The sequence below is a fragment of the Strongylocentrotus purpuratus genome, unplaced genomic scaffold (assembly GCF_000002235.5).
Source record: "Strongylocentrotus purpuratus isolate Spur 01 unplaced genomic scaffold, Spur_5.0 spur5_scaffold_4, whole genome shotgun sequence".
NCBI lineage: Eukaryota > Metazoa > Echinodermata > Echinoidea > Camarodonta > Strongylocentrotidae > Strongylocentrotus > Strongylocentrotus purpuratus.
The window spans coordinates 1,002,283-1,241,814 of NW_022145610.1; the positions used below are offsets into that span (position 1 = coordinate 1,002,283).

Genomic DNA, 239,532 nt, shown 5'->3' on the forward strand with positions numbered 1-239,532 from the left:
TTTTCATGACCTAAGATAATGAACATTTTAGGACAGAGCACCAATTCTTTTTCTTCAATATGGTTTTCAGACAAAACAAAATAATAATCTATTCATTAAAGAGCAATCCAACCCTTATAAAAAGTTCATTTGTATGAAGCAGGAAAATAAGAGAAACAGAATGACGTCAGTTTGAAATAAATCAGACCAATATAAGAGATTTATGGATGTTTACAATGTGAGATCACTGTAGCTATGCAAATCTCAATGGTGATGATGAAAGGTATTACAAAAATTATTCCAATTTTTTGGGCAACTGTGTATTTGTGTTCATCTGAAGTACCCTACTTTCTGTTCTGCACCTACTATCTTTCCTCTTACACTATACCTAATTATACCAAGTCATGAGCCATTATCTTTCTAAGGTATAGATAATGATACATATTTATTCTCAAGGTAAGGAGAATGCTTTGCCGTCGATTCATAGCTTACAAAGTATGTTATTGTGGAGTCCATCATAATGCATTAAACATGATCAGTGGGAGTAGAGAGCTTTATGCTACGGAGTAGATTCTGAGCTACTCATGAAACTTGCTTTCATCAAAACATATGAATTAATTATGTGTCTGGGTTTCATAATTCTAAGGTGGCATAAGCCAAAACAGTTTTGTAACAACATTTTGCTTGTACTTCAGAGCTTTCTGGTAATGGGAATGTCATGTACGATGGATTGAGGCCAGCATATTGTAAGGCATTCATCATATCATGAGCACTATTCATGTTCTAAAACAAATAAACAGCATTCAAAAGAAAGAGCTTCATAAATATTTTAAAAGCAAGACAAAAGAATAAAAATGGGGAAATAAAATGAATGTAAGAATAAAAGAAATAAAAGAAATGGAAGAAAGAAAGAGAGGGAATATGTAATAGAAAGAAAGAAAAGCAAGAAATGAAGGATGAAAAGAAAACAGGACCCCTCAGGAATGGGTTCAGCCCCCCCCCCCCCCCCCCCCTTCATAAAAAATGTCATGATCGGTTTTCAATTGTCCAATGATCATTATTATGTCCTTTATTTCTGACAGTAGACATCCAAATTATGATAAATTACTGATTATTTTACCTGACTTCCATAAGTTTCCTGCATAACAGCCTAAATGCATTCATCATCTGTTTCAGCTAATCATGCATTAGAACTGAGATCACCAATATTATAATTCAATATGTATAGAGTGTTGTTGGATATTGAATTTAGAATAATCTAATAAAGTGAAAAACTGATTTGGAAATCTATTTTGACTTGGCTGCATATTGCAAACATATTACATAGTAGATAGTGTGAGATGAGCTATCACATTACAGTTTTTATTATCTAATTTGTAAAGTGGCAAAGGACCATTTATATACTATATATTCATCTTATACATTTATCAGCTTTTCATGACACAACATTAGAAAACGAATTTCAAAAATATTTCAAGGCATTTATATTAATCTGGTGTTCAGTGTACATGAAATATGGTCTGAAATCTGATCTCTAATGCAAGGCAATCTAATATCCCTGAAAACTATTGATTATCTGTTGTATTGATGTATTGTTTGATATTAAAAACATGACTTAAAATGTTCCATATTTCTATGGCACACAGTTGACTGCTAGAATGGCATGACGTTAATGAATATAGTTTCGATGTGTTCATTTCTGAAATTATTTCGACATCATTTTTATAATTGTATTCACTTTGTTACCTAGACCACAAAACCAACAATTATCCTGAAGTCATCCTGTGAAATAGGAAATAACAACCAACCAAACTGATGAACATACATGTATCAACATGAATTAACAAGTATACATTAATGTGGAAAAAACCCATTGCTTGTTAGAGTTAGTCATGACTCTGAATTTTCCCTTTCTCTAATAAATCAAATTTCATTGGGAGTGTAGATCTATATTTGGAGAAGAAATGTACATAACATTTACTCTTTTTGTGGAAGGCATAAAGATTAAATATGAGAAAGATAGAGTAAAAATGAAAAGTGAGAAGAACAGAAATGATTTCTGAGGGGGGAAAGATTGAGAGTGTGCTTTAAGGTACATTGTATGAAAGAGATAAAGAGAGAAGCAGAGAGAGAGAGGGAGAGAGAGAAAGAGAGAAGCAGAGAGAAAGAGACAAGTAGAGAGAAAGAGATAAGCAGAGAGAGAGAGAGAGAGAGAGAGAAAGGGAGCAGCAAAGAGAGGGAGAGAGACAGAGAGAGAAGCAGAGAGAGAGAAAGAGAGAAGCAGAGAGAGAGAAAGAGAGAAGCAGAGAGAGAGAGAGAGAGAAAGAGAGAAGCAGAGAGAGAGAGAGAAAGAGAGAAGCAGAGAGAGAGAAAGAGAGAAGCAGAGAGAAGGAGAGAAAGAACGAGAGAAGCAGAGAAAGAGACAAGCAGAGAGAAAGAGAGAAGCAGAGAGAGAGAGAGGGAGAGAGGGGAGAGGGAGAGAGAGAGAGAGAGAGAGAGAGTGTTGACCATTTGTCATTGGGTAATGAAATCAAGGGTGTGTTAATAGGTCCAGCTGTTCCTTAAGTATAGGCATTGATTAGCACTAGTCTGATTAGCACCAATCATATAAATGATCAATGGAAAGGAGAAACTTCCTTGAAACATATCTCTATCATCTTGGTACCATCTAGTGCGAGCAGTTTTCCATTTTGTTTGAGAAGCCTCAAATAAAATTACCCTGGAGTTTTGTGGGATATCAATAAAGAACATGGCAAATGACTTCTTTCCTAGTTATTACAGATTTTCTTCAATTGTCACCAAAGTAGGAACTTGAGGTCCAAGAATGACTTTGGAGATGCTTTTCTGACAATAAATATGAAAAGTAACTGTTTACTTGATTACATATTCATTAATCATACCATTGGTGGATTCCCCTATCCCTGGCATAACTTTAATACACAAGTAATATGCCCCAGGCACCTGACCCCCCCCCCCCCCCCCCCCCCCCAAAAAATGATCTTGGCTCATACCTCCAAGCACAAATTTAGAGAAAATAAATAGAACAAAAATAATGTTTTCTTTTATTTCTTTGACTCATAAGAGGACTGTCTGTCTTGACAAGATCGCCTTGGTCTTTGTGGTACCCTTGATTTCATGTATCATTATTTGCATCTGTTCTGTATTTCTGTTCATCATAAATATTTGTAAAGGAATGACTTCTTTCTTTCTTTCTTGATCGCCATAGATTTGTTTAAGCCTAGAACCCCCCCCCCCCCCCCCCTGTAAATGAATCCAAAGCCAGTAACTCATACACTACTTTCCATCTGCTCTCTTACAACCTCACTATATTCCAAAGCAGAGAAAATAAAATAGTAGTTGAAATGGGATGACTATGTCTATATGAAATCAAATTAAAGAAGTGTAAAGTGATGAAAGCCTTTCCCATCCTATGACCACCGTATGTGTATCTAGCAATTAGCACTGATTGTCAGAATGATTAGGTGTAAGGAAACACTTCCCCTTCACTTTGACAGTTACACAATATGAGGTCACAGTCATAGAGTGCCAGCAATGTTCATACAATAAATGAGGTCTTTTCTTTGACCTGTCCCTCTTCTGGCCAAATCCTTGGAACCACAGTACCGGTAGTTCCTGGTCCAACTGTTAGACCAGGGCCCTGTAGCGCAGAGAATTGCAAAAGACTCTCCCAAAGTTAATTGAAATAGCCCAAAAAGGGCATTATATGGTTATAACTTTAACAGACCGTCGTGAGCATCATTCTGGCTCTGAACAGATGATATTTGCCTCAATTGTTATATATAATTGTAAATTGATTTACCGTATTCAATTTTACTGGGCTCAGGGGACTTTGGCAATGGCTCAGTACTCTAGGTTTTGACTATATTTCCTTTTTCAATACAACCTCTGAGGCTTGTGGAGTTGATAATTAAACAGATTGAGAAACAAGGCTTGGATATCAAATCATTATCGGGGAAATTGGTAGTGCTAGATAGTTAAGTCTATGGTGAGTACTCATGGTCTTCAGTATCTCAATGTAACTTAAGAAGGGCATTTCAGATGCGGCTTATGTCTTTCTCAACTAATATTTCCTCTACTCTGATTGGACAGCATCTTAAAAAGACATGTCCATCAGTCATCATACAAGAAGGCAAAATTGTGCTTTGATCGCTTTCTTACACTAATCAAATTCCTAACTTCAATATGGGACCCAGCACTAAACTTTACTCTATAATATCTTTGTTGAAATAACAACTGTCAGAGCAATTATTGCCAGAGAAAATATTATATCAGTTGACCTGGTATCAGGCTTGACTATTTCAGGTATCCAGGTATCATATAGGTATGACTGGGTCCATATGGTTCACACACATATCATTGGTTCTATCTGTGACTCAGATGAACATTGTCATTCAGGAACCTTCTCCTGGTTCCTCACAGAGTAAAAATAGATCTAACAACTCAACTAGGCACTCCTGAAACTCTAAGATATGAAAGTAAAATGTTTTTAATCATATAGGATTGAGAGTGAGAATGGTCAACTGGGAAATGATGTAATATGACTAATCATATTTAATGCAATCAAGAACATGCGGTAATCATAACAAAAATTAAGCGAAGTCATTGTTTGTATTTGTAATATGAATAAAATGAGGTCCATTTTGTGCCCATATAGAGGTATATCCTTTTTTCAGATCCAGAATGGCATTAACTCTGTGTTAAAATATATGAGTTAATGCCCTTCTGGCACCGAACAGACAAGAATATTGGCCTTTGTTAGTCTTTCCAAAACACTTGTGCTAAAATAAAACCTGTCATGAAATGGCACTTTGTCACATGTGTTTCTTGGGTACACCAGGGAGTTACGCACTTGAACAGGTATAATCATTGTGTTATGTTTGTATACAAAGTCACAAACAACCTACAGTTGCACCTGAGTATAAAGTAACGACAAGTCGCGTGTATCAAACTAGACTACAAAGGTATTCTTGTACTGTGCATTGAAATAATATATGCCAAAGAAGGATATGATGACCAAACAACTTATACTGTTTTCACACTGGCAATATTTTGCTTAACCCCGTACTATAGGTGGGGTTAAGGGGGGTCTTAGCCCCACCTATAGTACGGGGTTAAGCCTATTCCACTTTCTGTTCAGACTGGTTTTTACCAAAGTGGGCTAAAGTTGGCTAACCCCACCTATAGTACGGGGTTAACTAACCCTGCAAAATAGCAGGGCTAACTCCGCAATTGTGGTGCTAACTCCTGCTAACCCCGCAATTGCGGTGCTAAGCAAATGAATGAGAACAGAAACGAAAAATAGTCCGGTACTACGCAATGGAGCGTATCACAGCTGGCCAGATGCGAAGTATGTCCAATCATAACATTAACGATATCCGGGTTAACGAAATGCAGTGAGAACAGCGGGGATTTTCTTATTCCGGAATAGGCGCTAGTACGGGACTAAAAACAGCGGGTGTGAAAAGCCAAAAAAATAGTCCGGGGTTAAGGATAGTACGGGGCTAAGCAAAGTACGGTGTTAAGCAAAACCAGTGTGAAAAGAGTATTACAGAGTAAAAAGGAAAGAAACAGGGAAGGAAATCCCAAGGTTTTTAGAGAGTTCAAGAGAACACAAGACGCCTAACCATGTCTGTCTTGAACTTTTATCAAGACCCCAGGAATGACAATAGCAACTCCTTCACCATACCAAAGAAGAAAGATAGTAAAGTTTTCCTATTTCACAGGATGACTTCAGGATAATTGTTGGTTTTGTGGTCTAGGTAACAAAGTGAATACAAAGTCAAGTAACTTTAACTCTCATATATTCTGTTACTCACCCTGACAATAAATGCATAAAAATGGTAATTAGATCTCATTAAGAATTCAATAATACTTGAGAATAAGAACACAAAACTATTCATCTGGTGGATATTATCGGATTGGTGACACGTTTTTGCCAGACTTTAGTTGGGGTTTAGTTTTGTCATTACATAAACCTGTTTTGCTAACAAATAATTCAGCATTTTGAATAATAATGATAATAGAGGGTTCTTGTTTAGCGCTCATGTCTGTCAGACTTTACATTCCTGGCACTCCACAATTATTAACCGGCTTTGGCATAATGGCTCAAATGTCATCTCTATCATTATACTTCTAGACCTCATGTACAGTATTTCTGTCCATTCTTGTTAATGTCATTAAACCCTTAGGGTAAGTGTTGAACAGTCAAAGGATAACAAATCTCAATAACTACATACCGGTATCTTTTATTCCTGAAGGTGATGTTTATCATCCCCAGACAAAGGAATAGACTTATGAATCACAATGATTCAAATTCAAAACAGATGTAATGCATCCCTTGGTGGATACTTTATTTTTCTTCAAGTTATGATAGATGATTTTAATGCTGTTTTCTTTGACTCTGACTAGGTTTCTATAAGAAGTCATGAAAGTTATTTGAGAGTCATGTCTGCTATGAGTCGGACGTAGAATGTTTGTCAGCGGAACTAATGTGACTAAATTTACTTGAGATGACTCAAAGTGAAAGCCCTATGGGAAGGATAAACGGTTGATTGAGTAAAAGAGGTTTAATGATCAGATTAGATCTGTTAACAGTCTCAAGATAGTCTCAGGACAGTCCAATCAAAGCTTTCACATTTAACATGAAAGAAGAAAGGGTCATTCCATGTCAAATCACCCAATGGTTTTAACCCGACCATTTTTGATTTTGATGAAACTTAGTATACTTGTTGAGTGTGATCTCACAGCACCAAATCCAAAATTTTAGGTCAATCGGGTGAGGGGTTTGGGAGATACGGCCCACCAAATTTTGAGATTTTTTCAAAAATGGGGGTGGCGGGCCTACCTTTGAACCCTTGTATCTCGGGACCTAATGGGTCAATCTTCACAAAATTTGTATTGTTGGAAAGGGTATTCAATAAGGATTCCAATTCTGCCGCCATTTTGAAGATTCGTACATGTTGGGGTACTTTGACCTCTTGACCTCAGATTTGACCTTGAAATTGACCTTGTGGATCACGTAATTTTGACAACATTTTTCATGAAATGTAATCTCTGACATGTTCACTAAAACATATTAAAGTTTCAGAGATATAATATTTTTTGTTTAGGAGCAATAAGGATTGAAAGTATTCATGCTCACAGATATTCACAATAAACCCTATTATAATGTATACAATACATGCAATATGCACAGTACAACATACATCTTCCACATGCTTTTTTGTTTTAGGCATATCCATCCTAAATGTCAGTAGTACTTGAATAGAAATAAAATGACAAGTTCATATAGGCCTAAAGGGTTAACAGGATGTATGGCTTTAGGCCTCTGAGTCGGTTCTAGGATAATTACCCCCCTGGAAAATTAACCCTCAGGAAATTCCCCCCCCCCCCCTGAGGACAATTACCCCCCAAGGACTATCACACCCAGAGGATTATTACCCCTCAGAAATTACCTCCTAGGACAATCTGTCCCCCCCCCCCCCCCCCCCCCCCGAGGACAATCAACACCCGGACAATTTCCCCTAGGACAATTACCCCCCCCCCCCCCCCGGGAAAATTACCCATCTAGAATAATATACCCCAAAAAATAAATCTGCTTTGATTATAACCACCTTATTATCAGTTTGGACTTCCACTTTAACGAATAGGGGGGGGGGGGTAATTGACCTCTGGGGTAAATTTTCCAGGGGGTAATTATCCTAGAACCGACTCAGAGGTCTAAAGCCATACATCCTGTTAACCCTTTAGGCCTATATGAACTTGTCATTTTATTTCTATTCAAGTACTGCTGACATTTAGGATGGATGTGACTAAAACAAAAAAACATGTGGAAGATGTATGTTGTACTGTGCATATTGCATGTATTGTATACAGTATAATAGGGTTTATTGTGAATATCTGTGAGCATGAATACTTTCAATCCTTATTACTCCAAAACAAAAAATATTATATCTCTGAAACTTTAATATGTTTTAGTGAACATGTCAGAGATTACATTTCATGAAAAATGTTGTCAAAGTTACGTGATCCACAAGGTCAATTTCAAGGTCAAATCTGAGGTCAAGAGGTCAAAGTACCCCAACATGTACGAATCTTCAAAATGGCGGCAGATTTGGAATCCTTATTGAATACCCTTTAAAACAATACAAATTTTGTGAAGAATGACCCATTAGGTCCCGAGATACAAGGGTTCAAAGGTAGGCCCGCCACCCCCATTTTTGAAAAAATCTCAAATTTGTTTGGCCGTATCTCCCAAACCCCTCACCCGATTGACCTAAAATTTTGGATTTGGTGCTGTGAGATCACACTCAACAAGTATACTAAGTTTCATCAAAATCAAAAATGGTCGGGTTAAGATTTTCAGATTTTTTGGGTGATTTGACATGGAATGACCCGAAAGAAGAACAGTCACAAAAATTCAGAACATCCATCATTATAGATTTGTTCTCTAAACAAACGGTGCATGCTTTGATAATAAGGCTTTGCAATTTGACAAGCTATTAACTGCACATCCACATGTTTATTTATAGGACTGCCTTTTCTACACCCTCGATAATGAATAATATAAATAGGATTAGAGGTATAATAAAAATAAGATACAGAATAATCTTTGTGAAGAATAGTGTATCTACATAATTGTAGTTATAGTACCCCCCCCCCATGTTAAGCTAAAAATATTCACTTATTTACATCAGATGTGTCATTTTCTACTGATAAATCTCAACTGCTTTCACAAAAACTAAATAACTTTTGAGCCGAGCTATCAAATAATGAAAATAGTAAAATACAAATACTTTGTATGCAGCTTTAATTCAAAGGGCACTTAGTTCAGTTCAGTTCAGTTCAGTTCAGTTCAGTTCAGTTTATTGAATTCCATCTTTAAAAACATTTTTACAAAGTAAAAACATACAATTTCATGTACAATATAATACATAAATTGGGATAGTATATACATGTGAAATGAATTAATACAAAACAGAATAAGGCACAGCTGTAAAAAAAAACAAGAAAAGGTTTTGTCTGGACAGCTTCCTATCAAATTAGATATAATAAACTTAGAAAATGCACAAATCAATATTAATTTCAAATATTCTTCTCAAGCTTGTCAACGATCAACATAATTCTATTAAAAGCCAGATCGATAATTGGTCTGTATTTTCTGTTACCATAGCAACCATTTCACTTTTCTATTGAATACCATTGATAAAGAATTCCTTGCTTGGTTTGTGGAAGTTCAAGAGAGTTTATATGAAGCTTGTTCAAGGTTTTCCACATAGCTTTTCAGGTCAGCTTCAGGGTGAGCTTGTGAGTTGACCAAGGTTCTAATTACAGCTGATGAGTGATTCAAATGCCTCTACAGAGCTTACAAGTTTATCATGGTCAACTTTTCACTCTATATGAAGGATTAGTCATGCTCTACAATATGTAGATACACAAATTCATAGAGTATAGTCATTTCATATACATTTTTAATATAAGAAGCTTTGTAATTATGCTAATTTGCATGTGTTTTTATCTGAGCTTTATAAATACAATTCATTTGATCAATAACTTTCACTGCCATTTCTACCATCATATATTTCTAAATAGTGGATATTAACACTGTCTGTAATTCTGTATTAAATCACAATTGCTGCATTCTTTATTTCTTGGTTTTGCTATGTCTCACTTGTATCCATCTTTTTTATTTTGTAGGGTTCACTTCTAATCTGGCTTAATTTCTTAACGACCAAATCATTAAAACCATGTACTGGCTATATAAAGTATTTTTAATGAAGGGGGGGGGTATCTGATTTCTTTCCTTTATAAAGAAGGGCCCTCAATCTTAGACTGGGAGAGACTTCAGATGAAGTCTATAATGAGTCACAGAAATTCTATGAAAATAAATCAACTTCCCACCCTGATTTTCGAGTGTCTCCCCGATCATCATTGTCCCTCCAGTTAGGGAGGGGTCACAGATTAAAAAAAGGGGTGAAAAAATGCCCGCCAATGCAAGCTGTCATTCAAACAACTAATTACTGTCATCTAATGACTTGGCAGATATTAAGCATTGTCTAAGCTGTTGGATAAGCTGGATTAAAACTGTTATGCAAAGTAAATGTCCGTATTGTCTAAGAGATATATGTTTGTACAAAATTTCAGAAATATTTTGAGTTGAGGTTATAGATCAAAGACACTAGTACACTGTACAAACCAAACACATTCTTTTTAAGAATTATTCACTTAAATGTAAAAGTGACTCCTGATCTCGATTTGCAAGTGGTCAATGAACTAAGGAAATTATTAAAAGGATACAATATCCCTAAAGATAATGAAGCCCTAAAATTGCAAATCTTATAATCCTTCCAGTAAAAGATCCCCATGATCACCTTCTTCCTTTTTCTCTCCATTGCAATTCATCCACTCAGCAAGTCACCCGCTTCTCCCCCTCCCTCCATTCCTCCCTCCCTTCCTCCCTCCCTCCCTCCCTCCCTCCCTCCCTCCCTCCCTCCCTCCCTCTCTCCCTTCCTCTGTATGCTTATCCATATACCTTTCTCTTTTCACCCCCCCCCCCCTGTAAAAGTACTAAGTGATATTGCTCTTTGTCTCTTTGTGTGTATCCTAATCCATGGAATAATCTTCTTCTTCTGCATGACTTGAGTAAGAATTAAGAAGAAAAGACATTCAGGAATGTGAATCGATGTGAAAAGAAAGATAAAGAGAGAATTTAAGGTGAGCAAAATCGTTTCTCAATGATCAGAGACCGTTTCGTCCCAATGTCCAGGGACACTTGTCTGGCTTCAGATTATTAAATGACTTACTGTAGTCAGGTAAAACAATGTAGGAACACATCTGAAATACATGTAGGGTTTGCATCACTTTGACAATTCACTTTAAAACTCTCAACGAATATTTGATATTACATCTGACTGCTCACTGGATACTCATCTCATCTGTTTGGAGCCAGAAAGTGGTTAAATCACAGAGTGAACAACCTTCTGGCTCTGAACAGACAATCTTTTTGAAGAAGGAAACTTTGAGAGACAAACTCAAGTCCGTTTCTGGTCAGGTAAATCAAGCAAGACACTGCTTTAATGCTAATGTCATCTGTTTGGAACCAGAAGGGCATTAAATAATATACTCAAAGAGGTACACCCTTCTGGCTCTCAACAGATCAAATAAAGGTTCACAGATTCAAATCTAATTTGAACAACTGCCTTCTTTTTAAGTACTTCAGTTGTTTAAAATATGTGCTACATGTATCTATGTATCTATATAATGAGCAAACTGTCGAGGAAGCACTGAATATTAACATGTACTTGTTTAAAAATAAAATAAAGGCATTAAACTCTGCATGAAATAAATGAATTAGCATTTAGTGCCCTTTTTGCTCTCAGGAGATAATGCTCAAATGATTTATTAACTACCGGTACTGAAGATTATTGAAAAACAAAATATCGTTATAGTGCAATTATCATTCTTAAAGTCTCTGATATGCCATACGACCTTAAGTATCAGACTCTTGCCAAGATTGCCTAATTCAGAGATTTCTCAAATATCTAAGAAAAGTTTGACCAGCCCTGTAAAATGATTCCAACCGGTGATCTCACCAAATTCACAAGAAACTTTTCCTCCTTCAATTTCCTTTTTGTGTTAACTTCATTAGCTGTCCTTACTTTCATCATGTAACAAATATGTACACTTTTTTCACAATCTTGTTTCTTATTGACATTGAACGGCCTCTAACTTTTTATTTAATCTGCAGTTCTGCACTGATTTACATGACCCTAAAGTCATCATTTCATGTGAAAAATGAAAAGAATCCAAGAGCATCTCTTAATTTACATAAAATTGTATCTATGTAAAGTATACATGTGGTGTCCAATCAATGAGGCATACACTACTGGACAAAATTTGTACTTCAATTCATGATTCATTTACAAACAGGCATTTTAATATCAAAACAATTACAGGGGATGGGGTAGACATGTAGTAACATCTAAAATGCAAACAAATCTCACCATCATATCCATGTTAAATGACATTGGACAAATAAATCAATACAAGTACATTGAAATGAAGTCCCACTAGCAATATCATTATCAATATTCGCAGCTGTTTCTCAACTTCAAATAAATGTATTTCATGAATTATTCAGGAATCTTCATATCTCTTCTTTATCATTTCTTCTTTCTCTACATTGTCCATTTTTTCTGTTCCATATTCTTATAAGTGTGTCTGACATTGCCTGGAGGCTTGAGTAAGGCGTACTCAGAACATATTACAATATAAATATAATACAATGTGTGTTTTGTTTCTGTGATTGTTTGATCCATCCTGTAACCATTTCAAGGATTAAGAGAAATCCATGCAGGAAATTACAGATTATGGATAAAATGATTGTATCCATGAGATTCAGAACATTCTTTATGAAACAAAACTGCCAGACATAATCATAATGTTCATCTAAATCTCTCCTGTCATTAATTAGTCTCGAAACTAGACTGAACACCATCATATTATTCATATTGTGTTTATCAACAATTTTGTTTGTCTAAGATTGACTTAAAGGAATTTGGTAACTTTGTCTCAGATTCGAAACAAAATCCTGGATTTAGCTCATGCTGCAATGGTAGTTATAAACCTTTAGGCCAGTCAGGAACCCCATGACTTTGACAAGCCGATCGTCTGTCTGATGTTCAAGGTATTTATGATTGGAAATCGAAAAAAGTTTTCATAACCCTACAGTCTATTGGGGAAAACGAGTATGGTAAAACCGGTCACTCAAAAGTTTTTACTTTTTTGAGGCACTTCTTGATTTTGTTAGGGCTTCAATGCTTCATCATTACACCATATCACAGACATTGATAATACATAGGGCCGTGCATCTCAAAACGATGCCACAACAAATTTTCTTTATCTATTTGGTGAAGCTTTTTATTTTCTATGTAAACAAAAATTTCTATCTATCTTTTATGTTGGAGTGGTTTATTCTCTTGTTGACAGATAAGGAAGTCAATTTGGTATGAAATATATTCATACGATAAGATGTAAACAGTTTTCAAACAATACACATAAAGTTCTTTCAATCCGCCCCCCCTTCTCTCTCTCCCTCTCTCTCTCTCTCTCTCCCTCTCCCTCCCTCTCTCTCCCTCCTTCTCCCTCTCTCACTCTCTCTCCCTCTTTCTCTCTCTCGCCCTCTCTCTCTCTCCCTCTCTCCCTCCCTCTCTCTCTTTCTTTCCCTCTCTCTCTCTCTCTCTCTCTCTCTCTCTCCTTCTCCCTCTCTCACTCTCTCCCCTTCTCCCTCTGCATGTAAGTGAGGGTTACTAATAGTATGCTTACTCTCTGCGTGAAATCAAGCTAAAGTTTAGGCGTTGCTTTCAAATTAATAAAAAAATGGGTAATGATAATTGATTAATCTTCAACTATCATCATATTTCATCTTTTTGGAGTCTCATATCATTAGAGTGACTACCCTTCCGCACTGCTTCCTCTGCCCCCCCCCCCCCCCCCCTGTCAGTCCATGGTCAATTTCTGGGCGTCCAGAGCTGCTTAAAGTACAGAGCCTATGCACAATGATGACATTGTTACACACTGCAAATGACAAGGATTTGTGCCTTCAGAGCCTTGTAAACTTGAGCGATGGATCCCTCACACCTAAAAAAGGATTTAGCCTGTGACATATTCCATATCCAGTTCCATTTATTATGACAGCATATACCTATGAAAATAAAGTCAGTTATCAAAGTATCTCATAAGAGCAGTCAGGGCATGGAGGTCAGTGTAGAATAAGGGATGCATTGTCCAGCTTAGATGTGTTCATACTCCTACAACACACATGGTCAGCTGTCTAAACACAGCACTGAAGTGTCCACACACACACAACACTTTCCGTGATTAGCGGTGATTAGTTATACCGTTTCGGGATAGTTATACAATGAACTTCTGTGTGTGGACGCTTACTAACAATACGTCGTGTAACGAAACGTTGTATAACGAAACGTTGTATAACGAAACACGGGTTTGGGCATCGTTTCTAACTAGAACTCAATAAAGAATCCTGCATAATCACGCCTAATCACGGAATGTGTTGTGTGTGGACGTAACTAGTATAACTAGTCGAACTAGAACGGTATAACTGGGCGGGGCTTAACGTGACCTCGCGCGAAAGGAGACCTGACCTCTCATTTCCGCTTCCATCTCAAGACCGCAGTAGCAAACTGCGCACCAATAAGACGTTTCGCTGTAGAGTGTCAGGATTACTTTCTTGTGTGTGTGGACACCCTAGAATTTATACGATGATTCTTTGTACGACGTTTGTTGTGTGTGGACACTCTGAAATTTATGCGATGATTCTTTATACGTTTCGTTATAGAGTTTCGGGATAAATTGTTTTGTGTGTGGACACGCTGACAGTCACATTTAGCAATACAATCATGGTTAAACTCAAATCTAGCCATTCAAAATCATGGCTGAGAATATTGTACAACTTTACCAAATACAAACAGAAATATATTCATCCATATCTCCCTAGTTTATCTGTGAGAAATAACCCCCCTTTCATTTTTTTTATAGCTCTCTCTCTTTTCCTCTATTGAATAGTCATATATTTCATTGCCCATTTTGCCGCAAAAACTATTACCTGTAATTACAAATTTCAAATCCTTTTTCTGTAGTTCTTTTGTCTATCTCCCCACTGTTTCTTTTCTTCTATTCCTCCCTATCAGTCTGTCTCTCAAAAGGACGACAGTTGATGATTAAAATTGTTTACAATATGACATGCTTAGGTAGACCTACACATATTGCCATTTTTGTATTCATACTGTGACGAGATCTGGTTCCATGAACTTGGTAGCAATTCCGAACGACACGAACCAGGTCTCGTCTTATAAATCAGTCAACTCTCCCAGACAGTCGACTCTCACAACTCACAACTATTCAACGAGGATCTCAATCATGCATTCATCAATCACTTCAATCAAAGTAATATCCGAGACAAATAACGACAACTTACAATGATGTTTGATCTTTCAGCTTACTTTACTGCATTCCTTACTGCATCAATACAAAACACGGACTGCCCGTTCGCAGCGTTATCAAATCACTTATATCAATCTGACCAAAATGTCGCCCTCTTCAGGTTAAACACTGTAACATTCCGTCACACAACCCCCCACTTAGACTAGAACGTCCTCGTTCTAAACCTACCGAAACGACATTTTAAACATAGCTCAACAATATAGGCATTAGAAACATGTAAAACGGTTTTTACTATTAATTCTTGTTTTCCTAACCAATCTATAAGAAAGTCCAAGCAAATCAACGTAATAAGCTACACATTTGCCTTTTTCTCTTCTTCCTGTTATTTTTATAGATATATAATTATATAACACAAGTAATCACAAATACAAAGACATTGATCAACAATGTCCAAAATACGTTTGGAAATGTAAAGAATATCAAAACACTTTTCTCGTAAGATCACTAGTAATACTTAAGTTACAACAACAACAAAAAACCTGACCTCTAGTAGGCCTACCTGATTTAAGCAAATTGTAAACTGAGGCCTATAGTTGTAATCAAAACAGATCAAGTAAACCAGTAAGACTTAGTGTTAACTTAAACAAGTATGAAGCGGTCGAAGAACTCCTTCGTCTTTCTCGTACGAACTACGCGTCCTTCAATAGTAAAGGTCGTCGTAATCCTCTTCTCAACTCTCGCTTTCTTGAAAACCGGTCTGTCTGTACGCGCATTTCCAGTGGCACCCTCTCCTCCACTCTCAGCTTCTTCCGACGAAGATGATGCTGATGACGATGACGAAACCACCTCATCCTGGGATGCGGCTCTCTTAAGCATGGCAAGAGGCTTGCCTCTGGCATCTCTGGAAGAATCAATACTAGGCACTGGAGTTGGATGTACACTTATAATGGCTGTGTTGTTTTCCTGTGGCTGGTCTCTGTCGTCTCTCTTCGTCTCCGGACAACGTCGATCTGGGGATTTTGCCCTTTCACCGCCCCGGCCCACCGGTTCTCTTTCTTTGCTCGACTCTCTTCTGGAAACCGTGCGCTGTTCGTCCTTTCGGTGTCCGTCCACGTGCCTTTCATAATTCCCCCGCCTGGTAGAGGAATAATCGCAGGTCTTGCAGTTCCACTTCCGGGATCCATCCCGATGGTTCTCCCCGATATGGCGCATCAGGCTGCGGTGGTACAAGAACGTGGAAAGACATTCTCGGCACTTGTAAAGCCGGTCCCCATCCAAGTCCTCTGGTTTCTTCCACTCCTCAGACATTATCCTGCAATTATGAAGAACAAAACACAAATAATTATTTATGTCGATAATTCTTATTTAATAAAAGAAATCTGGTGGTTTTCGTTTTCTTCTGGGATAGCGACTCTCAATCACGGGAGTCTGAGGTAGATCAGTGGGAAGATCGAACCCGGGTTGATGATCATCAGGCAAGTTCTCATCAAGCTGGGGTTGGTCATCAGCAGGGGTCTCATCAAGCTGGGGTTGATGATCATCTGACAAAGTTTCATCACTGGCAGGGCTGATCTCTTCTGGTATGACCTCAGGGGAAAGATTAGGAGAATCAGCAAAGGGAAATTCCTCCTCAGGAACTCTAAGGCGATACTCCCATGCAAGAAGATCTTCACCAGTGTACAGCTTGAGCCTATCTACATGTACTACCTTTGCTTTCGATCGGCGACTCAGCTGAATCCGAAACGTAACATCTGAGATCTTCGTAACCACTAGGTAAGGACCCATCCATCGCAGCTGTAATTTCGGGGAAACCCCCTTCTTCTTGCTGTGATCATATAACCAAACAAACTGTCCTTCCTTGAGATTAGTGGTGGTAGCTTTCCTGTCATAATTGCGTTTCTGACGCCTGGCACTCTTCCTAAGACACTCGCTAGCCCGTTCGTGAGCTTGTTGTAGATTCTGGCGTAGCTTTTCAGCGTAGTCTGTTTTTGGTTCATCACAGCTAGGATACTTTGGATTCTCCATAGTCAGGTCTATTGGAAGCGTCACTTCTCTCCCGAGCATGAGCATGTTGGGTGACTCTCCCGTGGATTCTTGTGCAGTACAGCGATATGCGCTAGTTGCATATGGCAAGCACTCATCCCATTCCCTAGACTTCTTTGACTGCTCGATGAGCATGGCGGTGATATTGATGAGGGTTTTGTTGAACCTCTCAATGAGCCCATCTGATTTCGGGTTGTAAGCTGTTGTTCTTGTCTTTCGAATGCCCAACAGGGAACACATCTCTGCAAACACCTGCGATTCAAAATTAGTTCCTTGATCGGTATGTAGTTCACGAGGGACACCAAAACGGCACACAAATTCTTCGACAAACTTTTGGGCCACTGTTGTAGCTCGAGCATCCGGAAGCGCATACGCTTCCATCCATTTGCTCTTATAATCCCCTACTACAAGGATCCACTGATTCCCATGGATGGTCTTGGGTAAAGGCCCGACAAGGTCCATTGCTACTCTTTCCATTGGCTCTCCCACCTCGTACTGTTGAAGTCGAGCACGTGCCCTCTTTGAGGGGGATTTTCTTCTGGCGCACAGGTCACACGACCGGATGAATGACCTCACGTCTCCTGACATGCCTGACCAATGAACCCTCTGTTTTACGTTTGACAATGTCTTGGTAACGCCTAGATGACCTCCTATTGTACCCCCATGGATTGCTTCTAGGTATTCTTTTCGGTACTTCCGTGGCAGGATAACCTTCCATTTCACGCATGCCCCATCCGACGTCTCCCATTTTCTGCATAGTACTCCTTGCTTGCAATCCAATTGGTCCCACTGAGCCCAGTACGTTTTCTTTGCAGCTGTCGAGTTGGCTATTGTTTCCCAATCTGGTCTACAGCTTCTTCCTTCCTTAGCCTTCAATACCCAGCTCATACTATCATCTTCCAACTGGCCTTCTCTTAAGGCCTCTCGAGTGACCCCAGGTAAGGCAATAATTGCCCTACAATGGAACTGGACTTGCTCGGAGGGAGTATCTGTCTCTGTAGATGTGTCTTCGCCGTCACTTGTGTCATCAACAAGGCCACACTGAGAACATGGTTTTCTGGACAGACTGTCGGCATTCACATGTTTCTTTCCTGGACGATGGTGTATTGTCAGTTTGTATGCTGCGATAACCTCGATCCAACGTGCCAATTGGCCCTCTGGATTTTTGAAGTTGAGGAGCCACTGCAAAGAAGCGTGGTCTGTTCTAACGGTCAGCTTCCTACCGTAGAGATACTGCTTGAAGTATTTCAAATAGAACACAACTGCTAGCAGCTCGCGACGGGTCACACAGTAGTTCCTCTCAGCCCTCGATAGCTTCTTGCTTGCGTAAGCGACTACTTTTTCCTCGCCTTCCTGAATTTGGGACAACACAGCCCCTATACCATTCTGACTGGCATCAGTGTCAAGCAGGAAATCCCCCTCTGGTAAGGGACATACTAGGATCGGAGCCTGGATAAGGCACTCCTTCAACTCTTCGAAAGCTCTTTGACATTCGTCATTCCACTCGAAACGCCTAGCCTTCTCAGTCAGTTCATGAAGTGGTGATGCGATGGATGCGAACCCGCGAATGAACTTGCGGTAATAGGATGCAAGCCCCAAGAAGCTTCGAACATCCTTGCTGCATGTGGGATTGGGCCAATTCCGAATGGTCTCGACCTTGGCAGGGTCGGTTGTGATTCCTTCTGAAGACACGATGTGACCTAGGTATTTCACCGACTGTTGAAACAAATTGCACTTGGATGGTTTCAATTTCAAATTGGCTTCCCGGAGCCGCGCCAATGTTGTGCGAAGTCGTACGATTTGCTCATCAACTGTCCGACCGAACACTATTACATCATCCAAATAGATGAGCAATATGTCCCATTGTAGACCAGCCATCACTTTCTCCATCAACCTCTCGAAAGTTGCGGGGGCATTACACAGCCCAAATGGCATTACCTTCCACTTGTATAGGCCACCGCGAACCACAAAAGATGATTTGTCTTGAGCTTCATTATCAAGGGCAACTTGCCAATAGCCTGCAGCTAGATCTAAGGTTGAAAACCACTTGGCCCCGCCTAGTGCATCCAAGGTCTCATCTATTCGGGGGACAGGGTAGGCGTCTTTTACAGTTGCTACATTCAGGCCGCGGTAATCTACACACAACCGTTTTGTACCGTCCTTCTTAGTCACAAGCACTACGTTGGCTGCCCAGGGGCTATCGGAAGGTTCGATGAGACCTTCTTGCACTAATGATTTGACTTGGCGATCAATCTCTTGCTGATTGACGATAGGGTGACGTCGAAGGCGTTGTCTTATAGGTCTTGAATTGCCGGTTTCGATGTGGTGTCTGACAGCATTGGTCCGGCCCAAATCGTGACTTCCAGAAGAAAATACATCTTGAAAATCCACGAGGCACTGTTTGATAGCTTGGTGATATTTCGGATCGATGTTGCTCAGGCTTCGTTGCAACAAGTCTTGTAGGTATGAAGGAACTTCATCGTTTCCACTATTCTCTGTCCTTTCCCCACTTTCATGCACTTCCGCTGGTGAGATCATCCCGACCATTGTTCCCCGGCGAAGTGTTATCTTGTTGTTCCCCGGGTTAAACAACCTCAGTGGCAAAACATCTGCCTCTGCAGTGACAAGGGACCTTGCCAACACCAGCCCATGGCGAGCCAATTCGCCTCCGCCTGCAACTGGTTCGATTATGGCAGTACCCGTCATCTCGTCCACACAGTTGGCGATCTCACCTTGCGCGAGCGTTTCTTGACCTGGTTGCACCTCAATAGTTTCTTTCACTAAAATCCTTCTTAGGAATGATCTCCCTATCTGGTTAAGGCATCGAATGTGTTCCCCGTTCAAGATGAGTTCCAGCCGGAAGAAGTCTAGAACCCCAGCGGTTGGAATCAAAAAGTCCATTCCAAGTATTACCTGGTTCCTAATATTAGCAAAGATGACCTTTAATGGAAAGATTGTCTTTCCAACTTTGACTTCTGTCCAGGCAACTCCTAGCACATCAAGTGGCGTTCCATCTACCTGCTGAACCCTGACGTTGTCTTGTTCAAGAACCGGTCTCTGCTCTTTCGCAATACTGTAGTACATGTCAGTTCTAACAATTGTGTCAGTTGAACCTGTATCGATGAGGAATCTACATTTTATAGACCTGATGGTACCCTCTACAAATAAGCCTTGCTTGGGTTCTTCGTTAGGTGTAAGTGTTACAATCCTTCCATCATCAAGTCGACTAGGTCCGTTACTTCTTACAGCCTTCCCGTGGACCTTCCGGTCAGCTGTTCGTCGTTTCCCGACCTCTCCTTTTCAGGAAGAGGACATTCCCTTGCGAAATGTCCATTTTCGTTGCAGTTGAAGCATATCGAATCTTCTTTTCTCCGCCATTTCTTGCCGGAATTTCCAGGAGTTGGTGGTTTGGGAACTCTCTCAGAAGAAAGAAATCTTTCATTCATGAGCCTTGTCATTGTCTCGAATTGTGTTGCCTGCCTTTCACACAAATGCTCCAATTTCTGGATGAGTTGCTCAGATTCCTTTTCTGAACCCCTCACCAATTTGTGCGGACGTCTCTCCGATCTTCGTTCTTCTTCGATTCTTTCATAGTTCTCTGTCTCTATGGCCGCACGAATAGCTTCGTCAATGTCCTTTGGCCTAGCTCTGTGCACTCCTTCTCGGATAGTCCGGTCTTCTATTGCCTCAATAAAATGGTTCTTCTCGAGCCTTTTTCTCCCAACCTCTGGAATGTCTGGGTAGGCTTTGATTGCCAATTCACATATGACTTGGCCAAGTTCCTTCAGTGTTTCTGTTTGGCCTTGACGGCGATGACGCAATTCAAACAGAAAATTTTCTGCCTGTTGACTTGGGCCAAATCGCTGCTCTAGGAGCTTGGTCAGTCCCCTATACGTAAGTTTGCGATCGTGCTGATGGTCCAACAGACGGAGTGCTTCACCTTGAAGGCTTACAGTCAGAAAAGCACTTGCCTGCTCCTCTGTCCAACCATTTATATCTTTGCATGCTTCAAAGTGTTTCAAGTACTGATGCCACGATGTTTGTCCATTGAACCGATCAGGTGTTATGCAAGGCCTTTGGCTCTGTTTTGTTCCTATTGAACAATCTCTAGAAACTTCTTCTTTTATTTCCACATCACCCTGCTTGTTGTCAGGCTTCTTCGTAAGAGCCGATTTCGTTCTTCCACTGGCCTTTTCCCATGGAAAATTGGGATCGAATCCTTCAAGGAAAGGGGACCCAATGTCCCCAGCCAACTCTTGAGAAAACATGGTATCCGGCTCAGGAGTCGAACAATCGGTTCCAACCTTCCGGTCTGGGGTCAATAGCTCAGGGTACAAGCCCTTCTTCTCTCCACATTCGGGCGTGTTTTCACCCTTGTTTCTCTCAGTGTACGGTCCATTGAAAACTATGTCCGTATCTACTCTCCTTCTCACAGATGGTTCTTCGAACTGTCCAAGCTTGACGGTACTTTGTGAAGACAATCCCTGTTGTCTTGCTTCTATCAGATTAATTTTTGACCGTGCATTGTCACGTTCCAACTGTAAAATTTGATTCTCCATTCGTAGACGTTCCAGCTCTGTGTTCAATTGAGTTAGGTCACATTCATTAACTGAGGACCTTTGATGCTCCTTTTTATCCATGGTGAATTTATTAAGAGCTGTAGCACAAAGAACTTCCACCTCAAGTAGAACCTCAATTGGCACCTCAACTGACACCTCAACTTGGCACCTCAACTTGGCACCTCACCTGGCACCTCAACTTGGCACCTCACCTGGCACCTCAACTTGGCACCTCAACTTGGCACCTCAACTTGGCACCTCAACTTGGCACCTCACCTTGCACCTCAACTTGGCACCTCAACTCGGCACCTCACCTGACACCTCAACTTGGCACCTCAACTTGGCACCTCACCTGGCACCTCAACTTGGCACCTCACCTGGCACCTCAACTTGGCACCTCAACTTGGCACCTCAACTTGGCACCTCAACTTGGCACCTCACCTTGCACCTCAACTTGGCACCTCAACTCGGCACCTCACCTGGCACCTCAACTTGGCACCTCAACTTGCACCTCAACTTGGCACCTCAACTTGGCACCTCACCTGGCTGCACTTCTCGATAGTTCGCAGCTCACGTTAGCACCTAAAAAGGTGGCGTGTTTTGAGTCCGTGTCTTAGTATGTAGTTTCACGCTGGAAGCATGACCCACGCTGTTTTAGTTGTCCCGCCGCTGCCACCAGTGTGACGAGATCTGGTTCCATGAACTTGGTAGCAATTCCGAACGACACGAACCAGGTCTCGTCTTATAAATCAGTCAACTCTCCCAGACAGTCGACTCTCACAACTCACAACTATTCAACGAGGATCTCAATCATGCATTCATCAATCACTTCAATCAAAGTAATATCCGAGACAAATAACGACAACTTACAATGATGTTTGATCTTTCAGCTTACTTTACTGCATTCCTTACTGCATCAATACAAAACACGGACTGCCCGTTCGCAGCGTTATCAAATCACTTATATCAATCTGACCAAAATGTCGCCCTCTTCAGGTTAAACACTGTAACATTCCGTCACAATACATCAACCAATCATGCATCTTGTATGTAGACCGAATACTATGCATACTATGCAGTAGCTATACAAGCCCACTTAAAACTGTATGAATTTATATGAACTAGCTGTTGGTAAAATGAGATACTGGTACTCTGAGCTAATATCATGCTGTGTAGGGGTGGTTCAATTACACAAGACATATATCGAAATGTTTTAATTGGCCTGTTATAGAATAAATGTAAGCCCCGAGAAAAGATTTGGCATTTAAATTTATAGCCGAACCAGCATCATGATTACAGAGAGAGAGAGAGAGGTAGAGAGATATGGAGAAAGGGGGGGGGGGTTATATATTTGTACATCTTAAGAGGGGGCAACAGATAGTGGAAAGATACAATAAGGCAGAAGGGTTTTTAAGAAAAGGTTTTTCTTAAAGAAACAAATAAAATTTTGTTTTCTTCCAAATACAAATTTCTTCCCCATCTTACTGCCTAGATGCCTTAAAGAGGCATGTTCCCCGTATTCCAGAGGGCGTTCAAAATACGTACCCGCTGGCGGACGGTGCTAGCTGCCTATTGACACCAACAGAATACGGCTCTTACGCAGATGGCATGTTCCGAATGCCCGGACAATACCGATTATCGCATACATGTGCCGAAGTAATGCCAATCGCAGTTCGGCTCTAAGATTCGGCTGCTGTTTCCGCCCACTTTCGTGACGTCGCGATCGTCAGCGATCAGCTGGCTTGGCGAAGGAAGACCAGGCTGCGCGTACTTTGATTGACAGCTGTATGCAAATTAGAAGTCGATCTTCGGAACCAAGATGGCGATGACTAGAGCAGCGATAACTACACTGGGGGGAACGTGCCACTTTAAGATGGCATTTTAGATTCTTTTTACATTAGGACAAATTCAACCAGTTTTTGAAAAGTGGAATGTCATACATGTATACATCTCAAGTTCTGGATTAAACCACTGCTACAACACGCATTGTAGTACATTGCCAACATTTTTAATACGAAAGTACACGCAGAATGTGCATCACAGCCTTTAACATGATTTGTATAGACTGTGAAATAGTGAGGCAGATGTGAGACCTGGTTGTTCTTTGTTCAGCCCCAAGCATGCATTTAATTTTAGTAATAATCAGGAGATATTCATCTACGTTTTCCTGATATTATACAGCCCTTAGCAAGACCCACATTCTTTGCACTGGGCTTTAATTGAATTTAGACTGTGGTAAAAGGTGAAGAACCTTTCAAGAATATTATGATATTATCAGCAAAATGTGTTTAACGATTGAATGAAAATTGAAAAATCCAGAAATGGGGGGGGGGGGGGTGGTGGGCCGAGGGGGCAGAGAGGTGTAAAAGGGACAGAACTTTGAATTGCATCCGTTCATTTATTTATATTATTTAACTAGAATCCAAACTGAGGTTAGCAATTGTAGTCATTAACAAGTTTCACAATTAGGGTTTCTCCTAAATACTGAGGAAACCTAGCAATTTCACTGACATATATATATACAAATGAAATGTGAGATTTTAGTAAACCCTATGAATGGTTGTGATACTGATAGGCAGTCTTAATACATTGTTCACAAAGATATTTTAAAGAAACCAAAATCCACTGAATGTTTTGTAAATTTCTGATTGTCTGTGAATGTTTGCAATAGCATTGCAAGCATTTATACAACCACATATTTCTTACGGAATAGAGGTGTGGGGAAGCACTTATAAGACTAGCCTAAGAAGTATATTATATTCACAGAAAATGGCAGTTCGTGCCATAACATTTAGTGATTGGAGAACTCCTTCAGATCCATTATTTAAAAGATTGCGAATCCTAAATGTGTATAATTTACATGAGTTATCAATTTCTACTTTCATGTTTGATCTAGTCAATGGCAATTTGCCTCATATTTTGATAGAGTATTGTGACATTATAGAACATAGCTATTCCACAAGACAAAAAGAAGATGGACAATTACGTCTTCCAAAATTAAGAACGACACAAGGTCAATTTTCATTGTCTTTTGTGGACAGTGAATTTTGGAATAGATTACCTGTTGATGTCAGACTGACAAGGTCTAGAAATAGGTTTCGGAATTCTGTTACAAGTCATTTGTTGAATAAGTCATGAATGAAATATCAAGTGTACACAATTCATAATTCATATTTTACATTATTAGTTTTTATATTGTAAGACATTGTTGAGTACTGATTCTTGTTTTGTCTAAGTATCGATTGTAACAGTAAATTCATTATTTTTTGTTTTGTTACGTTCTCTAAACTGATTTGTAACAAAATACTTTGTTTAGCTGTTTAAGGGGTTAGGCTCAACTAGCACATGTGCTATTATCTGGCCCATTTTACCAACCAATAGTTTCTCTTTCTGTATATGTAATAATTGTATAAAATGTATGGAATGTATTGCTGTTGGTAAAATAAATCAAATCAAATCAAATCAAATCAAATCAAATTAGCTCACACATACATGTACAAAACAATAGCTAAAACATAACCTTGCAGTTCATTAGGAGCTGAATGCCACACATGTATGTCTAAAATAATATTGTGAACAAAATTTCTTTCAATTTGATAATTATGTGATTTATTTAACAATATGACATTCTTTTATTATGTTAAATTCCAAATTTGAAACTAGAACCAACCTAATCTAAACTACAGTTCAATACCCATGCATGGCGCCTTGCTCAAGACTTCATGTGTCATATGTACATAATCAGACCTATGAATAATCAGCTATCTTTTAATTAGCCAGCCTGTGATTACAAACACCCTTGTAGATGAAAGTCAATTTACTGATTAATCAGTGAACACATTATTACAAGCTACTGCATCAACAATGGAAGTGGACAAGGGGGCTACATGGCCGGGCAATGCAAGGACTGCACACAGAGTGTACTGTGAACATTATGCAATATGAAGTCTTGACTCTTGGTATATGAAATGCGTCTATTTAAGACTGGCAATGATGTATTCAAGAGCCCTCTCAGATCGTCTTTTTCAATTTAAAAATCCTTTTGGTTATCTGATATTACTTTCATCTGTTCAGAGGCAGAAGGTTGTTGTTCACACTTTACAGGTGTACATGAACTGATGCCTTCCTGTCTCTAAAGAGAGAAATTATTTTCATGAGATGTTATATCAGATGGAAATACAAAGCCTTTTGTTTTTTTCTTTTCTGAGTCTATCTCTCTCTCTCTCTCTCTCTCTTTCTCTCTTTCTCTCTTTTTCTCTCTCTCTTTCTAATATTTATCACTTTCTCTCCCTCTCTCTCTTTCTAATATTTCTCACGTTCTCTCTCTCTCTCTCTCTTTCTTTCTGTCTCTATCTCTAATTCCCTGTCTGTCTCTTGTACTCGCTCCTCCATCTGAGTCTCTTTCTTGCTCATTCAAAATATTTTACATAAATTCAGATATAACATGCAATAAAAAGTACACAGAAATAATAATTCAATATCTATCATGTCTATTTTCAGTTTAACAACAAATATATCTTATCACTTCTGTTTGTTCTTTTGTTTGTTTTTTAGTTTGTTTTAAGAATCTACAACCATTTCTCTGCACCTGGAAATTATGGGAAATCGTCATTGGCCTTACTGATGGCATGCAGAGTTGAATTACAAATTCACAATCAAAAATATTTTTTAAAATTAATCTCTTGCGTTGAATCGCAGCATGCGGAAGGCAATCTAACTATGCTATATAAAAAATACATAAATCAAATGTTTTGCTAAGAATCTAAAGCAAATATCAATTCACACAAGAGTGTCAAAGCCCCAGTTGACTATCAACATGGGCTCAAGCAGACGCCGAAGTATCGGGGAGAATGCATTCCACTTCGAGTTGAACTGCTCGCAAGAGAAGAATAGTATGAGTATCAACAACAAAAATGCTTACCGTTATTACTGAAATTCTGCGCAGTTACTGAAATTTGTAATGAAGAAAATAGGATGTAAATAACTGATAAAACAAAACATCCTCTCCACGTTTTACAGAGTATTCCCATGTTTGAATAATCCATACCGTCTTCTCAAAAAGGCTCAAACTTGGTACACGTTGATAGTTAACCAGCCGTCTATGAACCCTTCTCTGCTTGTCGCTCAGTGAGTGAATGAGTGGAAAGGAGAGTTCTTTCACACACATGCTGTATGTTGTTATGGTGACGTCATCCCCGTATTAGTATAAATATTCATGAGGTGGGCGTGCTTAATCTTTCGTGGAATGTCCTGGATTCCATCTCTTGCGCATGATCTAGGCCTAATTAGCCTATATATTACTGTATAATTCTGTATAATACTGTATATATTGAACCTTAAGATACTCTCTTTCTTTGCTTGAGTCAAAGTAGAGTGTTCTAATCATGGGTGTCGATACTTACGTAATACCTATTCATCAGGGGGGGATGAATGAATAGATCATCCCCCCCTGATGAATAGGTATCAGTTACGGATCGACACCCATGGTTCTAATAATAGGCCATTTTCGTAATGTAACCAAATTTAATGCATTAGTCTTTGTGAAGTGCCTCAATACAAGTTATACAAAGATTTCTTTTAAATTGCATTCACCTGATAAGAATACAAAAGTATTTCAATAGACAGGATCCTAACTGCATACATAAGTTGTTGCCAGGTAGGAAAAACATTAAGGCTTGACCTACCTAGCAACACTTAGTGCAGTTTTTTGTTTCTGAAAATTGAAATACTATTATTCTTATCAGGTCAATGAAATAATTTTTATTGAGGCACTTGACAAATTTGGTGAAATTACGAAAATTGCCTATTATAGTATGATGTATAAGTAAAATGTTAATTCATCTAGGCTAGGGCCTATATTGTGCAACCTCATTTGTAGCAAGGTAGCTAAAAGTATGCATACTGACAATGGCGGATAAAAGATTCCCTTGAAGGAAGAGTCGACACAAGGAAGTCCCGAAAATATCTGACAAGCAAAAATGAATTATATATTAATATTACAAGGTTACTCACATGTGCGTTTTTAGTGAGGAAAACAGGCCATGAGGCACACGAACACATTTTTATTTAGTTGCGTAGGCCCTAGTATAGTATAGAGGACAGGTCCGATATGTCAGAGTTGGCTAGGGTGCCCCTCCCCCTCCTCCCTCCATCCCCTGGATCCCCCCCCCCCCCCCCCCCCCCCCCCCCCACTCCAAGAACGGACGAACCCCATGCGTGTTACCAAAATGTCCGGTAAAGGGGTACTTTTCGTGCGACAAAGTCCGGCCCGAGAATTGTAAAAAAAAAAAAAGGTGTATTAACTTTTCACCCGGAGATTTCTTTAAAAAGGGGGTGTCTTTCTTCTTTTTTTCTCTCATCTCTTTGGACTCCTGAGAAATTATTCCGAATTTAGGGGGGGGTACATTGAGCATTTTTGATGTTTTAGGGGGGTCTCCAAGGCAGGAAAAGTCCCCGAAAAGCCCGCGAAAGGGGGGTTCGGAAATGTTGGCAGTCCTCAGATAGGGGGTGCTTTCAAAAAGAGGGAACAAGCATATGCGTACCCTAAATAACACTGAGTGGGGGGGCGGGCCCTGGATACATCACAGACCGTATGTACAATGAGGTTGGGGGAAGACAGCAAATGTGTAGGTTATCAAATTAAGTCGTTGAACAATCTAAGAGCGGATGTAAATTTGGTCTCCATCATTCATCATTTTACGCTATACAAAGAGATACCAGCAATAATATATCTTTGCTCTTTATATAATTATATAGGGACAGACTATACAGCTTATCCCTGAGTATGCTTAGTCTACGGTAGGCTACTGCCCTCCCAGTCCGGCATGCGCTGCCTAAGACAGCCGAAAATATTACCAAAGTAGACCACTGCAAGACTGTAGGAACTGGGAAGGTAGGAAGACTCATGTTATTGGCGGGAAAACCAGACCTGTCAGATAGGACCTTAGGGGATGCGTATAAGGAAACTCATAACCTATCACTTTTCGATGGGGGGGGGGGTCTTTTTTAAACAGCATATCACTTTATCAGCTTCTAAATTTATGACACTCAATTATGATGTAAATATTATGTTCATGTTTATGCAGGGCCCCATGGAAGACCACTACTTGATGGTGAATGAGCTACCCTGTCAAAAGATTAGAAATAAATAAATGAATAAAAAATAAATTATGTAACGATGTGATGCCTTTATCAAAATATGATAGATAACATATACAAATCATGAATATATCACTTCGCTGCCCGAATACGAACTCTCATATCATTAATATCATACGGTTGGGTTGTTGATTCTATCTTTCTTTTTCTATCTTTAAAACAAAAAAAATCTGTATCTGTTTTGGGGAGAGAGTTGATATATTGATTTCAAGATTATGCGATAGATATTTTCTCGAGTTACCATATCATCTCATGAAACTCAAATTGACTAATGACACGACATTTATGTGTTTGTGATTGTGAAGGCGACTGGATCTTCAGGCAACCCTCTTCGCTGTATCATATCAGCTAGTGTCCCTTTCCCTTTATAACTAGGAACACTAATATCAGCAGTGAACTAGCGCCACCTGTGTCCTAGTTATGTCAGTTTTCCTATGCTTTTCATAATGTGGCCCTAGATTTTGCATGATAGTTGCTGTAGCTTTTCTTTGAGCTCTCCAAACGAAATAAAACCTGTTCAACTCAATTTGATGGCAATTCTTTCAAAGATATTCGTCAGGGACATTGATGAAAATGAAAATCACATAAATTATCCTGTACAGCCCAAACAAGTACAAAACGAAAACAAAAATATTTCTTTGTTTACTTATTTGTTTGTGTTCAAGCTGAACACATGTACATTTTTTCTCTGGTTCTGAATTTTTAAACTAGCTTAGCAAGAGGACTAAAATGATACAACTCATAATTGTTTTGTCATACATTGCATCAGTAAACTCAAGTAGCTCAATACGTGTGAATAAATGTACCTTGGCCAGCTAGATTTAGAACTTCGGCCATCTCGGAAAAAAATAGGTAAAATTTGGAATATAGATAACAGTATTGCCCTGCCTCCTCCTTTTTTTAAATTTCGAACGAGAGACATATTATTTTCGTTATTTGGGCTCAGCTAATAAAATGACATAGCTACAGGGAGGAACCGGAGGAGGCGTGCATCTGCCCCCCCCCCCCAAAAAAAAAATAATAATTTGCAAAAGGGCTGTGTATAGGGGGACAGAATGAGGAGAAAGAGGAAAAGACAGGACTCTTCCTACAGGTAAATTGATACATCGGTGCCCCCATGATGCACCCCCCCCCCGTAGCTGAATCCACGCTACGCCATAGCAGCCGTATGTATCATATTACCACCAGGAAGTTCAATTCAAACAATGGTACCAATCAGGCGAGTACGCAGGATTTTTTCAAGGGGGGGGGGGTTAACATTTATAAATCAGGCCGAAAATTTCGCAGCTGAATAAGCGGGGGGGGTAAGAGAACACTTTTTTAGGTCAGCCATGGGATTTTTTTTTTTTTTTTAATAAATAAAAATAAAAAAATCCAAAGGGGGGGTTTAAGGGGGTTATGGGGGGGGAGGGGGGGTTACACACAGAAAAATATCAAAGGGAGTTTTAACCCCCCCCCCCCCCCCCCCCCCCCCTGTGTACGCGCCTGGTACCAGTTGCCAAATTGATTTTCTTCATTGAGCGTGCACAATGACGTGGTTCTTTCATGTCAGGTTAGGAATTGCTTTTATTTGGTATCAAACTGTACGTCGTAACATTAGTGGATAACCTTATAAACGACCACAGCCGTTCATCTTCTCATTTCTTCCTACCACACGCATATAATCATAACCATCATCATGGTCGATACTATGATCAATGATCACGACATGACGTCCGATATAGTTGCCTCCCCTACTCCATATGATCGGTTTCGTGGTCTGTTGCTCGTCCACCAGCCGACATCGGGTGTAGCCGTCATCGAGGGTTTCACAAACGTCGTCATCTTCCTCGGTTCTTTGATCTTTAATCTTTTCGCGTTGGTGACAATCCTTCGAGACAAGAAGTTGAGAAGGAATGTTCATAACTGGCTGATCATCAACCTGATCGTAAACGATCTCGGTATTACGATCACTAGTATGTCATTCTCTATCGTATCTGTGTTCGACCAAGGTTACTTTCTCTTTCACAACGATGCTATGTGTTTGGTGAGCATAAATCTTTTAAGAAACACTATCTTTTAACGTTATTATTTTGATAATGTAAAGAAAGGATGTAACTCCATAACATCTTCAGAAAGGGGGGGGGGTAGTGAGTCCTTTTTTTTTGCCCCCGAAAAAATGAAAATCGCCCCCCCCCCCCATGAGGTCTAGGGGAGGGGCCCGTCTTCTTTTTTAAAACAAATAAAGGTAAAATTAACAAATTAACGTGTTTTTACCTGTTTTCCCCCCAGTGAAGGGGGCCGCCCCCTTCCCCCCCCCCCCCGGATCCGCCACTGATTACAGAGAGGAATGAGAACATGATTGTATAACCAAGGTGGACGATTTTGTTATGTGGTGTAGACAAATGTCACTGATCCTTAATATTAAGAAAACGAAAGAAATGATTGTGCATTTCAGGAAAAAGGAAAATGTATTTTGCCGTTGGCTGTTGATCAAGATGATATCAAGATGGTTTCGAACTATACACATCTAGGAACCCACATTGACAAAGATATTAGTTGGAATACAAATGCTCAAACCATTGTGTCAAGAATTAACCAAAGGTTATATCTCCTAAGGAAATCGAAAACATTCAATATCAGAAAGGAGACTCTTCTCTTCTTCTATGATAGCATCATCAAACCAATTATCTTCTGCTCCTGTCTTGTCTGGTTCTTTGGTCTCACCTCTCAAAACAAAATGAAACTGATGAGGGTAATGACAATTTCAAGTAACACCTCGAAGAGATAGCTGAATCAGATGTAATTGATAAGTTTAATCACATCACTGAGGATCAACACATCAGAACGTGTCTGGCTACCGAAAGTGAGAACCTATCGATTTAGGGGGTCATTTCTCATATGTGCCATTATATTGTATAATGACAGGTTCAGGAGGTAATTGTTAGTTACGGAATCATAAATTAAGGATACATACATGTAGATGTACACTTTTTTTTTGGTCTCGAAGTTTGAAAATTTGACATTTTGCTCCGTTGGGTGGGGAGGAGGTCACCTTTCTAGGTCACCCATTGGCATATTTTATTTATTTATTTTTTTAATAAAAAATAAAAAATAAAAAATAAATAAAATAAATCGCAAAGGGGGGATAGGGGTTTCGCTCCAAAATACACACATAAAAAAAGTGAAGGGGCGTTAAACCCCCCCCCCCCTGCGTACGCGCCTGACCAACAGTGTACTTAATTTATGGCATTTCCATTTTAGTTTGCATCGGTGATCGTTCCGTTGTGATAGGTGTCATTAATAGAAAACCAAACACTGATATTGTCCAGTCTCAGGGGAGTTTATTGTCTGTGTTAGAAAGGATTAAAGTTGATAAAAAGTTGTGTATTTTAATGGGTGATTTCAATATTGATTTGTTTAACCTTAGTGTGTTTGGGGATGCATCAATAATTGATTAAGACCCTTACGAGTGTAACATCCATATCAGGTTCCTTAATTGATCATATTCAGGCCCGTAGCCAGAGTCTGATGTTTGGGGGGCACATACATGTAATCGATCGAGGTCAAAAAAGGGGTCTACACATTTTTAACCGGTCTTGGAAATTTTTTGGGGGGCACGTACCCCCCCCCCCCCCCCGTGGCAACGTGCCTGATCATATTTACACAATGGGTGCAGATCGCATATGTGCTGGTACAATTGAAACTGACGTTTCAGATCATTTTCCTATATTTGGTATTTTTGAAGATAGCTCAGTAAAATTACAACCACAAGGAGAAGTACGATATAGAAGTTATAAAAACTATGAGAAAGAACAGTTGTGTGATAGTCTACTCTTGGAATCCTTGGAAAATATATATGAATGTACTGATGTTAATAAAGCATATGATATATTTGTTCAATTATTCATAGGTGTATGTGATCAATATACTCTGATTGTTCATCGTCACTCTTCCAGGAGGAAAAATGATAAACCATGGCTGACTAGAGCTATTAAGAAGTCAATTAAAAAGAAACATAAATTGTATTGCAGTAAAGTATTAACATCAAAAGATAATTTGAAAAAATATAGAACGTATAGAAATGTTTTAACTACAGTTTTGAGAAATGCGAAGAGGAAATATTATAGTGACATATTTGAAATGTATAAAGGCGATACAGCGCAAACATGGAAGTCAATATTGAAGAGTGGAAACAGTTAAGTAAAAACGTCTCATGTAGTTAAGCTCTGTGTTGATGATAATGGTAGTAAGAAAGTTGTAACCTGAGGGAAAGAAATATCCGAAGGCTTTAATGATTTTTTTTGTTAACGTTGGGCCTTACCTTGCTAAATCTATTAATGGTAATGTTGACGATGTTATTACATTCAAAGATTATCTTAGTGATGGAATAATTAACTCTATGTTTTGGGAACCAGTTACTCATTATGAGGTACAGAACTATTTATTAACTTTAAATGTAAAGAAAGCTTGCGGCTTTGATGATATAAGCCCGATTACTGAAGGATGCTGCTGAAGTAATTGCAAAACCACTATCTTATATTTGTAATCAGTCAGTATTGAACGGTGTGTTCCCAGAGGCAGTGAAAGTAGCCAAAGTTACATTATATATAAATATTATTATATAAATATTTGAGAAATTAGTAAACAAGAGGCTACTTGATTATTTTGAAAGGAATGATGTCTTGTATAGGCACCAGTATGGTTCTCGTAAACATTATAGTAATAAGTTGTCTATAATTAATTTGGTTAATGATGTGCTTAAATCACTGGATAAGGGCAGTGTAACACTAGGTGTATTTCTAGATTTCCAGAAAGCTTTTGATACAATTGATCACACAATATTGGCTGGAAAATTAGAACATTATGGAATAAGGGGCCTGCCTCTTCAGTGGTTCAAAGGTTATCTTTGTAGTAGATTTCAGTTTGTGAATTATGATGGACATAGCTCATTAAAGCAGATAATAACATGTGGTGTTCCTCAGGATTCCGTGTTGGGACCTACACTGTTTTTGTTGTACATAAACGATTTACCAAACTCAACAAATTATTTTAATTTTAGACTTTTTGCCGATGATTCTAATTTGTTTCATACGTTTCCACCGAGACGGAATTTGATTGATATGGATATAGTTAATATACATCTTGATAAGGTGACCATATGGTGTAAAGTGAATAAATTTACAGTCAATCTCTTAAAGACTAATTATTTGTTAATAAGAGGGAGTAGGCAATCACTAGTAACCCAAGGGGTGCTAAAAATAGCAGAGACTGAAATAGCCCAGGTTGATGTTGCATCATTTGTAGGAATTTGTATAGATCAACACTTGACGTGGAAACCTCATATCCAAATGGTTAATGAGTGTATTAGGAAAAAGGTTGATGTTTTATATAGATTAAGACAGTTTATGCCAAGGCGTGTTTTGTTGTTACTGTATAAAACGTTAATTCAACCGCATATGACGTAAGGAATTGAGATTTGGGGAAGTAATTATGAAAAGAACATGTAGTGTTTATTATTAAGCCAAAAGATGGCACTAAGAGTTATAACGTTTAGTCCAATTAGGACTCATTCACAACCGATATTCCGGGAGCTAAAATTATTGAATGTGTATCAACTCCATAAACTATCCATTTGTGTTTTTATGTATCAATTATTGAATGATAAATTGCCGCAAGCTCTAATTCAATATTGCTGTTTCATAGAGCACAACTATGAGATTAGACAAAGAGAAAGTAAGAAGTTAAGTGTGCCTAAAGTAAGGACAACGCAGGGTAAATTTTCAACGTCATTCAGAGGCACACACTATTGGAATGATCTACCCCTATCTGTATGGGAGAAAGCATCAGTGTTTTGCTTTCGTAGAACTCTAATATCACAAATGTTAATAGAATAATTGTTTTTAATTTTGAACCAAGGTTCTTGCCTTTTTGTAAATATTATGTTATATAATTCTTTATCTTTTATTAAGTGTAAAATACCAAAGCGTTATATTTAATCACAGAACATATTTACCCTAAAGATGTAGAATAGCTTGTAGCTTAAGTATGTATTCAATAGTTATTCATATTTATTCATTACATTTTCATTCATTACTGTGATACTTTTGTGTGTTAGTGTACCAGACACGATTAACATTAAATGCTATTTTCTGGTCCCATTTATCCTTTCAATGTTAACCATTCACATTTGATTGTTATATTGATGTACTTTTGTTTGGATAATAAACTTCAAACTCAAACTCAAACTCATCTGTTAAGAACAACAACCAATATATTTATATCCAACATTTTGTTAATTCAATAATGTGGTTAATGAGGTTGTGTCAACATTATATTATTACAAATCTTTAAAGTAAATATTTCTAAATCTTATATTCCCATTTAGCTTACAATTTATATGAGTAACAATAGTAGCTGAATGTGACATTTATTAATAATCCTAAAATATACTTGCTCTATTTTCACAAGAAACACGCTATTTTTGGAGCTGCTGCTGTAAGTACTTGAGAACTTGCTGGCCGCGGCAAGTAACAGGTGTTATCATATTTAAAGTGAAAGGTTATGAACGGGATTTTTAGCAATTACTTAAGCTACACATTTTACTTATCTAGCTTATGCTTTTACTTAAAGCTTTTACTAGTTAGTAATTACTTATTTTTATGAATACGGCTCATTGTTTGTGAGTTCATTTTTCATAGACCTTTATTTACCCTTGGCTGTCAACAAAACAGTAATTCACTGACATTTTGAGTGTATATTTTATTTTTAAATTTAAAACGATAACACAGAAAACAATTCGAAATGCATAATCAGTACTTGCAATTGTATTTCATTAGTAGATTAGGATAAACTGGATCTGAATTACAATTCAGCATTTATCTCGAGTTGTCACTGCCAGGTGCGGACGGACGGGGGGCAACGAGCCACTCTGCATGGTCAAACATTGTCTACATTGGTTTTCCCACGGGATACCAATTTTCTGTGCCTGGGTCAAGAGTGGCAATATGTAGTACACTGTTTTATTATAAGACATTATTGCCATTCGGGGGATCGAACCAACGACCTTCGCATCCACCTTAAAACCACTTGACTACAACAACCCAGTCACAATACAAATATAATCAACGACAATATTTTACATACTATTGGATTTAGGCTTATACAATTATGAAATGCAATTGCCCCATTGTCATTAAGGTTCATGCTTGACCGTATCAAGCGAGACGACACCTTCACAATCATTAATTCATAGATGTATGGTGGTGTAGTGGTTCATTTACTTGGCTTTCAATCAGGAGGTTGAAAGTTTGAATCTCAGCTCGACACTAACGTCTCTTGGCAAGACATTATTCCACATTATTTTGCAAGATCGGTACCAAATCGCTCAAAAAAAAAAATTGAAATTATTTTTACTACAATCATATACACCTCATTGAATTATATGCCGTTGTTGCTTTTGCTTGATACAAGATCATTCTCCGCTCGCTGACTCAAGATGTAATTTGATATATTATATTGTTCCTTCTCATGCTTATTTCCTTTCTAACGCGCATTTCTCTTTCCTTATCTTCTTCTCAACCCCACATGCAGCTCATCATTTAGTATTATTTTCTGTACCCTCGATCTCTCACTTCTTTTTGTCATTGTCTACTCTTTGTATTATGACCGTGTTCTTCTATCTTAGTCGTGTAAAGTATTGTCTTGTCCCTTTCTCGTCTCTGTTGGCATCCCCCTTTTTCTTTCCCCTATTTTGTAGTTCCTTTTGTAGTTACAGATTAGTTAATTTAATTACTCATTACTCATGTTTCATTTGAGGTTCACAATTGTACAAGCATTGCTTTTTCGTGGACCCCTCTGTTTCCAAAATGTATTTCTTAAATTTGTTTTAAATGCTTATAATTGATTTGTAATGTTTTGTTGGAAACATGAATAAATTTGAATTTGAAATTGAAATTGAAATAATTATTTGGCTGCTCAGCTACGACCGGCTGAATTGTTGGAATGTCAGGAGTGTCACTATTATTATCATTAGTATTAATATATTATTCTCATCTACAGATCAACGGGATTGGTGGAACAGGTTTCGCCTTTGGTAACTTTGCCACAATCATGGCTATCTCTATGGACCGTTACCTGACTGTTGTCTGGTCCAACCGCTTCCCTCCTTCAAAGCGTCGCATCATCATCTTTATCATTCTATCCTGGACGTTTCCCATTGCCAACACCATTCCTCCTTCCTTCGAGTTAATCTCTGATTTCAAGTATCATCCTCTTACTCATCACTGTACACCGGTCTGGGAGGTTTGTCTCTATTATAGCATCTGTAACATCATTGTCTTTGGTATCACCGTTCCAGTAATGGTCTTCTGTTATATCGGTGTCTTCTGGACACTGAGGCGACAACAGCAGGTGCTTCGATCTTACACCGACGAGAATGTCGACGATAGTGAACAATCCAAGTATGTCAACAATCCAAGTATATCATTGGATAACCTTTCAGGCCAGGGAGGTAATGTTTCTGAGACCATGGAAGAGTTCTCATCGTCAAACTTGGATGACCATGTAGTACATGGGTCGGAGAAAGGCAAAAACAATCAGCAAGAGACGGTGAAGAAGAAGAAGCAGACCGCGAAGCGCAGATCCCTGCAAAACAAACTCACCACTGACAAAAGAATCGCGTTGACAGGTAATTGGTTCTGATGTCTCTCACTTCATCCTTTCCCTTCTTTTGTTCTCACTCCCGGGGATGTTGCTATATAGCGGGGAGGGGATGGGTGGGTTGTAATACCCCGATTAAATCGAAATTTGTATTGCCTATTAGCAAATTGCAAAAAATTATCGTAGAAAAAAGAATTTGGAATGTAATGGTCATATAACTGGTACGAAACCTCCATTACAGATAATCTAGAATTTTAAAATATATTTCAATAATGAGTATAACATGTAATCCCCCCCCCTCCCCCAATCGCTATCACACTCCCATCAGTCAAACAAAATCTGCAACATAACATTGTGTACGCAAATTAATACAAACCTATAAAAACCTCGCTACTGCTTTTAATCAATCAAATCAATTATTTTAATTCTCTTTTCCCCTCCAGGAACCCTGTTGGTGATGACTACCGTGATATGTTGGGCACCTTATTCCATCGTACATGCCTGCTTCATACCTATCCACGCGACTCATTCACTGGGTGTGTTTTCTATGTGGCTTGGTTATACCAACGCTCTGCTTGATCCCATCATCTATTCTTTCATGAATAGACGAGTTAGAGCTCGATACCGTGCGATGATGACGAGCTTGAGAATGTATATATATGTAAGACTTAACGAGCTAATAGCTGTGTTCACACAAGATTGTCGCTACTAACGATGACGAGCGTTCACACGGAACAGAAACGACGATTATTCAAAGTTTTAAACTACAAACTGGGGAAGCATCTTTTTTAACTAAGCGTCCGCGCGGCCGTTTAAGTGAGGACCCACCCCCCCCCCCTGCTTCTGGCTGTTGCACTAATAAGAAGATCGCTTTTGGTTGATAACTGCGAGTAAACTTCATGTTTCATAATCACGAGTAAACACTGTCTCTAAGTACAAGATAACTTCGAGGTTTTTAACCACTACCCAAAGTTAAAGTTTACTGAATGCCATGTGAACCTCACAATCTGAGGATTTCATGTCATTTTGTCCTATGTGAATCTAGTCCATTCTCTCTTAAATCTGTCCCCAATACTTAATAAAACAACATTCTAAATATATTTGCCACCATAACCATGGACCTAGGTCCATGCCATAACCATCTTTCAGTCGACCCAAACCACTTCTCTCTATCTTTAATAACTTACTGGCCTCTTCCATTACTGTTTTCTGCTCTTATCACTGTTACAGTGGGAAATTAAACAGGAATAATTATGTATTCTGGCTTGTCAGACAGAAATTCGCAAGGCCATTAGGCAATTGCCTGAGTAATATGCCAATTAGGTTAATTATGCTAGTAAGGCTAATTATTTTTCGTTTAACGTGATTAACCTCTGAGATAAATATGGGTTGTCATAAAAAAAAAAAATTAAAAATCACATTAAAATTGTGATTCCAATTTTTTCTGGATAAAACTAGACCTAAGTATATCAATAAATGCAAATATGCAAATTTACTAATTATGTTAACTAGGCTAATTGTACTACGTCTACATGGAATATCTTCTCATGAATTAATGTGTTGTCTTTAAAAAGTGATTTACAATGTTGCATTGCACCATTTTCAGGCTATTTAGATCATAAGAAAGAATTCCATATATTGTACACATTCTAATTAGCTTATTATGCTAATTATGTTATTTAAGACAATTGCGTTACTTAAAAATAAGAACCGGTGTCATAAATGAATTCCTCGTCATAAAAAGCCCTTGAATCCCCGGATTAAGATTAGCAACACATTACATATTGCATATTGTCTTATAAAGAAAATTGCCCAAGGTTGCCAAGATGGCAACCAAGGCTCGATTAGCACAATCCCGGCCCCCCCACTCAGAGGTCGGAATGACCGCATGCGTGTTGCCAAAATGTCCGGTAAAGGGGTACTTTTCGTGCGACAAAGTCCGGCCCGAGATTTGTAAAAAAAGGGGTGTATTTGACTTTTCACCCGGAGATTTCTTTAAAAAGGGGGTGTTTTTCTTTTTTTCTCTCATCTCTTTGGAATCCTGAGAAATTATTCCGAATTTAGGGGGGTACATTGAGCATTTTTTCTGATTTAGGGGGGTCTCCAAGGCAGGAAAAGCCCGCAAAAAGCCCGCGAAAGGGGGGTTCGGAAATGTTGGCAGTCCTCAGATAGGGGGTGCTTTCAAAAAGAGGGTACGAGCATATGCGTACCCTAAATAACACTGAGTGGGGGGGCCGGGAGCACAATGTGCTATTTAGGACTCTATTTTACCATCAATCACAAACTCATTGTAAATAGGAATACAAAACCCTTCTTGTGTCAAGAAATTTACTTACTTTGTATAATAGAACTTTTAATTTGTGAATAATAGTAACAAATTTACAATCCTAAAACCTGCAATTTGACACTTTTCCGATTACTTCCGGCTCACGAAAATAAAAAAAGTAAATTTGTTCAAGTACAGTTCTTTCTCATGTTATATGTCAGATTAGTGCCCACACATGCCCAGTCGAGTAATTTTGATTAATATTTCAGGAAATTTTGCTCCATTTCCTTTCGCTAGCCTCCTGTAAAGGTAAGCACTGTGTACGGCTCGTATTATCAGACGAGTGGTAGCGAAAAATAATTATCATTACAAAAGCATATTTCCCCTTAAAAGTGGCCCGTTAGTTTGCAGCTAGGCGGGAATCATTTTGTCAACGTATCTGGCGGCATCGAAGATATTACAAAGGAAATGAGCAAGATATGACTCCATCTCTTAAAACTCCTTGGTATAACTATTTGGTTTTTATTGTATATCGCTGTAGAACATGTATTTTAATTCATGTCATGTTTATATTTATGTTATATTGACATTGTCATCGTACATTTATATATCTTATGTTTCAATGGTTTCAATGATAGTAAATAAATAAATTCAATTCAATTCAATCTGTGCCTTTTTTCTAGTTTAATTTTTTTCTCGAGTTTTTAAAGATATGGTTATTAGATAACGTTTTGTACAACTGTGTTGTAAAATATTGTAGATTTTCAAAAAGGATGTTTACATTTGATCTTGGTAAATAAATTTAGTTTAAATGTAAAAATTGGTATTTGACCACGGAGCAATTTAATATTGTAGGAAAAATAATATCGAGACGATCACTACTAGTATACAGCTGCTGCTATAGACACAACATTTTTATTGGGGGTTGGAAGACACACCTAAACGCAGAAAGGAATATTGTGATAGCACTATCAGTATCAGTATCAGTATCTGTTACATAAAGGAAATGAAAAGGGTAATATTATAGAAGCATTATTGTGACCACCTTAGTGTATTGCATCCAGCATTAATATATATTAATCTCGGTCAATGAGATCCGACCAAAGGGGTCTGGCTCTGCTTTAATGCTCTGCATTGACGGATAAACAAGCGCCAACTGCGTCCATTTTCTGTCATTACTATTTACTTTGTAAATCTACATGTATGCTAACTTTGTTTAAGAGTATCAATAGTTAGCATGATTACTACTTGTCTACATAAGTAAGATCAAAGCCGGTCATCTTCTCATTTCTTCCTACCACACGTTTATTTTCATAACCATCATCATGGTCGATACTATGATCAATGATCACGACATGACGTCCGATATACTTACCTCCCCTACTCCATACGATCGGTTTATTGGTCTGAGGATCGACCACCAGCCGACATCGGGTGTAGCCATCATCGAGGGTTTCACGTTGGTCGTCATCTTCCTCGGAGCGTTGACCGTTAATCTTATCGCGTTGGTGACGACCCTTCGAGATGAAATGTTGAGAAGGAATGTTCATAACTGGCTGATCATCAACCTGATCGTAAACGATCTCGGTATTACGATCACCAGTATGTCATTCTCTATCGTATCTGTGTTCGACCAAGGTTACTTTCTCGTTCACAACGATGCTATGTGTTTGGTGAGTATTAATCTTTTAAGAAATACTTTCTTTTTACGTTATTAATAATATAATTGTTTTTTAAAGTTTGCTTTTGAATATATTTTATTTTAAGGCTACAAATGGCTCTCCATCATGTTTAAGTCCAACTAAGAGTTAAGTTTGACTTGGGATCTTTGTGAAACACCCCCAGGTCAGACTTTGTCACTTTACCTGCTTACGTGTATATATGAGTAGGGGACTAACTTGCACCAGTCACAACTGAGTGGGCCCCGAATTCTAACCCCCCCCCCCCTTTACTGTGTGATTGATTGTATACGTGGATGTGTGTGGTCATTTATCATTATTTACTAATTCGCAGGCTCAAACGGAAATAAATACTTTCCTATTTAACCTGCCGTGTGTTAGAACTATGTAAAGTGCGGGTTCATAGAAAATCACAAATATGGCAAATAGCGTATTACTAGAAACTGGTAAGCTAACAGATGGTCATCGTGCAAGTTTTAGGTCAACTACATATCGGGTGATTTGTAAAAATACGAATAAAACAACCTCCATAGCATCTGGGATATGCGAGAGATTCGCGGGAAAAATAACGATGTTTTAATGCCGTCACAATATGAACCAACCCTGCCCAAACAGACGACATCCCATAAAGAATGAACAAAATTGCAATGCAATATCGGGGGGGGGGGGGGGGGACGTCTCTAATTATTCAGTACATTTGGGCGCATTTAGGGCTGATTTTGCCATATTTTGGGGCGGCCGGGGGGGGGGGCACGTACTCCCTGTGCCCCACCCCCCCCCCCCCACCTGGATCCGTCCCCGCTCATAATTTAAAAAAACAAATCGAACTTATGAATCATGTCTGTGATGTCCAATTTATTACAAAAGTAAATACGTGTCGAACATTGACACCGTAAAGTAACGCAAGACAACATCAATACATTAACAACGTATTGAAAAACGTAAAATTCACGTCTATCAACCTCCACTACATTGACAGAACTAAACCATAACCTCCTCTAAACTCACCCATCCCTGTGTTACAAAAGTATTTATTTGTTTATTTTTTAAACGGCGTCTAGCTCGCTCATCGTCGAATAAGGTCAATGGCGTCTCCCGCCACGTACTCAACGTATAAAATTCCTGTGAGCGCTCAGGCATGAGCGCCTCCTCATTTACATAAATTCCAACCCACTTTAGGTACCAATCGGAAATAGTATTGGTGACGTATCAGTTTTGTACAATGTAAGTGTAACCTTAGAATATTTGTCTTACTTGTCATTTATGTACACAGTTCAGGCGCGTACGCAGGGAGGGGGTCGGGTACGTTGGGGGCTAAACCAAAAAAAAAATGTCCTCCTACCCCAACCCCCCCCCCCCCCGCGCTTATTCAGTGGCTGGCTGAGTCGTTGCAAATTTTCGGCCGGTTTTAAAAAATTTAACCCCCCCCCCCCCTTGAAAAAATCCTACGTACGCCACTGACAAAGTTTGATTATGATAATGTACTGAGGAAACTTTTCAACCCGCAAGCTTCTCCTTTTTGATACTTTCCCCTTTTCCCCCCATCATATGGAAACGTTGTATCATCCGCTCAATCTGACTTGCGTGCATAGAACAAATAAGCATTTTTCCATGAAAAAGTGAAGTTTTCTAAAATGTGCGTTTCTTTCCAGCATTGGGGCGCCCGGAAGTCACTCGGGTAACATTTCATAAAGTATAATATAAAAAGACCATATGCAAATGTTCTGTACTTTCGTCGGAAAAAATACATTTATCCAGCACAATGTCGTCTCTTTTTGCGTTGAAGAATAACAAATAGCGAGTTTCAATCACACTTTGGCCGCTCTCGCAAGCTCTCACTCGTTTCACTGTGGTCAAGCGACTTTGGGGCAAGCGGTTAATGAAAATACTAATCGTTAGCTTTCTTCTGGTATTAAACTTGTTTTGATTGATTATATAATTATGTCGGAATAAAGGAAACAAAAAGGCTCGACCAATAACTTATCAGCGTCTGAATTGACCTTTTGACCTTGAATTCCCTGATGCAAGCGCACTAATTAGGTCATCTCGGGGGTCATCTTCGCTAAATCGGTGTCTTTTATCGTAAAATGCGACACTTTCACAATGTTTATACATCTTTTTTAATTATTAGTAAGATATAACATATTTTTTCTGATATCACTGAAGTTTTGGGTTTTATTTAATGAGTAATTTTAAAATAAGAGCCATTTTACTGTTTTAATTTACTGGATCGTACCATTAAAGTCGCAGGGTAGAAAGATGCATTTCCAACCGCGCCAAATTTAATTTACGTTCCGATATTCTGTTAAATGGGTTCGTGTTGTTAAGAATCGACTGCTTTCTGCTCTAACAAATGTTCAAATGCGGAGTCGTTTATCAACTAAATTATTCAAATTGATGGATGCTTCCTAGCTTCCCAGGTGTTTGTGTTGCTGTTGAAGCATTTTATTCACCTGCTATCATTCTTTGTACTCCAATTGCCAGAACGCAAATTTCATTTTGGTTTTATAGTTTCACCGGAGTCGTTTATCAACTATATGTATTCAAATTTATGAATGCTTCCTCCCCAGGTGTTTGTGATGTTTAATGCATTTCATTCACCTGTTATTATTCTTTGTACTCCAATTGTTAGAATACAAAATGCATTTTGGTTTTATAGTTTCATGCAATAAGTAAGTCAATAAAAGAGTATGTTCTGCACAATAAATTTGTATAAAATTGTACAATGTGATGTGTCCCCTCATTTTGTAATAGTTAATTTACCCATTCACATAATGGAACTACCTGCCCGATGAAGCCAGTGGCCTGTGACCCCTGAGCACTCAACACCGCGTGGGAGTCAGTTTGTGGTCAAATTCTTTTATGAGACAAATACAAGCAAACGTTTCCATATGATCTATTATGTTACTGTACATGAATTGTATTTGTAATCATATTAGATGTAAACAATTTAAGGATTCGGATAAATAAAACAATTTAATTTAATATAAATCCCCAACTAATTAACGAATTTTTATTCTTTATAAAATCACACATTTAGGTTTGATTTCGATTTCGATTCCGGTGTTTTTTTTTCTTTTGTTGTGATTTCGATGTTATTTCTATTAGTTTCTTCTTCTTCTTTGCAATGACTAATTTTGATTGATTTATTTGCATAAGTCTTTACATCAAATGCAGATCACTAATGTTTATCTCTGTTTATATTTTCCGCCCGGTTCAACTTTTTCGACAAGCGGAAGCACATATCGCTTTCACACGTGTTTCTTTTAGCCACCATTAACAGTCATTCTAGAAAGAAAAAGAATTCTCAGAGAAAATGAACAAATTTAGCCACATCAGTTTGACAAAGAGAGAACTGCGTTTATGAAACCACATGACTCAGTTTAATGTATTCTTTGTGTACATGGTAAATGACAAAGATTTGGACATAAAATAATACACACTTATTTACTGCTCCCCAATTTCCTTTTCGATAAGTTTATGCTTTTTCATGTCAAATTCTATATACCACCAATGACCAATATTCCCACAAGTAAAGTTCATTTTTCGTCTTTTTCCCCCGTTAATTTCATATGAGCTGGATTTTTGAACTCGTTTGTATTGACTTTTCAAATAATATTAACGTTATGAATGTTATAATTATGAGATCACTAAGTTTATGCGAATTTCAAATTGGCAGTTTGGTCAGTAGATCATGACGCGGTCGCGTCGTGTACAAAATATCATTAATTTCTGTTTTTTTCCTAAAGTGTGTTAAAGATGCTTTAAAGAGAAAAAAACAACTATACAGAGTCGTGCATTTTTTTTTAAATATGCTTTTCAGGGAACATTTTTTATTTGATGTTCTTCCACACTTGCATAATATGAATGAAAACGCTCACAAAATATTTTCACCTCTCCCCAGAACTCAACCTTCTCTTTAATGTCAAGTCCTGATATTATTCTCATCTATACAGATCAACGGGATTGGTGGAACAGGTTTCGCCTTTGGTAACTTTGCCACAATCATGGTTATCTCTTTGGACCGTTACCTGACCGTTGTTTGGTCCAACCGCTTCCCTCCTTCAAAGACTCGCACCATCATCTTTATCATTCTTTCCTGGGTGTTACCCATTGCCAACATCATTCCTCCTTCCTTCGAGTTAATTTCTGATTTCAAGTATCACCCTCTTACTCATCATTGTACACCGGTCTGGGAGGTTTGTCTCTACTACATCATCTGTAACATCATCCTCTTTGGTATCACCGTTCCTGTAATGGTCTTCTGTTATATCGGTGTCTTCTGGACACTGAGGCGCCAACAGCAGGTGCTTCGATCTTACGCCGACGAGAATGTCGACGACAGCGAGAAATGCAATGACAGCCATCAGGTGAACAATCCAAGTATGTCATTGGATAACCTTTCAGGCCAGGGAGGTAATGTTTCTGAGACCATGGAAGAGTTCTCATCGTCAAACCTAGATGACCCTGTAGTACATGGGTCGGAGAAAGGCAACACCAATCGGCAAGAGAGGGTGAAGAAGAAGAAGCAGAAGAAGCAGACCACCGAGCGCAGATCCCTGCAAAACAAACTCACCACTGACAAAAGAATCGCGTTGACAGGTAATTCTTGGTGCTGATGTCTCTCACTTATTCCTTTCCCTTTTTTTGTTCTCACTCCCGGTGATGTCGCTATAGAGCGGGGAGGGGTGGGGTGGGTTGTAATACCCCCGATTAAAACGGAATTTGTATTGCCTATTAGCAAATCGCAAAAAAATTATCGTAGAAAAATAAATTGGAATGTAATGGTCATATAAGTGGTACGAAACCTCCATTAAAGATAATCTGGATTTTAAAATATATTTCAATCATGAGTATAACATGTAGCCCCCCCCCCCCCCCAATCGCTCTCACACTCCCATTAGTCAAACAAAATCTGCAACATAACATTGTAAGGCAAAGGCAAATTAATACAAACCTATATTCATATGAACTTCACTTTTGCTTTTAATCAATCAAATCAATTAATTTCGTTCTCTTTTTTCTTCCAGGTATCCTGTTGGTGATGACTACCGTCATCTGTTGGGCACCTTACTGCATCGTACATTCCTGCTTCATAAATATTCATGTAACGCATTCGTTAGGTGTATTTACTATGTGGCTTGCTTATACCAACGCTCTGCTTGATCCCATCATCTATTCTTTCATGAATAGACGAGTTAGAGCTCGATACCGTGCGATGATGACGAGCTTGAGAATGACTGTATGTAAGACTTAACGAGCTAATAGCTGTGTTCACACAAGATCTTCGCTACTCACGATGACGAGCGTTCACACGGAACCGAAATGACGATTATTCAAAGCCGGGCGTAAGCGTCCACGCAGTGCACAAAATTTCAAGTGAGGACTGAGGACATTTATAATCAGATAATCTGAGACACTGTCTGTTAGTCTTCGCTGGAAAATTGCCTGAATTTTACGATCATTCGGGAATCATTCGCACATGCACCGTATAGTATCCGCGCTCGCACAAAGAAACCTTTTACAAGTAAACCAATGGGGATCTCAGCAAAATTTAACCATGCCCGTTACTCGAGGCAACGGGCATCTTTGTCATTAACTATTGCCCATTACCCGGGGCAACGGGCATAGTTCATTTTTTTGCGGGATGGCTAAAATCACGACTCCAATTTCGACCAATCAGATGACTAGATTTATATAACATACTAAAGAGGTATATATTGCATTATAAGATGATGAAGCGGATCCTAATCAAATGATTGATTGAGAGCGCGTACACATTGACCAGGCATTTATTTTGCCTAACGCGTAATTATACTCATGACCGGTCATTAGTAAAATCATATTATAAACATCATTTTATAAAACAAATAAAACATCATCTTATAAAACAAATAATACACATCAGTTTGTTCGGGCATTAGTAGAATTACCCACACTCGGTACCCTCGAAACAGTCCAAAGGTACCTTGTGTGGGTAATTCTTACTAATGCCCTCACTGCTGTGTATTATTTGTATACTATACCATGTATGACGTCACGGTATATCACATTTTTCTTATCGATAATACGTTTGGTCACATGATGCTATGTTGACCAATCACTGAACTGGATTTTATTAATAGAAATATAATACTTAATAGGCGCCTTGAGCATCCCTAGGATGGATATGTTATATGGATATGTTATAAATATTAATGTAACTATACCATTGTCATCAATGTTATTTAGTCCAATGTCATTATCCAATTCATGCATCAGACATTTTATATATGCCATTTTATCATACTTTAAGTATATACACATAATAATTCGTTTTATCATCTGCGATGGGGACATCCTGATAGACCGGCAATTTATGACATCAATAATGTCCGTTTAGTATTGAAACCTTCAATAAATTAATGTGAGGGAAGGCCGTGAGATTGACTTTGTCTGTAGCCATACTCTACTGTGCCTTTTTTTTCTACAGTTCAATTTCACCATTGTTTTTCTCGATTTTGTCAAGATATGGTTATTTGGTAACGTTTTGTACAATTATGTTGTAAACTATTGTAAAAAACACAGAGCTACGTGCACATCCACTATTCGTTACACACACATACAAACACGCACGCTCGCGCGCACGCACACACATACACAATATATATATATATATATATATATATATATATATATATATATATATATATATATATAGGCGTGAAGAAAATGGTCTAGGAACGTATATATATATATATATATATAAGTGCGAGAATTCTCAACTCTGACATGACAACGGGTGTTCCAGAATATGTAAGCGTGAAGAAAAACTTGTAAAGTACAGCTACGTCTCACGTTCCTAGACCTTTTTCTTCACGCCTATATATATATCTATATATATATATATATATACATATATAATTTATATATATCAACTCACACGACACACTCACAAACTCATACACAAAGATCATTTAAACACTTTTTCATTATATAACCGCCATCCTTGTCGAGGGTCGCTTATGATTGAGGTTTCTTGCAGTTTTTCTACAGATAGTTTGGATAATACTTTAAATTTATAATAATATTTTATAGAAATATTAATTTTCGTTATTACATGCACATATTATGTTTTTGAAAAAACATTTCGACCAGAAGCTATTATTATTGTTTGCATTTCTTTTGTATACATTACGTTTATATGTTCTTTGTTGTTCAGTTATTATATTTGGAAAAATGCAGAAATAAGATCAAATCAAATCAAATATTTCAAAGAGGATGTATTCATCTTGATAAATAAATTGAATGTAAATGGACAAATTGGCGTTTGTCTTTTAGGGGAAATGATTTATTGAGACGAGCACTACTAGTATGCTATTGCAGCTGCTGCTATAAACACAACATTTGTATTGGGGACAGGAAGATATACCATGAACACACAAAAGAATATTGTGATAACAGTATCAGTATCAGTTACCTAAAGGAAATGAAAAGGGTAATATTATAGAAACATTATTGTGACCACCTTAGTTTATTGTATCCAGCATTAATATACATATTAATCTCGCTCAATGTGACCTGACCAGAGGGGCCATCGATCTTCGCTTGGGCCAGTGAGGGGGTTTCCCTAGGGCTGATAAACTGTACAGTATATCGATGGCTCTGCTTTGATGCTCTGTATTGACGCAGAGACATCTATACACAGAGTTTGGCCAACTTGATTTCACTGGGTCACTACATGGCGTATATCCTTTTGTTGTGTGCTTGCCCAACAAAGCAGTAGTCGCCATATTAGGGACTTTTAGATTTGCACGTCGACAGCTTTGACTGCAACGTGTGACGTCATTTTAAGACACTGCGCATGCGTTACGTCGTCTCAGTCGGCGATCGAGAATGCGTCAACCCTGATTTTCCTAAATCTAGTACATACATATTGATATTTATATAGCGCCTTTACATGCTCAAAAAATATACAGTTCCTCAGGTAGACAAAGGAACATCCCTTCCCTGCTATTATGTAAAAATGTGTAGAACAGGTGTCACATGCATATTCACCTGTTCTACACGTTTTTACATAATAGCAGTGAAGAGGTGTTCTTTTGTTGAGGGTAGAATGAGCAACTGTATATTTTGTCCTCTTTCTGTGTCCGTGATGTTCGTAGTGTTACTTCCTGCATGCATGTTTACCGTCGAGTGCAATCTAAAAGATTTCTTATTGTAGTCAACATGGGCAGTTAAGTACGTTGACACGCATGATCAGTCGGCGTTCATCGTGTTCTCGTCCACTCAATCTAAAAGTCCCTATTGTGTCCAACTCGAACCGGGTTGGCCAAACTCTCATAATCAATGGCACTGCATTGACGGATAAAAGAGCGCCAACTGTGTCCATTTTCTGTCATCGTTGCTAACTTTTTTTCTTTGTAAATCTATACATGCATACTAACTTTGTTATAAGGGTATCAATTTACATCATGATTACTGCTCGTCCCATATTTATAAAAAAAAAAAAAACGTTAATTTAAAACATCCAACATTTTACGTTTATTTTCCTATGATTGCGTTTCTTACCGACTACGGTGAATATAGATAGAGTGGTGGTTTTTATACCGATATGTAAAGATTATCGGGTGTACATTTTATTCAAAGAAATCTGCTGTTTAAGGAAACATATTAGGCCTACTTTGTTCGTAGATCATAATATTTTCACAACGATCTTGGAGTAAAGATGTGATTGATTGAATCATTTTATATTACGGCAACTGGAATATCTTTTTTAAACGTAAAGTAGGCCAATTCTGTAAGTTTCATTTTTTGTTCATTGGTAATTTGTTTGTGTACTTTCGCTTTCTCCCCTTCTCCCCGATTTCCTGTATGATATTTTATAACATACAAATAGTTTACATACATAATCGTATCCCTTATAATCCTTTATTAATATTTGAATAATAATAAGAATAATGATGCCCTAGCTATTATGACCCTGTCATTTTGACACATGTTTAGTTTACTCTGATGCCCTGTTCAGTTCGTAAATAATTTGGGTCCTATTTCTAAAATCTATATCATTTCAAGGCTTCTGGTAATTTTGCTATAAATTTATTTTGGTTCCCTAAAAATGAATTTTGTATCAAATTCAAGAGATTTAGACGTATGCATACATTATAATTCACAAACGGTATTCTTCCATCGTGTATAAGTGCCCCATATTTTTCGTCCTTTGATGTTTCACAGATAATCCAAGAAAAGCAGTTTATAAACAAATGAGAAATATTATCATCCGTCTTTTAATTTTCAAAAAGATTGAATTCATCGTCAATTATATATTGTTGGCCCGTATTAAACTTTAAATTGTAAATAAATTGGAATGTCAAGTTCTATGAGCACTAGGCTACTTTGTAAGTTCCTGCGACCTAAAATATATATTCTGTATCAACTTGTATGTAATATGCGACATATATTTGGAAATGAATTATGAAATCTAAATATTTGATATGCACGTCAATCCACTGTATTAATAACATTGTTGCACTCTCTTCTACGTCCGGTCTTGCTGAATGGCTAATACTAAGCTTTCATCAGGCAACAGGATTAGTCTGACTTATTTTTTCGTCTGCCAATCACGATTATCAAAAAAGGAAATACTTTGAATTTTCATGAGTAAAAAAAGAAAGAAAGTATAATATTAAATTTCCGCAATACAGAATGACAAAAATATAATCAAAATTTAATATTGAGTTAATTTTACTGTGACACTGATGTGCAGATAATGGAACTTGAATATAAATGTTTTGTAAATTCGAAGAAAATTTTATGTTTGCATTATTTTTAGGGAACAAAATCAGGGGAATGTAAAAACCTGCTTTGGTGTATATGGAAAGTGGATACGTAATAAAATCATTTCATACACAGAATTTGAATTACAGTTGTATTTCGGGTTAGATTTATTGAACGAAACATTGATACCAAAACCCAGTGACTCCAAACCCTCCCCCTCACAAATAATGTTTTAAAGACTACACTAATTCATCTTCCCTAAATGGTATCAGATAGACCATCAAGATAAAAAGAACATAAGAGAGATTTTGGCACTATTGTAAGTCAGGCATTGGTCAGTCCTCACTCTCATGTCGGGCCCCTGTAGGATTTACACATGAATTTTAACTTGGTATTATGACTTTTGTTCTACTTTTGCACAATGAGGTAGGATGACCCAAAGAAGAAAAAAAGGTCAAGAGAGAAAAGGAGAAAAAGGGGATGAGAACAAGTGTAAGTGAGAAAGTAAAATGAACATGAATAGAGATGATAGGGCTACACAACCTCCCCTATTAAAATGGCTTGGATAAGTTTCACATTTTCCCCTGTCCCCAGCCCCCCCCCCACCCCCCCCCCCCCCCCCCCCACCCCTTCTCCTCCATGCTTGAGACCAGAGCCCCCTCAGATCTTGGGCCCACGCTACGCTAACGCCCTTTATGGCATGGATTACTGTTTGGCCAATGCTTCAAGATTATTGATTTAAACATAGTAGGTCCATGGAATTAAATAAAATACGGTCTTAGATATCTAAAGAATCTCACAGAGTATTGAGTATATTTTGTGTGATCAACTTGTATAATCATTCTAAAATTTATAAATTTCAGCCAATGAAGTTCTTCTTTTTCTTCTTCTTCTTCTTCTTCTCCCTTTTCTTTTTACTTGTTCTTCCTTTTTCCTTCTTCTTCTCCTTCTTCTTGTCCCTTTTTTGTTCTTCCCTTTCTCCTTTTTCTTTTTCTTCTTTTTCTTCTTCTTCTTCTTCTTCTTCTTCTTCTTCTTCTTCTTCTTCTTCTTCTTCTTCTTCTTCGGTGTAATCTGCTTTCTGCAACCTTGAAGATTCCTGCAGAAGTGTCCATGTGAGATATTATGTGTGTTTGTGTCGTAATGTAAGGATCACGTGCCAATAATACGTTTATAAAAAAGATGTGAGCAAATTATTTGTTAGGAAGAAATGTCTTGCATAGCAGATTAAGATCTGCCACGATACTCCCTTGCAGAATCGCCCAATTCAAGGATAAGATTTTAAGTCTCATCCATGAGGTTTCCGCTATGACAATGTTTACGAGGAGTTTAATTGTGATACTATTTATCAATCAATTTAGAGCCTGGGGTCACTCTTTCTCAACCACTCCAAAAAGGGTAGACTAACTCCCGGCATACAGTACATGCAATAGGCGCCCAATATAGCCGAAAATAAGGGACAACAATCGAACACCCCTTTCAGCTTCTGAGGCTCTCTGATTGGGGAATCATTGACCTGTGGCGGACAGGTTGGGTTAGGACCATCAGCTTTTGTGAGACCTACTATCAGGTCTATTCATTGATGTATACAATCGCCTTAACAACGAGTATCAAGCGAATCGTTACACGACAAGCCTAATGCCCCATGTGTACAGGAGCCTATATGGGACTATTATTACAGGGCCGCTTCGATCTATCTGTAAGGAACTGTTTCAGAAGAATATTAGGAGAGTGGAGAATTTAGTACAGTCTTGAGACAGTAGGAGAAACATCACCACGTATCGGATATAAACTTCGGCAAGATTCGGTCAATAACATTGGCTAGTTGAAGACGTCACTTACATGATCATGTGGTTTTTCGTCGTAAAGTGACGTCACATGTACCTGACATTCATGTTCTATTGTAAATGCCTTTGAATTGATCGTGAATCATAGGATATGATCGTCACTCACCATTTGTTTACAGCCAAAATATCCGCAACCTTTACGGAGGAAACATTGGGATAACCATTTGGGCTTCGGCAAGATGAAAACTTAGCGACCTATCAAGATTGGTTTCTAGCTATATAATTTACAGTTGTTTCCATCTAGACTATAAATTTAATTCAGTTCTATTGATTGACAGTGATATTCATCGAACTTTGTGATTATGGGGTCCGGTGCTTCTAAGAAAAAACCGGAGAGCACAGTGCAGAAGAAGTTGAGGTAAGTTTTATTATATATATCGTGGACTCAAATTTCCTTTCATTTGAGTTTCATATTTCAGATGATTGTTTGGATTCATAATACTTTTTTTAATGCGTCACTCATTGTTTAGTTAGAAAATGATAGTAAAACTATATAATCGTCCTCCCCCTCCTCATCCTTGTTCTTCTTCTACTGCTGCTACTACAACTATTACATGTCCTACTACTAGTTCTTCTTTTCTTCTTCTTCTTCTTCTTAATACCATCATTATTCGTAGTAGTATTTTCATTATTATAATTATTATTATCATTATTAGTATCATCATTAATTTTATTATTATCAATAAAATATTAGTAGTAGTAGTCAAAGTTGTAGTCGTAGTAGTAGTAGTAGAAGTAACAGTAGTATTACATATATTGTTATTGATATCATCACCATCATGAGTACTATTGTTTATTTTTGCTTTTCTTAATCTTTCATTTAATCTCCTTTCCCCGATGGATATCACAAATACACTTCGTTCCGATGTGCAATCTTGTAAATGGAAGGCAATATTGTATGAACGTGTATACAACGTTATAATGATGTCAATATCAACATGGATTATGGCTCAAAATCAGGGAGTATGATGACGCGAAAAATAGCCATGTTTGCCAAACTTGTAACTATATGCGTTTTTATTTTCATATCGTGGGTTCATTCTAATTAATCAATGTCTCAGAAAGTATGCAGGGGTCATTTTGATGTACTTAAAAAAAAAGTTACAGTGAATGATCAAATTAGTGATGCTATTATCTTCATATAATTTTCTCTGCTTTCTATTTTTAGGGCTGCAGCAGCTTTTAGCAGCGCGGGTAAACAAGCTCAAGAAAGGAGAGAGTTACAAGAGACAGAGACAGGTATGAATGAACTTGATATATTTGATATCCAATGTTCTACATAAGTGACAAACGGATCTATGAGGAATTCATACTTTAGTAATTTCTTATTTTCGTAAAAATTCGTAAAACTTGTCATTAACTTCACATATAAAACAATATTTTTCAACAATTAAAAATAATAAGAAAAAGTTTTTAAAAATGAATGAAATTATCAGTAATGATGACAATTTTTTGATGATGATGATGGTGGTGGTGGTGGTGATAATGATGGTGGTGGTGGTGGTGGGGATGGTGGTAGTGGTGATGATGATGATGGTGGCGGTGGTGGTGATGATGATGGTGATGATGATGGAGGTGATGGTGATGATTGTGGTGGTGGTGGTGGTGGTGATGATGGTGGCGGCGGTGGTGGTGATGATGATGGTGATGGTGGTGATGGTGATGATGATGGTGTTGGAGGTGTTGGTGGTGATGATGATGATGGTGGTGGTGGTGATGATGATGGTGATGGTGGTGATGGTGATGATGATGGTGGTGGTGGTGGTGGTGGTGATGATGGTGATGGTGGTGATGATGATGGTGATGGTGGTGGTGGTGGTGGTGGTGATGATGGTGGTGGTCGTGATGGTGGTGGTGATGATGATGGTGATGGTGGTCGTGATGGTGGTGTTGGTGTGGTGGAGATGATAACAAAAAATAATAACTCTTGCCTACATTACTAAATTCTATTTTTATTTATCATATTTTCATTTATTATCAATTCAAGATAAAACTATTGTAAAACTAGTAGTGTAATCAACTTCGTTTTGAAGACGTGTGTTTGCCATTGTATAACATGGGGTACAGTGAGCAACATGATTGTAGAGTTGGACGTAATCATTTGGGTGTTTAATTTGTTAAGAATGGTGAAAATAATAATGATCATCATCCTCATCATCGTCATCATCATCATCACCATCATCATCATCATCGTCATCGTCATCATCATCATCATCGTCATAAATGGGTCTTATTTACCCAGGGTAATTAAACACTTAATTAAAACCCTGCAATGTGGGCAAAACACACTGTCCAATAGTGTAAGTACCAAGCACGGCTCGAACCTGGAACCTCTCGTATGAGAGACAAGAGCCTTCCCCAATATACCAATGTGCTCCACATTCATAACTGGCAGTCCTGTTACTCTCCCAAGAAAGTTAATTATGTATTGATATAAGATGAATCAGTGGAGGTAAATCATGACCACGCCCTAATATTCAGCGAATTAATGACTCATCCCAAAATCCCTTCCAGCAGTTCAATCAAAATGGATGCCTACTGTTTGTAAACACATGAAATGAAATCAAATATAGGAGGAGCTAGTGGGAGGTCTTCGACACTTAAAAGTAATAAGATTAACTTCTTTACATTAGCCGCGGTTCTCGAAGAATATATATATACATATATTTTCTGCATTCTCGCTTACATTAACTTATAATCAAGGAAAGAATGGGGAGGGGGGTTGAAGATTTTGGTGGAAACTTGATTTTCCGCCGACCGAAGTGCCCCTCTAGACCGCTACCGCTTTACATGGAAGAAGCTCGTTATTCATAATGGTTGCAAAATATCTTCGCGCATCGTAGTACTAATATATCCCGTCTTTAAGCAATACTATGGCTTCTGTTGAAGGATGAGCAACAATCGAAGCTTTCCAGCAGTCTGCAGATCGTGATCTTATTGTTCCATGAATCGATTTAAGTTCCCTAATCTCTCTCTCTCTCTCTCTCTCTCTCTCTCTCTGATCTTTTCACAAAAGGGAATTCAAATTCCTTCTCTTGACGAGATTAATGTCAAATCATGCATTGACTAAACAAACGAATCCTCGGCAACACAGTATGAGTAAGCTCGCTGCAGGAGATACCAAGGACATAATGTTTAACGGAATTATATAGTCAGCTTTAATAAACAAATATATATATTTAAACAAACCACAAACACAAACAAACAACGAAACGGGTATTTTCGATAAATTTCAGGTTTCTCCCAACCCGTTTAGGATTCTTATAACTTGTAGTCTTTTACTATTTGTATTTTAAAAAGATTATTCCAAACAAACAAAGGACCTTTCTTTAACATCTTTATCAATAGGGCTTCAATTTATCAGTCATATTATTGATTGTCGTTTTGAAGAAGAAAAACAAGAATAAAATCCACAAAGTAGTAGTTGAAAAATACAGAGGCCTCGTAAATCAAGATTATTAACGTTTTTCCATTTCCTGGATATGTAAATATTTAGATTAGTTGCATAGTAGCAATGTTTGCACCCCTTTGAAATTACTCTTACCTTTCTAAGCACAACCTTGCCATTATATTTTATGTTGTATTCTTAATTGATTTTGTGTGAGTGTCTTTGGATCGACATTTAAACTACGTCAATTCAAACCACTGCCGCCACACAATGTGATTTCTACTCCATCTCTTTGTGTTTCTCGCTGAACATCAATGCTCGAGCTGTAAATAGAAAACCGTAATTGTTACATAAAACTGTTTGATTTGGAGAGATCGATATGCCCCTGACAGGGTATTGTTCTGTCATGGCCACGGTGACAAATCTTCTCTTCAGTCATTGTTCTATCGTATATTACAGTAGATTAACACGTTCCCCGTAGTCAAGTTAGCTCTAGGTACAGAACGGAGCCATTATATCGTATAAGAGAAGGGGAAACCCCGGTGTACACCCCAATCAGTTATACCTGGAGGAGAGACACGAGGGTTACAGTGATTCAGTTCGCTTTTTGTCTCCCAGGTACAAGTGACGACAAATTAATAATAATAATAGTTTTAAAAATATTAATAATATTAATGGCTCTGAATAGAGCGACCAAACAGGGTTTTTTTTTTGGTAATGATTATTTGTTTATGTTCATGTGCATTTAGTATTTGTTTTATACGGAAAATTAAAAATCAAATCAAACCAAACTTCTAAAACATTTGAAGAAACGAATTAATGAGTTTGGAAACAGGTTGATTTATTTATATTGATTAATTATCGTCATAATATTTTATGCTACCACCCGTTGAGAATAAATTATGTGCCATTCATGTTATAATGATATTTCCTAATCACCATGAATATCACTTTGTTACATAGACTTACAAAAGATGGTGAGGAAAAATAATTGAATAAATTCAAAGAAAGACCTCACTGTTGATTTCGGGGAAACATTACATCTAATCAGACACGCTCATCACAAGCTATAACACAAAACAAAGCATAACCAAGACTAATTACAAAATCAATAAAGAAGCGAGATAGCCTACACAATAAACTTGATAATCAATTATAGCTAATTGAGAACATTTTTGACGGCATATTAGCGTGACAATAAAGCGATTCATGATTGTCAGATAATGTGTGGTGTTCTGAAACTGATTTAATACAAAATATGAATGGAGCTGATCTGTGCATTAAACTATCTTAAGATGCTAGCAAACATTTACCAGCAAATTGATAAGCGTTCATGTGTGCTGACAGAGAGATATGCAAATTTTTTGATATATAGTCGTTTTCTTCATTTATTCTCCGTATGGCTCACAAAAAAAAGAGGCCTACACAAAATAACAATAATTAGGCCGGTACTACATGATTCCACTTTCAAGTCCACTTTCCATCGTTAACTCCGTTTCTCGTTGATTTATTTTGAGCTGTTTGTGTATACATATAACAAGCGTGGTTTGAGAACGTTCACTACTTTTCTTTCAATCAATGAACAACTTTGAGAATACCCGTAAATCTATGCTGGGTAGAACAAGCTATGACACAGAAAATCACGACGAGCGTGCTTCATTATAATAATATTAATTGTAAAAATCTAAATATAGACTCGATCTAGTTCGATATCAATATACACTGCACTTAATAATGACAGATTAATCTGAATACATCATATAGCCAGGAAATATCGATCGAAGAACAGTATACTGATAAGAACTTGTAATTACTGAGTTCATTGATAGGAAATTGACCTAATAACCCATCACTACCGTTATGAGAGTTAATCCTTCCATACCGTTAGCTAAACTTTTACTTTAAGAATATAACAATGCAACACTCGGCAGCCTGGTATGCATCATAATGCATGTATAGTGTCATCAAAGTGTAAATCACAGTTTGCGGGTTACAAGTTATAGTAACATGTTAATATTCATGTTTCATCAGCTATCTTTATTAGTCGTTTTATATATACTTGTATCATGTTTATTAGTTTTTAAAGTCCCACCCTTGTTCATCTTTACCTATCTTGACAATACATTATGTATAATAATTATTATCTTTTTCTTTTCCCCCATTTTTATTGACACAACTTACTGTTGATGCTATTTGCAGTTTTCTTTTAGTAATTCATCTTATTGTAAAAAGACCATTCAACATTTTTTAGATGAACAATAACAAGAAGTCCCAATTCCGGAACTGTAGATGAATATACAGGGAATTCCCGTGGTCATTCTCAAATCAAAATATTCCTACAACTGACAGGGCTGACGTAATCATGACGTAGTAATCTAGTCCTTTTCATGACGCATTGTTATATTGGGATGAACGAAGACACGACTCTCGAGTTCTTACATACAAAAGACTAACCAAATTAAATTTGTCGATCATCTCATTCACATCTATTCGCCTCCTACACACACAACACCATGCTATTTACCCAACTTCTTAACGAGGAACAGGTATCTCTAAATGAGCCTTGTGTATACAGCTCTTGAAAGTCATAGAAATACTTTTCATTCATACCTTGGTTCATTCATGGACCTACTGTAGTGTTGGCACCCGTTTAACAGACTTATTTGCTTATCCGTCTTGTGCACTTGTCACCAAGAGTGTTTACCCCTGCTTCTGAAAACGTGATACAAGATAATGACCTGATATTGAGATGAGTTTACAGTGATAGAATCAGAGTTTAGTCAATTTGGTCGCAAAATGGCGTATATTCTTTTGTTCTGATGTGCTCGCCCAATAAAGCAATATTCGTCAAATTATGCCAAACTCTCCTAATCAATGGCTCCGCATAGAATGGAATGGCGCCATCAACGAACTAAAATCACTCTGAGTTCAGTTTCCGCTTCGCTCCTGTTGCTAGGCAACTTACACCGGTTTTAAAGATCCATACTTTATTTTCTTCGAAACCTTTTTTCGCTTTCTTTCAGTCCAAAGAAATAATTTCAAAGCAATCAAATAATTTGAAACATTCATTGTGTTATGAAGTTGTTTCTCAAACACATGAATGATTGTAGTAACAGTGACTTTGTAATTATTCACGACTAAGGAAAGATACTTTGTGATTATCAACCTTTGCTATTATAAGCTTGTCTTCATTATCTACAGAAACGAATGGAAATGAAACAAAGACAGACACGTTCATCACACAACCAGACCGTGAGAAAGAAAATGGAGGACCCGTTGCCAATGACAACGAGAAAGTTGACTCAACACTTCAAAATGGCGTCACCACGAAGGACCCGGAGCCAGAAGATGACGAAGTCTTTGACAAGGTCACCAAAATTCAAAGGTAATTAATTTGTTGATTATTCGTTGGCATTTGATATAATAAGATTTTTGATTATTTATTTTGATTAAAAAGTAGAGTTTTGAAATACAAAAAGACTATATCAACGACATGACTAAAAGCTAACATTTCATATGCAATCCAGGCATCGCTCTTTTGTATAATGAGATACACAAATTAAACAAATTTAAACAAAATAATAACATGAGTTGTATTCAGATGAAAAACAAAAAAATAAACATTGCCAGCTATACTGTCTGCACAATAAATATATCTTGCAAGACAGATATTCTACTGTCTTGTGATGTTGCGTGATATCTACTACTACATAGCTCTATTATATCATCTTTCAAAGCACAACTCCGTGCCTGAATGATTAAGAATAAACAAACTATACATATTGAATTCATGTTACTCTTAAAAACCGTTTAGATACCACAACACAAAGTAGAAAGAAATGAATTCAAAGAACAGACCCCAAAATGGAAGCTAAACATAGCGACCATAAATGATTATGAATTATTCTGCAAACTACCGCGCATAACAATCAAGCCCCGCTGGCAATTAAATCATCTTTGTTAACATCATCAACTGTCATCCTTTTAATTCTTATAAAAAGGTCTCTAATTAAAAAAAATCTATAATCTTTTCCACGCAAAATCACAATAATGATTCTGAAAAGCAACAATGAATTTCCTTATCTATAGTAAGGGGCTTAAGATGACAAGAGCAACATTATTAATCACCCATTGTTTGATCGTTCGATAATTGTATTTATTCAAGCAGCATTATGAATATGATAATCAATGCGATTCACCAATGCAGTCAATGTAAACCTTCCAATTATTTGATGCTCTGAAGAAGCCATTGTTTGCAGTGGATTCAAGGATCAACTGCACTCAAATATGATGCACATTTCATCAGTTTAAATTGAAATTTATGATACCGTCATAGTAGTTTGTCAGCCAATTTTGAGAAATGGATAAATTGAACGACGTGCTATTAATATTATACCAGACTGTATTTTGATAGTATTGTCAATTTTAAAGTATTATCTGCCTGAATCTGTTTGTCATAAAGGATTCGCTTCATGTGCTTCAAAAAGTGAAATTCATTCAGACAGGCTGACGTATTATATCTATTATTGTGTGTAGTATATAACACTAAAAGCATCAAATATTCTGACTTGATAGCTGAAGAGCAATACGTTGTCACATTGACAAAAAAGTGATTTAGTAAAATTGGTTCCAGTTGATGGAGTAGATGGAATTACCATATACTGCCAATTTGATTAATTAGAAGCGAGTATCCATCGTGATATAGGTGCCTTGACGACGATCAACATTAATGATATTCATTGTATTGTCACATTAGAATCCACCTCTTTGCATGACTACACAAGTCTACAACTAGAGAGAAATAATGAGAGAGATGTGCATCCAACTGTTTACCTCCAGCCTCTATCAAATACACCAGAAGGAAATACTATAGTCAAGCAATAATTAATCAATGGCAACACTGAAATTTATTCTTGTTTCAATGAAAAGCGCTCTTTTATAATCAACTCCATTGAAATTGAACACCGATGGGATCGGCAATTGGATAATAACCCTTCGAATATCATCATCCTTGCGCACACGGTTCGGGACACGGTTGCGTCATTTCATCACTACCAATGTTGCTATTGCAGAAGAGTCGCTATTACTGATTCAGATTCAAGATACAAGACTTCAGGATAATACTCCATATCTGTGTATAAGCTTTATTGTTCCGTCGTGCCACATCTTCCTATTTTGAGGAAATTATTCAGACTAACTTTAATTAATTTAAAGATGTCTCGTCAATCAAAGTGGAGCAATTTTGAAATATATCTTTACAGTGTCTTTCGAGGATATCAGGATAGGAGAGCATTACAGAAACAAAATGAGATGGCCATCAAAATACAGAGGTAAGTTAATCAACAGTAAATATTACTGAAAATATTGAAAATTAAATCAAATGATGAAAACAATAAAGATGCCTAATTAGTTTCTGGTGATCTTTGTTGATTACTAGTAACAGAAAAATACATTTTGATAAATCAAGGAAAACTGTCTCGGAGCTAGCTACGAGGTATTCTTCGAGGCTGTTTACGTACAGTTAACAAATAAATTATTCATACCCTTACCAAGTTTTGTAATTTTTGAAATATGTGAAAAGTGATTTGTATTGGTTTATGTTTCTTTAAAAATGTGACATATCAAAGCTTACATCTAAAAGTACCGGTATTCAACAAAGGCCCAACTCAACCAGTCCACATTTCGTTCTTGAGTTAGGAAAAACACCCCCCGCCCCCCAAAAAAGAAATATATATATATATATATCAACTTTACAAGGGGTATAAATAATTTAGTTGTTAACTGTAGTAATAAAATGTTTCATGAAGTTTTTTTAAAAACCATCAAAGTTATAGTAATATCGAGAATACTTGGATTTTCTAACCATCACAATTATCATTAAGAGGCAAAATAGAGTAAAATTATGTAACTACACAAACATGACATGCAGCCAAAATTGCTTGTTCCATGGATTACTTTAGTCTTATTTGCTAAGAAGATCCTACTCCACATGGAATTTGAAGAAAACAAAACACGACATATGACCTGTTTTACCTTTACCACTACTCCAAATTATTTTTAAGGGATAGGTGAACACTGTTTTCAACCATAATATTCTTTTCAAATTCTACTTAATTTCAAGACTTTGAAATGTCTGACATCAAGCTGTAGAGTCAAGATCATAAAGTATTTTTCCGTTTAACAAAGTGACTAGCAAAAATGATGACAGAGTAAGTGAGTGTTGTTGCATTATCATCCGGAGACTACTTCCAGATGTATTTTTGGAACGCATTGTTTCGTGGAGTCAATGTAGGTTCGATGTCAAATTTGATTTTTTTTTTTTTCTTCAAACTTTTAATATATGAATATTCCTATTTCTCAGCAAACGAGATGTGAATATGAAAAGAATATCATCATGATTAATATGATTATAACACTTAAACGTTAACATCAAATCGTCTATTTCTCGCTCACCAGGCAATTTCGTCGCCATCGTTCTTCGATATTGAGCGAAAGCGACGTTCAAGAGGCGTTGAGATCATCTCCACAACCTGTGATCCCTTCCGTTCCAGACTACGAGAAAACAACTGTGAAGAAGCTCACCATAGAAGAACAAATGAAGAGTGAGCTTTCTTATCTTTCATTTCCTTTATTCATCTATATTTCTTTCTTTCTTTTTAGTCCTTCTACTGATCTAGAAAGGGGGCAAAAGGCTCACGATTTATAGTTCTCTTTATTGATCTCATTACTTATTTTTTTTCTCTCTCCCTCTCTCCCCCTCTCTCTTTCTTTCTCTCTGACACAGTCGTTTCTGTCTCTGTAGTTACATATTTCTCAATTTCTCTTCCTCTCCCTTCCTTTTCCCTCTTTCCCTTTCCCTCTCACCCCTCTCTCTCCGTGTCCCTTCATCTCTCTCTCTCTCTCTCTCTCTCTTTCTTTCTCTCTCTCTCTCTTTCTTTCTCTCTCTCCCCCTTTCTCTCTCTCTCTCTCTCCCTCTCTCCCAGATCGTCCTTCTTTCAGCTGTATTTGTGAAATATTTATATCTTTTGACTTACCAGTAATTCCTTTTACCTTCCCATACGTGGTTTTTATCTACCATAATTATAGTTCGACAAGATGAAATGAAGCAATTTCACAGAGGTAAAGGGCATTATGTACTCATGTCATATAAGTCCATATTAATCATTAATCCAGCGCAACAACCATCATCATTTCCATTATAAATTTATAGATATTATATACATTCCTATTTTAGTATTGTGAACTCGTGAATATTAAAGTTTTCTACCGTAATTTTGTTAAGCAATATGTGCATACATAAGCATGGGTCGTTGTTTGTTTTGTCTTCATTCCACCCTTTAAAACATTCATCCCATAAATCATTACGCATTTGTTCGAAATAGTTACACAATCATATTAATATTGTAATACATTAATTATCACTATAGTCGTATGTTATATATTTCATTATATCAAAAGCGTATATGGACTGAAAAGTGATAAGCGCTATATGCAAGTATCGTTTATTATACAAAAATATATTTTAAAAAAGATGGAAAAAGTATCGTTTATCATGCATTTAACTAAAGATAATTGTGGCTGGACGACCCGGGGCAAACTGTATCTAAAAAATGAAATATTCTGGTTGTAGATCTGGGGAAAATAGAGATATATTCAATCCTTCAGGAAATATCTGAAACCCTTTTTTTTTAAATGCAGTAAGATGTGAGTCTGTAATGTGAAACATTTCAATGGACGGAAACGCGAAATATCTATGAAGTAAATCATCTAACGCATTATATTGACATCATTGATTCATTTCATATTCATATTCAAGGAATGGGTTTAATGCATTTGGTGAAGGAAGATAACAATAAATAGGAAAATAAATTAAAAATGGGCAAATAAAGTAGTTGCAATGTTACAAATAAAGTAGTGCACAAAAATCAGGCTATTTCAAATGCAATAAAACTGCAATTGGAAGGAGGAAAAGAGACAGAGGATTAAATAGTTCCTTTCTCATAATCAACTTGCGCTGCTTGCTTTTGTTCGGGCCTAAAATACAATGATCATATTTGATTTGGTATGGGGCTTACGTGAGGCTGGAGTGTATAAGTAGTATATGTGGCGACTGTTTTGGTATGTATTTAAAACCAAATTGCGAACATTAATACCCATCATCATTGTGAGGGGCATGAACGCAGGGATGATGTTGCTGGATATCTTTGAAATGAAAGTTGTTTGGGGGATATAGAGGTGTCGTGGTCGAGTGTCGATCACAAGGTCCGCGGTTCGAGTCCCGCCGCGGCCTTAATGTCCTTTGGCAAGACATTGATCTACATTTGCCACACTTAACACAGGTGATGTAAATGGGTACCTGGCAGAAATTACTACCTTGAAATACGGGGTAATAATCTCGAAGTTTGGAAGCGCTTAGCGACTTAATTGTAATTCGCGCTAAAAGCTGAGTATTATTATTATTATTTTATAGTAGGTCCGTCCCCATAGACTCGCGAATGAGGTAGGATAAAAGAACTCCCGTAACATTTTTTTCTTCAATTGTCTACCTCAGAATGTATTTCGTGGCTAAAGGCATTTTGTTATAATCTTGTTATTCGCTCATCTGTATTCATACACAGTTCTATCTGAACGGAAGGAGCATCGAAGACAGAGAGCACGTGCATGGCGTGATACGCAAGGGACTGATACTAAAGACAAGGAATTCAAATTTGAGATCGGTAAGTGCCTCACATTATTAATATTGGAAAGTGTGATTATTGTAATCATTTATTCATTAATGTATTGAATGTTTGTTTGCTAACCGTCAATTGATTTATTTGCAAAATGAGTATCATGATTGGCTATAGGGAGATGGGACAAACTTGTACCCTTTGCTTCACGGAGGTCCCTTCCCCCACATAACACCAATATAGGACCCAGAACTGAACCTTGTGGTATATTATGATAGCAGACTGTGATTTGATACCATTGACCACAACTAGTGCATTCGACAGGAGATATGACTTTTGAACCAAAACGAAATTGTTTATTAAAACATGTCTTGCCGTCAAACATGGAATATACATGTTTTACAATGCAAGTAAAATATATTATTAATACAAATTAAAGCAGACAATGAAATAAAACCTGCGATTCCTCTGTCATCATAATGTTCAAGTTTAATTACAAGGATATCGAGGTCAATGGTGTCAAATCGAAGAATATTCCAATAAAGGCAGTATTTACCTTTGTCAATAATTTATATCGCTTGTAGATTTTTGTTAGGAAAGCCAATTTTCTGTGAGATCAAAATGTTTCTTTGCAAAAGAAAATTATCTAAATAGTTATGTAATAGTTTCGTATTATTTTCTTCAATTCTTTTGAAAATATTAGGCCAAGTTTCGGTTTCCATTTCCCCCTCATGATGAATTATTTTTAAAGATGCTCTATGTTATGAAACTGAACTCTTCCTTTCTTATACATAATTGATGTAATTGTGTTGTTCGTACATCAAATCTATTGGCATGCTAATAAGCTTGATAATTTAGGTCACTTTTGATACATGCATTGGAGCATTATACATCGGGACGTGTGATGGAATAATGCCATTTTATATTTGCGCGCGAATATGAATAGAAAAGTGAAAAGGAACGCTCTCTAAGAAGGGCAGATTTTGGCAGACTATACTGTTTTAATTATTAGTTTTATTCATATTTCTTCCATTTAAAATTTTTTAGATAGTGAAATCGAATCATTTTAGAATATGGGTCTGTTTTAATACCGCTTACAATATAATTATAAATGGGTCATATCAATGCGTGCTTCTATGGTCTTTGTACGTGAAGGTATCGTGTAATTGATTTTAACAGCAGACTGTTTTCAATCAATATGCGTGACGTCATAAGTCACAAAGGTAACCTTTGGAATGCATTCTGCTGTTCGATGGCGTTCTCGTAGGTTCATGAATATGTATGAGGTATTCCGTGTGTCGTACATTTCGGATGGGACAATATGATGTCTTATATTCCTCTTTGTCTGTCTCGTTTTTATGCAACTTTTTTCTTGTTCAGCCTTTCTTGTTGGAGCAACAACAAATGAGTAGACTCTGTCAAAAACAGAACCATATAGGAAGTCTGTACGAGTGGGAGCTGAGGCTATGAACAAATATTTCAATATTTTTAATATATTTTTTTGGTAATCAAATTGTTTCCAGGTAAAAAGACGAAACAAGAATTTGGTAATTTCCAGGACGAGATTACAGAGCTGAAATGGTATGCAGAACAACAGTTAGAGATAACGTTATGTGGAGGCAAAGAATATGTCCCTCCCAGAATACTGGTAGGTGCTTTTATTTCTTTCTTCTTTTTCTTCTTATCTTCTTCTTCTTCTTCTTTTTGTTCTTATCTTCTTCTTCTTCTTCTTCTTCTTCTTCTTCTTCCTTTTCTTCTTCTTCCTTTTCCCCATCGACTCAACCTCATTGTGATCATGGTGATAATTCTATTCAAGTAAGAATTTTCAAAAAATTCCGAGGATAAATCTGTTTATAAAACAACAATTGCAAAAACGAACGAGAGAAGGATTGATATAAAATAATGGTTTGGTACGTGGAGTAATTTAGGCCTACTCGGAAATAATAAAGTCATCATGCCACAATGGAAGAAATTGTTCTCTTTATCACCTTTAATTGATTTTGATGTATCTCATTGATATAACATTTAGTAGCATTTCTAGCATAGGGTCAAGACGTTGTATGTCTCTGTTTGAAGTCACTTACAAATTATTTGATAACATTTTCAGAATGGGTTAAAGCCATGACACCTTAAAAAGGGTATATATTCCACTATGCCCCCCCCCTCGTCTGTAGGAACATAAAGCCATGATTGTATTCAACCCTAAAATATCAATATCTATAATGTTTTTAAATTTTGATAATTTGTTTTGTTAAAAAAATATATTGCAGCTCATATCATCCAAGGTGCCCAAGGCGGAAGTACTAGAAGAAACGAAAAAGGAAGAGGGTATCATTGTTATCCGTTACGTAAGTATAAATCAGTTATCTGTTCATTGTATCATTTTATTCGAAATGCAACATTCATTATGATCTTAATGAGAAGAAAATAACAATAATGATATGATTATAGTTTTACGAAAACGCTACAATGCTGTATCCTGATTCATAAGTTGATGAGGACATGGCATTTATATATGCTTGATGTTCTGTTATATTTTGCTTATTTCATCAATCATTTAGCTCAAACTCTTTTTATCCTATCCGATTTGTATCAACGTTTTCTTTTTGTTCAATAAAGGAATACAGCATTGTTTGTAATTTTCTCTGAAGAGAGTGAATGTTGTGCAGTTGTTAAAAAGTATTTTAAAAATTGTGTAGTAAGATCCGTGACCAAAAGCTTGACCCTCCTTTGGCAATGCATTGAAATCATTTCAGTCAACTCAATGACTAACTCCATGTTTTTAAAAAAGACAAAAGAAAACAAATTGAGAAGATACAAATAATTAAAATCCTAAAGTAAAACAAACAATATTTTCTGTTCAACATAATGAAATATTTTTTTGTTTGAATCCACCCACTTCAGGACTTCAACAACGATACGTTTGATACGTTAATAGGTGAGTAATCGTACAGATTCAAAGTAAATTATTATCTAAATCATATGAAAATTTAATCGAAATGAAGAATAATGAACAATGTTAATAATGTAATCTTTCCTATAACATAGCTGCTACTAAACAAATAAATGCGCTTTACAAAGTATAGTACATTCTTATCCCAGCTGTAGCCGAGCGACCGTGATAATAACAAAGCATCTCTTCATACCGAATATGTTTACTGTACCTGGGTTAAGGGTGACAAATGTAGATTAATGCCTTGAAAAGGACATTAGTGTCGTGTCCAGTGCAAGGCGTAACTGTTTGAGAGAAAAATTACTCTTTCTGGTTTGTTGTACATTGATAAATTTTGCTTCGTGGGACCTATTTAATCATACAAATATAATTATAAGAGTAGCATTCTTTATGCCATGTTGAAACCGTCGAGGCTCATTTTTAACCATCGAGGCTCATTTTTAATGTACTTCGATGTACAGAGTGCACGAAATGAAACCTATTTTGATATTGCTGTGTTAATCTATGTAAATAATTGATGACTTATTGTCGTTCATTTATAATTGATTGATAGGTAATCATTGTTAATTGATTTGTTAATGGATCAAATGATTAGAATGCTTTCGATGTAACAGGTAAATGCCGCGATGAGTATAATTAGTCGTGCATCATCTGTATCGCTTCCATTAATATTTTAGATGCGATACGGGTCAACTTGGAAGCCTATAAACCTGGATGTATGGCCCAGTCTCTGTGTCTCTATGCTCAAGTAAGTAGATGTGAATTGTCTTTAGATGTATTTTAAGTTAATACATTCTAGTAGGCCTATGTGGCTCTATATTTATTCTCAACCTATGTCAAAAGCTATTTTAAATTTACAACGGCGTTGCTAGAGGTATCGTATGATGACCTCCCTATTCAAATATTCGTATAGTCGGCAAACACCAGATATTGGCAGATTCACAAATTAAGGCACGTTATAATCATCTTCGACGGTTTAAAAAAAATGAGAATCTTTGCTGGTATTTGGTTCCCCAAACTGGCTTTCAGTTCGACGTGTCTGCAAGTTATTTTCGATCCTCTCAAAATAGGCTATTCTGGCAATTTAGAATGGCCTTGGGTAGTAGTATTTAGATTCATGTTGTTCTGGAGATTATTTAGAGTTAAGAATTGATGCAATATTAATATTTGTATGTGATACCTTGAGTGGTATTCCAGTCACACAAACGAGACCGACGAAATACCAACAAATTGATCGAAGAGAAAAATCCCATTACTCTGAGTGGCAATGACTTTTCAGTAATCTGTTGGTTTCTGGTCAACTGGGCTCAGAGGTCGGAAGGTGTGGCTGGGTCACTGGGATGTTATCAGAATTGCATATAATATATAGCATTATATTATATATAACTATATGAAATATTTGAGGATTGGTTGATTTCATCTTTTTTTCTTCTCTCGTTGTTTTTGCCAGGGTGGGCCAGGTTATTTGTACATGTTGAAGAAGAAGGTTCTAACGACAGCTAAGCTGAAGAAAGAAAACGAGGCAGACCAAGTCAGGTATATATACAAGGGAGAAAGATTGGGTTGGGATGTGGAAGGGGTAGGGTAGGGGGTAGGGGAGGAGGATGAGATGGGAGGGGGAGAAAGGTTACGTATGGGTATTGGGGAGGGGGAGAGGATGAGCTGGGATGAAGGACCCGAGGGATATCTTAGTGGGAGGGGGAGGAGGCATTACTCGTGTCATCTTGTTTATTCATTTCGTATCCTAGGATATATCAGATGCAAAGTATTATGTTTACAATCAACAGCTCAAAATATCTTTGTGATTTCCAACGATTAATATCAGCAAATACTGTTATTTTTATGGAGCTATTAAAATTATTACAATGGATAAGTGATAAAATATTTGTTAAGAGTAATCGGTTTGTCGAAAGATTGCACTTACTTAGATTCCTGTTAGATTTTAGACACTTTATCTTTGGGCCCAGTCATTTAGGAATATATATTTCCCTGCAGAACTAGTGACGCATAGCTCCTAGATTAGTCTTGTTTTCTTGATCGATTGTCGATGTGCTGTAGTCTTCTCATATTTTCTCTTTTCTCCCGTCTTGTCTAGTCTCGTCTCTCGATTTTGTTGTTGTTGTTGTTGTGTGTGTGTACACTTTTTGTTTCTTATACCACCTTTTTCCAAATGTATTCTTAGCTAGTCACAAATATGTACTTCCATCATGTTTATCTTGTTGCTTATTTATGTACCAACCAGAGGGGACCCTAAACTTACAAGCTCTGCTTTTACCAGGGTCTCCTCGTCTTCCTTTTTGTTCATTCTGTTCATTGCCATAATTTGTTTTTGTTTTGCATTGTAAATGTGTAATGATCTAATGTAATGCTCTATGTGACATTTGAAAGAAAGGCGAATAAATATCTTATCTTATCTTATCTTATTTGGTTAGGTTTTGGAAGGAGCTTGGTAAGATGATGAGTCGGATTCATCCCGAGGACACTGTCATTCATATCATGGGCTGTAATATACTCGGAAGTGAAAGCGGTTTACAGGTAAGAAACAACCGCTAAATTTTGAACAAATATACTTTTAGATAATCAATTATATCTTTGTAAATGTTAACTCTTTTGTAATTGCGCAGAATATCGATATTCATTTCTTTCAGGTCATGATTCATTAACGTGACATTTACGTTGAATGTATTATTCGTCATAGATAACTAATGTGGGTAAATTTCTAATCTACTTTTAATGTTTTACTGTATATGGGCCTAATGAAATAACGGTCTACTAATTTTATAATACAAATAAATAATAAATTATTTTGTAAATTATGTTTTATGTCATGAGTTATAAAGGAGAGGACTCTTTGAGGAAATGTCTAATAAAACAAACATGATAGAGGTAAAACAGAAAGGAGAGAGAGAGAGAGAGAGAGAGAGAGAGAGAGAGAGAGAGAGAGAGAGGGAGAGAGAAGCATGGATCGCCTTTTGACGAACATCAGCCTACACAAAATAGGATTTCCTAGATTTCATCCAGTCTTCCGGATTTATAGAGCAAGTACATATATATTATTCAGTTCTACAGATTGTAATTTTTTTATTGAATGGTTATTTATTCTTGCAGTTGTTTGATGATCTTGAAGATCTAATGCGACCCAACTTCGTACGATTTGAATCACCTCTAGAACTTAGCCAAGAAGGTAAGAAGCCCATAAATGTCATGTATATTTATTTCTGATTTCATCCATTACAAAATGCCATTAGGCATATACATACTATCTAAGAAACATCAGAGTGGTGAAGTGTGACGTCATCAAAAATCTAATTTTAGAATTTCTCAATTTTTTCTTCATTTTCCGAAAGAGCATAAAAAATTATGTCCAAATGTCGAAAATCAATTGAATATGTTAAGTATTGACAGAGATATGACCATCTGATTAAATATACTCCCCATATGAGCTCAGTGTTATATGCTCTGGCTCCTAACCACTAGGAGCCAGAGCATATAACACTGAGTTCCCATAGGACATATATTTATTCAGATGGTCATATCTCAGCCAATATTTACATATTGAATTGGTTTTCGAAATTTGGACATTATTATTTATGCTCTTTCGGAAAATGAAGAAAAAATTGAGAAATTCTAAAAATAGATATTTATGACGTCACAGCTTCTGTACTCTATACAGGGGGGTATTTCATAAAGCTGTGCGTAAAGTTACGCATGACTTTACGAACGCCTTGGATATGAAGTGTCTAGATAGGATGCCCAAAGCTTTTCCTGATATTTCCAATAACCTCAATTAAATTATGACAAAAATTATACTTTGCATTGAAAATGTTTGTTATAATAAGAATGTTAATCTACATCTGCACAGTTCAACTTTAGTTGTTGCAGTTAAAAATGATTGAGCATCCCATTTGGCTTTTCATATATAAGTCGTTCGTTAATTCATGCGTAACTTTACGAACAGCTTTATGAAACACTCCCCATGATTTAAAAAAAATATATCATACATGATGAAAATTGATAATTATAGAGCACAGATAACAATAACAGGCCCTCACCAAAATAACATACTTTGAAATATTACTTGAGGGATATTTGCTGTTTATTGTATCTTGTGATTAGTTTTAAGAGTATTCTATCGAGCTAAGTGCTTGGTGCCATGTGGTATAGAAAACTATGATAAAAGATATAATAATAATAACATCGACTAGAATATTTAGGAGCGCTAAAAAAATAAGTAGGCCTACCATAGTGCTTACAAATACAAATATATGAAAAGAGGATAAAAAATGTACAGTCTCACAGGAGGAAGTAGATCACTGTGGGAAAAGATAAGTTTTGAGGGATCTGTTGAAGGTGGCGAAACAGGTAATTTATGATGTAATCATGGTGATTTATGTTGATTAATGTACTCTTATCAGTCTCTTTTTTAATGTAAAACATTATATCATGTCTTGTGTGGTTTTGAATAAATGAACTTGATATATAGAGTATTTAATTCACCTCCTTTCAATAAAATTTTAATTTTGTCTCTTTCTCTAGGTGCTCAGATGGTCAGCACTTATTTCAGTCCCGCCAAGTACCATCTCTGGAAGTCATCTAAGTACTCTAAATCTGAACTCATACTTCCTCCGAGCATGAAATGATGAGGGCATCATCTAACATCACTACTATGACAACGGATTCACGTCCGCGTTGTATTTGCAATAACTTATCGCAAGAGGTTGGGAGCATTCATATCCAACTATAGCCCTGAAGTATATTAATACAGTCAAACCTGTCTACAACGACCATCCAAGGGAAACGCAACAAGTGGTCTATGTAGACAGGTTCCTTTAGTGCATGTGTCAATGAGAAACCATTTTTAAGGGAGACACAAAATATGGTCCTTGTAAGTTGTAGACAGGTGGTCTTTGTAGACAGGTGGTCACTAAAGCAGGTTTAACTGTATCATAAGATAAAGTATGAACGGAATATCCTTTGAGATGCAGGCCTTCCTCACTTTCTCCTTTGCTACTTATGATGTAAAGGCCACGTGTGTGATCCTGGGCTTATCCTTCGAAGATCCTGTCGAGGCAGAGCCGGATGGTGTTCGATGACATCTCTCTACGAGGGATCCATCTGATGATAACCAGAAAAACCCAGTAGTTGCTCGACTGTCTCCTGACACTTCTCACCCGGGCCCTTTGGAACTCCATGGAACACTAAGTTGTTTCGTCTGCTCCTGTTTACCAGGTCGTCTATATTTTCTATCTCTTCTTTCTCCCTCTTCAGCCTTTTCAGCTCCACCACCATGCACACATCATCAATGCAATTAGAGCAAGCAGTGATCTTTTCTGCATTTTCATCAAGCTTCACCTTGAATTTATCGAGCTCTTAACAAGTAGCAGTTCCATTCGCTGCTTTAGATGAGAGATGCTAGGTGTTTCACATTTGAAACTTCTGCTTGAAGACTGCACTGGCGGTAGACATAACTGTTTCCTCCTTGAGTAGGTTCCATTTTTTCGAAGCCATCTCAGTATTTTTGTTCTAATTTTCAGGCGCACCAAGAGGTCTTTTGGGTCTCATCATATATCAATCAAATATTGAAAACAAGAGTCAACAAATCATCACAATTGCTTACCACCGTGACCTCTGGTTGAGTTGGGATTGGTGAAAATTCAGTGATAAAAATGAAGGCATGTTTTCATTCAATTCAGATATGGCGCTCTCCAGCCCTGAAGTATTAATATCATAAGATAAAATATGAACAAACAAGATGAAACTAAAAGGATTCATGCAATTTGTCCATCGCAAGTTAGACAATTAGACCTATTTGTTTTACAGGGTCACATTATTTTGATATCAAACTTAACTCGAGTTGTTTTGGACCAATCTTAACTAGGGGCCACAGTAAATAACAAGTGGAACACAAGCATGAAATGAATTTGCCTTCAACTCCAAGAATAAGAACGCAAAGTTATTTGAATGATATTAGATTATTTCAATAACAGTCAAGATCGCATCTACTTTGAAAATCAACTCAAGGGCGATTTAAATACCCTATTGTATATCACATAGAAATCCTATTGAGATTACCTTCGGTTTATTTTTCGAAAGGAGTTGCAATCCTGTTTAATGTAAATCATATAAGAATAGATAGGAAATGAGTGACATATACTCATCCATGCAGGCGCTTGTTTTAGATGATTTTACAGCCTTTTGAATAACCTTCTAGCAAGTGTAAATGTTTGATATCATTAGTAAGAAAGGGTCTCGTAACAAATCAAGGGTTTCTTATATAGTGGTTGTTTGGGCAAGGTGTTGCGTTGTGGTGTGTTATTAGGAACTTTTAGATTTGCACGTCGACATAGTGGACTGCTACGTGTGACATCTTTTACGGCCTTAAAAGGACGTCACACGTAGCAGTCCACTATGTCGACGTGCAAATCTAAAAGTCCCTAATGTCTGCTTAAAATGGCGAAAACAAGTTAAAAGAGTAAGTTTTCCACTCATGAAATTAAATTTAATTCGTCTACAATCGTCCGGGGAGTAGTAATTATCTAGAGTGGGTCAGTGGTGGTTTGGGGGCAATTTTATTGTTCAATACGCGGTTTCCTAGCTGGTTCAGGGGGTCTTAAAATGTTCATCTGGGGTGATGCCATATAACGTGAAAAAGAAATCTTCTTTTAAATTGATTCAATCGTTTATCTGGAGAAAATTTGATCTGTTACTCGACATATGTTTTGTTTTCATATTTATATCAACAACAGCTGTAGTTTGCAGCAGAAATGCCTGACTGAGTACATACCGAACTATTTTTGCCATTTGCAACTGTGTGCTTAGTTTTATTTGCTTTGTGCGTTTATGTAAATACAATGTATGTGTATTTATCCGCTGAAAAATGATGTCGGCTGAATGATAAATATTTTGTATAATAAATTATTGGATATGTGATATAAATTCTCCCGATGCTAGTTTTTGAGTTGTTTTGTTATCTTGTCATCATACACTTCAAATAACGAGAATACAGACAAGATAAACAGATGAGAGATGAAAAGAGAAAAGAAATAGGAGAGAAAAAGAAGAAGAAAAAAACATGCAAAAAAAAGAACAACAGAAGTGACAAGATAGGGTGAACAAAATAAAGATCATTATCATCATCATCACGAGTCACAGACATTACTTTAATGTGAGTTCCCCAAAAATCAACTTATGCCATAGGCAATTCATTTGGAAATGATAAAAAGCAGGCTATGTAAGTGATCAAGAGCGGAGTTTCATTTCGTAATCAATAAAAACGGGATTTTGCTGCTCATTTCTGGAAGAAATTAAAAGCCACTATTCTCAAAAAACACTCAACTACCATACTTCTTTTATCCTCTACTCGCAATCATACTGCAATACACTGAATGAATAAAATCATGAGTCCAATATTCGCTATACTCAAAGCAGGGCTTTTTATTGACAGAATATTCCACCTTTTCAACACTGGCAACTACACAGACAAGAAAGTGAGAAAGTTTTATATGTACTTCAGAAAGCAAACTAGTTAGTATGACAGTAGTTTCAATACACACATTGGCTATATTTCATTTGTTATTTCAATTTTTGACCTTAATATTACATTAATAATTCACTTTCTTAATACATAGCATATTTAAAGGTAAAGATGATTTAATTTATATCAGAACATTTAAGATTTGATGAATTTTTAAATGCAGGTGCTGTTATATATAGATTAAGATTAGTATTACTCACTAGCTAGTCTACTGGAATACATGAATAAACATGTACATATACCATCCAATGGTATTATTGAATACATTGACATATGAATACATTTACATATGAATAATATTACCAATTATATCATAAGATGAATACCATACTGAATACATAATAGGGAGTCGTAGATCACTGAGTGAAATAAATGGAGAAGTACTTAGAAGCCGTTCATAAATTAATGTAATGAAAAGTACATTGGTCTGTTTCAAGGTTGATTAAATCTTGTGGAAAAATTATGACTATTTACAAATGTAGAATGTGACCTTTATCATTGAGCAACAACAGGTGGTCTGTCTTTAAGAATTACTTTCATGTTACTTTAATTTACAAAGAACACTGTGAATACCACACTATCAAGACTATCAAGACTAGTAGTAGTCATGAACACCACATTCTAAATGAGTCTTTTTCTATATTTTATGCTACACACATAGAATTGCATATTTACAATGCAATGACAAGCAGTTTAAACACTCATTTCAGAATAAAGATTCATCAATTTTGCTTTTATTTTAGGGCACGCTCAAGAGTTCACTATGCATGGTGCATTAGATTACATTAATAAAAGATTATAAACATATATGATAGAATATATATTATGTCATCATAGCTTTCATAAGATGAGAATATAAAATTAAAGAGATAGAGATTACAAAGTACTATTTGGAATACATCATTTCCAATTAAATCACTCTTTGAGGAATGAAATTGAAAAAAAATGATTAGAAGAAAATATTCCTTTCTGCATAGTGAGTGGATAATGCTGAATGCAATAAGAATTATCTTAAAGTGCAATATTAAAGTCATCTAAGCAATATACATGCAGATCAACAAACCTTACATATCCTTTTTTTTTAAAGTGAACTAGTCACAGCAAGTACCTACTATTGGTCTTAAAATGTGAGAAATGACATGAGCACATCAAATAGTTTGACACAAAGAGAGTAGAAACCTAACAAACGTCAAATGTTACGATTGCATACTTGTAGAATTCCTTAATCAGTGATGTCAGAGTAGACATGATACTTATTACAAAGTCATCAACGTTATACATCATCATCATCAGACTCTTACACTAGAACATCATTAAGTATATCTAGATTTAACTTTAAATAGAGTATACTGTTGTCTTTTCCTACGATAAAGTCAACTTCACGATAAGTTCTGAATAACTTGCGTATCAGTAACAGCATCAAGTACATTACCCCTATACCTAAATACACACTGCAATTAAAACTAGTAAACATTTTATTCCCTGTATATTAATTCACTGACTAGTAAACATTTTATTTGTTTTTTGTAGTAATTCACTGACACACGATATACTTAACTACAGTACACTGCATATCCAGCAAATGACACTATCACATCACGTTATGATACTGAATAGTTGAAGTAATGGTAACTACCTAGTGACATGCCAGTGTTCTATGGTGAAAAGGTGGAATATCTAAAGAAAAAGCTAATACACTCAATCACGATATCAAGCAAGAAGACGATAGAAAGATAGAAGGAGTTTAGAAGTGCTGCCAATCTTAAACTTCATCATAGGTGTTGATGAACTTTAGCAATCTTCACCTTTCAATGTGCTTGTTCTTGCAGTAGAGCTTATTCTACTTCGCAATAGAACAGAACAGTTGAAGTATGGTGAGGTAAATGGGTACCTGGCAGGATTTAATTCCTTAAAGTGCGAGAGCGCTGTAATGGCAGCCGTGTTAAAGCCAGGGTAATAGTAATTGAGCGCCAAGAGTGGAAATGTGCCAGACAAGAGTACTCTTTAAGAGACTCTATTATTGTGTTTTTTAAATGTTATTTCCTATGATTTCATATGATGAAAGCTTGTATACAGCCACCATTCAATATTGGTTTTCCAAGATATTAAAAACATGAGAATATTGAAACTAGTATTGCAGACTTCTAAAACTCCTTTAATAACTTGGTTTGTTTTATAGCTTAGCGCTCGATAGTTGCATGCTTTGTAAAGAGTTTATTATCATTAAACATTCATGGATTTAAAACTAAAAGAAGAAATGAAGTCATATTGCCAGATTATATCTCCCCCCACACCACGATCCTAGCCTATCTTCCATGAAGCAGTAGGCTAAGCTCTGGAAGGTGGATCTTTCTAATTCTGGAACATGTTGTTGGTGAATTTGCCGTAATCGAGGGCATGGGGTACCTCTCGTCCCTTGGCGTCGCGGTACGGTTCCATACGCAGGATACAATACTCTGCCAAGTCGGTTTGGAGATTCTGCAGGATGAAGAAAAGAAGCAAGAAAACAATTAATGGCTGAATTCATCAATCTACTTCATTCATTCATCGTAAGAATAACTGCTGATAATAGTAGCAGAAGTGATCTCAAAGTTAACTGACCCTGCATCCAAGTTACGTCCATCAGGATGAGAACAAAAACTTTAAATAAGAGTTGTAACTACTTCGACTAATTGTCCATTCTATCTGAATGATAAAACAAAGTAGTATAGAATAACTCCAATGTAACATGACTTTAGGATTAACAAAGTCTCTTGTCCATAATCCCTCAGAGAGGACCTAAAGCTGTTGGTCCTCTGGCCGCTTACTAACAGGCATTTATGCTTTCTTAGCAGTCAGGTAAATAACCAATACTACTACTACTACTAATCTTAAATATTACTTGGGGCAGTGCTTGCTACTTACGGCATAGAGTTCTTGCTTGGTAACGTAGGGCTTGCCCTCGGCACTGAGCGCCCGGAAAGCATTCTCAATCTCGTCCTTAGATTGAACATTCTCCGTCTCTCGACTGATCATGAACGACATGTACTCCTGGAGACTTACAAAGCCATCACTGTCAAGGAGAAAGAAGAAAAAAACAGGAATTCTTGAGTATTTGTGGTTGTTACAGGATTGATAATGATACCATAAATATCAAACATTCATCCATATATCATATAGTCTCTTTGCTGTTAAAGATCACATCCAGATTTTCGTGCCAGTAACAGCTGAAGAATATTGCTCTAGTATTTGTTTCCTGTACCAAAGTCATCATGTTACTTCATGCAATTAGAATCTGTTTCCCAACAAAAAGCTCTGCATTTAACACTGAACTTAACAAATTTGAGTAAACAAGTTAAGCAAATATTTATTCAGGGAAGGCCATTTGTTTTGAAATGCACCTCATCCCAAATCAACTCAATGTATGATGCTACAGCTGTCAAAAGGACAACCATAGCTTCTATTCTATTCTATCCTACAGAAAACAAAAGCGAACACTGGGCTGATGACTTCCACAAACTCCCCTCTAGGGTTAATTTAAAGCATATCCTGGGGGTGTTTCATAAAGCTGTGCGTAAAGTTAGGCATGACTTTACGAATGACTTGAATATAATGAGCTAAATGGGATTTTCAAATCCTTTTATTGCATAAGCTAAAGTTTAAATATGCATACGTAGATTAACCTCATCATTATTAACAAAATATATCAATGCGAAGTGTATTTTTGGCTACAATTTAATTGAGATAATAGGAAATACAGTCACATTTTGTTAAAATGTCAGGAAAAACTTTGGGCATTCCATTTGGCTCTTCATATTCAAATCACTTGTAAAGTCATTCGTAACTTTACGCACAGCTTCATGAAACACCACATCCTCGGTGCATCATGTTAGGAGACTCACCGGTTAGGATCAACGACGTCGAGTATAGAGAGGAAGACTGGTTCATCCTGGCCTTCTTCCACCATGGGTAGATCATAACCCAAGGATCTCAGACAAGACTTGAACTCGGTATGGTCCAGCTTGCCAGACTTGTCCTTGTCGAAATGCCTACAAGGTAATAAACAGATAACAAGCATGAGTTCATTGCTTACGATTCACACATTGAGCAATGCTATTCCTTACTACTTCACATAGCATACTATCCCTCACAGTGTAAACTCCCTTTTTTCAATTAACAGGAGCCATTTTGTGGATTACTGTAAGAAATGTGCATCTTATTGCAACAACATTCATGTATTTTATGTTTATACAGGCACATTTTCCTCCAGGACTCTTACCAAAGCTAAATAGCTCACTAATTTCACGTATTTTGTTCACTGTTCCAACATTGTCAGAAATGAACAAAATGGAACAGTATATCTCGTATTCACAATAATGATGTCAAAAAAAGTACATTCAATCTCTCACCCTGAAGTATATTTTAAAGTAAGAACATGCACAAACTAAATGCGTTAATGATATAGTCCTATTTTCTTGAATGTTAAGCCTCATGATTTCTTTCAAATGCTACTTCTTAAGCCAGTAAAGCAATGAGAGGACAGACTTACTTGAACATCATGCTGAATTCTTTGAGTGATTCTTCACTGACTCCTGTAGTGTTCCTAGCCTGGATCTGTTGTTCTAGGTTGTGTGTCATACGCATACCAAGCTGGTCCAGCTGGTCCCATTGCTGGGCTAGTCCAACGGTTGAATGCTCGGTGTAACTAAACAGCAAGAAAACACAAGAGATAACACTTATTATAACATGGATTCATATCCCACTGCTGCCACCATGTCAGTAATGAAAGAGTCACCAATCATTTCTATGGCACCATTCACTCACATGGATTCATATCCTACTGCTGCCACCATGCCAGTAATGAAAGAGTCACCAATCATTTTTATGGCATCATTCACTAACACTTATTATAACAAGGGTTCTAAAATGTAGGTAATCTAACTGGTAACGGCACAATGAGCTGGATAATGAACAAAGAAAAAACCCTTTTTTATTATCTGTTGTGACTTGAGCACTTGCATTAATGCACTTGGAAACATTGATCATATGTATATTAGTATCAATAGAAAAAATATTCTATCACGATGATAATATCTACGTGTATGTGGACCACTTCTCTTACCACGTATGGTGCAGACTTTTGAACATCCCAAAATATCGCTTAAACATCTAGCCCACTATGGTTTTAGACCACTCACTTTGATAAGTACAATGGTAAAGATGTTATCGAAACAGGACTTGCAGTGATATTGAAAGAAAATCAGTCATAACGCTAAATAGTGACATAAATTCTTAGGAATTGCAAAGAAGTATTACGTAATGATGGAAGACACAATGAGGTAACATCATACCACTAACTATCCTACTTCTTCTTATTCTTCAAACCAAAGCACTTTGATCTTACCGATTGTCCAGGATGAGACGTTCCTCCATCTTAGCTCCTAGATCCTCTATCTTCTTGAGCGTACTCTTCTGAGCGCGTACTTCATTGATCTTAGCCTACACAGAGATAAAACGGTAGATTAGTTTCGTTCAACATCCGATTCAAATTCAACCCGCAGTATTTCCTTTCTCAGTCGTTGAGTCACCAGAACTTTTGTTCTAGCAGAACTGGGGTAATATTAGAGCACCTTGCTATAAAACAACCATTATTATCATTTATTATTAACTCATCGTGAACATTGCAAGCATATAAACATGTCATCTCCTATAGAGATTGAGATAGAGATTAATAACTTGAAACTTATACCAAATTCGTTAAAAAAGTATCTTTAAATAACTTGTAGAAAACAGCTAAGCAGTAAAAACATGTAAAACTGTAAACATTACTGTGTATAAAGTCAAATGATGTACGTTGATAGATATAAAATGCCCTCATACTTCCAACCCAGATTCTCAAAGTCATACTGATATCGATTTACCACACCAGTCAACATGGTTGGTTGTGAAGCTATGAAAATTCAATTTCTGGGATTACTACCAATCAGATGAACCTCTTCAAGGAGCCAGTCAATATTGTTTTATAATATACAATGCATCAGTGTAATAAGTCCCCCCCCCCCCCCCCCCCCTGTTGCTCATGTCACCATACCTTGAGGCATTCCAGCTGGGTCTCCAAGTTTCCAGATTCCTCCACCATAGCAGCCCTGTAAAACAAAGGATGAGATAGTCATAAGATGGGTTCATACACCAGTCTGTTCAGTATGTCATTCACATGCCATTGCAGACCTGTGCATATTATCACATGCAGTCAAATTCATTCACCATCTGTATGCCTCGATTTCAGTACAAATAATATACATGTAGTATAAATAATGCATGTAATTCTACATTTGTGTTTATTAGTTCCTAAAATAAAATTTATCAAATGCAATGAATGCTATTGCTAGCTCTCATCACAAAAAAAGTGATTATGTTTATATCTACTTTAAGCATGTTCAATATATCACTAAGCACAGTAATTTGCTTAATATTGTCAATTCTTGATCATATATCACAATCCTTTGCTATTTTTGTTTCTATTTACGATGCACTTGTAAAGAAAAGTAGGCATACAGAAACAGAAATCAAATAAAACAGCTGTTAGCAAATCCAAGTTGAATCAACCTTTGGTTAAAACCAAACCAAAACAAAGACAACATTTGAAGAGATAATGATGTGAATGAGTTAGTTAGATTCATCTGTAACTGTAACAAGAAACAAAATAACAAAAAAAATGCATTCTGAACCAAACCAAATATCTGTGGCATTGATGATTAAGAGTACTCGCAGGAGGGAATTAATGTATAATCAACACCGAATGACAATGTTAATGTGGACCTACTAGCTAAGCTCTGGTACCAGCTATAAATGAATATTATACACATTAGTCATGTTAGATGTGGGTGATCCATACGATTGATTGATCAGTTGCCATGGTTATTCTCAGCATCACAGGCGATTGATCCCTAAAGTACAAAGTGACAGAGTTAGTTGTGTATTAATGGTTGTTATCTCAGGCAGGCAGACAGGCAAGGTTCTGTAGTGTTTTAGAGTAGGACGTCTGTAGAGTTAGAGACACGAGGAGGAAATGAAACATTTGGTGGGGAACAAATTGTGCACTATCATTCATCTATGCACATGCAGGCAGGATATTTGCAAACAAAATACTAAAAGCAGTTAAAATCCAAAGCAAAAATATAATAACAAGAAGAAGGGGACACAGGAGGCTTTAATGTAGCTGAAACCTAGGAAAGAGGAAGCTGAAATGCAATTGGAATGCAACTGAAATACAACTTAAAAATAATTTCACAAAAGCAATAAACAAACAGCATGGGGAACTACGATTTAAGAATAAAGGTCTGATACTATATGGCTCTTATTAAGCAGGTAGAATTGGATAAAAAAACAAATATTCTTATGTCAAAAAGGATCTGCATGCAGGTCGTGCTTTAGTACAGAATCTCTAAACATAATTGTGAAAACAAAGATCTAGGATTTCAGGGCAGGTATTCAACAAGCATGTCATCCAGTGTCACACTGTACCAGCAAAATCTAAACTGAAATGGGATCAAAACTAACCAAATTTGAATCTAAGAACAGAGATATCCAAGCTGTCTATGTTATTTCATTTTAATGGCTGGAAAATCTAAGGTGTTAACTACATTTTACTCAGTGAACTCATTTAGCGATCAGAATACGTTCAGTTTTCAATCGAACAAAACATGTCAAAGGAGTGAACTTTTTAACTTTCAAACATGCAAGAGATGAGATTGAACTAACTTAATGCTCAAATCCTAAGGTGGGAATGCCATAAAACAAATGTAAATTGGACATCAAACTCCTAACGACTAGGTTAAGAAAGCTGGACATTAAAGCATGTTGTTAAAGCCCCACTGTATGCCGTTCACATTAGGTTCCAAGAAATGAATGATTATCATCTACCATAAGGAGGGGAACAAATCAAGTAACCTAGAGTCTTATCTAAGAAACAAAGGACAGGCTTGGTGCAAAACAAGATGCAAGAACGGTGCAAAAGATTTGGAGGGAAAGATATTAACCGCCCAAAGATGATTTCCTTGCTGCAGTTTGTATTGTTTTGAGAGAATCCCGGAAGAGAAGAGAAGAGAGACGATGATCGTAGATATTAAGAGCAAAACCCACCACCACCATGAGATGAGAGAGAACAAAGTGAAATGTTATCATTGAATGAAAAGAAGACTTGAAATCAAAAGACATTTACTTGATGATAACAAAAGATCATTTGAAATTATTCATAGAAAAATAAAATCAAAATCACAATTCTTTCACATTGAACAAAAGGCTACAAGTAAAACATAATGCTGATAAATAAAACAATATACTTACATCCATTTTTCATAAAAAGAAACATTTGAAGAGATTGCACATGAATCAGTTTGTGCAAAGAAAATAACTGCATGTATTTTAATATGATACTGCTAATAAACACTTTGGAGGGAAATTCATACATGTCAAAATATAAAAAGAATATGGGGATGACTAAATCTGTATTGCCCTGGTAGACAGGTGATAAGAATGAGATATGTTACATGCATACCTTGTCTCTGTGATCCATTGATAGAAGGAGTTAGCTTGTTGAGCAAAGCGTTTCCTGAGCTTATCGTTCTCCTCTTGTCTCTCCATCTCACGGTTGAGCTCCACCTCTCGTTCCTTGATGATCTTCTGAAGGTTCCTCCATGTCTCCTCGAGAGCCTCCATCGTAAACCAAGTATACCTACAAAAAACATCGAAATGGAAAGAGAAAAACTGAAATTGTCCTGTAAACACAAAACAATAGTCTCATAGAGATTTGCTGTTATGGGTTAAAATAGGACATGAAATTCATACTGCAAATATATCAATGGTTAAAGCTATATGTGCAGTATGAGCATTCACTAAAAATTTAAGTGTAACTTTGAAATAAAATATCAATGTTTCTATTAAAGTGAGTCTGTCTAAATAGTACAAAAGCAATGTAATACTGATTAAAAAGTGGTAGGATGGCTGGTTGTATTTTTGGGCACTTAAGCTGTTATATTTGCTGTTATATTTGACCGAAAGTTTACATCAAGGAAGACTAGTAATTACAGTGTATCTTCACCATCCATACACATACTTTTTATATAAAAAAGACTATTGAACTCTTGCATGCAAATTAGATTTATTTACTATTGACATGATCTGTCCAAATAACCAACCTGTGCGGATAAATAAATATCAGTGTATGTGTCTTTCATATGATCAAATCCTGAGAGTACTTACGGGTTGGATGAGACATTGTAGCTTTTGATCTGCTTGTCGAGTGCTGCTAGTTGTTTCAGGTCATTCTGTGCACTGCTGAGGGACGCAGTGAAGGCTTCGTGAGCTTCCTTCAAAGCCTGAATCTCCTCGACCGAGTTACATCGGACCGGGTCAGTCAGGTCCTCCTCTGCATTCTCAAACCACGAGTTGAAAGCAGAAGCCTTCTTAGCGAAGAGCAGGAAGAGATCCTCCACTTCACGGTACTGCTCCTGGGCGCGCAAGAGACGTTGACGTCGGTTGTTGGAGTCCGAGAGGAGCTTCTCCCATCGGGCGATCAGGTTGGCATGACGTTGTTGGATGGCTGGTGTTTGGGCGTGGTTAGCTGTGACCAGTTTGATCTTGAGAGTGGTGATGGCATGGATACCTTCCTTCTCAAAGGCATTAAGACCAGCATCAAAGGTCTCTTGTTTGGTAAGAAGAGTCTGGACGGTTGAAAGGTCACGACCGTAATCATCAGAGCGAGCAAAGCTCTCCTTCTCACCAATCCAGGACTCGACAACATCAGCCTTCCAGATGAACTGCAGGAAAGCAGAATTGTCATCTAGATTGGCTTTGCGGCGGGCAGCAGCCTCTTGCAGCTCCTGGAGCTTGCGCTGGAGTGACTCATTACGTTGGGAGATGGCCTCAGAGTTGTGGTTGCCAGCTTCAATGAGCGTTTCTCCTTGGGCCTTGATGTCAGTGACCCTATCACGATGGACAGTGAAGTCCGTCTCAAAGGCCTTGTGCTTCTTGAGAAGACCTTGAACAGCTGCAAGGGTATCGCCATAGTCCTCACTGCACAGGAGGCTCATCCTCTCATTGAACCAGGCTTCTTCCTCCTCAATGCCTGCAAGGAACTCTTGGTAGGTTAAAGATTCATCCAGCTTACTGCCACGGTTGTTAGCCAGCTGCTTTAGCTCTTCCCAGTTACTGGCAAGTTGATCCAAGCGTTGCTGGACTCCTTCTTGGTTGAGAGCAACATCCTGCATCAAGGATTGGCCTGCATCTTGGACAGCCTGGATGGCAGGCTCATGGCTGACAATCTCTGTCTCCAGTCGCTTGTGCTTCTTGCGTAGATTCTGCACGCCTGTCAGTTCACGGCCGTAGTCATCGGAGCTAGTCAAAAGGCTCTTCTCCTTGATCCACGACTCTTCATCATCAATATCGCGGAAGAACTGATAGACGCGGTGTGATTCGTTCAGCTTTCCGCGACGGTCGACAGTCAGGTCCTTGATGCGCTCATACCTCTGGTTGATGTTCTCCTTGGTCTGACGCATGTTTTCAGGATCAAAGTGGCCAGCCTCGATGAAGGAATCTGCCTGTTTGTTGAGGACCTGGATCCGGTCTTCATGGGCAGCGATGTCATCCTCCAGGAGCTGGTGCTTCTTAATCAGGTTGGTAACGGATGCCAAATCACGACCAACATCCTCAGAAGCCAAGGCATTCTCCATCTCACCAAGCCAGAAGTTGATGTCTTTGACACTGATGTGGAAGGTCTGTTGCTTGTTGGCTTCCTTCAGCTTCAGAGATTTCTCGGCTGATCGTTGGACGAGGTACTCCCACTGATCACCGATGCCTACGATGCGTGCCTGTACAGCATCCTCAGTACCTCCACACTGGTTGGCATCAATCAATCCTGAAAAATAATATTTAACAAGTTAAAAAAATTACCATATTCACAATACCTAGTCAGCGCTGTCTTCAGCTACACATGAATACACATGACAGCAAAGAATCACAGAGCAGTGTTTTCTGCTTAACAAACAATTATGAAAACTATAGGAAGTACAAACAGAAAGAATTATGAATTATATAAATACTTACTTAACTCTATTTGATTCACACTGACATCAACAAACAATCACAAATCACAAGCAGAGCATTCTTGTAGCAAACACACACATGAACGATCCCTTAAAACGCTAGGGAGTTTTAGTCTGTCTGGCTAGCAGGGCAGGGCATGGCAGGGTAGAAGGGAGAGGATATGACTGATTATAGCGCTAGAAGCTCCTAGTTGAACACTTCCTCATGACAAGCCATGATTCATACTCAACAACACTTTCTTTTGCATTTTCACCAAGTTTATATAGATACTTCAGCATGGTTTTTGGCATATTTGTCCAAATTATGACTTGAATAGACAGCAGCATGAGAGGAACTATGTTATCTTGAGTTACCCTTGCGATTCACTCACAGAGGATGTTACCATGTCAATTAACTTGATGTGATGCCTTCCCCTAAAAAAAAGTTGACTATAATTAATCATTTGTTCTATCATTGATTAATTTATATTTGATTGTTTTTGTTGTTTCACTCTTGGTATTTGTAATTTGTGTGGGTTTGTATTAAGGGTCATCCTTACAAGCAACTTGGATTTTTCTACTGGTCCATACTATGCTCCAAATGTTTCTTGTGTTATTACTTCATGTTTTCATGATTATGGTTAAATAAAATATCTTGAATCTTCAATCTTGTTGAATGTTAAATTACATAAATGAGTGGATAACAGGGACGTGGGCATAAAAAGAGGGCAGTGTAGTTGTATGTAGAACAGAGCCATCTATATACAGAGTTCGGCCAACTTGGTTTCACTGGGTCACAACATGGCGTATATTCTTTTGTTTTGTGCTTGCCCAACAAAGCAGTAGTCACCATATTGTGTCCAACTCGAACCGGGTTGGCCAAACTCTGTGTATAGATGGCTCTGATGTAGAAGAATGTGACTTACTCTGTCCGACGGCCATGATTGCTTGTATCCTCTCAGCATTAGCAGCGACCTCGGCCTCAAAGGCTTGATGTTTCTGATGCTTGCTCTGGATGTTGCTTGGGTCAAGGTAAGATTCATCGGTAGCGACCTGGATCTTCTCAGAGATCCATGCTTCTACTTCATCAGCATCTCGGCTGAACTGCTGAAGGGTGTGGGATTCACCAAGCTTGGAACGCTTCTCAATCAGAGCGTCCTTCAGCGAATGCCAGCTGCAATACACCATCACAAAAGAAAGGGGGTAACATTTATTTATTTGTCTCTACTTCAAACTTTACACAAACATATGATATTCTGGAGTGATTACTTGGAATGCAATACCTACTGATATAAAAATGTGCCCATCTCTTGCCTCATTCGAACGAAAATACAAACATCATTTAATGAAGGAATGAAGGAATCTTATGTTTAATTAGCGTGTACACCCTTGTTTATGTACTACCCACTCTTTCTTTTCTCTTTACTTTGTATAATTATCTGCGGCCATTGGAGCCCAGCCTTTGAAAGGCCAATGGCCTCTGCTGGCTCCTCCATATTCCTTGTATTGTTTATATATTTGCTTATATGTATAATGCACATCAGTAGAAGTACATACAATAAAAATTTAAAAATGGGTTCTGGATAGAGAAAATTACCAGGAAGCCAAGGATCTAAACATGACCTACCGTTCCAAGACCTGGTCTCGTTTGGTACCGATGGCAGGTCCATCGTAGTGGTCATTGCTGACCAGCTGTTCAGCAAAGGAATTGATGGCATTGATCTTCTGTTCCTGAATGGACAGAGCCTTATCAAAGTCTTCATGTTTCTTGATGAGTGATTCTACGCTGTCCAGTGAGTCGGTCAACCCTTCACTGGCCAGGAACGCTTCCCTTGCACCCATCCATGCCTCGGCTTGCTCACAATCACGCAGGAATAACTAGACACCAAAACAGAAAGAATAGGATGTTAGTTGGATCCACACTAAAAAGCTACTTGTATTTCATGTATTGTATATTAACTGAAATTGGTAATTTAGCATTTCTTTTAGAAAATTTACAATCTGGACTTTCAAATTTTACTTCATTTGAAACTGAACTCAATCACTTACATTCCTCTTGCACTTACCCCCCCCCCCCACCCCCTCTCTTCCTCTCTCTCTCTCTCTCTCTCTCTCTCCCTCTCTTTCTGTTTTCTTCTTCCTGTTTTCCTTTATTTAGTGTGTAATGTTTATGTTATTTTTTTGGAAAGCATAGTTTGTTTTTTGTAGGTTCCCAAGAATAAGTATAATATGAAACTTATCTACATGAATCATTTTAAAGTGTCTTAATAATCACAGTAAAATAGATGTAATATAAAAGCATATTTTCATAAACCATAAACCAATACTAACCTGTAGCTCCAAGCATTGGTCAAGCTTGTGTCTGCGGTCATTCCATGACCTTTATGAGAAATACAAAATAAAAGTAGGGAAAAATAAATAATCCACATGGCTGAAATATATATGAAGTACAGACTCTTGGTTAAAAAAGAGTTAACTGATACATGTGCAATGCAAATTCTGAACCTTGTAAGGTGTCTGAAACATTTGTAATACAAACAAAGCTGATGAAATGACTGGATGTATTACAAATCAATATAGAGTACATATAATTTGGGGGAGATTTATCTTGACAAACAGGTTTTTATAACTTCCCTTTTTCCATTATTGTTTAATATTTTAATGTACTTATGTATATTCTGGTGAAAGATTTTTATGTTATTTACAGTACTATTTGCAAATGTATGTGTTCTTGTAAAATGATTTTTTATGGAAATGAATAAACTAAACTGAACTGATATTAAATATTCATGATAGTATGGTAGTACTAGTAGTATGATAAATTCAAGCTATCTGTGAGACTTACACTTCAAGGTCTTCTCGTTCCTTGACGAGGATGTCTAGTTTCTCTTGGACCTCTGGAGCAGCGTAGTGGTCATTCTTGATCAACTCTTGACCGAAGGCTTCAAAAGCTTGGAATGTTCCAGCCTTGGCCTCCATCTCAGTGTGAAGTTCCTAAAATCAAAATATTAAAATTCTCAACATTGAAAGACCTTAACATACAGTGAAAATAGCATTTGTCTTCCCACTGAAAGTTTGACAAATGACATGGACCAGTATTTAGTAGAAAAAGCTAAAGCACTATCTTATTCAACAATGAAGAACAAATAAAACAAGTGGTTTATAATTAGCTCGCAAGAGTTAATCTCTATTCCTTCATATATTGTTTGATATCAAGAATTCATTCCAGCTTTAAAACTGGAGACATCATCTTCACTTCTGGGCTCTGTCTTATAACGAGTTGCTATTGATCTGAATCAATCGTAAGTCCTCCAATCAATCGCAAATTTGCAGTCCCCTTTCATAGTACATAGTTGCCATTGATATCAATAGCAAATAAGTTGCGATTAATCGCAATTGTTTATAAGACATGGCCCAGAGATGAATACTGATGCATGACTTGATCTTCTTTTGCTTGCTAAGTTGATCATTATTATAATTTCTTTGTTTGCTAACCTGATGGCGCTCTAGCAGAGCCTCTGCTCCAGTCACATCCTTAGCGAGCTCGTCACTGGCAACCAATGTCTTCATACCATTGGTCCACGACATGAGATCACGGAAGTCACTCAAGAAACGTTGCAGGTCGTATGAGTCCATCAGCTTGTCCTTGCGGGCATTGGCCTGTCAGCAAAACATTCAAACCAGAGTCATTATCTTTCTAATGAGAGCTTGGACTTAAATTGTGAATTGTTACTGATGCCATTGGTCTGAGATTGCATAATTTTTCTTTCCCATAAACAAAACTACCAAAATGTTAGTTATCATAGTTAACCTTTTAAACGCTGTAAAATATAAATACATTTACGTCTGCTTGTGTTCAAAGTCAATAGGTTTGGCCTCTTGTTTTCATGTTTCATTTTCTAACTAGGACTTATTACTTCAATCTCCTCTAGTTGCCATTGCAGATTTCAGTATAATTTTTCAAATAATGCACCGTTCCTAATCCCTTCATAAGACAGGAGATACACTCAAACCCATTCTGGAAAAAGGAATAGTCCTAATCATATGGGATGCCATGTGCATGGGTCCTTCCATTATAACCAAACTAGGGGTTTCAGCTTACCCTATCTTGGAGGGTGTTCCATGCTTCATCAATCTCTGCTCTCTTAGCAACGATTGGTTCCTCTTGATCGGGATGGGTCTGTACCAGTCGGTCAGCAGTCTCATCAAGAGTTTGAACCTGAGGGATACAGACATTAGAGTAAAATATGTACCTCATCATACTTTAAAATGAAACTGATCACAAGATAATTGAATAAGAAGCTATATTTCTTTAATTTGCACTTGCCAAGATACAAGCTTAAGTTTGATTTGTTTTCAAGTTGTTTTAATAACATCATTAGGGCGCCTTAGTTTTGGCAGTAGAGGCAGTTGTTTCCTGCAAATGTAATCCATTTTGAGAAGTAGAGTACAATGTTACTTCTCAAAGTGGCTTCACAGGGGTGTCACTGATTTACTGAACAAAATAATACTTTTTTTTTACAGATGAATCTGAAAAAGGATTATAATTACACAATTCCAAAGCTCAATGAATAGTCTGACTAAAGCATAGCTACATGTGATTATTTGAAGATTCGCATTATGTGTAATGGTCCCTCTTATATAATTCATCAGTGGTTATCAAGAATAATTACAGCTTGAAAAAGTGGAAGATGTTACCTGCTTGCCCAAAGCATTGAGATCCCTCTCCAGGCCTTGATGCTTACGCTGTAGAGCCTGAACGCTGTGCAGGTCATGACCAAAGTTCTCTGTGTTTAGAGCCTTGTTCTTATCATCAATCCAATCCTTGGTTTCATCAGCATCCCTGAAATAGAAGGAGGATAAGACGATGTCAAGATCATCCCAAAAATATATAAGGAGGACTTTACTGATTAGCTTAATTCTTTCCAGGGCCCTGTTGCACAAAACTTACCATTGATGGTAACTTTGCAATCAATGGTAACTTTGCAATCAATGTTAACTTTGCAATCAATGGTAACTTTGCAATCAATGGTAACTTTGCAATCAATGGTAACTTTGCAATCAATGTTAACTTTGCAATCAATGGTAACTTTGCAATCAATGGTAACTTTGCAATCAATGGTAACTTTGCAATCAATGTTAACTTTGCAATCAATGGTAACTTTGCAATCAATGGTAACTTTGCAATCAATGGTAACTACCATGGAAACCTTCATTTTGATTGGCTGTTGAGCCTAGTTGCCATGCTCGGTGCCATTGATGGCAAAGTTACCATCAATGGTAAGTTAAGTTTTATGCAACGGGCCCATATCATGACATAAATGCAATTCATAAAACTGAGACCCTAGAGGAGAATGTATATACTGTATGCATTAGGGGACCCAAGCTCTTGTAAATACCGATAAACATCAATCCTAAATCACACTGTCCCTTCACCAACAGTTCGAGACCATCTTTTAAAACTTTCAAGACTTATTTTGGATTCACCAATTCTCCTTTATTGATGTGTAATCAAATAGCTGTCATATCAAACAACAACTCTACACGAATGAAAACTGGAATTCATAATTTCTGGCAACCATCTAAGTCCTCAGTTTGGTGATGCCTGTAAAGGACCGTTGAGTATGCATACCTGAAGAACCTCTGTACTTCATGGGCAGTGCCAAGACTTGCACTACGCTCATCGGTCATCTTCTGCAGTCCTTGCCATTCGGTGTTCAAATCCTTTACAATAATAATGTGAAGAAAAGGTTATAAATTACAATACTTTCATATAGTTAAAAGAGCATTCTCACTGTCCCTGGTACTGCTAATCCCTCAGCTACCTTTGATTAGATATCAATAAATATACAATTTGCATGATTTATAATCTGGATTGTAAAAATTTAAGTACAGGGTTTTTATTCCCTCAAATGATCTGTAATTACAAGATAAGCAAGAGAAGATGTAATTTTTCTATGATTTAAAGAATAAGTAAATGAAATTTATTTCTTTATGAAACACATGATATTTTCCACAGGAAAAGCTAGTCTAGGTAAGGATAGGGAGAGTAACTCTTATTGAATTTTTGAACAATGTCAGCTTAAGTTATAAATTTATGTCTACATCTACGGAGGGAAAGAGAGGAAATGAGAGGAATGAACAAGATGGACTGTGATGGTTACTTACATTGACTTTCTGGACAACGATGTCTGCCTCAGGTACCTTCTCAAGATCCAGGGTTTCCAGGATCATGTTGATCTCAAGGAGACGAGACTCATTGGCTTTCAGATCCTGAGGGGAGTAATTAGATGATGTGGAGATAGAGAGGGAGGGAGAGGGGGAGGGGGAGAGGGAGAGAGAGGGAGAGAGGGAGAGAGAGAGGGAGAGAGAGAGGGAGAGAGAGGGAGAGAGTGATAGAGAGAGAGAGAGAGGGAGGGAGGGAGGGAGAGGGAGAGGGAGAGGGAGAGATGATAGAAACAAAAGGATGGGCAAAGACAAACAGAGAGAGATGAGAAGATAGAGAAAGACAAAGGAAAACAGACCAAAAAATAAATAAAAAGAGAAGGAAAAAAAAGAGAATGAGAGAGGGACAAACACAGGATATGAAAATGTGTCAGTATTGTAATGATTTATGTTCAGTATTCCATTGAAAAAGATTTTCTTTAAAATCAAATCAAATCCTCACACACTGCTGATTTTCTTTAAAATCAAATCAAATCCTCACACACTGCTGATTTTCACAAATCAACCTAACGTGAATTCAACTTACTTTCTATATTTCTTACTCTATTTTAAACAACTCCATTCGATTACCTCAAATGCTGATAATTTTTAAGTCGTAATGGTAAAGAAATAATTGAAATATTGCCCATAATCACATAACTGTTAATATGCATGTGTATATCCTTATTCACAAAGGAATCAATGTTTAATGATGACGGTCAAAACAAAAGCTACATTTTATCTCTTCATGTATCTACTTCTCCCATGTTAAGATGCAGATGTGCAATGATATCGAGTGGACAACAAACCAAATTGATCTACTTACATTGTATCTACTTTGTGTGTTACAAATAATTAGATGTTTGTTGGTCATTTCAATGATTCTAAAAAAATTAATGGGAGCCTATCTCACCAAATAAAACCTGCTACAGACAGATGATATTAATCTTTATTAATCTAGAGGGGTTACCAATTTACAAAAAAATGTACTAATTATACTTTATTATAACAAGAGTTTTTATATTGTGGTAAATTCTATGATGAATGAAATTTGTATAAGTGCTGTATCATGAATTAATTAGCACTAAGAACTAATATCAAACAATATACACTGCATACAATGATTTATGAATATAGACTGCAATGTTGCAGCCCACTCATATTACACAGTTAAGTACTACAGGGTCCCGTCTTTACAAAGAGTTGATATTAATCACAACTATGAACACAAGAGATAGGATACTGCAAACTTGCGATTGATTTGGATCAATCGCAACTCTTTGTAAGACAGGGCCTCAATGTCTATTCCTATTGGTTTCCCTATCTGTTTCTATTTGTTGACAATGCTACAATCACATGAACACTTATATGCTGCCATTTTTTAAAGATATATATATATATATATATATTTATTTAATAATTTTTTTTCTTCACACAACCAACAATGTAAATGTTCATCTATAGGTTATCTACAAATGTTAACATTGCCATTTTGGTCTTGATGACTACACAGAAATCTATGCGTGGGGCTACATGATTGATATACAACCAAAGACCTACCTGTATAAACCTATTATGCTTGCCAGTCATGATCTGAAACTATACATATGCACAGTGCAGCAGAAACATCATTTTAAATGCACTCTATTCAAAGTTAACAATTAGTAAATAAAATCATGTCAGCTCTTGCTGAGTGCTCCTATGTATATAAATAGTTTCAAAAAACCACTTTGGAGAATGTCCTTTAAAATTCCATCAGTGAACAGCTTGCTTAATCGGACATGGCATGAAATGTCCTCAGTCAAAGTATGTCTAGTTGTTTAATTTGAAGCATTTTACATTATCATTAAATCAGTTTACAGTTATAACTTGCTTACTGCAACTAGTGCACCGAGTCTTATGTTTTGATTGCCAAGTAGAGAGTTGGTATAACTTCATCAGGTGTAGGTTCGCTTTAATTCAGTTTGTAAGCTAGTAACTTATAACGAATTGTATACATTTCCTTTCAAATTACTATCAATTAAAATCTGCAGTCTACCATCAGTATGGAAAATTAAAAACCTAATTTACACATTTATACAGTCAAAACCTGCTCTGATGACGTGTCTACAAAGACCGCATTTTTTGTTTCCCTTAAAAATGATTTCTCATTAAAACATGTACTAAAGGAGCCTGTCTACAAAGACCACCTTTTGTGTATCCCTTGGGCGGTCGCTACAGACAGGTTCGACTGTATTTGAATTGAGAAGATTTGGTAGCAATGACAGGGGGGCGTTTCACAAAACTTGTCATCAGTGACAAATGACAGTTTTTGTTATAAGCTACTGAAATCCTTGCTTCTGATTGGTTATCAGCAGATTTGTCACTGATTTTTGTCATTTGTCATTGAAAAAAGGCTTTGTGAAACGGGTCCCAGGATAGGGCAAAGTGGATTTAAGTTACCTTTTGGAAGTCATCAAACTTCTTCTGGTAGACTTCGACCTGTTCCAAGTCATCTCCTACCTCAGCACTCTCCACTACATTAGCCTGCAAACCAAGAGAAGAAACATCCAAGATGAGAAACATAAAAAATAACAAACATCCAAGAATTTCAAACTCATCAACTTGATGGGTAAACTTTCAGTAATGCACATATAATAATAATAGGTCCATTTATAGCGCAGCTGCTTTATGAAAATACTATACTGCACTTAAAGATAAAGTTGAGTTCTGGTTATGTGATTGCATTGTGAAAGAAACGGCGTGGAATCCATCAGAAAAGGTTGATCATCTAGTATATAAGTATTTGTGTGTATTGCAAGGTTCTGGAATCATCAAAATGATAAGAAATTTGGCCAAATCTTGGCAAAGTTACAAGCACTGTACACAGAATGATGTATATGGGACTACACGAGCACATGGCAAAAAAAAACCTACCCCCCGATTTTTACGATGTTTCATGTCATATTTAGAATATGGAGGCATTTAAAGATCCGTGCTTTTCAGGGAACATGTTTAATCTGATGTTCTTCCACCCTTGCATAATATCAATGATAACGCTCACAAATTATTTTTTACCTCTTCCCAGAACTCAACCTTCTTTTTAATACAAGGCATCATATTATTACCCCGGCTGTAGCTGAGCTGCCATAATAAGACCCTAAAGCATATAGTACAGATACAGCACATTGCTCTTTTATTCATAATGAATACATTCAACATGACTATTTACGTGATTATTCATGTTTTAATGTTTTATTGACTCAATCACTCACATGGGGTATTGTGAGTATATAACATGAATAATGACATAATTTAGAATTCAAGGTGACAATGGCAAGCATCGGTCATTAACAATAATCTCATAATCTCATAATAAAATCATGACAAATGAATGCTAATAGGCACAGTGCCTGCTTGACGACTTGGTCAAAGGTCAATCAAACATTGAGAAAGGGTCAATAATGAAACAAATATGCCAATGATAACCACATAAACTGCAATTTAAAAAAAGTGAGGGAAAATGGACTAACTTCTATGATCTTTGAATATCCATTATATGTTCTAGTGTAAGAAAATGACCAGTCTGACCGTTGTAAACACTGAGGGAACATCGGTAGAGGATCTTACCTTGTCATTCACCCATTGGATGAGATCATTGGCCTCTCGGACCAAGGAATGGCGCTTCACAGACTCCTCCAACGCTTCCTTGCGGGTACCAGCCTTGTCAAGAAGGCTTTGGTATCTGGACAGAACACAACAGAAATGGTAGTTATATGACATCTTATACTATTCTTTATTGCCAGCCTACATATACTTGACTGATCTCTGAGAAGTGACAAACTTTTGTTTTTAAGTGGCCCAAACATTGTGGAGCAATGTGTGCAGCGCTTTGTAACCGCAGGGAAAAGGCGCTATATCAAATATCTTTTGGATTGGATAGGATTGGATGACATATTCAACACCGGCCTTGTTAACAAGGGCTTAGTATCTGGAGAGAAAACAACATGCTAGTCATATGACATCTTCACCTAGTGGTCATCATTCATCTGAACTACACATATCTCTAGGGTGAGGTGTATAGTTCTTTAAGGTAAGATCAGCAAATGATTCACATCTTGGTGGATAGGATTCTTTCTGGGATGACACATCTTCCTCATACATCCCAGCCAAAGTTATTTAAACAGGTTAAATAAGTCAGTGATTTACTTCATTTTTCATTAATTGCTGACTCCCTGGGCCTTGTTGATTGACATCGCTAATCTCTCTCAATTAACATCCAATGTCTATTTCAGCTTTTCCTTCTCATTCCACGTGCATCCCATCTTAACCCACTCAATGCCTCAATAATTCAACTGATACTTGTATCAAACTCAAATACAGAGCCATCCCTCTTTCTATTTTTGAGACTTGCAAACAACACTCCATTAATTAACCAACATCTACATGTTTTACTCACTCTTGTTCAATGTTCTCTTGTCTTCTCATGATGTTAGCATCTTCAATGAGATTAGCTTGAGAAGCAGATTGAGCTGCATCCATCTTCTTGACGTAAGCAGCTGGGACGAATCCTTGACGATCGTTGACCTCTACCTTCCACCAGTCCTACAAACAAATAATAATAATAATAATAAAACAGCAATAATAATGATGATGATGATGATAATAATAATATCAGTAGGAGTAACAACAACAACAACAATAATAATAATAACAACATCAAAAATAATAATAAATACATAATTTATAATGCACTATCCACCTAGTACACTCTTGTGAGGTGCAAAGGGATATTGAGAAGAATGATTTGCATGTTTCTAAGGAATCTGTGAATTGGATTATATTATAATTGTTGGACTCAAATATAGTCTGAACATTACTGATGCCAGTCCTCAACAGTAAATAAATTATGGCTGGACTCAAACAGAAGCTGAAATTGTAAGTATCTTGTTCTTTATCAACTAAAATCAAATGAACATTACAGATAACTTATTACCTGATGAAAAATTACTAATTCTTCTTTCTGCTTCAGATATATACTTCACAGAAAAAAAAATTAATTGGGCCTAAAAAGGTGCATAAAAAGTTTGCAGATGTCCTGAAATCTGACTCATCATAAGAAAGCAAATTCTTAGTTTGAAATGAAAATCAACGGGAAGTTTGAACCCACAATCCCCTGATTAAAAGCCAAGTCCTACAGTATATCCACTGAACCACGAACCTTGTTTGAGCTGTTGAGTAGAACCAAGACATCACCCTTCTTCATCGACACCTCACGAGGGCTCTTCTCCGTGTAGTCATAAAGCGCCACCACATATTCCTTGCTAACATCATCAGAGATGGGAATATCTTGTTGCTATGGAAATAAAACGGCGATTTGAGAAGAATGAAAAACTGCCACATGTATACATAATCTGTAAGGATCACAATTATTTTCGGAAGTAGATATCATGATATGATTCAAAAGTGGCATTAGAGGAAAATGGTTAAAAGAAATGCAGATACATGAAGTTGAATCATCTTCTTCTAGATGTATACTACATGTATAAATGTCTGATGTTAATGATTTTCAGTAAACAAATATTCATTCATTTCTCTATTACAATGGTGTTCGACTCATTAAAAAAAAAAAATGTATATATATATTTTAGAATAGAATTCTTTCACTGCTCACAAGTACAAGAATTCTCATATGATATCCTTAATTTGAAAGATAATTATATATTCACAGTTTCGTCATAATACTTCAGTACGATTCTAAAATATTGCAGATAAAATATACCAGTATTTATGCAAAATGCTGCAGCAGTCCCAGCTATTGAAACATGTGCAATTAGAGTTCAACACATATATGTAGTCTCATAGCATGAAAGGAATAATATTTTCTAGTCTGGTGCAGACTAATTATCAGGAAGAATAAACATTGCATGCAGGTTCAGGGGACCAACAAATAATGAGCAAAATAGTTCTTTCATCTTATCCGGTACCCCCCTCATCTTCAATAACAATGTAAATCATTGTCCTATCAAGACAATCAAGTGCATCGATATGAAGCAATATGAAAATTGTGTAGTGTGTATAACTTTATTAGGCCTTTTCAATTTCTTTCTTTCACCTTTGTATTACAAATCCTCTATCTTAGGATTTGAGAATAATTTCATGAACCTGGCTAGCTTCCTTTTTATATATATACATTATGAAAAATTCCTTTTATTTTCAATATAAATATCAATATCATTTGTATAACCATGTTATGGTTTATGTTGTACAAACAAGACAGAACTTTTCGTTGATATAAAGAATTAATATGTTGGTCCCCTTAAATGAGTCTATATGTTGGGTACATTATTTCTCTTCTGCATGCAGTTAGAAACACATTTTATAGAAAACTGCAATAAATATTATTAGGTCAACCTCGTCATTGCGCTTGCTGATTAAAAGATTAAATTTACAGCAAAACACATAGATATTGTCCAAACACAATAATTTTGTTTTCTTTATTATATGACAGATATTAAACAATTAGAAGGTTTAAGAACCCATGACTAAGTATTTTTGTTTTCAAATGAACATTTGTTTTTGAACTTCTTATCCTATGCCAACATTACCCCATGTTTCATGAAACATTATCAACTTTCCTACTTCTCAATATGAAAACATAACTACAAGGATATGAAATGGTGTGGGTATGATCTATCAGTGCATAGGGCTAGACTCATATTCATAACATGTTCAGACATTATTATGGATTGCATGATATTCTCCCGATTTGTCCCCAAATAAATTCCTGCTAACGTTAGATGAGCTCAGTGTACATGTAAGTTAATGCAATTGGCCCACTCCATGGAGAGAGAGAGAGAGAAAAAAATTGTTATCAAATCATACATGATATTTCACACTTACATGTACATGTACATGTATGTTGCTGAAATACAGTGTACTTAGGAGTTATCTCTACAAATAAATACTCAATTAATGTTTTTAAAAAACAGAAAAAGAAATGTTTGATGGATAACCTAAGGATGATTTCAAGATAAAATCTAAATGTATTGATACTACAATGAAAATGTTTTTAATTACTAACAATACCATCCCTTTGTACCCTACATGAAAGCCTGTCTTCCCTGCAATGGCTAATTGCTTGACGTAATCTGAGCAGTGGGTGGGCTGCAGTGAAGGGCAGTTATTAATTTATGACATCACCCAGCATGGAATAACTTATATAACTAAGCAGTTATTAGGGTCTTGCATAAATAAAATACTTGCAGTTGAATCCAATTTTCCATGACCAAACACCAATCAACCAATCTGAATCAACCTTTAATCCGCAATCTCCAAAATGGGTTAAATTTAAAGGACCTTATTGAATGACTATATGGCATTTAAATTTACAATGTTTAAAATAAAACAAACTATTTAGAAATTAAATATTAAATTTCACAATGATTGAAAACAAATCCTCCCTTCTCAAATTTGAAATAATATGCTCTAGATAAAATATGACATCATACTTCCTTTGAAGTATAGGCATCAGAAATCATTATGGAATCAAAATATCCCCTTATTATTTGCACTCGCCCTGCACCCCGCATCCTTGTTAGTAGCAACGATTAATTAAGTGATTAAACCAGTTCTCATTCCAGCGTGAGTTACTGCATTTCAAATATGATGCACAAGTTATCCAACTCACACAGCATGTAACCCACTGTCTACCAGAACCAGGTACGTTCTGTTATTAACCTTTAGGGGATCAGAACATTCTGTACTCAATGGGTTAAAGAGATATACTCTTCTTGGCCAAGAACATTTCCAAAATACACTTCTCTAAAATAAACTCAGCCTCCATGAATCAGCCATTGTTTTTGTAACATGTTAGTTCATTGCTGTTCATGTGTGAGATTCACATGTAAATGATAAAAACATTTGATGAAAGCCTGCAGTGTATGTCAAAGTTAAGACATGGCAGGTTACAACACACTAGTCTCTAGTACAAGGTGATACTAGAGTGATATAATAAGATGGGTAAGTGTGACTCTATAGTGGCCTTTGAGGTGGTTGTTGTCTGGTGCGACAGGTGTCGGGTGTTAACTCAATATCAACTCCAGCTTTAACACTCAATTTGACATCTACAGGTGCTTAACTCTGCATACAAGCCACTTCAGATATAGTACTTGTACAAATGACCCCAAAATATCCACAGATCTTTTACATATGGAGACATCCCGTTTTACACATTTTAGAATAATCACTGCAAAGTGATGGAGGTACTTCATGAATATCTTTTGTTTGCCCCTTTAAAAGAATACTTCCAGCTGTGTATCATAGAATGCACCGCCAATAATGATTACATAACTTTCATGAAGATGTATTCTGCCGTCGTTTCAATGGGTTTTGACTTTATCTGCCTATGCAAAGGTAATATCTGGTGTTTAACAATGTGTGGTGTTTAACAATGTGTGATTTTCAATAGGAATATTTGCTTCCTTGAATTCTTCACAGGATAGCACCATGAGTGTATCATCCTGTTATACCTGCAATCCATGCGCTACAGTTAAGCACCAATATGGAGCGAGCCACTGGTGTTTAATAAGGAGATAACACCAAACACCACATCCCGACACCAGACTCTACCACCCACAGTGTAAGATGATGCTATCTGATGCAAGCTACAACTACCAGAGCTCAAGCACGCATGAAATATCGCTAGAACACCATCTTGCTAAATGTCAGGTTATCACAACCACTTTCTCGTCTCTGACTTACGTTTCCATCACGCTTTGGGAGATGCGGATCATACTGAAAAGACGATAGAGAAGCGGGGCTCGGAAAAATGAAGGTTAGAAGGTCAGAGGTCAACAGATTTTAAAGAGAAAGTAAGAACTTGAACAGAATAGAAGCAAAAATAATAAATCTAATTGCAAGACTACAAAGAATTATTGATACTACTACAATTCTTCTTTTTTTTTTTTGAAATTTGAAAATTGATAAAAAGTATAGTAGACTGAGAAAGAGAAATAGAATATATTTGAGGAGACACAACTTATAAGCTCTATTGGAGGACTACTACAGCAAAAGAAATTAAATTATGGTTATAAGGGAAAGAAATGAAAAGACAACATACCTACATTGATTTCTGAAATTCAATTAAACTGTATTTCATCATCAACTACTCTCTTTTTAATGAAACCATATCATATAGGGTTTCTGGGTTGAAAGAAGGGTTGGAAAAGAAGAGAAAATGTGAAGATTTCAGATATTACTAGAGTTAAATCGAATTGGTACAGGCAGTGTGAAAGAAAAGGGACTCCTTTCTCTAACTGAAAGCAAGAAATTGTTACCAATAACAACTTTTTAATGCTATTTTTCTAATTAAAAAGAAAGAAAGAAGAACAGTATGACCTTGGAATGACCTCTGTGATGATTGTAAAGTGAATGCCTTACCCTGCATCCTTCAGCCTGTTGCTTGAGGATCTCAACGGTCGTTCTATAGGCGACAAGATCAGCCATCAGGGTCTTGTGCTTCTTCAGTTGAGACTAGACAGAGGAAAGCAAAATATGAACAAAGAAGAAATGGTGAACATAACAGTTGAGACAACTCACAAAATTACAAAGAAATTCATTGAAAAGCTGAGGTATCATGGGGATTAAAAAGCATTATTTTTACAATTAAGGTGCTATTCTCTACTAAAAGTAATGTGGAGTAACCGGGCTCTATCAGAGTAGCGTTTTGCCTTGCAGTCTTTCTCGGAACCTGATCAACGCTCTGGACATTCATTCATCAACGACCTCTCAATGGGTCTCACAAAATATATTGTGTAAGAAAAACATGGACTCTAATTTCACTCACTCCCACAACAAATAAATATACAACATGAACTAAAGAAACAACACTTACACAGTATAATGTGCAGTTTAGGTAACTTTATCTCATTCCAAGTAACTGATCTCTACACTAGTACCTGTCGCAACGACAGCTCAACATTGGCTGACTGACATGCTCACGATGTACATGTATTTGTTTCATAATTAACTATAACGCCCTCTACGTCTTACTAAATACTGGACTGATTATGCTACAGTATTATTGCAATGTGTCAAAATCTTAGTTGACCTCAATAGACAGGTTTGACTGTATAATTACTGCACAAAGATGCAAAGTGTTTAAGCGCACGGAAACCATGATATAAAATCCAAAAATAATAGACAATCCCACATAGACTCCTTGGAATCCTGATGACTCACCTCAGCACTGTCTTCGTCTTTACCATAGTCCTCGCTGGCGACAATGGGCTCTTTTTCTTGCATCCAAGATTCAGCCTCATTTGCGTCAGCGAAGTACTGCTGGGCTTCCAATGAATCCTCCAGATCATCCTTGCGCTGGGCGATCTTGTCCTGTAAGGCAAATAGACAATGAAATTGTTAAGCCCTGTCCGTAGGTATGTCGCAGCAAGCAGCCGCATGATTTCAATGATGACTTAACTGTAACATGCATCACATTTTTGTATCTTATGACACAGAGTTTAAGCGTAGGAACTTTGTTTGCACTCAGTTGCCATTCATTTTCAATTATAATTTTATTTTTCCTCCTTATTTAAAAAAAAAAAAATACCAGGGAATATCTAAACAAGCCTTTAATGGGAAAATAGACATTAGAAGGGTTATTTGAATTGGGATCAGAAATTGATTACTGGTTTTGGAATTACAACGATCAGATTTGAAATTTGAATTCAAACTGAAATAGGTAGTCAAATTACACTGATTGAAATCGAAATTGTTAATGAATAGGATTTGAATTGTTCTTGGAAGATGAATGGTTATTATATTATTGCTATTTGCATTGAGATTTTGCATCAAATTTATTTTGTATTTTTAATTATTCATTATGACATTCCATAGTCAATCAATCAAAAGAGTTAATTAAATGGTTAAAAAATAATCCATCTAAATAAGTCCTTAGACTCTTGTTTTTTATTGTTCACACGCATTGAAAAGAAGAGGTACGGTTGCCATGGAAACTGCTTACCTTGAGATTCTTCCACTTCTCTTCCAATCCCTTGACCTTGGTAGCGATCTCATCATTAGCAAAGTGACCTCAAATCAGGAATAAAATGAGATAATAACGATCATTGATCAAACTAGTTGATGGCTGTAACATTGTCTTCAAAGTAGTCATACACACATATGTTCTGATATTTCTATCAGAGGACATTCTTAAATTAAGAATCAGATTTTCTGGCTCCTTAATAGAATAAGATCCAAAGAATTATGAAAATATTAGATTTTCAGATATTCAAAATGTTCAGCAATTGCTATCTTAAATTCTTACGAGGCATTGATGTCCATATTAACCAGACGCTGAATTTGTTCACTTATGATTGTGGTAAGCGTTATCAAGCAAATTCTCCATATCATTTAAAGTAACGCGTGGCTGGAATGCTCCCCAAGGTGGAGAATGTGCATACATTGTGTGCGGGCAAGTAATGAATCCAAAGAACGGAGTAATAGTATATGTGTAAAGTGCTTAGAGACATCGTAGATGTATTAAGCGCTGTATATAAGCTGAATATCATTATTATCATTTGACGATACATCGTAAGACCTGAATAATAATCTCACCTTCCTCTAGCATCTGTTCTCCAGTCTTACAAACCATCGTGATCCTAGGTTCATGGCCAGCGACCTCTGTATTCAAAGCCTGGTGTTTCTTGATCAGGTTCTGCACTCCGATGAGATCCCGACCACGGTTGGTGGACGATGCCAGTGGTTCCTTCTCCCTGATCCAAGCCTCCTCGTCGTCGACGTCGCGCAGGAGCTCATGGAGGCGATGGGCAGCCTCAAGCTTCTGCTTACGAGCTTGGAGTGGGGCCTGTAAGCAAGGTGAGAGTGAGGTCAAGAGTGTTACTAGCATTATTTACATATGGAGTCCTTCAACATTGATGGGATATGGCCAAATCTATCTATCTAAATATCTTCTTCCAGTTCGGAGGTTGATTGCAACATCTTCCCATTTCACTCGATATTGCTGGAAAATGGCTATTCTGTTAAATGTACTGATTGATAAGAAGTGTCACTGACAAGTCAATTTTGCCATTACTTAGGTTACTAGTGTTAATATGCATTGTTTACATAAAGAGTCCTTAGAAATGAATGGAATATGGCTCAAAGTATGCTAGAAAATGGCTATCCTGTCAAATCTGCTGATAATAAGTTTCAATGACAAGTCAATTTTGCCATGATTTCAGAACTTACATGGTCACCTAGTGTCGACCAAGCAGAGACACTACTTTCGTCATTCCTATGACATGTCAACCATATGGTGTAACTATCATTGTCACATACTTTCTTAATATAATTTTGCATCATGTAGCATTCACAAAGATAAATATCAATGTTCTGTAGCAACCTTCTCATCATAAATATGTTGCGTCTGCATCAAAACCACATTATTTTAATTGAATGACTAGGCTTTAGAGAACATAGTCTGCATGGAAGTTCTTTCATCTGCGGGATACATAAACATTAGGGTAGCATTCCACAAAACCGTTCCAAGTACAAGTTCACCAACGTCCTGTCTAGTTTAATACAAGTTTCAATGGCATGTCCGGGAACATGTTCTTAGGATGGTGTTGTGAACCAGTGCCCTGGTGAGCATCACATGGACCTACCCTGAGTGCTTCCACTTTGTTGGCCACCAGCTTCTCTTTCTCTGAGATCTCATCCGCCTTGAAGTGGGATGCCATAGCCATGTTAGTGGTCTGCATACGAGTGGCCTGGATAGCGGTCTCCTTGACCCCGATGTCTGATTCCAACATGTCTAGCTTAGCACGAAGCTTCTGAACAGATACAAGATCCTGGGTTGGTGAAGAGAGGAGTAAATCAGTCAATGTTATTGTTATCTATATCCTTCTTTCTTCAAACTTACCCTGCTATCTGCCCACGTCTTCTTGCCCATCACTCACTCTTTCATGTATTATTATATCTCCCCTCTCTCTCTCTCTCTATAAGTCTTGATCCTTCTTTCTTCTAATCATCCACTCTCACTCTACTGGGAGCATGCCTTTTCTACCTCTCTGTCTTTCCCTTCATCATACTTATCCTTTTTTCTATCTTTACCCATCTCAACATCCTTTTCTCGGGGGGGGGGGGGGGGGGGGGGGGGGGGGGGGGGGGGGGGGGGGGGGGGGGGGGGGGTAAGAGGACACTTTTTTTTTTTTTTTTTTGGTCACAACAATATTGAATTAGACATTTTCCTCCGTTGGGGGTGGGTATGGTCACCTTTTCAGGTCAGCTATTGGCATTTAAAAAAAAAATTTAATAAAAAAAAATATAATTTTTTTTTGGGCCGGGGGGGGGGGGGGGGGGGGCCTGTTTTTCAGTACATTTTGGGCGAATTTAGGTCTGATTTAAAAATTGCCCCCTATGCCCCCCCCCCCGGCCAAAAAAAAATATGTTAAAATCAGACCTAAATTCGCCCAAAATGTACCCCTATGCCAAAATGCCCCCTATGCCCCCCCCCCCTGGATCCGCCACTGGACTGATTTATTAACTTACCTTTCCAATGTCATCTGAGCCGAGGATAGCATCAAAGTCAGTCAGAGATGTCGCTATCTCTTCAATGTTACGCGTGACAACAGCAGCCTCAGTGGCTTGAGTCAGTTTCTGACCTGTGATTTAAAAAAACAGAATTTTAAATCAGTTGAATTTGACAATTGCACTTTTAAAGAGTGTAAGTACCATTGTATTTTTGTCCTTTTGGGGGGGTGTGTGTGCTATGCATTTTTTGTATGTTTTTATGAAAGTGGTTAATAAATTCCATTCAATACAAATAAGATTGTACAGAGTATATGTGATCCAGTAAAAAAATTTGGAATTCTTAGGACATCAACTAAATTTTTATCTATTTCAAAACATGTAACAAAGCTTGAATTACGTGCTGCAGTACAATTGACATAGGAACTCATCCTGAATCACAGATTCCTTTAGAAACAGTACTTTATGTAGTCATTAAGAAAAGATTAAACTATAGCTAACCTTGCTGTAATCTTAAAGCATAAGTATGCCCTTTTCATCCTAAGGCCTGGTCTTCGAGGAATATTTTTAAATCAACTTTCAATTCCTCAATAATTTGATAACACATAAAACTTCTTTAGGGAACAGGTTAAAAATGTTTTGAAGGTTTGTTTTGGCCAACTGCTAAGAATACAATACAATACAATACAATGAACATTTAGGGCGCCATTCCCATAAGGCTCAGAGCGCTAACATCAAATAATATTATTGGTCTTTACTACATGTAGTAATTAAAGGCTACAATTAGATATTCCATATAAAATATTAAATTCAATTGATTAAATTAAATAATTAAACATAGAGGAGAATTCATGTAAAGAGATGAGTTTTCAGAGCCTTCTTAAAAATATCGATAGAGGCAGATTGTCTGATGGACATGGGGAGATTATTCCACCCTTTGGATGCTGCTACCGTGAAAGTCCTATCCCCGGCTTGGACACGTGTAATTGGATAATTTAGACGGAGGTTATCATTTGAAGATCTGAGATTTCTGCTTGGTGTATATAAAGTTAAACAATTAGACAGGTAATTAGGAGCTAGGTGGTGCAATGATTTATAGACATATAAGAGTAACTTAAAAATGATTCGCTGTTGAATTGGAAGCCAGTGAAGGGAATTAATTAATGGTTGAGCTGAATGACTTCTACCGACCTCAAACACAATACGTGCTGCCCAGTTTTGTAGGCGCTGGAGACGGTTTACATGTAACTTTGGAAGAGAGGAAAGAAGTCCATTACAATAATCAAGTCTAGAGAGAATTAAAGACCTTACAGCATGATGACAAGTTGATTGATCAATATATCTACGAATTCGTGATATGTTCCTTAAGTGAAAAGTGACCGTTCTACTAACATTGTTAATATGTGAATTCATACTCATATGAACATCAAAGAATGCGCCCAAGTTTTTAATTGTGTCTGTAGGTTTTACGGAAATATTTCCTATGGTGAGAGTTATGTCTGTAAGAAAGCATGTGTATGCTTGTAAGTGAGCAACCAGGGGACCAAAGGCTTACCAAGTCTTCTCCGAGGGACTTGGTAATGAGGATTAATGCCTTACCAAAAGGCTCTAGAGCATCAAGTTGGTTTAAGAACCCGGTTAAAAGACCACTGCTCTACGACCGAGCCATCACGACTCCTATAAAAAAAACAATCCTCTAGGAATCAACAGTGACTTACTCTTCTGCTCTGAGGTGTTGAGCAGCTCCATCCAGAGTCCATTAAGGTTCTCCAGACGTTCACGGATCTCCGGGGAGTTGTAATGGTCTTCAGAGATCATGCTGTTGCCTTCATCACGGACCTTGCCGATACGCTGCTGGTTGGCTTGAAGCTCAGACTCAAAGACAGAGTGCTTCAACTGCTTGCGTTGTAAGTTGGTAGGGTCCTTTGTATAGAATGGTAAGAAGAAGGATTTATCAAGAATTGTTTTACGTATAAATAAACCTATATTTGTATGTCCTTTACATCTCGGATGGTTTCTGCCTCTCTCTCTCTCTCTCTCTCGGTGCCATAAATGTAGAACTTTGGTGATCATGCTTTTCCATAAGACTCTATTTGTAGCCTTCACCAGGAGCTCCTATCCCTGGGGGGTGTTTCACAAAGATTTTAAGTTGAATTTATCTTTAAGCTGTTGGACTTAATAATTATGGAAAGCTGTAGGCATCTTTGAAAATATTTTGTAAAAGTTATTTTAAAAGGCATAAAATGTTGATTCAAATCATTCATATTTTCTATTATCAAGGAGATTTCATGTTCTTGATGTGGAACTTATGACAAGTCTAAAATACTTGCATTTTTGCATTTTGAATGTATTTTATTTTAAGGCTACAATTGGTTCTCCATAATGTTTAAGTCCAACTCAGAGTTAAGTTCGACTAAGGATACTCTGTTGAAATGAGTATGAAATGAGTACCTTGTAAGATTCATCAGATGTTCCCTTGAGTTTCTCCCTGATCCAAGCCTCTACCTCATCAGCATCCTGATCAAACTGCTGGTATCGGTAGGAGTCCTCAAGAAGCTTGCGACGTCTATCAGCCTTATTAATCAGGGCACCACGACGGTCCAGAAGCTGATCAAAGTAGAAGAGAACACAAACATGAATATTGAATGATATCAGCTTCTCATATCAATTTGAAAATGAACTTGTAAAGAAGATCTTTATTCAGACACACAATATCAAATCATTTTTAAACTGAGTCTCTCAAGTTACTCAAGAATTGATTATAATTGTATATAGCATGAAATTTCTTGCAACTATATTCTGTTTGGCTTCCCGTTCAATGGATTCCTTTGAAGATATTACAGAAGAGCCTCTGAGAGAATGCATATTCTTAGGCATAGTAATGCATTACTTAATTTTACAATGGACACCACATGGCGCTAATTGGAAGTAAAAGACTGTTATAATAGTCTTATTTATGTGATTATATTGGTTATACAACTGTAGGATGATATTTCTTGCAACTACACTGTTTGGCTTTCAGTTCAATGAATTCCTTTGAAGACATTACATAAGATCTGTAAGTAAAAGACTGTTATAATAGTCTTACTTCTGTGATCATCAGCATACACTTGTATCTTTACAGAGTTATAGCACTAAAGTTTGCATGAAAAAGGAAGATGAAGAATTGATTGATATAATAGCTCACCTCTTTCCTGCATTGGTCGACATCTGGTGAAGCATAGTGCTCACTCTGAATCAGCTTGGTAGCAAAGTCATCCAGAGCCTAGGAACGAAGAGAGATGTTATCCAGAATTAAGACATAATCTAAAATACATCATCTTTAGCAGAAGCAGAAGAAGCTTCATCATGATCATCACTATCATCATCACCATCATCATCATCATCATCATCCCTATCACCATAATCAGAGCTGCCAACCATTTTGTTTTTGCCGGAATTACTCCGTTTTTTCCTCCCAATTACGGTATTACGTTTTTTCTTCATAAAATACGTTTTTTAATAATTTTTTTTTTTTAATTTAATTTTTTTTTTTTACATACCGCACGTCAAACAACTGCCCTAAAATGGTGATTTGATCACAAATTCAATAGAAAACTAATTTTAAAACATACTTGAAGAGAAAAATATTCACAAAAAAATGAAATCTCGATAATACCAAAATAACCACCACAAAAATTTATGAATTCCTTTTTTTTGCTTTGAAATTCCTTTTTTTTGCCATCATGATTCCTTTTTTTGGTCGCACAAGGTTGGCAGCTCTGCATAATGGTCATTAATAAATATTCATCAATACATCTACATCACAAGAATCTTACTCCACCTGACTTCAGTTTCAAATAACTAAAACATACTACCTTTACCACAAACATCTAATATCCCCTAACCCACCATCATTACATACATCCCATTGTCATAGCAACCACATTCTCACCTTGATCTTCTCCTCCTGAGCATTGAGAGACTTCTCAAAGTTGTCATGTTTCTTGATCAGTACCTCCACCTCATCAATGGAATCTCCCAAGTCCTCGTTGACCAGGAATGTCTGCAAGATAAATGAGGTATTTATATAATATTGGATGGCTTTGAGTGTGATACAAGAATATATTGCTCGAGCTATGACAATATTGAACGAGTCGGAAACGAGTCCGATATTGTGTTAGAGCAAGCAATATATTCTTGTATCACACAAAAACAAAGCCATATCACATTGTTATTATTATCTATATCTGGCTGACTAGCGAAATATCAAAATTTGTTTTCAATTGATATCGATATCGATAGTTGAAGTTCCTGGATGACTGAGCAATACGAAAACAATATTGGTCAGTCCTCCAGGTACTGCGCTAAATATATTGAATACACTGATTTATTGTACCACTTGGAAGCCTTATATAGATAATAATGCAGAATATATTCCTAAACTAGTAGTTTAAGTACAGTGTATATCAGGTCATCAACAAATCTTGAAATCAATGATGTTCATATATGTATGTTTAGATGATAAACATTTGAACCAAATGCAAAACACCTGACGAAATTATATGCACTGATAATCAAAAACACTGTTTAAAGATACAGATTTAACTTTAATTTTTGTTTTTTTAGTAAATATGCACTACCAATAAAGGCAATATCAATAAGGAAAAAAAAAACATTCAGACAATGTATTCTATAAATACAAAGTATCAAACAGTGATACAATTATGAAATAAGAAATAGCAGTAACATTGGAAGAATCCTGGATCAATGAACAGGCTTAGACGTACAACATCGTGTATTAAAGTAAGTAAAGTAAAGCAAGAATCTTTTGCATGAATGCTGTTGAAGCCCTCTTCTTTCAATGCTTATTTGTTTGTACTTATCGGCTTCCATGTCACCATCATCTTAGAGGGATGTTCTTACCTCTTGTTTAGTCATCCAGCTCTGGGCTTGCTTGGTATCTCTGTAGAAGAGCTGTAGATCCATGCATTGTTCGTAGGTCACACGTCTCTCTTCCCACAGCTCTTCAAGGGCCTTCTTCTCATCAGCGAGAGTCACAAGCTGAAACAAAACAAATAACAAAACTTTAGAAATATCACACGAAACATAAAATCATTTTAATTGTGCATCCAGGTATTATATGCATGTAGCGTGATTTGCCTTTTGATATCTATAACTTTTGGTATCCAAATCTGCTTGGGTACAATTAACTTTCTTGTGATTTCTCTTATAAAGCTCTAAAAGGGGGGGCCAAAAAAAGATATGAAAAAGATGATGTGGGCATTCTACTGGAAAAAATACTAGATCAAAAGTTACGTCATTGCTTTCTCATGTCCTATTTCAAATACTGTCCACATACACAAAACACAAAACCCAACAATAATAATATCAAATGCAAGCAAGTAGATTTATAGAATTCTGTCAAATTCATGTTGTAATACTGACTTATATGCACTTTAGCAACTGGGACCCGTCTCATCAATGGTAATTAAGAGAAATCAACTAAAATTGATAATTAATCACTGCTCTCTTCATACGGAATAGGTGATTGTAGCTCTGGGGGTGATTAATGGATCTGCAATATACTAGGATCAAGCACAACTGTGTATAAGAGCAAACTTTGGTCCATATGTTGGTATAACTACTGTAGGTTAGTACAGTGAAACCCATCTATAAAGACTGCCGAAGGGAGACAAGAAAAGTGGCCTCTATATACAGGTGTTTATTATGAACAGATTCCTTTAGTACAGTGTCAATGAGAAATCCTTTTCAAGGGAAACCAAAAATGTGGCCTTTGAAGACAGGTGGTGTTTGTTGACAGGTGGTCACTAAAGCAGGTTTGACTGTAGTTTCACATTCTGATGATCATTTACCTTTTCTTTGACTTCATCTGACTGAGGATGGTTCTCATCAAGGAGCTGTTGGCCTTCCTCAGCGCACTGCTTGAAGCTATCCTGATGGGCATCGATCTCACCCTAATAACATAGACAAAAGAAAGAGAGAACTGAACCTACAGTATCATCCTAACTACAGCAAAATCCATTCTGTCATCAGGAATATAAACCAATCACATCTTCATCATGAAACTTCAAGATGACAAAAAGAAAACTGTTAAGATGAAGAAAACTGTTTTAGTTTTTATTTGTGGTTTGAAAAGAAAACGAGAGAGATCAAGGATTTAATAAATTTCACACACACAAAATAAATACACACCAATGTTTACATTTCAAGCTTTCAATCACATATATGAAATTCTGGAGTGGTGTCTCACAATATTCAGCACTGCACATGAATAACTACTGAGATTTGTAATTTTGATTTCCAGTTTTAATAGACAATTTTTTTAGCATCAGAAACAAATATGCTCTAATCCAGGGATGCCAGTTAGAATTGATCAGAGGGCCTGAAAATTACGTAGAATGAGCTATTTTGTACACAAAAAAAGGATAAACTATGGTCTGAAAATAACTTGCCAGGACCTGAATTCAGGCTCTTGCTTGAAAACTGGCATCCCTGTCTAATCATCCAACCCTCCAAAGCCCTACTGATGCTCTCCCTATGACCCTTGACCTTTGATACCTTGTGTTCTTGGTGTCGTTCCATGAGAGCCTCTGCTCCTGGTACATCCTTAGCCAGCTCATCAGCATTGATAATGTTCTTCATCCAACCCTGCATACATCTACATCCCAAGCCCTACTAATGCCCTCCCTATGACCCTTGACCTTTGATACCTTGTGTTCTTGGTGTCATTCAATGAGAGCCTCTGCTCCTGGTACATCCTTAGCCAGCTCATCAGCATTGATAATGTTCTTCATCCGACCCTGCATACATCTACATCCCAAGCCCTACTAATGCCCTCCCTATGACCCTTGACCTTTGATACCTTGTGTTCTTGGTGTCGTTCCATGAGAGCCTCTGCGCTTGGTACATCCTTAGCCAGCTCATCAGCATTGATAATGTTCTTCATATCATTGGTCCATGCGATAGTATCACGGTAGTCAGCAAGGAATCGATGCATGTTAGCAGACTCTACAAGACGGATCTTACGCTCATCAGCCTGCAGGAGAAAAATAAAAAATAAATGGTAATATTCTAGATTTATGTAGCACTTAATAAGAAATAGCGTCTCCAAGTGCTTTACAGATATTATTCACTTATTCATTGAATTCATTCACGCATAATGTGCACCATCTCCAATACCTGGGGAGTATCCATACCATTTGACCCCCATTTTCGGATATATAAAGATCCTGAGTAAAATTACCCAACGATAGTCATTCAGAATGACAATTGGATTGAACAGTAATTGGTTTCCTGATGAAATATCACCCTATGAGAAACTGCATGGCAGTAAAATGTGTTCAATACAAATATAAGAGAGTAATGGATGATGAAAGTAACATTTCAAAGAATTCTCTGCTTAAGATTTCCTTCCATATACTACCCCTTAAGAAAGGCATAACTGCTTACTGTGAAGTCTGTGGTATGATTTTAGCAACCATTTTCAGGATATTACAACATGTAGATGTATGACTGACCTTTGAACGAAGGTTCTCCCAGTTGTTAGCAATCTCATCTTTCTTGGATTGTATCTCTGGCGCATGGTCTGTGTGGATCTGTTCCAGACGGTCTGCTTCCTGGCACAACGCTGTCACCTGTTAGATGAAATATCTACCATCAATATCATCTTCCATGTAATGAAGAACTACTCATAGATCTGGGCCCCGTCTTACAAAGAGTTGATAATAATCGCAACTTATTTCTAATTAATATCAATCGCAAATATGTATGCAAAGTTGCAATTGGAGGATTTGCGATTGATTTGGATCAATTAAATTTTATGAATTTAGAATCTATAATATAATTCTTAGTGTGTATTTAAAAAACAAATGTAAGTTATATTATCAAGTTGCAGACTTGTATTCAAATCCCCACAAGTTTTAGTCATCTTTTTAAAAACAAAAGTTTTGAGCTCAAAAGGAATATCTTAAATTCATATGAGACTGATCCTGCAACTTATATGTAGATTTAGTAATAACATCAAGATAACATTTTTCGCATGAACCAATCCTGAGTACATGTAAAGGTATAGTATTAATGACTGCTTTGAGAGAAATAGTTGTTTTATTACGCTCAAGAGAAGGTTAGAATTGTGCTATTCCCCGAGGCTTGCCGAGGGGAATAGCCCAATTGTAACCTTCCCGAGAGCGTATGAAAACAACTATTTCTCGAATATTAAAGCAGTCATTAATACTTTTATATGCCGAAAAAAAATAGACTAAAAATGAAAAATTAAAAATATTTATCATTTTTGTCGAAGACGGGATTCGAACTCTTGCGTACAACAAGAGGTGTACTGAAAACCAACGCTTAGACCACTCGGCTATGGCCCGCCGTTAACATGCTTGGCAGTTTTCTCCAATATATACATTAAAATGGATTGAAACCGGCTTCGCGTGTGATGAATGCTTCGCAAAAGCTCCATATACGGACTCTTCTTTTACTTTTGCAATGCATATTGGCACGAACTTAGATCAAGATCTATCGGCAGATGTTGTTTTTTTCTTTTTGGAAGTTTATTTTCGTCTTCATGTCAACAATGCAAGATAAAATTGTCGGTAAGATCGATCGAGATTCAATTGTATTGAAATTACCGACCAATCCTTCGCACACATACGGCATCCTCCATCGCTCAAACCATTTTTTAACATGTAAACCTATGGGGTAACCATGGAGGCTGACCAACTTTTTTTAATAACCATGGTTATTAAAAATATTGAAATGTTTTATGCATGGTTACCGAGAATTTTACAGGAACAGTTGAAGTTTATGAATGCAATTCGACCAATCAGATGGCTGGATTTCTTAAGTGAGGTATATAATATCCAATATATGATACATGATTTCTTAAATACATGTTATTACCTAGTTTGAAAAAAGAAAAGAAAACTAGATGGAATTTTGACTGCGCGCAGTCGAAAATGATGCCTCCGCCATAGAGCAATTTAAACAAGTTTGGAGTTTAAATCTCCAGTGGTTCTTGAGATATCATGATAACAATCTCAATGTATGGAATTTCATAAGTTGACCTCTGTGACCCTTGACCTTTGACCTACGTGCTCCAAAATCTAATCAGATTGTCTTCCTATGGTGATACACACTATCATTAAGTTTGAAGTTTAAATCTCCATTGGTTCTTGAGATATTATGATATGGTGATACATACTATCATTAAGTTTGAAGTGAAAATTCTCCAGTGGTTCTTGAGATATCGCGATAACGATCTCAATGTATGGAATTTCATAAGTTGACCTCTGTGACCCTTGACCTTTGACCTACGTGCTCCAAAATCTAATCAGATTGTCTTCCTATGGTGATACACACTATCATTAAGTTTGAAGTTTAAATCTCCAGTGGTTCTTGAGATATTATGATAACAATCTCAATGTATGGAATTTCATAAGTTGACCTCTGTGACCCTTGACCTTTGACCTACGTGCTCCAAAATCTAATCAGATCGTCTTCCTATGGTGATACATACTATCCTTAAGTTTGAAGTTTAAATCTCAAATGGTTCTTGAGATATCGCGCTAACAAACTCAATACAAGGAATTTCATAAGTTGACCTCTGTGACCTGTGACCTTTGACCTACGTACTCCAAAATCTAATCAGATCGTCTTCCTATGGTGATACATACTATCCTTAAGTTTGAAGTTTAAATCTCAAATGGTTCTTGAGATATCGCGCTAACAAACTCAATACAAGGAATTTCATAAGTTGACCTCTATGACCCTTGACCTTTGACCTACGTGCTCCAAAATATAATCAGATTGTTTTCCTATAGTGATACACACTATCACTAAGTTTGAAGTTTAAATCTCCAGTGGTTCTTGAGATATCATGATAACAATCTCAATGTATGGAATTTCATAAGTTGACCTCTGTGACCCTTGACCTTTGACCTACGTGCTCCAAAATCTAATCAGATCGTCTTCCTATGGTGATACATACTATCCTTAAGTTTGAAGTTTAAATCTCAAATGGTTCTTGAGATATCGCGCTAACAAACTCAATACAAGGAATTTCATAAGTTGACCTCTGTGACCTGTGACCTTTGACCTACGTACTCCAAAATCTAATCAGATCGTCTTCCTATGGTGATAAATACTATTCTCGAGTCTTAAGTTTAAATCTTAAATGGTTCTTGAGATATTGTGATAACGGTCAAACGGGACGGACGGACGGACGTACGGACGGACGGACGTACGGACGGACGTACGGACGGACGTACGGACGGACGTACGGACGGACAACCCGAAAACATGATGCCTCCGGCACCACCTTCGGTGGCGGAGGCATAAAAAGAAGGTGCTTTGTATTATTACTCAGGACTACCGTACTAACTGAGGATATCATAAATTAGGTATTGACCTTATCTTCGAGTGCATGTAGATCACGCTCTGTTCCCTCATGCTTCCTCTGCAGTGCCTGGACGCTAGCTAGGTCACGGCCGTAATCATCAACAGACAAAATGGAATCCTTCTCATTGATCCATCCAATGGTCTCATCAGCATCCCTGATGAAAAGAAGATCAAAATTAGACGTGACAGAGAGTCAAGTGGAGTGTAAAATGTTTATTCAATTTTCAATTTATCAATTTCATAAAATACAAAGATATAATATATTATAATTATGGGAAATTACATTAAAAAGCCAGTGACAGCGATTCCCCTTGAGTGTGAGTTTGAGTTTATTTGTTTCACATTTCACATGCAGATATAATACAGATACAAAATATACATAAAATACATTGTTTCATAATTCTAAAATATGATTATAGTAATTGACAAGGTAATCAGACTACAAACAAAGCCCCAACAAAAACAAAATCATTATAATATTTCAAACATTAAACAACTAAATAAAGAAACGTAGAAAAAAAATGTATTTATATATTTTTCTTTTTCTTCCAAGGACCCACCATCCCTTCCATTTGTGATTATTTCCGTCAAGATTTCAGCTCATGGTCAGCTGGTCATACGTATGAATTCAGTGGTCATTATTTTGTGATTTTGTGCTATCAATTGTAGAGTTGTTCATTGAAACAGCGTAGATGGATCATTTCCAATTTCAAAGACATATCACTAAAACTCAGTAATCTATGTGATACTTTGCTAGCTCTAAACCATCAAATTGTGACATTAATACAGGAACATTTTGGTAATAAGGAAAATCACTTTTACAAGACAATAAGATTTCATTAATTTCCCGGTCCTATTATTCCTCCAATAAAGTAGATGTAAAGTAGTTCAAGAAACTACTCAAGGCACATCTATTCTGCTATAAATTACTTTATCACCAGCCTACATATACTTTACTGATGTCCAAGAAGTGTCTGACTTTTGTTTTTAAGTGGCCCAAACATTGTGGAGTGTGCGTGCAGCGCTGCAAGGAAAAGGCACTATATCAAATATTTTTTGGATTGGATTGGATTGGTAGATGTTGTATTAAAGTGTTTATTTTACCGGTTGAATCTCTGTATCTCCATGGCACCGAAGAGCTTCTCCTGTCGGATGATAGCCAGCTGCTTGAGACGTTCCCATGCATCGTTCAGATCCTGCATCACAATAACAAATGGTCAAATAGTTCACCTTGTCACCACTGTAACTTACTTTGAAAAGCCATAAAGTATGGGACATGGTAAAGATTGAGAAGATAGCAATTAAAAATGATCTTTTTGTCATGAAGATACGTCATTTCATTTCATTTACTTATTTTTTCAGCTCTGAATACAAACTAAAAGTCAATTTATACATTAAAACATACAAAGATAAGTGCCCCCTTCTTGGTAAAGATCACAGACTCCAAACTCTGCAATTGTTATCTTTGAACTATTGATAGTCATTCAGATTTCGTCTTGTATTCCTTCAGCTAGCAAAAGCAACATTTTTCAAGCCTTACACTATGAAAATAATTTGGGAATAGAATGAAATACTGAATTTTCTGCAGTGCCATACAGAGCAGATCAAGGCTTTGAATTAGCTATTGCTCAAGTGAAACTGACCATCTAAAATCCTGCAACGCAATCTACAAGGTCTTGCCTTTGTTGTCCAACTGGCAACTGTAAACTGTTGCTCAGTCCACTGTAAATAGCACATTCTAAGATGGCTTTGGCTACCTCAGCAATCAGGGATCTAAAATGAATTTTAAAGGGAGATTCCTAGAATATACATTTAAATGATCTCAATTTCTGATTGGATATGAATGACCTACCTGTTGTTTATTTCTGATGGTGTCAGTCTCGGGATGTCCTTCTTCAATCAGAGTGTTAGCCTCAGAGTTAACCTCAGCTACACGGTCTTCATGCGCATGCAAATCCTAGTAAAGATAATACAAGATGAAGGATTATATATAAAAATAAAATAAATCATTGTGTACCAATACCTCCCTTGCTTTTTATTTTTGAAACTAGTAAAAACTGCTTCAAAAATATGAATTTAATCATCCCCTGCTTAACCTACGTCAATCAATAAACAGAAGAGGCTTCAGTTGAATAGGAATAATGACCCTCCAAAATAATCCTTTTGGTGATTAATATCTTGCGAAATCATTTGTTTTTCTTTAAGAATATCTTACATCTTAAAATGTGAACACACTATGACTTGCAAAATACACAAGAAATCACCTGTCTAATGCATTAAAAATAGGCTCACAATATTCAGCTCTTAATTGTAATTGTCATCTTTTTTAAAAATCTCATTGTCAGGGTTTGTGTTCTTACCTTCTGGAATTCATCAAACTTCTTTTGAAGGACCTCTACATGTTCCAGATCCACTCCAGTCTCTATAGATGCAGCGAAAGGTTCCTGGAGTAAGATGTGAAGAAAAGAAATTAAAATATTTCAACACTGCTATTTTCAAATAAATTATGTTTGAAAATAAAGTTCACAAGCTAAAATGTGAAAACATGATGATATCACCTAGACGGACATATCAGATAAACCATTTGAGCAGTAGTATTTTGTACAATGTCTAAACTCTAAAGATAGTAATCCCCCTTCATGTACATGTAACTCTCCGGATATCAAAAGTCATGCCAACTAGTACCTCAATGCCTCTTTTTTCATTTGTGTTTGTACTGTTCACAGCTACAGTACAAACAGGGAAATCATCTTCATGTGTCATTATTTTAGGTTAAATGTAGTTCTCTCTCGAATCGTGACAATGAATACAATATTTTGAGGCATCTACATGTATTACCCTTATCCCATTCAAAATCAATTGTTTTCCTCACACAGCTTGTAATCTTCAGTTCATCTTCATGTTAGGATATGCTTTATAGCCATTTGAAGATTACCAGAGGAAAAAGTTGCAATAATTCAGAACAATAATCTCCATATACAGTACAAAATTCAGCTTTTAATTTAAAACTCTCTAGGCCTGTCATCATCAGCTCCAGGTTGACAAATAACCTGCTATTTTAAGACTTAGGATATTATCCCGAAGTTCGAAATTGCATCTTCACCAGACCGATACGCTCATCACAAACTAGCTCGGACGGGCGCAAATTTTAGCCCGCTATTTCTTAAATAGCAGGATATTTTGGAAACAAGACCAAGAGCTCTAGGCAAACTAAAGGAAGACAAATTAACTGGTTAATTTGCGATCAGATAGTTAAAATAGCGGGTCATTTGGCAAACTTGAGCTGATGAGGACGGGCCTTATGTCAATCATAAATCTGCATAACTCAAATAATCATCTTCTAATGGTAACCTTAATATTACAACATGAAAAGAGATCTTGTAGCATACCTTATCCTGGATCCAGTACATGACCTCCTCGACCTCTCTGAGATAATGAACGAGCTTCTGAGCTTGGAGAAGCTTGATGCCCTTCTCTCTCAACTTGGAGAGCAGCAGCTCCCATAGTCTGTGAAGCTCAATCAGGCGTGCATCAATCACATCAGATGCAAAGTGTTTAGCATCGATCATCACCTTACCCTGGTCGTCTAGCTGCTCGATCACGTAGCTGTGAGCGATGACCTCCGCCTCGAAGGCTTGATGTTTCTGGAGCTTTGCCTGTATGGAGGTGATAGGATGAATGACTGATGATGAAGAAGCTGTTTTCATGGATACATTATCATATGACATGGTGTTATACAGAGATAAATTGATAAATGGCAGTGCAGTAGTCCCATGTATGTATTTTGGAGTTTGTGAAGTAACTGATGGCACAATGTTCTTGGAAAATATATGGCACGGAAGAATCTTTTCATTGAAACATACAATGTAGACTGTGGACAAACTGTATAAAGAGTAACAATACTGCAGCAGACATGTGTACAAAACAGGCCCAGTGCATGATAGTAATATACAAAGAAAGTTCATCCAAATTGATACATAGATTGTAATGATAGAAACATGTTAAATAAATGATGCAATTGATTATTCTGTTTCTTAAAAATTTAATCAAAAAGGTAGTAGAAACGATTTATGATCATCCCCTGAACTGTGATATAAAAATTATGAAAACAGTGGGGCCATTCAACATAAGTCTGGGCACACCACCCATGCAACCCCCCCCCCCCCCCCCCCTCTACTTTCCAAACAAAAATAAACCCATTTCGAAACTACTTGACCCAACATAGGACTGTTTTTATTTTTTTTAAACTCACATCATTTTCAAAACTTCTATCACCAATGTTCTTTTTAAGTTTATATGTTGGTTCATTTCAATCTTATATTTAAAAAATAATCAAAATGTAAATAGCTTATACCAATCATTCTTGTGCAAATTACATTAAAATAGTTGATCACGATAGTCCGGGATTTAAATGGAGTTACCAGGATTTAAATGGAGTTTGGTATATGTACCAAACATTATCTTGCACTTAAAATAAAGAGGCTGGAGCTATCCTGACGCACAAACAATGTCAAACATATTATATGATGATATTACATAAATGAGTCCAGAATGAAGCCGTGTGTGCCCAACTAGTTGAGTGAGTGAAAGAGGAAATACAGTGGATTTCTGAATAATTCATCAGTCAGCATTCAGCAAGCAAATTACATAAACATTATTATGTAAATGAGATGAAGGGAATAACAAGAAAATAAAAACATCAAATCAATTTGCAGTTTGGAGTAGAAATTAAGGATATATATAAGAGGTTGAGTGTGATTTTGTGCAATTATATAATCAACACATGATGTACGATGCTTTAAGTGTATTTTTGGGGTAATCATACATTTTGCTGCTTTACTGCTAGTAAAATATCATACACATGTACTGTATGCCAAAAAATAGATCACATCAAGGAAAAAAAATACATGTACACATTACAGTAAAATGCACTGCAATGTCAAAAGTATATTCATTGAAATATAAATGCATCTTCAGACTTCAATGAGAGCATACTGAATCTGAATCGGATGAATCAAATGGACTTCATACTTGAACTTCAAATAAAGAAAACTAATAGTTGTGCATGACAAACTGGCACACATATGAATTCATAAAGGCAGCTTGAATCACAATCCAAATGCATATTACCCATTACAAGGTAGCTTAAAAAACTTCGAAAGTTATGTTAAGAATTATGAAATTGCCTTTTCCCTTCACGGTTCCATTTACAGTTTCTACAGTAATATTTGGTAAAAAAGCTCAAGTGAAAATACTTTAAATTCTTATATCACTTGCTATGTGTAGGTCTTCAAAATGAGCCGTGGGTATACATGTACATGTACATGTATGTGGCAAGCTGGGTCTTGTACATGTACACGTAGATATGCAATGGGTAGCAAACCAAAAAGTCCATTAGAAATTATTTTTTCAGAGGGAAATAAAACATGAGAAAAATATTTTGAAGGTGCCTTCACAGATCTTATGAAATCATTGGGGGAGTTCTTTAAACCTGAACAATATTTTTATTTTTAGTAAAATCAGGAATTTCTTGACACTGCTGTACAATACATTCTCTATGGAAGCCAGAGAAAAAAACCTTGTCCGGTATCGTCTCTCTCCACTGTCTAACATCGTAATGGCGGTAGGGTGAATTAAACAGTACCATACAACAGAGTTTTCATATATGAACAATCAATGGAACAAATGGTACCAATCAACATCACATGATCTCTTTCAAACATTAAGTCATCTAATCTTACAAATAACATGAGAACTACAAACACACTACCGGTATTGTACCATGTAGCCCTAAAGCTTCCATAAATTGCAGACACTTCTACTATATTTATATCATTGTAATCCATAATGCTACATGTACATGTATCTTAAACAGACCACACATACTGTATGACACGCTCTAGTTGGTCTACCGTACATGCATACGACTTGGATCCATTGTCTTAAATCTTAAAACAAGAAGGCATCAAGAAACTAAACCCACTGAACATTATTTGATTATGCACATTTCAGTAGACTATTACTGTACATTCAATGTGTATTTTTCATAACTATGGAAACAATTTCCATGTCAAATTTGAGAGATTAGGAAAAAAGCACACATACGTAAATGTATGTAGTCTGAAACTTGAGCTTCAACAGTAGAGCCTCATGTTGCTTGTCACAATTACGATGTGTGCTGTTTTTGAATTATTTTTAAAATATCTGATGAACAGCCAACATTTACAGTTAAAAATGTAATTGCTCTTTATACCCCCCCCCCCCTTCTCTGATCATGAGTACTGAAAGTGACATCATGATCACAGTTGCAAGCTTTACATAATGGACCAAGATCATGCAACTTCTGTTTCCAAGGAAACTGAATAATAATGAAGATGCATTCCCATTCATCACATGACAAACTCACGCACTCACCGCTAGATTGAAATCTAAAATTCAAGACAGATTAAACTCTAATACATGGACATACATACAGGGGATCGATCATTCCTCACATCATTCAGGTACTGCAAAACCAGAAAATTTTGTGACATGAAACTTTCCCGTTTTGGAATTGACAGCAATTTTTCTGACTATTCTGCAGCATGAAACTCTTGAAAATCTCAACTAAACTTCGCGACCATTTCATGTGATGAAAAGGCTCTGGTTTTGCAGTACTCTATACTGTAACTACCTAGTAACTACTGTACTTCAACCTACAAGGAATAACATTTTTTTTTTTATTGCATGCCTACATCTACAAATGTATACAGTCCATTTGACATAGAAATCTCATCTCTCTTCTGTTCAATATGTCAATGGATTTTATAAGATTAAGATTCCTCACATTTAAGATGCCAAACAGGTATAATATGTACATTGTATATAAAGTGCTTGTATTTTCCTATCTTTTAGTCATTTCTTCCTAGAATATACAATTCTTATCTTTATTTCATGTTTAGCCATGATCTTCTGCTTTTCTTTCTTCTTGTTCTTCTCTCTTCTGCTCCTTTTTCCCTCTTCTGCAATATCTTCTTCAGTCTCAATGTCCAGATTGTGTTTTATATTTAACAGCAGCAAAATTTATATTGCATTATTTTCTTAGCTCCACACTACCAAGATCTATCATGAAAATTGGCAACACACAGTCCATATTTCAGAGTAATAAATGGATAAATTGCTTTCTGTGTCTGGTACACATGCCTTAGATTTCTTACCTGTGAAAACTTGCCATTTGAAATCAAAAATACAAAATCAAATGAAATAAGAAATATATAATCCTTTGAATGAGATTTAAAAAATTCATTTATGCATTTTGGCAAGCAAATTTCAATCTTTTTTTAAGGCAAGTTATTGTCTATAGTGTATTTGAATGGAAAAGAAAAAGGGAAATTCTCAGAAGACTTTTATAATCAAGCATCATGCTTTCCAGACATGCAATAATTACAACCTCACACAATGGGATATTATAGGACTGTTCTTAAATTTCATTCACTGGACAGTTTTACTCAAAGAACAAACAAACAAGTAAGACAAAATGTCAGCGTGAATCTATTAAGTATTCAAGACATCCATGGACATAATCTCTGGACTCGACATGGAAAAATGTCTGCTAAAAACCTTCTGTCAAGGACAAACATGTACGAATAAAACAGAAACATTCTGAAACAGATGAAACAAAACAATCGGACACATTGATTTCAATCTTGACAGCAAATGATTTGAATCAAAGGTTTGATCACATACAAGTAAATTGCAAAAAAATGTTGCAAGACCAAACGCAATGAAGAGGACAAATTGCGTCCTCCTGTCAAGCAAGCATGCCTGGAAAATTGGCAACAAATTGGGTTAGAGCGAGGGATAGGAATGGGAGATTTTTCTGAGGGCCATCTTTTCTCTTTCCTACCTTCAGATTTCGTATTTGGGTATAATCCTGTTAATATGAGGGCGTTACCATGGGAATGAATAAATATAAGGAAGATATAATAGAATTAGGAGGAAATTCAGAAAATGTCATGATCGACACACAGTGCATATTAATAAAACAAAAGTGGAAAAATAGTGTTAGAAACATCTAGAAGAAGACTACTCATGCAGTCAGAAACAAATCTATAATTTATAACATTGACATCGTCATAATATCTTATACATCAACTCTAAATATTATAATAATTGGCTATAATAGATGTACATGTACATGCATAAACGTAATACATGTAATTCTTTTTTTCTTCTCCTGAATTGGTTCAATTTAAAAATGTTCACCAAAATGATGATTTCAGTAAGAAAAATTGTAATGAATATTCAATGTACATATATTGTTCTCATCATTATGAACCGACAAATCCGTACATGTATAATATGACAGATTCATCGTTTCATAAAAACGCTGACGATATATTTAGATTTCCTAACAAATGAACAATTTTTCAAGGAAATGAATCTACACATCAGGGAGCTATGAATGCTTTATAAAAAAATCTCTAAGAGAGTGGAGGGAGGGGGGGGGGGGGGCAGTACAGTTCCATACCTGTAGATTGACCGGATCCTTGTAGCTCTCGTCTGAGGCTGTCTGGAGTTTCTCTAAGATCCATGTTTCGAGCTCATCAGCGTCTCGTTTGAAGAACTGAAACTGTCTTGCCTCCTCAAGCTTCTGCCTCCTCTCCTTGGCGAGTTCTTTGAATGTTTCATATCGGTTCAAGACTTGGTCTCGTCGTTCCTGGATGTCTTCAGCTGTTTCCAGGACTTTGATGTCCCCCCGCTCCGTCATGGTGATCTCTTAGTCTAGCCTTTCCTACAATCAAAAATAGACAATTGGGAAAGGATGAGTACATGTACTTTCACAATAGGGAAGAAATAAGAACAATAAAATAAAAGTAGATCATAAACCGTCTCAACAATTCTATAATCTAGGGGTATACATGTACCCTAACACAAACCCTTTCTATCCCTTCAAGGCAAAATATTGTACATGTTAGCCCTTGCTTTTACATGTATATCCGTCTTTTTAAAATGTTTGTTCTTCAAACAGGTAAACAAAGTTTTAAGCTTTAGCAAATGAAGCCTAAAAAAAAAAAATTAATGAATCTGAGAAAAAATCTTCTTCTTTTATATATATGGATTGCTAATTTCTTTCAGCATTGAATATCTAAACTGACTGCAGGAGTCAAAGACTTAACAAGTATGTATATTTTTGCACAGCCCCCCAGGTGCAATGAAGGGCTATTTGGATGAATCAGATTCAATTAGAAATAAATTATCCAACATAAAATCTTGGCAAACAACATGATTCATTGATTGATTTATGTACATAAATTTTAATTCATCCATGTCAAAATCCCTGCATGCACACACACCATAAACCTGTAAGCTTCTCATCTAATCCCACACACATTCTACACACAGCCAGCAGACTATGGGCGCAAACACACCTTGGCCTGGCCTTAGATAAATTTGCTCTCACGCAGAGAGAGAGAGATGAGCGGCCTTTTGAACATGATTTCCATCGCGCCTGATTAGATATTCCTAGGGTGTGACTCAGAGCAACGTTATTCTAAATGTCACATGACATATACCCGCCAGGCCGCCACACACACACACAGAGTACACAGTCATCACAATGTGATATCCTAACCAGACATTAGCTGTATCACACTCATGGGAATAGAATGGGGATTACTTATATCTGTTGATAGCATTTTATTTACTTAAATTTATTATTGCTCTTTTAGCTACAAGTACAGGGCTTGTTTTATTGTTTAATTTTCACAAAAGAAGAAGACTTTTACATTTTAATATTGTATATGATCCCTGATAAACCTCTGTGTGTTTTTAATCAATTACCCTCTCTGCAGGTTCATCTTTTGTTTTAATGCTTTTATATTTTATTGTTAATTATATTGTCTTTTTATAAATCTGTGGAAATAAATGAAATTAATATTGAAAGGCTCTACAATGAATGAACTTCCCTTTTCTTGATGAAAATGAGCTTTTACAGGTTTGAGCGCTATTTTTTTTCTTCTTCCAACGTTCCCATTACATATTCTTCCTCTGTGCTTGTCGTGTCTGCAAGCCCCACTATAATGCTGTCACCATCGTAGTAGGTCCTTGGTGTGACATTCTTTGGAGTTAATCATTGACTTGCATGTAAAATGCACTCTATGCCCTATGCATCACAAGGCAAACAATGCATATATGATAAACTAACACATAAACTTACCGTTACTTTACAAGTAGTTCAGTATTAAATACAAAAATTGAATAAATAAAGACTTTGGCCTTTTAAGATATCATTCAACTCTTTTTCGCGGGCTTTGTTTCTTAGCTTCCGCTCAGATTGTCTGATTTTGGATTTCTGTTCATTCTTGTGATTGACTCCAATGAGTGCAAGATGAAAAGCTTTATTCAATTCAATTCAATTTTATTTCGCAATATAAAAATCAAAATATACAAAGTAACAGTAAATTTTAACTATGTTTACAAAGGTTATATGCGGGGCTTTCCATGAAGGTTGCGAAAACCTGTGAAGTTGGATCGCCCATTAAAGAATGAAAAACAAATACAAAAAGAAATATAACATATTATAAGCACACAACAATAAATTAAGTAAAATAAGCAAAGTACAAACACTTCAACTATCTATAAGACAAGAGAAATTAAAATAGAGAGAAGAAAAACAATATATAAAGGGGGAAAAGAAAGGAAAGGAAAACAAGATAACAATGAAAGAGGGTTCAGATATACAATTTAGAAGAAGAAAAAAAATCAACAACTGAGCTGATTAGTAATTATTTAGTAGTAAGATTTTATATTGTTTTCTAAAGGAAGATATGAATTGTGATTTCGTTATTACTTGGGGAATCATATTCCACTGTTTAGGACCTAGATAACTCATTGATTTAGCTTCATAACTAGACTTAACAGACCATAAATGAAATTTGTTGGAAAGCCGTGTATTATAATTATGAATTTGACTATTATATTGAAAGAGGTCTGAAAAGGGGGCAGGTAACAACTTGTTTTTATATTTGTACATGAACGTTGCGATTTCTTGCTTATTTATATCATATATATTTAATAACGAAAGCTTCTTAAACAAAGGTGCTGATGGTGCTAGATAATGAGAATTGGTAGCTATTCTTAAACATTTCTTTTGAACTTTAAATAGTGAGTCTAATTCAGTTTGTGTTGCATTAGTGGCCCATACAATATTACAATATTTCAAGTAAGGGAAAATAATGGAATGATATAAAGTTATCAAATTTTCGGGTAACAAACTATATTTTAGCTTATTTATCAAGCCAGCATTTCTGCTGATCTTATGTAAAACATTTGTGATATGGTCCTTAAATCCCAAGCAATTATCTAATACGACACCCAAGAAGTTAACGGAATTACTTAATTGAATAAGTTTATTATTAATGTAAATGGGAATATTATCGTTATTAATTAAAGGACCGTTATTGCTAGCTATATCGGAAATTTTGGAAATTTTAGATCCTATATTATATTTAGTTTTTCGAAAATAAACACATTTAGTTTTGTCAACATTCAGGGACAATTTATTTGCTTTTAACCAGTCAGATATATTCTTAAGCTCATTATTTAGAACGCGGACAGTATTATTCAAATCTTTAGATGAAAAAAATATACTAGTGTCATCAGCAAATTGATAGAAGGTTAATAAGTTAGATGATTTACAAAGATCATTTATGTATAAAAGAAATAGCAGGGGACCCAGTATTGATCCCTGAGGTACCCCAATAAAGACATTTAACGAAGAAGACAAAACACCGTGGACAAAAGTATGTTGAACTCTGTTTAAAAGATAGTCCCTAAACCAGTCTAATGCAATCCCTCGTATTCCACATTGTTGTAGTTTAAATAAAAGTATCGAGTGATCCATAGAATCGAATGCCTTAGATAAGTCTAAGAAAATCCCTATTATATGTTCGTTAGCTTGAAATGAATCTAATATTTTTTGTTGCACTTTTAAAAGAACATGTTCACAGGAATAGCTGGGTCTAAATCCATATTGAGTGTCACTTAATATATCGTTGATATTTAAAAATTTATATAACCGATTATAGATTAGTCGTTCAAGTAATTTAGAAAAACATGGTAAGAGGGATATGGGTCTATAGTTTACAAATTTGCCGGGATCGTCTTTCTTAAAAACAGGGATTACTTTAGATTCTTTAAGTTTTAAGGGTACTTTACCAGATACAATGGAAAGATTAAATACATGAACTAACGGCAATACAATGGCGTGGATAACCCGCTTAACAACTTTACAGCTTACATTATCGATTCCACAACTTGCATTACTTCTAAGGTATTTACTGACATCAATTAATTCACTCGTATGTACAGGTGATAAAAAGATTGAATCAACAACACTTGTTCGACAATAAAAATGAGAAGAATGAATAGATTGTGGTACCGCGTCACTAACAGTTTTTCCAATGTTAATAAAATAATTATTGAATTGATTTGTTATTTCAATAGGCTCAGTAAATAATTTTCCGTTACATTGAAATGTTTTTGGAATTTGACTTTTCTTTTTGCCCAATAATTCATTAATTGTTTTCCAGGTCTTTTTAATACTATTTCGATTCAATTGTAACAAGTCCTTATAATATTCTTGACGAGCTCTACGAAGGGCATTAATAACTTTATTTCTAATTTTTTTAAATTTTCTCTCATCACTTGTACGTCTTGTTTGACAAAATGTTTTAAAACTTTTATTTTTTTTCTTAATCAATTTCAATATTTTATTGGTAACCCACGGTTTCCTATTTTTTCTTCTCTTTTTTGTTGATGTAAGAGGAAAATGTTTATCATACAATTTGAGGAATATATTCATAAATAAAGTATAAGCTTTATCAGCATCCATACACCTTAGTACGTCACCCCAATCAATGTTACTTAATTCAACAAAAAAACTATTAATCGTTAAATCATTGATTTTCCTGTAAGTATAGGACTGTTCTGTAACATTTTTATGAACACCTCTCTTATAGCAGAAAATTGGCATATGATCAGTAATTGAGGAATAAAAAATACCTGGAGTAACATCATTGTCATTCGTTAATATGTTATCAATAATAGAAAGGGATGAGTTGGTTACACGGGTTGGAAGGTTAATTTGAATGTAAAAGCCGTGTGACGCAATTATGTTCATTAGAGTAATAATACTATTTGAAGTAATTTTCAATAAATCAATATTATAGTCTCCAAGGAGATAGATTTGTTTATTTTCCTTGGAGAGTTCTTGCAATAGTTTATCAAAATATGTCATATATTTATATAAATTGGACTTTGGGGGTCTGTAGATTACACCAATTACTATACTTTTTAATCGAGGTATATTAATTTCAACAAATACAGTTTCACATGAAGAACACGTGGGATTCAAGTCATCCCGTAATCGATAACACAACTTTTCATCTAAAAATATTCCCACGCCTCCTCCTCTACCAACTTTTCTGTTATTATTAATAAAGTTATATCCATCCAACATGTAACAATTTTCGTTTTCTGAATTCAGCCACGTCTCTGTAATACCAATAGCCGTAAAATTTAAAGAAAGGTTGCTAAGGTAGGCAGAAATTTGATCAAAGTTTTTGGCCATACTCCTCGAGTTAAAGTGTATAGCACTAAATTGTACTAAATTTGGATCTATAGACTCTTTGAATTCATCTTCCAAATAATATTTGCAATCATTTACATATTGTTGATCAAAGTCAGAATCAAGAATTGGAATAGAATCGTTTAATCTTACATCTTCACTCATGTCATTTAAATCATCGTAAGTTATACGTATTTTGTTTACTTGTGCAACACAGTTAAGGTATTCATCATTGTTGACAGAAAAGAATGGAAAGACAGAACACAAATTCATAGACATGCAAAATACGGGAACAAAATATTCATACAAAAACTACGTAAACTACAAAATTAAACAGGTCTATTGAGTAGTCCAAATTAATATATGTATATCTATATATATGTATATAATATATCGGGCAAAAACAAAACAGAAAATATAAAATTGAATGCATATGGAAATGCATCAGTGAAAATGATTGTATACTAGTATTTGTTCATTAATTTGTCTCTTCCCCAGTGTCAAAATTGTTCATTAACTATTTTCATTGTCCATAACATTCACTGTCCATTTTATTTTCATCAGTTTCTCTCATTCGGTCATTCATTGTCTTTCTTTATAACCACTTTAATTCTTCTTTGCTACGAATCACTCGCTTGATGGTGTTTCCTCTGGTTGCCGGCAGTAACACGATTACGCGCCCATCTGAGGTCCATGCCTCTTTCACCTTCTCATGCTGCTTAGCGGCATAGAGAAGGTCCTGATTGGTCTTCGTCAATGCCTCGTCGATTCCGATACCACTTCCCTTTAGCTTCCTGCGCACTTTCAGGATTTCAGTTCTCATGCGATAAGTAGTGAGCTTCACGATGATTGCTCGCGGTCTTGGTTTCTTCGATGCTCGCGCTGTGCCTGGTGCCAGTGACGTAGTTCCGTGTGCTTCGTCACGCTTGGGAGCAGCGATCCGATGGGACCGGTCTATGTCATTCGGGGTAAGGGATACCCCGAGACGCTCCGTCACCAACTTACATATGACGTCATCAGTGTTCTCACTCATACTGCCATTCCCTTCACGGTTCATCTCCTCAACACCGTAGAACTTGATGCAATTTCGCCGAGAGTATTGTTCAGTATCGTTTAGGGACATTTTGAAGTTGTCTATAGATGATTGATGGTTACGTAACTGATGATTCAATCTCGTAATTTCTACTTCTTTTGATTGCAGGATGGACTCAAATTCCAACAGTTTGACGTCATTATGGTCAAGTCGCTCTATTATGTTTTCGTTAACCTTTTCAATCTTTGACAGTCGCTTGATAAGTTTACCTAATTGTTTGCTTACGGCTTTATCGACTGCCTTTTCAATGCCGTCGTAGTAATCGTCGCTTTGGAGATATTCACGAATAGTTTTCATGGCTGCTTCTTCAGCCTTAGATTTAACTGGCATATTGCTGAAGCCAGTGATTCACTCAGGGGGAATGTGATATGTCAGTACAAATATATGAATATAACCAAAAGTTGAAGAAAAATTGTTCAGGCAACCAGAATATTACAGTTGAAGTTGACGAACTAGACCTTCGTTCATACTAAACATATTCACCAATACATTTCCGCAAATAGAGGAGACAATCTTTCAAAACATGTCTGATAATTCCTCGCTAAAAATGATATCAAACATCAGTTAACTCATGTATGTTCTTGTGTAACAACACAAACAGATAATAGGTCTGAGTATACTGCACCGATTATGATGTAGGTTGAAGAACTAACACAAATGTGTATAACTGTATATATAGTCACCCGCACTCAACGATAGCATATGGGACTGTATAGTCATTCACTGAACAGTAACAAGCATCAGATCATTCACTTTCACCTCCATAAAACTTCGAAGAATCCACTATCAAACTTCCAAATCACATTTCAAAGTGCCACAATTGGCATAAAAATACACAGCAGCAAAACAAGAGACCATCGCGTTATGAAATAGGAGTTTTATCGATGATTTTACTCCTATTCGGTAGTACATGTCAAAACAACGCGTATGTATACGTATGTATACGTACGTTTTTGTTGCTACTCCTCGCTTTTGCAGTAGGCCTACCAATCATCTCTTTATATGCACTGTGTAGGCCTACATACATGTACAAAATTGAAACAATAATTTCAGATGAAAAGTAGATCAATATAAAAGTTCTTGAAAAAAGAATCCATTTCTTCAGACTGATGTCAAAGTATTTACATCAAAACACAGCAAAACAATTATGATGTGTAAAAATAGCCCTCTCTCACGTCTCCAAATCTAGACTTCTCGCAAGGCAATATCCTTCCAATTGGCATGCTTGATCTATCATCAATCCGAGTACATGGAGGCCAGAGCGATAGATTGAAAACTGAGAATGACAGCTCGCAGATATTGCTGTTTTCTAATAAAGACACAGTTGCTACTCCCACGCAAGGAGAAAGGCTAAGAACAGTCTTACTTTTTCCAATATCAAGTGTCCCATGCCTCCTTGAAGCAAGCCTTCACTGATCTCTGGATTTCTCTAAATATCACTTATGATTGAACTGGTTGAAATAACCCTCACAACAGATTTATAACAAAGTATGAATGTTATTATTGTATGTTGTATTAATTACAGAACAGGTCCAAAATCTGTTCCAAAAGCTTGCAAATAACTTCACAACAAAGAAAGCAGACAGAAGTTGGAGGGGGAGGCAGAGGTTAAGAAAAGAGCATACATGGAGTTAATATCAATGACATTTAGAAGCATGATCATGCAGAAAAAACTATTGGTGTTCCATAGTTAGGAATTTCTTCTGGAAATATCACATTTCTCATAGTGCTTGCAGTTGCCATGGAAGCAATGTTTGTTTATCACATTGGTGGAGGGGCATGCACTTTTAAATATATCCTTCCTGTGAGAAGTACTCAAAGTTAACTCTTCACACCCACTAACCAGAACTTCCTGAATAAGCTATTTCCTCTCACAAAAAAAGGATACAGACATCCAACATGGGTTAAGGACAGAGAGATCTCTTTTGTAAAATGCATGCTGAATACTCTATCATACACATGTTAAAAGCTTAGGAACAATGAACATTTCTGAACTAAAGATAGTACAGATTTATAGGAGTATTCTTTTTTAATGTACACAGAGTTTATCTCCTCTTTTTCTTCTATTTTCTCCTCTTATAACTATCACCAAGATTTGAAGCTTCATGATATCACACACTGGTACCGGTACACATACAGTATATCTACAAATTCAGGTTGCTCATAGGCCTTCTTTGTATAAAGTAGGATTAATCAATCATGTAAAAAGGACAAAACACAACATGCATCATCATGTGTTTCTGATAAATTAACCCTGTACGTCATACATCATTCACTCTGAAAAGTATGGAAAGATGGAAACAAAAAAGTGGTAAAACCCTAGATTATGACAATCCTTGTATTTCGAAATGCCACATACATGTACATACACACATGCAGGCATGTATTCTGAACAAAAGACTCCGCACGATGACATCACATATTTGATGTCTTTCATCACTGCTGCTGATATCGTTCCTAAAATACTTGATAACCTGATTCACAGGATCAGAGTCATTCTTCAAGACGTGAGCCAACCCTTCCTACATACATGACAAATTATACGATGAGTGGGAGGTGTGCTACAAGACTTGTGACATGACATTACATGTACTGTATGGTAGTCAATTTGTTAGATTTTAATTCATTAAAATGCAGGTAATTTTAATGCACACTAATGACACTATTACAATGTAAATTCAAAGTAACATTTATTTTTTTCCAACATGTACACTTGGTATTTGATTGACTTATAATGAAAAAATAATTAAAATAACAAGTACATGTAACCCGACCGATGCAAGAATAGACGTTTATTTTGCTCTTTTCTCACTAATTATACAATTTCTTTCAAATTCCTTTAGCAAAAGTAATTTATTTGTACTGCCTAACAATCGGTGTGAATTTGAATTTGAATAGAAACTGTTTCAATGCAGGTGTTTTTTTTCACCATCACCAGAACTCAATCTTACGTTTAATATTTGAATGTACATTTACAGTTGGATATGATGTTTCTTCTAGATTCAGAGTTTGTCTGAGAAATTCAGTGTCATGGAAGAGGTTATTTATTTGACTATAACTTAATATTAATTAATGAAATTTAAAATCAAATCATGTTATGAACAATATAAAGTAATTCAATTCACAAAATCTGAATAACAGATGTGTCTCGGAGAGCAGGTGTTTATATTTTAAAGGCAATGTAATTATCAGATTCATAATTTTCATACCATCTTTATTTTAAATTCATCAAAAGTACAGTAATATGCTCATTTAAAAAAAAAAGTAAAACTGTGACAACAAAAAATTGAATTGATCTAAATGAACTAAAATAAAAGAATACATGTAAGCCACCGATACTCTGATGCAAATGGAATCCTGATTTGAATGCACTGGATGTTGTCTATTAAATCCATATCTAAATTAAACAATTTTCTTTTTACTTCGACATATAATTAATAGTTCTGCTATTTTTGTATGTTCTACTGTATATCTTACTTCTGTTCCTTTGTTTATAATACAGATGCTTTGAAGTGGACTCAGTGCCTTACAAATCTTTATCATTGTTTCTATTATTATTACTACTATTATTATTATAATTTGTATTATTATCATTGTCATTGTTAGTATTATTATTATCATATTCCCTCACACAATTATTTTACCAACTTAATACTTTATATCCTTCTCACATGAAGGCCCCACTTTTGTATGCAGAGTACAAAAACCTACATTATATTATGTCTGCACAGCTAAAAAAACACCTTATGGTAGCAAGGCTGTGGTTCTTTTATTTGAAACCACAAAGAAACCGAGAGTGTCATCAAATACAATAGAAATGATCATCCTGGGCAATAAAAGAATAAGCTACCGATACTCAGATAAAAATGATATTTAATTTCTACAATTTCCTTAGTTTATATCCCCCATAGCTTACACAATTATTTTACAAACCTATAATTACTTTATATCCTTCGTACATGAAGGCCCTACTTTGGTATAAATCAGTAACAAGATTACCAGAATAAAATATATGCAGAGTACAAAACCTGTATTCAATGGTGTCTGCACAGCTACATGTAAAAAACACCTTATGGTGGCAAGGTTGTGGTTCTTTTATTTGTAACCACAAGGAAAGGTAGACTGTCATCAAATACAATAGAAATGATCCAGGGATATTATTGATCCTAGCTAACAGACAGAGCTCTATATAGATCCATTCCTGCAGAACGACTATGACTAGTTTTCAATTTGAATAACTCACTACCTCAGACCTCTAAATAAAAGAGGCATTCACTGCAGCATTGAGAAAAATCATTCATGCAAGTATAAATGCACATTAACTGACAGCGACTCGCCCTATAGATATTATCATGAAGAACATCATGAAAATTAATCCTCAATCTTCAACCAATATTCATCAATCTTAACACAGATGCATACCAACCAATCAATCAACATCTCAGATCTTCACATAATTCTTGGCAATTTGTATTGCTCCTACCTGATAAAACTATGATGTATGCGTCTGCTCCACCACAAGAAGGGGAAAAATGAGAGACAGGATCACAGAGAGGCCCGTTTTCAGAGAGCGCTATACGTGTGAGAGATGCTACGCAGGGGCCAATACCGTTATCATTACCAATGCAGCGCCACTCCCTTCCAGAGATGAGTTACCCTACAGCCTGTAGAATCTTCAGCGCACAGTGGGAGACTGTGCGTGTTATATTACCAAAGTGTATATAATGCTAACATGTAGCTCCCATCCAACCAACGCTCAATAAATACCTCTGCGCTATCCCACCGCACTGTGAATGCAGTATGTATGCATTGAGGCCTGTGTGTCTGCGTTGTGTGTGTGTGAGCAGTAAGTGTGTATGGACTGTTCAATATGTGCGGCTCTGTAAACATAGCAGATTGATAGTCTTTTTACTATGCAGTCTTTTAGTTTCTTTTCTTTTCCCTTCCCCTCTCTGCTAATCCTTTTATGAATATCTTTTCCCCAAGTATTCCTTTAAACTTTGAACAGATTTTCCCCAAAAAATATGTACATCCAAGGTCATCTAGTTGGTAATATATATGCAGACCTACAAAAGGAAAGAAAATGATATACTTGTCCCCAAAACTGGCATCTTTATATTTTTTTCCAGGCTTTGTTGTTTTCCAAGAATGCAGCCAAATAACAGCTCAATATGAGAAGCATATGACTTCATGATTTAGAAATACAGGCTCTCCATACGTAATTATATACCTCATACATAGATTGTCATTCACTGATTGGTCAAAACTACATGTATATCACATCACAAGGAGCATTTCGATCTATCAAGTATCATTGCGTCAGAGGGCTCGATAGCTACTATCAAACCCTGGGATAGGACCCCTAACCCCTCCCGCGACTTAGTTGCGCACACAATTTTTGAGTTGCTAGGCTACCGCAATCGCGCGATTACGCGCAGCGCGAAGGAATTCAATACTCTTGCCTTGGACTTGAAGTTGGATTTTTCTTATTCTGGTGAGTAAATTCCTCTTGATCTCGTTTCCTGTTCTTTAGAGCTAGATCTAGACCTACAGCTAGACCTAATTATGAATCAATAAAAAGGATGAGGTATATAAAACAAATATGGACTGCTCTGTAATCAGATGATGGTGGAAACTACCACTCCCTCGGTGGTGTTCACACTGGCCCTTCTATCACCCCGAAGGGCCAGTGTGAACACCACCTTGGGAGTGATAGTTCCCACCATCATCCTCATGAGCAGTCAATATTTGTATACTGTAAAATAATTAGTTATACATGTACATGTACTATCAGTCCATCACATATCAGCATGATCGAACAGCCTACATGTACATGTACCTTTAGAAATGATGGCAATATCCAGTCAGTAAATATACCGGTTATAATTATCTGGATTTAAAGAGCGCTTAACACGAAATACCGTCTCTAAGCGCTTCACAGATATAATTACCCCGGTCATCGGATTAATTCACGCACAATGTGCACCATCTCCACTCCCTGGGGAGTATTCCTACCACATGGTAACCGTGAGGGCCATAGGCATTTACTATCAAAAATGCTTTTGTCATCCTATCAGGTCCCCATTTTTCTCCTGGGTATGGAGTGGTAAATGTAGATTAATGCCTTGCCAAAGGACATTAGTGCTGTGTCGGGGATCGAACCCACGACCTTTGCATTTCAAGTCAAGTACTTAAGCCACTCGACTACGTCACCTCTTTATACATATACATAGTATCTCACAGTCTGTGCGTCGAGACTAAACGAGCGTGGCACAAGAATTTATTATGCTGATATCTGGTTAAAGGTCTACAAGGTGAAGTTTATTAACTCACTTCGGGACAACAGGCCATCTAGGCTCTACATTTAACTCTGATATTTGCATTTCATTTCAAAAGCAAGTACCGGTTTACAAATACACGTGTAGATTTATGCTGAAAATGATTGATACCCGTATATAAAACTATTTGTAAAATGGAAAGCTGAAACTATTACCAGTATTTAAAACTGAAAAGGCATTGCAGGGATTTGCACATTGTAATATTTTAAAATTGTAAAAATGGCTAAAACTTTGTAAAAAATCATGAATGCAAATTTTCCTAAATGTACAGTGGCAAAAATGTATTACCAAATTACAGCCATTTTTTCTCTCAAATTTAAATTTTGCAACTGGCAGTATTTTGTTCACTCTACAGCACTCTTAGCGCTACAATTTTCACTATGTAGAGGAAAACCAGTGTCTTTTAATCTGAAAGTTGGTACATACTGTCATAAACTCATTTTTGCCAAAAATTCATTTTGAGATAAGTTTTTGAGGGTTTGACGATCCCTGATAGGGGCTTCAATATATGTAAAAAATATAATTTGCATCAATAAATGTGATAATACCAATAATGCTATAAAGTGTAACTAATTAGCATATCATAGGCTCTAGTACTTTTGGATCATAAACCATTTGTTAATTTAGAACTATCTGTTCTTGGAGTCCTATTTATAAAAGTCCATTTTCCTTCAACAATATCAAAACATGGTCACAAGTCACATGATCTTGTTTCACTATTTTGTAGGCCTACAGTAATTACACATTGCATGCATGTTTTGTTACCTGTACATGTACCAATCATTTGTCTACTTCCTCTTTTTACCCCATTTTTTTTCCCACTCTTCAAGTCTCATTTTTTTTAAAGTTCAATTTGTTTTATTAAAAAAATATCAATATAAAAAAAACGATGAGGCGATGTTCACCTTAGACCAGGGCAAAACACTTGGCGAGATAACAAACAGTCTAGCAGGAATCAATGCAGATGTACATGTATACCGGTTTGGTTGACAAAATGTATCCTTCAAACATATAGGTATGAACATGTACAGAATATGTCATCCATCGTATGTAGCATCCATCCACGAGTACATCATAAATGTGATGGGCAAATTTATCTCACATACATGCACATGTACTTAGGCATACACATCACAAGAACATGTACATCATCAGCACGTTATCCACGTATACTGAACATGTACCTTCCAGCACAAGGATACAATATAATTATAGGCATGGAGCCTAATTAAGTAATTACTAGGCAATCTACATGTACGATCATTCAGCTGACTTACTGTTACGCTCTATGAGGAAGAGGGCAAGATAGGAGAGCAGGTAGCAGAGAACGTACAACGTTCCGAGGCATAAGATGAGCAAGAGAAAGAGATCCGGGTGGTCATCAAGAAACGGACACACTGGCATAGCACCCCTACTATCTAGCCACTTACACACATTCAATGACAATGACAGTCTCAATGACGTCAGCGTCCCCACTAAGATGTCCCCAGTAAGATCTCATCAGCCGAGACCTCTTGTCGAGTCAGGGGTGGATGATTAAGCATTCGAGCTCGAGCCAAAAGGCACAAGTGTTGTGTGATTGCACAAGTGTTTCATGACTACACCAACATTCGTGTGCATGTACTAGCCTCTGAATGCACCTAGATTATGTACGACTACAAAATCGATAAGCACTGCCTTCCAGGAATATTGAATATTCAATATCTTTGTCACGGTATTATTGATATGGCACTATTCTGTCATCCCGTTTTGTATTCTAGAGAGACAAATGCACATATGAATAAATTTTCTGAAGGAGATAAAATTACATCCTCCTAACGAGAAAAGAGATGAGTGCATTTCCACACTGCCTCAAATACACATACAGGTGTACAAAATGTTGATCAGGATACAAAAGTATTACGATCCGTCTCCCAAGTCATCAAATCAAAATCTCCACGATTTATTCATTGAAGCAGTCTCTGCAACATCACAAGATGCTTTTAATGCAACGTTTCTGCAAGATGAACATCACACCACTTCCAAGAAATATGTCGTCTAATAATCCTGCGTGATCAATGATGCTGAAACAGGAACGTAACAAAGATGCTTTCCCTTCCTGCATCACTCCAGCTGCTCCGGTCTGATGTGAATCATCATCATCATCTCAACCAAGAAATATTTACCACACATACATTATACACGTAATATGCATCTGAAAGTATAAGGTTATGCAAGCAAAGCAATCCGAGAGTTAACCAACTGCCTGGCGGTCGGTCTCACTTGCTAATGACGTATACAGTGCATATTTCAGCTTACTTGGTTCAACCCAGACCAATTAGAATTCAACTACATGTAATTCACAACCTGCATTTTAACTGGCTTGCAGACGAGGAACACATGAAATGCTTTCTTTATTCCTCAGCTTCTTAGAATAGTATGAAGCACTCGGCACAGTCTGGCGATAGGGGATGGAGAACTAGGACAAGGCAGAGAAAGAAAGAGGGAGGGAGGTGTAAAGAGAAAGAGAGAGAGCGAAAGAGAGAGAGAGAGAGAGGGGGGGAGAGAGAGGGGGAGAAAGGGAGAGAGTCAGCAGGATGAAAATAACAAAAGCACTAGGGATAAAGCCATGCAAAAAGCGAGGGAATATTAAATACATTTATCATGCTATGAGGGTAATACTGAAGATGACAACATGTAAGACTTTAGGGTGAAAGTAGGCACCTCCTTGATAAACAACCTCTTCCAATAACATGCAAAAATTAAAAAATGCGCAAATCAATCATGATGTAAAATCATAACGTATATACGAGAATGTTACTACACCAGGATTCTCCGAGCAATAATGGATGAAAAGAAAAACAAGAAGGTAAAGGGGGAGATAGGGAGAGGGTACACATCATTTTAGTTAGTGTAAAAACCCATATCAATCCCACCACATGACATCACAATCAGAATATAGGAAAGAGCAATTTCATTTCATATCTCTGACTTCCCTTACCCCTAAAAAAGTTCACTTTGCATGTAAATTGCAAGTGCCTAGCCTAATCTTACTAATTACAATTTTCAAGAAATTACATGTATTTGAAATTTGGCCCTACATGAAAAGAACAGAGTAAAGAGGAGAAAGGAAGGGAGTAAATACGCAGACAGGCCCTCAAATAATAACACAGCAGGCGAGGGCCAGTCTGGGACTGAATATTAATGTTGTTGCTATGGGCAACAGTGATGTCAGACTTGTTAGTTGCAGATGGTTGGCTGCTATATTTTGCACACATTAGTGCTAAGCTACCCTGCACCTGTAGGCTACTACATACATGTACAGGCCTGCACTTCACACAATTCAACAGCTACATAGCAACAAGTACTAGTAATGATGTAGCCTAAATGTAAAGATGTCTAGAGGCTTAATAGCAGTAGTTTTTGTACTTTTAATAAATAATATGAGACTTTTTATAAATGTAATGGTTCCTGGGAGAAATTTCAATTTCAATTATTTAAACATATTTGTGGCTTACACCCAGTAAATAAGATCGATTGATCGATCTGTAATTGAAAAACAAGTCAGAAAAAATCTTTGAACCGGTGGGATTTGAACCTGCCGATCGATCTGTAATTGAAAAACAAGTCAGAAAAAATCTTTGAACCGGCGGGATTTGAACCTGCCATCTACTGCTTGCCGGGCAGCGACTCTACCACCAGGCCATCAATGGTCCATGGCACAGTCACGATGAACTAGAAACAAATACCCAAGCTCTCCTGATTCATTCTGACTTATTAATATTTATTTATGAGACTCAACACATAGAGGAAGATGAACGTGAGGTGAGAATTAAAGGGAATAAGTTTTTATAATGGTGCCTTCTGAAAATGTAGTTAAAGATAAACTTTAGTACTGGTAATGCGATTGCATTATGAAAGAAAAGGTGTGGAAAGGATCAGAAACAGTTGATCATGTAGCATGTAAGTATTGGTGTGCACTGCAAGGTTCTGGAGTCATCAAAATCATAATAAATTTGACCGAGTCTTGGTAAAGTAACAAGCACTCACATAGAAAGCTATATATGGGACAACACACATGGTGTCGGGGCTAGTACTACCTTGATTTCCTTGTCTTTCTATGCTCATTACTCAGCCAGTATACATTTTCTTCCAAAATTGTTTGGCACATGTCATTTATTTGTAATCTTGAACATTCAGTGTAAGTTTCGTTTGATTCTGTGAGAATTTTTTTTTTTTTTTTTACCAGTACTGGAGTTTATCTTTAATGGCGTTTCTGTCTGGAAGTTGAAATTACATTATATTTTTCCTCAAGTTAAACTTAACTACATTGAAATGTAAATATTCACTTGATTTCTTGACATTTACTTAAAGAGTCATCCAAACCTTGTAATAAGTTCATTTGTTTGAAAGCAGAAAAAGCAGAAAAATAAGAAAAACAGAATGGCGAAAGTTTGAAAGAAATCGGAACAATAATAAGCAAGTAATGAATGTTAAAAAATATGAGATGACTAAATCTATACGGATCTCAAACTGACAGTTTGTTCACTGGATTGTGACATAGTCGCGGATAGCTCTCCCAATTGTTGTGTACAAAATTATCATTAATTTATGTTTTTCTCGTAAGTACTTTCTTCCTTTGGGCACTATTCAATATCATACATTCTTTAAAAACTGACATTTTAGTCATTTTGTATTTTGGAACAAATGAGAAAGTTGACTACTACTATCGCATAATAATGAAAGATAGTAATGATTCAGTCAATTTGAAGAGCTGATACATATAGCGCTTACGGTACAACATTCAGAAATTCCTAACGTTCTTATTTTCTGTCCGATTTCATCAAAACTTTTACCAATCTACTTCTCTGATTGTTCTCCTTAGTAGTTTGCGATCAAGGTAAGATTTCCCTTTAACATAGATAGCCAAGCCAGATACCTTACCAGACTCGTATGAATGTAAAAAGGTGAGCTTTTTTAGGATATAGTGTATGCAATGCATAACACAATGTTGTACTTATTTTTCTTGTACCATAATAAAATCATACTACACCAAGGTTTGACCATTAAATCAATAATGTAGCCTTTACTTCTTGGGACAGTAACCACATGCCTTGCTTTAAGCTGTGTGACCTGACACTGAACTCCTACATGTACTTATGTATCATTCGCTGCTGACCTCAAATTTCTGCCAAGTGAGTCTTTGACTCAGCATAATTAAAATCCAATCACAGTTGGTAAGCGGTTAAAAGTATGTCAGTTGTTTGAATCCATCGGATCCATCCAGACCTACAGTACATGGACACCTACCCTCACGTTACACAATTTACATGTACCCTCTCTGCAACTCCCTTTCTTCTTTTTTTTTTACAAACAAAAATTACAAATGGTCTCTCAAAGAAAAGGCCTACCTACACAGAATTGTTGTACTGTATAAGGAGTTGGTCTTTCTCAACAAATTGGACAACATTTAGAGTTTCTGCAGCAAACTAACTGGCTTTTATTTGATTTAGTCCAACAGCATGTACATGTACATGTATCTCCATCAATGGTCTGACTGTATCCTGACTGAATCTAATATGGTGATCCTCAGGTAACATGTAAATGTACTTAATGTTCAGGGAAGGATGGGAGACTCAGAGTCAGACAGGAAAATCCAGTTAGTGAGAACTTTACAAAGCTCTGTTATGAAGCGGGAAAATAGATCGGTTCAAAGGATACCAAATGTTCACAGCCACCAGAGTCTTCTAGAATGAGGGGTTTAGAATCATTTAATCTCCTTTGTCCTCTGATTCCACCTTCACCTCTAATTCTTTGTCTTGCCACACTTTGGTTCTAAAGCTCAGAAGGAAGTGGCTCATTTCCAATTAACAGTTTCTTCTCCCTGGTACAATGCTTTCATCTTCATCAGACAATGTACATGTGCATGTACACAACACTTAAAGGGGAAGTACCCCCTGATATTCAGTCAAAAGTAACAAAAGTAACAAAAGTAACTCTTGGAGATTATGCTTTCAGTTGTGCCTCTCCTTGGAATAACCTACCACTAGACATAATGCCTCATCTGTTGCTGTCTTCAAAGTTTTGTTGAAGATGCACTTGTTTTCAGGAGATTTGGAATAGTTTTTGTTTTGCTATTGTGTGTCTGTAAAGTAGCACTGTTAGTAGTCTTGTTTTTCATCACAGCGCAGTAAAGTAATAGAGTAGCTGTGCTATAATTGATCTTAACAAAATTTAAAGGGAAAAAAAATATTATTTTGGGGAAGTCTTTAGTACAGGGCAAATGGGAGGGAAGTAAGTGTGACACTTTTCTTACTAACAAACTGAAATTTAGGTTAAGTTTTCAATATTCTTCACACACTTAGTATCTAATCTATAGGCTTTTAGACACATACTCATTGCCCATATTACATACATGTACAACATATACTATACAATAGAAATAATAATTTTACTATAATGAATCCATATTGGCATATTCATTTGAAATTTCTAACATTAAAATAAAGTGTTCTGTTTAGTACATGATGTGCTAACAGATACAATGAAAGCAAGAAAATAATTCCACATATTGTACTGGCAGGAATAACGTTCAATCACATTATATAATCACCAAAAACCAGTTGAATTCTAATACTTTGTTTTGCATGACTTCACGCTTTTTTACTCATACATTATATTAACATGTACAGTATGTAGCTAGTGATATACCGGTATTTCAATCTTTCCAAAAGCAATCTCAAAATAAAAAAATATTTTTCACAAACATCAACTTTGAAGACCTACATTGTGTTGTACTTCACAGATTGTGGCTCATGTCAGCTGGTCCTTTTGAAGTTGATTATATAAAATTGTAAAAAATGGCTCACGTGAAGTGTTCTTTTACTGCAAGGAAAAGGGCTGTAGAAACGATTTTAATAGAAATGACATTTGTCAACCTTCCCCATATGCAGACATTAACCCTTACCTTACTCACTTTTGGTCTACAAACACTGTTGATTGCCCGTCTCTTCTGTCTCTTCGGTCTACTACTACTAGCGACGGTGGAGCTCCACTCAACGAGCAACACTTCAAGCGCTTCTTGAGACAGACTTCAAGCAGTATAGTATACAGCCTATGGTAGGATAAATCCTTATTATAGTTGTTCATGTAATTATAGTTAAGATTTAGGCCCAGTAAGTTATATTCCGCTCCGTCACTACAATGGCGTAATCGCTAATTTTTTTTTTCCGGACCTGTTCGGGCTAGTTTTTTTTTATCGCGCACGTTTTTGAGCCGCCATCTTGTCGGCGTTCACTCGTGTGTTGAAGGGATTTTCTATTTTCGTAATTTCATTCGTAGGGCCTTGTACGCTTGTTTATTCCCTATTGGTAGTTGATTAGTGCTGTAGATTAGTATTTTAGGGACTCGTAGAGTATTTTCAGTGCTGTATTCCGATTTTTGGGTACTCATTTCGGTGTTTTGGGGATAATTTTTTGTGGTCGCACACATGTCCGAGCCGCCATCTTGGATACGTTGACTCGTGTGTTGAAGGGATTTTTTATTTTTGGCACTTTTTTCGTAGGGCCTTATAAGCTCATATTTTTTCATTTCTTGTCTACTTAGGGTTGTAGGATAGTTTTTTAGGGACTCGTTGGTATTTTTACGGTCGTATTTCGATTTTGACATCGGTTTCGGTCAGTTTTTGTACTTAAATTTGCTCGTTTTTTTTTTCTACTCACTAGACTAGTTGTACAGCCGTTTTTTGTCGTGCTCGTAGTTTTGATCCTCTCGCCAGAGTTTTATACTGTGGAGATAGTTCCACGGTGTTCTTTTTCGGTGAGGTATAGGGTCGGTTAAGTAGAACTTAGTAAGTAGGGGTAGGCTCTATTTAGACTAGTTTCAACCCTCTTGCCGAAGTATTATTACCGTGGAGATAATTCCACGGTGTTTTTTCGGTGAGGTATACTATGGGTATAGGGTTGTTTAAGAAGAAGTAGAATTAGTGAGTAGGAGTATAATTAAATTAGTTTCAACCCTCTCGCCGAAGTATTATTACCGTGGAGATAATTCCGCGGTGTTTTTTCGGTGAGGTATACTATGGGTATAGGGTTGTTTAAGTAGGAATTTTTTAGTACGAAACTAAGTAAGATTATGAAAGAAACTAAGTAAGATTTTGGAAAGAAACTAAGTAAGTTCTTACTTTTTAAGTAGGCAATAGGTCTTTCCTGTAAGAAACTAAGTAAGAAACTAAGTAAGTAAGCAAGTATTTTCCTTTAAGAAACTAAGTAGTCTAAGCAAGAAGTATTTTCCTTGAAGGAACTACGTACGTTAGTAAGTAAGCAAGAAGGAAGGATTGGGTAGGTACCTAAGTGGGATTTTTGACTGTCAGTCTTGTTTTGGATATCTGTGGATTTTGGGTTAAATCGTGGGTGGTATTTAATTTCATCTTCATTTCATCATTACTAATATTGTACGGCCATCTCGCCGAGCGTTATACCGTGGAGATAGTTCCGCGGTGTTTTTCGGTGAGGTATATTGCCGGTTTAAGAGTAGTCCTTTAGTGTTACTTAGTAGGGTTTAGTTTTGGCCCGCTCGCTGAAGCTGTTCACCGTGGAGATAATTCCGCGGTGTTTTTCGGTGAGGTTTAGGGTTTCAGTATTTACCTGTCAGGCACTTAGTAAGCTATTAGGAAACTAAGTAGGGTATTAGTAAGTAAGCAAGAAGGAAAGATTGTATGTGTATTTAATTTTATCATTTGGTTATATAATCGTTGCTGATTTGAAGCCGGTTATGACCTCGGAGAGGGTTAAAGTGAATTATGGGACTGAGGAGGCTTTACTGGCCGTTGTGGATAGAACTAAGTCCAGGCCTTAAATTAATCGACGGCCATCGACGGCCAGGCCGTCGATGCCCCTGTGACTGGCCGCGGTGCCCTCCCAAAAAAAGATAAATTCACGGCCAAAAAGGCCGTGCCCTTTTTTTCAAACTGGCCGACGTGCCTTTTTTTCCAACTGGACGTGCCCTTTTTTTTAAAATTTGCGCACATAAAACCACCAATTGCGCCCATAATCATCTAAAACTAGACGGCAAGGCGCAAGTGTTTTCCGTGAAAATGCGCCCATAAATTATTAGAACAGTAAAAATACACGAATCACGAATAGTCTGCCGCCCACGAGCTCTCTTCTAGCTTCGTATTTAGTGCTTTAATAAGGCGCAAGTGCCGTGAAAATGCGCCCTTTGTTATTATATAGGCAATGCGCTAGCGCACGTACAATCACGCGATCGCATGATATGCATATGGTGCATGCTGTTGACGCACGCACGTACGTACGTACGTACAAATCGAAGGCCAGGATCAAGAAAACAAATCGTCAAATGGAGAAATAAACAAGCATTCAAATAGTCATTAGAGATCTGTCGAGGTTTGTTTGTAGGTCTAGTTTATTATTTTATCTCAAATAGAATTTAGAATTATCTTATTAATAAGTTAAGAACACCTACGATGTTCTCGATCGTAGTTACTCTCATTTTGCCACCAGCCGACCTCGCTTCAAAAAGCTACCCCGCCAGCTTCCCAAGACGAACGTTTCGAGTCCCGGTAAAATTACGCGCTGCGAATCTCCGAGGGTGCATCGGTTTCGCTGGCAAACTTCCAGCCCGACAGCTTCCCACCAAAAGTGGCGAGAGTGTGTGTGCGAGGAACGATTTTGGTTTCGTGAATGCACGTTACGCAACTGAGCTGAGCGTGTCACTTTCAGCTGTCGAATGTCTATAAGGACATTTTTACATCTTATTTCATTAGTTAGGCCTATCTAGACCTTTCTATACAACAGTTAAAAAGATAATTTCTTCAAATTTGCTCCTACTACCGAGAGAGTGGCGGAAGGTTTGTGTGTGAGGTGCGATTTTGATTTGGGATACCCGGCCCGGTAAACTTGCCAAGTCCTTCTGACTTTCGTGTTTGTGAAATTGACAATTTATTTATTCATTTGTTCATCAATATTTTTAGTTACTTTAAAATACTGTTCAATGTGCAAGTTTGATGTTCTTAATCAATCTTTCCTGTTCATATTGTTAAGATTAAAAAGTTATTAAATTGATCGTTCGATCTATTCACATTATGAAATTAACATTTGTAGACTCTCTTTGAACTTATGATTAGATAAGGGGGCCTATCTCTTTTTGGAAAATTGCCCCTTGCTCTGGTAAATTCCCGTGGCAAAGGGCAACTTAAAAAAAAAAATTGCCCCTTGCTCCTGGCTGCTAAATCTAAGGCTTGCGGGCCGTCGCCTTGTTTGTATGTACTGTAGACCTCTATACATTCTGTGAAGAAGCTGGTGCTAAAAGTCATGGGGAATTGATCCCGCACAAGTTTCATAAAATACACATGACATCTAACAAAAATAGAATCAATTTTTTTGGCCTCATACTCGATGCCCTTTTTGTAAAATATTTTGGCCTCGATGCCCTTTTTGTAAAAATATTTTGGCCTTGGTGCCCTTAAAAATATGAGGTACTCAAGGCCAAACTGGCCTTGCCCTAAAAATGACGAAATTTAAGGCCTGTAAGTCCCACAAGATTTTTAGTTGGAGGGAGCAATGTGGGAGTTTAACTGAGGAGTTATTTTTGCAGTGTCCCCGTCTCCATGAAGCCAAGGAGCTGGTACATTTATTTGATTTTGAGCCTTATCGGGTGGATCAGGCTGAGCAGGCACAGGGGGTGGGGGAGGGGACTGGGCAAACCTTGACTGCACAAACCCAGTCTGTCCAGAGTCCGGGTCCCGTTCCTTATGGGCATACAGTGTACCCCCCATTTTCGGGTGAAGGCCCAGCTGGGCCTATATCCGGGTCTGCGCCCTCCCCAGCCGGGCCCTCCGCCGACTATCGGCTTAGGGACGATAGCAGTGTACCCTCCAGGGAACCCCCACGTAGGGATTATCCCTCGTCTAGGGATTATCCCTCGTCTAGGGATTTCCCTCCTACTAATCATGGTCCATCTTCCAGGGAACCCCCACGTAGGGATTATTATTATCCCCCATCTAGAGAATCCCCTTCTAGTAATTGTGGTCCGCTTTCCAGGGAACCCCCACGTAGGGATTATGTTTATCCCCCTTCTGGGGAATCCCAACCTGACATTCAGTATCCTCCCAGGGAATCCTCACCAGGGGGTCAGGGAGAGTATCGGTCGCAGGGGCGCCGGGATTGGCCCCCCCGTCTGCCGAGGTCACTTAATTACGATGGGCGAACAAGTTGGCATTCCTTTCTCAGGAAGTTCACCAGTTATGCTGTATCGTGTCAGTGGAGCCCAAGCGAGTGTTTGGACGCACTGGGCTGGTGTTTGGAGGGGTCGGCCTCAGATTGTTTTTCGAACCTTAGGGATATGGGCACTAATTCTTATTACCATATGTTAACAGCGATGGGGCGTCGGTTTGGGGCTACCCGATTTCCGGAGGAGGCCATAGCCGAATTTCGAACGGCTCGCCAACTCCCGGAGGAGTCTCTTCTTGGGTGGTCCGATCGGCTCCAAGCTTTGTCCTTTGAAGCTTTTGGGTGGGACCAACGGGGTGACAGCACTCAAATGGTATTGCAGTTATGCCAGGGTTGTACGGATAAGGCGGCGGGTTTAACAGCTCTCAATACGCGCCCGAAGTCCGTCGAGGAGGCCCTGGAAGCCATCAGGTGGGCGCAACATACCCAACGTGTTGTTTATGGGGGCGAGGCTCGCCGTACGTATTCGGCTTCTCGGCAGCAGGTGCAGCAGACTTGCATGTACGATCAGGAGGTGGACAGGTATGATACGGTAATTTATCATCATAGGCAACCCCATCCCCTAAATCGTTCCCCAACAGTTTCCGAAGGTCAAGATGTTCCCCGTCCGGCTCCTGTGGAGGACCGGGGGAAGGTCACAACGCCTTTTGAAGTTCAGGCCAGGAATGACATTGGCTATTTAAAAGAGGAAGTCGCCAGTCTTAAGACGCATGCGTACAATACCGATTGTATGCTAGAAGAAATACTGAAGACTGTTAAGTCTTTGGAGTTTTCTATGCTTTCCAATGCCCGCCCTCTATCTCCCGTAGCTACTGGTGTTCCGGAAAACCTGGAGGGGTCGGAGAGCGAGGCCGATCTCCGATCTGGAAATCGAGAGGCCTACAATCGGTAAATACTGGGGTAGTTAATGTAGTTAGTGACCCACCTGACTCTTCGGTCGGTCCCTTGGACAAGGTGGTTAATGTTAGTGACCCGCCTGACTCTTCGGTCGGTCCCTTTGTCAAGGTAAATAATGTTAGTGACCCGCCTGACTCTTCGGTCGGTCCCTTTGTCCAGGTAGTCGCTAGGACGGCCGTGGTGCCTCCTTCTAGTGGGAAGCGGGTAGGATGTAAGGTTGTTGGGAGTCCAGGGCTCCAGAGTAAGGACCTTTCCCTTGTCCAGCCCACCCGCAGGCTCCCATTTTGGATTCCTCGGATCGTGTTTGATCGGGGGAAATAACATGTTAAGTATATATATTATGGTTCATTATCAAAGCCATTCACAACGGCTCGTCCGCGAGGACATGGTGCCGGTTCCTGTTCCTGGGAAATAACATGTTTGTCTTAAATATATATATTTTAGTTCACTTTTGTTTACACTGTTTAATTTCATTGTAAATCGTCCATTCTGAGTTCCTGAACTTTAAGTGTTGATGTTTTTAAACTGAATGGATAACAATTTAATAAAACTGAAAAGTTTCTGCTTCGGTTAGCAGAGTTATCTATGCTGAATTAGCTGCTCCGCTTTAAGAGCTGACTAGGAAGCATTCTTTCCACAGGGAGACAGAGCACCCATGTGTGTTCGAGGCCATAAAACGGCCGGCTTTTGTTTTGGGGGAGTAATTCCTCTGGAGTAATTCCTCTGGATCAACAAGAGCCTTTTGGATTTGCTTGATGGTGTTGTGGGCCTGGGTGCCCTGAATGATATCAGGAACTTGCCGGTAGTGGCTATTGTGCCCCCGGGTGCCGAGTGGCCCAGAAAATGTAATCTTATTTTGTTGAAGTGTTTTCACCTTCTATATCATTTTCCATCTGATTTCAGTGATCTGCTCTTATCATTCTAATACTTCTTATATGCACCGTTTGGACTGCCTGTAGGGAGCCGTTTGGCTCTCATGTGGGATTGCCCAGTTTCTGGACATTGTACCATCCAAACTGCACTTGGGGAATGGGGAGCCATTGGGCTCTTCCCCTTTTCTGCACACTTATTGCCATTCATCGTTTATGTTGATCACTCACACTTTCATGCTCGGTCACCTTGGGAATTTAATGTAATGCCCCGGTTAATCCCTTATGCCTGTGCCGGGACGTTTTGCAATTTGTCATTATGTAATATGTATAACCGGCACGGTAAGGGTTAACTGGTATATTTCTGTTTCTCTATGCCTGTAATGCCCCCGTTAATCCCTTACGCCCGTGCCAGGACTGCTATTCTTTGTCATTTACACGTGACACCGGCACGGTAAGGGTTAACTGGTATATTTCTGTTTCTTTCTGTTCTTGATCCCTGGGACATTTCCGGGACTTGAATCCTATTTAGTACTTAAATATACCAAATTGTGGAATACAGTGCATTTTACATTATACAGTGCATTTTACTATGCTCTATTTTTACATCTGAGATTGTTCGGTCTCTATACACATGTTTTTTTACATAACATTCCCCGTACCAAATTTCGGAATACAGTATATATTAAGGTATGACAAAGGCGCCCGCCCTCTGGAAAGGCCAAGACTTCACCGGTGCTGGCAAGGAGGGTCCTTGACCCATCCACCAGCGGGAACGGCGTGACCCCGCACTGCGGTACGGGAGTAGTTTTAAGTTAGTTTTAGTTTAGTTTAAGTTAGAAGTAGGCTTTAAACTCATTAAGTGGGGAATAATGTAGTTATTCAGCCTGAGCCACTACGGCTCTGGCGGCTTATGCGCGTAAGTCCCGCATTAGGCGACACCCGCGGTAGTTTCCGCGGGCGTGCTTATCACTGGGAACGTTAGATTGAACCTGAGACTGCACGCGACAAACACTGTTGATTGCCCGTCTCTTCTGTCTCTTCGGTCTACTAGCGACGGTGGAGCTCCACTCAACGAGCAACACTTCAAGCGCTTCTTGAGACAGACTTCAAGCAGTATAGTATACAGCCTATGGTAGGATAAATCCTTATTATAGGTCTAGTCGTTCATGTAATTATAGTTAAGATTTAGGCCCAGTAAGTTATATTCCGCTCCGTCACTACAATATTGCCCAGAATTGAATCACAACAAAAAGTGCTTTTTTAATCCCTGTAAAAAGTGCAAGACAGGTTTTTTGAAAAGGTTTCTAAAGAGGTGCATTCGACATTGATCGATAAAAAAGACTACAAAATGAAAATAATATTGAAATTAAAACGACAATGTACCACAGTTTAATTTAATTAGTAGCATTTATTCGGCTTTAGTTTAAAACCCGAAATGAGTTCATTCAGAATCCTTTGTAGCTCTCTGACATGACATTACTATTAGCGAGTTTTCGCACGGCGACGCAAGTGCTGACTACGGGGTATTTAAATGAGCTGCATGTGACTGCATGTCTCCGTACTCTGGCCCCCGTGTGTTCTATTTGCAGTTTCGCAACTCGGAATACGCGGGAGTTTCTGCGCTTGCGTGACGTCAGAAAAGTTGTAGATCTACCGCCCATTTGCACATGTAAAAGTAAACAAGCGCTCTGATTGGCTGATCACGCCACCCGTACTACCTCAACTCCCTAGGCTAATTCGGCTGAATACAGTCATTATAGACATACAGTTTTGACGCTACGCAGAAATTTTCGCTCTGAGTGCGATCCCCCCCCCCCCCCCCCCCCCCCCCCCCCAAGCTAAGATTAGCGTTGTCGCCGGCTGCGAAAACTTGCTTCTAGTTCTACCTTTTTGGAACAGAATACACATTTTTTACAAAGTCAAAAGGCAAGAATGCTAGATGACCAATCTTACATTCAAAATTCTAACACTAACAGTCTAATATTGCAAAACATCATCATTGATCATTCATCACCGCATTTGGATCTAATTTAAAATCGCACACTGACACACTATCACATCCTCAGCTCACTCACTCATTAATTCACCGTTGTAGTCTAGCCTATGCAAATAAAAAAATGTCTCGAACGGTACTTAGAATCCATTATCTACAATTGACAAATGTAGTTTGCATTCGATGCGATGTCGAAGGACAGACTCACTCAAATTAAAACCCCAGTTAACATTTCAAAATTCATACCTGTCCCAAATGCAAAATCAGCCAACTTTATGTCTCTCCTCGACTTCAAGCACTTCTGTTCACGGGTCGGGAACCCAATCTGATATGATAAGAAAAGACTCGTCTTGTCTGCGAATTTCTTTGCCGCGACGCTATCTTGTACTCTCGATCGATCGAACGCACGGTTCGCTAGCTTTGGGGAGGTCTCGAGCTACTCTAATTGGAAGCTACATAATATGGCATTACTCCCTCTGGCTTACGCATCACTAAACAGCAATAGATCTGTTAAAAATCATAAGAGCCTTATGCCTAATTAACAAAATTAAAATTAAAAAAAGTTAAATAAACAATATTTTAATTGACCTTGCGAACTGTTTGTTGTTGAATAAATTGTTATTTCATGCAGACAAACGTACGTTTAAAAGGAGTGGGTTTATCATTGAAACCATCAAGTGTAATAGCCAGCTGTGTGACCCGGAACTGGCCCCGTTCTCAGGGCAAAACAAACCGCTGTGAAGTAAAACAAAATCAACCCGTGCAAAATTCATCCAACAATAAATTCGCCTATAAGCAATCATTGTTATCCAATGTATACAAAAAATGAGAATGATCCTATCTAGCTGTCTGGATTTAAATCAATAAAGTTTGAATTTGAATTTGAATTTTGCAGATCAGGAGTTGTATATTGTATTGACCTTGGCGTCGGGGGGGGGGCGCGTCGGGGGGACCAATGGTGATCCATGAATTTTTGCAGGAAAATCAATTTATTGTGGCAAAGTTAAGGGAGAGTAGGACATTTTGTTCATCTAGCTGACTGATGAATGACTGGCATGATGATGTCACAAAAGTCATTTGCTTTTGGAGGGTTTATTTTAGGGGTGGAGCTTAGCAGGTAGAACAAAGTTAATAGAAAAAATAATACAAAATATATGACATAAATGTACATCAAAAAGTTAAAAGATATGATTATTACAGATCAACAAAAGTCAACATGAATTTGTAATTTAGTGACCCTTTAAAAATCCCTCCCATCTCCTTGCTTATAACTCAACCTTCAGAAATGAATATGATTAACTGGAATATATTTTTTAGATAAACCTAACTATGGACTAGGATTTTTGTTACCTCCCCCGGGACCCACCCCATCAACTTTTCGCGGCCCATACTCTTCATCACATGCAGCTACAAATTCAAATTCAAACTTTGTTGATTTCAGTCCAAACAAATAGGATCATTCTCAATTTTGTGTACATTGGATAACAAATTTCAATGTTATAGTGTACAGAGGCGGCCCTCCGGGGGGGGGGGGCAAGGGGGCACAGTGCCCCCATTTTTTCAAGCACCCGAGAAGTGCCCCTTTTTACATAGAAATAGTGCCCCTATTAATTTGTAAAAATACCCCTTCCCCTTTTCAACACTGATAAGTGCCCCTTTTATTTGTACACGTACCCCTTTTCCTTCGACAAGTTCCCATTTTCTTTGCAATAAGTGTCCATGTTCCATTCTCATAAGTGCCCTTTTTAATCTCCAGTAAGTGCACCAAGTCAGGTACGCTGAGTGCCTCTTTTCACTTTTGATAAGTGTCCCCTTCACCTCTGATAATTGTCCTATTTAAAGCTGAGAGGTACGTGTCTCTTTTTACTTTGACAAGTGCCCCTTCCCCTTTTAATAACTTCCCCCATTTTAACTCGGAAAAGCGCACCTTATATTTTCACATGTGCCCTTTTTCCTTTCTGAAAAGTGCCCCTTTTCCTAATGATAAGTGCCCCATTAAAAAGAGAGCTCCTTCCCCTTCCCATAAGTGCCCCTTCTCATAAGTGCCCCCTTCACCTCCGATAAATGCCCCTTTAAAATCTGATCGGTGCCCATTTTCTTTTAACTAATGCACATTTTCCTTTATTACAAGTGCCCCTTTTCCATTCACATAGGTGCCCCTTTTCATATCAGGGCATTGCTCCTTTTCAGATGCGATAAGTGCCTCTTTTCACCTCTGTTATTTCCCTTTTAACAAATACATAATAATACTATGCCCCTACCAAAATCTGATGGGGCCCCTACCGTCGACAAATGCCCATTTCCTATTCTCATGACTGACTTTTTTCATCCCTGTCGAGTACCTCTTTTTCGTGGGTGTAAGAAGTGCTCCATTTTCACCTCTGATAAATTCTCTTTGTACTTTGGCACATGCTCCTTTTCTTTCCTGATAAGTGTCCCCTTTACCTTTCATCATCAATCGCGCCCTAGCTAATTTCAAGCGACTAAGAGCAATTTCCCCCAAAGCTCGCTCGCTATGCTCGCACGCATCTATAGATGATATACTTATACTTATCAAAGGTCTTCCGTTATGAGAATGTGCTTATAACCCAATTAGGATTGTGATTTTTTTCTCTTTATAAGATGTAATTTTTCGCACTGCGACCTCACACATCTTACAAAATTTCCTTGCTCACTTCGCTCACTCGCAAACAAATTTTTAGACAATCAAACCCAACTGCAAAGCATGACTATCTTGTATAGTGTATAAAGTGAAACAAATATTGAAATCATCCCTGATAATTGTAATCACAATGTAGGGGTATATACCAATGTCTAAAAAATTGTATATTTTCGCTTTGAGATTTTATATTAAATCATTCATTTATTGCAACCATGAGTTGGATTTCATACAGTAAAAAAGGCAGGCATATAAATGGTTCACAATATATTTATATGTATATATACTTTGTACAATAAAACTGTATAAATTGACACTTTAATTACATATGAAAAGAAGGAAAAAAAAACACTCAAGAGCAATCGCATTTAAACATAATTATAAGGTACATAGGACTTCAAAGGACCAATAATCATATATCAACTGACATCAACGTATTGTTCAACAATTAAAATTGAGAAAGATAATGAGAGAAGAGAGAGACAGTAAACCCAAATTGAGTGGTGGTATAATGCATTATCCGTAAAATAATATCCAGTCAAATTCAATTGGTATTAATTTTTTTACATTCTAAATTATTTTAAAATACATAATAAACAAGTGTGCAATTTTAAGTAAAACATCTACACGGCACCTTAATTCAATATAAAATTGGCAATAATGATTATTAATTAAATGTAATACCCTGTACAAAGCTTGAATACAAGTATCCCCAAGTTTGATTTCCCTATGAAGTGCCCTTTTTTCTTGTTGCCCCCCCCCCACTTTGGAAGTGGCCCGGCCGCCCCTGATAGTGTAACATAGATAATTGAGTGTATAAGAGTAAAGATAACAATAACCAGGAGTGACACAAATTAATATATACTACTGCATGTCTCACCTGAAATATAATACAGGGATGATAATAAATTATATTACTCGTAATGCATCCCCCCTTGAAGTTAGACCTGGAAGCTTGGCAGCTGGAGACAGCTTTCTTCCAGAAGCTTTGGTATTCAAAGTATTCAAATATAAATATATATACAACATGATAGTAAAACAATATATATATATATATATATATATATATATATATATATATATATGTTTTATGATCGATTACCAAATTTAGATGATCCCGACAGGTCGACCCTATTCCAAACTTGTGGGAGACATTGAGCATGGCCATCATATTCAGCACGTTATTATTATAGACAGTGGCAAGTCCAAGGTTCTCTGGTCAGGATTGGGGCGGGGATGAACAAGTAAAAATCAATTAGTGCCAGGAAAAAGGAGAAGAAAGAAGAATGCTTATTTTTAGTGAGCACTAAATATATATATATATATTTTGTTGCTCAACGGGGAAGGGGGGAGTACTAAAAATATATATTTCTTCTTTTACTCAACACCCCCCCCCCCCCTTCCCCCATTGAGGGGGAAAACAAGAATTAAAATTGTGGTTACCATATTCATCTAATATATTTTTCAAAAAAATTATAAATCACATTGTTTATGTAATTTCACTTATTTGCTTTCATTTTTATTTCTACTATTTCGGGGGGGGGGGGGGGGGTCATCGATCTCCTTCGCAACTTGACTGCGATGCATCTTAGCTTAGGCAACGAACATCAGATATTCATGGTATCGGTGTAGATGATGGGTACTTGGCGAAATATGAAAGGTTCACGTAGTATTATGTAGGTGGAGATGGTTTCGGGTCGATTCAAATTTACACTAAATATTAGATATTTATAGTCGCTCGGCTCGAGTGGACAGGACTGCTGCACATACACACAAGGCTATATGGGGCATGTAATTGGCAGAGCGAAAACGAAGACTATAAAAAGAGTTGATTACTTTCGTCTTCTTTCTCTCGAGCTCTTTCTGTAATTGTCTCCGATTCTGTGTATGGCTCCCTTGCCTGGAACCTAGTTTGAGAAACAGTAGATCTACTGCCGTTTTAGGCCTAAGTACTGGACTTTGCTTTTCTGGAGTTCAGGTTTGTTTCTCATTTTCTGTTTTTTTTTTCTTTACTTTTTCATTTTTGTTGTTGTTTACGTTTTTTATATTTCATCTCGTCTATTATTAATCCTGCCTCATTCACCTGTTCACTCCAGAATATTCTTGCAGGTATTTTGTCATGTTTATAATTTGTGTTTTTGTTTAAGAAATCCAACCAAGGTAAACTAACCTGAATTCCAACACGAACACATCGCTTTTTATAGTTGTAATTGTGAAGACCCATGGCCCTGGCCTAGGCTCTCAAGAGTAGGTCTAGAGCACAGAGCTACCAAGTATCACGCATTAGGCGTGACATCACGCATTTCGAGGGTCTGAAAATGCTCTTACGCACGACGTGCGCGCTAGATTTTGAAAAAACGCTAGAATCTATACCTTATACGTGTGTTAAACTGTTATACCCTCGCACGCGCGCTCGCGCGCCGAATCATGAAAATGTCTCGCATTGCCGATCTTTGAACTTGGCATCTCTGAGAGCAGGGCTGTCAATCCTCCGGCATTTGGACGGAGTCTCACACCACCACCTTGTTCAGAAACCTATCCAAAATTTGACCCGTAACTCCGGCGTGGAGATACCTAGATCTACTAAAACATTCCCAAAATTAAGTAAATATTCATTAAATGTCCAAATAAAATAAAGATCATGAGTTAAAAGTTGTTATGTTTATTACCTGTTTCGTGTCAATTTTCTTGTTATTTTTGGAGTATTTTTCGGAAAAACGTTGATATTAGTATACACTTTTTCACAGGTTTTACGGCAAACCGCTACACAATAAAAGTACATACTGATGGTGGGTTGCGGGCGGGCGTGAAGTTATCTACCGTAATGTCTCAGATCCTCATTACGGTAGATAACTTCACACAGGCGCGCGCCCGCCCGCAACCCACCATCGGTATTCACTTGTATTGTGCAGCGGTTTGCCGTGAAATCGGTGAAAAAGTGTATACTAATATCGACGTTTATCTGAAAAATACTCCAAAAATAACAAGAAAATTAACACGAAACAAGTGATAAACGTAACAACTTTTAACTCATGATCTTTATTTGGACATTTAATGAATATTTACTTCATTTTGGGTATGTTTTAGTAGGGTATGTTTTAGTAGGGTTGTGATGGTGATGATAATTAGTGGTGACATTGTGGTGATGGTGATTGTGATGGTGATGATGATAATGGGATGATGAGGATGGTGATGATAATTAGTGGTGACATTGTGGTGATGGTGGTGGTGGTGATGATGATAATGGCAGCCACGATGATAGTGATGATAGTGATGATGGTGGTGATGATAGGTAACATTGTGATGATGGTTGTGATGGTGATGATAATTAGTGGTGACATTGTGGTGATGGTGATTGTGATGGTGATGGTGATAATCAATGATAACATTGTAGTGATGGTGATGATGGTGATGGAGATGATGATGGTGATGATAATTATACTCTTTTCACACTGGTTTTGCTTAACCCGTACTTTGCTTAGCCCCGTACTATCCTTAACCCCGGACTATTTTTTTTTTGGCTTTTCACACTCGCTGTTTTTAGTCCCGTACTAGCGCCTATTCCGGAATAAGAAAATTCACGCTGTTCTCACTGCAATTCGTTAACCCCGGATATCGTGAATGTTATGATTGGACATACTTTGCATCTGGCCAGCTGCGATACGCTCCATTGCGTAGTATCGGACTATTTTTTGTTTCTGTTCTCATTCATTTGCTTGGCACCGCAATTGCGGGGTTAGCAGGAGTTAGCACCACAATTGCGGAGTTAGCCCTGCTATTTTGCAGGGTTAGTTAACCCCGTACTAAAGGTGGGGTTAGCCAACTTTAGCCCACTTTGGTAAAAGCCAGCCTGAACAGAAAGTGGAATAGGCTTAACCCCGTACGTACTATAGGTGGGGCTAAGACCCCCCTTAACCCCACCTACTGTATAGTACGGGGTTAAGCAAAATATTGCCAGTGTGAAAACAGTATATGTGGTGACATTGTGGTGATGGTGGTGGTGGTGGTGATGATGATAATGGCGGCCATATGATGGTGATGGTGGTGGTGACTGTGATGATTATGGAGATGATGACGGTGATGGAGGTGGTGGTGGTGCTTTTAAAGCTTTTGCAATTGGGCCTTTGGCTGCATTCAAATTTTCATTGATTAACCAAATTCAATTACAATTATAATTCAAGGTTAGACCAACTTAAACATGCCTTAATGAATACAGTTTCTTATATTTAAGGTTGTTTAAATGTTAACAATATACATGTATACTGTACGTAGCATAAGTGAGAAAATAATAATTTGCATCAAGGAATGTTTATATTTTATTTAGTGTTCTGTTTGGACTACCAGTACTATACACATAGTGTATGTACTTTCATTACCTCACTATAAAGAGAAGGTTGAGTTCTGGGAAGAGGTGATAAATTATTTGTGAGCGTTATCATTGTATTATGCAAGTATAGAAGAACATGAGAGAAAAAGTGTTCCCTGAAAAGCATGGCTCTCAAAAATGCTTTAATATTCTAAATATGGCATGTAACATCATAAAAATCGGGACATATTTTTATGCCACATGTTTATGTAGTCCCATATCTTTCTGTGTACAGTGCTTGTAACTTTACCAAGACTGGGCCAAATTTCTTATAATTTTGATGATTCCAGAACCTTGTAGTACACACCAATACTTATATGCTAGATGATCAACCTTTCTGATCGATTCCACGTTTCTTTCACAATACAATCACATGACCGTGGTGTGTGTATTGGGTTTTTACAGAAGTGTATCTATCAGATATGATTATTTACGTCTGGGGAACGATCTTTAAACGTCACCATCCGAAAGACGTGACTCAGTTTCGAACCTGCGTCCTCAGTTGAATCAGTTTGTAACTTCCACTTTTAGCTGGATTACAAGCGCACGCCACAACGCCTAGTTACCATACTCAACAGAACTCAACTATATCTTTAAGTAGGAAAAATAATGTTACATATACATTGTCCATAGATCGAGGTAAACATGAAGCCTTACATTCATCCTATTCAGCACTGAAAATAATGAAGACGCTAGTTGCTAGCATGGCTGTGCCTGTGATAACCCATTGAAAACAAACAAGCACACAAAGAAAAACAAATAAATGATTCAATAAACAAACACAATCTGAAATAGTTATGATTGTCTGGTTTACACTCTTGAGTAACCATTTTATATGATACATAAATGTTTACTACATTTGTATTGAAAGGGAGAGATGAACAAACAATGAGGAATTCAAGGTTTGATTAATATCCTCAACTTTATCCTGGATAAAAAGATCAATGTTCCCTGCCTCTGTAAGAAGAAATACCACCAAATTATATTGCTTGCCTTTCAGTACAACACATATTTATTATACCATTCATTGGATTTGGGGTTGTGATTATAACAGGGTAAATATCAGTTTAAAGTCAATGGTATGGAATTTTGTGATAGCAGAAAGAATTGTGAGTTCCGCAGATTCAAAACTACATACATTTATCATTATCAGGAATTAGATTTCCAAAACAACTTAATACCGATGCCAAATTGCCAACAAAGATAGCAAATTATGTTAATTTCTCAAGGGTATTATTTATTACTAGAGGAAGCATGATCTACATTTGAGAGGCCCATTTATTAGTTCATGAAACATATAACTACAAACATTTTGATAAATCTTTAAAAAAAACTGTTTGGCAAGCCAGCACCAATTTAGATAAAAATTGAGTACTGATTTACAAATGACCTCATAGTTATCTAACCTTGTATCAAAGCACAACACCTACACAAAATAAGAGGCCATATATATGCCATAAGTGATAGCATAAAAATGTACATTTCTTGTATTTAAAAAATTAAAAATTAAAAAAAAATTATATATTTTTAAAATGATTTGTCATTCCATCAGATTACTCCTTGAATGGGAATGATGTTTGTAAATGGTTCATTACTTTTATAGAAATAATCTTTGGTGCGTGTGCGTTATCCACTGTGTAAATATTTGATTGTAGAATTTGTTGTTTGCTTTCGGTTGTGTCTTGAAGAAATATTGCTCTTTATTAAATATGGTTCGTGCAAATTTTTTGAAGCTGTAATCCCTAGTACTGACTATACACTGTAAATGTAGAATTGCCTTGAGTAGTCAATGTAGGTCTCTCATGGTGAACATGTATTTTTGCTTTACTTGTCAATATTCCTTTACTAGGAATATGATCTATACCTAGGCTCCAAAGTAAATACAGAAACTGCTTTTCACAGTTATCTTAACATTGCACCGATCACAAAGCGTTATGGAGGAAGTGCTGTTGCACTTGGTTTTGAAATAAATCTACAAAAGGTTTTTCAATTCAGTTTCAGTTCAGTTTATTAATATCATCTTTTCGCAGCCTCGGCTGAATTGCATGACAATTAACAATTAAAAACATATCATCTCATATTATATTTATTTCACAATTTTGGAAATTTTGGTGAGCATAATCTAATAGCCTGCTTTATTTCTCTTTTGCTTACAATAGGTTTGTAATCATCGCTGCATTCCCAGGACAGCTTCAGAATTGTTTCTCTCAGAGGGAATAGAATAACAAGGGACCAACTACTGAAAATTGTGAAAATGTGTTGGATATTAACTGATATCAGCATAAACTCTCTCATCATTAATTGATGTTATAAAATTGGCAACAAATACCAATGTAGATAACAAGTTCTGGAAGTGATGACATTGTTTGTGGATGATCATTGTGAGGAGTCAGTTCAACAAAGCTTTTTCTACTGATTCAGTTCATGTGACCATTCATTTAGTATTTAGTGATGTCATTTTGGACCATCTACAAAGGAAAATAATACAAAGCTTCTCATGAAACAGAATGGACTTGTAGTGGGGAAGCTGGCTGTATTTCATTCCGATTGATTTATTGATCGGTTGTGTGAGATAAGAAGAGCTAGGCTGCTACTGCACTGAACCATCCCATGGAGGACAAGGTCAGTCGTAGTTCTATGGACTCGCTTTCTGTCGCTGACGAATACGTTGTAGTCACCCCTAGCGAGGAGAAAGCGGGCAGCACGAACGGGGCCTTGGCGGCCCAGCAGCAAGAAGTGACCTCAGTCAGCTCGTCTGGATCAGGAACAGACACCGGGCTGCGCATCGCAGGCAACGGGAACATGGACCAACTGAAGCACAACCTGGAAGAAGTGCTTGAGGAACACCTCGGAGGGATTGCTAAGACAACCAGGATGGTGCCACCCAGCATCAAGCTCAACCTGGTATCCTCGGGAGTCGGGCACCAGGTAGATGGTCCAGGTAATGATGACCTTGGGTCACCGCAGTCGCCTCAAGAGAAGATAGATGATATAGGAGACATGGTGATGAGTGGACACGTAGACAGCGCCAGTCCGAAAGACGAGGACAGTCAAGAAGACCCTTGGGTACCAAGATCTAGTAAGTCAAGTAAAGGGCATGTTTGCTGCATTGCCATTACATTGTAACATCATAACATGGGTTATTTTACAATCAGGGTACACACTTTCTCACTTGGGGTGAAAAAAAAAAGTTCCTTTGATTCTTCTGAATTTTGTTTGTGTGTTGTATACAAGTTACTGGTAAAGTCAAGTAAAGGGCATATTTGCTGCTTTGCCACTACATTTTAACATGTACATGTATAATGTGAATTAATAGAATATCATAATAATCTGTAGGACCATGCAAAATTCTTGTTGAAATATTTGGATTGTAAATCTTGAGGAATATTCAAGAGTACACAGTAAGTGGTATGCCACTGTTTAAGTTATTTCTTTTATGATATATAAATATTTTGCTGGTATACTAACTCATCGAAATTAGGATTATAACAAAGTTTTATTAGTAGAAACAATGTTACTTTTGATAATTAGGAATATTGTAAATCTTTTTTTTATAAATATGAAAAACATCTGATGTAATTGTAACTTTGATACTCTATTAATTGAATATTAGGATGTTATACATCTTTAGCAAAACTACAAAAAATATGACCACAATTTAAGAAGTAAACAGCTCATGAAAGTCGTCATATGTGTTTTCATTCTTTCCCCGCCAATTCTGACATAAAAATGAATATGTGGAACTTCTCTTTCAGATTCTGGATCGAACCCGTCCACTCCAACCGCAATAACTCCTATTGATAAGGTGTGTACACTGTTCAGTCGTATCTTCTACCTGGGTGCATCGACCGTCAATGCCCCTAAGAGCGAAGTAGAAGTAACAAGGAATATGCACATACTCAAGGAGCAAGAGTCAGATAATGCCATGGAGATTGTCCTCTCTGTACCTAGGACTGCTGAAGGTTCTGTCAGGTGAGATTCAGAAGGTCATAACTTTGTCTGAGCCCTGAGAAGAAGAAGGGCTCACATACATGTGACTCTTTTCCAAATGTACTCTCGTTTTGTATTCGCTGATTTTCTTTGTTTTTGCTGAATATTAATAATAATAATACAGTCAAGCCCTGTCTATAGCGACCGCCCAAGGGAAACACAAAAAGTGGTCTTTGAAGACAGGTTCCTTTAGTACATGTTTCAAGGGGGAATTATTTTTGAGGGAAACAAAAAAAAGTGATCTTTGTATACAGGTGGTCTCTAAAGCAGGTTTGACTGGACTTTAAACAGAGTCCACGCCCTTCTGCCTCCTACCACATGAAATTCAACTTTCAAAATTTTTGATTTTATGAAATGGAATGATAATGCTAAAAGCAATTTACAGATATGATTAAATATCATGCCTGTGATAAGTCAAGATGAACCCCATCAGATATACATGTTGAATGAAAAATGTTGAGTATGATATTCATATTGTTCTAATTTGGGGCATCACATTATGATTACCGGTACATCCCTATGTGTTTCCAAAGTGTTTCAGAAATCATTACCCTGGCTTTAACTCTGGAAGCCACTACCAGTACAAGAAACAAATCTACCAGTTATCCATTTTACACCAGATGAGACAATGGTAGATAAAATGCCTTGTTTCAGATATACTGGTATACACTTGGCAGAGGTTAGGCCCTGTTTATAGTCGAGATCAGTGAAGAGATAGATCATTGGATAGGTGGCTTGATATTAATTACTGATATTTTCCTGATTTTTTGGTGAAATGTAGCAAATATAACAACACATGAAAATGAAACCATGCAATTACATGGTATTGGAAAGAGGCTCTATTGATTATAACTCGTAAAGATGTCTGTATCCCTGTCATCTACAAAATAATGATCATAAACCATTCTTATATAGCGCATATGATATAACGTCTCTATATGCTTCCAAAGGACTTTGGTGATAATTACTTTGGCTTAACCCTAGCAAGATAGCACTCGGTCCATTCAAGAATTGAAACCTACCAGGTACAAACTTACTACACATGGGTTGAGTGTGGCAAATGCAGATACAGTGTAAATGTCTTGAAAAAGGATGTTCGTGCTGCAGCAGAGATTCAAACCCCATAGTGGCCCATGCCCTGTGGCTCACAGTCCAAAGACTTTTCTACTGGACTACAACACCTCAAAAACATCTGTACGTGAAGATACAGGCTTATACAGTGAAACCTGTCTATAAAGACCACCCAAGGGAGACACAAAAAGTGGTCTCTGTAGACAGGTTCCTTTAGTACATGTTTCAATGAGAAACCATTTTGAAGGGAAACAAAAAATGTGGTCTTTGTAGACAGGTGGTCTTGGTAGATAGGTGGTCTCTGTTGACAGGTGATCACTAAATCAGGTTTGACTGTGCAATATTTATTTTGTATCATTTTCAGATTGATGGAGGTTGATGGAAAGTCTGAGATTGCTCACTATCGAATCACTCGTATTCTCTTCTGTTGTCGTGGACATGCTAATACGTCAGAAAGTGATTGCTTTGCCTTCACATGTAGTCATGGTAGCAAGGACAGTCAGCTGTTCCATAGTCATGTCTTCAGATGTGAGGTTGTAGAAGCAGTAAGTATACCAAGTGAATTAGTCAAGGAGAGAGAGAGACAGAGAGTCAGAAAGTGATTGCTTTGCCTTCACATGTAGTCACGGCTCCAAGGATAGTCAGCTGTTCCATAGTCACGTCTTCAGATGTGAGGTTATAGAAGCAGTAAGTATACCAAGTGAATTAGTCAAGGAGAGAGAGAGAGACAGAGAGTCAGAAAGTGATTGCTTTGCCTTCACATGTAGTCACGGCTCCAAGGATAGTCAGCTGTTCCATAGTCACGTCTTCAGATGTGAGGTTGTAGAAGCAGTAAATATACCAAGTGAATTAGTCAAGAAGAGAGAGAGACAGAGAGTCAGAAAGTGATTGCTTTGCCTTCACATGTAGTCACGGCTCCAAGGATAGTCAGCTGTTCCATAGTCACGTCTTCAGATGTGAGGTTGTAGAAGCAGTAAGTATACCAAGTGAATTAGTCAAGGAGAGAGAGAGACAGAGAGTCAGAAAGTGATTGCTTTGCCTTCACATGTAGTCACGGCTCCAAGGATAGTCAGCTGTTCCATAGTCACGTCTTTAGATGTGAGGTGGTAGAAGCAGTGAGTATACCAAGAGAATAAGTCTTATGATATCAAGGATGCAAGGCTATCAGGAAGAACAAAACAATTCAATTAATTTCTCTGAATAAAGCAGTCCATCCTTGTCTTTTTTAAGTAATTATCGTTCATTTGTATGTTCATATAAATGTTTTTATACAGAAAATAAAAAAACGAATCAAGCCAAAGTCAACTTTTAATTAGGATCGCCAGTTGGGTTCACAAGACACTTATACTTAGGTTGCTAAATTCAACTTTAAGTGGCTCATTACAATGTATTTGTGAGATTTCTTTTGGTTGCTGCTTGAGCAAAAATAGTTATTTTCTCTTTCCCAAAAGGATTCAGTGTAGTCAGTAGCGACCATGTATCCACCAATTTTGAGCCCGTTATGTGCCATGCAAGTGTGTGTTCTCTGTATATCATTGTAATGTGAAACTGAAAGTACTGCTTTTATTGCCTAAGCATCACCACGAAATAGAATCGGAAAGACAAGTTAGTTTCAATCATCCCTTTTTGTTTTTAGAAAAATTATTGCAGATCATATGATTTTGTTTTGATACATTAAATTCTAACTCTGCCCGAGCACTTGATTAAATCAGTAGATTGTCAACCTGGAAGTGGTATCATTTACATCATTGCATGATGTTTCTATAATTATACAAGTACATGAATAGTGATAACATTACATTCCTGTGGTCACCATGCAGGTCCAGCGTATCCTGACCTGCTTTGGTCAAGCCTTCCACCGTGTTCCTAAGAGTCCTGGTATGGTGGACAGTGTCCCAGGGCTTCCTATGTCACCACGGGAACGCATCCTCCATCTTGACATTCCAGTCTTAGTAGACATCAGGGAGGATGACAGCGGGAAGGGCAACTACTCACCGGTACCACGGGATAAGAAGTGCTTCAAGCTGAGACAGGGAGTCAAGAAGGAGATCGGTATCATTGTGCAGCAAGGCCACCATAAGATGCTCATCATTGAGAGGTGGGTTGAATATTACATCAATCATAGAAAAGCCTGTTAATGGTATAGACCAGTTATGGTCATGCGATTGCATTGTGAAAGAAATGCTGTGGAATCGATCAGAAAAGGTTAACCATCTAGCATATAAGTATTGGTGTTTACTGAAAGGTTCTGGAATAATCAAAATGATAAGAAATTTGGCCCAGTCTTGATAAAGTTACAAGCACTGTACACACAAGGATGTATATGGGATTACCCCCACATGTGCGCGACACGTGCGTTTTATCTATCAGGTCCAAATAAATATAATAATTTACCAAATATATCAATTAGTAGGCAGTTTCTCAGCAAAATTTGTATGATCACGTTTTAGTCAAAACATATTCTTTCACATGATTGGTAATAAAAGCTTCCATTTCATTTTTTGAGAGGGGGGCGTTTCCATGTGCAGAAGGTCATAATGCGCTGACACCAGACTAGGTGGAAATACTGTCAAATGGGTGTAGAAGTCTACACACCGCAAACTTGTAGTCCACTCAACGAATACCCCTTGTCCCGTCTCTCTGAGAGTCTTTGGGTGGTGCAAATGTCAGATAAGGATTTTACCATATGGGGAAAAGACAGAGCGTTACATAAAGCTTGTCGGTCATAAAACTGAAGGCTTATTTCGGTGATTGACAATATCTGTTATTGTGTGAACACCCAAATAAATAGTGTCAAATTCCCCATTTTTATGTGTCTTTAAGATTCTGCTGTTACAATCATTTGAATATAACTTATTCAGTCATCAGCTACCAGTGATGTTCTTATGTTAGTGACATTGCCACTGGCCAATTTAATATTTAAAAAATGGGTGTCATGCTGGTTCATCAAACTTTTGATGATTGTCATACAGTGTACATGTACCTATAAAACATGATTCTTTGAATGGTTCATACATCTTCTACTTCAATATTTTTTATACGGACATAGACCTCCTTTAGACATTTGTTAGTACTAGGCCCCATCTTATAAAGAGTTGCAATTGATCTAAATCAATGGCAAGTCTCCAATTAATCATGTGTTTGCAGTCTCGTATCTCTTATGTACATAGTTGCGATTGCTATCAATCGCAAATAAGTTGCGATTAATATCACATCGGTATAAGATTGGGCCCTGATCTATCTAATAAGCTTGTTTGTATTTGTTTTGTTCTCCCTTCTTTGCAGATGCTTTGGTGTGTTGATATGTCCAGGGAGAGAGGTCCCAGACAGAGAGATGTACTTACTCGATGCTGTAAGTTCTATTATCTGAGATTAATTATAGAAACTGTTGTCCGTTCATTCTCTGAACCTGTTCTTCTCTGATATCAATAAACTCTCATCTGCAAATTTAGCTAGGATTAGTCTATCCATCTATAACAGATCCTTGTTTTTCCTGTCTATGTTTTTAGTACCATTTTTAGCACCCTTGCCATGTGAGATTGTCAGTTGATAAATTAAGCTCTGATTCAGTATTTTGATAAATCCATAGATTAAATTTCATGGGATACTGATTATAAGATTGCATTACAGACATTGCAGTGTAAAAATGGTTCTGTATTTCAAGTTGATGATTCTGTGTTTTGATATCTTGCCAGTTTTGTAGACATCACCCAACTATTTTTAAATGGACTTGTGTGTGTGTTGTAAGTCATTTAGTGAAACTACTCATATTGAAATTTTCTGGGTGAAGCTAATGATAAATTGTTTCTATTGTTTTTATAGGTGAATATGGAGAAGAATTACGATGCAAGGAACTACTCTGTGGTGTGTCAATGGGATCCCAACCTACCTGAACTAGAAGTACTTAATGCTGAATCTCCACCTGGTCTGGGTAAGCTTGCATGTATGCCGTGGATGATATCTGTGTGTAATTGGGTTTTGACAGACGTGTATCAATCAGATATGATTATTTAAGTCTGGGGACCAACCTGTAAAGCCTGTCTGTATTAGTTTGGCCAGGGGGGATTAGACCACCCTGCAAGGTCACTGACAGGTGTATATCTCATCAAATCAGCTTTCAATTAACATAAGAAAAAGGGGATCATTGGGGACTAACAGGCACCGATTAGGCATTGTTTGCTATATAGAAGGCGCAAGTAGCTATAAGTAGTGCAGTGGGGATTTAAATTCACTATCTGAAAGACGTGACTCGGTTTCGAACCGGGATCCGTCTGAACCAGTTTGTAGGGGAAGACAGAGAGCTGACCAAGTGAACGTACTGCTAGACATCGTTTAACCATGTTAAATCCGAGATGCATGGCCCTACGTGCTATTAGTGTCTGTGATATGGTGTAATATTGAAGCCCTAAAAAATTTGCGCTTCAAAATGATCATGAAGTGCCTCAAAAAAGTAAAAATCTTTAAGTGACCGGTTTTACCTTACTCATTTTTCCCAATAGACCGTAGTGTTATAAAACTGTTTGGAAAACGAAAAATGAAATTTTTATTACCAATCATAAATCTCTTGATAATCAGACAGGCGATCGGCTTGTAAAAGTCATGGGACTCATGACTGACCTAAAGGTTTATAATCATGATTGCAGCATGAGCTAAATCCAGGATTTTGTTTCAGAATCTGAGGCAATGTTACCGAGTCACTTTAACATGCATCCATAATTTCATTCAGGCATTCACACCAGACACTTTCTGATGGTGCAGTTTAGATAATAGGGCTTTCATGCACAGAGCAATTAGTGAGATTCAATAATCAATGTTTGAACCACAATCATAATCTCACTCTTATATTTGTTTGTGAAGCCCTGATTTTTATTTCTTTAAGGAGTGAGATTTGTATCATGTTTCAAATCTCAACTGGAGTACAAATTATAAATATAGTTGTTTTTATCACTATTCCTTATTCTTGGTACTTGGTACTTTGTAGGATTCCTCCACAAGACGCTGTAAAGGTGTTTAAACTGTGGATGTGTGGTCATGTGAGGCCACCAACTTAAGGTGCTGGTTTTAAGTTGGTTTTAAGCACAGATTTGAAAGTATTTAAAGAAGATTGTGCTACAATTAAGGGAGAAAGACTGTTCCAATCCTTTACTGTCCTTGTTCGTTCTACCTTCGGTGAGATGTAATCCTTGTAGTTGATGTCCATCAAGTCGTGAATCATTTTGTACAAACGGGATAATCGGACTTCCGTCTTTCCTCCTGGAGGGGGATCCAACCTATTGAGTCCTTCAAAGCGTTGACACTTGAATATCTTGTATAAGTGTTTTTGACGAATCTAGCTGCTGCATTCTGGACTCTCTCAATGTTGCTGATGTTGGTGATCGTATTCAAGAAAACACAAATTACTGGCATCATCACCAGTATTTCTCCAGAGGGAAAAATCCTACATGTAGTCAAAGGTTGAAGATGTGTTCATATTGAATACAGTGAAATCTGTACATGATGACCATTCAAGGGAAAGAGGAATAGATGTATTTAAGGGCAGGTGGTTTTCTTAATTCAGGTTTTAAAGAGAAATGTTTTTCCTCGTAAACAGAAGTGTCTTTGTATACAGGTGGTGCAGCTGGTTCCAATTCAGTAATTCAATGTTTTTTTTAATGATATTAAAGAAAGACATGTTGAATACATGATACTGATTTGATGGTGTTGTTTATTTACAGAGAAAGGTATGTTCATGACCATAGCTGTAGACCTGGTGATCCTAGGCATCCAAGAGCCTGTCCGCTTTGTCATAGAGACCAAGGTACGCATCTTTGCAGCATCAGAGAAGTTCTGGTATAACAAGATCACAACCAAGAAACCACTCCAAGAAAACTTCAGTCTTCTCTTGGAAGAGGTGAGTAAGAGATGATCTGAATCTTGCAGCATTTGCGTCAGCCTTTCTTTCGTTAGATATGATAATAAATCAGGATTTATACAGTGTTGATACGGAATACCATCTCTAAGGGCCTTACAGATATAATAATAATAATCATAGTTCAGTTTTTGTATAGTGCATAATACGTTATGAAATAACATCTCTATGCGCTTCCAAAGAGCTTTGAAATTTATTACCCTAGCTTAAGCTCTGGCAGCCTTAACAGTGCACAGTGCATTTCAAAGAATAATCCTACCAGGTACCCATTTACCTCACCTGGGTTGAGTGTGGCAAATGTAGATCAATGTCTTGCCAAAGGATATTAGTGCCGCGGCGGGACTTGAACCGCGGAACTTGTGATCGACAGCCCGGTGACGTATTCACTCGACCACAACACCTCTATCATTATTACCTCAGTCATTTGAGGCATTCAGTATGGTCTTTTTGCTCCTTGACCCTAACTATCAATCTATACCAGTGCTGTTGCCCAGCAAATGCAATTCTTGGTCCGTGCTGCCACCCCTGGAATGCAAGTGTACATACATTGAAATAGAGTTTGTTGTTAATGTTCATCTACTGTACCTTCTGAAAACCTCATTTAGCCCCCAGGCACTTGACATGCAGATATCAGTCTAGAGAGTTGTAGCCCTGTATGAAGAAATTGTTTGTTTGCCCCTTTCACTTTCAGCAGCAACAACAACAACAATATGATACAGATATATAAAGCACATAATACTGCCCATCATTTGTGTAATTGTATACCCAATATTCAATATGGGCTGTATCAGTTTCCACACTCCACACACTTTACACACTCTACACAAGTGTAACATGATACATGTAGAAGGGTATTTAAACATTCTACATGCAAGATTGCTATTCCAATCCATTGTACTCGCTACAACACTTGTCTACAGTTCTCTTGTTCAGTTCTCTCACAAAGGTCCATGTTGAGTAGAATGTTACAATGGCATCCTCTTTTTTTTCTACCCAGAGTCGTCTTCATAGACACAACGCTGTGCGCGTTTATTTGGAGCGGAGGAAGAAAGTAATTGATTCTGATCTATGATAATTTGGGGAGATTGTGATCTGAAATTTTTTGTATTTGGATGAATGAGTTGTGGTTAGAGAGCTGGAATAAAATGACTGTTTTGGGTTATCTTTTTTAGATGCTTATCTACATACGGTACTACAGCTTCAAGATGACACAGTCACAATGATTATTTGTATTTCTGTTGTTTATCTCTGATATGTTGATGTGTAAAATGTATTGCTTGGTCTACAAATGGGCACTTATATTTATGCTTAGGCCACACCAATGCATTAAGCCCATGCGTTTCCATTTCGATGTGAAAACTGGAGAAACGAGCTGACATCGATCTGGGAATGCATGATTTAAATTTGATCCGAAGTGATATCGCTATAGCTATGCTGCATTTCCTATGCATTTTAGGGGAAACGAATCGGCACCACAAAGGCCTGAGAAAATTTGTGCATGTTCAAAATTTCTAATTTTCCCACTGCATTTCCATTTTGTTTCTCCACATCAAACCGGCATCGAGATGGTATCGAAGTGACATTGAATTAAAGTGCTAACTTCGAACCAATAATGCATGCGTTTCAATTACATTTCTACCCTACAATGCATTCTTGTATGCACTGCACTGGACAAGGAATGTAGGGTAGAAACGCAATTGAAACCTATGCATTTCAAAAATCAAGAAATGAACTGACATCAAAATTTAAAAGTTTTGATGTGACCTAGGAATTAGCAACTGACAAATGTTTGATTCCAAATTTATTCCAAGAAATAGGTAGATTGTAAAGTGGTGTTATTAATCAACATCTGGCTGTGGCACTGGACAAGGTGGCATTGGACAAGGAAGAAATGAAAACAGTTTAAACTGGTGGAAATTGATAATTTTGTTTTCTTATATTGTCAATGCAGATTGAGACAAGCCTTGAGAATGATGTAGCATATCGAGTGTTGAGTCTTGAGAGTGATACACAGAGAGAGCGACGTCATGTTCCTGTTCGTCAGTCCAGTCTCAATCAAGCCAGAACCCCTGATAGTATGAGCTCTATGCTAGAGGAAGAGAGCGGTAAGTCAATGTTTTATAGTGTTTTGTAGCGTATCGAGTGTTGAGTCTTGAGAGTGATACACAGAGAGAGCGACGCCATGTTCCTGTTCGTCAGTCCAGTCTCAATCAAGCCAGAACCCCTGATAGTATGAGCTCTATGCTCGAGGAAGAGAGCGGTAAGTCAATGTTTTATAGTGTTTTGTAGCGTATCGAGTGTTGAGTCTTGAGAGTGATACACAGAGAGAGCAATGCCATGTTCCTGTTCGTCAGTCTAGTCTCAATCAAGCCAGAACCCCTGATAGTATGAGCTCTATGCTCGAGGAAGAGAGCGGTAAGTCAATGTTTTATAGTGTTTTGTAGCGTATCGAGTGTTGAGTCTTGAGAGTGATACACAGAGAGAGCAATGCCATGTTCCTGTTCGTCAGTCTAGTCTCAATCAAGCCAGAACCCCTGATAGTATGAGCTCTATGCTCGAGGAAGAGAGCGGTAAGTCAATGTTTTATAGTGTTTTGTAGCCTATCGTGTGTTGAGTCTTGAGAGAGCGACGCCATGTTCCTGTTCGTCAGTCTAGTCTCAATCAAGCCAGAACCCCTGATAGTATGAGCGCCATGCTAGAGGAAGAGAGCGGTAAGTCGACGTTTTATAGTAGCAGCATGGATTCATGCAAAACAGACTCTACCAAGGAGTAGCCTAAAGCAGGAATTGCAATACTTGTAGCTACTTGCGCCCTCTATATAGCAAACAATGCCTAATCGGTAATCATTGGTCCCCCATGGTCCCCTTTTTCGTATGTTAATCGAGAGCTGATTTGATTAGATAACAACCTGTCAGTTACCCTGCAGGGAGGTCTAATCCCTCCTGGCCAAACTAGTGCAGAAAGGCTTTAAAGGCTCATATTTTATGAATCGTACTTAAACTCATATTTCCTTGAAATTAAACCTACTACTTGCGCACTTGAAGTATACCATCTGTCTTTATGAGTGCAGTTGGCATTACCATTATGCTCAGATATATATCTTAAACTTGTTTCATTGAATCATAGATTTTTACTTTCAAGTCTTCGTTTCTATCTCCCCACCCCAACATCAGCTGATATGAAGTCCATCTTCTATTTGAACTATTGCTTTCTAAATTTTAACATGTCCATTCCTTCTTTGAATCTGTTCTTCTCTGATGTCGATAAAATCTGATCTGCTATATGGCCTGGGAAGCATCTGCAAATTCAGCTAGGATTATTTGTCCTGTCTATATTTTTTGATCAGCACTGGACCCCTTTCTCCCAACTTTGCTCAGGATTCTATCTTTAGTTAGAGATACATCTCTGGACATCTATCTTCCTTTCACGCGTCATTCCTCTGATGGTGATGAATTCTACCTCGAGGCAGCTCTAATAACCTTGAATAGCATTGCTAGTCTATCCGAGAATAATCGATAATCCTCCTTTCATTATTTCCTGACAATGTCGATCCTTTCTCCCAACCCTAATCAGATGATGATGAGCCCCTTCAGAGTTGGTCTGGTAGCATTGGTAAAGACTGAAGAATCCATCCTTCTCAGCTAGGATTAGTCCATCCATAAATAAAAGATCCTTATTTGTCCTTTCTATACTTTTGATCAGTATTTGAATCCTTTCTCCCTACAGAGTGGGTCTGGAAATATTGGTAAAGGCTGTGAAGTATCCATCCTTCTCAGCTAGGATAAGTCTATCCATATATAAAAGATAAAAGTCATTGAATCCTTTCTCCCAACCTTTCTTCAGATGATGATGAGCCCCTTCAGAGCGGGTCTGGTAGCGTCGGCAAAGACTGTGAAGAATCCATCCTGCTCGGCTGGGGTGAGCTCCTGGCCAAGTGGAGGGTCAACCTAAGTGTGCACCCCAAGCAGCTCAAAGGCTACGTCAGGAAGAGTGTTCCTGAGGCTCTGAGGGGGGAGATATGGCAGCTACTAGCTGGTGTCCATGAGAGTGAGAATCTCCTAGAGGATTACAGGATACTCATTACAAAGGTAAGCAATGACTGACCCTACTGAAATGAGTCAATGGCTGACATCGATATAGCAACCATTAGAATGATTTGTACCACTTTTTATCTTTAATTTCTTCATACGCCTTGCTATAAATTTACAGATAAACTGGAATTGTCTCTCATATCACTTTGTACAGAGTTAATGCCCTTCTGGCTTTAAACAGGGCCTGTTGCACAAAACGTACCATTGATGGTAAGTGTACCATCAATGGTAACAACCATGGAAACTTTGATTTTGATTGGCTGTTGAGCCTTGTTACCATGGTAGTTGCCATTAATGGCAAAATTACCATCAATGGTAAGTTTTATGCAACGAAGCCTTGATGAAATACTTATTCTCTTTATTACATCTTCATTGCGGATTTACTCTAGGCACTTTTGCACACTTTCTCTTAATCACTGAGTATGTCAAAGACTATCAAATAGTGAAGGCATACAACAACTGTCTTTCCACCTATGTGTAAGTGAGGAAAGGCCCAGAGATGCAGATGTTGACATCATCACTATGCTAGATGATGTGTGAAATGTGTATGTGCAACAGCGCCATCTTGTGACCACCTGTGCTTAGTGTTGAAGATTGAGAATTGACATCAGTCCAATGTGTTCTTTCCCATGACAGATAACAGGGACATGGATTAAAGAGAGAGAGAGAATGAGAGAAGGGGGAGGGGGAGGGGGAAGGTTGGTGAGAAGGAGATAGAGAGAGAGAGTGTGTGTGTTTATACACTGGGACATTGAGACAATGAGAGCTTTTGAAATAGATGAAGCTTAGAAAGACATTTAGAGGTGTTTGATGACATGAGCAATCATTGCAATAACACAAAATGGAGCTAGACAAATAAATAGGTATCAAACTAGAAATAGATAAGGTAACAGCAAATTATTTAGAAGGAACAAATAGATCATAACAACTGCAGAAATACAGGGAGGTGATGGTTAGAGAAAAGAGAAAAAAATGGGAGAAATGGGGAAGAGTAGAAGAAAAGCCTGTGGATGAGGCATTAACAAAAGTTTCAGGGTACACAAAAGAAAAAAGGGTATGTAAATGAGACTAAGATTTCTTAAAGATAATGTGAAATTAATGAGCAGTGGAGAAGGCAAACATGTGAAGAGAGAGAAAGAGAGGGAGGGAGGCAGAGAGAGAGAGAGAGAGAGAGAAGAAGAAGATAGAGGGAGAGAGAGAGTGTGTGTGAGGGAGAGAGAATGGAAGGAGAGGAGGAGGGAAGATGGAGAAAAAGGAAAGCAGAAAAACGTTGAGAAGGGGGAAAAAAAGGCAGGAGGTATATATGAAAAACAAATACACAATAGAGGGAAAATCTAAGGCAAGGAGAAAGAAAGTTCAAACAGTTCAAAAGTGGCATATGTCTCTGAAGGCAACCAAGTAGGAAGCGGGATAGATGTAAGAGGACATTTATCAACATCACCGGAGTGATGAAATACAAAGAGATCGGATGACATTAAGAGTGAGAATGGTTGAGCATCAGGGACCCTCTTCTCAGCTCATGTTTGTCTCTATTCCTAGTAGACGAGAGTGATGAGAGGAACGGAGGATTAGGACATTCTCTTGAGGTACTGGGTCAAAGGTTCATCATATCCTATTGTTGTATTGTAACTACGATGAATTAGGGGGTATTTCTTGTTTAGCGGTAGACCTTGAGGGCAAACTAGGTTAGGTCATGGATAAAAGAAGGGGTAATGAAAACCCTTGAGAATGTTAGCCTTCATGCATTATGTTACCTGTTCCTTGAATCCGTTCCCTTTCTGACCTTAATTCTCTTTCTTGCTGATTGAAATGTACATGTACATCCTTGTTTAGAACTACATGGTACTCTTCAGGTACTGAATGCCAAACTTTGACTGCTGAAAGGCAGTAAGTGCATGATTTTTCGATTGGCATAGTTTTCAGACAAATGTGTTGTCTTGACTCTTGAGGATGGAAGATCTTTAAGTGAAAACTTGACCTCTGTCTGATTGTATGTCTCTTTCTCTACAGTGTATGTGCCTTTATTTCATAGCAATTTTAGTTTTTTCAAAGTAAGGGCCTTCTGCATTCATATTACCCCATCCCCTTTGAAAATTGCACTGCAACTTCCCTTGTGTATACCCATTATCTTTGGGTACCCATGTCTTATGCGGTACCGGTAAACCTGCTGCATCACTGAGATGCACCCATCGCTCCCGTGAAATGCCTGCATCCAGGCCTCACAAGCCTCGCCATGGAGACATACGATGGGAGACCAAGGGACATCGGAGGACAGAATAGAAAGATCTGACTCATCTAACTAAGGAATATTCCTGGCGCTTTCTTGGCACAAGATACTTTCTGTCTGCACGCTAGTATCCATCACCGAGACATTGTGAGCGGGAAAGTGTTTACCTTGAGAACTGATGTCAAGTTCTTGTCCTTCATGTTTTGTTAAAAAAGAATTCTATTTAAGAGGAAGGGGGGGGGGGGTGTTCAAGTCTCAAGATATAGGTTGGGTTCAAGCCGTGTTGAATGAGGTCGAGTTCATGACTTTTAATGCATATCCATCTATAAGCTCCAACTGTTGCTCAATGTGACTTTGTAACATTCTGAAAAGCTTCTTTGCATGATCCTATCATGTTCTGTTGTATCATTTAATCCAGAAAAGCTTTTATATATATCCAGTATATAAACAGTATTATGGAAATAATGGATGGTATATATAGGAATATGTTTGATGTTAGGCTTAGATGTTAGGCACATTTGTTGATATCCTTAAAGGGATCCGGTAACTTTTTCTCAGATTCTGAAATAAAATCCTGGATTTAGCTCGAATGCTACAATGATAATTATAAACCTTTAGGTCAGTCAGGAACCCCATGACTTTTACAAGCCGATCACTAGTCTGATTATCAAGATATTTATGATTGGAATAACGAATTTTGAAAACCGTTTGCTAAACAGTTTTCATAACACTACAGTCTATTGAGGAAAACGAGTATGGTAGAACTGGCTACTCAAAGATTTTTTACTTTTTTGAGGCACTTCTTGATCATTTTGAAGCACAACTTTTTTAGGGCTTCATTATTACACCATATCAAAGACACTGATAACACGTAGGGCCGTGCATCTCAGATTTTACATTGTTAAACGATGCCTTTAATAGAGGGGTGGATATTTGGTGGGATATGGTAGGACTTTGAATAACTAATTGTACTGTACATGTCTGTATAAAGTGAAAGTGATTAATGACAAGTAGCTGGCATGAGCCTTTCGATAGTATGTAGTGAGTATTATTCCAACCTTACATGTTCATACCTTATTGTATAATTGAAGTGTTATTTATTGGCATTTCAAGTCGATGCCAGATGCTATGTTATATAGCAAAGTTGGTTTATTGCAGTTTTGTCTACAACCAGTTTGCCTACTACCCAGTTGGTCTATTCCCATATGGTCTACACTAAGCCCGTCTACTTTCGACATGTCTAATCATCATTTTGTCTACTTATCATTTGGTCTAATGACCATTTAGGCTAATAGTCATTTGGTCTAATTTCCATTTAGTCTAATCTCCAATAAGTCTACTACCCATATGGTTTAATAATCATTTGACCATGAATAAGAATAATCATCAAATAATTATTAGACCTCATGGATGGTAGAAATAGGCATTATACAAACTGGGAATTATAAGGGCTATTCACTGCAATGTTTATGACTGATCTAGACGGTCATTCAGAGGAAGTTCTGTATATGATGTAGGTGTTGAAGGTGATATCAAGATGTTGTTGACGAAGCTGTTCATGATGACCATGGCCCAACTGGAGATGCCGGTATCTGGATGAACCTGCTTGAGGTGGATTTATAGTATTCCATTCTTGTATAGTGCATATTGCATTATGATATAATACCCCTATGCGCTTTCCAAAGGACTTAGGAAATAATTACCCCGACTTCAGCTCCGGCAACCATTCTCAGCACGCAGTGCATTTCAAGGAATAATCTTACCAGGTAGCCATTTACCTCATCTGAGTGGAGTGTGGAAAATGTAGATCAAAGTTTTACCTATGGCTGTTTGAACCCTGTACCTGTGGTTCACAGCTCAGGGACTTATCCACTAGACCACAACACCTCCATAATTTGAGGTAAACGTAAGACATGTATTCAATGTCTACCATGAATGTGATTTTTCACACAATGTTGGACATATTAAGACTCCCAAGCTGTTTGGTTAATATTCCTTTTCATACAACATGTTTAAAATACAGCATTTTGTGTCATCCTTAATCGTCCAAGGCTTATTGTTTTTTTCTAATAAATTTCATCTCTTTCTCTTCTTTCTCTTTGTGCATCTGTTTTTACTACCTCTATGTATATCTATCTACTGCCCTCTATCTGTCACTCACAACTCCACTCACTCATTCCTCCTTTTTGGTGACTCTTAGTCTTCTTTCTCTTGCTCTCAATATTGCTTCCACTATTTCTCTCTATCCCTCTATTTCCATGTCTCTTTCTATCTCTTTCTCTTCCATTCTTGGCCTCTCTATTGCTTTACTTTCTCTCTATGGTGCACCTTTTCTCCATCTCTTTGTCTGGTTCTGTCTGTTTATCTGTCTGGCTCTTTGTTTTCTTTATTACACATGTTCCACTTTGTTTTCTTTTCTCTCTCCCCTGCATTCATGTCTATCATCACATATTCTATGCAATCTTTTTGTTTGTTGATCAATTCACAATGCGTTCATATTGCCATTCAATCTGCATCAATAAAAAATAGCCCCCTGCAGAGTCTAGGTAAATGTAATGAACTTGTCCATCACCCCCCTCCAAATCCTTTCAATTTCAGACCATTTAAGCCCCTAATGGGTCTTGTAACCCCTTTGAACTTAACATGTAACACAAATCTTTCTTTGATATTAGGCAAGATAATATATCAAGGACAAAAGAATGTTTCGGGGAAAAAAGAAACTTCCAGGGCTCATCTAATAACAATTAATCTTTCAGGCTTTTTGTTTTGTCCTTGTTATATTCCTCTTCCAAGTTAAGGATTTTTTTTTCTATTCTCCTATATTCTGTATGAAGTCTGTTAAAATAACTGTAATCAAAGATATACTGAAGCTCCTTATCTTTCCTTAATAAAGTAAAATACAAGAAGTGACGAAAAGGTGAAATCATTAAACAATTACATACAGGAAAGGGGAACAAGGCTTATTCTTTAATTTGTAGCTCTGATCATCGCTTTTCTTTTAAGGGGTCAGTTTCACAAGAATTTTCTCCACGTTGCAACACAAGTTTGAAGATAGAGTGCTCAAAGTTTCAATGCTAGTGGACCAAGAGGGCAGTGTTTTTTTTGCATTATTACACTTACTGTAATCTTTAATTAAATGATTGACTGACAACCTTGTACCTGGCTACCCTTCTCTTCCCAGGTCAGTTTGACCTTTAACCTTCGATCTACATTATGGGGGTCAAAGTTCAAGGTTGTATATTGACCTTGAGTTTTAGTGTCCTGTTATTTACGATGTTGATCATATACCTGAGATTTCTCAGTATTTCTCAGAGAATCATCTGAAAGTGACCTAGGAATCTCAGCTGATATCTTGCTTGGTGAATTCCCAATCCTTTCTCTTTTCAAAATTAGAGTAATAAGACCACAGGTAAAAAACATATTTCTGTTTCTGTTTCGGTTGCGTCGGTATACTCAGGATTAACTGTACTGCACCAACATCCATATACATGGCTTTATTTGTGCAATATATATTTATTTCTTTTTTACCCTTCGAAATGTTTCACATGAATGTGCCTGTGAAGAATACTAGTGATATCAGAAAAGAAGAGTTGAGCCCTTGAAAGCTTTTGTAAAGGTCTGAATAAAATAAAGAACTATGAAATAAACAAAGAAATCTCTCCTATTCCATGGAAAACCCCGACGGGCTCCAGTGAATGGCATATCATTTTGTAGGTAAAGACAGAGAGCTTACATCCCGCTAGACCAACTTAGACCTCTCTATGCTCTAGGCATGTTAGATGTTTGTTATAGTTAAAATAGAAATAGAGTCTGTGTCTGTATTCTACCTGGTGAATACCATGATTGTCTGGTTTGGTAATTACTCTGTGGATGAGGAACATAGACTCGAGCTATGTCACTGAGGAGAGACAAAAATGTGACTGCAGGATAACTTTCTTGATAGTACTGATCTTTGGTCTAAATGATGCACTGGAAATATTCTTTCTTCTTGTTTATGTATGCTCATTTTTTAGATTTCATTGAGAACAGTGATTTAAAGAGAAGAAACAAAGAGCTCTTTTTCAGACTTCCATGACCTAATCACTCTTTACTCTTACATTTAGGCCTACATGTTTGTCTTTGTTATATCTAGGATCTAGGAGTTTTATTGTATAAAACAAATGATGCATGTTTTCATTCATTCATTATACGATCTATCCGCCCTCGTTGATGCTGTGTGTATCTATCGATCGCACTCAGCCTAACGTCTTTGTGCAATAGACACACAGCCTCAACTCGAGTGCGGATAGATCGTATAATGAACTCATGCGCATGAATCATTTGTATAATAACAACTCCAGAATTGTGTTTGGCAGGTCAGAGAAGTGGGGGGTAAAAATGGGATTTAGCAATAAAGAAAGGAAAGGAATGAAAGCATGTATTTAATGGTAATTTTTTCTAAGGAGGAAGGACATCAGATTGATTGTGTTTTCAAGATTCATAAACATGAGACTGCAGTCCTACCCAATCACATACACGTACTGTTTAATATTTAGTTTCCATGGCTACGTAACCTTCAGAAGTGCAGTTAACCAGAAAATAGGGTATCCTGGATATGGATAAAGAAAGACACCAGGGCGGTTTGTAAAGTCAAGTTTTGGCCAAGGCTGACGTATAATAAGGTGCTGAAAGTTTGTTATAGATGCTCCTATTATCACATTATCAAGCCTACATCATGTTGTACGTGTACAGATGTAGGACTACGTGTATCAGGTGCAGGGTTCTGGCGAAGCAGAGATTTACTCAAGGAAGAATGTGTCTGGTATTGCTTGATACTACCAACAAATAAGGGATAAAAGGGATTTAAGAGGATTTATTAAAAATGGGTTGTTTAAAGAAAAGATAAACCACATGGGTTCAAGAACAGTTCTATGTCAAAGGTCAAGGCTGTCATGGCGCATTAAGTATGTCATTAGAGACCAAGAAAGATTAGGAGGAACATGAATTCCTTTCATCACCAGGTGTGTTCAACCCTTGGTGCACTCTTTAGGTATGTCTTCATCAGCTTGAGATTGCCAAATAGCCCGCTATTTCTGATTTGGGAAATAAGCCAGAAGTTACAAATTGCTTCTTCATCAGCTCGAGACTTGACCTCGACACTCAAGCTCGAAAAATTAGCTTGAGATATTTTGCTCAGAGTTCGCTCGGAGTGCAAGTCTTCGGGCTGGTGAAGACGCACCGGACAAATGGTGGGATATTTTGCCAATATTTTGCCATGTAGCAGGATATTTTGCAAATTAGCCCAAGATATCTTTTGATGATTATCTTGACCAAATATCCCGCTAATTGCAACTTCAGGCTGATGAAGACGCAAATTAACTGGATAGTTTGCGATCAGGATAGTTAAAATAGCGGGTTATTTAGCGATCTCGAGCTGATGAAGATAGGCCTTTTGAGAATCCTTGTTTACAAGACCAATCTCAGCTGCCTTTCTTTACTTCAGTATGAAAGAATAAGTGGAAGCAGCATGACAATGCAAACATATTCAGCCATATCAATAGCAAGTTTATCAGTTTAATATCAAAAGTTTTTTGTTTTTTTGTTGATCACCTTATATTAGACCCATTTACATATCCCCAAAACATTCTAAACCACATTACTGGAAAAACCCATTAAAAAAAACGTAAAGTTTGCTCATACTGATTCTTTGGTGAGTAGTGCATAATGTTTATAAGAGTACACTTTGTGAATGAAAAATACAAAAACAAACATCAACAAGAAATTGCCAACTTATGCATGAAAACAGTAATTGTAAATTCACTCTGCAACTGCATTGTCAATTTAGAGACTTCAATGATTATTTTTGGTTTAATTGCTCATATTAATGAAATACTCAATGAGTATTATGGATCAAAAGATGAAAATAAAATTTCACTAAAAGGTAACACTGAACTCTTACGGGGTAGACTATCCATTGTAGAGAACTGTGCACTTGAAGTGTCATTGATATATTTGATAATATATTATGTATGATGGAATAATGTTTGGTAATATATAAGTAATATTGACTGCCTTCAGGGCAATGTGACATATATCGCCCGAACCGAAGGTGAGGTCGATATATGACAAGTCGTATTGCCCTGAATTAGGCAGTCAATATTACTATTATTAACCACATCAGACATCCAGAGCAAACAAGAAACTCAAACCATCTTATACTCTTAAATTATGTAAAATACAGTAGCCTACACTGCACAGGGTTTCCTAGCATGAAAAGTTGCAAAAGCATTGTCAAACCAGCACTGTGCATCTAGTACTTGACAAAATTCTCGATACACTGCAAACAGTGTGCCTTTGGTGTGATTATTACATCACAATAAGGTTTGCGCAAAGTGCGTAGGTTCTCATACTCACAATGAACGCGATGTTGAATAATTAATATACACAATAACAGATTGAGACCTGAGCTTTATGATTCAATTTCTCCATCCTTTCTACAAAAGGATCTTGACTTTATTCTCAATTGTATACTCTCTTTTCTTTTTTCGACAATCATCTAATTCTGCCACAATGGAGACAATATAAATTGTTTATTAATACTGTAAATCAGCTGTATCATCAAATATAAGTAATCTGTTTAGGAGCAACAAGTTTGTACATTTTGTGATATGAATGTAGAGCTTCAAAAGAATACTTTTTTTGTTGTTGCCAGTTTAAAACAGCTTTCTAGATATTCACATACAAATGATGCAAAGAATGAAATACATGTATCTAGTTTAGCAATATGCATGTGATCCAGTGTGTGAAACTTTGGAAGATATATGTATGTCTATCATAATATTAAAAACAATATGTTCATCAGCTGACAAAGATGTTAACATGTTAGAAAAATAAATTGATCAAATTTAGTCAGCTTGAAACATTTTTAACATTATGTGGCTATATTCAACTGATATTTATAAGAAAACAGTTAACAGAGACTTTTCAAAGAAACTTTTATGGTTACACTGTATATGATTGTTACAACCAGAATGGGATCTCGGGTTTTATTTTTGGACTGAATGTCCCACATTATATGAACATGTTTAACATTTAAACAAAGGTACCTGTATCAAACCAAACGTTTCAGTGACATGTTACGAAAACCATCACTACCTCAAGTTACTACTTACTAATATAATGAATGGTCCCCTTTAGCTTTTAAATGTGTGGTAAGTTAACCTGTAGTCAATCACTCCGATGTTATTCAAACAAATAAAAAAGCAAATCTGTTTAAAAAAACTTTTAAAACAAAAAATAAAAGCCACAATTTTGTTCTCCTGTTACATACAAAGTGGGTGTAAAAATGTAATAACCTTATGGCAAGATTGCCTCATTTGATAATTGAAAATCTCCCTTGGAATAACTGTCTACCATCTATGTATAGATCCTGATAAAGGTGAGAGTACTCTTGACAAGTATGAATCATAACACCAAAGTGAATATGTGGGGAGGTCATCTCACAAGACTTCCTATTGCTATATTGCTGGTACAACAACAGCCTCACAATGTCATATCTCGACTGATTCATAGTTCCAACGTGCAGCATTTGACTGTGATGCCCTACACACTTTATAAATTACACAGCTTAGGCCAATTAAGTCATGCCCTCTTGCTGCATGTATCATATCCATTGTTTCAAAGGGCTTGCAACCTTGTGTAATAGATAATACCTATTCCTTCACAGCAGCTCCTTTTGTATTTGGCATTGTAAAAAAGATGCATGTATTTCCTCCTAGATGATACAAGAAAAAGTCATTCATATACCCATATTGTGTTTTATATTTAATCATAGGTTTATCATACGTAGCCTGCAGAAGTCTCTCCTCTCTTTCATTTTTTCCCCTTCAATGGTGGCCTGTCCCTACTACTGACGGCCTATGAGGCATGCACTTTGTGCTAACTTTCCTGTATATGAAAAGTGAGGTATATTTTGAACTTTTACACATAGTCTGAAAATAGTTGTACACATTCTTTCTTCTTTTGGTCATCTATTTCTTTTGGTAAGGATCCTTAAAGTTTTACTTGTACATCAAAATATAAAGTTTAATCACTTTTGTTATTCTTCATTATACATGTATATCACCTTAAGTTTCAGATACTCAATAATATTACAGATGTGTAGTACAGAAAGTGTACAACAAATAGCAGTATATGTAGCATTGGACTATATTGGATGAATGTCAATATGTTTGCAGACAATGAGTACCATTCAAAATGAGTACGAGTATAAGTGTGAAGTATATTTCACATCACAAACAAAGCGATCCTCTTGAGTCTCAGTGAGGTCTATAAGGAGGTCTCTATGATAGGAATCGGTATCGGACGTACATCAATAAACCGGTCCTTTCCGTTGGTATACAGATGCCCATTTTTCTTCTTCCACTTTTTATGATTCTTTTTCCGACTGTTTGAGGTAAACGTACAAAAGAACAGAGCGGTGGCTTTCCTACGGGTCTTTCGTAACACAACAAAGAATCCGTCACGGAAAGACCTGTGTCCGATGCTGTAAACTATGCAGTTCAGGAAACTATTCACTATTCCCAGCCATGAAAAGAAGAACATAGCAGCTGGGGGGATGTGGATATCTACCAGTCCCCTCAAGGTCTTGGTCACCACGAAGGGTAACCAAGTCACATAAAATGCGCTGATGATCACCAAGAATATCTTTGCAAGAAGACGCTCATAGGTGGATCTGGTACCCTCGCGTTGGCTTGCTGATTTGAACATCATTTCCGAGCGTTCAATCTTATGAGTTTGTACGAAGCTGACCTTGAGGATCTGAACGTAGCAGAACGTTGAGATGACCAGAGCGGGCACGACTAGAACAGCGATGATGAAGAATGAGAACGCAACATTCTCCTCCCAGTGGAGTGAACATTCGTAGCTATGGTCATTGTAATGAAAGGTGCCCCATCCAAACATGGAAGGTAGGAAAATCCCAGCACTGATCAACCAGACTACTATGACTATAATCCTTGCTCTTGTCTTAGTCAGGATGGTGAAGTATTTCAAAGGCTTCATGATTGCTATGTAACGGTCGATGCTCAGGCAGGCCAGTCCTATGATAGAAACCCCTACAGCCACTGCCAGAGTGTACCCTGTGATGGCACAGCTTGCATCTCCGTAAGGCCATTCCTGCAAGAACCAAGAGTGTATTGAGAAAGAGCAGCATATGCCCACACCCAAGTCTGCACAAGCCAACGACTTGATGAAGATTCCTGATGCATTGTTCAGAGCTGGGGTGTAGTGAAATACAATCAGCACTATCAAGTTCCCTACGATGATCAATAGACACGTCACTATCATCATGAGAAGAGCTAGTAACGTTGCCCAGTTTGGCATGGCAGTGTCCGTACCTGTCGGGGTTGAAGTGTTCAGTAGCGTGTCATTTGTCCCAAAGTCTGTTGAAAGCCCTGTAGTGATGGGGTTGAATGCATTTGAAATCCAGTAAGTATTGGCTTCTTCAACTTGATTGCCAGTTGGGAATGTCTGAGTAGCGTTTTCCTTCAGAGCCTCGGCAAAGTTCACCACCCAATCACTAAAGACTCCATCTGTTGATGTATCAGCTGCAGTATCCATTTTCATGACAGAAGTTGTGGCATTTGTTATTATTTTCATAGGCAGCCCAGTGGTTGAAGAGTCTGTTGCACTATCCATTTTGTTTTAAAGTATTTTACTTGACCACTAAGCAGAATGTCATATGCATTTTTATCTGTCTCTGTGAATTCTGACACTTCTATCAGGTAACAATATCTTTATATTCTAGACAGTTGTTTTCAAGATGTGCACACAAACTGGGTTTGGAAAAAATCTGAGGTTTCAAAAACTTGAGGCATGTAGAAAAGTTGGATTATCTTTAAACAAAAGTTGCGGGAAAGAAGAGCAATGACTTCAACTTTTTTCTTTCAGCTGCACAAGATTGATGTCATCATCCTTGAAGGTTGTTCACATTTCCAGGAAGGTCCAAAAGTGTTTCCTAACACCTTTATGTGTGAATTCTGCTTCATGTCCTGTCCAAGCTAACAGTCTAGATTATAGTGCTCTTCAGGTGCCTAGGAAGTTGAAGTGTCACCTTTGCTGTACAATCCTCAGAATTATTCACTTTCGTAACGGTTCCTTCTTGTGTTACTATTGCTCAATCTTGTTTCCTGATTCAGTGAATGATGATAAAACATATCCAGGTTATGATCAGGCACTGCATACTAACAAACTCGTTGAAGGTCTGAGCAGACTACGGCAGTAGATGTGTTAACAATTCTTCAATCAATCCCTGATATGTAGACCAAGAAGTGCAACAGAGTAGAACATTTTGTTCAGTTTGCCTGTTCCCAAAGTTGTATGCCCAGCGTCCAGTCCAATCTGAAATGATAGAATAGGAGAGAAGAAATTCAGTTGAGTAATACTGAACGATTGGACCGAAAAACAAGAAGCATGACACATATTTTTCGAGGAAACAAGAAAAAATGTCTGGAAACAATTGGGACGGACGTCACAAAGTCGTTTGAGTTTGTTGCAGTCATAGCCACAGGCAGTGACGTTTGTTGCTGCATGCAGTGGGGATTTGATCATCAAAATAAGAAGTTTGTCTTTATTTTTTCCTAATTGGAGGCAAGAAGGGGGAAATCCTCCCTTCTATTAGAAGCAGCTGACGTCAGTCTCTCTAGGCCTGTCTTCATCAGCTTGAGTTTGCCAAATAACCCGCTATTTTAACTTTCCTGATCACAGATTAGCCACTTAAATTGCAGCTTCACCTGCCCGCAGTTGCAATTAGCGGGATATTTGGTCGAGAAAATATCCAGGGAAATCTTGGGTCTTGTTTCCAAGATACCCCGCTATTTGGGAAATAGTGGGCTAATTTGCACCCGTCCAGGCTAGTTTGTGATGAGCGTATCGGTCTGGTGAAGACGCTATTTTGAGCTTCGGGATAATATCCAGAGTCTGAAAATAGCAGGTTATTTGGCAAACTTGAGCTGATGAGGACAGGCCTTCTGTTTCTGTGCACTGGCAAGACAACTGTTTCCACGCTCATTAGTTTTCAACACTCCATGCTCTAGCATGATTAATGATTGTCTAATTACAGGTCTTACAGCAACTTCCTTTCAAGTTTTTGTTTCAATAAAGGGTTTTGTAAACGGCTGTAAAGACCTGTCTTCCAGACATGCTCAGGTATATTCATATTGCCTGCTGAGAGCCATAAAGGTGTTTTCTCTAGGCGCGTCTTCATCATCTCGAGATTGCCAAATAGCTCGCTATTTCTGATTTGGGAAATAATCCTGAAGTTACAAATCGCGTCTTCATCAGCTCGAGATTCGACCTCGAAACTTCAAACCTGACCTCGAGAAATTAGCTCAAGATATTTTGGTCAGCGTTCACGCATAGTGTGAGTCTTCAGTCTGGTGAAGACGCACGGGACAAAAAGCTGGATATTTTGCAAACTATACCAAGATATCTATATCAAGATATCTTGGGATGACGATCCCGACCAAATATCCCGCTAATTGCAACTTTGGATTGATGGAGACGAACATTAGCAGGATAGTTTGCGATCGGGATAGTTAAAATAGCGGGATATTGGGCAATCTCGAGCTAGTGGAAACAGGCCTTTTTTGTAGTTGATTAAAGTTCCTATCCTTCTGGCTCACGGCAGACAGTGTGTTCATTGGAAGGACTTTGTATCTAATACCCTTGTAATGGACGCCTAAAGTTAACACAATCCTGATGTCCAAGGAAACCTTAACATTGATTTTAATTATTTTCCACAAAAAAACAGTCTTGCACAAATTGAGGAAATGGTACAAAGTAAATATGAAACATTAAAAATGCAAAAAAATCGAGAGAAGAATCAGTTTACATGTAGATTGTGTTAGTTTCAGAGGATGTAAGTTTGTTGATTTATGTTTTTTATGATAAAGTTTGCAAAACAACAGTAAACTGAATGTCATGCACCGGTTGACATTGAAAATCTGTATCTGTATTTTTTAATGCCTTTATCATTGCAAGGGTGCACTTTCTCCATTCATCTTTGGAAAAATTACGAAAGTTTAATCTACAGAATGCTTTGAAGATATCTTCCCACACATTCTGTGCATTACCTCATCAGCAAAGCCTCTTTATGTTCTAAATTAGATTCCATGCAATTCCTCTTTTAAGTAGAGGTTGGGGAGGGGTGAACACTTTTCTTGCTTGCGTGCATCATGTCAGTGAGGCTGTGACTCACGAGGGATAGTGACATTATGCAAGAGATCAAAAGAGAAACATGACAATGTTTCCTCTAACAGTTCATTGCCTTCATTGTCCCATGCCATTCACACCTGTTCTAATTAAACTTGATTATACAATGAGTCAACTACATGAAATACATGAAATAACATTGTCTTACTGCCAGTGGGGTAGTCTGCTATCTTACAGACTCTGGTTTGATAGTACTGAGTTGTGACATGACATTCTAAAGGTAAGCACCACTCTCAAATGAAGTTGGCTTAAATAAGAGCATAAATATGAGTGGAAAGGCAGATCTAAGAAAGTTATAAGAAATTAAGAACAAGAAAGTATTGTAGTTTTCAAGTTGCAATTGACCAAAAGCAAACTGGCAACTCTGACTTATTAACCTTGCAAGCACCTGTTCCATTTAATATGAATTTTGATTTTTGCCTAGATATAGCATTACATGTGATTTTACTCGCCCTTCTAAATATAGATCTTGATCTACGCTGCCATCCCCAAAAAATGAAAATACAAGTTATATGATATGAGATATATTTAAGTTATGCATTTTTGAAGTTTTCTTCGGTGAAACACAGGTTGGCAACAGTGATTTATTTTGCAAGGTCCTCTCCAGTTTGCTCTGGAGAATATTTTCATAACTTTGTTAGTTTTAATCAAACTTTGCTTTAAATTCATAGAGCTATTCCTCTCAATTTTCTACTTTAATTAAAACCACTTTGATATCAGGGTGGCCTTCCCCCTCTGGCTCCAAACAGGATTTGCAAGGAAGCAATCAGGTGACACAAAAGGTGGGAGAGGGGGTGGTTGGCTCAGAAATGAATAATTTCTAAATAGAGTCTGGTAGCAGACTAATGAAAGCTTAAGTAATATTAATCCTGAAAGAGGACTTGTTTTCATACCTCAATCATCATCATCATCTTCAAGAAGTAAACCTTTACTAATTCCTTCATTAGGGTTGATTTGCCTATGTTCACAATCTAATTATAGCATCCACCCATGCTGTAGCATCCATGTGAGAAGTCGAGAGCATCCTACATTTTCCTCTTTTATTTCAGAACAGAAATATGGGGAATGTATTTCTAGTTTCTACTAATTAAACTTGTCATTTCTATAAGCTTCATCTTTAAATAGCACTGTTTTATTTCCTTATTTAGAAAGCTCTGTTAGAAAGTGTATCTGTTACATTTCTGACTGAGCATTATTTCTTTTCGTCTTGCAGTGAATTCATAAATTGTTCATTCATTTTTTTTCTAGCTTAATTATTTTAGAGGAGGGAGACATTGTTCTCTTACGAAAGAAAGCTATTTTCTCAAAACATTAATCAGATAACTTTTTATTTGATTTTAATGTTTTATTTAATATATTTTTTCTTGGTATGCCTTTTCTTTCTGTCCTCCCCATCCAATTCAGCCTATATCCCCTTTCCGAAGTCTCCCGACTTTGTCTTTCTCACTATCTCTCTTTTCTTTCTTTTTCTCCTGTTTTTCTTGTGTTTTCTACTCCTTTCACTCTCTCTTGCTCAATCATGTTTTAATATTGACGTACAATGCTTGGATGCGTACCGTTAGTCGTATCGTCTCAGTATTCAGGATACATCTCACTCTTGTTTGCCATTCTACTTCAAGCATGCTTTTAACGACAAGATAAGACACTCGTTCATGCCCTATACCAACAATCTGGCACTCTCGTCTGTCGATGTTTGTCATTTTTATGATGCACTTTTCAGAGGAAAGTGATAAGAAACTTGCACTGCTATCCATTTTTGGTTTTTGATTTGTTTCCTTAGATTGAATATAAACATTAGGCTCTTTTGATCACGTTATAATTCTGGTATTTTGTAATTGAGACGATCATTCATTACCATTTCCAGTACCGTATGGTATTTCCCTTCTCTCTACCCATTTCTGTGGTTAGCTCACTGCATTAGTTCACTCTAGGCCTGTCTTCATCAGCTAGAGTTTGGCAAATAACCCGCTATTTTCAGACTCTGGATATTATTCCGAAGCTCGGAGTCGCCTCCTCACCAGACTGATACGCTTATCACAAACTAGCTCGGACGGTCGCAAATAAGCCCACTATTTCCCAAATAGCAGGATATTTTGGAAACAAGACCAACATTTCTCATGATATTTTCTCTACCAAATATCCTGCTAATTGCAACTGCTGGCTGATGAAGACGCAAATTGACTGGTTAATTTGCGATCTGGATTAGGCTTGAGTCGGTACGGTCGATCACACCGGGACCCGACCGTTGCCGTCGGGTCCCGGTTTCGTTTTTTGAGAACCGACGCTCCGAAAAAAATAACGAAATATGTAAGAAATTGCAGTTTTGCACACCACTAAAATCAATCCACCTTAAAACTTAAGTATTTAATTGTTACCAATCATATTCTAGCTCATCCTGAATCAATCCGAACTGCTGATATAAATATGGGTTGCAAGGCAGTTCGCCCCATGGGGTTGTTGTTGCCAGCTGCTAGCTAGCTACTGTACTGGCCGGGTCTCTCGGCAGGATTAATAATCAGGTTGAAAGAAACATTAATGTTTTAATAATAAAACGGCTTTCTAAAAAGTACTTCTTTACAACATACCGATCGAATAATTTTTAAAAGACAAAATAGATATTTTTTTCTTTGATTTTGAACACCGCATGCTTCTTTTAAAAGCTAAAAATTACTTGGTAATCACAAGAAGTTTCGATGCGGATAGCTGTTGCAAGGCAAGTTCAGACTAGTCTCGGAAAAATGCGCAGTGCTCCTCGTAATTAGCTATAATGCGTGCCAGAACGAACCCAAACAAAGACGTGATCGTAACGAGAAAAAAATCATTAAAAACTACGAGAGCACAATTGGAAAGACAACTACTCAAAATTATCGTAAGCAGATACATAACTTGGAGGAAGAAAATAGTTGTCCAAGAAAAGCCACATAAATAGTGATATTTAAGGAGTTACTATAGGTACAATCATTATCGGAAGGGCCAGCTGCAAATTCCGAATTACACGTGTTTAAATTGAACACGAGGCAAATACCGCCCTCTACGGTAAAAAGCAGTATAACAAAGGATTCAAGTATTTGCAGCAGGCCCCTTGCGATAAAAATGTACCCAGTTACTCCTCGATTATCACAATTTCTGTGGCATTTCTTGGGCGATTATTGAATTCTTTGTCCAAGTTATCTATCTGATTATGGTAATTTTTGAGCAGTAGTTGTCTTTCCAATTGTGCTCTCGTAGTTTTTAATGATTTTTGTCTCGTTACGATCACGTCTTTGTTTGGGTTCGTTCTGGCACGCATTACAGCTAATTACGAGGAGCACTGCGCATTTTCCCGAGACTAGTCTGAACTTGCCTTGCAACAGCTATCCGTATCGAAACTCTTGATTACCAAGTAATTTTCAGCTTTTAAAAAAAAGCATGCGATGTTTAAAATAAGAGATAAATATTTATTTTGTCTTTAAAATATTATATGATCGGTATATTGTACAGAAGAAATTTTTAGAAAGCCGTTTTATTATTCTAACATTCATATTTTTTGACCAGATTTATTCAACCTGCATAAATCAAAATGGCGGCTCGAATGTTGTCTTTTTATTTCTGCCCCAGTTTTTTAACTTTTAGAGGCACGAAAATGGCACTAAACATCGCCAATCATGGATGAAAATAATGTCAAATGGAAGAATATACCGATCTGAGCCGAGGTATGCATGTGTGATTTATTTGATTGATAAAAAAGGTCACTTTTAAGGGACATACTGATGATATGCGCTTTTTATAGAGGCAAGTGACAAATCCTGCGAGCTGATTTCGGGACACCGGGTCCCGATCGGTACATGGCCGTCGGGACCCGGTTTATGAAAATCCCGACATGACTCAGGCCTAATCTGGATAGTTAAGTAGCGGGTTTTTTGGCAAACTTGAGCTGATGACGACATGCCCTCTGTTGTAATTGATAGCAATGCGCATTCTGCTGGTCCGTATTTTCCATCTAAGAGGACAGTCTGTCTAGTCCTCCTCAACCTGTCATGATGATTATCCTGTAACATACACGTATACTCGTAAATGTACTTTTGGCGCATGACGTGTTTTATCCTCCGTTGATCCACATAAAATTTTGCTCCCGAGAAAGATGTAAGGATGCTCCCCGAGGAAGTTGTAATGATGCTTTGAAAGTTTGAGCTGTGACATTAAACAATGAGCTCAAATGCATGACATATCTGAGTCTACTCTTCACTTATTATATCTGTCTCTCAAGCCAATATGTGAACACAAACTATGATTGGTTGATCCAGGATATTGTGAAGGAGGGGGCGGGGGTGTTGCTGAAGAGCTGCACAATGAAGGGGCAAATTTGTTTATGTTATGTATTGAGTTGGGTTACAAACACATATATATTACCACTGACTTGTCACTTGTGTATTATGTGAGTACAAAAGGTATGTTTAAAAAAAAAGATTTATAAATGTTATTTCCATCAGAACTTCTATCAGAGAGAGAATCCATCTTATCAAAATCCATTCTTTTTGTAATGATTTCAAAGCTTGCGGTGGCGTATTATAATGTTTGTTTTGGACTATCTAGAAAATTATGAGTATAAAATGCTATGAAAACAAATTTAGTTTAAATGTGAGAACAAAATTGAGCCCTAATTTACACTTAGCTTTCTGATGCATACATCCATGAAGGTTAATGTGTTTTACTTGTGTGGCGACAATGTACCTTGAAGTAATGTGACATTGAAGGAAATAAATTGAGGCTGTTAGGAGAAAATACACACCATCTTTGGATTCAAGCCTAGCCTGTTTGATGCTGGCCTCTAAAATAAAATTCCTGAGCGGTAATAAATAATTCTCATCATATTTCTTCGGTTCCTTTATGAGATCAATGTTAATAGCTTTCCAAGGTGAAATACTGTAAACAGCAGTCAGCCAATGCTAATCCTCTCAGAAAAGTACAAATATGCTGTTAAGGTTTTTTATTATTATTTTAAAGAAGAAATCTTGTTTTTGTCGTGAAAGTGTAAGTCTGACTTTATAAGCTCCCATTTTTCGAAATATTTGAAAAAGCAATTCAATTTTCATTTTTGTTGTGAAAGTGTAAGTCTGATTTTATAAGCTCCCATTTTTTGAAATATTTGAAAAAGCAATTCAATTTTCATTTTTGTCATGAAAGTGTAAGTCTGATTTTATAAGCTCCCATTTTTTGAAATATTTGAAAAAGCAATTCAATTTTCATTTTTGTCGTGAAAGTGTAAGTCTCATTTTATAAGCTCCCATTTTTTGAAATATTTGAAAAAGCAATTCAATTTTCATGAAAAAAAACATGTCAGTTATTTTCTGCGAATTGTCAACGTCATTATAGTTAGTTTTCTGCTGAAAACATTAAGAGATAGAGGGAGAGAGAGAGAGAGAGAGAGAGAGAGGGGGGGTGGAGGGGAGCATACATATGGCTTTAATGATTTACTACAGGAATTGATCTATTTTGGTATCGCCCAGCAGTAGTTGCTGAAGATGGGGATCAGTCTGGTAATATATATTTGAACCATTTCCGAGAGCGAGAGCGGATGGGTTACTAACTCTTAAGAATGAAACAGGAAGAGTAGCGTTTAATCTGAAACTCCTGATAAAGCACACCGTCTATCACGGAAGATAGAGGTTTGAGCCTTGTGTGGGATGTTTGAAATCGGTGATTGGTCATGCTGTTGCTATGGTGATCTCCCTTATCTAGGTTTCCTCTTCTAATCTCCTGTATGTGTATGAGTATATATATATATATACATATATATGTATTATTCTTCAGATTTTAAATTCGTTCTTGCTGTTGGTAAAGATTTAGTGATAAGAGCTGTTGGGTAACATTTTCCCATGTAATCTTTCCTTCAATTAACAGGAATCATGTGTACAGCGCATCCCTACATGTATGTAAAGAAAAGGAATACAACACTTCAATATATACTTTAGTCATAATTAGCTTAAATGCCCTTTTATATAGAATTACACATTTGATAAGGCTTTTTCTGTGTTATTAAAATAACAAAGATTTATTTTCTATTACAGTTATTTAGAATATTTTAAAAAAAAATGATGTTCTTCATATTTTGGATGACTACCAGTATGTCTTTAAAAACAAAGCAGTAGTTGCAATTTAAGTAGTGTAGTACCCTTTTCACCGGATACAGAGAGTTTTGAAATGCGATCCACGCATCAGTGTTAGAGTTGAAATATATACAAGTTACCAAGCAGTGACAGTCTTTGAATGTATCCACACATCAATCCGCCTTAGCCACCCTTTCTCATACCTCAATACTAATGATAAATGATCAGCACAAGTAAGGTGCCTTGGCACTAATGGCCAAGATCAGCTTTACTTGCTTTCCATACACCCCTTCATCTTTCTCACTTCAATATAATCATGCCATTAAACAGAACCGCACGTTTATTAGTCTTCGAGGTGCAATAACCAGGCCATGGAGGGCTGCTGCTCCAATTAGCAGCACCATGTCCGCCTGTCTGGCCATTTTTTTCCTTCTCATACTGTTTTCACACTGGTAAAAAATTGCTTAACCCCGTACTATAGGTGGGGTTAAAGGGGGGGGGGGGGGTTTTAGCCCTACCTATAGTCTGGGGTTAAGCTTATTCCACTTTCTTTTCACACTGGCAAAATGTTGCTTAACCCGTAGTATAGGTGGGGTTAAAGGGGGGGTTTTAGCCCCACCTATAGTACAGGGTTAAGCCTATTCCACTTTCTGTTCAGACTCGTATTTACCAAAGTGGGCTAGCCCCACCTATAGTACGGGGTTAACTAACCCTCCAAAATAGCAGGGCTAACCCCGCAATTGTGGTGCCAAGCAAAAGAATGAGAACAGAAACGAAAAATAGTCCGGGACTACGCAGTGGAGCGAATTAATGAATATTCACGCTATGGCTAGTACGGAGCTAAGGAATTGCAGTGAGAAAAGCCCAAAAAGATAGTCCGGGGTTAAGGAAAGTACAGGGGTAAGTAAAGTATGGGGTTAAGCGAAACAAGTGTGAAAAGAGTATCAGTTACAGTGTGTTCATGCATGCTTGGATACGATGCATTCACACAGTAGTTACATCAAAGAGATTAATAATGTGAAGAGAGAAATCAACCAGGTAAAGGGGATGTTAATATCCTTATCAGAGGTGAGATTTGTAGCTTTAATTTCTGGAATATTTGCTTGAATCCTGTTTCAATAATACTGCGGCTTGTCCTGCTTCCCGTTAGCTTCGACTTCTGTCATGTACAATGTTTGAATTAATCATTAAGTATAAAGTTTGTCTCATTAAGTTGACTTACGTAACTCTGTAGTTCTCGGAGTTGCATTTCTTTTTTTCATATGATTAGAATATGGAACAATGGCATTTAGATAGAACAAGGCATCATTTATTTAACAGGTAGCTTATACATGTGAGATGAGCTCATAGCAACCGACTCATATTATGTACATAAAAGACACTTCACCTGTTTTCAGTTTAATTCGTGGTACTGCAGTTTAAAATGAACGAAACAATATATTTATTAGTAATCTCAGAACCATGTAAGAAGACGCCACAACTACAATGAGAATTCAGCTAGGAATCGATGAGGGGTAGAGGTAACGTTTGAAATCAGGGGGGCGTTTCACAAAACTTGTCATCAGTGACAAATGACAGTTTTTGTTATAAGCTAGTAAAATCCTTGCTTTTGATTGGTTATCAGCAGATTTGTCACTGAATTTTGTAATTTGTCATTAAAAAAAGGCTTTGTGAAACAGGTCTCAGTTTTCCAATTTGTGTGAGAATGAAAACAGATCAATCATGTAGAAAGTGCTTATTCTGAAACGGATACACTCGGAAGTGATTGATAACATGATACAAAGAAGGCTAATTTTTTTGAGGGATGCTGGCAGGACAACTAGCTGATGGGCATTCTCTCAGGGAACCAATAGTCCTGTAGTACATCGCAGAAAAACCAATCTGAAAACCCATCAGTATTTCAAAGTACCACTTACACTACTGGAATTACCAATAAAAAAGCGTTGGTGTTTGATAATTCTGGTTCTTATCTCATTTCCCAAAGGGTTTAATACAGGGATCACCTGGTTTCAATTGATTATATTGCTACTCAAAATCATAGGATGGCCAAACAAGCATGATTAGGATTGAATAGCCAATCGTTCAATTCATTTTTATGGAAAAAGTTATCCTATAAGTGCCATCTGCAGTAATGGAATAACTTTAAAAAGTCATTATGTTTCCACATGTAATAATGTTGATTACTTATAAATTATTCAGTAGTGGAGACATTTGGACATATTTCATGGACACCTGTTCAACTAATATCTATTCATTCCTTATCAATTTTTAAATTTAGATTTCTGATAAGCAAATTTCAATGTTGTGAAACTGTTCTTGTTTCTATCCATGATTCCATTGCTCTGGAATAGCTTGGATTGCTTTCTAACATTATTTATGGATGTATGATAAAATGATATATAGACAGACTATTTCCATCTTTTAAAAGAGATTGCCATCTTTTCAAATAGATTGCCATTCTTATTGAGCCTTTCAGGAGAGATCATAAAACCCCTCCTCTCAGACATCATTTAGTTGAGTGCTCTATTACAATGCTTGACGTTTATATGATATCAAAACAATGTCCTCGTAGAATATATCGTCCTTGTTTTCACGAAGTGACGGTAGCGAGGAAAATCGTAACGCAAAGTGAATGCAATTTTTTTTCACTACCGTCACTTCGTGAAAACAGCGACGATATCACCATTACTGTAAGGGCGTTTCATCCCTTCAGAGCCAGAAGGATGTTAACTCTATGTTTAAGTATATGAGTTAATGCCCTTCTGGCTCCAAGTCCAAACAGACGATTTATGAAAATAATAGCATCATTCTATACTTAGCTCATAATGGCATTGTCAAGGCTGAGTATACCATTTAGTCATTCCTCAACTACATGTACATGTACATGCATCATCATCATAACACTTAGTTTTATCCGATGTATCGTGCAGTAAAGCAATAGGATCCTACTTAGATTCATTGCCACAATATTTTCACAAAACTCTCAATGTCATGGTCTAATATATCATTGATTTTTTGTTACCAAAGTCATTACTGATATTACATCATTATGTTTTGTTAAACAAAGGATATCGACTAATCTAACAAAACTGAGAAGTGTTTTTTAAGTTGTTATAAATAGTATTTATCATTCAGACAGTCATACCTGTTTTGTTATGATAACTTGGTGTTTGATTAGATATTAGTGCAGGAGCTTTAAAGCTGGTTTATTCTTCCTCTGTGAATACTATATTTAGCCTGAGTGAGAACCACAATAATGGTGTTTAACTGTTTATCAATATCATCTTTCCTGCTGTATTTGTATATCACAAGGTTAAAACATTTCACACTTCCTCCACCTGATCTCACATAGTTGGCAGTTTAAAAGTCCTCAAACTTTTTTGTCAGATTTTGTTGGATTTTACTTGATAAGGAGCAAAATGCTACCAGTTTTAAACTAATTTGAAGTTTTTATCCTATTTAACTCTTTATATGGCACAGAAGTAATTCTCTGTGCCACAGTGTATTCATCATGGGATAGATACATGTATGTACTTTCCGGTTATGAGAACCCTGCTACGCCACTGAGCCATCGTGCCTCCTCCTATCTTACATATGTGGAGCAATATGAGGAGACATTCTACCAGTTTCATTCCAATCATCTTTAATATTTGGATTTGAGCTATTAAGGATTTATTTGTTCCTGTAATGACTTCATTGTTTATCATAACACCAGAAATAGGTGTCTGCACGTGGGAAGTACAGGGATGTCACGAAATAGCATTTTCTGTATTTTAGACTTTCGTCGATACAGATAATTAAAAAATTTAAATATCCAGTTTAACCCTATTTTATCTCTTGTTTTAATGTTAGAACTAAGAAATGTCTTTCATCAGAATTTTAGATGACCTGAATTACATTAGGTTAATTCCTGGATGTTTTATTCAAGATATCATTTACAGGATCTTGGAATGATCTTTCACAGCCCTTTTTAAAATCATAAATGCCCCATATTTTTATCACTTTTACCTTGAGATGAATAGGTTAGATACCATCATTTGAGAGGGTACAAGGACCGTTGTACATGTACCTGTCTACCTGTATTTCTACACATCTCTGTTTTTAACGACTTTCTGACATGTAGGTTAGCGTTACTAGCAGCCTTTTCACACACAGCTAAAATTCTATAAACATGATTAGTTTAAAGGGCTTTAAACTAATCACCTGTACATACGACATCATTCACACACAGAAATTTTGGTGCGATCATTAATCGTTTCGTGATTAACTACATTGCTCTTAAAATGCGCAGTAGAGCCATTGCGCATTGAAGGTCAGGTCATATCAAACAGAGCACTCGCTACATCCAGTTTAAACACATCTAAACTGTTCACACACAAAATGTCAAGCTCTCTAGATACGGACTTCGTATCTGCAGCCTGCTTTGAGGGGCGTATGAATCGCGACTTCGTATCTATCCGAACATCGTATAAACGATGTTCACACATGGAAAATTTTCTTTAAAGGTGTTTAAAACTGTTAGTTAAACATGTTTATACTAATCATCTCTAGATGCGATGAATTTTAGCTGTGTGTGAAAAGGCTGCTAGTCTACCAGTATTTCTACACATCTCTGTTTTTAACAACTTTCTGATATGTAGTTTAGTGTTACATATTTTACTAAAGGTTAGTCTTGTTCTGAGATGCACTTTCTCTACTTCATGTCCTAGTTCATCATCCCACATTCCCATGGCATTTCTAACAACTTAGCCTTTTAGCATTAAGGTCTGATTTGACGTAAGCGTGCAGACAATTGGACCTGTCCCTGGTTATATATGAAAACCCTCTTTTAAAGTGACTCGGTAACATTGATGAAAAAACTGCGTAATTTTTGTATGAAATGTTACTTATTTTATTCCTTCTACTGTACCCCCTAACATGCAAAAAAATCTGAAAATTCTCTAACCACAAAGATATTTATTGTTTCCTTGGAAGGCCTCACTGTGCGACACATTCTATTTTTGAATTTTCCCAACCGTTTTCCATGAATGTAAGACATAAGACAGGCTTTTAAAAATGGGTACCGGTATATGAAGAAAAAATAATAATTTAACCCATAGCAGTAGTGTCTTCTTTTAGTTACATTTTTTTCTCATTTTCTTATAATCCAGAATGCTAGGAATTACACATTATACATGAGCAGAAAGAGCAAAAATCATAACTAATCATTAAAACCTCTAAATTGGCAACATGGTATAAAATGTAAAATTGCAATTCTTGAGTACAAACTACAAAGTGATAATTAGTTGGTTAAATTTTGCATTTTTTTTTGCATTGGTTACCTTACTAAACATTTTGTAAATTCCAAAAGAAGAAGGAGTGGAAAACAAAATCAATTGTTGCCAATTCGAAGAGGGAACACTGATTATTTTTAGAAAATAAGAAAACAATATGGGTTAAACACGATCCTGTCTTCAAGAGCAAACGTGATGAAGGGGAAATTAATTTGACCCCTGGCAGTTGATATTGTGTAAAGGAAATTAATCTGTATCCAGATAGACACTCTTGTGTATCATATAGGGAGGAGGAACCTTTGGAGAAAAAAAATAAAAATAGATGATTGCCTAAAACCTTTTATCAAAATTTTATTCTGGTTGTGGTAGGGTATTTTTATTCAGGATATCCTCTGCTCTGAGCTAATTTCGGCATGGATTACTGAAGGGAGGTAGAGAGGTATGAACAGCCACGGCACGGACCTTAAAACAGGGCGAATGCAAACAGTTGGGATGAACGTGAACAAAAAAGTGGAAAATTGACTTTGTCATGATTCTTTTTATCCAGAAATGTTGCAGACCATTTCATTTCTTTTTCCATCATGAATTTACAAGCTACAATATTCCTGGTGGGGAAAAAAAATCGTGTCAAAAACACTTTTCCTACTTTTGTTTCTGTTCTCATGATTGTTTGTATTCACTCTGTGCAACATAACAAGATATTGTTTGTATAGTTTCCATTTTCTAATAGAATCAATGCCTGAGTAGTGTAGATGTTGATTCAAGATATGTTGATAATGGACTTGGATAAGAGTGACATTAATTTGTTTACCTACATGATTGATTTATCTTGCTAAGTGCTAGAAAGTAATTTCTATCATTGTTACTCAATTTAATAACAACATCGGAAATTGGTGACCTTTCCATGTATGAAAACAAAATAGAAAGAAAGCAGTATATGAGAGTAAACAAGTAAAAGTAGGAGCTAAAGAAAGAAGAGTAGAATAATAATATTACAATAATACTACACAATCATTGAGGGACAGAAAATATCGAACAAAACAGGAAATAGGCGAATTTACGCTTACTCTTTGTAAATGACAACAAATAAGAGAGATTAACAGACAGACGTACAGACATGAACATATTAAACAAAATAGATAATGGATGATAATGATTAAATTGATGTAATGAACAAATTGGTCCCTATTTTCACGAAGTGACGGTAGTGAATAAAATAAAAATCGCATCCAATTTGCGTGTGGATTTTCCTCACTACCGTCACTTCGTTAAAAAAACAGGAACCAATTGAGTAATGATCTGGTAATGACCTAATCAAGCAGGTTTATTAACCCATGGAGTTGATAATTCAATAGAGGTCAATGACCTTATCTATGATTTATCATAAGTGACCAGTGTCTGGATTGGAAGTGCCAAATTTACTTCCAGTCTGGCCTCTGTAATGTAAAGCAATTTTAAATGGATATCCATACAAACCTTTGGTGTAAAGGTATCAACAATCCAAATTTTATAGTATATTGTAAAACTGGAAACTTATGCATACACACAATTTTGTAAATTACCCAAGTGGCCCAGATTCATTGACAAGTTTTTAAAAACTACCATTGCAATTAAATAATTAGGTTGAATCATGACATAGACTGTTGATACTGCATCTTGCAATTTTGCTGCAGAAATGAAATAACAGTACCTCATATTCAGAGAAGCATGATTATATGTACTTCCATCACATTGTAGTATTTATGTCTAATCATTTAGAAATTAGAATTATATGCATTAAAAAAAACTTAAATAATTTATTTTATTATTATTCTAAGAAACCGGAAGTCACTAAAAAGAAACAGGACTTGATAAATCCTGTTAGTTTTCTTGGGACTCTTTAACTGAAGTCATTGTTGCATTTGTTGGAGTTACAGGATATCCTCTGCTCTAAGCTTTCTTTTTGAAGGGCGTCAAAATATAATTTCTTTCAAAAGGATAATTTGTGTGCCTTGATTAATCAATCCACTAATTGTTTGTACAGTGCATGTGATCTGATATGATAATATAACAATTTGATTGCGAGGCACTCTATAAATTAAGTTGTTTGAGACAAATTTCAGAAACATGAACAGAATTAGTCTAGGATGGTGAAGACACTATGTTTGAGGCACAATGAAAGTTTGCTGAAGCATATTATACATGAGCATTTTGTCAGTTTTGAAGAGCTAGAGTGCTGATAGCTGAGGAGTTCATTATTACACGCATAATTCAATATATGCTGTCTCTTGTTCAGGGAAGTACGCCAGTCATGTAAGACTTGACACCAGACCAACAACTGACCAAACAATATATAACATTATCCCAAAATTGTAAAGAATTGGTCAATTTGAACTCGGTATCAAGTCAGTTGGCGGCGTGGCTGTAGGAAAGTGTCAAAGATGATTTGAGTTTAAGGAATAAGGGAATGATGTCAAGAGATAGAACAATGATTGAAGTGTGAATGCAATTCAATGTAGAGGTGATATTTAGGAAACAGAATATCCTTTAAGAGTTCATTGAACAGACGACTTCAAAAGAAGGACTAAGGCCGATGCTTAAGATGAATCTTGAAAACCCTTGATAAGTAAGTGTTGCTGAGTTAAGGATCTGTAATGATTAACGAGAGTGCTAGCTTCTGCACCTTCCCATTAAGCAAGTAAAGTGTTATAGAGAAGAACCTGCAGTTCTTAGGTGAGTGATGGGAATAGAACCGTTAGAGGTCTAATGGGTTTGGTCTGAACAAACAAAGAAAAACTGGAACAAAATTAGCAGAATGGACAGAAAGAAAGATTATTTACGGTATAGTTAATGGGAAACTGGGAGATGACAAATGACTTGCCAGTCCAGAGGTTTTAGGGACAGTTTGGACATGAGAAAACAGATGTCTTTAAAGTTATAACATGTACATGGATGAGAGGGAAGATCAATGTGAGATTGTCTTTTTACAGGATGAAATAAAATTTTAAAAAATTTAAAAGTAATAAATTAAAATATGCAGTGAAAAAAATAATTATACTTGATAAAGAAGTAATTAGTAATGGTGAAGGATAATATTTTATTGTGCATTATTCATTTGCTTTTTGAATTGTAAGTTCAGAAGAGGGAAAATTAATTTGAGATTATCTTAACATGACATCCAAAATATAAATGAATAGATAAATAGATAATAATGCTGAGTAGTAGAACAATTTAAGTCTTGATGGATAGGTTTTTTTTCTAGGTTTTTAAAGCAGGCATTTTCATGAAATAAAGTAAAAAGTAGAATGATTTTTTGATGACTTTGACGGCTTTGATTAGCCACAAATGGAGTGTACTATAAACTGTAATAATTGTATGCAATTTATTGACACTATGAATGGAATTTTCTTTTTGTAAATCAGAATTTAGGGTGAATTTTTTCCTTGAGCCCCTACGATACCCTAATGAATGACACATTTTAGATTCTATTTTTATAATCTTCCATGACAGACGTTTTATTCAGGGTCAGTATAATTAGCAGGTGCTAGGGGCTGCACTTTCTAAGGGCAATCAGGAGCCCAAAATGGTTTGTCATACCAATACTAACTTTATTCTTTTTATTCACCTTTCCCTGAATCTCACATTTAATTTGCTGTACTAATTATGAATATGAATAAATTCTGCATACAACAAACATTTGTTCAATGCAATAGGCAGTATTGTTTAAGGTACCTTAATTGATATTTAGGGATGACATTTCTTTTTTGTAAGAAATGAAATGTGTATCCCCCATTCTAGTCTCATTATGGTCCCTTGATATCTAATTCATGTAAAACTCTATTAAAAAATATATTGTTCGGCAAAGCACAGATTTTTTTTAAAAATAAGAATGTTGTTCAGAATTTCAACTGAAATATTGTAAATTCATTTTAAACAGGTTTTTAGAACTTTTAAATTCTTAAACGTTCTTTTAGATAAAATGCTGCGAAGCATTTACATTTATTCAGATGATACACAAATGTATAATTTATTTATTGATATATCTATCCTCTAGTCAAAATGATAACTTGTTGAACTTGTTGAAAAGTTTGAAAGAAAAGGAAAAAACCTTTTCTACCACAGAGAGCGATCAGGAAGGTGTTTTCCAGCTATCTGTGATCCCCTTAAAAAAAGTGAAATCATTAATATTCAAATAAAAGCAGATTAATGTAGGCATTCACAAACTTCTTTCATGATAGGCTAATTATTCAAAATTAGGAATAACATATAGCTACTGTTTATTTGTAATTAATCAGTTAACACAAACATATACTCACAATGTTGTTATTGAATAATACTTTCAGCAGGTAAATTTCCTCCTTGTTTTTGATGCCTTGTTAATATCCAGGCAATATCCATAGAATGGTTGGCTGAAAATGATTGACCTTACTCTCGAAAGGCTTGCTAGTTTCTATCCCTAGCTAGAGCTTCTAGCACTGAATTAAACCAAGACTAGAGTGCACTTGTGCGTGGATAGTTCCCTGCTTTATGCTCTCCGCTAGCTGCTTACTAATGACTGTATGTGAAGAGGACTGAACCATTCTCCTGCAGGGAGGAGGCAGTGAGTGTTGGGAGGGACTAGATGTCGTGCTTAATTGTCATCCCAGGGTGGGTATATGACGCATTGCATGATTGGCAGAGAGCAGAATGGAGCAGTTTGCTTTGATCAGGTACTGATCTGACTAATATAACATTCAACACAGGTAGCTCTTAGAAAAAGTTAGAAAAAGTTATCCAACTTTAACACCTGATAGGGACATCTTATTTTAAAATTCATTATCCATCATAAAGATATATAACACTAATAATATTCAGTTCTTGTATAGCGCATAATACGTTATGAAATCACATCTCTATGCTTTTCCAAAGAGCTTTGGAAATTATTACCCTAGCTTTTTGTTTATTTGTATGTTTTATTAAATCAAAACTAATATCACAATATTTACAGGTCATCAATAATGATTGGTACATAACAAAAAAAAAGATACATATAAAAAATAAAACTTTAGATCATGTCAATAAACTTGTGTACTTGTAAATATGCTTCAGGAAAGTTTGGACAGTGTCAATGAGAAAATGGGCTTGAATTTCTATGTGATTTCCTGTGATCTCCTGTGATTTTTATGATCTTGAAAAAAGAGAAAATACCAACAATATGAGAAGTTTATACATGAACTTATTTACAATAGAGAGAACAAAAAAATAATCAGATACTGTAAGTTGCGAGATAAAGTATGTCTTATTGTGGGCGGGGGACGGTAAGCAACTGAGCATTCGCATTTTAAAGAAAATGTGTAATTGGCATTTGAATACCAATAAATTGAAACTGAGAACATTCATGTCCCAGATATAAACATATTTGAAGAATGGACAAATAGAAGGAGATCGAAAGGATTACCCTAGTTTTAATTCTAAGGGTATCCTCCTTGTTATTGACATGGTCTTGAGAAAGGGGTGGTCCTTGGCTTTATTTCTTTCATTTGGCCTAGCCAACATCATTCAATGACAGTTTATTGAGCTGTTATCTGTTTGATTTAAGGCCAGCTTTATTTAGAGAAAGTAGTATTGCGACAGTGATAGGAGTGGAATGATTGACGAGTATTGTGCTTAAAAGTCAGATTCCCATCTGAAGAATCATGCTCTTAGTATTTGCCATGGTCATAGAATTCCTGTAATTCACCCGCCCTTCCCTGAATTTCAAAGTCATAAAGTCAGATTGATGACCAATATTGTTATAAACAGAACCATCCAATTGAAATAGAATTTATCACTAAAGGTAAACCTTTCATTCTTTTTAAATATATCTTTGCAAAAGGAGTAACCCATAATATTTAATGGATTGTTCCGTCTTTTAAAATTAACAAAGGGCCTCTTAAACTTTTATTCTCATACCAGCAATCTTCATCACAATCATTAGGAACAAATGAGACATATCAAGTTGTGTAGGAAGAAAATTAAAAGGTAATAACATTGATTTATAATGATATAAAATATCCTGCACATCAATACTTCATAAAATTACTGGCAGGGTAGATGAGGACTTTATATCCAAAACAAAATGTAACCCACTTTTGAATGATGTGTGCAGGTCAAAAGTGCCAGAAAGAAAGTGTAGCAGAAACACATGAAGCTCAAGAGTTTGAGCATGCATTACTTCTGTACCTTGATTCTAGGATGTAGCCAGCTGAAAAAGTTGCTATTTTGAGGTTGTTCACATCCTTTTTTAGATTTCTTTTAGAAATGTTTGTTGCCTTTTTTAGAACATGACACATTTAATGTTCATATCATATGAGGCTAGAAGGCTTTATAACCCATGATAGTTCCAGTTTAGAGCCACTGTAATCCTGACTTAAAGCGCTGTCTTAGAGAAGCTATGGCTGCATGTGGATTTCTCTCATTAGGCCTGTCCTCATCAGCTCGAGATTGCCAAATAATACGCTATTTGAACTATCCCGATCGCAATTTATCCAGTTAATTTGTAACTTCATTAGCCCGAAGTTGCAATTAGCAGGATATTTGGTCGGGATAATCATCCCAAAATATTTTGGGCTAGTTTGCAAAATATCCCGCTATTTGTCCAGTGCGTCTTCACCAGCCTGAAGACTTGCACTATATGCAAACGCTGTGCAAAAAATCTCGAGCTAATTTCTTTAGCTCAAGTTTCAAGTATCGGAGTCGAGTCTCGTTCTGATGAAGACACGATTTGTAACTTTGGGATTATTTCCCAAATCAGAAATAGAGGGCTATTTGGCAATCTCGAGCTGATGACGACAGGCCTTAAGGAGAAGCATGTGAATCTGACCTTTACATGTATGGAAGTGCTCCACCCTTCACAAATAAGCGTGACGGAACTAGGCCTAACCGCCAGGACCCGACTCAGCAAAGTTAGAAGGGGGCAAGAAATCCCTTGATTTGGCTCCTAAAATGGCAGCATGAATCATGTGCTGTATTTTTAGGATTCGGCAGCGAGGCGTAGGGGGTAAGAGACAACCCCCCAGGGGGTGAAGAGGATGTACCCTGTCAAGCATGTTAGACTTGAGCGGACCTACGTCATGATCATAACCCTGGTCTTCCTGGTCTTCCTGGATCATAGAAACCATACAGCCTGCCTGCTGCCGATGGCTTGAGGGCGTGTCTACCTTCACTGACGAACAGTTACCATGGTAATCTGGCAGCATTATTCTAAACATGACCAGTCTTGAAGGATGGACGACATTTGAAATCCTCAGAGCAGATATCCCGATCAACACTCATTTTGAGAACATTTGTGAGCGCTCCTGTCCTGATCAAATATGATGCAAATAGTATGGAATCTGAGATACATGCCTAAGCGAAAGTCGCTCCAGAGCCCCTGTCGTAAATAGAGTTACGATTGACCTGAATATGAATATCAACTCTTTTTAAGACGAGGCCCAGAATTAGTATCCTACTCTAAACCAAATACTTTACAGCAACTCAGAACCAAATACTATACCAAAAGCTTACCTTACACCTAAACCTAAACTCAATTGCAACCCTAACCTTCTAATACCTTTGGCAAAATGAAAGGCGAGGCAAATGTCAGGTCATCAAATTACAAATTTTATGATGTAGGAAGATAGCTGGACAGAAGCCTTGAATACTCAGCTTATTCTTGTTAATTATGGAAGTAATTTGGTAAGTTTGGAACATGTTTATAACAAAATAAAAGGCTCATTTCCATTATCATTTCACTGAATGTCTGAGTAAAAATGGGATATCAAATCAAAAATGAGAAATGGGAGCACCTTCGCAAAGTAAAACAAGCAATTCAACATGACACTTTGTCCCCCCCCCCCCCCCAAAAAAAAAGAAGTTCATTGATACTGAGATTTATTATTTGCTTCCACAAAAATAATAATAATAATATTGGATTCTTATATAGCGCACGTATCGACCTTGCAAGGTCCTCAAGGCGCTCCAACATTACCCGGCTATGCTAGGCTGCCGATTTCGACGCTCACAGCATTTCAAGAAATTCCTTCCTACCGGTACCCATTTAACACCTGAGTGGAGAGTGGCAAGTGTAGATCAATGTCTTGCCACAGGACATTAGTGCACATTAATGAGATTGCACCAAATATTTTACGAAAATATCACAATTGTCCACCATGGCTGAAGATTACTTGCCATTCTTTATCCTACTACCAGTAACATATTACCTGTTGAAAACTCCCATGCATTTATATCCTCTATCCTTTATAATATATAAATAGCTCACCTCGCTTCAAAAGAGAATAAAAATCCTGTCCACATCAACATTTTGTGAGCAGTTCCATAAATCCCCCCAAGTCCATCATGTCAAAACATCTGATAAATGAAGAGCTGATCTAGTTTAAATCTGATACATGTCATTCTGAATGATTTATGCATGCATTAATAGTTCTTATGCCTTTGAGCTGTGCGAGGCATTGCTACTACGTATGTCTATCATGAGTTCTGATTGGACAATATACCTGAACTCTTCAGCCAATCACAGCCAAGAGAATATGACTGGGGGATGTTCCTGTAACGTGTCATATGAGAGACAAGTCTTATCATAATTAATTGATGTTTATCATCTTCCCAATCCTTCTATTTGTAATGGAAATTAATAGGAAGCACAGGATATCCTTGGTAATGTTATGGTGATGGGTATCAAACAGAATACTTCATGAACCTGTAAACTGAAATGCTGGCATTACATAGCACATTAAACAGCATCCAAGAGTTGAAGTCTTGGGAGTTGAAATAAAATAATTGTACAATGTCAGAAGAATAAAGTGAAAATATGAAACTGTCTTTTTTAGCTGATGATAAAACAAAACAAGTCTATACTTCTCAGAAGGGTGTCTATTCATAATATTTTACTCAGAGTCAACACTTGTCTGGCTCTCAACGAGTGATAATAATAATAAAAATGAATTTATATAGCACTTATTCAATCAATATTAGACATCTCTATTAAAGTGCTTTAAAAAGTACACAAGAAATAGATTTAACTCGAATAATAGTAGAACTAATACAATGTGATAGAGTGCAATACTTAATTGAGACAAAATAATTAGGTTTTTAGACAATTTTTTAACCGATTAGTGGACATAGCATTACGAATTTGAGAGGAAGAGAGTTCCACAATGTTGGGGCGATGGAGTTGATATATATAAGTATACAGTTGTTTATCCCAAGTTAGTGACTTTTGGTAACAGTTTCCACGGGTCATTTGTTCATTCTAAATCAAATATCAGTATGCAGTATTTGTTGAGAGAATGAGCATACATGCATCTTTTGGTAGCTTTGAGAGTATTAGGCGACTCTTTTCCAAAAATCAACACAAATTCTTAAAAACATTGAGGTTTGCTGAACTATCCAAATAGATTTATGAACCAAGTAACAAATGGGAGGATTAGGTATTTCACCACCAATATGATAACAGCGGTAGATAAAACAGGAGAGCTTTTAGCATCTTTCTAGTAAACAGTGGTCACTTGGTTTTTTTTTTTTAAAGACAGATTTCAAACAACAGGTTTATTTTGGTCTTCTATATTCTGAATCATCACCAAATTAATTATTGAAGAGTACCAGTAAATTGAAGGTTTGTAAATGATATTTCTTTTGAAATTCATAATAATTAGAATATATTATAATGAAGCTATAGCTGGGAAAAGGCTTGTCTGGGATAAGGCTTGTCATTGTAAATGTAAAGAGGGAGGGGGAGCTAGTCAGGTTCACACAAAATTCTGTAAAGTTAAAGTTCAGCTTATTGTTTTAAACTTTGAGGTCAGCTTTCTAGTTGCACACTGTGCAAACACACTAGTCGTTATGAAACTTCAAGTTTACTTGAAGTTACAATTAATGCAATAACTATGAGTTGCGGGGGATCCTCATTCAGACGCAGTGAACTTTGGTGGTATGCCAGTTTTTAGTTGAAATGACTGCTTGCCCATGCAGCTGGTAGTTTAAAACCTTGAGTACATGAATATAGCCTTTGATGATAGCTAATAAAGACATGTGATTGGTGTGTACCCCATACTCTACTTCCTACAAATACCTGATCTATCATTACCTAAGCACTAGCAAAACATTCCTTGTCTATCGGTCAACCGTGTTCGTAATTAAGAAGACATATAACGCCTACTTCTTGAGATCCTGTTGTCTTTTCTGTCAAATCAAAGGTTAATTGTTTGCAGAAGAGAAGGGAAATGTCTTGAGAAATAGGGGTAATCATTCATTCTATTGTCCAGGAACAAATAACCATGCAGGAAATCTGTCTGCAGTGAGTTTCATTTCTTTCCTGCTGCACAAGTACGATGGAGTTATTTCAAGGAATCAGATATCTTATGAGATTGGTATCTGTGATATATCAGAATGATAAAATCTAGCCTGTCAAGATATTACAGTAGCTACATGTATGTTCTCACGGTGCCATCGTTGGATCTAGCAAATGTGATGTCTGTTAACTTGTGAAGGGGGGGGGGGGGAAGCCAACAGTTGTGTTTAATACGTAAAAAGACCAGTAGACAAATAAAGGTAGCAAACTGTTGGACATATTATTGCACAAATTTATAATATGGGTTTCGATGGGATGTCATTATGTCGGTGACCTCCTACCGGTACTTATGATGCGTTTTCTGAAATACTGCCCTTGGTATAATGATGAAACTCTGGTTAGTAGAAGTGAACGCAAGACCTTTTTTGTTATAGAACTGAGGACATTGGTGATGTTTTGTTTTTGCAGGGGGGGGGGGGTTAATTATGTCTAGTCACAATTTTTTTGGATTTCCCTCAATTGATCCTCATTCTCAGATAGCCATTTAATCAATATATCCCCCATCTTCTCCATTAAAAAGTCTGCAGAACTAATGAGGCTGATCTATCAAAGAGAGAGAGAAAGAGGAAGAGGGGAGGGGGGCAGAGGGAAGGACAGATGGGGAGAGTGGGAGTAGGAGAGAGGGAGAGAGAGAGTGAGAGAGGAAGGTGAGGAGTAAGAGATGGGGAATCAGGAGGGATGGAGGTGAATGTGTGAGAGATAGAGAGACAGAGACAGGAAAAGGGGGTGGGGTTGAGAAAGAAGGGAAGTGAGGGAGGGATAGAGGTAGGTGTGTGTGTGTGTGTGTGTGTGTGTGTGTGTGTGTTTGGAGAGAGAGATAGAGAGAGAGAGAGAGGGAGAGAGAGAGACTTTGTGTGTGTGTGAGAGAGAGAAGAGGGTGGGGGAGAGGGATGGAGAGCGAAGGGAAAAAAGGAAGATAGAGAAGGGAGAGAGAGAGTATTGCTATAGAACAAGGATGAAGTCTCTGATAATAATTTCTGACAAGATAGATTATAATCATACACTTATTGCTTACACCTTTACCATTTGTATTCTTTCTTCTAGTTACTTTTCTCGCACACTGTCTTTCTGTAACAAATCATATCTCTTTGTATTTCCCGCATCATGCCAATGAATAAACTCATGCATAGTATATCAAAAACCAATCTCAGATGTCATAATATATTTCTGTCTTTCTGTAACATATCATATCTCTTGTATTTCCCGCATCACGCCAATGAATAAACTCATGCATAGTATATCAAAAACCAATCTCAGATGTCATAATATATTTCATTGTATTCCCAATGAATTTGTGGAACCTTCCATCATGATTAAATTCAGTTTAAGAAATTCCCTAGGAAATTCAGTATCTCTAGGGTCCAGAGATGATTTATTTATACTGCATCATGCTATTTTCACAGATTGCTCTTAAAGGTACAGTAATACAAAGTTTTGGGAAACTTTGAAATTGGCTGAATAGCGATTCTATTAAATGTTGATATATTTGGATGCCCCTGAGTGTGTATTATAAGCATTAGAAAAATTAGTCGCTAAAACGCTTCTGCTTTCGAGAAAAATTTAATATAAAAATTTACCGGTGCTCCCGGTAAATCTCGATAAATTTCAAATAGCTTATACGGCCATCCACTGGTAGCTGCGATCATGAAACTCTCAGAATATGCAGTTTTGATATATAATTTCCAAACGGGAATAGCTAATAGGTCGATTTTAATCCAGAAACATTGTTTTAAAGCTAAATTAATATCTTGAACTTGAGAGGGAGCTATACAACATAAAGACTTTATTATTTACATTTTCATCACTTTAGACTCGATGTCAACCTTGACAATGATCGCTGAATATTGTAGGGTCGCATATGCTTTCAATATGTTCATTTGAATGAACCAAATTCATGACCCCATACTAAAACTTTGTATTACCTTTAAGGTGTACATTACCTAATTTTAAAATTGCTCCTTGCTTCTTGTATTTCATTTACAATTTAAATTATTATACAATGAGAAAGAAACCCAATTACTACTCCATAGGTGTATTGTGTAGCGTGACTTCTCCTAATATAAATGATATCCCTGGACAAACACTTGTCTCTATCTATGGATAAATAATAAATGATGCAAACCTCTAGCCCTTTCAGGCCACCTCGACCTGTTTGTCCCATTGAACCGGGTGATTCATAATTGAGCAAGAATCTGCTCTCAAACACTGATAGATCCTGATAAATTTCTCCAACTACCATTCAGACCAAAAGGCAATGAGAGCTTACCAATTGTGAATCCTAGATTGGTCCTTGTTTAAGCATGTTGTCATGGAAATAGGAATTGTACTACAAAAGTAGACGATTTGCATGGATAATCTTCATCCTCAGACACATACATCCATCAATGTTCATCAGTGTTCCATAATGATTTTTTTTTCTTGAATATAGTTGATTGGGGGAATCACAGGTAGATTGAAAAGGGGGTTAGGAGGTAACTTTCGCCAAATTGTCATCCTTGTTCTTCAGTTGCAGTGCAGGTCATCATCAGGTGTTTTGTTGTACTATTGCGGTGCAGTGCAGGTCATCATCAGGTGTTTTGTTGTACTATTGCGGTGCAGTGCAGATATATGATCAACGCCTGATATTAACTTTACTCACATGAATTAATTCATTGTCAATGTATTCTTGATCTTAACAGGAGTCTCCAGCAGAGCAAGTGATCCTGAGGGACATCAGCAGAACCTTCACCGCTCATGAGAAGTTCTACAATGAGAACGAAGGTGGCCAGGATGCTATGTACAAGATCAGTAAGGTAAGTGCAGTGAAACCTGTCTATAAAGACCACCCAAGAGAGACAAGATAATTGGTCTTTATAGGCAGGTGGTCTTTATGTACAGGTTCGTTTAGTGCATGTTTCAATGAGAAACTATTTTCAAGGGAAACAAAAAATGTGGTCTTTGTAGACAGTTGGTCTTTCTATACAGGTGGTCACTAAAGCAGGTTTGACTGTACCAGAGAGTACCAAAGTGTGACTTCATACTGGCCAAGTTGTCAAGGTCGCAGTTTCCAAGCTATTTTGTGGTGAACAATGGCGTAGTGATCACATCAGCCCCAACACTGAATTTGCCCTGCTCCAGCCCGTTGCTAAAGCAATTTTTGTGGTGAACCTCATGAACAGGCTCTATTATTTTAAGAACAGTAACTTGGACAATGAGTGAATATGACGTTAGCACTTCGGTTATGTATGTACTCCAGCTAGGTCAACTTGCTCTTCATACCTTGATTGAGAGGCCACCTACTCCTCTTTTATAGGAAGTTTACTTTTAGAATAATCTAAGACTTTTCGAAAACTTTGACCAACATTATTTCAGGATGGAAGCTGCAAATTTGTTTTTATTTAAGGAAGTTTGTTGTTGACAGGCTTCAAAAGTCTGTACCCCAATCGATGTCAGTAAGTGATGGTATTCTATTTTGTGTTGTTATGCCCAAGGTAAAAATCAATTCTTGAACATGTGTGAGTTTTTCCTGCTTTAAGCCATTCACACGGTTCGTTTGTACTGTGTGACCATCCATTTTTTAAAGGTTGACCTATTTCTCTTTCTCAATGCATTTACTACATTATTTCTTGTTTGTTTGCAGAATTATATCTCACTTCAATGATTTCCTTACCATTTTCATTGAGAAAAAAAATCACCATTCCTTAACTTTGATTTCTTCTCATATATTTGTCTTTATTTTATCATGCTCTCTCTCTTTCTAACTTGTTCTCAATCTTCCCTATAGCTCTTCTATGTCCCCTGTCACTCCAAATTGGTATCTCTATCTCTCTTTCTCTCTCAGTTTATCCTATCTTTCTCTCCCTGTTTATCCCATCTTTTTTTCCCATTCTCTTTCTCTTCCCTTGATCTTTTCTCTCTTTCTCTTCCCTCTATCTCCTCTCTTTCTCTTTCTTTGATCTCATCTCTCTTTCTCCATCTTTTTATTCTTCTGGATATATTCATGCATTCTTCTGAAAAGTGTGACTACATATATATCTCTCTCTTTCCCACTATGTTCATGATAACATTGTCCAACTATCTCTCTCTCTCTCTCCTCAATAATACAGGCTTACTCGGTGTATGACAATGATGTTGGCTATACCCAAGGCCTCTCATTCCTGGCTGCTGTCCTCTGGCTTCATGTAAGTATCAAGTCCTACATGTAATCTTAAGAGATGTCAAATCAGGTGAGAGTTGTGACTCTGGTGTCTGCAAGCATTTATTGTTTGGGTTTGAACTGGTTTATTGATCAAAAAATATATATTCAAAATATCAGTCAGAGGCTGAAACAAAGTGAATTTACAAAATATAAAAAATTACATTAAAATACAATACATAGAAAAATTGTAAGATAAAATACCTTAATATGCACAATAATATAAAACCTAGTAATAACATTACACAAAAGAGTCATCAAGGAAATGGAAAAATACAGGGAATTGAAAAGGACAGATGAAATAAAGCATGAAGTAGAAGAAGAGGAAGGAAAGACATATTTGGATAAACATTGAAATTTATAATAACAACATAATTTCAACCAATGATGAGAGATCTTAATTGGAATATAAAAAATGGTGCAAGATAGTTACTACAATCATTAAAGTATAGATATTATTTTCTCATTCCCCTTGGTATGATTGTCAAGGCTGTTCACATTCATGTAGTTTAACTTATCAGTGTTGTTTCATACATGTTATTTTTGTTCTTCTTTGGAGAGCGAATACTGTCTTGTAGTATAACCTGTCGCCTAGCACGTCCCTATAGGACCATATCAATCAGTAGGTACAGAGACTGTTCATACGTGCAGAGATGTATAGGGTCAAAGGAATCATAACAATCTGCTTCATTGACAAGGTTAATCCCTCTTCATAATCAATATACATCACTTACATTCCCTTGGTAACAAAAAACATTATTATTATCTTCAAACTTTGGCGAGAAAACTCATTGTTGATATGATAAATCATATATCAACTGAACAATCTTATGTGGAATGCACTCGTTTGACATTATCTTTGACAATGCTTGTATTTTCTTTGAACTTGAAGTTTTGGCATCTTCATCTGAACATGTAACTGATGTAAGATAGATTGACGGCCACATATTTTATATAATTTATCCGATAAAATATGATATAAAACAAAAGTCTATAAATTAAGCAATCGCCTGACTAAGAGGGGGGGGGGGGGGGTGGGGGGCGACAGTTCTCTACCCATTTAGCGAAGAGTACAGTGACACAAAGTAATATAAATGTTACATTGTCTGATAGGCCATCTTTGTAATGTAACCAAATTTAATGCATACGTCTTTTTGAAGTGCCTCAATACAAATTATTTCATTCATCTGTTAACAATAATTGTATTTCAATTGTAAGAATGCAAACTGCTTCTATAATGTGTTGTTAGGTAGGGTAAGCCTTAATGTATATCTAGCCTAGCAACATATACCGTTTGCAATTCACATTCTGACTAATGACATGCAATTATTTGTTACAAGTGAATGGAATAATATGTATCAGGCACTTCACAAAGACGTATGCATTAAATGTTATTACATTACGAAAATAGCCTTTTTACAATGAGCTTGAAACAGAGTTTGAGAACTGTAAGGTTGTTGCTATGGTAACATACGAGTTGTTTGCTGTCTGTGGCTCTGTCATTGGAAAGGATGACGAGGTAGGTCGGACAATGTTATCCTTGAATAATTGGGTTATATGATTCTGATTGTTCATGAATATTGCCAACTCTGAAAATAGATCAGAAATTATATGAGTCAGATACTATTCATACATTATTCATTGAAGCAAAGTAAAGACATCATAAATTGCTCTAAGTAACAAACATTGGCAAGTTTGTAGAGAAGAAAATCAAATTTGTAAAATTCATAGCAAGTTTCAATATGCACTTTCCATGAACGTTACGAGGTAGAATTGCAAATGAAAAAAAAATTTCCTTGCCTCGTGGGGGTCATGTATTATGAAATGTGCTCTTGGGGGTCATGTACATGTATTATGACACATGGCTTTACAAAAATTGACCCGTATATTCTCAACCATTATTCATAATGGATCCGGATCTTGATTTTAAGGAGAATCAACTTTTGAAAGTGCATTTGTATTATTCATTCACTCTGTTAAATTTGGTAATCTCTACTTTTTTTTTCCGGCCCCATCTCTCTCGGCTGGGGGTCCTTTTTTATTGCTCTTTTATTTTCCTTTGTCAGCATTTGAATATGTTTAAAAAAACAACACTAGAATTCTTTTGTTCATTATATTTGGCACTAGCAGCCAGAAAGTCAGTGACAGTGAGAATTCCTGACCCATAAAGTACTGCATCTATTTAAAGAGTCCAACAATCAAACTTAGAGGCCATTAAATTGGCTGAATTCAGGCTTGATCTCTCCAGTGTGTCATGAAGGATGTGGTATACACAAGGTCACCATACACCTAGCTTTTTTTAAATTTGATTTTATATAAGATGATAACAATGTGATTAAAAAGAACCGCTCATCTATTTTCATAACTTTTGATGACGGATAACAAGTTTACTTTTAGTCTGTAGGGGGTTATCTCGATTGTTCATTCGAAGAAATGAATGCGTCAGCAGGTTGATCATCTTTATAATTAGTGAGGACCCGGACTCGTTATTACCTTCAAAGAAATTGATTTTTTTTTAAAATAAGTTTTTTAAGATTGAAGAGATGTATTACTTGTACATTATATCCTAAAGCAATGCCCAGGGGTAATGAGACAACCAAAGAAAGAGATGAATGAAGGCGTACATGTAACATCTCACATAGACGTGTAAGAGATGATACCATTTTGCTTGAAAAAGAACTGCTCATCTATTTTCATAACTGTTGATGACGAACAACATGTTTACTTTTAGTCTGTAGGGGGTAATCGTGATTGTTCATTTGAAGAAATGAATACGTCAGAAGTTTGATCATCTGTATAATTAGTGATAACTTGGTCTCACTCGCATGAATTCTGCTATCCACCAATGAGGATTGTTATGTCAGGAATATTTATTGATTATTTGGTTGCCAGCTGCTTGCGGGGAGCCTTCCCTCCTGTAGATTTGCGAGGCCGCCATCGATTTCAAGCTTACCGCTCATGATGGCGGTCTCCTGCATTTTCTGTAATTTATCTTTCTCTTTTTTTTTCTTTTTTTTTCATTGAAATTATATTTGTGTTTGTATGCATCTTATTCAATGTACTTAAAAACGTATAATCATGTAAAATGAAGAAATATTTGTTACTTTATGTATATGATTATTTTTCATTTTGAAAATGCAGAAATTAAAATAAATAAACAAACAAAACAAAATTATCAGGGTATGCCCAGGCAATCAAGAAATTTTAAAATAAAAATACAATGTTTGTGAATATCTTTCAAAATTCTTTTCAAAGAGGGTCCTTGAAGTTTCAGGGAGGTGAACATGACAAATAAGAAAGTTTATATTGTCAAAATTTTCTAACAACTTTTTATTTTCAATTAATAATAATAATAATAATAAATCTATATAGCGCAGCTTTTTTACAAATAAATTCATCTGCGCTGGTTCAGAGCTCCATTTTTACTAAATTCTACAAAATTGTATCTCTCCATTAAACAAATATGTTTTTAATTTGGATTTCAAGACATTGGGAGATGGAGAGCTTCATATTGCTATTGGCAAGCTATTCTATAGTTTGGAGGCAGCAATAGCAAAAGCATGGTCCCTGACTTGTACTATCGTTTAGCTTAAAGATTATTATTAAGCATCCATCTACAGTGTATGAATGAAATTAACACACTTTTCCAACATTGGAACACTTGCATCTTGAGTACTAGGGGATGGTCAAAAGTACAAAAATAATTGTGTGTCGTGTGCATAGCAGTGACAAGAGACTTCAGGAAATGTTTCCTGAGTGCTCTTGATTAGATTACTCGTGTACAAGATAATTACAAAGCCCATGGTGATAGACATGATGCATGATATTCCTATTGTTTACATCTACATCACATCAAAGTAGACTGTTATCCAACTGCGATGGGAATGTTTACATATCCAATATACATACACATCCATGTTATTCATAATGGGGAAAAACATGATTACTCAAGGCATATACATGTACATGTAAAACCCAGTTGTGAGATTCCAACAAGCCTCTCTCTCCCTCCACCCCTCTCTCCCTCCACCCCCTCTCTCCCTCCACCCCCTCTCTCCCTCTCCCCCTCTCTCCCTCTCTCCGTCTTTCCTTCTTTATATAAACTGAAAAAATTGTTGACTTATAAATTTATATTTTAAGATTTCATCATGTAGTATAATGCAATTTTCCCTATATCCAAAGAAGATCTATCTATCCATCATTTATGCTGCCTTTTTTTCTTCTTTTAGTGATTATGTTGTGAGTCAGTTTAATATGTAGCTGAATATAAAATAGGCTTGAATACGTTCCTTGTGTCTATTCTCTATTAAATATCATATGTACAGAGCCGGTAGGGTGTTATTTCCATGTTAAAGCCCTTAATTTGATTGCCCTTTCAATGCCCTTTTGGCCCAAAACATATGATATATTCTATGTATTAGTATACAAATGATACACAGCAGTGGAGGCATTAGTAAAAATTACCCACACAAGGTACCTTCGGAACAGTCTAAAACGCCCATTGGACTGTTTCGAAGGTATCGAGTGTGGGTAATTTTACTAATGCCCGAACAAAATGATGTGCATTATTTGTTTTATAAGATGATTTATTATTTGTTTCATAAAATGAAGTTTATAACATGATTTTACTAATGACAGGTCATTAGTAAAATTACGTGTTAGGCAAAATAAAGCCTGGTCACGTGTACGCTCTCAACCAATCATTTGATTAGGATCCGCTTCATCATCTTATGATATGTATTATTTGAATATCATACTATGATATATACTGTAATATTTTGAATAGATAAAGACTGATTATGTTATCCCATACAGATGCCTGAGGAGCAAGCGTTTGCAGTCCTGGTGAAGATCATGTATGACAAGGGGCTCAGGGACCTATTCGTCAATAATTTCCAGGAACTTCACATGAAATTCTTCCAGTTAGATCGACTTCTGGAGGTAAATAATCAGTGATAATTCAAGACTTTAAATAGACTAGGGGAGTGTTTCACAAAGACTATGATCAACTTTAAGTTGGACTTAACTATGGCAGGCCATTTATGCCACTGTTTGCTCTCACAATTATGATCTTTAGATAATATTTTTTCCTTCAATAATGAATTATCAAAAAATTTAAGAATTCCTGAAACTCAATCCCTGAGAAAATTCACTTGCCTCTGAAGGTCACTTTGAAGAGTATTCACTTTTAAAATGGCATCCAGATTTTTAGATTTTGATACAGCTGTGAAATTTTATTATTAGTATTACGGAACAATATACACAAGTTCTGTTTTTAAATTATTGTTGAATGGTGGAACTTATATCACATTTTTTGTTTATCAAATAATCCAATATCATATGCTTTGACACATGTCCTTTATCTTCTTGATAACAATCATGAGTAAAAGTAGCAGACTTTTTAGGTGTTGTGCTGTTGTTGAGATATGCCTACATGCAGGTACAGTCACAAAGAAGACCTTGTGTTTGATGATGATATAGAATATTTAGGAGCGCTAAAAATACCATAGGGCTTACAAATACAAAATATATGAAAAGAGGACAAAATGTATAGTCTCACAGGAAGTAGATCACATAGATCGCTGGGGAAAAGGCAACTTTTGATAGATCTTTTGAAGGTAGCAAGAAAAGTAATTTCCCTTATGGAAAGGGGGATGTTGTCTAAGGTCTTTGGCTACTGCAAAAACGTTTTTCAGCTGCTGAGAGTCTAGATTTCGGAACGATAAGTTTACATGTGTCGGTTGTTGAGCCATGTACATGTATATTGTCTACTACTGCAGGACCCCCAGGAACCCTTGGGGGTATGTTCGTTATAAGAAATCTTATTTTGTCATGTCATCTGGAGCATGCTATATATTAACATTGTCCAGTCTAAGAGATTGACTCACAGAAAGGTTGCAAAAGAGGTCTCTAACCTCGTACTGGTGAAGGTTGATTTTTTTGTAGTAAAACAAAAAACAGATTTGTTTGATATCCATGCAAAATTATATATCAACCATTTTTAAAATGTTATTTCTTCTTTTCTAACTACATTGTTGTGATATCCTTATAATAATCATATATTAATCATTTAAGGGATGTTATTTTGTTATTTTCTAACTACAATTTTTATTTTCCTCCCTACCTGCGCTCCCCTCCCATTGCTATCATTCCTCTTTCTTTCTCTCTCTAAATGTTCTGTATTCTTACCTCTCATTCGCTTTATTATACTATATTTTTTCTCCCTTCGTTCTTTATCCTTCCATTCCTCTACCCCCTCTCTCTCTCTATCTTTCTCTCTTTCTCTCTCTCTCCCTCTTTCTCTTTCTCTCCCTCACTCCCTCCCCTCCACCTCTTATTCTTTATTGTCTCTCTCCCTTCCACTCCAATCCCCCTCCCTCCCCATCTCTCTCTTCATCCATCTCGTCTCTCTCTCTTTCCCCTCCAATCCTCTCTCCCTTCCCCATCTCTCTCTTCATCCCTCTCGTCTCCCTCTCTCTCTCTCTCTCTCTCTCTCTCTCTCTCTCTCTCATCCTGTGTTGGTGTCTCCCAGGACAATGTACCAGACCTGTACAGTCATTTTGTTCACATCGGGATAGAGACCCACATGTTTGCCTCTCAGTGGTTCCTGACTCTCTTCACTGCCAAGTTTCCTCTTCACACTGTATTCCACATCATGGACGTCTTCCTCTCAGAGGTATGCACAAACATCCTCATAAACCAGGGGCCCGTTTCACAAAGCCTTTTTTCAATGACAAATGACAACAAATCAGTGACAAATCTGTTAGTAACCAATCAGAAGCAAGGATTTCAGTAGCTTATAACAAAAACTGTCATTTGTCACTGATGACAAGTTTTGTGAAACGCCCCCCAGTACAATTAAAAAATATACACTTCCCAGGTCCGAAAGATCTAGATAAGAAGTATGTCTGCCAAGAAATGATGGATTTAGAGAGAAATTAAGTGTTTTTTAGTTGAGTCTTGATAGCAGGGTGACTTGCTAGTGTAGTGCAAAGAAAAGGTGGATGACCAAATGAAATGTTGTCTGTTTGAAGCTAGGAGGGTGTTAACTCTGGGTGAAATTATATGAGTTAGCATCCTTCTGTCTCTTAACATACTATGTGTGATTTTGAGAGAAGAAGAGTATGAACTAGCCCTGATACTTACCTTCATATTAATGCTATCCCACTCCTGATGCCACTATGTGGATCAGCTTAAAAGCATTTTATCTAAACCATATTATATTCACTTACAATTCACAAAGAAAGATTAATGTCAGGAAACTAGCGTGGTGCACAAACATAAATCTAACATGTTAGATTGAGACATGGAAGGAATATGAACTGATGTATGTGGAGCATAAAGTCCCCTGTGGCCACCCCTTAGGGTTTGCTGAAGAGCTCTAAGCTTCCTAGATGCACTTTGGTGTAATCTGATCCATTTTTTAAAGCATTTTCAAACACATTCTATGATTAATATTTTAAAAAATCATTTTGGTTGAGAATGATTAATGAATTAATGAATTGACTGGTTACTGATTTTTAACGTGCACGATGACAATTCAAACCAGTTTCTTTACATTTTTAAACCTCCTGTGGACCACTCTTGGAAAAGTTATTTGTAGCTATGCATCCATCAAGCTCTGTTTACATACAATGATGTCATGTTCAATGTAATAAGATGTAGTACTTTACTAAATTTCTTGTTTTTCCCCCCAAGACCTTCTTTCATACTATTTGCTCTTAAAGCTTCATTGGGGCTTAACAGCACAGATTAAATATCATAAAACTGAATGAATCGGGACATGACATGTGTGACTAACCCAGAAAAAGAAATGAAAGACAGTTACTTGCTGTTGAAACATTCCCAAAGCTCTCTCTCTCTCTCCCTCTCTCTCTCAACCATGCATTCATAGAGCATTGGTATGAATTAACGCAGCTCATGGAGGCATACTTCTAAATATTGTGAATATTTGAAAATAATCATTCAAGTATTCATTCAACAAAGCTGTAAATACGTGCGAATGATTTTGATGAACTAAATATTTTGCAAAAAATGTTTGTCATGTTTTTGGTGAATGGTACAGTTTGACATTATCAAAGATGAGCAATGAAAAAGAAAACGATACATAAATTGTGCCAGGAAATCTGTTTTATTTATAAATCTGTTGCATTGGAAGGGATATTCAATGAAAAAGGTTTTATAAAAGAAGAAGAAGGAAAAAGAAATGAAAGAAATGCAATCTTACTTTCTATCCTAACGACTAGGTAACAGTTGATCTATACTTCATGTGAGAAACTCCCTTGCAGTGAATGAAATCAATGTTTACCCTCCGAGCTATAAAAACAAGAGATTCTGTTGTTTATTTGAAATTGGGTTAATGTCCCTTTAGACTGAAGCTCATCCTGTGGCAATGCTTGTAGGAAGAGCTTGTCAGCATTGAAAGACAAGGAGGTTGCAAGTCCTTGATCAATGATTCTTGGTCCCTGGTAAAACCAAAACATAGAGGGCAGTCACTCAATATAAATTGAGTGACACATTGGCTTGTATTTTCAGATTCAAAGATAGTGAAAGTGTGTCTAGGTGGCTTATAAGTGTCTTTTTGTTCTGGGCCCTGTCTCATAAAGAGTTGATATCAATCGCAAACTATGTACATAAGAGATAGGAGATTGCAAACTTGCGATTGATAAGAAGACTTGCGGTTGATTTGGATCAATCACAACTCTTTGTAAGACGTAGCCCTGGTATGTTTTGTGTTTCAAAGGTTCAACTTCAGTGAATAATACCAAATAAATGCAATATTGGGGTGTTATTCTTATGATTGTTTTGAATATCTTTCTCACTCTCTGTATTCTTTGTCTCTTTGTTTGTTTGTTTGTTTGATGGTGTATAGGGAATGATAGTCATATACCATGTCTCACTTGCTCTCCTGAAGGTAAGTCAAACTTCATCATTTGATTATCAATAGTTTGTTTTAATATTTGTAATTAATCTGAATGTAATGCATGCATATAATGTATATTATTAGATGCAGTAAAAGACATGTGATCTTAACATCATAAAATGAACATTCTCTTCTGTTTTTTTACATGTTAGTACCTTATGAGATTTTTGAAGATGGCCTTAATTAACAATGTATGATTTAGTAACATGTTCAAAAACATTATATTTTATAGTAATGATAAACTTCTTATGTTTCTGGTAATTTTAAGATATTTTATATTTGTTAGTCTGTAAAAAGTTCATGTTACTTGTGATAAAAATTTGCTATTCCAGCTTGCAGTAACATTGGTGAAATCATTCCTGGCAAGGGGATGGTTAGAAGTAATTTGTTTTCTTCAAATTTCATTGATTACGTTCATTTCCTGTTTTCCCTGTGAGGAAGAACAAATAAAGAGTGAATTGAAAACATATTACTTTATAAAAGGTGCTCACATTTGTATGTGTTTCTTTTAATACCATGTGAATTGAAAGTTCTAAGAAATTCTTTTGTGATTCGTCACCATACAGTTATCTAAGAAGGAACTTCTTGGACAGGATTTTGAGGGTGTGTTGAAGTTCTTCCGGGTCACACTCCCTAAGAAATACCGCTCAGATGAGAGTGCTGTGGAACTCATGCAGGTCGCCATGTCTACTAAGGTAATTGCTCTTTTTACATCTTAAAGCCTATCTGCAATACTTTGGCCAGGGGGATTAGACCTCCCTGCGTGGTCACTGGCAGGTGGTTATCTCATCAAATCAGCTCTCAAATAACATTAAAAAAAGGGAACCATGGGGGATTAACACGTACCGCTTAGGCATTGTGGGCTATATAAAGGGGCGCAAGTAGCTACAAGTAGTGCAGTCTCGCTTTAAAGATTAAGTTGAGTTCTGGTTATGTGATTTTATTGTGAAAGAAACTCTGGAAGTGATTGGAAACTGTTACTTTTGTAACACACTGGAATTGTTATATATATATACTGTGAGGTTTTAGGGTCATCATAATAATGACTGCCTTGAAGAAAAAAAATCTATTGCAAAATTACATTGAGCAACCTTTCAGTTACAGTATTTTGTTATCAATTTATATGCCCAAATACCTTAATAAATCCAACTGTAGCTCCTGTTTAACGATCAGATAAATCATCAAAATGTTGAGTGTGAAAGTAGGCCTGTCTTCATTTGACGGAAGTTGGAAAATAACCCGCTATTTTAACTTACACGATCTCAAATTAGCTAACTAATTTGCGTCTTCATCAGCCCACAGTTGCGAATAGCGGAGGATATTTGGTTGAGAAAATATCCCAAGAAATCTTGGTCTTGTTTCCTAAATATCCCGCTATTTGGGAAATAGCAGGCTAATTTGCGCCCGTCCGAACTAGTTTGTGATGAGCGTATCGGTCTGGTGAAGCTGCAATTTCAAGCTTCGGGAAAAATATCCAGAGTCTGAAAATAGCAGATTATTTTGCAACTTTGGTCTGATGAAGACAGGCCTAAAGATATATAATAAGATCTACATGTATGTTTATCTATCTGCAGGTGAGTCAGAGGAAGCTCAAGAAGTATGAGAAGGAATTCTATGCCATGAAGGAGGAGGAGGAGAGAGAAGACCCCGTCGATAGATTAGAGGTAAATCAACAATTACCTCTTATATCCCTATAGAGTACCGAAACAGTGACGTCATAAAAATCTATTTTTAGAATTTCCGAAAGAGCATCAAAAATAATGTCCAAATGCCGAACTCAGTGTTATATGTTCTGCCTCCTAACCATTAGGAGCCAGAGCATACAACACTGAGTTCCCATAGGACATATATTTATTCAGATGGTTATATCTCAGCCAATTCTTAACATATTCAATTGGTTTTCGACATTTGGACATTATTTTAAATGTTCTTTTGGAAAATGAAGAAAAAATTGAGAAATTCTAAAAATAGATTTTTGATGACGTCACACTTCACCACTCTATAATTCTGTATATAAATGATGAATTACGTGGAGGTGTGGTGGTCCAGTGGTTCATTCACTTGACTCTTAATCCAAGGGTCAAGGGTTCAAATCCCACCCTGGTACCAACAGGCATGTCATTCATCCACTTTTGCCGCTCTCCACCCAGGTGTAAATTCAATTCAATTCAATTTCGGTTTATTAATATCAACATATACAATGTACAATGCAGTAGTCCAGGGACCAATAATGCAATGTTTACATAAAATGTGCATAAAAACAGGAATGATCATATACAGTAGGTTTGCGGGTGCACCATGTGTGTGAGAGAGAGAGAGGTTTGAGGAGTCCTGCAAAGGACTCTGACTCGGTAATCTTTCTTGGGGGAGTGTAGTCCTGAAAAGGACTGTTTGTTATCTTTCTTAGCATATAGTTCTAAGGAGAACTATAGTGCTTGGAGAGGATGAGTGGCTCGGCGTTTCGAACAGGTTGACTATCCGTCGTCAGGAGTGGAGAATAGCTGGCGTGCGTGAGCTTAAAGGGACTTTGTAACATTGTTCAGATGAGAGATAGTAGTGCTAAGGTAGTGACTTCAATGCTAGATGTACAATTAAAGATAAACTGAAAATTTGAGTGAAAACGGATCATTATTTATGGTACAAATTGGGAAAAACTGATCCGATCGATTCCTTAATTCTCCCAACTATATTATTCTACTCCTATTCTGCTACTTGTCAAAGCAAGAAGTTAGTAACTTCTTGGTCAAAGCATGTTCAGCATCAAGACAAGGACAATTTAATTACATTTTAGGTGAATGTAAATCGTCACAAAGCAATAAAATGGCTCTACATTCCATTCCAGACAGTTAAGTGTTGACATATTTTTATAGCCTGTTTTATGTATTTTTCTCATGGAAAAACGGTTGGGAAAATTCAAAAATGGTTGGGAGAATTTACTGTTAATCACTGTTAGAGGGTACCTCACATCGACGCCTTCAAAGAAAACCATAGATATCTTTGTGGTTTGAGAATTTGTTCAGGATTTTTTGCATGTCAGAGGGTTAGTATAGTAGAAGGAATATAGTAAGTAACATTTTATACAAAAATTAAGCAATTTTTTTCGTCAACCTTCAACAATGTTACCGAGTCACTTTAAGTCACCGGGGTGTAGACGTCAGGGAAAAATGGATGACCGTGTCGGCTTGAGTCATCGGGGAGTGGGCATGGATGGTCGGCTGGTTCGTCTGACTGTCCGTCTGGGCTGGAGTCTCCGGGTTGCGGACTTAGGAGAGTTTCGAGTCGATGAGTGGGGTGTGCTGTCGGCGAGACGCTGTGTGTGTCCCCGACGTAGGCGGCATTGTAGTCTGCTGTCGTCTGCTGTGCATTGTAGCTGTGAGGCTGGTGGCTGCTTTGAGGGTTCGGCGGGCGGCGGTATAAATGTACAATAAAATGGGTACCTGATATGCCAGAGCGCTACATAATTAGCTGCCAGCTATGACCAGGGTAATAATGTTGAAGACTTTTCTTTAATATATATATGGAAAGTTATTGACATGTATTTTTTCATTTTTATATATTACAAGAAGAAATGTAGATGGAGCAATGAGAAATGTACTAGAGGCATATCTTTATTGAGAGAGAGGAAGAGAGATATATATATATATATATATATAGAGAGAGAGGCATACCTTTGTTGGGAGAGAGAATGAGAGTGAAAGGAGAGAGAGAGAGATAGAGAATTGTGATTCTCTGTTTATATTATATTTATTTGTTTATATATTTTGATTGATTGTTTTTATTGATAGAGAGAGAACAAGCAGATGATGGAAGCCAATCTTCACTTGGAGAGGGAGAACGATGAACTTGCCCATGAACTCATCACACATAAACTCATGATGGAGAAACAACTAGATAAGGTACCGACGGATCATTTCAAATGAATTCAAATGTATTCACCCTTTCAGTAAAAAAAATATTGTGTAGATTTGAAGAAAAAAATATTATTGGCAATTGAAAATGGATTACAACAAAAGTAGTAGATGTGCTCATGTGAGGGTGTGTTTCTTATTAGTGTAAACCATTTCTTAATCAAATGTGTTTATGATTATTTACTAGAGATGAAATTAAACCATTATATGAAGGTGTCAAATTGAACATGTGACCATTGTATACAGATGAAGTCCGGTGAGATGGGATGAATATAACTGATCTCTCTTTGGATGAGGAGACACAACCACATCAGAATTAAAAAATGAGAAACATTTAAAAGCCCTTCTCTTGCAAAGTAAAAGAGTGCGGGGGGGGGGGGGGGGGGGGGGGGGGGCAAGGCAACACACGGGAAGTGTACGCTTTGGCCCTTCTGGTGCAAACATGAATACATGGCATATGCATGACACCCTTCCCGGCGTGAGTGTGGCTCTCTGACTACAGAACTGTATTGAAAGCAGTCATTCATGGGACACAAGACTAAGGTGGAATCTAGTTCCTAGAGAGTTACAGCAACTAAAAGCATCTTTACATGTAACATAATTAACGTTGTATTAACCAGACTTTTTTGCCGCCGAAAAAAATTCAAAGTCGGGGGTGTGTCTTATACACAGGTACAAAAAAAAAAAAAAATAATAATAATAAGTTTCAATTTATGCCCCTCCACCTGGCGCTATGCCTGGCAATGTCTCCCAGCTCAGTAGTCGGTGTGTTTACTCACCACTTGGAAACTAGAACAACACTCAAATTTGTCTGTCATCTTGGTTTAAAAGTAATCTTTCTGATAGATCTCAATATGTAGTTTATAATAATAATAATTCCTCCAATATTTCTTCTATTACACATGGCGTACCACAAGGCTCTATCCTAGGTCCTCTAATGTTTTTTAATTTACATTAATGATCTTACACATTCAACTGCACCTCGCAGTTAATTTTTTTTTAAGGGCAAAAGAGAGGGGTGCGGTTTAAATACACGAGGGCGGTTTATACAACATTAATTACGGTACCTGGTACCTCATCCCACTAGGAGATGTGTCTACGGTCGGAATAATTTTTGTTTCTATCATGATTTCTTTCCTTCAGGAGCGTGATCGTGCAGATGAGCTAGAGAAGGAACTCAAGGCTCTCAGGTTAGCACTCCATGACTCAGAAGAAGAGAAGCGACATCTGGGCTCAGAGACTGCTCAGGTAACTTTTTGGCTATTAATTGAAAATTAAGAGAAATTGAAAATATTTTTCTTCTTTATATTCTTTAATTTTATGTACCTCCTACACTTTCTATAGTTTTACATCTGTCAACCAAGGCCCCATCTTATAAAGAGTTGTGATTGATTTGGATCAATCGTAAGTTCTCCAATCAATCGCAAGTTAGCAATCTCCTATCTCTTATGTACATAGTTGTGGATGATATCAATCACATACAAGTTGCGATTGCCATATAAGACGGGCCCAGGTGTGCAGATGAGGTTTCAAAGCTGCTGAAAGATTGTAAAATTCTTGTTTTGAATCTTTGGGTACCTCCAATGTATTTTAGTTACAAAGACATATAGGAAAAAACATATCATAGTGCTTTGGTTAATAATCTTGAGTTCATCAAATTATTAATGATAATATCATCTTATATATGATTTCGTAGGTGAAGGAGATGTATAGAAGAGAGACGGAGAAGGCCGAGTCTGAGTCTAAGAGAAACTCCACCATCATAGGAGAATATAAACAGATCTGCTCTCAGCTGAGCGAGAGGTTAGAGAAGCAACAGACCGGAGCCAAGCAATCAATGCTGGATCTAAGGGTAAGAAACTGTGCTCAGTGCAATCTAGACTAGTATTAGACCAGGGGGTGTTTCACAAGATCCTAAGATGAACTTATCTCTAAGTTGGACTTAACAATTATGGAAAGCCGTTAGCATCTTTGAAAATATTTTGTAAAAGTTAGTTTAAAAGGCATGAAATATTGATTCAAATCAATCATATTTTCTATTATCATGGGAGATTTCATGTTCTTGATGTGGAATTTATGAAAAGTCTAAAACGTTTGAATTTTTGCTTTGAATGTAGGCTACAAATGGCTCTCCATAATTTTTAAGTCCAACTTAGAGCTTAAGTTCTACTTAGAATCTTTGTGAAACACTCCCCAGGGTTCTTATGGATTGTCTTTAGATGATATAATGAACCTGGTTAGAGTATCCAGGGGGGGTGTTTCACAAAGATTAAGATCATATTTAAGATGGACTTTACTATGGCAGGCCTTTCATGCGACCGTTTGCTCTCACCATTCACTGTCATTGGTCTCTCAAGAGACGTACAAATAATGGTCACAAATCTACAGAATTTACATTTTTTGATCATTCTTTAATGAAGGAAAAAATAATGGAGAAAGCAAACAGTGGCATGAATGGCCTGTCATAGTTAAGTCCAGCTTAAAATTGATTTTAGTCTTTACGAAACACCCCCACCCCTCCCCCTGGACATGACTGTGTGTTTGGAGCCAGAAGGGTGTTATCTCATGTACTTTAACACGGAGTTAAGGCCCGGCTCTTAATGGATGATATCATTTGGTAGACAGAGTCTATTGTTTACAGTGGTAGAGATTTTGTATCAGTTTATGAGATGGACATTGGAGGCTGTAGTAATGCCATGTGGTAGTCTTTTACTGTTGGTATATTCTCTTGTCCAAATATCCAGCTCATGAGGTGGTAAGAGTAATGACAGTAAAGCACCCAAAATCGCGTGCTTGATCTTGTATAAAGCCAAACAAATTTGTTACAACAATTGAAACTTCTTCCACGAAGCCTAGCTTTCAAAGCTATTGTCCTAATGGTGGACTGATGAATATTGATAAGTCAGAATGAATCAGGAGAGCTGAGGTATTTGTTTCTAGTTCATCGTGACTGTGCCATGGACCAGTGATAGCCTGGTGGTAGAGTAGCTGCCCGGCAAGCAGTAGATGGCAGGTTCAAATCTCTGGTTTTCAAGATTTTTTCTGACTTGTTTTCAATAACAAGATCAAGCACGCAATTTTGGGTGCTTTATGGGTCATGGTATAGTCAGACTGTTTGGTACTAGCACTGATTCATTGTGTTTTGATTTTGTTTGATAGGAGAAGTTACAGAGCTGTGATACCTGCAACAAATTGATCAGTGAAGACGGCAAGTACGAGAGATCACCGACCGACCCTCGACCTTCCTCAGGGGTCGATGATGAACCTGAGCTAGCAGCAGCTCTGAACCAGGTCCGAGAGTTTGAGTTGGAGCTAGCTCAGACCAAGCTACAGCTGGTTGAGTCTCAATGCCTGGCCCAGGACCTGGAACACCAGCTTAACAACGCAATAACGGAGGTCCAGGTGGTGAGAAATGCCCAGGCGGGAGGCAATGCTAATAGCTGGATCACCAAGACGTTCTCGTCGTTCTCATCGCTCAAAGAGGCCACGGGGGTAGTCAAGAAACTAGAACAGTAATACAGTCTAACCTGCTCTAGTAACCACCTGTCTACAAAGACCACTTATCTACAGAGACCACATATGTTGTTTCCCTTGAAAATGGTTTCTCATTGAAACATGTACTAAAGGAACCTGTACATAAAGACCACCTGCTTATAAAGACCACTTTTCTTGTCTCCCTTGGGTGGTCTTTATAGACTGGTTTCACTGTATCACGACACGTCCCTCACTAGAACAGTGAGATGATACACTACGAAGAGACATAGTTGTGGCTCTCCTCTTTCCATGAACTTTTGTCATAGATTCTGTATCTGTGAGATTCTACATGCCAAGAATTTGTCCCGCAAATATTTATTTGATTTTTCCCTGGTATAAGTATTATCAGTTGGTCAGAAACACACTCCAGATATGCAAGTTTCAAACTTACAGTTTGTGAAGTTGAGGCTCAGGTTCATGTATCCATACAACAACATTTTTTCTTGATTTATACATTTTTCATCACTTTGACTTTTTTTTGTGTCTCCAAAATTAAGGAAATTGTATTACATAACTGTTTATTGTTATATATGTTATATTTCGAATATTATTACTTATGATGATGTTAGAAAAGACAGATACTTTATATTTGTGATATGTGTGTAGCTTACTATTCATTAGACTGTCTACATAGCTATATACCTGATATCTGATAGGCTTACTAGACCAGTACATAATAGAGGGCAATCTGACCCTTGTAATAATTTCACTGGTATGAGAGCAGAAAAACGAGAGAAACAGAAAGGCAAAAGTTTGAAATAAAAATCAGGCTAATAGTGAGGGAGTTATGAAGTTCTTATAAGTTCGTATAATCTTCTTGAAGGAGTGGAAGAGTAATAGTGCTTCACATTAATTTCTTTCCTTATAAGTTATTTCTTCTAGTATTATTATCAGGAGAGTGTCTGATTCAATTTTCTTGATTTTGTTACCTTCTTGTGTTTTCTGTTTAAGTTTATAATATATTATCTTCAGTCATGCAAAGCCAAGGAGTCACTTTATTGCACCATCTCCATTAAAGATCAAGTTGAGTTCTGGTCATGCGATTGCATTGTGAAGTAAACCGTATGGAAGATTAATAATGTGGAATATAAGCTTTGGTGTATACTGTGAGGTTTGGAATCGTAAAAATGATAAGAAATTGGTCTAGTTTTTCTAAAGGTCACATGCACTGTGCACAGAAATGAGTATATGGGTCTGCACGACATGTGACACTAATGTTGTGGTCCACAATCCTGAGCTGTTACTTGTGAATTTCAAATATGAGGGCTTTTGAAGATCCACCCTTTTCAGAGGACTTTTGAAGATTCACCCTTTTCAGAAGACTTTTTCTTCTTCTATCATACTCTTCCACGCTAACATGAAGAGAATGAAAAAGCTTGCAAATTATTATTTACCATTCCCAGAACCCAACCTCCTCTTTAACGTTGAAAAGATCTCTGAAAATTGATAGAAAACCAGTGGCAACCATGTACAGATGTAAGGAGGACCAGTGCTCCGCTTAGCCTGTAAAGATGAAAGAACTGTGAAATTAAAATCCGGTAGGCTTTTTGTTGTTTGTAAATGTGTATTCAAATATGTGAGTAGATGCAGTATATATACGGTGTACACCAATTGTCTTGCCTAATTTACTAATCTTGTATCAACTTGTGTAATTGTGGAATATATCTATTTGTTGTATAACTTCACCTCTATTCATTCTCTGCAGCAGATAGGATGTTTATTTTTTCAGGATTTTCCTCTTACAGTCACTGTTGGTGATGTCAATGAAAGTTTTGTCTATTAAAGTTCAATTGTGTAAATATATGTAAAGCTTCAATACATCTCTCAATAACGGAGGCATCTTTCTGTAACTCTGCACACCCAATCTCACCACTAAGAATAACCTTAGGAAAACATTCTCTAATACAGTAGTTCAGGCTATGTCAGGCATTGTATGGTTGAGTAGTTTTTAGGTGGTTTTGTTGGAAAACCTGTAATTCTGATGTGTCTAGTGATTTCAGGGGTTGTCCTGGTATGGTGGTTCTTACTGGATTCAAATTGACAGTTTGTGTGATGATCAAACATGTTGACACAAGGGTCCTGTTTCATAAAACGTGTTATCAATAGCAAAATACAAGTATCGTTATAAGCTACTCAACTCCTTCTATTTGACTGGCTAAAAGCACATTTGCCATAGATATGTGGCATTTGTTATTGATAACAAGTTTTTATGAAATATGGTCCAGATAAATTCACTTTAATATATCCATCTCTCTCAAACCAAATACATTGATTAGATATCTAGCATATAAAACATCATGGAATTCTTTATGTTTGATGTTTTTCTGTATCATATTATGCTAGTGAAAGACCACATTATTGGAGAATGAATGTAGCCATTGTTATTTATCAAAGAAAACTATTTCCAGTTTTGAAATAAAGATGTCAAGATAACTCAATGACATATTTGTATGTGTAGATGATCATATAAAAAGCAAGGAAAGATATGTACTTGATATGTACCTCATTATATATATATATATATATATATACACAAGCCAAAGCATTTACTCAAAGGTAATGAAAAAACAAATCAACATTCAGCACTTTAATGTACTCATCAAAGTTAAGGTATTTGTAACATAACATGCTGTGGAAAGTAAATCCAATATGCCAGAAGAAATCCATGTAAATAATTGTTTGCAAATGATAACAAGTGTAATGTAAGAATTGCAAGTAGTATGATCATTTTATGTATTGATATATATATATATATATTTATCTTGATTAGTAGATGTACATGATGCTTAATGATTTTTGTGAAATTCCCCCGTTTGGGATTGTAATTAACATTATCTATCTTCCTACCAATAGTACTCATCATCTATTAACGTTCATTATGAGGTACTGACAGATACATTTCCATACTGTGATACACAAACACACACATGTATTAGGCATAGCGCTTGAAGAGCATTGCTGTTTGCTATAAAAGAGTGTATCCGGCCACATGTTGTTGTTAGAATTATAAAAATGTGTCAGATTGTCACAGTTTTTCAGACCTTGTATTTTGCAAAGCCATAAGATATCCTCCTCATCTATTTATTCCATATTGTCATGTATGATATATAGTGTTGTATATAAGATTGCTTCCCTTGATTATTATGACTTTACATGTATGACCGTCATGTGTGCTAGTCCTGTACAGATATAGTGATAAGTATGTTGTATGATCAACGAACATCTCATTGTATATTATGATCTTTGAATCAGACGAGTTGCAAGCATTGTAAAATCAAAGGCCCTGTTTCATTGAACTGTCATCAATAACAAGAAAGCTACTGAAATTCTGACATTTGATCGGTTGTTTTAAAGCAAACTTGCTGTTGAATTGTGGCAGTCGTTGTGTTCTAGTAATAGTTTATGCAACAGGGCCCACATGTGTACATTTGGATATTTATATATATTTAAACAATGTATGCTCGAGTCTAATTGTCGTTTTAATGATTGAAATGTAAAAGGAGAATGTTATGAATCAACGCAATAATTTAAAGCCAGAGAAAATGGCTGTTTTGTAATTGTCGTAGTTTGATCAGAGACAGGAACGTTAATTGATTGAGATTTAATGAATCGAAATACAGATGAAAATCATGTTTTTAGCGGTAGACGTAGTTCACTTTGTGTCATAATTGTTCTACTAACATCCCACCCCCAAATTATATGCACTAATGACATTGCTTTTTCGAGTATATATTAAAGTTAGATATGTGAGGTATTATCCTAAAATATTCATTTCTTGTAATTTGTGGGGTTTTCTTAATACAATTTATGTGGCCATTAAAGGTACTATGTCCCTTTTGCAGCCAACCTCAAATTCTGTAGAACTTTGCAGGAATTATGAATATGTCATGTATGTCCTATCTGTGAAATTTAAACGTTAGCAGTGTCCTCATATTCAAATTATGCAAGGAAACCCGTTTACTTGCTAGACTTCACTGTCAGACACTATTGAGTGACTGATTGGCTTTTTTCTTCTTTGGTAATAACATACATGAAAAGAGTTGTAAAGGGTACATGAGCATTTGTCTACATCAATAACCCACTTCTTATGATGGCCAAGATTAAACTGATTGAATCTTTGCGCAGCATAAAACGTATGACCATTCGATACAATTGTCTGAAAATCAAGACTATTACTTTTGGGCTCTATAGCCCTAAAGTCGATTTGACAACTAATAGTCATTATTTTCCCACTTGAAGACATTTTCAAGCCCCACCTTTTTTAGGGAAGTTCTAAATAATTATTATCTTTCAAATGCAGTTGGAATTTATCTTTTTCATTTTTTTGGCCTGCAAATGGGACATAGTACCTTTAATGAAACCTTAAATTTGTAAACTTAAGAAGAATCTGATTTTTGAAGAAGAAAAAATCATCCAGCCAGAGACGTTGCAAAAAGTTGATTATTTAACAGGTTTTCTTTCAGGGTAAAAATTTATTATTGATAATTTGTTGAGATCGAAAAGTAGTTTACAAGATCATAACATCCACGTAATGTGCAATAGACAGTGATCAAATCACATTGTAACTTCAGTCAAAGTTTTTTAACTTATGGCTTGCCATTAGATTTGTTACATATTACTTCTGGAGACATGGTAGATTTAAACAAAACATTCTTTACTTTTATATCAAATTCCTTTGTTCAGTAGGTCTAACTTTTGTTGTTGTTTTTTGTCATCAGTTTTTGCTAACCATGGGGCATCTTTTTTATTACACCAAACCCACGATATCCAATTAAAATCATTCCTTTTTCTCTAATCCTCTGTAAAAACTACATTGTAGATTTCTCTGGGGTTTAATTCACTACTAAGATTTAAAATCCACCCAGGCAATCCAGTAGTGTTTTTTTTGTTTTTCCTTAATTGTAATTGTAGTGACAACATTATTCATGCACTGTATGCCTAGTTAATGTGCTCTTTGTCTACGATGTACAATGTATTTGTCATTCAGTTGGTGGCATTGGTATTTGAAAAGGTTATGTATAGCCCAAGGCTGAATATATACAATTCTTACCCACTCTTTTTTACCATTTTGCTCAAAATTGATGGTAATTTCGCCAACAATGGTGACTACTATGGAAACCTTGATTTTGATTGGCTGTTGAGCCCTGTTACCATGGTAGTTGCCTTTGATGGCGATTTTGTGCAACGGGCCCAGGTAAATAGCTAAATCATTCATTCATCTGGTCCCGTCCCAGCATGGGGTTGGCGACTATGCACATTAAGTGTCTTTGACCACGAGAGCTTGCTCTGACCTCTTCATTACAACGTCCAGTCAAACCCAAGTGATTTAGATATCGTCTCTATGAAAATGAGATATTGTTCAAGGAGAGAGAGAGAGAATGAAATATCAGGAGAAAGTCAATAAGCTAGCAACTCATATTCGTCCAATCGACTATTAAAATGTTTAAGAGTTCGTCTGAAAGTAGAAGAGTTGTCTTGTGTCGGTAGTAAATACTTGTGTGTACAGTGTTTGTAAATATTACAGAAGGCTAAGTGTTTGTACATGTATAAAATATGCAACCTTACGTGTAGCAGTAACAAGAGAAATGGTGAATGAAAATAAATGTCCATTGACCACCAGCCGTATGCTCTATGTTTGTGTTCCTTGTCTCATTTTCAAATAGACTACCATGAAGAATTAAAGGTGGCTAGCTAGCTAGTCACTGAAATTACTTTTGCTTGGTATGCTGTAGATTCAATACTTATATATTACATTATAAATACATGTATCAGCATCAAAAATTAATTCTACTGGGAGAGCTGGTCCTCTTTCAAATTAACATGAACATGGACTTGATAAATTAATATATATTGTAACCACTGAATATCATTTATGGATCCACATTGTATATTACATATAACTACATTATGTACTGTAAGCATCTAACAAGCTTTTGGTATTTTGAGATTGCCTGTTTCTGATAGGTTTTCTTGGTTGTCTGTTATGTATCGCTCAAACTAAGCCCTCCATCTCGTCCCCCCCCCCCCACCCCACTTCCTCTAATAAAATACTATAGACTTGTTTACTAACTAATATCAATGTATGCATGTTTCTCTCCCAAACCCTTGACTACGACTCTGATTCAACTGCTAAGCAAAATAGCATCTCTATGGATGGAATTTCCCTTTGAATACATTAGTTGCTGCTATGTCAGGCAAGCCTTTAACAAGCATTTCAGTTGTCAAGAGAAAATTTTGTTATAAAACAGCGCTCATTAAAACAGTAAATAAGTATATTAAAAGTGCCAGTGTTCAAGGATCAAGTTGTACCACATAAGAATAACAAAAACACAAAAGCTCTTGAGGAAAGAAATTACCAAAATGACAAGAACCATCAACTGTACAAATCATTTTATTACAAATCAGAATTTTGCAATAACGGGAGCAACAACGCAACCTGAAAACGGTCTGTTTATACCGACTTCTACAAAAAACAAAAACAAATTTATTCATAATTTATTGTGTGTATGAACCTCGTCATTTACTACAGGAAAGGAAAATTTGGGGTAAACTTTTGATCGTATGATGAAGAAGTAATACACCCTCCCATCTAGTGTGAAATTAGGCCTCAAGATTTTGTACATACTCTCACGCTTACTTTAAGTATGCCGTTAGAAAAAAAAATATATTGACGACTTCTAAAGTCTTGTTCAGATATGGCACGCTAAACCCTGGCGTTTTCTTTTAATAATAATAATCTGGATTTATATAGCACTTAATACAGAATACCGTCTCTATCAAAGCGCTTTACAGATATTATTACCCGGGATTCATTCACACACAATGTGCACCATCTTCACTCCCTGGGGAGTATTCCTACCATATGGTCACCATAAGGGCATAGGCAATTACTAACACATAACTTTTTATGACAACATAAGTGTAATACGCGGAATACAAGTAGGACCTTTCTTGCAGGCAGTTATCATTTACAAGTTATAAACAAAACGCCATGCTTCATATCTGAACGGGCCTTAACAGTTCACACTTTTGAAAAAGGTGGTCTTTAACATTAGGAACCCCCTGCATTCATTCATGTGCATATATGAATGCTGTATAAATAATGTATGATGGAATGGAAGATGAATATCAGACTTATAATACTTGCCAAGCAGCACTACATGAAATGGCTGCTTTACTGGCTCAAATTCATGACTTATTCAGACACACAGGTACAAGATATTCCATCTCTGCTAGAATTTTTTTCAAATTGGTTAAGGTCTCCTTTGAAGAAGAAAAAAATCTGATAATAATGTTAACTATTACTAAAATACTTCTTTTGGCACACCATTCGATATGTTCAGGTAGTGGTGATATAAGTCTAGATTTATATTCAAAACATAAATGCAGTATGGTATCATGGACATGAAATAGAACGGATGGTTATACTACCAGACATAACATACAGATGTATGTCAAAATGAGGAGGATAAATATCAACTAGGTATGTTCTTGACCTTGACCAAATGCTATGATGAAAACTATTTGATTCTTGTTGTATTTAAAGACCAAATCAAGACATTTAGGGAACTGTAGGATTCATACACCTTCCAGTGTGAGATATTTTCTTCTTTTCAGTCAAAAGAATTCAAACTAAATTAAAAACAGTAGGTGAAGGATCACACCTTCAAGGCTGTATTTTACAATATGACAACTTACTGAGAAGAAAGGATACAGTCAAACCTAAATTAGTGACCACCTGTCTACAAAGACCACAATATTTGTTTCCTTGAAAATGGTTTCTCATTGAAACATGTACTAAAGAAACCTGTCTAGAAAGACCACTTTTTATGTTTCCCTTTGACTGTATATTGAATTACATGGACACCAATTATTGAAATTTCACTTATGGGAGAGATACAAGTGAACCCATATTACATGGACATTCTTGGAACATAAATGCCCTATTAAACATGGGAACCTTTACATGATTTGTTTAGGCAGTTTATGGCATCTGGTGTGAAGGAGGCTTTAAAGAGAAGGTTGAGTTCTGGGAAGAGGTAAAACATTATTTGTGAGTGTTATTATT

At 37.0% G+C, this 239,532-nt stretch overlaps 8 protein-coding genes across 20 annotated transcripts; 5 read left to right on the forward strand and 3 right to left on the reverse strand.

Annotated features, from left to right (window-relative positions):
• Positions 1 to 15,002: 15,002 nt before the first annotated feature.
• On the reverse strand, positions 15,003 to 22,587 carry LOC115929186 (RE1-silencing transcription factor-like). Its single transcript, XM_030997640.1, has 2 exons — positions 22,434 to 22,587; positions 15,003 to 16,273 (listed from the first exon to the last, which is right to left on the reverse strand). Exon 2 carries the CDS (start codon positions 16,267 to 16,269, stop codon positions 15,601 to 15,603), a length of 669 nt encoding a protein of 222 aa, XP_030853500.1. The 5' UTR covers positions 16,270 to 16,273; positions 22,434 to 22,587; the 3' UTR covers positions 15,003 to 15,600.
• Positions 22,588 to 36,694: 14,107 nt separating this feature from the next.
• LOC115929378 (5-hydroxytryptamine receptor 1-like) lies at positions 36,695 to 38,177 on the forward strand. The gene is made up of 2 exons (XM_030998254.1): positions 36,695 to 37,389; positions 37,805 to 38,177. The coding sequence occupies exons 1-2, from the start codon at positions 36,705 to 36,707 to the stop codon at positions 38,071 to 38,073; spliced, it is 954 nt and encodes a 317-aa protein (XP_030854114.1). The 5' UTR covers positions 36,695 to 36,704; the 3' UTR covers positions 38,074 to 38,177.
• A 2,775-nt stretch (positions 38,178 to 40,952) lies between these two features.
• On the forward strand, positions 40,953 to 46,563 carry LOC100888785 (octopamine receptor beta-2R-like). Its single transcript, XM_030997943.1, has 3 exons — positions 40,953 to 41,300; positions 45,263 to 45,908; positions 46,337 to 46,563. Exons 1-3 carry the CDS (start codon positions 40,953 to 40,955, stop codon positions 46,561 to 46,563), a joined length of 1,221 nt encoding a protein of 406 aa, XP_030853803.1.
• Positions 46,564 to 52,515: 5,952 nt separating this feature from the next.
• LOC752197 (NMDA receptor synaptonuclear signaling and neuronal migration factor) lies at positions 52,516 to 73,323 on the forward strand. 2 transcript variants are annotated; one of them, XM_011680804.2, is made up of 15 exons: positions 52,516 to 53,264; positions 54,075 to 54,145; positions 59,496 to 59,679; positions 61,556 to 61,624; positions 62,751 to 62,896; positions 63,381 to 63,413; positions 64,913 to 65,011; positions 66,487 to 66,611; positions 67,234 to 67,311; positions 67,868 to 67,901; positions 68,594 to 68,664; positions 69,367 to 69,452; positions 70,349 to 70,451; positions 71,025 to 71,100; positions 72,453 to 73,323. In XM_011680804.2, exons 1-15 carry the CDS (start codon positions 53,209 to 53,211, stop codon positions 72,554 to 72,556), a joined length of 1,335 nt encoding a protein of 444 aa, XP_011679106.1. In that variant the 5' UTR covers positions 52,516 to 53,208; the 3' UTR covers positions 72,557 to 73,323. The 2 variants fall into 2 exon arrangements, with proteins under 2 accessions (XP_011679106.1, XP_003726842.1); XM_003726794.3 differs by lacking the exon at positions 63,381 to 63,413 and having other exon boundaries at positions 52,519 to 53,264.
• A 2,002-nt stretch (positions 73,324 to 75,325) lies between these two features.
• LOC580822 (spectrin alpha chain, non-erythrocytic 1) lies at positions 75,326 to 153,015 on the reverse strand. 11 transcript variants are annotated; one of them, XM_030997729.1, is made up of 45 exons: positions 152,904 to 153,015; positions 125,137 to 125,400; positions 121,164 to 121,235; positions 120,017 to 120,283; positions 118,988 to 119,071; positions 118,480 to 118,584; positions 117,732 to 117,823; positions 116,638 to 116,782; positions 113,744 to 113,860; positions 113,089 to 113,262; positions 112,079 to 112,180; positions 111,129 to 111,266; positions 110,158 to 110,268; positions 109,411 to 109,488; positions 108,675 to 108,830; positions 107,942 to 108,146; positions 106,245 to 106,357; positions 105,359 to 105,544; positions 104,310 to 104,559; positions 103,717 to 103,784; positions 102,936 to 103,085; positions 102,135 to 102,227; positions 101,457 to 101,489; positions 97,915 to 98,049; positions 97,153 to 97,298; positions 96,324 to 96,438; positions 95,157 to 95,240; positions 92,679 to 92,783; positions 92,143 to 92,234; positions 91,209 to 91,353; positions 90,613 to 90,729; positions 90,006 to 90,170; positions 89,356 to 89,504; positions 88,842 to 88,890; positions 88,138 to 88,388; positions 87,437 to 87,684; positions 84,691 to 86,344; positions 83,987 to 84,163; positions 83,469 to 83,489; positions 81,521 to 81,575; positions 80,834 to 80,928; positions 79,979 to 80,134; positions 79,332 to 79,478; positions 78,355 to 78,502; positions 75,326 to 77,928 (listed from the first exon to the last, which is right to left on the reverse strand). In XM_030997729.1, exons 2-45 carry the CDS (start codon positions 125,374 to 125,376, stop codon positions 77,803 to 77,805), a joined length of 7,359 nt encoding a protein of 2,452 aa, XP_030853589.1. In that variant the 5' UTR covers positions 125,377 to 125,400; positions 152,904 to 153,015; the 3' UTR covers positions 75,326 to 77,802. The 11 variants fall into 11 exon arrangements, with proteins under 11 accessions (XP_030853589.1, XP_030853590.1, XP_030853588.1 ...); XM_030997730.1 differs by lacking the exon at positions 152,904 to 153,015 and adding an exon at positions 143,141 to 143,160; XM_030997728.1 differs by lacking the exon at positions 152,904 to 153,015 and adding an exon at positions 135,813 to 136,033.
• A 4,044-nt stretch (positions 153,016 to 157,059) lies between these two features.
• Positions 157,060 to 174,792, forward strand: LOC580884 (rab GTPase-activating protein 1). Its single transcript, XM_030997855.1, has 10 exons — positions 157,060 to 157,294; positions 161,842 to 162,761; positions 163,438 to 163,654; positions 165,108 to 165,288; positions 166,564 to 166,841; positions 168,029 to 168,095; positions 168,566 to 168,674; positions 170,458 to 170,633; positions 172,603 to 172,756; positions 174,495 to 174,792. Exons 2-10 carry the CDS (start codon positions 162,293 to 162,295, stop codon positions 174,752 to 174,754), a joined length of 1,911 nt encoding a protein of 636 aa, XP_030853715.1. The 5' UTR covers positions 157,060 to 157,294; positions 161,842 to 162,292; the 3' UTR covers positions 174,755 to 174,792.
• Positions 174,793 to 183,416: 8,624 nt separating this feature from the next.
• Positions 183,417 to 205,045, reverse strand: LOC100893202 (probable G-protein coupled receptor 21). 2 transcript variants are annotated; one of them, XR_004066364.1, is made up of 3 exons: positions 204,876 to 205,045; positions 184,304 to 187,349; positions 183,417 to 184,267 (listed from the first exon to the last, which is right to left on the reverse strand). XR_004066364.1 is itself a non-coding variant. In XM_003730348.3 (2 exons), exon 2 carries the CDS (start codon positions 186,645 to 186,647, stop codon positions 185,277 to 185,279), a length of 1,371 nt encoding a protein of 456 aa, XP_003730396.1. In that variant the 5' UTR covers positions 186,648 to 187,349; positions 204,876 to 205,045; the 3' UTR covers positions 183,417 to 185,276. The 2 variants fall into 2 exon arrangements, 1 of the variants encoding a protein (XP_003730396.1); XM_003730348.3 differs by having other exon boundaries at positions 183,417 to 187,349.
• An 8,529-nt stretch (positions 205,046 to 213,574) lies between these two features.
• On the forward strand, positions 213,575 to 235,108 carry LOC579317 (rab GTPase-activating protein 1). Its single transcript, XM_030998247.1, has 11 exons — positions 213,575 to 213,717; positions 215,011 to 215,085; positions 219,915 to 220,040; positions 221,632 to 221,775; positions 223,972 to 224,013; positions 224,589 to 224,717; positions 225,597 to 225,686; positions 227,808 to 227,918; positions 229,074 to 229,178; positions 229,627 to 229,782; positions 231,090 to 235,108. The coding sequence occupies exons 1-11, from the start codon at positions 213,700 to 213,702 to the stop codon at positions 231,444 to 231,446; spliced, it is 1,353 nt and encodes a 450-aa protein (XP_030854107.1). The 5' UTR covers positions 213,575 to 213,699; the 3' UTR covers positions 231,447 to 235,108.
• Positions 235,109 to 239,532: the final 4,424 nt, after the last annotated feature.

Coding starts and splice junctions, on each gene's coding strand:
- LOC115929186 (XM_030997640.1), bottom strand. CDS start 16,269: ATGTCTGAGGAGTGGAAGAAACCAGAGGACTTGGATGGGGACCGGCTT.
- LOC752197 (XM_011680804.2), top strand. CDS start 53,209: ATGGGGTCCGGTGCTTCTAAGAAAAAACCGGAGAGCACAGTGCAGAAG. Junction 59,680..61,555: donor AAGGTCACCAAAATTCAAAG/GTAATTAATTTG, acceptor ATATCTTTACAG/TGTCTTTCGAGGATATCAGG. Junction 61,625..62,750: donor ATGGCCATCAAAATACAGAG/GTAAGTTAATCA, acceptor CTCGCTCACCAG/GCAATTTCGTCGCCATCGTT.
- LOC100888785 (XM_030997943.1), top strand. CDS start 40,953: ATGGTCGATACTATGATCAATGATCACGACATGACGTCCGATATACTT. Junction 41,301..45,262: donor ACAACGATGCTATGTGTTTG/GTGAGTATTAAT, acceptor TCATCTATACAG/ATCAACGGGATTGGTGGAAC. Junction 45,909..46,336: donor CAAAAGAATCGCGTTGACAG/GTAATTCTTGGT, acceptor TTTTTCTTCCAG/GTATCCTGTTGGTGATGACT.
- LOC100893202 (XM_003730348.3), bottom strand. CDS start 186,647: ATGGATAGTGCAACAGACTCTTCAACCACTGGGCTGCCTATGAAAATA.
- LOC580822 (XM_030997729.1), bottom strand. CDS start 125,376: ATGACGGAGCGGGGGGACATCAAAGTCCTGGAAACAGCTGAAGACATC. Junction 121,236..125,136: donor AGGATCCGGTCAATCTACAG/GTATGGAACTGT, acceptor TGAATTATTCAG/AAATCCACTGTATTTCCTCT. Junction 87,685..88,137: donor CGAGACCAGGTCTTGGAACG/GTAGGTCATGTT, acceptor GGTGTATTGCAG/CTGGCATTCGCTGAAGGACG.
- LOC580884 (XM_030997855.1), top strand. CDS start 162,293: ATGGAGGACAAGGTCAGTCGTAGTTCTATGGACTCGCTTTCTGTCGCT. Junction 162,762..163,437: donor CCCTTGGGTACCAAGATCTA/GTAAGTCAAGTA, acceptor CTTCTCTTTCAG/ATTCTGGATCGAACCCGTCC. Junction 165,289..166,563: donor GATGTGAGGTTGTAGAAGCA/GTAAGTATACCA, acceptor GTCACCATGCAG/GTCCAGCGTATCCTGACCTG.
- LOC579317 (XM_030998247.1), top strand. Junction 224,014..224,588: donor TCTCACTTGCTCTCCTGAAG/GTAAGTCAAACT, acceptor GTCACCATACAG/TTATCTAAGAAGGAACTTCT. Junction 229,783..231,089: donor AATCAATGCTGGATCTAAGG/GTAAGAAACTGT, acceptor TTTGTTTGATAG/GAGAAGTTACAGAGCTGTGA.
- LOC115929378 (XM_030998254.1), top strand. CDS start 36,705: ATGTCAGGAGTGTCACTATTATTATCATTAGTATTAATATATTATTCT. Junction 37,390..37,804: donor CAAAAGAATCGCGTTGACAG/GTAATTGGTTCT, acceptor TTTCCCCTCCAG/GAACCCTGTTGGTGATGACT.